The sequence below is a fragment of the Dipodomys merriami genome, unplaced genomic scaffold, assembly GCF_024711535.1.
Source record: "Dipodomys merriami isolate MVZ:Mamm:240054 unplaced genomic scaffold, mDipMer1.0.p SCAF_1, whole genome shotgun sequence".
NCBI lineage: Eukaryota > Metazoa > Chordata > Mammalia > Rodentia > Heteromyidae > Dipodomys > Dipodomys merriami.
Window position 1 is genome coordinate 144,958,843 of NW_027202270.1, and position 288,358 is coordinate 145,247,200.

The 288,358-nt window shown below is 38.4% G+C and overlaps 4 protein-coding genes, 1 non-coding gene and 1 pseudogene across 10 annotated transcripts in view; 4 read left to right on the plus strand and 2 right to left on the minus strand.

The window, feature by feature from the left end:
- Positions 1 to 4,299: 4,299 nt before the first annotated feature.
- On the plus strand, positions 4,300 to 50,191 carry Ero1a (endoplasmic reticulum oxidoreductase 1 alpha). Its single transcript, XM_070033258.1, has 16 exons — positions 4,300 to 4,452; positions 14,399 to 14,518; positions 15,976 to 16,059; positions 17,802 to 17,840; positions 20,353 to 20,426; positions 20,517 to 20,590; positions 25,553 to 25,673; positions 30,473 to 30,519; positions 32,923 to 32,934; positions 38,079 to 38,105; positions 38,199 to 38,291; positions 40,059 to 40,305; positions 41,150 to 41,219; positions 44,998 to 45,084; positions 45,172 to 45,305; positions 46,970 to 50,191. Exons 1-16 carry the CDS (start codon positions 4,339 to 4,341, stop codon positions 47,028 to 47,030), a joined length of 1,404 nt encoding a protein of 467 aa, XP_069889359.1. The 5' UTR covers positions 4,300 to 4,338; the 3' UTR covers positions 47,031 to 50,191.
- Positions 35,167 to 35,270, plus strand: LOC138835023 (U6 spliceosomal RNA). Its single transcript, XR_011374362.1, has one exon. It is a non-coding gene; the product is annotated as a U6 spliceosomal RNA (small nuclear RNA).
- Positions 50,192 to 50,692: 501 nt separating the features above from the next.
- On the minus strand, positions 50,693 to 109,362 carry Gpr137c (G protein-coupled receptor 137C). Its single transcript, XM_070033329.1, has 7 exons — positions 108,934 to 109,362; positions 85,016 to 85,059; positions 82,265 to 82,493; positions 57,331 to 57,480; positions 56,054 to 56,179; positions 55,775 to 55,893; positions 50,693 to 53,737 (listed from the first exon to the last, which is right to left on the minus strand). Exons 1-7 carry the CDS (start codon positions 109,360 to 109,362, stop codon positions 53,560 to 53,562), a joined length of 1,275 nt encoding a protein of 424 aa, XP_069889430.1. The 3' UTR covers positions 50,693 to 53,559.
- Positions 72,787 to 72,881, plus strand: LOC138834996 (U6 spliceosomal RNA; annotated as a pseudogene).
- On the plus strand, positions 109,105 to 186,121 carry Txndc16 (thioredoxin domain containing 16). 6 transcript variants are annotated; one of them, XM_070033289.1, is made up of 22 exons: positions 109,105 to 109,182; positions 117,345 to 117,435; positions 119,386 to 119,686; positions 122,603 to 122,685; positions 128,206 to 128,279; positions 129,150 to 129,224; positions 132,687 to 132,808; positions 137,279 to 137,369; positions 148,005 to 148,155; positions 151,333 to 151,499; positions 152,697 to 152,757; positions 157,866 to 157,989; positions 161,258 to 161,401; positions 161,894 to 161,953; positions 166,482 to 166,650; positions 167,218 to 167,354; positions 171,061 to 171,145; positions 173,034 to 173,172; positions 174,897 to 175,057; positions 175,731 to 175,895; positions 176,643 to 176,833; positions 184,064 to 186,120. In XM_070033289.1, the coding sequence occupies exons 3-22, from the start codon at positions 119,527 to 119,529 to the stop codon at positions 184,327 to 184,329; spliced, it is 2,625 nt and encodes an 874-aa protein (XP_069889390.1). In that variant the 5' UTR covers positions 109,105 to 109,182; positions 117,345 to 117,435; positions 119,386 to 119,526; the 3' UTR covers positions 184,330 to 186,120. The 6 variants fall into 6 exon arrangements, with proteins under 6 accessions (XP_069889390.1, XP_069889380.1, XP_069889371.1 ...); XM_070033279.1 differs by lacking the exon at positions 109,105 to 109,182 and adding an exon at positions 110,045 to 110,115; XM_070033270.1 differs by lacking the exon at positions 109,105 to 109,182 and adding an exon at positions 110,149 to 110,238.
- Positions 186,122 to 279,053: 92,932 nt separating this feature from the next.
- Positions 279,054 to 288,358, minus strand: part of Ptger2 (prostaglandin E receptor 2) — a 13,877-nt gene continuing 4,572 nt past the window's right edge. The window contains exon 2 of the mRNA XM_070033343.1: positions 279,054 to 280,330. Coding sequence (XP_069889444.1) covers positions 280,085 to 280,330 — 246 coding nt within the window. The 3' untranslated portion in view covers positions 279,054 to 280,084. The remainder of the gene's footprint in view (positions 280,331 to 288,358) is intronic.

Consider the following 288,358-nt stretch of genomic DNA (forward strand, 5'->3'; position numbering starts at 1 on the left):
CCTTCCTTTCTTTTTTTTTATTGTGAAAATACTGTACAGAGGGGTTACAATTACATGGACAAGATAATGAGTATATTTCTTATCAAGCATTGTAGCTTCCTCCTTTGTTTCCCCTTCCCATCCTTTCCCAGGCTCCCCTCGCCCCCTCCTTCCTTTCTTTTTCTTTTATAAAGTGCAGTTTCGCTTATTTTATTACCCCTTTCTGTGGTTTCCTTCCTTCCTTTCTTTCCTTTTTTCTTTCTTTCTGTGTGTGTGTGTGTGTGTGTGTGTGTGTGTGTGTGTGTGTGTGTGTGTGTGTGTGTATGTGAGTGTGTGCTAGGTCTGGAATTCAGAGCCTGGAGTTCTGGCTTAGTTTATTTTTATTTATTTATTTATTTATTTATTTATTTTATTTTTATTTATTTTTGCTCAAGGCTAGTCTTCTGTCACTTGAGCTAGACCTCCACTTCTGGCTTTTCTGTGGTTAACTGAAGACTCCTTTAAGTCTCACAGACTTTCTTGCCCAGTCTGGCTTCAAACCAGGATTCTCGGATCTCAGTCTTCTGAGTAGCTAGGATTGCAGGAGTGAGCCACTGGTACCTGGCTTTACAACTTAATTTTTCAGACAGCTGGGAACATTGGAGAATCTAAAAAGTTTAATATGGTCAGGTTTACATTTTTAAGAAAACCAGCCAAGTATTGAGCACATGCTTTGAGAGGTACAAGCCTTTGAGCTAGGTGATCAGGTAAGTGCTCATGGAATGAGGAAATAAATCGGGAGAGAGACAATGCAGGCTGGAAGTTGGTCACTAAAAAGGAGAAGGGGAAATACCTGAAGAGACGTGTAGAGCATAGACTGGCAGGACCTGGCATATCAACAAGCGTGGGAAGTGAAAGAGAAGACTTCCTGTTGCTGGATGTTCCTAGATGGCGTAATCAAATATTTTGGAAAAAAAACAAGGTGGATGTGTCCAATAGACAGTTGCATTTGAAGCTCAATCTGAACTAGAAATACAGATTTGGGAGTCACAAGTGTAGAAGAGGCATTGAAAACCATGACATTGGGTGATTTTCTCCAGGGAGGCTCATCAACACTGAACAAAAGATAGAAAGAATGCTAGGGATAGCCACATCTTACAGGTGGGCTGGCAAGCGTGGGATGCCTAGCCAGACCCTGTCTCAGAAAAAAGAGAAGTAGAGTGGAAGGAAAGAGAAGAGGAGAGAAAGGAAAGACTAAAGGCTAAGCAAGCAAAGACAAAATAATTGTAAAAAAAAAATGTTGTGTTTGGCACATCTGATTTGCAGGTTTGAAGCATCTATATTGTTAAAATGCAGCACAGTTCTCCTGAAAAAATGGCCAGTGGATTTGGCAAATGATCCGGGCACTGGTGGCTCATGCCTGTAATCCTAGCTACTCAGAGGCTGAGATCTGAGAATCATGGTTCAAAGCCAGCTGGGCAGGAAAGTCTGTGAGACTCTTTTTCTCCAATTAACAACCAAAAAGCCAGAAGTGGAGCTGTAGCTCAAGTGGTAGAGTGCTAGGCTTGAACACAAAAGCTCAGGAACAGCACCCTGGCCCTGAATTCAAGCCCCAGGACACAAACATACACACACACACACACACACACACACACACACACACACACACGTTTCATAAAGAGGTGTTTCAGAAGAGTGGGGTTGGAAACCAAACTGAATATTAGGACTAAGGCCTGAATGAGAGATTTAGTGAAGTTATAGACTAAATAGCTCATTCTTCCAGGAAGTAGAAAAGACAAAAACAGCTTAAATGGCTGACCTTCCCACTCCAGATGTTCTAAGCTCCTTGAGAGAAAGAGTTTAGCAGTGTAATATGTATATTCATATTTATATTTAACCAGTATTAATTTGATACATGGCTGTAAGGAAATAACACCAAATCTTTAAAGGGTTTTTCTTTTTTTTGACCAGTTCCTTTTTGTGCAGTCAATTATTTCCTTCTGATTCTTTGAATGCTGGAAATCATTCAGGCAACTGAGAAGCTTCCCACAGACATGTCCAAGTCTCATTTTGAGACTCAAGCCATTTCCTGCTTTGGTCATTAACAAAATAATAATAGCTGTTGTTTGCATAGTAATCAGAATTCCATCAAGAAATGCTGCCTGCATTAAATGTTAGTGGTGTTATTTTTATAATCACTAGTATTAGAATAATAAGGTTAGGACTTTGTTCATCTCTAAAAAATTTCATATTGTTCAGCAAGATTGAAAGAGTCTCTGCTTTTAGAAATCAAAGGTTTGAACTTTGTACCCTGTGGGTGCATTTGAAATAGTCATTGGATGACGAAGCTGTTGTTTCATCATCCCTAACACAGTAGAAATGGGCCCATGGTTCATGCCTGTAACACCAGGCTCTGAGCTCAGGCTTCAGTATGACACAAAATATAATGATTTAAAGGACTGGTAGAGAAACTTCCGTGATACATTGGATTTTTACAGGCTTTAAAATCCTTTACAAAATGAATAGAAAATTATAAGACACTAAAATAAAACAATTATCATATGTGAGTGGTGATTCTGGTAAGTTTGCTAGAAATCTGTAGTGCAAGACTGATGGGAATAATAAAACTTCAGTTACTGTGGGTTTCAGGCTATTACATCAGGATAAAATGAGAAGCTGATTCTTGCTTCCTTCTGAAATCTTAGGCTTTTTTTTTTCATTTCATTTTCCTCTGATTGCATCTCTTATTTTTGATGGCTTGATCTTCCGTTAGTAGAACTGTGGCTATAAGAAAGATATTCAGAACTGGAGGTATGGCTCAAGGGGTAGAGAGCCTGCTGTAATCCAGAAAGTGCACTTCTGTGCACACACACGAAACAGATATCAATTCATTTCAAACGTGCACAGTCTCTTAAGATAGGTTTGAGCTATAATGCTTGATTAAGTAGTTAATTTTAAGAGTTCAAAATGAGCGGTAGAAACAGGAAGAAAATACAATGAAAGATTGCATACTATGGGTTGTGGATGCAGTTTAGTGGAGTTTATTTTAATGTATGTTAAAAACAAACAACAACAAAAGAACCCTACTTTCTCCTTAAAGTGTTCTTCACCTAAGAGAGAGGAAGGAAGAAAGGAAAGAAGGAGAAGGGAGGGTGGAAGACAGGGAGGGAAGCTAGAAAGGACGGGAAGAAAAGAACGGAAAGGAAAGGAAGAAACAAAGTTGATAAACTAGTCTCATGGCTGAACGCTAAAAAACCAGGCCTGGCTGATGGGAATCTCCAGTCCCAAAATGTGAAAGTCCACTCCCCGACTTCTGCAGGTAACAGGTGTCTGAATTTCCCTAAGCAGGCCAGGCCTGGCTGAACTGGACCCGCTCAGTGAGTTTGCCCACCAGGCCTGTGTAAAGTACTTCAGGCTGAAACCACAGACTTACAAAGCCCCCAAACCCTTTGTACCCTTCACCAAGGCCTTTAAGTCCCTTCACCCCGGTCCCCCAGTACTCCTCCGGTCTTCTGACTCTCCTCAAGTCACCTTGGGGTTCCTCTTCAGCTTTCCAATAAAGCCGATCTGGTCTGTTGAGGTCCTTTTCTGCTCTTTCTTTATTCTGATGCCCTCGTGACTCAGTTTCCTAACTCTGGGAACGAGAGGACGTGGTTCTTTTGCCGTGGGGCTCCAGTCCTTGTGGCATCTCCCCTGTCTGGTTTACTTGGGCTTAGGAGAGGAGAGGTGGTTCTGACCCAAGCTGACTAGTTGGGTTGGCGTTGGCCACCTTTGGCTTTGCAAGGCGCCTGGTTTGTTTAGAATACGCAGCGGATTCTGACGCAGCGGATTTCCCCCGTTCCCCTTGGGTGCTCTTTGCTACAGCTCGCCGAAAGCCTACGTTGCACCGGCGGCCTGTGGCAGGCAGCCGATCGGTGTCCCTTTCGGTTTTAAGACCGGCCGGGACTCGGGGGACACGTAATTCCTACGGTTCGGTTCCCTCGTCCCGACAGGCGGAAGGATTGGCCGACGGGGACCGGGGCGGGGGACCGGAAACACCCGGACTCCCGCGCCGGGTCGGGGGCCGGGGGGCGGGGAGGTGGTTTGCGCACGGGGTGCAGACTGCAGGCCGGGGTGTCCCGGGCCCGCACGGCGGCGCGGGGTGACGGGATCGTGCGTCAGCCCCGCGGGGTGAGAAGGAGGCGGGCCGGGGGCCGCGGGCAGCCGGCGCGGGCGCCGCCGCACGTCCGCAGGCTCGGCGGGGCCGGCGGCTCCGGGGCTGGGGGCGGGCCGGGGAGGTGCCCGGAGGCGGGGCGGCGCCGCGGGCCCGGAGGCGCGGGCTTCATCTGCGAGCGCGCGGCCTGCGCCCGGGTGCTGGGGACGCGGAGCGGCGGGGCCACCATGAGCTGGAGCCGGGGCTTCCTGATCGGCCTCCTGAGCGCAGCGTGGCTGCTGCGCTCCGGCCGCGGGGACCAGCAGCCTCCGGAGACGGCGGCGCAGCGGTGCTTCTGCCAGGTGAGCGGCGAGCGCGCCCGGCCAGGTGAGGGGTCGGGGAGGGGGCCGTCATCGCGCCTCTCCCCCGGGGAATGAGCCCCCGACCCCGGCCCCCCCGGCTAGGGTCGCAGACCTCCATCCCTTGTCTGGCAGGGCGACGACCGGTGTGTTTCCATGCAGCCTGGATGCCGCGCGCCCTCCCGCGATCTGCACCCCGCCAGGGGCGTGGGGTTCGCCCTTCCTGGCCTTCCCTGACGGTGGGAAAGGGGGTGTGCGGACGGTGGGCACCCACCCTAGTCGCTCTTTCCGTAGAATCTCGGCCGGTTCTCACTTCGAACTTGACCTGGAATTTGGGGTGCCTGTGCGGGTGTGGCTTCGCCAGCCCCTCCGCGTGTTTCCTTTTTCCTGACTTGTCACGGTGTTCTATCTGACTGGTGATGTTTTCCTGTCTGGCTGTTATGGTGTTCTAACGTGTCACCCTTCACTCCTAAATATAAAGTTTGGTTACGAGTTTAGGATTATTTCCTTTCGTGAGAGTAAGAGGTGTCGTTTCCCTGAGCAACAAATTCAATTTAGTTTTTCTGTCTTTGTATTTTATATTTCAAAACCATCCCTTTTTTTTTTTTTTTTTTTTTTTTGGTGGTGATGTGGGAGGGGAGAGGGACTATAGCTTAAGTTCATTTTGGGTGAGGTCCTTTAGAAGAGGCAAATTGAAATAACTCTGAATTTCATTTTGGCAGTCATCAGGAACGGCCAACATGTAGCTTAGAATCATTCAGTAACATCTGAAGTCAATGTTTGTATTATTCTATTCTTTGGAAAGTGTAGCATTCTTGTTCAGATGTTTTTGTTTTCATGAGACATGGTCTCTAGGCTGACCTTCAACTCCTGATCTTTCTGCCTCAGCCTCTCAAATGTTGGTATTAGGTATGCACCACCATGGTTGGCTGCGATTACTTTTTTTTTTGTTTTGGTACTGGGCTTAAACTCAGAGCCTTTAGCTTGTTAGGCTGGTGTATCACCGGAGCCATATACCTCCAGCTCTGCTTTTGCTGGTTATTTTTGAGATAGGATCTCCAGACTTCTGCTAAGGCTGGTCTTGCCCCTTGACCTTTCTGCTCTCAGCTTCCAAAGTAGCTGTGAGCCATTGGTAAATGGTTTTATTCTTTCAAGCTACATCTTGGTGGGTAGCTTTACATTTTTAAGCTGGATGTGGTTACACACTTCCGTAGTTCCAGCTACTCAGGAAGTGGAGATAAGTGGATCCCTAATTTGAGACTGGTCTGAGCAGTTGCTGAGACCCTATCTCAAAAGCAAAATACAAACAAAAGGGCTGAGGGTGTGGCTCAGGGCCTGACTCTAATGGTGGTGAAGTTGCCTAGCAAGCATGAAGCCCTGGGTTTGATCTTCAGTACTGCAAGAACACACACACATTATATATCTATATCTATATCTATATACACACACATACATGAGATAACCAGCATCTACATTATTCGATTTATGAGGATTTTACCATTCATGAACAGACATAACATGTATGTATGTCCATGGTACTGTCCAGAGAGGAAAGAAGCACTTCCATACATATGAGTGGCAGAGATGTTATTTCTTTCATTGTTTTATTTGTGAGGGGCATTACTGGGGCTTTGGGAATTGAACTGAGGGCCTCTCTCTCTTTCTTTCTCTCTTTTTTTCCCCTCTAGAGCCTATCTAGTGCTCCACTGGCATGCCTCTACTTCTGGCTTTTTAACTGGTTAATTAGAGATAAGTCTCTTGAACTTTCTGCCCTGGCTGGCTTTGAACCATGATCCTCAGATCTCAGTCTCTGAAGTAGCTAGGATTACAGGTGTGAACTACTAGTGTCCTGCTCTTTCTACTGACTTAAATTCTTGGATCTTTTGTTTTGCTGACTAAATTGGGAATTTGTAAAAGAAGTTGGAAGAAAATTGCTGCCATACAAGTAAGACATTGGAAAGGTGCTCTTCTTCAGCGGCTCAAAGGACATACAATCAAATACTTAGTATTTATGGACATCACACACCCAAAGTTCAATCAGCTGAAAATAAGTACAGCAGATCCTTGGTATCTGTGGGTACTGCCATTAAGGAAAAAAACACACCTGCTCAGGAGTTTAGTACTGTGTTATGGATGCTTGATGTATTTTTCTTAGAATACCACTCAGTTTCTACTCAAAACATACTGCCGTTTAAGAAATTGCAAAATTTCATTGTGTTAGATCAACTAAGCACATTCTGTAAACTTTTTTGCCTTGGGAGAATACTTTTTTTGTTTTTTGGTGCCAGTCCTTGAACTCAGGGCCTGGCACTGTCCCTGAGTTTTCATGCTCAAGGCTAGTGTTCTACTACTTGTGCCACAACTCCATTTCTGGCTTTTTGGTTGTTAATTGGAGATAAGAGTCTCACGGGGGCTGGGAAGGTGGCTCAGTGGTAGAGCGCTTGCCTTGCATGCATGAGGCCCTGGGTTCGAGTCCTCAGCACCACATAAGCAAAAAGAAAAAAGCCGGAAGTGGCGCTGTGGCTCAAGTAGTAGAGCACTAGCCTTGAGCTGAAGAGCTGAGGGACAGCGCCCAGGCCCAGAGTTCAGGCCCCAGGACCGGACACCTTCCCCCCTTGCCTCCCCCCCCCCAAAAAAAAAAAAAGAGTCTCATGGACTTTGTGGCCTAGACTAGCTTTGAATCTTGTTCTACCTGGACTAGCCTGGACCGAGATCCTTTTATACCCATAACTGGAATGACAAGTGTGTATGACAACACTCAGCTTTTTCTTTTATTGAGATGGGAGTTTTGCAAACTTTTTTTGCCCTATCAGCTTCCCATGTAGCTGGGATGACAAGGCTAAGCCACTGTACCTAGGTATTGGTTGAGATACTTTGTGCCTGGGCTGTCCTGGCACTGTGGTCTTATTTCTACCTCCCAGATAGCAAGGGTTATGATTGTGAGCCACCAGTGCTCAGCTGATTTTTATAACTATATAATAATAATAATTATTATTATTTTATTGCATTTGGTTAAAACCTCAGATAAATCTGTGAATAAGGATAGGTGCTAAGATTTTCAGCCAGGCTGGGAGTTTAGCAGTAGAGTAAAAAGCAAATGCATTTGCTTTTTCTCCCATCCCCAGCTTTACAAATCTGCCTAACACTGTGAAGTTTATACATTTTTACATTGTTTACTCTGATCAGTGATTAAGGGTCCCTCTTTCTACAATATCCTTAGATTTAAATAAAAAAATCTGTTAGGCACCTTTCTTTTTGTTTTAGAATAGGAGTGGCTGTCTCTTTTTGTCTTCAGCGTCAACTTTAAAGAATTGTGAATTGGCTGGAAATGTTGGTTCTGGTTTATAATCCCAGCACACAGGTAGCTAGGCTGAAGCGGGAAGAGAGCAAATTCAGAGCCAGCTTAGGCAACTTAGTAAGATGGTATTGAGGAAGGGAGGAAAAAAGGAAGAGAGAAAGGAGAGAAGGAGAGGGAGGAAGGAAGGGTCACATAGTAACAGACAATTGTAAGAGAAATAGAAAATAGCCTACTGAATTCCAATACAATAAATGAAGAGTGTATGTTAGTTCTCTCTGGCTAATAGTAGAAGGGATGAGGACGGAGAAGGTAAGGTCAGTGAGACAAGCATGATGATAGACATGTACAGAAAACCAGGATGAGAGAAAGGGAAGAAAAAAATAAGAAGCGACAAGAAGAGACCACTAGTGCAAAAGATTTATTCAACCTAAGTTTCTGTCCACGGTGTCCACTGATCTGAGTACATACTCAGATATAGAGGTTACTATGGCCAGACAGGCCTACAGTTTGGTGGGTGATCCTCGTGGTGGGTTGATGGCAGACATAGGTCCTAAGCATGTAAAAAGCAATTAAGAAACTGTGCGCTGGCTCACATCTGTGATATTGGCTGCTTAGAGGGCTGAGAACTGACTGCTTTGAGCAAAAAGGCCAAGTGAGAGCACAAGGCTGAGTTCAAGTCCCATTATGAGCATGCATGCGTGTGCGGGCACACACGCGCGCGCGCACACACACACACACACTCACACACACACACACACACAGCAGTTTGGAAGCCAAATGGGTGGTACTAGTCTTTATTCCTAGCACTGCTGGGGGAGGGAAGGGCTGAAGTAGGAGGATTGGGAGTTCAAGGCCAGCCTGGGCTATATAAGGAGACTTTGTCTGAAAACTAAAACAAAGTAAAACAAACTAAACAACAGCAACTCTAGTTCCCTTCTTGTTGTCTATTACCCCTTCTGCTTTGGCTTGCCACATCCTCAGCACCCCTCCCCTCATACTGTTGCAGGGGTACCTGGGTTACAGTTGGGGTTCTGCTCACAGGATATCCTCTCTGGTCTGAGCATGAATTGGATATGTAGTTGCTTGACCTAGAAAGACATTGAAGTAAAATGTATAGAGTAATCAGAATAAGTTCTGTCAGCATTTGTTCAAGTCTACTGTCATTAAGTTTTGAGGTGGAGATTTAAAACAAAGAATTAAAAAATTTTCCTTTTGAAATTTCAGAGTCTTGGAGACCTGGTGCATAATCTGTGCTTAGACTATGTTAGGGAAATTATAGTACAAGATGTCCAGAAAATTATTTTGCTTAGCGAGCTATTTCAGATGGGTTGATGGCTTCAGTTAAATCTGAACTTGGTCAGTTACTGCAAATGCCTATTGGCTACAAGTCTTACTAAATTGATTTCACTCACTGTGCGCTCTAAGTTCTTTTGAAAATAATATCACAGTGTTTCTTGTTCAAATAAGTGTTTAGTTATATAGGACAACTTCGTTCTATACAACCCCTTGCTTTTTTTTTTTTTTTTTGGTTGGCCATGGGGCCTAAACTTTGGGCTTGGGCGCTGTTCTTGTTTTTAAAAAAGTAATTGTATTAGCCAGGCACCAGTGGCTCACAGATGTAATCTTAGCTACTCAGGAGGATACTGGGATCGGAGGACCACAGTTTGATGCTAGCCTGGGCAGAAAAAGTTCAAGAGACTCTTATTTCCAATTAGCTACCAAAGAAAAAGCTGGAAGTAGAGCTATGGCTCAAGTTGTAGAGTACTAGCCTTGAGCAAAAAAGCTCAGGGAAAATGCCCAGGCCTTGATTTCAAGACCCAGGACCAGAACACACATGCACAAAAATTCCTATCAATATATAACATAATTGTCCACACACAAATGACTATTATTGTGTATGTCTGTCAATAGTTTGAGTAAATAACTCAATTATACTCAAACCCAGGGCCAACCCTTTCTTCAAACCAAAATAGTATATGTAATAGGCGTGGCTTTTAAGCCGATAAAGGCCTTCCTATTTATTATTGCTTTTTGACAAATATTGCTCCATTCATACTGTTAGAGAGAATGAACATGTAAACCCTGTCTCAATTCATGGATCTCTTGGATATATTTTCCAGGAGTCACTTCAGGAGAAAAACTGAAGCCCAGCTATGGAGGCAGTATGAACCTCTTTTGCATTTCATTTGATTAAAGAGGAATGAAAACTCAGGCCATCTTCATATAATGAATGCTAGTCACTCCTAGAACCATCAGAGTTGGTAGATGTCTACCAGACTCATGAGAGGGAGAGCTCAGATACTCTTAGGAAGTATCCTCTGTGAAAATAGATTATTTTTAGTTTGGAATGCACTGTAGATTTACTCTGTAAATAGGTATTTTAGGTGCCTTAACCTGCCAAGTATCTTAAGTCAATTTTACAACTGGTTTAAAATTTTAGACTGCGAGATTGGGATATGGGAAGACACTTGGCAATCTGTGGGATGGGATTGGATATAAGCCCAAGATTAAAGCCTAGTGAGGTGGGTTGTTCACAAGTTCTTCTGGAGCACTGTCCACTGACTCCTAAGTGACTGTTGTGGTCCAGGCTTTTCCATATGAGGAACACGGAGAAATATTATCATGCTTGTGTCTTTTGAGTCAATTGACAACAATTTGTAATAAAGCTAAGATTTTAAGGTGGTGATAGCTTTTAACGTTCCTGACACTTCCAAATTTCCACTTGGTTAAGGAATGAATAATTTTCTTTTTTCCTTGTTTTTGGCAGAACTGAGATTTGAGCTCAGGACCCTGAACTTGCTAGGCAGATACTCTACCACTTGAGCTATATGCTCAGCCTTTTTTTTTTTTTTTTTGCTTTTGTTATTATTTTAATAAGTTCTTGGTTTTTTGCCCAGGCTGACATGGACCACAACCCTATTTATACTTCGCTCATAGCTAGGATGACTGGAGATTACCACCACACCCAGCTTTCATTGATTGAGACTGAGGTCTTGCAACCTTTTCCTTCCAGGCTGTCCTTCAACTGTGATCCTTCTTTCAACCTCCCTAGTAGCTAGGATTATAGGTCCAAGTCATATTGTTCCTGTGTTCTTCACCACACATGCCTGCTATTTTGTAATCCATTCATCTACATCTCCCCATTTCCTCCTTTTTGTAAAAAATATTTTTTTATTGTGAAAATACTGTGCAGAGGGGTTACAATTACATGAACAAGGTAATGAGTACATTTCTTATCAAGCATTGTCGCCTCCTCCTTTGTTTCCCCTTCCATCCCTTCCCATCTCCACCCCCTCCCCCATTTCCTCCTTTCTTCACCAATTTCAGTCTCTGAAGAGATTGTACTCTCTTCAGATAGTTTGTATATAGATATGTTTGTGCAAAATTTTCTTTCTGTGTCTGCTTTATTTCATATTACATAATGTTTTCCAATCTGTTTACAACATGGATAGGTAAATCTCCTTTTTTTGTTTGGAATTGGAGTATTTCCTTTGTGTGTGTGTTGGTGTCACATTTTGTTTATCTTTGTGAGTATGAGTATTTAGAGGTCCGATGTATCACATGAAGACTACAGTTAGGAATAGTTATTGTAAGTCAGGATTTTGCTCACTGGGTAAGTTATAGGGGAATATGGGTAACTCTAATATGGTATGTTACTATATGAATCCCATAGCATGTAGTATACTTAAATATATACAATATATACAATAAGACTGATTAAAATTTTTAATATTTTTTCAGGATCACAAAACATAGTAAAATTTAATAGACCTAAAGTTTTTTGGCAAATAGACACACTTTGAACACACATATTTTTTTGCCCCTCATTGAAGTATAATTGACACTGTACAGGGAGTGCAAGATGTCCTTAGGAGTTCTGCTTTTGAGGTTAAAAAGAAGATATAGCAGGGTGCTGGTAGCTCACGCCTATAATCCTAGCTACTTAAGAGGTTGAGATCTGAGGATCATGGTTCAAAGTCAGCCAGGACAGGAAAACTCATGAGACTCTTATCTCCAATTAACCGCCAGAAAACCGGAAAACTGGAAGTGGCGCTGTGGCTCAAATGGTAGAGTGTTCATCTTGAGCTGAAGAGCTCAGGGACAGCACCCAGGCCTAGAGTTCAAGCCCCATGACCCACCAAAAACAAAAGAAGATATGAAAAATTGCATCATCCAAGTGTTGTCAGTCTCCAAAATTAGGATTTGGTGGAGCTGGAGGTGTAGTTCAATGGTACAGTCCTGTTTAGCATGCTCCGGGCCCTGGTTTGATCCTCAGCATCAAAGATAGAGAGGAGAGAGGGAGAAGGAACAAGAGAGGGAGAAGAAGAGAGAAAGAGAGTGAGATGGAGCGATGGAGGTAGAATTAGGATTATAAAGTTATTATGTCCTCAGAGGTTTTAGTAAGGAACAAGGTCATATTTGTATATGATATAAAAAGTTATTTTTATGATAAATATGTAGATCAGATATCTAGAAACTGAATTAGTCTAAGTAAGACTAGAAAAATCAATAAAAAGTGTTAATGCTTGAATATTGCTTTTTTTTTTTTTTTGCTCTGATCCTGGATGGGCAGCCTGCGGGCGCGCGCGCGCACGCACACACACACACACGCACACACACACACACACACACACAGACACACACACACACAGACAGACACACACACAGACACAGACACAGACACAGACACAGACACACACACACACTCATGGTCTCCTGCCCCCCTGCCTGCAAGGCAGGTGTTCTACCACTCAAGACACCTTTCTAGCCCTTTAGGCTTTGGTTATTTGGTTATGTTTTTAGACAGGGTCTTGCTTTTTGCCTAACCTAGCCTAGACCATGATGCTCTTATATACACTTTTTACTGTAACTGAGCCAACACACACACTACCATACTTTCCTTTCCTATTGAGATGGAGTCTTATGAACTTTATTTGTGTGTGTATGTGTCAATACTGGGGCTTGAGCTCAGTGTCTGAGTGCTGTCCCTTAGCTTTTTCCACTCAAGACTGGCACCCTACCACTTGAGCCATACCTCTACTTCTGGTCTTTTGGTGGTTAATTGGAGAGAAGAGTGTCACTGACTTTCCTGCCTTGATTAGCTTTGGACCACCATCCTTAGGTCTCAGCCTCCTGAGTAGCTAGGATTACAGTTATGAGCCAGCAACACCTGTCTTGTCTCGTTAACTTTTTGCCCAGGTTAGCCTGGAACCATAATCCTCCCAATCTCAGCCACTGGAGTACCTAGATTTACAAGCATGTGCCACGCTGCCTAGCAAATAGATACATTTAATAGTTTGATCTAGTAAATAGGATTTAAGACATCACTGTTAAGCATTTGAAGGTTAGGATTAGCTTTGTGGTTAGTTTATTAGTTCAGTGTTGCTAATGATAATTTGTTTCTAAGAACCATTCCAACTCTAAAAGTAGTTGTTGCCCAATATTGGGGGGGAGGGGAAGGTACTTACAATGGATTAGTGTCCTTTATATATAAATTTAGTTTCATGTCTCTTGTTTTTTCATCTCTCTCTCTCTCTCTCTCTCTCTCTCTCTCTCTATGTGTATATATATATATATATATATATATATATATATATATATATATATGTACACCAAACTTGTCTGACTTGCACATCCTCTACAGTTAAAATAGGAAAGACTTAGACAGTGAAATACAAGAACACAGAGTGAGCCAGGCGCCTGTGACTTACATTTATAATCCTACCTACTCAGGAGGTTAAGATCTGAGAATCACGGTTCAAAGCCATCCCAGACAGGCAGTAAAGTCTGTGAGAAAAAAAAAGCTACAAGTGGAGCTGTGCACTAGACTTGAGCAAAAGAAGCTCAGGGACAGCACTTAGGCCCTGAGTTCAGGCTCCTGGACCAGCACAATTAAAAGAACACAGAGTCTTAAGAAAAAGAAATTGAATGCAACTGGGCTTCCGGTTAAATGGGTGGAAACTGGAGCAGGAAATCCTCAGGATGGCCAAATAGTAATGCTCCCTACTCTTCTACCTCTGTTGCTTTGTGCCTTTTAGAATTAGCCCTGTCTCTGCCAGTTGGTTCAGGTGCTCTTTAGATGTCATGATGGAGTATGGTCTGAGTTGACTTATTTCCTGGCCCAGCCCCTGGAAAATGCTTCTACTTTGGGCAGGTCAACCTGGAGTCTCGAGGGGAGATTGCAAAAGGGCTGTCAGGGGCCCAACTCTGTGTGTGTGTGTGTGTGCACGCACGCGCTTGTGCGAGCACATGCACATGCCATTATGAGATTAGCATGCCTTCCAAAAGCATTCTTCTAGGGTTATAGTAACAGCAACAGTATGACTAGGTTATTAGGTTTTTTTCCTGTCTCATATTAGAAAACTATGACTGGGAATGAGGATAGGGTTGGTTGAGTAGAAGCCTTTCTTTTATTCCTTTATTTGACAAAGGATCCCATTATGTATCTTTGACAAAGGATCTCATTATATATCCCAAGCTGACCTGGAGCTCATGTTCTTCCTACCTTAGTACTGGGATTACAGGTGCACACTGCCATGCTCAGCTTGAGCAGACTTTTTTTTTTTTTTTTTAAATAATAATCATGTGAGGAAGAAGAACCTTACTGCATCTAGGAGATTTTAATTCAGCATTTCATTTTCTTTGTAACAGGTTAGTGGTTACTTGGATGATTGCACCTGTGATGTTGAAACCATCGATAGATTTAATAACTACAGACTTTTCCCAAGACTGCAAAAACTTCTTGAAAGCGACTACTTTAGATATTACAAGGTATTAATTTTTTTGTGTGTGTAAGAATACTTCTGACATGCAATTACATTTCTTAAGAATTGCTTTGAGATTATGGTAACAAAATAGTTAGAAGTTTGGATATCTATTGGCTTTTTAAATTTCAATAGCAATTTTATACTCTGGTGTTAGAAACTCATTGGTTAAATTGAAGTCAGAACAGAAACTCTTACATTGTTTTCAAAATAGTTCAAACTTCTTTCAAATGTCATATTGACTCTAACTAATGAAAATAAATTTTAAAAAATTGTGATGAGGCATTTCAACCCATTACTTTTTTTGGGTCCGGTCGTGGGGCCTGAACTCTGGGCCTGGGCGCTGTCCCTCAGCTCTTCAGCTCAAGGCTAGCGCTCTACCACTTGAGCCACAGCGCCACTTCTGGCTTTTTTTTTTCTTTTTGCTTATGTGGTGCTGGGGAATCGAACCCAGGTCCTCATGCATGCAAGGCAAGCACTGTACCACTGAGCCACCTTCCCAGCCCCCCATTACTTTTTTTATTTCAACCCATTACTGTAACAAGTCACTTGGAACATGTTCTGTTAAGAGAACCACTGAAAGAATCCAGAAAACTAGGTTACTGGAGTATTTGGTTGCTGTCTTTTTTTTTTTTTTTTTTTTTTTTTTTTTTTTTTTTGTCGGTCGTGGGGCTTGAACTCTGGGCCTGGGCGCTGTCCCTCAGCTCTTCAGCTCAAGGCGAGCGCTCTACCACTTGAGCTACAGCGCCACTTCCGGTTTTCTGGTGGTTTATTGGAGATAGGAGTCTCACGGTCTTTCCTGCCCGGGCTGGCTTTGAACCGCGATCCTCAGATCTCAGCCTCCTGAGTAGCTAGGATTACAGGCGTGAGCCACCAGCGCCCGGCTTTGGTTGCTGTCTTAAAGCACAATTGGCTAACTGTTTTCTACTGTTAAGTGTGGCTTTAAAACTATGAGAGTTGCTGTGCGCTGGTGGCTCACGCCTGTAATCCTAGCTACTCAGGAGGCTGAGATCTGAGGATTGCGGTTCAAAGCCAGCCCGGACAGGAAAGTCCGTGAGACTCTTATCTCCAATAAACCACTAGAAAACCAGAAGTGGCATTGTGGCTCAAGTGGTAGAGCACTCGCCTTGAGCTGAAGAGTGAGGGACAGTGCCCAGGCCCAGAGTTCAAGCCCCATGACTAACCAACCAACCAACCAAACAAACAAACAAAAACTATGAGAATTGGTCAGCAGTGATATAAGCCAATGTTGACTCCTAGCTGCTATCTATTTAGTGGTGCATGTTGTGTTTCTAACTACGTCTGCCACTTACCTATGTTAGGTACACATCTGTACAAATAGGTGAGTGGAATCAATAGCATAATTGTAGACAGCATAGCAGGCTGTAGCATCATAATTCAACAGCTGGCAATGTAATCTCAGGATTCATATTTCTACAACTTTTTTCTGTTATCATTTAACAGGTAAACCTGAAGAGGCCATGTCCTTTCTGGAGTGATATCAACCAGTGTGGAAGAAGGGACTGTGCAGTCAAACCTTGTCAATCTGTAAGAACCATATAAACATTTAAGAACTACTGTATCTTTACTGTCAGGTACAGTCCCTTCCCCCTTCCCCTGTGCTGAGGCTTGAACCCAGGTCCTGGAGCTCTCATTCAGCTCATGGACTTTCCTGCCCAGGTTGGCTTGGAACCTCAATCCTCAGATCCACAGATCTGCAGCCTCCTGGCTAGCTAGGATTACAGGTATGAGCCACTGGTGTAGGGCTTACTTTTTTTTTTTTTTAATTAGCTTATGTTAGTTATTATGGGGAGGGGCAGATTTCATTGTTACATTTCTACATATGTTTACAATGTATCCAATCATTCTCACCTACTCTATTACTCTCCCTACACTCCTTTCCCAAGCAATTTAAAAAGATTTCATTGTTCTGCTTTCAAAATACAAACACTTTACTTGGAAAGTCCTCTTTCTTCCTCCTCCTTATCCCAATCCCCTTCCACTAGTACCCCCAGTCTTTTTCTCTTTCCCTGCCCCTATTCCCCTTTTGGTTTAGTTTTCATTGAGTTTCTTTAGGTTGTTTTGAAGATTTTCACAAATACACACCCCCCCCCCAAAGATAAGGCTGTGTACACACACACACACACACACACACACACACACACCACACACACACACACACACACACACACACACACACACACACACACACACACACACACACACACACACACACACACACACACACACACACACACACACACACACACATCTTCAACCTAGCAATTAATTTAGGAGTTTCACCTAGCAAAGAAATTGGACTGATGTTCAAAGATGGATATAAGGCAGCCACAAATATTATAGAGCTGATTTTGTTGAGATGTAGGCATTGGACACTGTTTATTCTTGGTTGGGATTTTTTATTTTTGGTCGTGGGGCTTGAACTCTGGGCCTCAGCATTGTGCCTTAGGTCTTCAGCTCAAGGTTTAGCACTCTATCACTTGAACCACAGCGCCACTTCCCGGACACTGCTTATTATATGAGAAAACATGTCCAGCTATTGAGAACAATACCCACTGATCTAGTTCCAAGTGTGGAAGGTTCACCATGGGGTAGGCTGTGTGTGGGTCCTGGGGATATAGTTGGCAGTTTCAGAGTTCTGGTTCTATCTCTGCTCTTGGCATCACTGACTCTAAGTTGTTCCTGTAGTCAGAAGTAGCCAACATGACTAAACAGTTCTGCTTTCCTTAGTAAAGTCCAGGGCTCCTTAAGAAATGCTTGATTCTAAGAGTGAAGCAAGCAATATGAACCCAGAATATTTTGCCATCATAAAATAAATGCTTCTAAGGGGCTTCCCAGGCATTATCCAAAGGACACAAGTGCTTAGTCAGTACTTAGTATTTCCTAGTGGAAAACAGGGGACAATTTGAATCCTAAAGGGAATAATGTAAGTTTCTTATATTTCCATGTTGTACTATTCCATCAGTTTTTTGAAATTTTATTTTCTTTTAAGAAATCATATTGGGGGGGGAGATGGGAAGAGATAGTAAGGGGAAACAAAGGAGGAGGCAACAATGCTTGATAAGAAATGTACTCATTACCTTGCGCATGTAATTGTAACCCTTCTGTACAGTATTTTCACAATTAAAAAAAAGAAATCATATAAAACCATGTAATTGAAAATCTGTTAACTGCAAGGTTTCATGAATTTTTCTCATAGATAGTAGAAATTTAAAATATTTTTGCAGAAGACAGAATGTTGTCAAAGAATATGCATTTTTCTTTTTCAGGATGAGGTTCCTGATGGAATTAAATCTGCAAGCTATAAGGTAGGTTCATAGGCTTATTGCTGCTTCTAGTATAGATATATATTTTTTCAGTTCTATGGATTGAATATAATATAATTCATGGTAGGCAAATATTCTGTCACCTGAACAAATCCCTAAACCCTTTTGTTTGTATTTTGTTTTTGAGATAGAGTCTAACTTAGCTTGGACAGGCTTCCAACTTGTAATCCTTGTGTCTCTTGAAATACAGGTGTATACCACCATGCTTAGCCTTGGGTCTAGTTTTTTAATGAAAAACTGAAAGATCCATTTCCTGTGTCATTTATTGCTCCATTTCTCTTCTCTCCTGATGGTTTAATTTTGGTGCCAGTCTTGGGGCTTGAACTGAAGGCCTGGGTACTGTCACTCAAGGGTGGTGCTCTATCACTTGAGCCACAGCTCCATTTCCAGCTTTTGGGTGGTTAATTGGAGATAAGAGTCACAGACTCCTGCCTGGGCTGACTTTGAACCATAGTCCTCAGATATCTGCCTCCTGAGTAGCTAGGATTATAGGCATGAGCCACTAGAACTCAGCTTTTTCCAGTTATTTTAAAACCAATCTTAGATAAACCCATTTGTTTATAATTGTTACATGGTTGTAAGATTTCAGAATTAAAGTCTCAGAAGTAAGGTAGATACAATTGAACTTTTTCACCTAATAGAACCTGTGGAAATATTTGGTTTAAAATATTTGCACATGGGCTGGGATGATGGCTCAGTGGTAGAGCGCTTGCCTTGCATGCCTAAGGCCCTGGGTTCGATTCCTCAGCACCATATAAGCAAAAAGAAAAAAGCTGGAAGTGGCGCTGTGGCTCAAGTGGTAGAGTGCTAGCCTTGAGCTGAAGAGCTGAAGGACAGCACCCAGGCCCAGAGTTCAGGCGCCATGACCAGACCCCCCCCCCCCCCCCCGAAAAAAATATTTGCACATATTTTACTTTGGAGAATGTTTTTTTCTTTTTTTTTTTTTTTTGTCGGTCGTGGGGCTTGAACTCTGGGCCTGGGCGCTGTCTCTCAGCTCTTCAGCTCAAGGTGAGCGCTCTACCACTTGAGCTACAGCGCCGCTTCCGGTTTTCTGGTGGTTTATTGGAGATAGGAGTCTCACGGTCTCTCCTGCCCGGGCTGGCTTTGAACCGCGATCCTCAGATCTCAGCCTCCTGAGTAGCTAGGATTACAGGCGTGAGCCACCAGCGCCTGGCTTGGAGAATGTTTTCTTAAGTAAAAAACTTTGGATCTGTAGAAAAGGGTCCATTTAAGATATTAATAGTTTAAAGTTAATTAGTCATAAAAAATATAACTTTGAAGAGAGTGTGAGTAATTTTATGAAAAATTAAAAATGATGAGAGCATATTTGAAAAATATTTTCTTCAGCAACATGCCAATGATATCACATTAAGAAAAATATAATTTATTCATGAAGCTAGAGAATTATTAAATAAGAGCTAAGAACAATTGTTTGGTTTGGCTTATTTTTAAATATTCAGATAATCACACTAGGGTTTTACATTTTTGTTGTGGTATGCACAGATCTATTTTAAAACAAATTTTCTCTCTTTTTTTTTGTGCTGATTCTGCAACTTAAACCAGGGACTAGGCGCCGTCTCTTAGCTTTCTTTGCTTGAAACTGGGGCTGTACCATTTGAGCCACACTGACACTTCGGGCTTTTTGGTGATTCATTGGAGATAAAAATCCCATGAACTTTTCCTGCCTGGGCTGGCTTTACACCATGGTCTTTAGATCCCAGACTGTGGGGTAGCGAGGGTTATAGGCATGAGCCAGCAGCCCTTGAGCTGGTTGAGCTTTTATGCATATGTAAAATGTTCTAGAAATGGGAAGAAACATGGTTATTTAGGAATATATTTTGAATGCCTAAAGCTATTAGAATAGTTTTTATAAGACTTGGTAAGCTCTGGGCATTCTTAGAATCATGGAACAGGTTGAACTTTAGGTACATGTGATCTGGCTGTACTGACAGTTACTACCTTTATGGAAGGGAAAATGAATGCCCTCAGTATTGGACTGCTTGCCTCATGACTTCCTTCCAGCTCAAAAGTTTTCTTCATGAATACTTTACTAATGGTTTTTCTTAGAACTGTAGTCTCTGTTTTGTGAGCATGATCATAAACTGTTCTCCAACAAAAACAAAAGGCCACACCTTTTAATATGAGAACTTGTTTTTACGTTTGGAGGCCAGAGTGATGGCAGCAGGTATACAGAAGGACTCAGTGGACTTCTACATTGTGTATTAAGGTTTTTTGTTTTTTTTTGGCCTGTCCTGGGGCTTAAACTCAAGGCCTGGGCATAGTCCCTGAGTGTCTCTGTGCTCGAGGCTAGCGCTCTTCTTCTTGAGCCACAGTGCCACTTCTTTTTCTGTGTATGTGGTACTGAGAGATTGAACTCAGGACTTCATGCATGCTAGGCAAGCACTCTACCACTAGGCCACATTCCCAGCCCCTTGTGTAATAAGTTTTTAAATGTAATAAGTTGCATTCTATTTTGCTCCCCTTTTTGTTTTAGTACTCGGAAGAAGCCAACCTCCTTGAAGAATGTGAGCAAGCTGAGCGACTTGGGGCAGTGGATGAATCGCTGAGGTGTGGTTTGTTTTGAGCAGTAGAAGTAGTACTCTGTTTCTTTTGTGCCATGGGTTAAGGAAGGAATGACACTGTTCTCTTTGTTTGAAGTGAGGAAACACAGAAGGCTGTTCTTCAGTGGACCAAGCATGATGACTCTTCAGACAACTTTTGTGAGGCGGATGGTACAGCACTTTTCTTTATATTTAGAATTATACCTAAGAAAACAGTCTTCTAAATGATTGATTGATTGCTGGTACTGGAGCTTAAATTCAGAGCCTGGGTGCTATCCCTGAGCTTTTTTTGTTCAAGGCTGGTGTTCTACCACTTGAGTCTTACATCTGTCTCCTTCTGGCATTTTTGTGGTTAATTGGAGATAAAAATGATATAAACGTTTCTGCCCAGGCTGGCTTTGAACTTCAATCCACAGAGCTCAGCCCCCTGATTAGTTAGGATTATGGGCATGAGCCCTTCATGCTCGGCTTGGGAGTTAACTTTTAAATGATTATAGAGTTTCTGTTTTGGGTCATGGAATAGTTTTAGAAGTGAAAAATGGCAATGGTTACATATCATCATTAATAACACTTTTAGTATACAACATATGGTTTAACTGGAAAATAATGTGATATTTTAAACCACAAAAACAAATTTCCAAGAAAACTGAATTTCTGGGAAAAGAAATTCACCCCATAAGTTTTTACAGTTTTTATATCTAATAGCTTATAATGATTATTTTTATTGTTATTCATTTGCTGGTTCTGGGACTTGAACTCGTGACCTGAGCACTGTCTAGCACTCTATCACTTGAGCCACAGCTCCACTTCTGGCATTTTGGTGGTTAATTAGAGTAAGAGTCTCAAAGATTTTCCTGCCCAGCTTGGCTTTGTACCACTATCTCAGCCTCCTGAGTAGCTAGGATTAAAGGCATGAGCCACCTCCCACAATTTTTGTAATGTAATCCATGCATTTTGTTCATTACAAAACCTATTCTTTATATTGTTATTCAAATATTACATATTTTCTTTAATGGTTATCTGTTGTTGCTTTTGGAGAAATGAATATTTAACCATGAAGTCACCACTGCAATCTCTAACATTAATCCAGGGTTCTGGTGTTCAAATTTAATCAAATAGAACCTCCTAGAACTTTTTTTTTTTTTTTTTTGGGTCCGGTCGAGGGGCCTGAACTCTGGGTCTGGGCACTGTCCCTCAGCTCTTCAGCTCAAGGCTAGCACTCTACCACTTGAGCCACAGCACCACTTCTGGCTTTTTTTCTTTTTGCTTATGTGGTGCTGGGGAATTGAATCCAGGGCCTCATGTATGCAAAGCAAGCGCTCTACCACTGAGCCACCTTCCCAGCCCCCTAGAACTCTCTTTTTCATCAAGTCATAGCTTTTCTCATTCTTCCTGTTCTAAATTAGATTGTTAGTCTCTTAATTGGCCGAACACATTCAAATCAAATTGACTTGTGGTTATCATTCTATGGCTTTTTTGTAGGGGATTAAGATTTTTTTTTAAACTCAGTGAAAACAGTGTTATAGATCATTTCCATTATAAGAAAAAGAGAAAGGAAGAAAAGAAAGCTCTTATTTTGCTTATTTTTAATGTTGTGACTTCTTTTTTGGAAAAAAAAAGCAGCAGAAAAGCTTTCCTTAACAGAAAGCATGGCCATGTGTAGGCATATATGTATCTTTAATGCCTAATTTCAATATCCAAAATCAGGAAAATGTTGAAAATGAACAATTCCTCCTTATGTTTAGCACAGATTCATTTAGTGTAAAGATTCATGTGCTTCACTGAAGAAATGTCTGGTCTCTTTCGTTCTTTTTCTCTTTGTTTTTCCGTAATCTTTCTCCCCTTCCCCTCCCCTCTTTTTCTGGTGATGCTTGGTCTGAATGCCAGGCAAGTGCTCTATCACTGAATTCACCCCTAGCCCCACAGTCTTAGTTTAAATTATTGATATTAACTATTATTGCTGCCTAGAAATTATTCTTTATTTTCAGAGCTCCTAAACAATCTTTTCATCCCTTTCTTGTTGTTTTCTGACATGTTTGATTGAATAGCACTACTCTAGACCTTGCGGGAATAATATTCAATATGTGTGTGTGTGTGTGTGTGTGTGTATACAGTGCATGTGTGTATAGTGCATGTAGTGGATGACTTTAGATGACTGAAATTCTCAGGTCCAAAGTACCTTAAGCGTCAGGGCTCTTGGATGAAGTCTTGTAGACTTAGATCTTGTAGACTTTTCCCCCGTATGTAAGATAAAACTAAGTTTGTAATATACAGCATTTTTTTTTACTTAGGTGTGTAGAGTTAGGAAAAATATAGTTTTTTTTTTTTTTTTTTTTTTTTTTTGCTGGTCATGGGGCCTGAACTCTGGGTCTGGGCGCTGTCCCTCAGCTCTTCATCTCAAGGCTAGTGCTCTACCACTGGAGCCACAGCGCCACTTCCGGCTTTTTCTGTTTATGTGGTGCTGAGGAATCAAACACAGGGCCTCATGCTTGCACGGCATGCACTCTACTGCTGAGCCACCTTCCCAGCCCAAGTTAGGAAAAATATAGTTATACTTAGAGTTTTCTTTTGGGTAGCATGAACTGAGAGTAAATAATTGTTTAGTGAGTCGTATGCTCAGTTAAAAGAGGAGATATAGTTAAAAAAGTATAGCATAAGGAATAAGTAATGTACATAGTGGCAGGTAATATGTAGAAGGTATTTTATAAGTCTTAATTAGAAATTTGAGCTTTTGTCATGTGGTAATAAATGGATCTAGTAACACTTTTTTTAAGTTTAAGAGATAAACTGACATAATTAAAATGATAAGATAGCAAATATTTATGTCTAATTTGGTAGAATGTTAAAAATGTCAATCATTTCTTGGTTAGTTTTGTGTTTTGGAGTACTGGATACTGGACATTATTGATATGCTTTAGAAATGGGAGTTTAAAAGATGAATTATACATTTTCTGCATTGTGACATTTGCTTCCTTTACTATTAGTTGGAATGAATAATTATCCCTAAAGTAGATGATTTCATTAATATTGTTTTTATGTTTGTTTTTTTTTTAAACTCAGGGCTTCGTACATGGTAGGCAGGTTCTACATATGAGTCACTGCACTTAATACTTTTTAAAACTTGTATTTTTATTATCTTTAAGTGGTTGTACAAATGGCTACAACTTAATAGGTCAGTTTATGATCAATGTCACCTCTTCCATATTCTCCCCATCTCTCTCAGCGGACCCATCCCCTTAATTTTTGTACTCATTGTTTTTTTTTTTTTTTTTTGTCGGTCGTGGGGCTTGAACTCTGGGCCTGGGCGCTGTCCCTCAGCTCTTCAGCTCAAGGCGAGCGCTCTACCACTTGAGCTACAGCGCCACTTCCAGTTTTCTGGTGGTTTATTGGAGATAAGAGTCTCACAGACTTTCCTGCCCGGGCTGGCTTTGAACCGCGATCCTCAGATCTCAGCCTCCTGAGTAGCTAGGATTACAGGCGTGAGCCACCAGCGCCCGGCTTATACTCATTGTTTTTGAGATAGGACCTCACTTTCTGCATGAGCTCAGACCTGAAGCCTGTTTCAGGCTTCCTGTGAGATCGTGTGACAGGTGTCTATCACTGTACAGGTGTACACAGGTCTACACTGGTTTATTTTCACTGAGATGAAATTTCTCAGACTTTTCTGCCCAGGCTGGCCTCATACTAAATCCTCCCAATCTCAGCCTCCCTATTAGCTGGGATGACGGGTGAACCACAAAGGCAGCCTAGCTATTGACTTTTGCTAGATATTTTAGTTGCCGCTTCTGCATTAGGCGTAGTTATTTTTTAGATGCTGTCACTGTGCTGTTTGTAGAAGCATCTTTTCTAATTTATGTTTCTAATGCCATGTGGCTTGGAATAAAAATATCTAAGTTCAGTTTTTTTTTTGGTCTTTGTTCCTTCATAATAAAAAGTAAATTCTGTTGAGAGCATGATGGAATTGTTTTTTTAAGTGCTTAGGATCAAACCCAGAGCCTCATATGTGATAGGCAAGTGTTGTACCACTGAGCTGTATAATCCTGGTCTCTCCTAGAGACTGAGTGCCTTTATCCTCAGAGTTGTTTATCTCCTTTGATTCCTTTGAGGCTACTTTTGCCACTTCCTCATCATTTATTTGTTCCTATTATCAAATGTAGATACATAAGATATTATTGTAATGATAAAATAATTCTCCAGAGCCACTGGAGGGCACTAGGGGCTATTTTTTTGTTTTGTTTTAAAGTTTTAACAGAAAAATTATGAATAGGTAGCAGGACCTGCATGCAGCCCAAGGACTCTGCTTCTAGTGCCCATGCTTCTAATTACTCTACTAAGTTGTGCATTTAGGTTGCCTTCTAGTTTCCCCTTTTATACATAATGATAGCACAAAAATTATATGCCAGTAGCTTTTATGTAATTGGTACTGTATCTTTTTGTTGTTGTTGTTGTTTTTAGTCTTAGGGCTTTAATTCAGGGCCTTGGCCCTGTCCTTGAGCTTTTATGCTCAGGGCTAGCACTCTACCACTTTGACCCACAGCTCCACTTCTGGTTTTGGGGAGGTTTATTGGAGACAAGAATTTCATGGACTTTCTTGCCTGGGCTGGCTTTGAACCATGATCCTCAGATCTCAGACTCCTGTGTAGCAAGGATTACAGTTGTGAGATGGTACTGTATCTTCAGGACAGTTTGGTAAAAGATCTTTATACTGTTCATCTAAGATGAAAGTGTTGGGTAACAAGTAGTACATAATATTGGTTTGTTAGTTATCTCAGTTACTGATGAAGGGCTGTATTCATGTGGGGAGGGAAATATATGTTGTATCGTTGTAAGGTCACTTATGAGAATTGAATTACAGGCTTCTTATTTTCCTTTTCCTATTTCTAAAATCAGGATTCTTTTGTGATCAGTCTGTACAGTTTATTTCTCTCTTTTCCTTTTTTTCAGAAAAGTTAAAGTTAGGGATTCAAGTCCCTGAGTTCAAACCCCAGAACCCCCCCCTCCCCAAATTGGTTTAAAATGCTTCATCTGTTGCTTCATTGTGGTGACTTAAAAATCAATGACATATAGCCTTGTTTACTTGTAGTTCTAGGTAAATGAAAGTAAGAAAGATTCATGCCACATTTTATTTTATAGACATACAGTCCCCTGATGCTGAATATGTAGATTTGCTCCTCAATCCTGAGCGCTACACGGGTTACAAGGGACCAGATGCTTGGAAGATATGGAATGTCATCTATGAAGAAAATTGTTTTAAGTATGTATTGCTTTCTTTTAGATATTCTGTAGTAGGTGGTACTTTGTCCTTATAGACAAACAAAATCACAATAGGAAATTTAAAGTTTCCAATTAGGTATACATTGTTGCAAGATGTTTTTGCACATAGAAACTTATCAATTTAGTAATCCAGTTCCCTTCTGGGAAAACATATTGGCATGAGTTTCAATATGCATTTCTTCCTCAAAAAACTTAGAGTAGAGCTAGACCTTTATGGGAATATTGTGGGTGCTAAATAAATGTTCTAGAATAGATAGCAGAATCCCAGTTTATAGATGATGTAACTAGAGGCAGGGAGCTTTACTTCAATGGCAAGAGCTTATAGTTATTGGCAGGATATAGGGCCAGATACTTTTTTTGTTCTGTTTTGTTTTTTTGTCGGTCGTGGGGCTTGAACTCTGGGCCTGGGCGCTATCCCTCAGCTCTTCAGCTCAAGGCTAGCGCTCTACCACTTGAGCTACAGCGCCACTTCCGGTTTTCTGGTGGTTTATTGGAGATAGGAGTCTCACGGTCTCTCCTGCCCGAGCTGGCTTTGAACCATGATCCTCAGATCTCAGCCTCCTGAGTAGCTAGGATTACAGGCGTGAGCCACCGGCACCCGGCAGGGCCAGATACTTTTGATTCTCTTTATGGTGCTTTCTACTCTCTTTACTTACTTTAATTTCATTTCTAAGAACAATTACAAGATTTCATTTGGAGACTTAATACTATGCTAGCCCTGTGTTACATGTATTACATTTTCTTTCCTAATTCATACAATAATCCTGTTACAGTTCTCTCTGTTTTACAGATGGAGAATCTATCTGACATTTAGAGAGGTTAAGCAATTTGTTCAATGTTAAAGATGTAATAAGTAGAAAAAGTCACTCTGTACTTTTTTTGGGGGGGGGTGTTGTGCCAGTATGTGGGCTTGTGGTTATTTGGAGATAAGAGTTTCATGGAGTGTTCTGCCCAGGCTGGCTTTCAACCTCCATCCTCAGATCTGTTTCCTGAGTAGCTAGGATTACACATATGCAGGTTTGAGCCACCAGCGCCTTGCTCACTCTGTACTCTTAACAATTATCATGGAAGAGGTCAGGGTGACTACTGGGAGACTGAGAAATGTTTCAAGTTCTTCATTTGTAATCCTAGAGACTCTAAACAATGTGCTAATTAGTTTATGGGAAAAAAGGGTAGTGTGTGTGTGAGAGAGAGAGAGTGAGCTCTCAGAAAGCAAAGGCAATCTGGAAAAATCTTTGCACTTCTCAAATGTAGAGTTAACACATTATACTTTTTTGTTTTTGGTCGGTCGTGGTACCTGAACTCTGGGCCTGGGCGCTGTCTCTCAGCTCTTCAGCTCAAGGCTAGTGCTCTACCACTTGAGCCATAGCACCACCTTTGGCTTTTTCTGCTTATGTAGTGCTGAGGAATCGAACCCAGGGCCTCATGCATGCAAGGCAAGCACTCTACCACTGAGCCACCTTCCCAGCCCCACATTCTACTTTTTATAAGTCACCTATAGACATGAGATTGCTATTATGTATACACCAATAAAATACCAGACTTGAGCCAGGTGCTGGTAGCTCACACATGTAATCATAGCTACTCTGGAAGTTGAGATCTATCGTGGTTTGAAGCAGCCTGGGAAAGAAAATCTTAGAGACTCTTATCTCCAATAAACGACTCAGAAAAAGCTGGAAGTGGCGCTGTGGTTCAAGTGGTAGAGCATTTGCCTTGAACATAAAGAGGCTTAGTTAGGGACAGCACTCAGGTCCTGAGTTCAAGTCCCAGGACCAGGACTGGCGGGAAGGGGGCGGGGGGAACTTGACCAGGACTGGCGGGAAGGGGGCGGGGGGAGTAGACACAAACAAAAAAAAACCCTGTCATTTGTGCTGAATCTGAATGGCTTGAACACAGGGCCTCAGCCTGTCCTTTAGTTTAGTTTAGTTTTTTTTTTTTTTTTTTTGCTCAAAGCTGGTACTCTACCACTTGAACTACAACTCTACTTCTGGCTTTTTTTTTTTTTTTTTTGGTGGTGTTTAATTGGAGATAAGAATCTCATAGACTTTTCAAACTGAAATCTTGTGATCTCAGCATCCTCAGAATTTAAGGTTCTAGATATGAGCCACCAGCATCTGGCAAGACTTTGTATTGAATGAAAAATTTCTTTAGTTTGGAAAGTGAAAAGTTTTTATTACTAACTTACTTCTGTATGTATCATTTAAATTTTCTTGATGGTTAGGAAAGTTTGGCTTACTGACAAGAGTTGAAAGTTTTTTTTTTTTGCTTGTTTTTAATGTTGCAAACAGTCTAGACAGCATTCATAGTTTTATAGTCATTTCCTTCTTAATATCCTGATTCCCATCATATTTCCAGCAATATAAATGATGTATGAGGTCTTATATTTTGAAAGATGGCTTACATAGCTTTTTCTCAAAATATCTCAAATTGTGCAACTTTTGAAATTTAAGTGATGAACATTAAAATAATACACTTACTAATAAGAAAATGAATGCATATTTATTTTGGGATTAAAAAAGCTCTTTAGCTGCGTATTAAACTTCTGGCTTTTTTTTTTTCCTTTTCTTTTTTTTTTTTTTTTTTTTTACTTTTTGCTTATGTGGTGCTGAGGAATCGAACCCAGGGCCTCATGCATGCAAGGCAAGCGTTCTACCACTGAGCCACTTTCCCAGCCCTTTTTTTTCCTTTTCAAAAAAGCCCTTTCATTTGTTTGGTGCCATGGTTTACACAAGTAATCCTAGCTATGTGAAAGGCTGGGATCAGGAGGATCACTGCTCAAGGCCAGTCTTTTCTCAACTTAGTACCTGGGTGTAGTGGCATGTGCCTGTTGTACCAGCTGCAGGGAAGCTTACATATTGTGGATCACAGTACAGATCAGCCCAGGCAGAAGAATTTGTAAGATTCCAGCACAACAAAAAGAAGCTGGGTGTGGTGGCATGTGCCTCTTTATTACCTTAGCTATGATAAGAATCCTAAAACAGGTAGATCTTAGTTCAGGGTGGGAAGCAAGGCTATCTCAAAAGTAACCATTGCAATGCCAAATGCTGACGGTTTAGGCCTGTAGTTTAGGCCTGTAATCCTAGCTACGCAGGGGGCTGAGATCTGAAGATTGTGTAGAAGCCAGCCCAGGCAGAAAAGTCATTAAGACTCTTTATCTCCAATTCATTACTCAGAAAAAGCCAGAGGTGACTCAAATACCAGTGGCTCACACCTGTAATACTGGCTACTGAAGAGGTTAAGGTCCAGAGGATCATGATTTGAAGCCAGCCCTGGCTGAAAAGTCCTTGTAAACTCTTACCCTCAGTTAATTACCAGAAAACTGGAAAGGGTGCTCAAAGTGGTAGAATGCTAGCCTTGAATGAAAAAAAGCTCAGGGATAGGGCTCAGGTGAGTTCAAGACAGATGACTGACCAAAAAGAGAAAAAGAAAAAGCCAGAAGTGGATGTTTGGCTCAAGTGGTAGGTTACTAGCTTTGAACAAGACTCAGAAATAGCATCTAGGTCATGAGTTCCAGCCCCAGGACCAGCACACACACACAACAGTACCCAGTGCAAAATGGAGCTGAGGCATCATTCACGAGCAGAGCACCTGTCTCCTGTCTAGCTATTGTGAAGCTCTTGAGTTCAAACCCTAGTACTAACCAAAACAAACAAGTAATACCATCTTGTATGTGAATTGTAACAAGCTTGATATCCAGAGGGCAAACTCATGCATTTGTTATCCAAGTGAGAAATATTCTACTCTCAATTTTTCCACTGTTTAATTTTAGTGCTTGTATTGGGTATTTTTATTTGTCCTTCTATTAGGAGAGTACTTTGTACCATACACAAATGTATCTACACATAAATATGATCTATAAAATCATTGGTCACTTGGAGAAGTGCTTGACTAAAACTTTTTCTGCCCTCATCTGAAGAAGTGATGAGGAGATACCCTGATGGCTACTATAATGAGGAAACATCAGGAATTATTACCACTACAACAAGTTACAGCCAGTAATTTCTCTAAAGGAATTTGAGAAACTTAAATATTTCATAATCTCAGTAAAACAATTTGATAATCATTAAGTGACTTTTGGAGATACTTAAATAATTGTAATGTGATTGATAACATACTTAAGCTTTATAAAATATTCTTGGTTTTTTAAATCAAATGAGTGAATTATAGATATATATATTTATAGTTCAGAAAGTTATATGACATAAGTTTTAGAAATGACGTGTCTTACAGTTTACAATTTTGTTTTCCTTGTGTTGATGACTTTTATTTATTTATTTTTGGTGCTAGTTCTGGGTACTCTTGGCCTACTATGTACTGTCCCTGAGCTATTTTGTTCAAGGCTAGCACTCTACCAAATTGAGCCACAGCTCTACTTCTGGCTTCATTGGTGATTGATTGTAGATAGAGTTTCACAGACTTTCTTCCGGGAGTTGGCTTTGAATGGTGATCCTCAGATCTCAGCCTCCTGAGAAGCTAGTTACATGTGTGAGTCACTGGTGCCCAGTTTGTGTTATTACTTTGAATAATATTTCTCCAAATGCCCACAAATTTATGATTCACTTACTTCAGAACAGAAGTATGTATTGTAAACAGAATTGCACATAATGTATTTGAAGGTGATACCATCATCCATCTGCTAGATTTTATAAAGGATGCTGTGATTGTATAATATTGAAGTTTATTCCCATTATTTTACTTGGTCTACAAATTGGTTTATATTGTTAGCTTGAGGACTGCCTTAGGGAAGTTAAAATTATAACCCAGTGTCTTTGTTCTTAGGCCACAGACAATTAAAAGGCCCTTAAATCCTTTGGCTGCCAGTCAAGGTGAGTTGTTTATTTGCACTGCTGAATTGTTTATCAGTGAACTTCAGTTAAAGGGAAGAAAAAGAGGAAAGCAAGACAAATGGCATGCTGAGGCCTAAAATCCATTGTCCTGTGTGACTGCTGAATTCAAACCCTAGCATTGCCAAAAAAGAAAAAAAAAAAGTTCTTTCTTTCCTAATCTAAAAAAGATAAGTTTGCCAGCATTTAGCTGGCATGATGTATTCCCATCATTTTATTGATTGTATGAGATCATCTTTTCAAGTAAATATTAAAGATGAAAACCTTACACATTTGCTAAAAGCACATCAACCATTTTATCAGTACACATTATCCCTTTTATGCTTCACTTATTTTTCAGATAAGATCTTAGTTTTACTTTATTAAATGCTTTATGCCCCGGCTGGCTTGGACCATGATTTTCCTATTTTTCTTTCCTGGGGTTACTAGGATGACAGGTATGCAATTCCATGTCCATAAAAAAAAAAAAAGATTGAGATTGGCTCTTCTGACTATAGCCCCAGACTGGTCTTGGAACATGATCGTGGTATGAGCCACTATACCCAGCAAGAAAGATCATCGTTTTTTTTGTTGTTGTTGTTATTGGTAGTGGGGCCTGAACTCTGGGCCTGGGTACTGTCCCTCAGCTCTTCAGCTCAAGGCAAGTGTTCTACCATTTGAGCCACAGTGCCACTTCTGGCTTTTTCTGCTTATGTGGTGCTGAGGAATCGAACCCAGGGCCTCATGCATGCAGGCACTCTACCACTGAGCCACCTTCCTAGCCCCAGAAAGATCATCTTTAAACAAGACTTTTGGATTTTTATCTCATCACATATCATACATGGTAACTCAGCGGAGGCTATTGATCTAGTATCAGATGAAGTGCAAATTCATAGATAAGTGATTTTTTTACTAGGAACTTACATTATTATTTGATTGACAAACCACTCTCTTCCTTTAAACATAATTGGAAACAATTTGAATGTTTATCATTAGGGAACTGGTTAAATGATGTGTAGAAACATGGTAGAATATAGTCACAATAAATATTGCTGTTACTGGGTGTTGGTGACCTACATTTGTAATCCTAGCTATTCAAGAGGCTGAGAAGATCTTGGTTGGAAGCCTGTTGAGGCAGAAAAAAATCTATCAAAACTACCTCCAATTAACCAACAGAATACCAGATTAGAGATTTAGAGATGGGGTTGAAGTGTAAAGAGTACCAGCAGTGAACAGTGAAGCTTGAGCAAGAGCTGGAGGCCCTAACTTCAAGCTACAACACACATACACAAAATCCTGCTGTGAATTCACTTAAATAAACAGTGATCAACAGTGTACTGAGGAAATGTAGCAGGTATCAATAAAATATACATATTTATATGTATATACATAGACATGTATATACATAGACACACACACACACACACACACACACACACACACACACACACACACATTTTTTGTCGGTTGTAGGGCTTGAACTCTGGGGCCTGGGCACTGTCTCTCAGCTCTTCGGCTCAAGGTGAGTGCTCTACCACTTGAGCCACAGCATCCGTTCTGGTTTTCTGGTGGTTTATTGGAGATAAGAGTCTCATGGACTTTTCTGCCTGGGCTGGCTTTGAACCTTGATCCTCAGATCTCAGCCTCCTGAGTAGCTAGGATTACAGGCATGAGCCACCAGCATCCGGCTAGTATATATATATTTTTTATACAAGGGAAAAGGATTTTACTAAAACCTAAATGGTGTCTATCTAGGAGCAGAGGGAGTTATGGATAACTTTATTCTGTTCATCTTTTTAAAAAAGCATTTGCAATGCATATATATTTTATAATCAAATACTAATGACCTTGGAGAAAAATGGAAAAAGGAACATACTATTCCAATAGCAAATAAGTAGCAGCATACAAACTGCTTCATTTTATTTATATATATATGTATATATATATATACACACACATATATATATAATTCTAATTTTATAGTCTTTGAAATTATTCCTAAGTTTAAATCTTACAGTGTCAGTCTGGAGGTTTCAAAGCAATAACATAAACCTCTAACATGAATTATGATATAGCTTTTAGGTAATAAATGTGGAAAGAGGCTCTGCCAGCCAAGTAAACACAAGTCCCTAAGATATTTAAGAGTATTCTCAGATGATGGGTTCTCTTTTTCCTTCCTGTTAGCCCATATTAAATCTTACATGAATTGAAATAACTGCTTCTGGAGATAACATCATTGAGTCAAATCCCGTGCAGTGCATATCACTGGGAGGTCGAGTTGTCTCTCCCCTTCCCATTTCTATAGATTACCTGATGGACTGAAACTCGTGATTATTAAAGTTTCATTTTTATGAAAGGGGAGCATTACATAAGAAACTATAATAAACATTTTGTTTTGTTTTTCAGGCAAAAGTAAAGGTAAGTACAGCTTCTTAATTAAATGTTTTATATATATATATAGAAATATAATTATATATTTATATATTCAGATGTTTATTATGTCAACTAGATTTTTTTTCTTCCTACCTTTTCTGAGACTCAGAAGAAGTTAATTTTTATTTCTTTATCTAAAATTCTGGAGGTGAAGGCACAGATTAAAGGAAAATGACTGAGTTTAGGCATTAGCGACAGCCGGCCTCAGCCTCTGATAGTTCAGTGGTGCCTTGTACCTATTGATTGTGGTAGCTGAGTACCTTCCCCAACTCCACAGAGAAAGCCTTCTTCTCTTTACTGGCTGTAGTGTAGGATCTGTTAGGTTTTTTATTACATAGCAAGGTCCTAGGCATGTTTGCAGTATTCATTCTGAGCTGGCTTCTAAGGCATATGCTGACTCTTAGGTGTAGTTATTGCCAAGTCTAGTTACATTAAAAAAAAAGTAATTTAGTTTTATTTTAGTCTTTTTTTCTTTTTTTTTGTCACGGAGCTTGAACTCAGATCCTGGGTGCTGTCCCTCTACCTCTTGAGCCACAGCTCCACTCCTGGTTTTTTTGGTGATTAATTGAAGATAAGAGTCTCACAGACTGTTTTGCCTGGGCTGGCTTTGAACTCTGACTTTCAGATCTATCTCAGCCTCCTGAATAAATAGGATTTCAGGCATGAGTCTGGTAGCTTGCTGTTCTTTTTTTTTTTTTTCTTTCTTTCTTTCTTTTTTCTTTTCTTTTTTGTCTTGTGGGGCTTGAACTCAGCCTGGGCGATGTCCCTCAGCTCTTCAGTTTAAGAATAGTGCTTAACCACTTGAGCCACAGCGCCGCTTCGTCTTTTTCTGTTTATGTGGTGCTGAGGAATCAAACCCAGGGCCTCATGCATAGGAGGCAAGCACTCTACCACTGAGCCACCTTCCCAGCCAAGCTTGCTGTTCTTAAAGCTCTGTATTTAACAATGTGAAACAGGGGCTGGGAAGGTGGCTCAGTGGTAGAGCACTTGCCTTGCATGCTTGAGGCCCTGGGTTTGATTCCTCAGCACCACATAAGAAAAAAGCCGGAAGTGGCGCTGTGGCTCAAGTGGTAGAGCACTAGCCTTGAGCTGAAGAGCTGAGGGACAGCGCCCAGGCCCAGAGTTCAGGCCCCACGACCGGACCACCCCCCCCAAAAAAAAAACCAATGTGAAACAAAACACCCAAATCAGTGCTTAGCTTTGTCCCTCTAGATGAAATTTCTAAAATGCGAGGTACCCCTTTCCTCCTCCTCCTCCTCCTCCTCCTCCTCCTCCTCCTCCTCCTCCTCCTCCTCCTCCTCCTCCTCCTCTTCCCTCTTCCTCCTCCTTTTTTCTTCTTCCTTCTTTCTTTTTTTTTTCTTTGTCCTTCTTTTTTTGTGGGTCGTGGGGCTTGAACTCGGGCCTTGGCGCTGTCCCTCAGCTCTTCAGCTCAAGGTGAGCACTCTACCACTTGAGCCCCAGCACCCTTCCGGTTTTTCTAGTGGTTTATTGGAGATAAGAGTCTCACAGACTTTCCTGCCTGAGTTGGTTTTGAACTGCAATCCTCAGATCTCAGCCTCCTGGGTAGCTAGGATTACAGGCATGAACCACCGGTGCCCGGCTAGTCTTATTTTCTTATTAATTACTCTTCCAATTCTATCTAAATAATGGAATACTAAATTCTGATTTTCATTGCTATTTTTTATTATTGTACTATATATCATGGTAACTGTAGCAGTTAAATAGAATGTTGATTAAGAACTGATGTTTTTGGAAGAGAAATTGTAAAACAGGAAGGTTCCTGTTCCAAAGCTGCCTTTGATTTGTTACTGGTAGAGGTTAGCCTGTAATTCTCAGTTTTGTGTTACAGTACTTTATTCTATCCAGCTCTGTGCTATGCCCTAGATCATTAGAGGAAGCTACTTTGACTTTTCCAATACTATTTGAAGGCTGGCTTGTCTCTTGTAGAAGAGATTATTAGCCTATAGAGAATTAATCTTCTCTATAAGTACTATATTACTTTTAGTCAGATATCAAAGGTTATTCTTGACAGCTGTCAAATTAGGTGATTAATTAGAACATAGGTAAAATTTTGAACAGCTTTTATAGGATTATAAAACTTAAGTGAAAAATGTCATTGAGAGGCTAGATCCCAAGAGATATGGTCCCCCATTCCCCAAGTGCTGCTGAGAAATGGAGGGGGAAAATCCTAAAATTTAAATAAGGAAACCAATTACTGTGCTTGCTTTGGAAGCACATATTCTGAAATTGGGCCAATATAGAGGTTAGCATGGTCTCTGTATAAGGATGACTTAAAAATTGGTGAATGGTATATAAAAAATAAAAACAAAAATGAGATGAAAAAATAATTAAAAAGCAACGAGGCTGGTACTTCATTCCTGCAATCCTAGCTATTCAGGAAACTGAGATCTGAGGATCAAGGGTGGAAGCCAGCACAGGTAGACAAACCTAAAAGATTTTTATCTATAATTAACCAGCAAAAGCCAGAGCTGGAGTCATGGATCAAGTGATAGAGCACTAACACTGAGATTGAAAAAGCTGAGCAAGAGAAAGAGGCACTAATTTCAAATCGCAATACAGACAATCACAAGCATCCCCCACCCACAAAAACAAGAGCAAAAACAAAACCACTCACTAGCAACCTGGCTAAAATGATTCAAGATGTAAGTAGGCATTACGATTCAAATCACTATAGGGATCATATTCTGTAGTCCTCATTTACACATATGTGTGTATATAAACATGTTCTTACCTGATTTTTGTCAGCACCAAGTATTATCGTATTTCCGTCTTTACTAATTTAGGTAAAATATGGTTTATCTTCTTGCTTTAATTTGCCATTTTTGTTACTAGGAAGACTGTACAATTTTTGGCTGTTATTACCATTTGCAGTTTCCTCTTCCCTGTTCATTTTGTTTAAACCCTTTAAATGAACACTTTCAGTATTTTATTCAGTTCATGAGCTTTTTATAATGCTTAGGAGATTATTCCTCTGCAGTGTTTGCAATATGCATTTTACCCAGTTTGTTGTTTGTGTTTTGCTTTTAGAGATTTTAAGTGTTTGTATAGTCCAACTTATTACTTATTCTCCTTGTCATTTATTATTTTTATGCTTCATTGGTTTATTTTTATTGTGATAAGCACCTTTAATAAAGAAAAAAAGCCTATATAGTATAATGTTCACCATCTCTACAGCAATTGTGTACATGAATTTTTTTTGTCAGTTGTGGGGCTTGAACTCTGGGCCTGGGTGCGGTCCCTCAGCTCTTCAGCTCAAGGCTAGTCCTTTACCACTTGAGCCACAGTGCCACTTGCAGTTTTCTGATTGTTAATTGGAGGTAAGAGTCTCATGGACTTTCCTGCTTGGGCTGGCTTTGAACTGCGATCCTCAGATCTCTTGCCTCCTGAGTAGCTAGGTTTACAGGCATGAGCTACCAGTGCCCGACATGAATTTTTACATCATAATAACTTTAAAGAATATTTCAAATAAGCATTTTCAATGTATCATGTTCTATTTTCTTGTCATTTATTAGTTTACATTATTTTTACCATAGTAACTGGTTATATATGTATATATATATATACATATATATATATAAATCTAGGCATTATTGTACATTTTTATTGAGGTGGTAAATTGATGCATAACAATCATTCTACAAATCCTTGTCTCATTTAGTTCCTTCTTTAGAATATATGTAGATTTATTTGTGCCAGTCCTGTGGCTTGAACTCAGGGCCTTAGCATTGTCTCTGAGCTGTTTTGCTCAAGGCTTTAGTGCTCTACCACTTGAGCCACAGCACCACTTCTGATTATGTTGGTAGTTAATTGGAGATAAGAGTCTCATGGACTTTCCTGCCCAAACTGGCTTTGAACTGTGATCCTCAGATCTTTAGTACTTTTAAAAGCAGAATTATTAGATCTAAGTATAATATCTGTGATTATAACTATAAATTATATCTGATTTTAACATTTTCCTAAATTATTCCCTTTGAAGTAGTGAATGGCGTGAATACTACGAGCTGTTTACAAATATTATACCTTCAGTACCACTTTATAATTTTAAAAAACTATGATCCAGACTAGATATTTTCCTTTGAGAGAGAGAGAGAGAGAGAGAGAGAGAGAGAGAGAGAGAGAGAGAGAGAGAGAGAGAGAGAGAGAGAGAGTGTGTGTGTGTGTGTGTGTGTGTGTGTGTGTGTGTGTGTGTGTGTGTGTGCTGGGTTTTGAGCTCAGGGCCTTAACCACTTCCTTGGCTTTTTTGATCCAGGCTTACACTCTAGTACTTGAGCCACATTGCCACCTCCAGCTTGTTGGTGGTTAATTGAAGATAAAAGTCTCATAAATTTTCCTGTCCAGGCTAGCTTTGAACTGTGATCCTCAGATCTCAGCCTCCTGAGTATCTATATCCCGCTATTTTCCCATTTTTGACAGATGTACTGTGAAACTTTGAAACTGTTTTTTTTTTTTTTTTGTAGTGAAAGGGATTGAACCCAGGATTATATTATATTAGGCATTGCTCTATCACTGAGCTACATCCTTGGCTGAAATTCTATATTTTGATGTCATGTAAAATACTTTATCCAAAAAATTATGTGGTTAGGGTTACCTCAGCCAATGCTTAAGCCTGAAGTCTGACTAACAGAGTTATACCTAACTGAATCTACAACAAGAGTTTTCTTCCATTGAAGAAATTGGCAAGTATGTTTTGGACCTTTAGGTTAAACAGCATTTAAAACATTGGAGAGTTTTATCATGCTTAAAACATTTGAAAAGCTGGGTATTGGTGGCTCACGCCTGGAATCCTAGCTACTCAGGAGGCTGAGATCTGAGAATCATGGTTCAAAGCCAGATTGGGCAAGAAAGTCTGTGAGACTCTTATCTCCAATAAACCACTCAGAAAACTGGAAGTGGCACTGTGGCTCAAGTGGTGGAGGACTAGTGTTGAGCTGAAGAGCTGAGGGACAGCACCTAGGCCCAGAGTTCAAGCCCCACAACTGACCAAAAAAAAAAAAAGAAAAATGTTATGTTTGCATTTCTTTACTATCTTGTGATTTTTCTTTTTTAAAAATTATTATTATAAAGATGATGTACAGAGGAGTTACAGTTATTCTTTTTTTTAATTTCAGAGAACACTTTTTACAGCTGGTTAGAAGGTAATTTACATATTTTTCACTTTTAAAGTCATGATGTTAATTATAATATTCACCTATGAAATTTTATTTCCAACTCATTGATTTTTTTTTAAGGGCTTTGTGTAGAAAAAAGAGCATTCTACAGACTCATATCTGGCCTACATGCAAGCATCAACGTGCATTTGAGTGCAAGATATCTCTTACAAGGTATCTCATTGATTTTCCTTCCCATGCTTATTTTCAGAATTTGCTTGGTATTACCTGAATGGGAAAGACAGACGTGGGAGAATATTAGGCAGTCAAAAGCCAGGTAGTAATCAGGGATGTGGAAATCTGAGTATAATTCAGTAGGTCTGTGTATTGTCAACTCTCTTTATGATCTTTAAGAAATCTCTAAAAATTACACACTTTGAAAATATTCTTCTGCTTTGTTGTAAGAATTAAAAATAGCTCCATTTTGGTTATTTGTTAGGTATTATTGTATCAGTCTTTTTGTGTGCCAGCTTTAATGGGTGAGCATTTCCTGCGGCTCTCTATGATTTAGGAATTTTGGAACTGTTTTTCTTTTCTTTTTCTCTTTTTATCAATAATATATTACTGGAATTAAAGGATTTTACCTTGTAGAAACAAAAGAGTAACTTTGATTTGACCTAGTGCCCTAACTCATCAATAATTTCAGATGATCACTTTCTTTAAAATGATCTATTTTGGGGCTGGGAAGATGGCTCAGTGGTAGAGCGCTTGCCTTGCATGCCTGAGGCCCTGGGTTCGATTCCTCAGTACCACATAAGCAAAAAGAAAAAAGCCGGAAGTGGTGCTATGGCTCAAGTGGTAGAGTGCTAGCCTGGAGCTGAAGAGCTGAGGGACAGCGCCCAGGCCCAGAGTTCAGGCCCCACGACCGGACCCAAAAAAATAAAAATAAAAAAATAAAATAAAATGATCTATTTTGATCTTGGGTGTATTTACATTCAGAAATTTGCTTTTTGATTAGCAACAGTTTTAAAATCCTAATAGAGATTTCCTTTTACTTTCTTTTTTTTTCTTGCTCCACTTTGTCACTCGTGGCTGGTGCTCCACTTTGTGAGCCATGCCCCCAACATGGTGTTTTGCTGGTTAATTGAAGATGGAGTCTCACAGACCTTTCTGCCATGGTAGGCTTTGATCATCCTCCTGGTTTCTGACTCCTAAGTAGCTAGGACTTTTGGCAAGAGCCATTGGTACTCAGCGTGCACCATTACTGGGGCTTGAACTCAGGGCCTTGACTCTTGCTTGGATTTTTATTCAAGGCTGGCAGCACTCTATGACTTCAACTACATCTCTATATAGTTTTTTTTTTTAATTGTAATTGAGGATGAGACCCTCATGGTCATTTCTGCCCAGGCGGGCCTCAAACTGGAAGCCTCCTGAGTAGCTAACATTACAGTTGTGAGCTTCCAGCACTGGTAAAATAGATTTTTTTTTTTTTAAATTTTGGTCCTGAGGTTTGAACTCTGGGCATGTTGTCCCTGAGCTGCTTTTTGCTCAAGGCGAATGTTTTGCCATTTGGCATGAGCCACCAGCACCTGGCTAAAATAGAATTTTTTTTTTTTTTTTTTTGTCGGTTGTGGGGCTTGAACTCTGGGCCTGGGCACTGTCCCTCAGCTCTTCAGCTCAAGGAGAGCGCTCTACCACTTGAGCTACAGCGCCACTTCCGGTTTTCTGGTGGTTTATTGGAGATAGGAGTCTCACAGTCTTTCTTGCCCGGGCTGGCTTTGAACCGTGATCCGCAGATCTCAGCCTCCTGAGTAGCTAGGATTACAGGCGTGAGCCACCAGCGCCCGGCTTAAAATAGAATTCTTAATGACTAATCATGAAAATTTTTCTTGGTTATTTTAAGGTACAAAATGAAATTTCTATGAGTATAAATAACCTAGTGTAATAAAAATGAAATTACTTAATTTTAAAACTTAGTATTTATTTCTTCTTTCTTCCTAGAAACCTGGTTGGAGAAGAAATGGGGTCACAACATTACAGAATTCCAGCAGCGGTTTGATGGAATTTTGACAGAAGGAGAAGGCCCAAGAAGGCTTAAAAACTTGTATTTTCTCTACTTAATAGAATTAAGGGCCTTATCCAAAGTGTTACCATTCTTTGAACGCCCAGATTTTCAACTCTTCACTGGAAATAAAATTCAGGATGCAGAAAACAAAATGTTACTTTTGGAAATACTTCATGAAATCAAGTAAATTATATATATGAGAATGTATACTTTAATATATGGGTGCCAAATTGGTATCTAAAATTAAGCTCTTGGATATTTAGAGAAAGGAAAACTATTTAAAAATTAATTAGGGGCTAGAGGTGTGGATCAGGTGGTAGAGTTCCTGCTTAGCAATTTCATAGCCTTGTGTTCAAACCACAGTATTGCTAAAAAGAGAAAAAGAAATAAAAAACAAATTTAAAAAATTAAGGAAAAAACAAATTAAATTTACTCATTTTTTTTTAGAATTGATTTTCAGGTGTTTTTTGCTTGTTTGTTTTGACCTGTGTACAATAAAGAACATTTTTAGTTTTAACATCCATTCTTTTACTTTTTAATACTTGCACAGGTGACAATATTCTGCAGTTAGTTAGCATTTAGGTCCAAGTATCAGAATTCATTTGATCATTGTTGGTGTTACTGTTTTCTACTCTTAGTTTAATTACATTATTTTCACTGGCCAGTAAAATACTGTATTAGCAAGACTTTTTTTTTTTTTTTTTGTCAGTTATGGGGCTTGAGCTCTGGGCCTGGGCGCTGTCCTTCAGCAATTTACCTCAAGGTTAATGCTTAACCACTTGAGCCACAGCACCACTTCTGGCCTTTTTTGCTTATGTGATGCTGAGGAATTGAACCCAGAACCTCATGCATGCAAGGCAAGCACTCTACCACTGAGCCACCTTCCCAGTCTATTAACAGGACTTTTAATATTTATAAATACTCTATTTTCTGCTCTACATATACCACTGCCCAGTAAAATATCATGTTGTGAGAGTTTCACTGTTGATAAAACAATAAAATAAATATTCTCTGTTTTGTAATACAGGTCATTCCCTTTGCATTTTGATGAGAATTCATTTTTTGCTGGGGATAAAAAAGAAGCACATAAACTAAAGGTAACTATTCTTTAACCTAATTGTTAGACATAAACTAACACAGAGATATGAATAGAAACTAATGTTACTTGTGGGAAGTGGAGAGTAAAATGAGACTTGCCAGGAGTTGGGAAGGGGTGGATGAGGCAAAGGAATGTATTGCTTAATGAGTGCAAAGTTTTGCTTAGCGGGGGAAAATAAAGATGAATGATCTACTGTATAGAATAGAGACTGTAATAAGTAGCAGTGTAATTTATACTTCAAAATTTGAAAAAATTATAAAGAAGATTGGAGTCATGACTTTTTCTCTATTTGCCTTAAAAATACCAGACATATATTACTAGAGACCTATTAAAGAATCAAAGCTAGGCATGGTAGCACACAAGCCTATAATCTTAGCTACTTGGGAGACAGGAGGAGTGAGAGCTTGAGGCTAATCCAAGGAAAAAGACTCTGTCTCAAAAGCAGTACAAAGAAATACGCTAGGGAGCCCTGGGTTTAATCCTTAGGAGTGGGGGATGCGGGGGGAGGGAGACCAACTACGTGTAGTGCCTCATTGTTCTTATGAAAGGGAGACAGAGACAGTTCTAGGGAATCAAGTAAAACCATATTGCAAAGCTATTGATAAGCCAGATAGCTCTTAATATCTCTGGGTTTGATCAGATATCACCAGAATATTAGTAATAATCTGCTTCTGTGTTGTCTTATTCTTCCTTTCCATGATGAAAGAAAGACTGTAAGGACCCTGTTTAAAATCTTCATAGGACATGAGAGCTGAGTGTTCTAGAGTTTTGACCAGATTAAAACATTGTGAGAAATATTGCCAATTTGCACAGTCTAAAAAAAGAGCAGATGCCAGAATACTCTCTAATAAACTAGCAAGTGAACTAAAAATAAGGAACATATTGAAAATAGTAAGAAAAAAAGAAATCTTATTACAGTATCCTCCCACTCACTTTCCAGTTCCTGGAAGCTGTTTGGGAGATTATGTAACCACTGAGGTGTGTTTCTGTAGCAAAAAATACTTTAAAGGGGGGGTTAGATGGGAGGTCAAGAATAGCTATTATCTAACAGCAAAAACTACTTTCTTTGCAAGCTCCATAAAACCAGGCTTTTTCTTCTGTCTTCTAATCTGAGATAATTTGGGGATATATTCATGTTATTGGACATGATTGTTATTTGTGAAAGTAATAGGGATCTTCTATTGTGATCTAGTAAACTTTGATCCTACAGTACTAATTTCATTCTAGCATATTAAGTTCATCTTTGAAGAAGATATATGGTTTTAATTTAATACTTATTTGGCTACACATCTGTGTATGTTCTCTGTAGAGAGTTACTCAAGAACAGTTACATTCAAATACTTGAATTACCAGATTCAAACACTTTTATTTATACAGTGTCTACAAAAACCATGTCTAATTTTTTTTTTTTGTCGGTCGTGGGGCTTGAACTCTGGGCCTGGGCGCTGTCCCTCAGCTCTTCAGCTCAAGGCGAGCACTCTACCACTTGAGCTACAGCGCCACTTCCGGTTTTCTGGTGGTTTATTGGAGATAGGAGTCTCACGGTTTCTCCTGCCCGGGCTGGCTTTGAACCGCGATCCTCAGATCTCAGCCTCCTGAGTAGCTAGGATTACAGGCGTGAGCCACCAGCGCCCGGCCCATGTCTAATCTTTTAGAACAGGGTTTTCCAACCTTTGTAGTTGTGAGAGTCTCTTTAAACTCAAAAACTTTGAAGGCCTCTCCCCGTAAGAGTATATATTGGTTATGAAAATACAGTTTCCCAAACTCATGATGCGTTTATCATGTTTAATGATAGTAGCATCCTATTGCTCATAACATCTGTTTCCATTTGGAAATTTAAAAAATTTAAGTGTGAGCTATTTATTCTGTCATATATAATCTATTTACATATGGATTTTGTAATCTTAAAACAGCTATTAACTCCTCTAGAGCTCAGTTGCTCATCGAATGTATACACATGCTTTAATTTAATTACTCTATTATTGATAAAAGTGTGAGTCTTCTTTAAGTCAAGGTTCAAAATACCAGCTTAAGAAAAAAACCTTAAATCAGAGCATGACATCTGGCCAGGCTTGGTGGTATTATGCCTTTAATCTCAGCATTTGGGAGGCTAAGGCAGGAGGATTGTGGGTCACAGCTCATCAGCCTCAGGTACATAGTGAGTTCCAGGCTACCAGAATCAGCCAGATCCTGTCTACAAAAAAAGAAAAAAAAAAAACCCTATCTCTAGTAAAATTATTGAGCAGTTTTTTGAATAAGTTTTCTAACTTCGATTAGCTTTCACTGAATAGATAAGGAGACATCTGATTGAAAATATTGTTGCTAAATGGCAACAATAATAGTATTTTGGGCTTTACACTGGAATTAATAAAGATTTAATATCTGAAGTCTTATGAAAAACCATTTGCAGAGCTGAACAAAGCATCTCAGAGACATTTTATCTCCAGAGCAAACTGAGGTCTGTTTTGAATATAGTGGGTGACAATCTTTGCTGATGTATTTCCAGTTTCAAATCTATTTGGAACTGGGTAGCAGTGGCACCTGTTTATAAACCTAGCTGTTCAGGAGACTGAGATCAGGGGATTGCAGTTCAAAGCCAGTCTTGGCAACAAAGTACATGTGATTCTTATTTCAGTTAACCATACACACAAAAAAATCTCATTAAGTTTGGGGTATGGTTCATCACATTATAAAAAGGAAAATACTATATGCTTTCTAAATTATAAGGCAATTGAAATAATGGATGGTCTGCCTATTTTCTGCTTAAAAGACTGGACGCTTCAGTTTTACTCTTAAGACCAGGACAAAGAAAGCTACTTGAAAGACTAATGACTCCCAGTGGAGTAAATGGATATATACATATGCATTAAATATATAAAAACATGAATGGAACAACATACCAAGTTTTGCACAGTGATAGATAATGGTATGTAGAAATTTGGAGAGATCCATGGAGTTTCAATTGTACTTTCAATGGTTTCTTTGGTAGTGTTTACATGGATGTTTATTGTATCTTGTTATTTTTGCATATTGGAAATAATGTTAATTATTCTCCCTAAGTAATACAAAGAAGGGCTATAATTTAACTATTCCCTCCCTCCCTTTTTTTTTTTTTTTTTTTTGTGCTGGTCCTGGGGCCTGGCACTGTCCCTGAGCCTTTTTTTTGCTCAAGGCTAGCACTCTACCACTTGAGCCACAGCTCCACTTTTGGCTTTTGTGGTGCTTAATTGGAGGTAAGTGTCTCACTGACTTTCCTGCTTGAGCTGGCTTTGAACTGTGATTTTCAGATTTTAGCTTCTGAATTGCTAGGATTACAGGCATGAGTCACAAACACTTGGCTTCTTCCCTCTTTTTTGGGGGAGGGGTGGGAAGGAACTGATGCTTTTTAACCCCTCCTCCCTCCCATATTGACATATAATGATTACATACACTCGGACATGTTGACATATTTCTGACAGTTTGGTAGGTAGTTTAGCTTTGTAGTAATGCGTGCCTGAGGTCTAACTTTGCTATTTACAAGAGGTGAGAATTTAGGTAAGGTACTAACTTTTCTGAATTTTTAAAAATTCATTTAGGGTTAGATTGTATCTATCTGTGGGTTTGTAGTAGAGATTAAATGAAATCATATATGTAAAGATTCTGGTTTGTAAGAGATGCTTCTTTTCTGGTTTTGGTACTCCATAGTAACTGTATTGGAACTCTGCACCTAGAAATACCTCATTAAGCTGACTGTGTGTTACATTATAATAAAATTTTGTTAAACTATTTTTTTTTAGGAGGACTTTCGATTACATTTTAGAAACATTTCTAGAATCATGGATTGTGTTGGTTGTCTTAAATGTCGGCTGTGGGGAAAGCTGCAGGTAAGAAAATCAATCTTCTTACCCTTTCCATGAGGAATTTTCTTATTTTCTCTTTCTCTTATTTATTTTTTCTTATTTCTATTGTAGACTCAAGGTTTGGGCACTGCTCTGAAGATCTTGTTTTCTGAGAAACTCATAGCAAATATGCCAGAAAGTGGACCCAGTTATGAATTCCATCTAACCAGACAAGAAATAGTTTCATTATTGAATGCATTTGGAAGGTTAGTTTGAATATATTGTAATTATTTCTATTAGACAAGTAAGCCTAATGCAACCTCTCAGATAAAACTAGGTAAAGAATATTCTTTTGCAGGCACTAGCACATTTATAATCCTAGCTACTGAGGGGGCTGAGATCTAAGGATCGTGGTTCAAAGCCATCCCCAGGCAGGAAAGTGTGGAGACTCTTATCTCCATTAACCACAGAAAAGCCGGAAGTGGAGCTGTGGCTCAAGTGGTAGAGTGTTGGCATTGAGCAAAAAGTTCAGTGACAGCACCCAGGACCTGAGTTCAAACCCCAAGACTAGTATGCACAGGTGTGTGCCTGCTCACATGTACACACACACACACACACACACACACACACACACACACACACACACACACACATATACAATCATTAGGTGATTCTTTAGTTTTATCTATTGACTTACATATTCATGATTAATTTACTGATCAGCTGTCAAAACTCATTGAATTTTATATATTTAAAAAATACTTAAAAAGCAGTTTGTATTCTGTCCAATTTCTTTTTTTAAGGATCTAGAAAAAAATTGTTATTTCATACAGGTAGACATGTAAGTTTTTTGGTGAATTCATCATTATATAAAAAAAGGTTAATTTTTTTCAAAAAAATTACTGTCTAGCAAATGATTTAGGGAAAGCATAAAGTAAGATTCATTAAAAATTCTAACTAGAAGCTGGGCACTGGTGGCTCATGCCTGCAATCCTCACTACTCAGGAGGCTGAGATCTGAGGATCACAGCCAGAAAAGTCTGTGAAACTCTCATCTCAAATTAACCAGCAAAAAGCTGGAAATGGAGGTGTGGTTTACACTGATAGCCTTGAGCTGGAAAAGCTCAGAGACAACACGCAGACCTTGAATTCAAGTCTCCAGGCATGCGCATACCCACAACCCTTTCTCCTCCCCTCCACAGTGTTTTCAATTGATTTTCAGAATTATTTCTCTGATTACTGGAAGCTGGACAGTTATGTTTCATTGTGTATTCTGCTACTTTTAACATGCTGGAGAGTGAGCTAAAGTGCATGTAAAATAAACATCGCATACAAAAATAAGGAACAAATTTTAATTTTCATGAAAATCAGAGAAAATAATTATTCTGTTCTTTATAGACCAGTAGCTTTGAGTCTTTGTACATTTTCTAAACAATGGCGTATTATCTTCAATTATTCATATAATTGCAAATATTTAAAATATATTTATATATTCCTGTACTTTTTAGTATGTACTTTAATATATATTTAAAATATGTATTTTAATACTTATACTTATGTATTTTATATAAATACTCATACTTTAATACTACATTAATATAGTTATGAATTATTAAAACAAATATTACAATATCTATGTACTTTATTTTGTATATTTTAATGCTTTAATATTAAAAGCTAATTTCTAGACAATTTTATCTTAGTTTTACTATGCCAAATTAATAACAAAAGTATAGCAAATATATCAAAGGGTTTATGTACCTTTTTAATTTGTTGAAATTTCTTTACATATTTTATACATTTTAATAATGTAAAGTGAATAATATATTAAATATATTCAAGTGAATAATATATTTCAACAATGTAAAGTGAATAAATTTATCTAAGATAGTTTCTAAACAGAATATTTTGTTTTATGTTTTTGGCTACAGAATTTCTACAAGTGTGAAAGAATTAGAAAACTTCAGGAACTTGTTACAAAATATTCATTAAGAAAAACAAGTTGAAATATACCTATTTCGGACAGTGGAGGCCAAAGAGTGGAATTTCATTCAAAGGCATAAAAGCAATGGCAGTCCTAAGCCAAACATTTTATATAAAGCTCTTTTTGTAAAAATGAGAATTGTTTTGAGTAACAGTTTTTTTTAAAAATTGTGCTGTCTATGTTTAATATTATTGTGAGTGAAAGTACTATCAATCATGAGGCATAAATTTTAAAGTTTAATACTGAACAAAAGCAAGATTATCAGGTTCATTTTTGATAGGACTAGCAAATGATGTCAAGTTTCACAAACTGGAGTTTTGTGTAAGGAAGGGTAAAAAAAATACAACTGTGGTAATGTGAGGAGTTAAACTGGGGAGAATGTTTAATATAGGAAGATGCTAAAGAGTCTTATGAATGACCCATAATTAATAGCCATACATTTAGGGTTGTCAGATTTAGCAAAAAAGAATACAGGATGCTCAAGTTAGATTTGAACTTCTGATAATAACTAATTTTCTTTAAAATATATTTGGAACATACTTATACTAAAATTATTTTTATTATTTAAATGAAATTTAAATTTATCTGAGAGTCATCCTGTGTTTTATTTGAGAAATCTTAACACATTGGCATGAAAGAAATCACTTTTATTGTTATATTGCTATTTTGATTGGATTGTTTTATAGGAAGGTAAATAAAAACTTAAAGGCAAATGAGATTTTTAAACGTGAAAAGTTGAATAGATTATATATTTATTCTCATAATATGTTCCCTATACTGAGTAAAATTTGGGGGAAGACTTTTTATTTTTATTGTAATTTCAAATTTATAGAAAAGTTTTTAAAATAGTACAATGAACTCTTTTACCAAGATTCACCAATTGTTCATTGGCTGTCCCTCCCTTCCTCTCTCCCTCCTTCCCCAGTATTGGAGATTGAACCCAGGGCCTGATACTAGGCAAGCTCTGTACTACTGAGCTACATCCTCATATATATATACATAGATATATATATGTATATATATATATATATATATATTATATATATATATATATATGCCATTTTCCCCCTTAGTCCTTTGAAAGCCATCATATCCTTCCAACCCTAAACCCTAAATACTTTAATGTAGTATTTTCTAGAAATGACATTTTCATAAAACCCCTATATGTCCAGAGCTATAATCCTCTTAGCCTTAAAATACGGATCACTTCAAGTCCCAATCTAAAACTTTTTAGCTTTGTTGCTTTTTTTAATGCTTGAACTATGTAATCATAGGACATATAATTTGTGTATGTGTAATCTGGTACTTGGAATTTGAACTCTGGGCCTCATATTTTCTTTGCTTTTTTTCTCATTCAAGCCTGTGTTCCACCACCTCTAGTTCATTTTTTTTTTTTTTAGTACACAAAATTTATTTCCTTTGTCTCCTTAAAATCTAACTGTAAATTGTGAGAGGTTTTCATTAGTGGATGCTCTTCAATGATTAAAAAATATTAGGAAGTAATATCCCATGGTAATTACAGGGAAAAAAGAATTTATACCTCAAAATTGTATGCCTTTTTTATAGATACCTTACATATCTTACTTAGCAGGTTTAACATGTTGAGATGTCACATTGTTAGAAAAACTGGCTTTATTTATACAATGTTTTAGAAATGTCACTTTACATTGCTGTATATTTTTTCGTTATAATTCCAAGTACTGGTCCAGTGCCAAGTATACAGTTTGTATCCAAGTATTTGTTGAATGAATGTATGAATATGTATTCAGGATATTTTAAATGAATAATCCTAGAAGCAAGTTCAACAATATGTGTTCTATTTTCATTCCTTCAGTCATTCATTTTGGAGACTCAGAGGATTAAGTGATCATGACATATAAAAGTTTAAAGACACCCATAGTACTTTAAAAATATTGTAAATAGGTTTAACTGATAATTTTGTGTATAATGTCTAATACTCATGACCTTCTCCCCTACTCCACCCTACCTTTAGTGGATAATATTTTGTAAAGTGTCTCGGTCATCACTTAAGACTTTTTGTTTGTTCCTTAACTAAGAGCTGGCCTTGGCCTTGGGTTCTTTTCAGTCCTTTCCAGTGGGGTCTAAAATCCTAATTCTAAATCCATAGTTCAGTTCACCAGCCAGTTCTTATTTAACATTTTTTCTTGCACTTATGTCCTGACAACCTTTCTGTACACACTTTCTATTCTCTTTCTTACTTTTTGCTTGCTCCAGAACACTTTCCTTTCCTTTTTGGTTTCCATTTATTCTTTACTCTTTAATCACTGTACCACTTTTCACTCTGGGGGAATTCTAACTCAATGATTCCTAAGTCCTTAGCTGTAGCCCAGAGTTCTCTATCCACCTACTGCACTTCAGTAGATTTTCCTCAATCTCTTGTGTCTTTATTTTCTACAAAAAGTACTTTATCTTTGTGTTCCTTACTTTGGCTAATTTCAAAACTGTCATTTCCTAAGTTTTCTCAGTTCACTCTTGTCCTCTACTTTCCGCCACCTATTAGGGTCTAATTTTCACTGGGCTTATTTGCATTTTACTGATGCAGCAACCTTTTTATTTTTATTGCTATTAAGTGAAGGACTACATAGACCTATCTCCTTATATGCAGGTTATTTTCTCTTTGTGGATCTACATGTGACCAGATTAGCCTTTCAAGAAGCACTTTTCACAATCTGCTCTCTGCTTAATACCCTTCAGTGACTTCATGTGTTTTCTGGAGAAGAGTCAAAGACCTTTGATTGGTATACAAGACCCTCCCATATGTCTTCCCTATCCAATATCCTAGTGAAATAGACTTATAGTGCTTCAAATGCCTAAAATGCCTGGGCCTTTAAAAATGGGTGAATGCTGTATTCTTTTCACCACGTGCACTAGTCATTCATCCCCATCTGGAAGATGGGGATCTCTCCTGTGAAATCTCCCTTCTCCAGTCAAAGAGAGTCATCTAACTTCCTCTTGTGTCACCACTGTAATTACAACCTACCTCTATTACATTACTTATTGTACTGTATTGTTTCATTTCTAAAAAAATGTGTCTTTGCTAGAATGTGAGCTCCTTAAGGGCAGGAAATGGAACTTTATTTTTGGCATTTCCATAGCATAATTTTTGGCATTTAATAAATGTTGGTTGAATAAATTCCTTTTAAAGCTACAGCTTTGTTATATTATGAATTCTACCTTCATTCCAAATACCTTCACTCCCTTCACTTTACAGCAAGGATCATTAGACTCCCAAAGGTTTGTAATTCAAGGGGTCAATAAAGATGAAATTATACTTAAAATCTGGCATGTTTTTGGTGGGTCATGAAAGATGTTTATTCTGAAAAAAGAAAAGATCTTTCAAGAAGAAAGGCAGCATCTTAGGGAAATTTCTTGAATAACAATGGACAAGCAGGGATTAGGAGATAAATTGACTATAAATTAACTCATTTGAGAGTTTTTCTTTGCATGGTATTTGGATAAATATATACTATTTAATAACATGGGCATTTTAAAGTAAAGTGTATGGCACTTCATGTCAAGTCAGTTTGTAATATTAGTAGTATGAATCCAGATGTAGTTATGAGATCACTCAAAGCAAACTTTTGTTTGTAACTCTTGCTTATCCTTATGTGTTAGAAACTCAGTAGATTAAGAAAGCCAGACTTCCAGATAAAAGCACAAACACTTTTATTTTTTAACAGTAGTGTTTTGTTACAATTTAGTGAAACAACAAATAAATACATTCATTGGCCACAGCTATACTTTTACAACCAGTGTGAAACTGATTATATAGCTGAAAAACACTTAAATAATAAAAAGGCAGCTATGCATATAAAAGCCACTTCAGCTATAAATTACATCTTCCATAAACTACAACCAGCCACAACGAGTTAAGAGTTTCAAAATTAATGGCTATCCAAATGAAATAAATGATAAGGATGAATATTGCTGATCACTGTAGAATCACACACTTCAGCAATGAAATTCACTTTTCTAATTAATGAACCCAAGAGGAAGGTCTAAATAATCATCATGTGCTTCAGTGCAGGATAAACAGGGAATTGGTAGCCCTTTGATTTATAAACAGCTACTTCTTTCAAGACCAAATTTAAAGTGCTTCTAGTGCTTTGGACTTTTTTAAGCAAAAATTGGGCCAGAGTTTTCTTTCTTCATCTTTGGTGATGTATAAGATGTGTAAAAGGAGATAAATGCAAAAATTTAGGTGGCCTCGTCAGTGATAAAAGAAATCTCAAATTCAGTATAATCAACTAGTGCAACTAAAAGAACCATAATGTTATATCTGAAAAAAAAACAACACGATAGTAATCTGTTTTTACCTGGTCAAACAGGAACTTATCTAAGGAAGCTTTATTAGGAAAACCTTATTTTATCATCTTGACTCAAGGATTAACAAAATACAGATCTTGTCATATGTAGCTCTAGGTAGTTAACATTATCAGCAAAACAAATAGTTGTCATACTGAAAAGGAATCTAACAACTAAAAAAGACGTATGCCACTGTTGTAGTAGAAATATACTTTTAGTTATATCATAGTACCAAGATTAACTTTTCTACTGTGAAATTTACATAATTTGGTTACAAAGAAAGAACTTACAAATGCCAAAACACTTATAACTAACTATATGCTTCGGACAGAACTGAAAAGTCCCTTGTACCATAAAAAGACAATAGTTTTGCACAAGCCTTCCAAAGAAAGTGTTTTAACAATTTCATTTTTTGTTTATTATACCTATGTGAAGCTACTGCATCAGTTATTAAAAAGCTGAAATAAAACCACTTCCTAATCAAAGTAGAAGAAATGGGCAGTTGTATTAGTTCCAGTTCTGAAGAAATAGACCAGCAGACAATTATATGTATAGTCATCTTTAAGCACTGTGGCAACTTCCCAGTGTTGCCTGTTCCTTGGCATCTTGAGGTATTCAGCATCTACTTTTCCTATAGACACTGGTAGAAAGTGCATTTTAAAAGTCTGCATTGTCCTAGCCTACTGTGTGTGTGTGTGTGTGTGTGTGTGTGTGTGTGTGTGTGTGTGTGTGTGTGTGTGTATGAGAGAGAGATAGTGTGTGTGCGCGCACACATGTACATGTGTGCACACATGTGGATGTTTTAGATTTCAAGTAGGACATTCATGACCATTCTAATATGCTAAAAGTATTTCAATATTGTTAACCTCTGGTTTATACTTTACCTACTTTATACATTTACGTTGTTTGCTTATTTAGTCTAGTGCTAGAATTGAACTTAATTAATTTGGCTTTCTCTATAAGGTATCAAAATGTGAAAAATAAAGGGGAATAGATATGTCTTATAAAGTATTGCACTTTAGTTCATTGCAATAATGTATCATGATTTAATTTACCTGAGGGTAATCTTGATTCAGTTATTAAGATGAACTATATATTGTTTCAGAAAATCATACTTTTGAAATGTACTCATTTTTTCAAAATGGTATATTTTATAAATAATTCTTAAATACATCTGTAAAGTTATTTAGTCCCAAGAAGTTTCTACCAAAATCTCCCTATGCAAAAATCGCTATTGCTCTGTTGAAGAATCGTGCTTCAACTACTACATGTGTCTTAATCATACAAAACCATCACTTGACTAACTCTACTTAAAATAATCACAAACTTTTCACTGGTACATTTTCTTCTTCTTCTTCTTCTTTTTTTTTTTTTTGGTCAGTTGTGGGGCCTGAACTCTGGGCCTAGGCGCTGTCCCTCAGCTCTTCAGCCCGAGGCTAGTGCTCTACTACTTGAGTCACAGCACCACTTCTGGCTTTTTCTGCCTTTGTGGTTTAAAGAAATCGAACCCAGGGCCTCATGGATGCAAAGCAAGAACTCTACCACTGAGCCACCTTCCCAGCCCTGCATTTTCTTCTTGAAAAAATTACTGTGGCTTTCCACAAACCACTCTTGGTCATCACTGGAAAGGATTACTACTGTCATTTATTTAAAATGATTTGAATAATTTCAATTGGTATTTTAAAGGCATGCTGTTTCCAATGATTTCTTATTTTTAGCTATTTGAAAAGAAGGATACACATTTATGCCTTTAGTTGGTGCATTCTTCCCACTCTAAAACTGTAATTGGGTAAGGGCACTGCTGAATATATAGGCTTCAATTTTTGTAGAAAAATTGCCTGCCAATTTGGTATACAATAGTATCCCAGTGGGAGCACTGGAGTATGACTTTGGGGGCTGCAGTGTAATCTTCAGAACAAAGATAAAAGTGCAAATAGGCAAATATGCATTTGATGTTTGAAAGTCAAGATGTTTGCCAACATGTACCTTATGATCTAATTTTTATTCTTTCCTACACCAAACTTTCCATTTTACTTAATTTTACTGTACAGAGGTCCAAAAAATCAGTGGTGTTCTCCACCAAACAGCTACATTTCCAGAATTTTGTTTTTAGCTATAAATGATAATGGAATGTTGATGTAGATGGAATTTAAACACATTATGCATACACATTCATGAAAAGCAATTCAGGAATCACACTTGGAAATGCTATCAGTTTTGTGGAGTTACATATAAGCTGTGGTGACTGTTCATATCTAAATTGCTACAAGTAAAAAGCAAAGGAGCAGTATCTGTCATGGGTCCATTCCGATGTGGTGTGACTGTGTACGTGTTGCTTTCGCACCCAGTCATGGTGCCATACCAGCCCAAACTTTGCGAATTTGATAAACTGCAACAACAAATAAGGCAAAGAAGACATAGAACTGGGATCAGAATATGAGAAAACCACACTTTTTTTTTTTTTTTTTTTGCCAGTCTTGGGTCTTGAACCCTGGGACCTGGATACTGCCCCTAACATTTTTTGCCCAAGGCTCTAGCATCTACCATTTGAGTTACAGCACCACTTCCAGCTTTTTCTGTGATTAATTGGAGATGAAAGTCTCATGAACTTTCCCGCCAGGGCTGGCTTTGAACAATCATCCTCAGATCTCAGCCTCCTGCGTAGGATTTACAGGCATGAGCCTCCAGTGTCCAGCTCATACTGGCATTTTTAACATTGTCAATGCATTTCATAACACATGTCAAATATACTAAAATATGTTATTTGCCAAATAACAATGACTTTCAATAAAATTTAGTGACTTCAATCTCTTGGAATATCACATATTACAAAAGAATGCATGCCTCTCAGAACTGGTAGAATTGATTAGATAATGACAATATAATTCATTAGGCTGTTTTCTAAGACATGCATGTATGAACATAAGTATACGCTCTTTTTTTTTTTTTTTTGTCAGCTGTGGGGCTTGAACTCTGGGCCTGGGCACTGTCCCTCAGCTCTTCAGCTCAAGGCGAGCGCTCTACCACTTGAGCTACAGCGCCACTTCCGGTTTTCTGGTGGTTTATTGGAGATAGGAGTCTCACAGTCTCTCTTGCCCGGGCTGGCTTTGAACCGCAATCCTCAGATCTCAGCCTCCTGAGTAGCTAGGATTACAGGCGTGAGCCACCAGCGCCCGGCTAGTATACACTCTTTTAATGCTTGCCACAACCCTATAAGATAGATTCAATTATCATCCTTACTTTACACATAAAAAACAGGCTCAAATAGGTTAAGCAACTTGTCCAGATGAAATTAGAATTGCCAAAAATGTCATACCAAGTTGAAAGAATGATATAAGTGTGCATTAAGGTTTTCTCTTTGTTCCTATACACAGCTTATAGTATACTGCTTAAGAATGTACAATGGTTTGGGAACAGGGTAACATAGGAGATGTCTATGAAACCTAAGCTTTCTAAGAGTTTCATGTAGGACTTTGAATTTGGAATAGCACTAAGAATACAGAAACAGATACTTAATCTATTTATTAATCCATAAAAATAACATAAGCTTTTGAGTTAGATGGTATTTTTCTTTTCTTTTCTTTTTTTTTTTTTTTGGGTGGGGGGGGAGGGATATTGGTTTAACTCAGAACCTGATCACTGTTCCTGAATTTTTGTGCCCAAGGCTAGTGCTCTACCACCTGAGCTACAGCTCTACTTCTGGCTTTTTTGTGGTTAACTGGAAGAAAAAACAAACAAAACAAAAAACAACTGGAGATCAAGTCTCACAGACTTTCCTGCCCAGGCTGGCTCCTAGCTGGCTCCTAACTCCTCAGCCTTTTGTATAGCTAGGCCTAGATATGTGTGTGTGTGTGTGTGTGTGTGTGTGTGTGTGTGTGTGTGTGTGTGTGTGTGTGTGTGTGTGTGTGTGTGTGTGTGTGTGTGTGTGTGTGTGTGTGTGTGTGTGTGTGTGTGTGTGTGTGTGTGTGTGTGTGTGTGTGTGTGTGTGTGTGTGTGTGTGTGTGTGTGTGTGTGTGTGTGTGTGTGTGTGTGCTTGGCACTGTCTATGAGCTTTTGTGCTCAAGGCTAGTGCTCTACCACTTGAGACACACCTCTATTTCCAGCTTTTTTGCTGGTTAATTGGAGATGAGTCTCACAGACTTTCCTGCCTGGGTTGGATTTGAACTGTGATCCTCAGATCTCAGCTTCCTGAGTAGCTAGGATTATAGGTGTGAGCCACTGGCACCCAGCTAGGTGGTGTTTCTTTATATTACGTGTCTTACCTATCATGTGTGTAACATCTACTATTTTATTCTCCAGTATCCTGTGATCTTCCTTATTTATATGAACTACCAAGTTGTCTTTTTAATAGTTAGGCTAAAGCTTACAGTTATTTTCAGTCTATCTCAATACTAATTCAGGATAAATGATTTTTTATTATATTTACCTTCCTTCTCTTGACCCTCCCAGTCTTGGCAAGTCATCATCACTATCATATCGTCTTGGATTGTCAAAAAAGTAAGCTCTAGAACTGTAACTGTGGCTATTTATCATGCCACCAGGTACCTGTGGACCAAGTATTAGAAAGCATATAAAGGTTAACTTTTCAGTCAAGAGTACAGTCTATGAGCTATGATGATTTTTTTTGCTTTACCTTTTGCCAAAAATAGACAATCAACATCAATAGTTTAGACTTTCCAAAAATAAGGATATTATGACATCATACCAAGTTCTGGTTTAATCTTTGTGCCCGGAAAAATAGTACCACCGACCATGCTGGTACATGTTCCCACAGAAAGAGGACCATTCCAAATACTATATAGTCTTCTCCACTTACGTCTTCTACATGAGCCTGTAAACGGAGCATGGCAAAGCAGTTTTTATAACTGGTTCTCATATAAGGAAGGGATCATCTCCCACAATTGTTTAAAGTTGGGTAAGCTAACATACTAGCACACGAACTCTAAAAATTTCTGTATTTCGTGGTTTCTCGTGAAACAGCACTTATCTCTTCAGGGACATAAAATACTTTAATGTTAAGTAGAGTACAATGATGTTAACTTTTAAAATGTATCAATTTATGAAAATAATTTTAATCTTTGTATAATATGGAGTGATTTCATTTTGGGGTTCCATAGTCTGAAGACACTACAAAGAACTCCATTAGCACAACAACACCCTGAGTTAGACCTGTAGAGAGATGGACCCTGTTAAATCACTAAGCTTAGATACTACTTAAAATAAAGCTTTTGGGCCTAATCTACATATTGCATTTGTGCCTGCTGTACCAGGTATTGGGAGAAGGAAATAGGGAAAGAAGTGAAGAGAATCTACCACATGGAACCAATATGAAAATGTGATTTCATTTACTTTTTCTTTGGAAAGGTAAATGCAACATGGTATTCCAGGATGCCTTGAATTCAGCACAAAGTTAAATTACTAGAAAGATATGACACAAACTGTTTTTGGGGAGGGGATAGAGAATGCTAGGAAATTAAATATACATAGCTATAGTTCTGAGAATTTCTCTACCCAACAGCTGGATACCAAAGGAATTATGAATGATCTTATGTCACCAAGACTCGTAATGCCAGACTTGTCATGATTTGAATGTCTAAAATAAAACCAAATCTTCAAAGGATATTTATCCTAACAATACATTAACTGTATTCAATGGATAATTATAGACAAGTTACCTAGAGCTATTTAAATACTAGTCTTGAAATACTACTTAACTAATTTTGTGACCAACAGGTTTGCAACAAATACATTCCTGACACTATTACTATTTACAAAAAGAAAACACTTGAGAAAAGTTTTCTTTGAAAGTAGGATTTTCAATGTTGCATGTAAATGAAGACAACACATGTCCTTAAACATGATAACTGAGAGCAGAGATGCCATAAAAGTATAAGTCAAACACTTAAAATGTTTTCTTAGATAAGGATAGCTTAATTATAAGTTCTATTAACTACAGATTAGCAATATGTGGTAAATACTCACCTTATCTGAAAGATTATCCCAGCCATAATTAAATGGACTTTCTAATGTATCCTGAGATATGGTGATAACCACTAAATTATAACAAGCTCTGGACGAGTAGAGGAGAATGACCACAGAGCCTACAATGACAGTCTGGCACAAAGACATACCCTAAAAGAGATAAAAATAAATCAATATGATATTTTTCACATTGTTCATGACATGCTATTTCTTCACATACACTGTGGTCACTTCTTGGAAAGCATACATAGAAAGCACCGAGATGGGCCTGTTGAAATAAACTCTTGATTATCTTGCCTTACAATTCCTATTCGTGGAATTCCTATTTATGTTTAATATATGTATGTGAATATGTGCACACATACATTGCCTACTTGCCGAATGGAAGCTGGAGAAATATTTTGTTCTGCCAAGGTTATCTTATTCCCTTAATGTATGTATTGATGAGTTGGCAAAAGATCAAAACTTTAATTGTTGCAAATCAGAGATACAGTTTAGTCAAAAGAAGAATGAAAACTAGAAACAGCCCATTTTATACATTTGACTTCTGATACAAAATGAGAATAGAAATTCAGTTCTTAGGCTATTTATTCTATTCTATTCGAGAGTTGATACTAGTCCCCAATTGATGCCATTGTGTTCGTGACAAAATGATCAAGGTGCTATAATGTACTTGCAAAAGTTTATGGCTTTATTTATTTATTTTTAATCATGAAAATACCGTACAGAGGGGTTACATTATATGGGCAAGGTAATGAGTACGTTTCTTATCAAGCATTGTTGCCTCCTCCTTTGTTTCCCCTTCCCATCCCTTCCCTTCTCTCCCACTATAACCCCTCCCCCCCACCCGTGCCAAAGTTGTAAAGTTCGTTTTTTGATTGTACATCTCATTTTTGCAATGAGTTCACCTGTATTCCTATTTAAACAATTTGTTTTTTCCCTTCCCCTCCACAAATTATACCAACATCAAATACAGTGAAAATAGGGCTTTAAAAATTAAAAATTCCTTGCATTAGTGGTTCTCAACTGGAGAGTGTACAATGGAGAGGGGTGCTATTAATAAAAAGCAAATGTTGGGCTAGGAAGGTGGCTCAGTGGTAGAGTGCTTGCCTTGCATGCCTGAGGCCCTGAGTTCGATTCCTCAGCACCACATAAGCAAAAAGAAAAAAGCTGGAAGTGGCGCTGTGGCTCAAGTGGTAGAGCGCTAGCCTTGAGCTGAAGAGCTGAGGGACAGCACCCAGGCCCAGAGTTCAGGCCCCACGACTGGACCCCCCCAAAAAAAATAAAATAAAAAGCAAATGTAAAGCCAATACAGATATTTAATTTTTTTTGAAATGAGAAGTTTTACTGAATTTCTATGCGTAGTCTTGAACTACTAAGTTCAAGTGGTCCTCTTGTCCCAGCCTTTTGAATGGCTGGCATTATAAGTGTTTATCATTGCATTATTTTTAAAAAGGTACCATATCATTTAAAAAAATAGCAAGAACAAGAGAACAGAATCTTGTAAGCATTAGCTAAAACAATCACAAATGTGTATATTCACTGTGTTGAGAAATAATCACTTAGAAAGAAATATGCTATCATCTGGAAAGACTCTGCTTAAACTTGTAATGATTTTTAAAAACAGGTTATAAGAACAAATAACACCAAAGCAACAAACAAAACAAAACAAAACAAAATAACATACAGCTAAGTTACATATATAGAATAAAGGAAGCCTATTCATCTAGCAAAAGAGTCATTCTGCAAAATGCAGGATCACAAGATGGAAAATAAAGACCCAGCACCTGTGTAGCCTAGACCTCTATCTAAATATAGCATATTATCAATTCAAAACATTCCCACACAGCTCTTCCCCATCAGCCAGTGACCTCAGATGCGAATACTCCTCCACTTTTGTTTTAGCAACTTCTGCCTGCTTTAGAATTTAATTTGTAAGCGAAGTTAAAGAACATACACTCTTCTGTAGGTTTCATTTAGCATGCTTTTAAGATTTGTTCACATTGTTGGGTATATCAGTAGGTTTTTTTTTTGTGTGTGTGTGATTAATTGGAGATAAGAGTCTCATGGATTTTCCTGCCCAGACTGGCTTGAAACGGTGATCCTCAAGTCTCAGCTCTCTTAGTTAGCTAGGCATGAGCCACCAGCATCTGGCTATGAGTTCCTTTTAGAGCTGAGGGTGACCACGTCTTCCTGGTTTGCTCAGGTGCTCCCTGGGTGGAGCTCTACCACTTGAGCCACAGTACCATTTCTGGCTTTTTCTGAGTAATTTATTGGCAATAAGAATCTCATGGATTTTTCTGCCTAGGCCAGCTTGGAACTGTGATCATCTGATCTCAGCCTCCTGACTAGCTAGGATTAGGAGTGAGCCACTGACACCCAGCTAACATATTTTTTAAAAATTGAATTGTTGGAGATTGTTTTATGTGCTGGACACCAGTTCCTTGTTAGATATGTTTACTGAAATATTTTCATGAAGCTTATGGCTTGCTTTTGGATTTTCTTAGTCTCGTCTTTTGGTGGTAAATTTTAAAGTTGTCTTGTCTTTTGGTGGTAAATTTTAAAGTTTAATGAATCTAATTTATCAACTTGGTTTTTTTTTGTGTGATTATTACTTTCTATAACTTAAAATTTTTTTGTCTGTACTCAAGTTGTAAAGGTATTCTTCTGGTAATCCTACCGACTCAGGAGGTTAAGATCTGACTATTGTACTTTGAGACCAGCCCATAAAGGAAAGTCTGTAAGATTCTTATCCCAATTAATCAGCAAAAGTCAGAACTATGGCTCAAGTGGTAGCACATTAACCTTGAGTGAAAAAGCTAAGGGATAGTGCCCAGGTCACCCCTCCCCCCCCCCCCCCCCCAGTATTCTTTTACAAGTTTTTGGCATTTTCCATTGACATTTAAGTCTATGATCCATTTTGAATTACTTTTTCTATACATATAGGATGGATTTGGAGGTTGATTGTATTCCATATGGACATCCCATGCTCTAGTACTAGTTAAAATTATTTTTAATCCCTATTGGATTACTTTTAGCACCTTTATCAAAAATCAAAAGATCATGTAGGAAGTCTATATTAATTTCCAAGCTCTAATTCTCTTGTATTGTCTTTTTTTTTTTAAAGTAGTACTGAGGTTTTTAACTGAAGGCCTTACACTTACAATTACTTTTCCAATTGAGCCACACCTTTGGTTACTATTTTGGTTACTTTTCAGATAGGTCTCATGTTTTTGTGTAGGGCTTGTTTTGAACTGCGTTTTTCCAGACTACACTTCCCGTGGGTCACAGCCATGAGCCACCACTACTTGACTTATTTGTTGAGTGGGGAATCTTGCTAACTTTTTGTCCAAAATGGTCTAGAACCACAATCATTCTGATTCTCATCTCCTTTTTGAGTAGCTGGACTAGCAGGTGTGTGTCATCATGCTTGGCTCTATTAAACTATTCTTATGTCAGTAACCCAGTCTTAAATTATGATAGCTTTTTTCTTTATTAAGCATTAAAGTCATGCAGTATGCCTTTTTTCAAGGTTACTTCAAGTTACTACACTGTTAAATATACTACCTACTAGCTCTAGTAAATATGCTTAAATAAAATTAAAAGTTCTTGTTACATTAGCAATCTTCTAAATGCTCAAGTCTTATATGGTTAGTAACATACTGAACATTATAGGTATGTACTAGTTTCATCATCACAGAAAGCATTATGAAAAAACACTAAATATTTTAGGTTTCTTTGCAGTTCCATACACATTTGGAGTAAAACAATCAACTTTTTTCCCATTAAACAAATCACCTTATTGTCATATATCTGACAGCCAAAAAACTGTACATAGAGTACACAGCTTAAGAATGTCAACTTGTCATTTTCTATTTAAAAAAAATTCATTGTGAAATCATGATTAGGACTACCTTCAATTTCTAGATCAAATTCACAATTTCAATCCAAACAATACTGATTCTTCCTACCCATAAACATGATATAACTATTTCTTCACTAATTAAGGTCCTTAAGAAATATTTTGTTGTTTTCAACATAGAGGTAGGGAAAATTTACTCCTTTTTGTGCCATTCTTGGGACTTGAACTCAGGGCCTGGGCACTGTCCCTGAGCTTTTTTTTTTTTTCATTTTGTAACTGATTCTTCCTGGCATATAAATGCTATAATGTTTTAAAATTTTGACCTTCTATCCTGAGAATTATGTAACAGTGACTGTTACATAGATTTCTTAAATATTCTCCATAAATAATCATGTTATCTGCAATTGGAGATTTTATCTTTTTCTTTTTTCTTGAAAAAGGGTCTCACTTTGTAGCCCAAGTTGGCCCTAAATGCTAGATTCTCTTGCCTTAATCACCCAAGTGTTGGGATTATAGGATTGTGCTACTATCTCCAGCCAGTTTAATGTCTTAATTCCCATTTTTTAAAAAAACATTTTGTTACTTTCCCTTGCTTTATTAGAATAATGTAAAAAATGGTGAGAGTCTTTTCTTTATTTTCAATCTTAGGATACAACATTCAATATTTAGGTATTATTATTATTTATTTATTTATTTTTTGTCAGGCATGGGGCTTGAACTCTGGGCTTGGCGCTGTCCTTGCGCTCTTCCGCTCAAGGCAAGTGCCCTACTGCGTGGGCCACAGCAGCACTTCCAATTTTCTAGTGCTTTATTGGAGATAAGAGTCTCATGGATTTTCCTGCCCAGGCTGGTTTGAACTGCGATCCTCAGATCTCAGCCTCCTGAGTAACTAGGATTACAGGAGTGAGCCACCGGTGCCCGCTTTATTATAGTTTTTTTTGTGTGTGTGCCAATTCTGGGTCTTGAACTCAGGGCCTGGGCCCTGTCCCTGAGCCTCTGTGCTCAAGGCTAGCACTCTACCACTTGAGCCACAGCACCACTTCTGGCTTTTTTCATGTTAACTGGAGAGGAGTCTCTTAGATTTGTCTGCCTGGGTTGGCTTTAAACCTCAATCCTTGGGTGGGGAATGTGGCTTAGTGGTAGAGTGCTTGCCTAGCATGTGTGAAGCTCTGGGTTTGATTTCTCAGTACCACATAAACAGAAAAAGATGGAAGTGACACTATGGCTCAAGTGGTAGAGCACTTGCCCAGGCCCTGAGTTCAAGCCCTTGGACCGGCAAACAAACAAAACCTCAATCCTCATATTTCAGCTTCCTGAGTAGCTAGGATTTCAAGCATGAGACACAGGTATGTAGCCTTGCATTTATCTTTTTCTATGCAGATTAGACTTTGAGCCTGTGATTGTAAGGAATACATAATTTGTTGATATATTCAAAGAAACATACTAGCTTAGCTCTTCTACTTATTGGGCTTAGGTTTTATTTTCTTTTCTTGTTATATTCATGTCAATTATATTATTAAAATTTATTATTTTCTAATATAGTATTTAAAGCTATACTTTCCCTTCACACATTATTTACCTGCATCCACAAATTGTGATGTGTTTCATTAGGCTCCAGTGTGAAAAAATTTAAATTTCACTTCTGATTTTTTCTTTCATCTATGGGTTACTTAAAATTGGATTAAATAATCTATGTATGTATGTATGTATGTATGTATGTATGTATGTATGTATGTTTGTATCTCCTCTATGTAATCATATTACTATCAGTATCTAATTACATATAGCCAAAGAGTATTTTCTGATTCCAGTCCTTTTGAATGTGTTGAGATTTGCTTTAAAGTTAACTGTATGATTTTATTTTGATGACCAATTCTATGCTATACTGAAAGGAATGTGTCTTCTCCAGCTATTCTGCATGAATCAGCTCAAGGGCAGAAGGTTCAGATTTCCTATGGCTATTTTATCTATTGCTGAAAGTGGGATACAAAAATCTCCAATCATATTGAAAATCTCACAATCGTATTTTTTTACTCTACTTACTATCTTGGTTTTATGCCCATATTAATCATTATTTCTTCTTGATGAAGCGTACCTTTGTATATTTGGCAAATAAAATGTGCATTTTTATATGCAGCAATACTCTTTGTCTTCAAGTTCATTTTATTTGATAGCCTTCTGTGCTAAACGAATGCATAATGTATGTTTCCATCTTAGTATTATCATCCATCCAAATAGTGTTTTATGTTTAAGGCATATTCTGGGAGCCAGGATACAGAGGCTTAATTTTTTTTTTTTTTTTTTTTTTTTGGTCAGTCATGGGCCTGAACTCTGGGCCTGGGCGCTGTCCCTCAGCTCTTCTGCTCAAGGCTAGCGCTCTACCACTTGAGCCACAGTGCCACTTCTGGCTTTTTTCTTCTTATGTGGTGCTGAGGAATCGAACCCAGGGCTTCATGCATGCAAGGCAGGCACTCTACCACTGAGCCACCTTCCCAGCCCCTTAAAAATATTTTTGTTGTTTTTATTTAGCAAATTAGTGATATGTTTGGGTTTAGACCTTAAATTTTACTATATGTTTTCTGTTGCCTCTCTTTGTTTTGTTTTTTGGTGGTGTTCAAGAAAAGGGGTTCGGGCTGGGAAGGTGGCTCAGTGGTAGAGCGCTTGCCTTGCATGCATGAGGCCCTGGGTTCGATTCCTCAGCACCACATAAGCAAAAAGAAAAAAGCTGGAAGTGGCACTGTGGCTCAAGTGGTAGAGCGCTAGCCTTGAGCTGAAGAGCTGAGGGCAGCGCCCAGGCCCAGAGTTCAGGCCCCGCGACCGGACCCAAAAAAAAAAAAAAAAAGAAAAGGGATTCTTAAAGTCAAGTCCAAGTACCATAAAGATCAAAATTAGAGCTATTTAGGGATTGGAGGCGTGGCTCAAGTGGTAGAGTGTTTGCCTAATAAGCTCAAGGCCCTGAGTTCAATTCCCAGTAATGTCAAAACAACCCTAAAAACTATTTAAGAAATACTAGGACCTCAGTTTTTATCTTGGCTTCATCCTTTCTTGAGTGTACAGTAGAATCTTCCAGAGGCAACAAGATACATGATAATGTTTTCACTCTGTATGCATGTATATGTTTGTGTGTTCCAGAATTTCTTTTTTGGTGGGGAGGGGTCCAGTCGTGGGGCCTGAACTCTGGGCCTGGGCGCTGTTCCTCAGCTCTTCAGCTAGTGCTCTACCACTTGAGCCACAGCGCTACTTTCAGCTTTTTTCTTTTTGCTTATGTGGTGCTGAAGAATCGAACCCAGGGCCTCATGCATGCAAGGCAAGCACTCTACCACTGAGCCACCTTCCCAGCCCCTGTTCCAGAATCTTTTATGCAGTAGAATTAGGGCATAAGTATGTACATATATGGTTTTTAATGCAGTTTGTTTGCTGTACTTCTTCTCAGTCTGTGCTAGTTTTCTTCAGTTATACCTACCATATTCACTATAACCCTTTATCATTCAAAATTTTTTATTTTGAAATGTTCATTTATCCTACACCTACATGTAAACCAAGAATACATATGTCAATTTTTCTTGTAGTATTTGAGATTTTCTTCAAAAACTTAAAAAACTGATATAAAATGCAATTTAGGATTTAGTATTTTACTCTAAAAGGAAAACTACATATTTTCATATTTAAGAATGAATGTATATTATCTTAGGAACAGAGAATTATTATTTAATGGGCACAATGTTTCAGTAGGATATGAGGAAATGCTCTGGAAATGGACAGTGGTGATAACTGTGCAACATGAAATAATGCTAATGAAATATACATTAAAATAGTTAAGATGGTAAATTTCATGTTATGTATATTTTAGTCCTATTAAAAGACCTTTCTCAACCACAGTTCCTGTTTACTTCTAAGATGCTAAGAATGATGAACAAGTCAAGAGCTCTCTGATTCAATAAGGTGAGGAATCTACCTCAAAGGCACCGTGTAAAGCTTAAGAAGAAACAAAAATATAATGAAAACTACCTTTCAATAGACTTTATAAATGTTAAGAATTTACCTTTATGTCTTCTGCAGCAGAACAATTTTGAATAGTACTAGGGTCCAAGTTAAGCTGCAGCATCATTTTGAGACCAATCATTCAGAGCTTAAAGCAAAAGGAATCAAAAATTTAAATGTAGGTGTGATGAATACTTAAAACATTAAATGATGTTTTCATATTAGAAATTAAGGAGCTATTGAAACATTTCATGGGTTACCAATGTAAGTTACTTTATAGTGATTGTATTTTTCACTACTCTGCTCTTTATTAAAAATAAAAAAAAGTCAAGTTGAGTGTCTGTGGCTCTCACTTGTAATCCTCGCTACTCAGGAGCTCACAATCTAGAGAATCAAGAGTTTAAGCCAGCTTGGGCAGAAAAGTCTGCTAGACTCCATCTCTAATCAGCAAAAAGCAAAGGTGGAGGCATGGCTCAAATGGAAAGCATCAGACTATGAAGCAAGCCAAGAAAGCTTGAGGTCTTGATTTCAAACTATAGTACTGTAATAAAAAAGTCCAATTTCAGAATACTCATGATGAAACTGAGAATATTTAATATCGACTCTAGAATGCTTATTTAAAATTCTGTATGATGAGATGAAATGTACCCCTAAAGCTATTCTTCATACTGAAATACAATGGTTGTTTTGATGAAAACCACTGATGCAACCGTTTGACATGAAAGAAATAGCCCCCTTTTCCAAAAAAATGCTACTTTACTTTTGAAAGAAAGACAACTATGGCAGAAAAACAGTTATTAAGAATTGGTAAGTGAGTACATTTTATTTTTCAATGGTGAACAAAATGTGCCTATCACTTACAAGAAAGCATCTGGCAGTATTTATTGCCAATGATAAAATCTGAATTTTGCCCCTCCTTCTTTCCTCCCTTCTCTCCTTCTCCCCTGTCCCTTTCTTTTGAGTCTGTCTTAGATAGCCCCTGTGTCACCAAAAATCTCAATCCTGTGGAATCAAGAGGGTGGAGTAATAACAAGGATTACCCTGTGCTCACTCTGATCAAAGAGAGGAACATGGCCTCTGGCACGGAACCTCACTTCGAGAGACCACACCAAATAAACTAGAAATAATAGAGTTTGGCACCAACCAAGAAGATTCAAATTTAAGCATCTACAATAGGGGAAACACACAGAAAAAACCAAGCAGGTGCTCAGCATGACTGCACTGTAGCCACAGGCTCCAGCCATCTTGATTTTTTTCTCCCTTTTTCCTTTCCTTTCTTTTTTCTTTCTCCCCCCGCCCCTCCCGCCCCCACCGGCCTGTCTCCTTGCTACCCTTCTGCCACTCATCCTCACTAGTGGACAGCACCAAAATACCTGGGAGAAAGCAGCTCAATCTCGGAACTGGAGAAGGCAGCCATAACAGGGCAGACCAGGAGCAAAGCAACTCAAGAGGTAACTACCAAAGTCCAGAATGGACTCTGCAGGTCTCCTAATGCCAAGATAGACAAGGCAGGGCCTTAACCCCAGAAAAGGTTTCAGCAGGGGCTCAAACCCGAATACTCTGTGTGACTGTGAAGCCCTCACATAATAGGGGGTAGGGAATGTATAGGTGGGGGTGGGGTGGGAGGGGTGTTATAACGCCCAGGAGAGTTTGTGTGTGTGTTGGGGGGAGTCTTAATGCCAGAGGCCAGAACAGATACAGCGGGGCTTCTAACTGCAGGAGCTGCAACCTTGGTGGGTCCTCTAACCCAAGAAAAGGCTTCCCTGGGACCTCTAATGCTAGCGGGCACAGTGCCTCTAAAAGCCCACACATGCATCCCCACGTGGGACCCTGCTGGGGTCTGCACCCAGCCTAGCCTGCCTGTGCATCCACGGTGCCAGCCGCCCACAGTACTGGGAGGCTGCCCACAGTGCGGCCCCAAAGCCCACCATTGCATTTCTGGGCGGTGCCACCGGACAGCGACAGAGCTGGGGTGGGGTGGGAGTTTGCAGCCAGCCAGACCCCAAAGCCCATGCCTGCACTCCCCCATGAGAAGCTCCTGCCCACAGCATGGAGGGTTGAGACAGCGTCCCAAACCTGCCAGGGCATGCCCCTGCCCAGAGTCCTGTGCTCTGCACCTACCTGGCTCCAAAAAGGCCGTCTGTGCTTCATCGCAGGGGACACCCTCACCCACAGTGCCTGGGGTCGACGCACGGCCGGCCCAGAAGCCTGCCTGAACATCCTTGTGTGGCATGCCACCGACAGCTCCCAGCAACATGGTGAGCACAAAACCCTTCTGTGCGTCCCTGCCTATGACACCCTCAGACACAGCACTGGAGACAGCACATGGCTGGACCCCCAAACCTGTTCCAGCCCCTCTGGGGGACACCAACGGCACAGAGACCACAAGAAAACTAGGAAACGACAGTCCATTACCCATGAACCTACTGCCTAATGGCAACCACCTCCACAAACCCTGAGGTCAGACGCGTAGATCACAGCAAAAGATCAAGAAATTCATTAACAATCAAGGCAACATTCCACTCTTAAAAACCAGCAACAACTCAGGGAGGAATCCAGCGAGAGTGAAGAATCAATGAGAGAACCAAAGAACCATTAAACAAGGAGAGAGCTGGTTGATGAAATCTAAGGGGCACATCCACACACAAGTAGAAAATGGGGAAGAAATAATGGAGAAAGTGTAGGACATCCAAGAGGACAGAAACTGAAGATCAATTCACGACTGAAGTTAATGTCACGGGAATTAACGTCAACAAAGAGCTTGGAAACATGAAAAGCTGTCTCCTTAATACGAAGCACAGTTGAAAGTACAGGCAATAAAAGAAAATTTGAATTTTTAAAGAGAAAAATCAGAATTTTTGGAAACTTGCACATACTTTTGTCCATGATTGACAACTTTCTCTTCATGAGGTAGTATAATAATGATGCATATGATTTTTGAACCTTATCTAATGAAATTACATTTTGAAGATTAATCTATTCAGCAAATGATTGAGGCATCATCTTACAAAAATTTGCAAAGTGCAAAATAGACTGTAAGGGTGTACAAAAAGTTCACTAATATGGTTTTAGATTTCAAAGAGCAACTACTCTTTAAAAAAAATCTCCACTTCTGCTGAGTGATGGTGGCTCATGCCTGTAAACCTAGCTACTCAGGAGGCTGAGATCTGAGAATTGTGGTTCAAAGCCAGTCTGGGCAGAAATGTCCCCAAGAAATTCTTATCTCCAATTAGCCACTCAAAAAGCCAGAAGTAGAGTTATAGCATACAGTGATACAGCACTAATCTTAAGCAAAAAGAAGCTCAGGGACAGCACCCAGACCTTGAGTTCAAGCCCCAGGATGGCAAAACAAAACCAAAAACTTAAACATGTTTCTGTGCCTCTAGCCTCCTTTGTGATGAGAGTATTATTTGAATTACTCATCCTGATTTAAATTTGCAATTTATTTTACTCTACTTCCAGAAATTCTCTTTACTAATAAAGAGACCTCATCCCAAATGAGGTCATGGGAAAAGAGGTAGATGAAGGGAGACAGAAGGGTAGATGAATGCATTCATATATTCAATGTACATATGTGAAAACAGAATCAGGAAAACTGAGGGTATGGGTGGGACTGGGAGACATGGGAGAGAATTATAAAAGGGGTGAAAATGATCAAGATGCATTGTACTCATAAATTGAGACGTTCAAATGAAACCCTACTATACAACTACTTAAAAGATAATAAAAACAAATTCTCTTTATTTTCAGTTTGAAGCAATATAAGTATGATGATCAGATGTTAAGTTTTCTTACACTGATCATGATTAGGTTTGCTAAGTTCAAAACTGTAAATTTAAGTCATTTCTTCAAGTATTTTTCATTTTCTTCCCCTTTTCATTGACTATTCTAATTATATATAGTTAGATCTTGAAGTATTGTTCATTTTATTATTTCCCCTCCCATTCTTTAGATTGGATAGTTTCTATTGATTTATCTGTAAGTTCATTGACCTTTCTTTCCTTTTTAATTTGCTGAAGTGACTTATTTATTAGAGTTTTAAATGATAGAATTCCCATTTTTAAATAGTTTCTATTTCTCTTGAGATTTCCCATGTTTATCCAAATGTATTTTCCTTTACATCTGTCAATATAGTATAAAACTTTTGTCTGATAAATACAAAATCTAGGTCATTTTGGGGTATGGTTTTATTTCCATTGTTTTTTTGAGTTTTGCTTTTTGGTTGAGTATAAATTCTATATTTCCTGAGTCTTCATATGTCTAGTAAAGTTGGGTTAGGTTCTTAAGATTTTGAGTGGCCATATTTTTTTCTCATTTTTATTAGCATGTATTTATTATTCTTATTCTTATTATTATTTTGGGTCCAGTCATGGGGCCTGAACTCTGGGCCTGGGTGCTGTCCCTTAGCTCTTCAGCTCAAGGCTAGTGCTCTATCACTTGAGCCACAGTGCCACTTCCGGCTTTTTTGCTTTTTGCTTATGTGGTGCTGAGGAATCGAACCCAGGGCCTCATGCATGCAAGGCAAGGGCTCTACCACTTAGCCACCTTCCCAGCCCCAGCATGTATTTATTATATTGAAGGGTTTAATTGTGATTATTTCCATACATGTATGTATGTATATATACTCACCATCTCTATTACTATGAATGACATAATTCAATGACTCTGTATTCTGTCATATTTCTTTAACAAGTATTGACTTTCTTTCTTTCTTTCTTTTTCTTTTTTCTATTTTTTGTCAGCTGAGGGGCTTGAACTCTGGTCCTGGGCATTGTCCCTGAGCTCTTCAGCTCAAGGTGAGCAGCCACAGTGCTACTTCTGGTTTTCTGGTGGTTAATTGGAGATAAAAGTCTTACTGCCTTTCTTGCCCCGGCTGGCTTTGAACTGAGATATTCAGCCTCCTGAGTAGCTAGGATTACAGGTATGAGCCACCAGCACACGGCTTGACTTTTATTTATTTTAGCAACCAACAAACATGTCCTGACTCATACCTCAAACTACCCACCATGCACAGATAGCAACTGTAATCTCAGTCAAATTCCTTCATTGTTAGTTGTGCTATCTGGTGTCCTGTCCTGCACTTGTTAAATTCAGTACAGGACAAAAATCAGACAGAATTTATAATCAGAATATGGGCTTTCTTCTACCTGGTTACCTTCTTCCCAAGATTTCCCATTTACTTTTTACCTGCAGTAGTTACTGGAATTTTATCTTTTGTCTAGAATTTATCATGTTTGTGGAAGGTTGACTCAGTAAGAGAAATGTCAGTCATTATCAGCAGAGCTCTGTTCATATTTTTTGCAAATCCCATGAATACTATTTCCATTTTGAAATTACAATGTCCAAATAAGCATTAAAATATGAAAGCAAACTATTCTTAATAAATTAAAAACATGTTTTAATGATAAAGACTGGGTAATTTTAAAAAGTCCCTTGCTGCTAAGAGACAATGAAATTAGAGCTCTGGTTCCTATGACCCTACACTATGAAATACAGAGCTTGTCCTGGATGGACCTTTTGGCCACGGAAAAAGAAATCAATACTGAAAATGCTGCCTAGAACAATAGAGTCCAGAAATATAAGGGGAAAAAATGATTTGAGCTTAGGAGTAGATTCAAATGTACACAGAGGTTATTCAAATGGAACAAGAGTGGTGAGTCAGTGCAGCAAAAGGACAAGAAATAAAACTTGGGAGTATAACAACTGGAATAACTAAGGGAGAAAACTAAAGGAAATCCACAGCTTTGATGAGTAAATTCTAATGATCTCAAGCGAGAAATTATTTAAGAATTGGGAAGGTGACAATCATGGCTATTTATAGAAGATGATACAGTTTATACTGTCCCACTGTCTCAAAATTATAGTTAAATTCTATTTCAAAGTGATAGACAGAGACATTAATATTGTTTTGGTCTTTCTTTAGTTTATGTCCCAAGTTACGAAAGAGACTGATTTAGTCTTCTAGTATCTGTTGGTCTCTTTGCATGATTAGAAATAGAGTATGGCTAATGTTGCTGTGGCTCTGAAAGATGCAGATGCTGTCTTCCTTCTCAACACATTAAGATCAGGGTCTGAGTAAACAAGAAACCAGAATGTTCATAATTTTTCAGATTTGTATGTTTCCCTAATATCTATAAATGATTGGTTCCAGGACCTCCATGGTTATCAAATTCATATATGCTCAAGTCCTTACATAAAATGGTGTACTAGTTACATATAACTGATGCAATCCTTCTGTATACTTTAAATCATTTCTAGATTATTTGTAGTAAATAACACAATGTCAATAATCTCACTATATGGCTTAGAGAATGACAAGAAAAAAGTTCAGTAAGATGCAATTTTTCTCTAAATATGATCAATCCATACTTAATTGAATTGGTAAATGTAGACCCTGGAGATATGGAGAGCTGGAATGACTGTAATTGAAACTGTTAGGAATTCAGGAAGGAGTCGAAAATGCATTATGTGCAAATGGCAGAGCATGCTGGGAGACAAGCTGATCTTGAGTACCAGATAGTGATTCCTCCTATACTCTTACCCAGATACGAAATGTTTAGGTTCCATTTGCAGAAAAATACGCTTAAAGGCTTACCTTTTATTCTCACTCAATCTTTAGGTTTTATATAATACAAAAAAACTCCAACTTGCTATCATAGAGAGTAAGTATTTATCACTGGCTTGAAACATTTTGTGCTCATGTGTTATTCTTGTCTTTTAAACATCACATTTTTTCTTTTTGTTTGTAGAACCACCATAGAGAATAAGCATTTATCACTGGCTTGAAACTTTCTGTGCTCCTAAGTTATTTTGTCCTTTAAACATGATATTTTTCTTTTGTGGTACTGTCAGTCCTTAGTTCTTTGGCTTTTAATTTTTCCAAATAGGGTCTTGTGGTAACTTTGCCAAAACTGGCCTCAAACCAAGATTCAACCATCTTTGTCACTTAGTAGCTGGTATTATAGGCATGTACCACCTCAGCCCCTGAATTCTTCTGCATTCTTATATTCCTTTTAATAAAATATTAAAATGCCTAGGCACGAAAGTTCATGAGAGTCTTATCTCCAATTAATCACAGAAAAAGCTGGAAATGGTGCTGTGGCTCAAGTGGTAGAATGCTGGCTTTGAGCAAAAGAAATTCAGGGACAGTGCGCAGGCCCAGAGTTCAAGCCCCAGAACTGGGGGCGGGGAGGGGCGAAACAAAAACAACACACACACACACACACACACACACACACACACACACACACACACACACACACACACACACACACACACACACACACACACACACACACACACACACACACACACACACACACACACACACACACTTTAATGGGAAAAAAAGACTAACACTGAGAAACCATCATGCCAATAAATGCAAACTGAGCTACCCTATAAAAGAGGATGTTGTTCACTAAGAATTAAAAAAATGAACTTGATAATGTTTGTCTAAGGATACATGCTTGAAATGCTAACAATGGAAAAAAAGTTAAAAGACAGGATTGTCTTTATTATCCCAATATAAACATAAGAAAAAAAGAGAGTATAGTAAAAGATACAGCAGTTTTCAAAAGAAAAATACCCATAATTTCAAAGGTTATTTCAGTGCTTGCTTTGGCAGCCCATATTAAAACTGGACTGATACAGAGAAGATCAGCATTTCCTCTATGAAAGGAGAACTTGTGAAACATTCATAGTTTTAGATTTTTACGCAAATAATATTCCTTGCTCTCCTACAGCCTTTGTCTCTGGGAGAGACAAAGATTCAAGGCAAAAAAGGAAGCAATTTCATATCAGCATTTTCCCCAAAATTTCTAAGAAAAACTAGACAAATATTGTGTAAAATATAATACATCAGAGACTTCAACTCTTATCAAATAAAAGGAAATGGCATACAAATTGTCAAGTAAACTCAAACTACTCAAAAGAAAAATACAGTTCTTCACTGATTTTTACTCTTTCTTAAGCATCACTTTTCCTTCACAGAGTTTTAGCTAACATTTATAAACACAGGAGGCATTATATGAGTACTTTATATGCATTTCCCTTTAATCCTTCCAATAAGCTTAGCGGGTATATTACTCTTACTCTCATAGTAACCCAAGAGATCCAAGTTATCCTCAACTTTGTTTCCAGGATCAGGAAAGTAAAGCTCACAGGTGACATTGGTTGCTTAAGATTAGGATTTATATCCTTCTCTCTCCAATCTCAGGTGTCCATCTTTTAATCCTTTATACACTGTCTTTCACTGAAGTCTTTTTGAATTAGTTTCAAAAATTAATACATCTACATGAAGAAATGTGAATATAAACAAAAGTACATACAGCTCCAATTTTTTACTTGTATTAGTCTCATTGCAAAAGATGTTTGAAACAGTTAAAGAGATATATACAAAATAAAAAATAAATGTGTGTGAGTGTGTGTGTGTGTGTGTGTGTAAGAAGTTGAGATGAAATTTGAAGTAGAACAAGAAGAAAAGTGAGTATCCTTTTTTTTTTTGGTCAGTTGTGGGACTTGAACTCAAGGTCTGGGTACTGTCCCTGAGCTTTTTTACTCAAGGCTCGTGCTCTACCACTTTGAGTCACAGTGCTGCTTCTCATTTTCTGGAAGTTAACTGGAGATAAGAGTCTCACAGACTTTCCTGCTTGGGTTGGCTTTGAACTGCAATCCTCAAAGCTCAGCTTCCTGAGTAGCTAGGATTTCAGGTGTGAGCTACCAGTACCCAGATTCATGTTATTTTTGACAACAGAGGTGAACTTCATATTTGCCTCTGAATAACAAAGGAAAGGAGGACTTAATCAATGTTGGTTTTCTTGGTACTGAATCTCAAAGCAAACAAGATATATATATTCTGGAACATTATGTAATCCATAGCTTCATAAAATTTCACAATGATGGTTTAAAAATAAACCTTGTTTATAATAAATTTCTTACAAATATAGGCTAAAGTATGTTATCAAAGTGTAAGATGGAAAATACAACTCTAAGGTGTGATGTCATCTTAGCACAAAACTAAGTCATTTGGATTGAACAAAGCATAAAAGACAAAATAGATGGCCAAACAGACTGCACATCTTTCACATCATATTTATGACAATTAAACTTGTGAATTTATCAGCTTGGAGTTTATTCTCTCTGGCAAGAACCCAGAGTACAGAAATTCTACAGTTTTCAGTGGGCCAGATTCTTGTTCACGGGCAATCAAGCAAAGAATAGGAATGATAACCTAGATGTCTGAGTTTTAGACTTTCTTCCAAAGTGAGCTGATATAAATAATATTTAATTCATAGTTGTATTAACATGTGGTATTGGACACATGACTGAAATGCAGACTTGAATTTTTGTTTTTTGTTAAATAAAGGATGTTGATGTAAAATGATAAGATTATGGAAGGTTGCCATAATATTCTTGAGAAAACATCTTGCTGTAAATACATTCATTTACAAAAAATGAATTAAGTATATAAGTACATAGACATGTAATGAAGTAACAAACTTAATACGTAAGTTGAAAAAATAAGAGCAAAGACACAAACTATTCAAATTTGTGCTGGTCCTGGGGCTTGAACTCAGGGCCTAGCCATTAGCTCTGAGCTTCTTTTGCTCAAACCTAACACTCTACCACTGAGCCATAGCCCACTTCTGGGTTTTTTCTTTTTTTGGCGGTCGTGGGGGTGGGGGAGATAGTTTATTGGAGATAAGAGTTTCCTGCTTGGGCTGGCTTCAAATCTCGATCCCCAGATCTAAGCCTCCTGAGTAGCTAGGAGCCACCAGCACCTGGCTTTAGTAAGTTGTATTTTAAAAGCAAGTAAAAGTCCTCTTTGAAGAAAAAAAAGTCATAGTACTGGTCTAATTGCCTATAGTATAAATTAAAAACTAAGGGGTGGGAATGTAGCTTAGTGGTAGTGCTTGCCTAGCATGCATGAAGCCCTGAATTCAATTCCTCAGGATCACATAAATAGAGAAAACTGGGAGTGGCACTGGGGCTCAAGTTGTAGAGTTCTTGTCTTGAGCAAAAGAAGCTCAGGGACAGTGCCTAGGTCCTGAGTTCAAGCCGTAGGATTAGAAAAAAAAAAAAAAAAAAAAGGAGCAGCAGCAGCCAGCCTGGGCAAAAAGTGTGCTAGATTCCATTTCAATCAATAGCTGAGTATGGTAGCACATTTACCTACCCTAGCTCAAGTAGTAGAGTTCTAGCCTTGAGCAAAAGAAGCACAGGAACAGTGCCCAGGCCCTGAGTTCAAGCCAAGGACTGGAAAACAACACTCCCCCCCCAAAAAAAAAACAACAACAAAGTGATGAAAAAGAGAACATAAAAGATACTTTAAGGGCTGGGACGGTAGCTCAGTGGTAGAGTGCTTGCCTTGCATGCCTGAGGCCCTGGGTTTGATTCCTCAACACCACATAAGCAAAAAGAAAAAAGCCGCAAGTGGCGCTGTGGCTCAAGTGGTAGAGCACTAGCCTTGAGCTGAAGAGCTGAAGGACAGCGCCCAGGCCCAGAGTTCAGGCCCCACAACCGGACCCCCCCCCAAAAAAAAAACCCAAAACAAAACAAAACAAAAGATACTTTAAGTGCTCTGTAACTGAGAATGAAGTAGGTAGTTCTAGATATAATCATTAAAACCTCTACTTCACTCTTATTTTTCCTAAAAAGGCAAAAGAAAACTGACTAAGAAAAGAACAATGAAGAGGTTGGCAAAGGGCCCACCAATAAGAGCTAAATTTTGGCCTGTGATGAAATGTTATTCAGCTTCAAGAATTTTTATTTTTAATTTTTAAATACATTTTTTTATTGTAAAAATACTGTATAAAGGGGTAGCTTTGAGATTTTTTTTTTTTTTGTCATGGGGCTTGAACTCTGGGGTTGGGCACTGTCCTTGAGCTCTTCAGCTCAAGGAGAGGAGCACTCCACTACTTGAGCCACAGTGCCACTTCTGATTTTCTAGTGGTTTATTGGAGATAAGAGTCTCATGGACTTTCCTGTCCCAGCTGGCTTTGAACTGTGATCCTCAGATCTCAGCCTCCCGAGTAGCTAGGATTACAGTCATGAATCACCGGTGCCCAGCTTCATATTGCCAAGTTTTAACAATCAGAATTTTTAAATTTAAGATTAATATGCTTAACTGCCTAAACAAGCAAAATTAGCAATCTGATGGAACTAGTTGATCAAGAAATAACTTGAAAAAAAACAAAAATTACCAAATTAATAACAGAATTTTTTCAAGTTTTCTAATAGTATATTCTATAAACCCCGATGATGAAGAAACCATCTTTAATATTTTTGCTGCCAGCCAGTATACTGCAATTTTCCATTTTATTCTTTCAACACTACTATGGAGAAGGTACTATAATTTAAAATAGGTTAAAGTTATAGACTTACTAAATGGCAGAGCTCTGATTTAAGCATTGACAACATGAACTTACACTTGAATTATTTCCTCTTTCACTGAAAAGTGTATTACCTATTTCAGTTTAGGAGACAAATATGGGCAAAACATGTTTAATTTTACTTCAAATTTAAGTTTAATAAAGTTTCAAATAATATAAAACTGAAATATAAAAATTAAAGGAAATGAGCATTTTTAAACTCTCCAAGTTCAAGAAATATAAGCTGGTCAAATAGACTATGTTATGGAATATAAAAAAAACAAAATGATAGCAATTTGAAGTTTTTGGAAAAGATTAAGTAAGATTAAATATACATGACTTATAAAGTCTCTCATTTTAAACATATTAACATTAAAAAATTCTTTATATAGTTGTACAAAGGGTTTCAATTTAACATGTGTTTATGAGTACAATGTATCTTGATCATTATGACACATTTTGAGCATTACAGTTTGAAACTAGCCCTATTTCCAACTAACCAGCAAAAAACTAGATGTGAACGTATGGCTCAAGCAGTAGAGCACCAGTCTTGAAAAGCCAAGCAAGAGCTCAAAGATCTAAGTTCAAGCTCCAAAAACACACAAAAAAAGGAAGAAACTTAAAACTTTTTTTTTTTGGTGCTGGTCCTGGGCCTTAAACTCAGGGTCTGGGTACTATCCCTAAGCTTTTGTGCTCAAGCCTAGTACTTTACTACTTGAACCATAGCTCCACTGGCTTTTTTTGGGGGTAGATCACTAGAGATGAGTCTCATGAACTTTCCTGTCTAAGCTGGCTTCAGACTGTAATTTTTAGATCTGTTTCCTGAGTAGCTAGGATTATAGGTGTGAGCCACCACCACACAGCCAATGTTTTTGTATAAACAGAAAATATATGCAAAATATATGAAGAAGAAATGTCCAGATTTGCTCTATGTCACTGAAAAATAGTTTACACATACAGAAGCGTGAATCTCTACATGGAGACATATTTGTGTATCAATTAACTAAGTCCAAATTAAAACTTTTTTGTGTGTGGCAGTACTGGGTCTGAACTCAGGGCCTTGAACTTTTGCTTAAGGCCAGTATTGTAACTACTTTGAATCTCAATAATCAGATCTCAGCCTCCTGAGTAGCAAGGATCACAGGAGTGAACCACCAGTGCCCAGCAACTTCTACTTCTTTCACTTTTTTTTGTAGTTTGTAGAGCTTAAACGCAGGGCCTGGGCACTGTACCTGACCTCTTTTTCTTTTCTGTTTTTTTTTTTTTTTGGGGGGGGGGTCTGGTCATGGGGCCTGAACTCTGGGCCTGGGCGCTGTCCCTCAGCTCTTCAGCTCAAGGCTAGCATTCTACCACTTGAGCTACAGTGCCACTTCCGGCTTTTTTCTTTTTGCTTATGTGGTGCTGAGGAATTGAACCCAGGGCCTCATGCATGCAAGGCAAGTGCTCTACCACTGAGCCACCTTCCCAGCCCCTTCTTTCACTTTCTTGAAGAAGCTAATCAAATAGATAGCTCTTCTTTGAGTTTCATATTTTATATGGGTACTGTGTACATTTAACAGACTTGTACATAAATTTTCTCCTGTTAGTCTATTACGAGATTATTACAGCAGAACTAAACTCTCAATCAAGGAGGAAGAAATTTCCTTGGCCTCTCCAGTTTTGAAAGGGCCAGTAGGCTGGGAAGGTGGCTCAGTGGTAGAGTGCTTGCCTTGCATGCATGAGGCCCTGGATTTGATTCCTCAGCACCACATAAGCAGAAAAAGACAGAAGTGGTGCTGTGGCTCTGTGGTAGAGCACTAACTAGCCTTAAGCTGAAGAGCTGAGGGACAGCACCCAGACCCAGAGTTCAGGCCCCATGACTGACAAAAAAAAAAAAAAAAAAAAAAGGAAGAGATGTATAGGGTAGGCTTTAGGGCATGGTGTTCTTGGGCTGCCATGACATTTGTCTGCCACTTTCCAAACAACACCACATACTCAGCAAATGGGAAGTTCCTTGAAACTGATCCCCTCGCCCTGCGCGCCCCAAGTACTTGAGCTTGAATTCAGGGCCTTGTATGTTCTTGCTGGCTCACAGCTGGTACTCTACTATTTGAGCTGTACCTGTAGTCTATTTTTTTTTTGTGTGTGTTTTTTTGGGGGGTGGGTGTGGGGGAGGACTGGCTTATTGGAGATTAAATTTTGAAGAATTTCCTTTTTTTTGGGGGGGGGTCTGGTCGTGGGGCCTGACCTCTGGGCCTGGGCGCTGCCCTCAGCTCTTCAGCTCAAGGCTAGTGCTCTACCACTTGAGCCACAGCGCCACTTCCGGCTTTTTTCTTTTTGCTTATGTGGTGCTGAGGAATTGAACCCAGGGTCTCAGGCATGCAAGGCAAGCGTGCTAGCACTGAGCCACCTTCCCAGCCCTGAAGAATTTTCTGCATGGGCTGATTTTGAACCATGATCTGACATGTCTCAGCCTCTGAGGATTATAGGTACCCACTCCTTTTGGGTTTTTAATCAGGCTTTTTTTTTTTTTTTTTTTTTTTTTTTGCCAGTCATGGGCCTTGAACTCTGGGCCTGGGTGCTGTCCCTCAGCTCTTCAGCTCAAGGCTAGCACTCTACCACTTGAGCCACAGAACCACTTCTGGCTTTTTTCTGCTTATGTGGTGCTGAGGAATCGAACCCAAGGCCTCATGCATGCAAGGCAAGCACTCTACCACTGAGCCACCTTCCCAGCCCCTAATCAGGCTTTTTAATGTAGATATGGCTGATTGCACCATTGGCCACTGGTGGTCAATTCAACCATCAACCTCTAACCCCTCCCCAGAGGGGTGGAGCTGAAAGTCTCAACCCTCTAATTATGCCTAGGTCTTTTTGGTAACCAGCCCCACCAAGAAGTTAGGTAGGGGCTCCAAGATTACTTGTCATCTTACTAGCACACAAAAGACCTGCCAGTCATTCTTGAGAATTCCAAGATTTTAATGGTTGTGTGCTAGGATCCAGAGTTGGTGACCAAATGTATATGTTTTATTATAGCACAATATCACAGATACCTAACAGAATTAAGTATTTTGAGATAACATGTAAAGCAATCAGAATGGGAGATAATGTACAAAACAAATACATAGTAAATAACAGATACAGATAATTATATTCAGAAGATCTTTTTTATCCTATCATGTTGCTCAAGTGGAAAAAATTGTTTTTAATTTTAGGAAACAAAGGAATAAAGAAACAGATTACTCCAAATTTGAGTCTGAATCAATGGGGGAATGATAATCATGACAAAATTAAAAAATATAGAGATATAAGTTGCAGGTAGGAAGAAAGTAAGGAACTTTAGACTGTCAGAAATTTCCAAAAGGCTGAGGTATAGATTTAGATAGACATAGAAATGTGTAATTTGTCATTAACATAAAATTTACTCAACCTCAAATGTGAGGCACCAAGAAAGATATAAGTGATAAGTGGCTCCCTTCTAAAACCTCAGACTTCAGTCAGGCAAATTAGATTATGTGTACACAAATGCTACCTGGTATAAAGTGAGAAGTTCTCCAAAGGAAACAAAATGTTTAAGATGGTTCAGATAGTAAGTTTTTTCTAAATTTCATTTTGGAGACTTAGAGAAGGAACCAAATTAAGTTTTCAAGGGGGAAAACATTAGAGTTAGGTCTTGAAAGTTGGATATGAGATGATCATATATAGCTGGGGAGCCCTGGGATAGGGAAATGTGGTCTTGGATGATCAAGTAACCTCAGGATTTAAAGACAGGAAAAGATACTGGATGTCATTTGGTAAATAAGACTTGGTTGAGACAGATTATAAAAGGTCTCTTCACAAAATATGTAAAAGAAAGAAGAAAAGGAAAAAAATGAAACACCAAAAGTCTGAATTATAAGGAAATGTTCTTGGTGACAGCAATAAAGACAGTCTTTAGGTGGAAGAGGTAGAGGCTCAATCACCATTTGTTGATTGAATGGCTAGCCCTCTGTAGAAGTAGAAAAGAAAAATACCAAAAACCCCACAACACCTAAGAAATGACACTAGTGATTACAAAAGGAGAATCTGGAAGTTATTTGAATATAGTATAGAAATTATAACCTACTGTAATCTATAAAGAAAAGCAAAAACTTCCTAAGTATAAAATGTCACAAATAATCAAATATCTCATCTACTTCAATAGTTATCTGAACATGTCTCTGTAGTATTCCTAATTATTTAGGAATCCAGATAACTTTAAAATATAAGAATTTAAAAATAATATGATAAAAGGCAAATATGCAGGGCTGGGAGTGTTTCAGTAGTAGAGATGCTGCCTAGTATGTGTTAGGCCATGAGGAGGAGGTTGAATCTCGAAAACCAATATCAAAACCAACTCAAAACAAAACAAAATCTTTCATATGATAGGAAGGGGAAAGATGACTGAAATAGTTCTGGAGAATTAATCAGATAATCTTTTCTTCTCACATTAGAAACTATATTAAACATACTGCCTATAGCAAAGCAAATAAATCAAGCATAGAAAGTTACTAGGTGAATACAGAAGAGACACTTTAGATTTAGACACTACATCTACATATGTTTTATCATTACATAAGGAAGAGTATGAGTTCTATGGTGAAGTTATTACACTAAGGTGCTATTTCTACCAATAGAATACTAAGTAAGGGCCACATAGTATCAGTATTATTTTTAACAGTCAGATGAAGCCAGAATCAATGAAATTTTTGATTCTTCAGAAGTTGAATAAAATAATTTACCATGTATGTTTCTTAGGCTTCAAAGTCTGACTTCATTTATACATGTGTGTGTTTGTGTGTATGTGTATCCCCAAGCATTTTACTGCAATATATTTAAATGGCAAAATTAAAATCTGTGCCTAAAGTTAAAGGACAAGTGATTACCATAGATTTAATTATAGTAGCATACTTTACTAGGACCATATTAAGAATAATGACAATAGAGACATCTAAAAATATTTCAGAGAACTGTTCTGTTTCAGCTACTATCTTGCTTATCTTCAGCGAAGGGGCAATAATACCAAATTTTAAAAGCTGTCCTTGGTAACTGTAAAAATTGATATACACTCACACGCTAATATCCACATATCTACATCTCTACTTCAATACCTCATATACTCTGGGATGACAAATTAACTGCTCAGCCACATTGTGAACTGGTAGCAATACAAATTTCAGTGGTTCTTTGTAAACATTTGGCTTTTTTTTTCAACAAGTAAAGGAGGAAGCAAGACATGTCTAGCTGTTTGAAATATCATATGGATAGAGTGAGGTAACATTTTCTAAACTTTCACAGAAATAAATATCATTTCATCTATATGGCATATTCACATTGCTAATCCAAGTATATGTACATGTAATCTAGGAAATTTATGTAATGGCTATACTGCTAACTACCCTTAGGGGAAAACTCTTAATTATCACTGCAGCTTAATATATTAGACTATTTTTGATCAAATCATGTTTCTGGTTAGCTTCATTTAACTAAATCCCAATACAGAGTCATAGAAAATACAATATGCTTATTATATGTTATTTTTCTTAAACCATTGTTTACTAAGGACCAAGTATTGATTACCACTTAACTGTATTTTTCCATGCTCCCAAATGTGACTGCCATTCAGGATACTTTTAAAAAAGTAACAGAAACTTTTCATTAAAATGTGGTTCATAGGATAAGAATTTGAAATTACATTTTCATGTACAAGTTTAAGGAATATACTTACCTTTGATTCGAGGTAGACATTTGCTGATGACATTTTTGTAATTTTGCATGTATAACTAACTAATGAGATGGCACAAAGAATAAACAAACTATCATTAATAAGTGCTCGAACAAACACAGTCCATTTCAATTGATTTTCTGGGACATCTCCATGAACTAGCATTGCACAAGTCAAGTTCACCACTAAATAAAGAAGGCTTGCCAGTATAAAGCCCAAATGCAGTAGAATTCTGAAAAAGAAAAAGAGTATATTAGATGTTTATAAAACTAAGAAGTGTGTTTTTATACAATTCTTTCAGCTTAAAATCTTTATAATTTTATTAAATATAAAAAAAGAATTCTTCAGTTACTTGGGCTATTTGTGCTGTTGTGACATTAGCATCAAAATCAGTTTCCAATGGCATAGATATTAAAGTATTAATTCAGAAATAATCTGATGTGGATTCACATTCAGATGTTTCTACTGGGAGGATAAGTTTGGACTATTTTAATAATATTTTGGGCACTCAGAAAATTTTCTTTTTGCTTTTTTTTGTCAGTCATGGGACTTGAACTCAGGGCATGGGTGTTGTCCCTGAGCTTCATTTTGCTCAAGGCTAGTGCTCTACCACAGCACCACTTCTGACTTTTTCTGAATTTATTGGAGGTAAGCGTCCCAAGGCCTTTCCTGCCTGGGCTAGCTTTGAACCTCAGTCCTCAGATCTCAGCCTCCTGAGTAGCTAGGATTACAGGTGTGAGCCAACAGCACCTGGTTTCATTTTTATACCTATTAAGCATAAACCTATTTTCATCAACCTTCCAAGAGTGTGTGTGTGTGTGTGTGTGTGTGTGTGTGTGTGTGTGTGTGTGTATGTGCGTGTGCGTGTGCATGTGTGTGTGTGTACTGGGGCTTGAAACTAAGGAACTGGTTGCTTTCCCTGAGTTTTTTCGCTCAAAGCTGGTGCACTACCACTGAAGCCACAGCTCTACTATCTATTCTTCCTTCCTTCCTTCCTTCCTTCCTTCCTTCCTTCCTTCCTTCCTTCCTTCCTTCCTTCCTTCCTTCCCTTCTTCCTTCCTTCCCTTCTTTCTTTCTTTCTTTCTTTCTTTCTTTCTTTCTTTCTTTCTTTCTTTCTTTCTTTCTTTCTTTCTTTCTTTCTTTTTCTTTCTTTCTTTTCTTTCTTTCCCTCCCTCCCTCCCTTCCTTCCTCTCTTCCTTCCTTCCTTCCTTCCCTCCCCTCCCTTTCTTTCCTTCCTTCCTTCCTCTCTCTCTCTTCCTTCCTTCCTTCCTTTCTTTCTTTATTTGGAGGTAAGAATCTCATGGACTTTCCTTGGAACCTCAAGGCTCAGACTCCTGATTAGCGAGGCTTACACAGGTGTCCCACCAGAGCCCAGCTGACCTTCCCATTCTGATAGTTACCATTAGGCTTTAAAAGTTGCCTAAAAAACTAATATGCTGCACCTAAATTTAAATTAATCATCTAAAATTAATAATTTTAAGAGTTAAGGAAATATGTTTTAAACAACATTTAATCCTATGAATTTGGCTATCTATAGCAAAAACTGTTTTCAAACTTGAATAAAAGAGGACAACAAGAGCAGATCACATAGTTTCAAGCCCACTACAACAGCTTATCTTCTATAGAAGTGCACATTTAAATGAAATATTTAATGTCTTCTCTTTAAGGGAAATTGGACCTTGTAAAAACTTAAGTAAGGAGTAGCCATCTGTATCAAATTACAATTAACAGTTCAGTGTGAAAGGAACCCCAGTTCAAATACATTTGTATCCCAGTATATATGACCCAGAAACTTATTTTGTATCCTAACATCTATTTTGGTGGGAATCATAAATCTTCTGCCCTAGTAGTTATACACGATAAATTGAAGCTAATACATAGTTGGCAACACACTTTGTTCAATATACATGCAAGTACAAAAGTTTAGTTTAAAAAGGCCCGATTTTTCCCAGTCTAATAAATTGAGATTTTCCTGCTTTCGTATTCTGAGTGCTGGGATTATAGGAGTGCACCATCATGTCTAGGTAAAGTTTAGATTTTAATAATCTCTTAGATTAAATAATAAAGTTATATATAGTTTGAAATACAAAAAGGAGCTTGAAAGTATATATCCAGGGTACTAGAATAATTTAGGGAAACAAAGCATAAAGAGGTTAAATGAACTGAATTATGGAATTAGGTTTGAAACTTGTTTCTTGATTCCACAGCACTGGCATTGTTGGGTCTGATCAATTGAAACATTTCTTAGTTTATGGAACAACACTATACATTCTCACCAAACAACATAACCTAACTTTAACATATGTGGACCCTGTGAAGCTACAATTGACATCTGAAACAAGGCAGCACCAGAGAGAGAGAGAGAGAGAGAGATAGAGAGAGAGAGAGACAGACAGACAGACAGACAGACAGACAGACAGAGACAGAGAGACAGAGAGACAGAAAGAGAGAGACAGAGACAGAGAGAGAGACAGAGAGAGAGACACACACACAGAGACATAGAGAGACACACAGAGAGACAGAGAAACAGAGACAGAGGCAGAGACAGAAGCAGAGAGACAGAGAATATTAGCGTCACGGTAGAAGGAGAACTGTTGGATTTTCTGCTAAAGCACTCTCAACAACCCTTACTTTACCTTGACACTTTGATCAGTCTGCTATCAATACTTAGATCTTTTAGATACAAAGCATCAATATTAATGAATTAGTGCTTTAGATCTTTTGGCTAGAAATTTAGATACTCAGGAAACTTACTTGTGTTTGTCAAGTTCAGTGGCACATCTGACTTTACATATAACCTATAAAGAGAACAGAAAGAAAGTTTTGAAAAACATGCATTCAATTTGGTTTGACTTTATGTTTTAAAGTCTACAAAAATGATAGACCGTAAATATTAGCAAATAAAGTTCAAATGTTTATATATGGATCACTGTGAAACAAGTATAGACAGATTTCCAATGGTTTAAATGATGACTTTATTTTGAGACTTAAGTTTTACCTTTACAATTCAAACAAAATGAATCAGTTTAAACATTTATTGAACTTTTGTTATGAACTAGATATTGTGGTGGATGGCTTACCACCTATCCTAAGCTTCATTAAATTATATCTGTTTTGTCCTAAAATTGAACTTACTTCAATACGCATATAAATATGTTTTCAAAAATTATTTTCCTCTATGCTTAAATGAAATAATGAAAAGGAATGAGGGACTGTTGTGATCCATTACTGGTGGTAACTTTCATCAACTGGTTGAGGGTTTTCTGCACTTTTTGTTTTCTCCATTATAATTAAACAGTATCATGTGGAGAGACATTTAGAAACCATGTAAATATTTTTCATTCCCCAAACTTTCATCCATTACTTTTAACATTTATAAATGATTCTTGTTTGAATAAATTATGGAGAAATTTCTTTTTAAAAAAGTAAATCTGGTTGAAATGCAGTGGCTCATGACTGTAGTTCAAGCTACCCAGGAGGCAGAAATTGGAAGGATTTTGGACTAACAAAACTGAGCAAATCCCCATCACAACCAGTAAGCTGAGGTGGGGTGGTTATTATCTTTGATCCCAGATATTGGGTTGCGTAGGTAAGAGGATCTAGGACAAAAGTTAGGCTATGGGCCAAACCACACAAAAAAAGTTTATCTGTGGCTAAGGATGTGGCTCAGTGGTAGGGTGCTCACCTAACACATGCAAGGCCCTGGATTTGATTTCTGGCACTATACAAATACAAAAATTAATCATAATAATCCAGGAAAAAGTCCTCACCCTTCAATACATGGACGACATCTTAGTAGCTAGGCCCATCTTCCTATGCAGTGTTTCCTTTTATCCTCTTACCTTCAATACTATGATCCAGTCAGTCTAAAATAGTTACAACTTTTTAAATATGTGGTACAATTTCATATCTTCGTGCTTTTGTATATATTTGTATTTGAGCTGGAATATACTTTAATAGTAAAATAACAAATTCCAATTCATCTTTCAAGACTCTATTAGTACATCATACTTTATATTGTTAGGTTAAGTGCCTTAAAGAAAGAGAAGCAAGTTTGTATACTTATATAACTAGCCACATTCTAGCCATTTATATTTCCCTCTTAAGAAAGACTATAACTTACGCAAATTTACAGCCCTAGTTTCTAGAGTAATGCTGGGTTAAGAGCAGGTTTTGAAAACATGAGCAATGAATTTAGGTCAAAGCAAAAACTCATATGTTGGTATATGGTGTAGTGTGATGAGGGTGTTGATGATGGTAGAAGTTGAAGCTGGAGCCAGGCAAGCAGTTCAACGCAGAGTATCTTATAAAAATATCAGAGAAGTAGGCTTTAACACACCCTTAAACTCTCTAACATGATTTAAATTTTTTTTGCCAGTCCTGGGGCTTAAACTCAGGGCCTGAGCACTGTTCCTGGGCATCTTTTTGTTCAAGGCTAGCACTCAACCACTTGAGTCACAGTGCCATTTCTGCCTTTTTCAGTTTATGTGGTGCTGAGGGCTTCATGCATGCTAGGCAAGCACTTTACTATTAAGCCACATTCCCAGCCCTGTAACATGATTTTTGACTGAGTGATTTCTTAGGTTACTATAGAAAATGGTTAATTAAGGGAAGGTAGAGCATAAAATATTTGGAAACTGGGTTCAATAACAAAGCTAAAAGATGACCTCTAGAATGAGAGAAAATTGTTGCTAGCAATATGTCTGGTAAGGGTCTGATAACCAGAACATAAAAGCTAAAAAAAAAAAAACAAAACCCTAACCTCCCAAAGAATTAACAAGCAAATTAATAAATAGGCAAAGGACACACTCCTCAGAAGAAGTACATATGGCTAAAAAATACTTGAAGAAATGCTCAACATTTTTGGCCATAAAGGAAATGCAAATCAAAACATTTAGATTCCGTCTCACTCCAGTCAGAATGGCCATTAGCAACAATACAAACAACAATAAATGCTGGTAAGGATTCTGGAAAGAAAATTTAATATGTTCTTGATGAGAAGGTAAATTGGTGTAACCACTATGAAAATCAGTATGGTGATTCCTTAAAATCTAAAAAGAATTATACCCAGTGATATGACTCCTGGGCATTTAGCTAAAAGATTGCAGGACGGGATGCAATAAAGGCACTTGACTGTCCATGCTTATCACAGTACTGTTCAAATAGCTAAGTTACAGAAACAGCCCTGATGTCCCACAATGGATGAATAACAAATGTGATGTAACTATATAGATATGTCTATATAGATATGTGTACATAGTTTGTTTATAAATTTACACATAAGTATATATGTACACATATGCATATACACATACATATACACACATGTACACATACGCAGATATATACACATATGTATATATACACATACACAATGAAATTTTATTCAACTATCAGGAAGAATGAAATTATGTAATTTGCAAGGAAATGGATAAATCTGGGGAAAAATCATACTGAATGACCCATGTTTTCTTTCATATGTGGATCTTAGACACAAAATACAACCTCCCATGTAAACATACACAGGGACATAAGTATATATATGTGATCAAGTTTTGTGTGGTATAGACAGAAGTAAAACTCCATGTAGTAAACTCTTCGAGCAATTAACAGACATTTTAACAAAATAAACCTAAGGAAGCTGGTTTGAATGGAGGGGACTAATGTGAGGAAGGTGGATGAAAGGAAAAGGGAACAGGGGGCAAAGACATCATACTCAGTGTACACAGGTGAAAAGGATCATACTCAGTGTACACAGGTGAAAAGGAAAGGAAAAGTGAGAAAATTCCTATGACTGGGGGATGGATGGGGAATAGGTTTGAATGATGGAAAGAATGACTCTCATCACGATATACTAGACACATAAATGAATCTGTTAAACTATAACCCCTTGTACAATCATTTGATGATTAAAGAATAACAATAAAAAAGAATTCCAGTTCAAGGTCTGTTGACTATGAGTGAGACAACTAGACTAGGTTTTGAATATAAAGAGCTGTTAGAATAGGAGCAAGATAAATTTTCTTAAAATTCAGATCATGGAGTTGACTCTTATTTTAAAAATTTCTTAAATCTAGGCTGAAATAAGGATAGAAAGTGAATTTTGGAATATAAGGAAATCACAGTTATGTGAAGAAGTGGCAATTGAAATTCAAGTAGAAGACAGAAGAGAACAAATGTGGATGAGAAGTTAATTTTCAATATATTCCTCTTTAACAATCACATTTTAAAAGCCCAAGATTGAAAATGGGAAAGGGAGACAGTCAGACTAGCCATAGAAAACAGTAGAGAAGTTTAAAGGAAAGAAAGTACAGCCTGTGTTAAAATTTTTCAAAAGGTAAGAAATAATTGACAAAAGATCATTGATTGGGTGATTGTATAGCCCTGGTACATGCAAAGAATAGTTTCCAGATTTGATTTGCCCATGTCAGTAGCAGAATAACAAGAGAAATGCAAGGAGTTATAGAAAGACACCAGAGGCAGTGAATATAGACTAGACAAAAAATATCTGAGGCTAAAAGAAACCTTAGATGACCCAAGAATATCTCATATATTTGAGTGGGCTGAGTCTTCTGAACAAAAGGTTTACATAGCAACCATTTTTGGAAGTTAGAGATTGTGTTTAACCTTAAGGTCAGAAAATTTGTTTCCTAGCTAGTGTAAAAGACAGAACATATCTCTTCCTGAGAATATTCCTTTAGAAGGGGAACAAAATGTCCCCTCTCTCTCTGGTATTGATTTGCTTACACTCCACAGTAAATGTCTATCTGTCTTTCTCTTATTTTTGAGTTCTTCCCCTTTAGCATACTTTGCGGTATATGTGAATAACCTTTAATAATGCCCTAATGATTGGATTTGTAAGACCTAATGTCAGGCTTTGTTTTAGATGTTGTTTTGTCACAAGTAATACCTGATTTTTGCCCCCTCTGATCCATGAGCCTTATGTTTCTTGGAACTAAGCCTTGCTGGGGGTGTTACTGCACACTTACAGCCCCAGTACTTAGGAGGCTGAGGCAGGAGAACCTTAAACTCGTCTAGTCTGGGCTACATAATTAAGCTTTTTATCAAAATCAATACAATTAATACACATTAAAAATGACATGTATAAAACTTGCTCGGTTGGGGGAGTACTAGCAAGGGGGGGGAATGAGGATAAATATAGCCAAAAGAGCTTATTTGCACATATAAAAATGGAACAATGAAACTTACTGAAATAGTTTTAAAAAGTAGTAGAGGAAGTGAGTTTGGGATACATTATATATACTTTTGGAACTGTAACAAAATACCCCTTGTACAACTAATGTACGTTAATTTAAAAAAAGAGAAGAATATATTAAGCTGCACAGGGCAAGTTCTAGCTAAAGTCAGGCAGTTGACAGTAGATATAGTCTGCAAGATCTATTTTAAAATTGAAACAATAATAGAAAAAACTGGATGCCATCATACAAAATTCAAGTTTAAGTAGGTTGTAATTTTCACATATTTAGACTGAGAAATGTAAACTTATTTTAGAGAAAGAACTTTGATGAATGAGCTGCTTTGGAAGAGGAAAAATGTCCAGAGACAAGGAATAATAGAATGGAGTAGAGAGGACAGAAGGGATAAAATGACTAAAAGAATGGGGTGGTGAAGCTGGGATGGTGGCTCACTCCTTTAATCCTAGCTACTCAGAAGGCTGAGTAGCCTCCTGAGTTCAAAGCCAGCCCGGGCAGGAAAGTCCATGAGACTCCAATAAACCACTCAGAAAACTGGAAGTAGCACTGCGGCTCAAGTGATAGAGCTCTAGCCTTGAGCTGAAGAGCTGAGGGACAGTGCCCAGGCCCAGAGTTCAAGCCCCAGGACAAAAAAAGAAAAGAAAAGAAAAGAAAAGAGAAGAGAAGAATGGTGGTGAAAAAAATAAATAAAAGAGTAAATTCAAGATGAATAAGGGAAAGGAGATAAAAGACATTGGTCAGAAAGAAACCCCAGCTCATTTTAAAGAGCTGATCCAAGATGGTAGAATGAAAGGTTTTAAAACTGAGAAACCACTGACTGGAGAATTTTGATGAGTTATAAACATGGGCTTTGATAATGGCCATAGAGCACAGGGGACAAAGCAAAAAGAAGAAAGTGTTAGTTCTTCCAAGGTGATGGTGCTTATTATTATAGCTAATGACGACCTAATCACATGGTACAGATTTCAGCAAGGTAGTGATGGTGCAACATGAGTAAAGAGTACTTACTTACTACTTAAGTATAAAATAGGCTGTTTTCCACAGAAGGCAAGAAGTGCCATCCAGGAAAAGCTAGATTTCAGCAGAGACATTTAAAAGGATCACATGAAGAAGAGAATGGGGACAGAACAGGAAATAATCCATAAAATCATAGGTTATAGTTAATAAAACCACAGGTTATCGAGTAGTGGGTGTGGGAGGGAATTGAAAGCATTATCAATTTAGATTTTCAGAATGTATTCCAATGAATTCTATAAATATAACCAGGTACTTAAATTACAGTTAGATTGTAGTAAGATTAAAGCAATGTGATATTAATATATTCTAAGTATTATATGGAATATAGCAAACAGGATATGATCTAGGGTAAAACAAAAACTGGCTATCAAAAATGTCAAGCAATTACATATCATTTAAGACTGTACAGATAACTCACAAACATAATGAATACATACTTTATGCAAATTATCTGGTTTAATATGATAAATAACATATTTATAATGACTTGCTGATGTCAATTTATGTCTAATTGACAGTATCTTTTTAAATATCAGAAAAACTAAATAAATGAATAATTTATATAGGATATTGTTTCTTTATATAATTGAATGAAAATGGTTGATGGACATAAAATGGTTTTCATCATATAACATACGGTTATCCCATATACAATCAGTTCTTAATTTAGAATATATTGAGGATATGTTATTACTAACATACTCAATTTTATATTTAGCCCATAGATACATGATTTTTTCCTATATTAAAATGCAAACTTATGCATTCATTTCTCAAATAAAGTAAGAATAGAAACATTTTTATAATGTGTGCGCGTGCATGTACCCTGAGGCTTGAAATCAGGACCTCATGGTTGCTAGGTGAGTATTCTATCATTTGAGCCATATCTCCAGCCCTTATTTCCTGTAGTTATTTTTCAGGCAGAGTCTTGCCTTTTTTTTGGGGGGGGGGGAAGGGGACCTGAGTTGGCGTCAGACCATGTTTTTCCTACCTATATTCTCCTGTATAGCTGGGATCTCAGAAGTGATCCACTCATTATGCCTAGCTAACATTTTGCCTGGGTGGCCCCCATTCCTGCATTGCCTGCATTCCTCTTGATCTCTGCTTCCTGAGTAGCTGTGATTCTATAGGAGTAAGCTATCATACCTGGCTTAGACTAAATATATCTTATTTGCCAATGTTACCCTGTATAACTGATGAGTATCCTAAAATTTGAGGTTGGTGCTATGGTTTATTTTGGTCACATACTAATCCCCAATGTGAAGGTATTAGGTGGTGGGACCACTGGGAAGTACTGAGGTCATAAGGAGCACTCATGAGTTGAAATTTAGTGCCCTTATAGAAGAGAATCCTTATTTCCTCCATTCTGTGAGGACAGAGTACTAAGGCACTATCAATAAACCACAAAATGGTTCCTCACCAGACACTGAGTCTTCTAGTACCTTAGTTTTTCCAGCATCCAGCATGGTGAGCAATTAATTTTCATTATTTATAAGCTACCCAGCTTGCGTTTTTGTTTGTTTTTTGTTTTTGCCAGTCCTGGGCTTGAACTCAGGGCCTGGGCACTTTCCCTGAGTTTCTTTTATTTAAGGCTACCACTTGAGCCACAGAGCCACTTCTGGCTTTTTTGTTTATATGGTACTGAGGAATTGAACCCAGGGCTTCATGCATGCTAGGCAAGCACTCTACCACTGAGCCACATTCTTACCCAGCTTAAGGTGTTATTTTGTTATGGTAGCCTGAAGGGTTTATGCTGGAGTATCTATCATTTCCTTTCCCATGGCATGTTTTGAAGGTGGCAAGTACTAAATGTTCATAGAGCAATACTATTCTGTGGAATTTATTTATATGAAATTAATTCCCAACTTTTGTTGATTGTTTTTTACTGGAGAACATATCTATATCAAATTTGGAATTCATATTAAATTGAATTGTGGCAAACATAGTTTATTCTCCATGGTGAATACTGAGGCATACATATCCAACTACGTAGATTATTTTCACAAAGCAATTATTTATATCCTCCATCTCAATTGCTTAGGTTCTTGTGTAGAGTTGTGTATCATTCCAAGATTATCATTGCTGCTGCTTGCAAATGAAATATGAGGGATTAGCATCTTTGTCAGATGTTTTCTTTCAATATCTATTTCACTTAAAGGAACTTTTATTTTTTAAATGCTTTTTCTTTCTTTACAAGAGCTTGTTCTTGTTTTTAAGATACAATGTCTTTTTGCATGCCTTTTAGGATCCCAATACTTAATTTTTTTCCCTTAATGTTTCTTCTCTTCTTAGTCTGGTTTTCTTTCAAGTTGATTAAAATAACTAGTTCAGTAAAATTGAAGTTTTTTTTTTTTCTTGGGGTCCGGTCATGGGGCCTGAACTCTGGGCCTGGGCACTGTCCCTCACCTCTTCAGCTCAAGGCTAGTGCTCTACCACTTGAGCCACAGCGCCACTTCCAGCTTTTTTTCTTTTTGCTTACGTGGTTCTGAGGAATCGAACCCAGGGCCTTGAGCATGCAAGGCAAGCGCTCTACCACTGAGCCACCTTCCCAGCCCTGAAGTTTTTTTATAATTAAATATTTCCAGGTACATCCTGAATTTACCTATTTCTTCCTTCTTGAAATTCGAAATTGTCCAAACAATGTGGTGTATACTGAATATCTGATTTCTTTCTTGGAGTCAAAAATTTTATGTATTAGGTAGAGGCTGCCTATGATTAATCCCCAGTAAAACTCTAATATATTAACTGAAGGGGGTGTGTAGGTGTATGGAGAGAGTAAGGATGGGCAAATATAGTCATTATATTCAATGTACTTATGTAAAAATGGAGCCACATAACTTGAGGGTATGGATAGGGTTGGGCAAGTTAGGGGAGAATAATGGAAGAGATGACACTGATCAAGATGTATAAACTGGTTTGAATTGGAACCCCTTTGTACAACTAAAGTTAATAAAAATATAACTGATTATTATGAACTCAATTTATCATGGACAGTTCACTGGAGATAATATATCCTATGTTTAAGGAGTATACAGAAATTGGATCTGAACTATAAACCACAGACAGAAAAGATTCAGATTCTCTAGATAACTGATTTAAGTTAAATTTGTGCTGAAACTGTACCATCCTTTAAACCATTTCCAACACTATTCCTTTCCATAGTCTATTACTTATTTTTCATAAAGTTTTCCATGCTTTTTAAGTCAAGAGGATAGAATTGCTTTTTATAAAGCCATCGAGCCTGATTAATTGCAGAATTACCAATCTGACTGGTATGATAGTGAAAAGGTGACAAAATGAATCCAAAATATTAACAGAATATGCCAGCAGAGAGAAGTCACTGTCTTATCTTTTACTTTGATTTCTTTCTTTCTTTTTTTTTTTTTGGTAGTGGGGCTTGAACTCTGGGCCTGAGCGCTTTCCCTCAGCTCTTCAGTTCAAGGCGAGCACTCTACCACTTGAGCTACAGTACCACTTCCGGTTTTCTGGTGGTTTATTGGAGATAAGAGTTTCACAGACTTTCTTGCCTGGAATGGCTTTGAACTGTGATCCTCAGATCTCAGCCTCCTCAGTAGCTAGGATTACAGGTGTGAGCCACCAGCGCCCGGCCTACTTTGATTTCTTAAGGACAACAACACTTTCAATGTAAGTATTGATGGTTATTACTAATATTAACTTCAAACTTATTAATTCCATAGTATAACACAAAATCACTAGTGTAGCCAAAAGAACTATAAGACTCTTAGTTCATTAACTGAAATGTGGAGATAGTATCTATAAACCTATTTTAAGCATACAGGAAAGAAATAATGGCATCACATATATTATAGACTGCAAAAAATGACTATTCTATGTTCTAAAGTTTATGTGTAAGAAACAAGCTAAACAGAGGAAATATCAATTTGGGAGATGCTTTCATTTTTTCCTCCTAACTACAACTATATCAATGGCTAATATTTTGGTCTTACCATGTTCTTGTATTTAGCCATATATTTTACTTTATTATTTTATATTATTCTGAAGTGCTGGGGATTGAACCTAGAGCCTTGTGCATGATAGGCAAGTACTCTAACACTAAACTATGTCCCCAGATCTACTTTCCATGTTTAAAACATATTACTCAATCTTTACAATACTATTATTCCATTTTATAAATGCAGAAAATATAGTACAGAGAAGTGAGCTGCTTAAAGTCATTATTCCTTAGACTCTTTCAATAGCTATTGACCAAGTTCTTACCTGTATAATAAGGCATTCCTGTGTAATGTTGTAACTGTTTTCCTAGAGTCTGTAGTTTATAAGCCTAGGAAATCCACAACCCATTTAGAAAACAGGTGCTTTTATGACTGATTCTTTGCTTTTATATCTGATTCTATCTAGTCAGTTAACTCATCTCAAGAGATATATGTAATGCTACTAGTAGATAATCATACTATTTTTCCTACTTTTGGTAAAATGATTTCCTTCAACTGCTAAGTATTTGTGTTTTATTTTTTCGTACTCTATCAGTTCTATTGTTCTTTCCAGATCAATTTTTTAAAGTACCAATTAAGATAGTTAGCCTTACTAGACATTCTCTTCCATAGAAGCCTTCAGAAAGTGAGGGTAAAGCCTGGTGCACTGGCTCATTCCTGTGACATTAGCTGTCTAGAGAGAAAAAGAGATTGGGAGGATGATCATGGTTCAAGGCCATAAAAACTACAACTCCCATTGCAGGTATGTGGGAGGTATAACGGGAGAAAAGAAGTCCAGGCTGGTCTGGGCATAGATAAGATCCTATCTTAAAATATAACCAAAGCAAAATGAGGCTGAGGGAGGGAGCTAATGCTTATAATCCTAGATATTCTGGTGGCTGATGTCTCAAGATCTTGATTTAGAACTAGCCCAGCAGACAAATCTGAGGATAAAGCCAGAACTGAGGAAGTGGCTAAAGTGATAAGAGTACCAGCTGTGAATAAAAAAGCCTATTCAGAGTAAGAAGTCAAGAGTTCAAGCTCTAGTACCAGCACAAAAAGGGAGAAGGGTTGAATGCGACTGTCAGGTGGTAGAGTACCTTCTTAGTATTTGTAAGTGCAAGGCACTGAGTTCAAATTGTAGTACTGACAAAAAAAAAAGTAAGAGAAAGGATATGAATGGGCTCCTGAAAGTTAAGCTATAAAAGAAAGAAGTTCATGTCCTCCCTAAATACGTATCACCTCATAGAAACCCAAATGACTGAATCAACTACTGAATAATCCTACTTCATAGCTGAGAAAATAGCATAAAACCTTAAGCTATTACTTAAGTAAGCATTTTTCTACGTGGGGAGACTGAAGACTGGAAAAATTGTAGGGTATGATTAATATGATAATGAAAATGACAGCTATAATTGCAGTAACAAAGTGAGAACATATAGATTAGGAATACTCACCCATATTTTTTTCTAGAATCAGATAATCCCCAGATTTGAAATTAACAAAATTTTGGTTAATTTAATATAGTGTATGTAAATTTATTTAATGGCATCTGTATCTCAGAGACAGAATTCAGATACTACATTATATCTTGGAACTAGGTAATAAAGGTTTATTAAAACTTCTCAAATTCCAGACTGCCTTATTAATGTCAGGCCATGAGAAATAAAGGGGTCTTCAATGAAATTAACCACTTCACAAATATGAGTGGCAGATACAAATACAGAAAGGCAGTGACTGGGCAGCACCAATCATCCAAACATAGAAGAAGCTGAACCAGGTTCCCAGATTTTTAGTTCAGCACCATATGAAATTATAAAAATATATCTCTTAACACAGTTGAAGTAATAAAATTATGACACTTAATTTTACAAGTTTATTTTTGTTTCAAACAACTTAGATGAAAAGTTCCATGTTGATAAGGGATTCTGATTTCTAGAGAGTAGAATGGAAAGAAGGAAGCATTTCTTTTAAATTCCTTTACCTTAGCCTCTAATTTGCCCAACCACCCAAGTCATTAAGCATTGATTAAATCTATAACAATGTTGGGTGCTGAAGACTAAGTAAAATTTCCTAAAGTAATCTATAGTACAGTAGGAGAAGGCAGATGTTGGTAGTATACTCCATGCTATATGGTAGCTTCTTTACATTTTGGTCAGACTTAGAGCTCCATAACTTTCCCAGAAGGGTATGAATTACTCAGACTTCATTGTAATTAACATTGCTCAGTATTGAATATAATTAAGTTTTGTATTATGAAAATTGTAAACAAGTTTTTTTCTTGATTTATTTATTTAAAGACAATACAGAAGTAGAAGAGAAGGAAGAGAATTAAAAATCATTAGTTATAGGTTGGGTTTGACCTATAAAAACGTTCTTTGGCTTATCTAGTATTCATGCATATTCATGTATAGTATTTTTAGATACACTCTTTTTTTTCCCCTGGTGGTGGGGCCTGACCTCTGGGCCTGGGCGCTGTCCCTCTCAGCTTTTCAGCTCTAGAGCCACTTGTGGCTTTTTCTGCTTATGTGGTGCTGAGGAATCGAACCCAGCGCCTCATGCATGCAAGGCAAGCACTCTACCACTGAGCCACCTTCCCAGCCCCAGTATTTTTAAAAAAACAATGCTCGAATCTCCTATCATTTCCTATTTTTGAAAGTAAAAATGTTCTGATTTCTCTTGAAAAAAAAAAAAACCAAAAAACAGATGACTTGGCAACATCATCTGGCACTAAATACATATGGATGTCCCCTTTGCTATGTATTTTGTGATTCCCAGTTGCTACCACTCCATATTGCCTTTTAGACAGTAGAATCAAGGATCCTCTAAGCATTTTTTTTTTGCTTTAAAGCAAATATATTTTCTTTTGCAAAGAGAAAGGTAGTTAGTGGGAAAAGGGAAAGAAAGATGAAAAAAAAAAAAGTCTGCTATAGTTGGGGTTGCAGTTCAAGTGTTGCCTGTCTAGCAAGCAGGAAGCCTTCAGTTCAAACCCCAGTACTGAAAAAAAAAAGGGAAAAAACTTTCTGCTGTAAATTATTTTTCTCCTCTAGAATATTTGGGAAAAATTCATTCAAAAATATGGACTGATTACTTAATATATGGTAGGTATTAAACTGGCTACTAGGGACGCAGTGACAATAAGCATAATCCCTATTCCTGTAGTGATTATGGCCCACTAAATTCACACAAGGAAATATAAAATTTCAACTGAGTAAATGACTTGAAGAAGAAAGACTGCTCTTCTGATGTATAATTTTGAAATATATTCTACTTGGATAGTAAGGTAAAGTCTTCCCTGAAACAGTACTGCCAAGGAATTGAGAGAGTTAACTAACCAAAAGAGGCAAGAACATTCTGTGCTCCATGAAAAAAATATGGAAAGGATCTGTGACAGAAGGAAAATGGCAAGTACAAAGGACGAATAGAACACTCATTGTGGCTGGTATGATGAGGAACAAAGTATAGCATGAGATAAGATTAGAACCATGAAGTGCCTTTATGTACAAACCTTTTTATCTTACAGACTAGAGCCAATAGAGAAATTTGAGAGTAGGGATTTGAAAATTAATTAGATTTGTGTTGAAAGGTAGCTGCCAAGAGTGTAGAGACGTGTGTGTGTGTGTGTGTGTGTGTGTGTGTGTGTGTGTGTGTGTGTGTGTGTGTGTGTGTGTGTGTGTGTGTGTGTGTGTGATGACATATGCCTAGCAGTAAGATGACTGCTCAGGACCCAATTATAGATAGTAGTATAGGTAGTGACTTGAACAAGGTGTTGTGATGGGATAACTTAAGAGATGTTAGGATGTGATGAGGAATGAGCATGAGGGAGAAAGTAGTATCAAAGATGACTGATAGGTTCTGACTTGCATACAGAGCATTGCCAGCCAATGGAATGGGGAACAAAAGTGGAGAAGCAGGGTGGGTACTGGTTGCTCATGCTATAATACTAGTTACTCAGGAAGCTGATACTTGGGAATCATGGTTTAGAGGCAGACAAATCGAAGAGACTCTTAGCTCTAATATGACAGCAAAATAAAAGTCAGAAGTGGAGGTAGGGCTCAAGTGGCAGAATACCAGCTAAGGGAAAAAGCTAAGCAAGAGTGCTAAGCTGTGGGTTCAAGTTCCAATTGTAGCAAAGAGAAGTGGTGGTGGTTGTGTGAGAGAGAAGCATGTTTTAGTAGAGATAGAAAAGAGGAGAAGGGTCATGAGCTCAGTTTGGCACATGTTGAATCTGAGGGCTTCAAGAATCTTGCAGAAGATAAATGTAAAATCCAGAGCTTAGAGTTGCAGTCTGGGTTGGGGTCAGAGATATGTGTTTATCTTTAAGTGGCTTACACCATGAATGTAGATATAATCACTTGGGAAGATCTGGTGCTACTCAGGGGACTGAGATCTGGGGGACCTGATCTAGGGGATCTCAGTTCAAAGCAAGTCAGGGCAGAAAAGTTCTAGAGGCTCCACCTCCAAAATAACCAGCAAAAAGCCAGAATGAAAGCGTGGGTCAAGTAGTAGAGCAGCAGTTGACCAAGCAAGTCAAACAAGCTCATAATTCTGAGTTCAGATTCTGGTACTGGGATTAAAAAAAAAATCAATTTCTGGCATCAAGAAATGGGCAGATGAAGAGAAAAATTTGAAGTGTAAAAAAAAAAACAGGAGTGTGCTATATACTAAAAAATGTTAAGGAGAAAGATAATAGTGATTTGTTCAATAAGAGACTAATAGGTGAGCCAGGTGCCAGTGGCTCATGCCTATAATCCTAGCTACTACTCAGGAGGCTGAGATTGGAGGACTGCGGTTCAAAGCCAGCCTGGGCAGGAAAGTCTGTGAGACTCTTATCTCCAATTAACTACCAGAAAACTGGAAGTGGCACTGTGGCTCAAATGGTAGAGCACTCGCTTTTTGCTGAAGATCTCAGGGACAGTCCTCAGGCCCAGAGCTCAAGCCCCACGGCTGACCAAAAATAAATAAAAATAAAAGACTAACAGGTGAGGACTGAAAAATGTTTAATGAACTTGTTGACATGAAGTCACTATGGGGCATAGGTAAGATTTGTTTTGTAGGATGATGGGGAAAAGGCAGTTTAAAATGGCTAAGGAAGTGAGAAAACTATGGTGCTCACAGTCACCTCTGAAGAAGTTGGATTATAAAGAACAGTCTAAGCGGGGCACTGGTGGCTCATGCTAGTAATCTTAGCTACTCAGAAGGCTGAGATCTGAGGATCTTGGTTCAAAGCCAACCCCTGGCAGGAAAGTCCTTGAAACTCTTATCTCCAATAAACCACCAGAAAACCAGAAGTGGCGCTGTAGCTCAAGTGGTAGAGCAAGAGCCTTGAGCTGAAGAGCTGAGGGACAGCACTCAGGCCCAGAGTTCAAGCCCCACGACAAAAAAAACAAAAACAAAAACAAAAACAAAAACAAAAAAAAAACAGTTTAAAGAAAGGTATAGCGGATCAGAATGGTATATAACTGTCTGTGATCCCAGAACTTGGGAGGCTGATTGATTATAGGAGGATTAAGTGTGAGGCTAACTTGAGCTCTAAGGAAGAGGAAAGAAGGAAGGAAGAAAAAGGAAGAAGGAAGGAAGGAGGGAGGGAAGGAAAGAAGAAAAAAATATGGTGTGCACATGTAGTATTTTCTAGGCTGGGGATCTAATCACTGAGCCACATTCTCAAGGCAAGAGTATATTTTAAAAATTATCTTTAAATACTTGTACAAAGGAGTTGCTATTCCATAAAGTAGCTTATGAACATACCTTTATCAATGTCACCCCTTTTGTCATTCTCCCCTTCCCTCCCAATCCCACTGCTTCCCTCAATTTCTTAATTTTGTAGGATATGCATTGCATTTTATGACTGTGTTCCCCCCCTTCCTCTCTTTACTTGTCTACTCCCCTCCCCTTGGTTCCACCCCTTTTCCGAGTTTCCTGCTTCTTTTGTTCTCTTAAACTTCTATACTACATTACTTTGATCTTCTTTAAAGTGTTTTTTCTTTGCTTTTTAGAATTAATACATATTTATAGTAAGAGATTTCACTGTGAACACTGCACCAAATTCATCTCCTCCACCAGATTCATATTCCTTCCCTCCCATCCTCCTGTTTTCAAACAGCCTTTGGTAGGCTTCATTATGTTGTCTTCACCACTCTTTCTTTCCTTTTCCCTTTCCCACTTATCCTCTCCTAGTCAGTCCTCCTTTTACATTCATGTCCCCTTCATTATCATTCATGGTGATAATACACCATTATCATCATCATTATAATAATTTAGGTCTACGTACACAAATGTGTGAGAATATTCAATAATTGGTTTTTAGAACTTGCTTTGTTTTTACTAAACATGATTTCCAGTTCCAACCATTTTTCCTGCAAATATATGTGTATGTTTATATACACACATATATATTTTGATAGGATGTTGATATGAAGCCTATGCTGGACACAAACTTGAGATCCTCCTGCCCTCAGTCCCTTTAGTGCTGGGATTCACAGATATTTTCCACCGCACCTGCAGACAAATTTATCCTCATCCTACCACCCATTATTTCTATTCCCACCATAGCTGGAAAGCTGTATACCTTTTTCTCCCCATTGGAAGGGCATGTACAACCTAAAGTTTAATCAATGTGTTTATATTTTTTTGAAACAAAACTAGGACTAACTTATAACTAACTACTCCTTTTCTCCAGTATCCTGACTTAAATGCTCTTCTTTAAGATTCTGGTCCTCTTAATTCTATTCCTACAAATTTGAAATGTTCAGGCATTTATTTACATTTACTTCTATATGTATTGTTTTTTCCCCTCACAATTCCTTCCTATATTTTAGACTTTTCTGACACATATCCTTTAGGGTTTGTTTTTGTGAGGAACAGTTTTTATCAGCTTTTATTTCACCCATATAGTTGATTGTTTCAGTGTGGGGAGAATCTTAGATACCAATGCTCTACTTTTCATTATTTGGTTAGTATCACCTATTTGGTGGTTTAAAAAATTCTTTGCCAGCTGAGTGCTGGTGGTTCATGTTTGTAATAATCTTAGCTACTCAAGAGGCTGAGGTCTGAGGATCACAGTTTCAAACCAGCCCACATAGCAAACTATGCAAGGCTCCTTCATCTCTGTGCCTTAAATGGTTAAGTGGGTGAAAAAGCTCAGGGATAGTACCCCCACTCTGAGTTTGGCCCCAGGATTAGTACCAAATTAAAAAAAAAATCTGTCATTTGTGGTTTAAAACTTGATTAAAAATAAGTTAAAGTTTATTAGTAAAATTATTATTACATTTAATGAAGTTATTAAATAACCTTATTTTAAATAATAATACATACTGCCTTTGATTTACTGAGTACACTTGAAATTTGGGTAAATTCTCATTCTCTCTCTTTTTCTGAAATTTTAAGTAGATATATGTTAAACCTGTTCATTATATTCTCACTCTATCTTAAGCACTTGTTCATCTTTTCTGTCTATTATTTTTCTGGGCTATACTCAGAGATTTTATTCTAATTTACTAATTTCTTTTTTCTACTTTATGTCCTTTACTAATATCTTTTTAATTGTTTAGTCTATTGTTTTATTTCACTTCATAATTTTAATTGTTCATTTGAAAATGATTTTCAATAGCTTTGTATTTCAATGATATCTATTCACACATAATCATTTTTACTCTATAAAATTGCTAGATTTTATAGAGTAAAATTACAGGTCATGCCTATAATCCTAACTACTCAGGAAGCTGACATCTGAGGACTGTTTTTCAAAGCCAGCCTTTGCAGGAAAGTCTGTGAGAGTCTTATCTCCAATTAATGACCAAAAATAAGCTGGAAGTAGAGCTGTGGTTCAGAATGGTATAGTACTAATCTTAATCAAAAAAGCTCAGGAACAGCATCCAGGCCCTGAGTTCAAGCCCCAGAACCATCACACACAATTAAAAAAAAATCTCTACATGAGCTATCCCTTAATTGAAATGCTTGGGTCAAGATGTATTTCTTTTCTTTTCTTTCTTTTTTTTTTTTGGTCCTGTCGTGGGGCCTGAACTCTGGGCCTGGGCGCTGTCCCTCAGCTCTTCAGCTCAAGGATAGCACTCTACCACTTGAACCAAAGCGCCACTTTCGGCTTTTTTTTTTTTTTTTGCTTATGTGGTGCTGAGGAATCGAACCCAGGGCCTCATGCATGCAAGGCAAGCACTCTACCACTGAGCCACCTTCCCAGCCCCGAGATGTATTTCTTTTCTTTCTGGTTTTTGAAATATTGGCATATACATAATATCTTTGTGATGAGATTCAACTGTAAACATGATATTAATTTAAATGTCATATACATCTTATACACATAGCATGAAGGTAATTTCATCCAAACTCTGGTGTGTACCTGCAGTTTACTGCAGCCCATTACATGAGGTCACATGTGGAATTTTCGATTTGTGTAAAACTGGTGCTCAAAAAATTTCTTATTTCAAATATTTTAACTAGGGAGGCTTAAACTGTACTCAGTTGATAATTTTGCTCTCTGTAATTTTTGTAGGCAAGATTCCAAGTGACTTTTTAAATTTAGAATTTTACCTATTGATGATTCTAGGCTTAAAGTTCATTTCTCACCACATGATTTGCATTTGTCCTTCCGAATGCTTGAAGTTACTACCGGGGAGGGATGACTTTCCCTATAGGCTCCTAAAATCATAGAAAGAATGGGAACTTTTGACCCAAACTTGTGTGCAAATAAGCTTGTTAGGCATTCTCCTTTTGTACTCTATTTTGAACCCCTTTCACACAGAGCCAAAACACACAGGTACAAATCCTAGCTTTGAGAACCTGCTTATTTTTTCAGTTGAGCCATTGAAGGTATATCTTGTAAGGGTTCAGACATTAGGCTGTGTACATGAGTTTTTTAAATGAGACTTTACCCAAGGTATAGTCCTCATTGTAACATCCCCACAGCCAAGACATAAAATTAAAATCTGGGTTATGAGCTAGTAGAAGAGCTAGCAACCAACCTGGTTGCCAGGATGTACATCTACCTGGCATTTTATCATTTTGCACACACTTTATTTTCTGGTCTTTCTGGTCTTGAGGACTTTCCCTACTTACCAAGATCAATCATGCAGTGAAAAGGATTAAACAGTCTTTGCAGCATCGTTATGCAATTCTTTGAATCCAGGGTCAGCCAGATGTTTCTGGCTTCTACTTCTTTAAATTAAGATGTAAGGGTAGTATAAGAATGAAGGGCCAGGTGCTGGTGGCTCACGCCTGTAATTGTAGCTACTCAGGAGGCTGAGATCTAAGGATTACAGTTCAAAGCCAGCCTGGGTAGGAAAGTCCATGAGACTCTTATCTCCAATAAACCACTAGAAAACTGGAAGTGGTGCTGTGGCTCAAGCAGTAGAGCGCTCACCTTGGGCTGAAGAGCTCAGGGACAGCACCCTGGCCCAGAGTCCAAGCCCCACAACCGGGGTGGGGAGAATGAAAGGGGAAGAAGTCTACTGAGAAAATGGAAAAAGTGTGAAATTGTTAAGAGAGAAGCATTGAATAAGCAAGTAATGATATACAGGAACATATAGGACATAGGAGGATTTACTTGACAAGACTTCATAAAGTTAATCAGCTATATGTATCTTTAGAACTATGTCTGAGCTATAATAGTCTCACAGCCATATAATGGGTAGGAAAATCACACCCCTTTTCATTTTCTGTGGGGGTTATGAAGATAAATGTTGAAGAATTTTCTTTGGAAATACTAAATACACAAATGTGAGGGATTACAATCAAGTCTTCTGTGATAGGTATGTATGTATCTGAAACTCTGGCTTCACAATCTTAGGGAAAATTGGATCAAGTTAGTGGTTAAAATGCTGTTTAGTAGAGTCAGACAAGAACCGTTTATAATCACAGTTATGGCTAAAAGCCACTCACAAACTAAACCATTTCCAGAAAATAGTAATGGACTCATGATACAAGACTTGCCCCATAGATTTTTCTGTTTGGAATTTGTTGAGACTAAATCACTAAAACCCTAATGATTATGGGTCATTTGCCAGGATATGAAAAACTCTTATTTTAAGGTAGTTCTATTAGTGAGATTTTACCAGTGGTAAAAAATTAACTCTTTACTTAAACCAATATAAGCTAAGAAAATTTTAGCATTTATAACACATGGAATGTTACAAGCACAAATTATAGATTCTAGACAGTACTTAAATAATTTGTCTCAATGCTTTCTGGATTTTGATTTTTTTTTACCATTGGTCTCGTATCTATGGAATAAAAATATGATAAATAAGCTGAGCAAACAAACTGAGAAAATGGACAGCCTTGACTTTCAACCTCAATACCACCAATACATATGTAACTGTTGTTTTTAGTGTGCTAACTAGTTGAATTTATGACTGATTTTAAAATGATTTGTTTTCTACTTGTGATATGACACAGTGATATATGTGTATGTTTTATTGTATACATATGTGTATGATATACATGACATATGTATACATAAGATACATGATATATACATCATGTATATATTCATATTTATATCTTCTTATTCTTATTCTCAAGGAATTTTGAATTTATGGAGTGAAATACTTTTGTAGGAAAATAACAAAATAATAAATAATAAAATAATATATAATAAAATCACCATACCTGTAAGTTGAGAGTTAAAGTGCCATCAACATTTGGAAGTATGTAACTATTGACAGGCACAAAAACAGTTCTCAAGAGTTAAGACTTTAAATTTAATTTTCCTAGTTGTTTTAGAATTGTGATCAAATAACTATTTTATTCTGTTCAAGAAATTGGCATTCATGCTACAAACTGAAAGAAAAATTCAATATGGCCTCAAAGATGAATTGATTATGGCATGCATCACAATGCTCCAAAGATAGTATACTTTCACTTTAAGTTCTTAAAAGGTAAATAGTATAAATTTCTTCAGATATGTTCCCTACTCCTTTTAGGTTTGAATTCAGGGTCTCCAAATCTTACTTGGCTTTCCTGCTCATGGCTGGTACTCTACCACTTGAGCCACACCTCCAGCCTAGCTCTTTCTTTTTGGTGGTAATAGCAGATGAAGTTTGAAGGATTTCCTCTGCAAAGGTTGGATGCAAAGCTTAAACCTTCAGGTCTCAGCCTCCTATGTAGGTAGGATTACGGGAATAAGCCATTAGTACCCTGCTCAGATAATCTGTTTTAAAGACTCACGTTTTCTCATTATAGTATAGAAAGTGTGAAGAGTTGTCTGGTGAAGTTCATTGACTCTGCCAGAAAATCTTCAATGCATGTTTTTTAGATTAGTACACTTTTTTCCCCTTTCAACAATCTGCTATAAATATAAGTTGAAAAACTTGTTTCAGAAAGGGCTACTTCTCATTATCTCTGTTCTACTCAAATGTATGGTCATCAAAACAAAAAGTAGTTTTAGTTTGGGCAGTCTTAAATTTTGGGAGACCCACCAAAATGTATTTAAAGTAATGGCTGCTTTCCCATACTTGTATTCTGATTCATATTTCTTTACAGCTAAGTTCTCAAAGTTAGATGCTTTTAATTAATGAGAAGTAGGTACAATAAATGCTTTAAGCCAAAAGCAAAATATAATTGGTATTTATTATGACATGTGTAAAGACAAAACTTTTGGTTAAAACATTAAATATCAGTCTTATATTTGTCAACAGACTTCTCTACAATATACTTCAGGAACTCACTGGGACCAATTTAAATTCATAATGATGAGTGGAAAGTATATATGTCACCTGGAATCAATATAAGAAACTGAATTTAAATATTCAAATACTCCTAAATACAAGCTTTTGTACATTTTCTCTAATAAGTTTGGAAACTGTTTCGGATTAAGATGTCTCTAAGCAGGGTTTCAAAAAGTTAAAAATTTAGTTTCCTTAAGTATTGATGTCCTTAAATTGTTGGCTTGATTATTAAAAAACAGACAACCCACACACTTTTTAGGAGATACTACAAAAGAGAAAAAAAAAACTTTAGTCCACCTTCTTATGTTTTCTAGGGTATTAAGAGTTTTAGTGCTTTTCTATAAAAACATACCACAAAATCAAGAGATCCATTTCACTAGGAAAACTTCTAGACTTTAAATTTTTTCTTACTAGTTTGGAATATTAGCAATCAAAGGTATGAAAAATGCCAGGCACTAGTGGCTCACACCTATAATCCTATCTACTCAGGAGGTTAAAATCTGAGAGTCCAGGGTTGAAGCCATCCCAAATGGACAAAACCATGAGACTCTGATCTCAATCAGCAAAAACTCAGAAGTGGAGGCGTGGTGGTTGAGAGCTAGTCTGTCAGACATGAACAAAAATGCAAAGTGAGAGAGATCTACAGTCCAAGCTCCAGTTCTGGTATACATCCACAAAAAAACATGAAAACTCAAATTGGACACTTTGTGTGTTTTGTGTTGTAAAAGTACATATTTAGAATTTTAAGACTATAGGTGTTTTTTCCTAGTGTGATAATATTTAACCACTTTATTTTTGAGTGTAGTACTGGGTGGTAGAGGGTAAACATGGGACCCTCTGGGATACCAGGAACTCATTCCTTATTTGGGTTAATGATAATGCATTTTTGTATGAAGATGATCTTTTATCTAGCTTTATGTTTAAGATTATATATTTTATGATTATATATTTAAGTGCTTTCTGAAATGCAAACCATTTTCCAGTAAATTTTTAGTATGATTTTATAAAGTTAAAAGGGAAAGGCAAAACAGCTGATGCACATAGCAAATAAATTGCTAGACAACTTCAGGCAAATTAACTGTATGTGAAGCTAGAGTAAGGTTTCAGTGATGAGAAGTTACTAATCAGAAATGGTGGTAGAGTCTCAATTTATCAGTGTAACTATAAGGAAGTGTTATATGCTCTGGTTCGGTGGTGTATACCTGTAATTCCAACACTTGAGAGGCTGAAGCAGGAGGATTGTGAATTTTGAGGCTAGACTAGTCTATAAGGCAATATCCTGTCTCAAAAGAAAAAAAGTGATGAATACATCCTCAAGTAGGTGACATAACTATGGCATGATTACTTGGTACTCATTATTTATTTATATATTTATTTCTGATTCTCACTTAATGGATTTTTGTCACCATAATGCTTGGATTTCGGAAGGATACAGGCCAAAAAAGAATGAAAGCTCAGTTTGTTTTTAGTGTGCTAACTAGCTGAAGTTACGACTCATTTTAAATGATGCATTTGTTTTCCTATTTTTAAGGGGAAAAGGGGCTTGTTTATACAAAAAATATAAACACTTATCTGTCGCAAGTGATTTTTTTTGCTTTTACTTGGAACTATGTTAATTTTCATCACCTCCAAAAGGCTTTGAGAGGATTAGCTGCAGAGACCAATATTGTTCTATATTAGTCAGTATTAAGCATATGATGTCACTTTGTTTCCTTCTCTCCTCAAGCTTTTCTTTTGAGGAAAAGGGAGACTTTTGGGGTAAGGTGGGGGGCATTTCTCAAAATACTGTGGCTTACATACCACTAGCTGACACACGATTGACAACGTTACACTTCAAAACCTGTTTGAAATGGGTCAAATACCTAAGCGCTGCAGAACAATGCAACCCAATGGGCAATTCCCCATAAAAGAGAAAGGCGGTGTGATTGGATTGCAGCTAGTAAGCGAGTTATTGCAAAAATAGTTTGATGGTTTTGTTTATGCAATAGACACGGGGCAGGCTACTGTATTCTCTTAGTTTTTTTTTTAAGGACTTTGATATATATATATATATATATATATATATATATATATATATATATATATATATATATATATATATATATATATATATAAGAGGGTAGGACAAATCACCCAAAGCGGGAAGCAATTGGGACAAACATTTAAGGGCTTGACGGAGGTCCTCCTGGTGACCTGTACTATTGGTTATCGATCATTAACTCTGCTGGGGAACGATGGAAGGGAATTTGTGTGAGGCTTCTCGAGCTACAGGAAAGGAGATGCAAGAGGGAATAGAAGCTTCTAATAAAAGAAACGCAGCAACAATAGCGGAGGAACAGCTCTGCCTGGTGACGTAATGGCTGGCAGCGGTCCAGCTTCCAGCAGAGCTGCTGCTACCTCAGCATCCAACCTCCCTCCACACAGTCCGGCTGTGGCCAAGCTACCGGGGAAGGCTACTTCTAGCGATGCCACTTGATCGTGACCACCGAAGCCTCACCTCAGAGGATCAAAACACACGGGACAAAGGCTTGTCCCGGCGCTGCTAAGTGGACGGGGCACACCGACTCTCTCACTCCCACCTTTCCATCATCGGGTCCCTCAGCTGCTTAAGTTTAGAGCGAACCCACGGGTGCGTCTCGGGAGTGACTCAGTTTCCCCAGGCTGGTGGCGAGTCTGTCCGACTCTGCCCGCCCGCCTCTCCCTGGGCCCGGGCGTCTCGGGCGGGAGTGGATCGGGCTCTCCCTGCCTCCCTCCCTCCCTCCCTCCCTCTCCCCAGGTCCCCCCGCACGCCGGTCCTCCCGCCTTACCTCCGCCAGGTAGAGATTGAGGAGACAGAGCGTGGAGAACTGGAGGCAGGAGGGGAAGCAGTAGAGCAGCCAGTGCGGGAAGAAGTGCAGGTGAGCAGGCGGCCGGAGCAGGGGCAGCGAGCCGCTGAGCGAGAAGGCGGCGGAGAAGAGGGTGGTCCTGAGCGCTGCCCACAGGAGGCAGAGGAAGAGGCAGAGGCTCTGGTAACTCAGCCGTCGCTCGCGGTACAGGAGCAGCCGCCACAGCTGCAGGTAGGCAAAGGCGAAGAGCGCGGCGTAGAGCAGGGCGTGCAGGACGCTCAGCGCCAGCTGCACCGAACCCGGCACCGCGGCGCCCGAGGCGGCAGCGACGGCGCCCCCGCCTCCGCCACCCCCGCCGCCGGGCGTCGAGGCTGCGCGGGCGGCCGCCGGACCCGGCACGGACACCCTCATGTGGGAGCTGGGGCACTGGGGAGGGAGCCCGGGAAGGAAGGGGCCGGACTGCGGGCCGCCGTCGAGGGGGCGGATTGTCGTCCCCTGACCCCCCACCCACCCCAGCCTCCAACCCCGGAGCGCGCCGTGACAGGACCCGGAGCCCCGAGCAGAGCAGCCCGCGGTTCCACACCCCCCCCGCCTCCAGCCCCCTACTCGCGACCCCGCCTCCTCTCCTCAGTCCCCCCCCCCCCACCCCCTCAGGGGGCTCGGCTCTCCTGCTGAGGCTCCGCTCGCGAGCGGCGAAAAACAACTCTCGGCTGGAGACAATCAGCTGAGAAACCCGAGCATTTGAGGCGCTCGCTCCGCACCGTGGGCTGGCACTGATTGGCTCAGGTGGACACGCCCCCCGAGCGCCGTACTCGGAAGGCCACGGGCCGAAGGGCCCGTCACTCAGAGACCTTGAGCCCTAATTGGGCATCCCCTTTACCCCGCTTTCTCCCCCCGCTGCACACCCCACCTACGCCGCTGATTGGCCCAGCAACTGCGCTGTCCGCGCCCGCCGGCGGGAGGACTCGGTGGTCGTCTGTCACTTGGGGCTGCTCTCGCTCCGCCTCCGGCGCTTCCCATTGGTTGGAGCATCCCTTACGTAAGGAGCACGAGGAGAGGGAGGAGTCCCCGGGGTTGTTTTTTGCCCCGGAGACCGAGTCGTCTGTGGGGGTGGTTGCCAGGAGGAGGGCCCGCGAGGAGGGCGGGGATGCTGCGCTCTCACAGGTAGGCGTAGCGGTTGCCAGCTGCTGGGAGAGCCGGCCGCGGCCCCGCCTTCCGCCTCCTCCAGGGTCTGGGGTGGCGGGAACTGTGGGCCGCGGGCACGGCCTGGGTCTCGCACGCAAGCAGGTAGGTGGCGGCGTGGGTCCTTCTGTCTGCAGGAATGCGGACCCGGGCTTCTCCCCGGGCACTGGTTGTGCCCTCGAGCGCTAGACTCGTTTTTTGGGGGTACCTGCACCCTTCTAAGGGTCAGGGTTCTTCTTCTTTTCTTCTTCTTCTTTCCCTGTGTGAAGAGGAAGGTGATTCTTTGCAACTAACAGTTTGGAAAGATGCTCTGAGCATAAGCCCAGGGAAAGAATTGTCTTTGATGGCTTGGGGGATCGACGACGAGGGGGAGAGAGTCTGTACTTAATTCCACAATGTGTTGAGAGTATACATGTAATGTGTGTGTGTGTGTGTGTGTGTGTGTGTGTGTGTGTGTGTGTGTGTGTGTGTGTGTGTGTATCGAGTCCGGCATAGGAGATGATGTCACTATTCCAACCTGGGACTAAGAGAGATACGAAATAGAAATGCTATGTTACTACTGTAAGTGAGGAAGAAACAGATCTCTCAATATAGATGAAGGCTGCAACATAATTGTGGACTTTTATATTTAATAAAAAAAACACACTGGTGCAAATTCATGAGTAAATCACGTGCTGTGGAGGATGAACAGCACATCACAAAGTAAGGATCCTTGTGAAAGACAGCTGCTACATTTACAGGAACAACCAAAAAAGCAGACTTTAGTAATTCATTATCCCTTATTTTATGCTTTGTCCAAGAAGAATGCTGGGGTTTTTGTTTGTTTTTTCCTAGCTGCATATTCTATTTATTGGTTCAAATTCTGGACCAAGAGTTCACCAGATACTTTATGTGGGTGTGGCTTGGGTTCTTTCTAGGCTCCTGTCAACTTCATATATGTATATCCTGGCACTGTTTCATACATATTTGCAGAAGAAGCATTCTGTTGAATAGCTTGAAGAACAGTGGCCAGTAGTATAACTTACTGTGAGAGGTGAACAGTCTATTCCAACCTAACACTTGAAGATCATACTTACTGGAATTTAAAGTAATCACTTCATGGACTCTTAAGAGAGTGTGGTTAGGGCAGTATACTGTTCCTTTCGAATAGAGGACAGAATGCTCATGACAGCAATGAGGTAATTAATTATAGTCATGGCTTTAAGCACGTAAGCATAAGATCAGTTATGTGATTTTAGTCATTTGTCAAAATTAAGGGCACAACTTGTTTTCTGGCATGGCCTATTTGTGCATCTTTCATAATCAACGGGAAGCAAATTTCAGGTCATAAGTGCTGTCTTGAGTTTTAGGGAAAAAGCTCTGGCTTCAGAAAAATCTCAGCTAGACTTGGGTACCCAGTCCAATACAACAATTGAAATGATAAAGAGAAAGGAGAGATAATCAAACTTGACTGCATTGGAGAGAACAGATATAGGATCTCAGTGATCCCAAGTCCATATTCAGGGGGTTTATGGAAACTTTGAGATCTTAGGAAAGCAAGAGAAAGAAAGAGGATGAAATTCACATAGCTGATAATGCTGGGAATCAGGCAGTGGTCTGACAAACCATTATCTCAGGTTGGGTTTTACAGTGGGTTCTAGAAGATTTCTTACTGCTGTTGCTTAGGTGTATTTTCTCTTGTTACATACATGGTTTATCCATCAGCCCTGTCAATTCCAGCATCCAAGGTGACTACAACAGAGAGAGAGATTCAGAAAGAATAAAGAGGAAAGTCATAGAGGGACAAATTGGAATTAATTAGGCCTATGACTATAATCATGAGTAGTCAATTAACAAAACAACAGGATCTTTCTTTTTCTCCTGTATTTTCTGCTCAAAATTATGGTAAACAAAATATGCACAAAATATGTCTTTGTTTATGAGGCTGTTTCCCCTTGTCCCCATTTGATACTGCATATCTGGATAGTCTCTTCCTTTCTCCCTCCTTTTGTTGGGATGAGTGTAGGGGCTGCAGATAGAATATTTTCTTCCCACTTGGCTTTGAAGGACACTGGAGAGATGAGATGTTTACTCCTTTTCTGGTCTCCTTTGGATCTTAAATAGTAAACTGCTGAGATCTAATCAGTATTTCATTTGAGGCTGGTTCAGTGAACAGGTTATTTTCTCCAGCAACAGCATGAACTGTAAATAAGCTAATTTTGGACAGAATGTTCTTACAGGAACTTTGTAAGCATGAAATGCCCAGTTGTTGCAAAATAAAATGTTTTTTTTTTTTTTACCAAGTGAATGATATAATTTATTTAATAGTCATAGTTGCTAACTTCCTCTTTTCTCGACATGCAGAGGCATTAATTTTATTGTTAATCATAAGGAAATTTCAGGTCTGTAAAGGAGAAAACACTAATGTTCTTTAGAGAAAGCTTACTACCAGATATTCTACAATTTAATATATCCACGTGCATAAAGGTTGGACATTATTGTACTGAAAAGACCAATTACTCTAGTACAGTTGTCTTTTATACATTTTAAAGCATGAGAATTATATGTATATAGGACTCAATTCCAAAATGGGATTTGTCTAGCTAAGGATGACTACCAACTATTCATCCCTGCATTCCCCCCTCTTCCTTCCCTCAAGGAGCAGGTAACAACAAATCTTTACCTCCTGTCCTCAATAACAGGAAAATGGCGGTTTTCTCTTATAATTTCCTCATTTATTCCACGTAGAGGCTTTCTTAATATTCTGCATGCTGAGTGGAGGATACTTTTGTTGTCATATACATTTTATCTGCATGTATCCCTTTTTGTACTATGTTCTCACTGACCCATTCTTTTAGTATTTTGTTACTCTCTTAGTTACAAGCCATTCTTTCCATCTTTTAAATAACTTTTGGATGTATACTTGTTTAGAGATTAGGGCTGAGGTAAAAGTAACATCTTGTATCCATACTCTGATTGGTGCTTCAGAAGCATTATACTGAAGAATAAAGGTCCCTTGTCTAAACTGAAAGTTGGAAGGCCTATATGGTGGTATTAGAAAGAATGCTTTGCCTAACAGCTTGCCTCTCACTTTCCCTCCTTTTGGTACAGGAGCCTATTGTAGTAATGGTAACTTAGCATTTGTGTGTGTGTGTGTGTGTGTGTGTGTGTGTGTGTGTGTGTGTGTGTGTGTGTGTGTGTGTGTGTGTGTGTGTGTGTGTGTGTGTGTGTGTGTGTGTGTGTGTGTGTGTGTGTGTGTGTGTGTGTGTGTGTGTGTGTGTGTGTGTGTGTGTGTGTCTCTAGGCCTGAGCTAGTGTTCTGCCACTTGAGCTATAGCTCAACTGCTTTGTGTATGTGTGTGTGTGTGTGATTAATTAGAGATGAGTTTGAGGGACTTTCTTGTCCAGGATGACTTTGAACCATGATCCTCAGATCTCAGCCTCCTTAGTAGTTAGGATTTGTACAGGTGTGAACCATTGGTGCCTGGCTTCAGTTATTTGTATTTTAAATAGTCATTTTTCTTTTTAAAATTTTCTTCCAATGTAATTGAGTAAAATTTTGACGAATTCTTTGAATTCTCTTGTTTTAAAATCTGGGACATATTTTTTTTCTTGTCAGTCGTGGGGTTTGAACTTGGGGCCTGGGTGTTGTCCCTCAACTGTCAGCTCAAGGTTAGCGCTCTACCACTTGAGCCACAGCACCACTTCTGGTTTTCTGGTGGTTAATTGGAGATAAGAGTCTCACCTACTTTCCTGCCCAAGCTGACTCTGGGACATATATTTTATGTTCAACTCACTCTCCTCTTATGCATTATGAGGACAAGTATAGCAGTAGTGCTAGACTAAGCTATTTTGTGTTAACTCCCAAAACAAGACATCTTATGTTCACATACGTTAGCTGGGAGCTTTGTTCTGTCATTCTGTTTCTGAGACTTAGACTGCATACAGGCCTCATTTTGAGTGTTATCTCACAGCAAAAGGAATGCTTGTCATAAATCTTAACTCATGTATTCTGATCTTAGAAGCTTTCAGAACTTAAAAAAAATTATGTGGTACACAGGAATCGAACCCAGGGCCTCATGCCAGCTAGGCAAGCACTCTACCACTAGGTCACATTCCCAGCCCTCAGAACTTTTTTATGTCACTCTTCACATTTTATTGGACAAATTAGCTCAATGAAATCAGGAAGTATAATTTTATCATGTATAGAGAATTAGAAAAATGACAGCCCAGCCTTCATGTTAACAAATATCCATATCCCACATGTTGTTCAACATGGACTTTTTTTTTTCTTTTGATGATGGTACTGGGTTTGAATTTGGGGCTTCATACTTGTGAGGCAGTCCCACCCTGACTTTATACTAGAGATAATCCCCAAATCCCATCCAGTCACTGGATCAAGCTCAAAATTCAGCTTCTTTGAGGAATTCACAGAAGTGGTCATTTATTTTTCATTTAGATATAAACTGTTTCTCACATTCTGTTGAATACCTTGGGTAATATAGCAACAGGTTAAGTATTCCTATTTAGAGAAGAGTAGAATGAAAGACACATACCACACTGTAGACAGTAGAAATCTATAGTTGACATCTTTTTACACACCTCTGTTTTTAAGGAAGGTTTAAAAATATCTGCTCTGTTTGAATTTTTAGTAAACACAACAAAAACGAATTATTGAAAAAACAAAGTAAAACTCATATTACAAGAACAACTTAAAATTGTTATTGGATTTAATAGTCACAGAATTACCATTAAATTGCTGTGGAAGCTTCTAAACTTATACCCAGTTTCTATATATTAATGTAGAAATACTAACTCTGCTTTAAGGAAATTAAAAAAAAAAGTTTATTCTGAGCCAAATCTGAGTGACCATGGCCTGGGAACAGAGATTCAAGTTACCCTAAATGACATATTTTACCATGGAAAATATTACATGAACTTTTACGGACACAGAAAAGATAGGCACAAATCACTGTGTTTACAAAATGTAGAAGGAGTCATCAGGTAGATAAGCTACCACAAGGCAAGGGAATCTAGTATTTAGATGTTGTCTTTAACACATTCTTTAGCTTTAGGGTTGATGGAAGCTAGGTGTGTTCAGCTTTGTGGTACATTCAAAAAGTTAAGAGTGAGGTAGATTGAATGCAGAGGTAACTGTGAGTGGATATAAAAGGGGCTAAAGGTAGCTCAATAATTTTGACTGTTGACTTAAAATTTTTCTATCTCACAATAATCATGTTCTACTCAGCCAAGACCAACTAGTCTGCAGGATTTTTAGTGAGATACGGCTTCTTCAAAAACTTTGGTTCACAACAATCGTTTCATTCTAGCTCAGTAATAAATAGTTCTTACTCTACACATGCCCGGGGACATATTTCTCCATGCTCTTTGGTTTTGCCTTTTGAGAGGGCCTGCCATAGAGGGCCTGCCATTTTTGTTATGCTTGGACAAAGCTTAAATTGGCTTTGGAAAATACGGTGTCTTTACTTTCTTTTTGTTCTGTGACAGAGCAGTTTGATCAGTGTGCTTCTTTGACCATACAGGAATCTGGGTTTGGGGATTATTGTAGGTTTTGTACAACAAAATTGTTTTTTGTATAACAATTTTTTTTGGTAGGTCATGGGGCTTGAACTCTGGGGCTTGGGTGCTGTCCCTCAGCTCTTCAGCTCAAGGCGAGTGCTCTACCCTGTGAGCCATAGTGCCGCTTCTGGTTTTTTAGTGGTTTATTGGAGATGAGACTCAGAGACTTTTCTGCCTAGGCTGGCTTTGAACTGTGATCCTCAGATCTCAGCCTCCTGAGTAGCTAGGATTACAGGTGTGAGCCTGTTATGTAAAACAAAACAAAAATATTGCCTGAAAGTGACATACCTCTTACTTTCACACATATAATCTTATTTTTTAATGAGATAGAAGCTGTGGGAAAGTACTCAGACACTGACTGTATGGTTAGATCTTTTATGTTATAAAATGCATTTTAGACATTTTAGGGAAAAAGGATAATGTTAACCTAATGTACACTTTATTGTTAGACTAACTGAATTGTAAACCTCAAGGCAAGGGAAAATGATTTTTATGCTTGAATCTTTCAGTTGTCTTTTTACCTAATGTTTTATGCTTTAATTAGATTATAATTCTTTTATTTAATAATGAATATTATATAGTTAGTCTCTTAGTCTCAGGAATGTGTTCATTTTCCTCTAGAATATAAAGAAAATAGTGGAATGACTGTTTTAAACATCTCCATTAATTTAAAGTGGCTTTAAAGTAGGCTGGTTTAAAATGACCATAGTGTATAATCAATTTTAATGTCAAGGATATTTCTTAATATATCATTAAAATTACATTTTTACATGCCTCTCACAGTTCTCATTTTCCATTTCACTTTGTGTTTTTGAACACTTGACTTGAAATAAGAAATTGATGGCTGGGGCTGGGAAGGTGGCTCAGTGGTAGAGTGCTTGCCTTGCATGTGTGAGGCCATGGGTTTGATTCCTCAGCACCACATAAGCAAAAAGAAAAAAAAGCCAGAAGTGGTGCTGTGGCTCAAGTGGTAGAGTGCTAGCCTTGAGCTGAACAGTTGAGGGACAGTTCCCAGGCCCAGAGTTCAGGCCCCACGACTGGACCAAAAAAAAAAAAAAAAAAAAGAAAAGAAAAAAAGAAATTGATGGCAGATTTGTTCACTGGTATAAATTAACTCATGAATGGATTTGTTAGGAAATAATGAATGAAAAGTTAGCTTATTTTTGTAGGAAAACCTGCTCACTAGAGATGTATATTATTGGAGAGGGGAAGGGATGGTATGGGGAAACAAAGGAAGAGGCAACAATGCTTGATAAGAAATGTACTCACTATCTTGCCCATGTAATTGTAACCCCTCTGTATGCTATTTTCACAATAAAAAAAAAAGAAGTATATTATGTGCTTAATGATCTTACCAAATGACCAGAATAGGTATCCAATGTCTTGTGATTTCTCTATAAATTTTTATTCTTTTATCATTTCATTTTTTTACAGGAAAAAGTCTACTTTTATTTTTGAGTAAATGAAATAATATTCACAGGATTTGTTTTTGCCTGTTTTGAAACAGTAATCTTGTGTTTGAAACATATGAGTCCTATGTGAAAAGTTAGAACACTTAAAATTTACACTGATACCTGTGAGTACATTGTAATATTCTACAAGTATGTTTTTTTACTATGCTAATTTTCCTAAAATATCTTCTTTTATACTTAGACAATATAGGTCATCCGTAGAAAACATCTGAAGTTGTTCAGGACAAACACTGAAAATAGCAAAAGAGAAGACAATTTCAGAGGAAATGGAAGTAAGTACACTAGGGAAGAAGGGATATGTCTAGACCAAACCTGAATTAAATAAACCTAGATTAAAATATAAATTGAGAAAGATTTAAATGTTGAAGTAGTATAAAGAAATATGTCTTTTTTCAGTGCGAGGGTTATATTCAGAGCTTTGCACTTCATAGGTAGGCACTCTACCATTTGTGTCACACTGCCAATCTTTTTTGCTTTGTTTTATTATTTCTTTCTTTCTTACTAAGGTTTGGCCATGCCTCCAGCCCTTTTTGCTTTGGTTGTCTTTGTGATGTGAGTCTCACTTGTTATTGGACCATTATCCTCCTATTTATTCTTCCTGGAGTAGTTATTTTGGGAATAGGCTCTCATTTTTGTGCCTGGACAAGCCTGGGCCTCCATCCTCCTATTAATGCTTTTATACTTAGCTTGAATGACAGGTATATAATACAAGGATTAGCTATTGGTTGAGATCTGGGAGTCTTGTTTTCTCCTTAGGCCGGCTTTGAACCTGTTCCTCCCAATTGCTGTCTCTAGAGTAGATGACATTACAGGCATGAATCACTAACCCCTTACCTGAAATGTAAATTAAGAACGAAAAATAAAATGAACTATACAACTTTTGGGGAGAAGCAGGGGCAGGACTCTAACCCCTCTGTACATCACCTTTATAATAACAATAAAAAATAAAAAAGAATAAGAAATATATTTAGAAAGAAATTTTGCATAGTCCTAATAGATATCATGTAGGAATTTTTTTTTTTTTTTTTTTTTTTTTTTTTGTCGGTCGTGGGGCTTGAACTCTGGGCCTGGGCGTTGTCCCTCAGCTCTTCAGCTCAAGGTGAGCGCCCTACCACTTGAGCTACAGCGCCACTTCCGGTTTTCTGGTGGTTTATTGGAGATAGGAGTCTCACGGTCTTTCTTGCCCGGGCTGGCTTTGAACCGTGATCCTCAGATCTCAGCCTCCTGAGTAGCTAGGATTACAGGCGTGAGCCACCAGCGCCCGGCTCATGTAGGAAATTTAAAGTAAAAAGAAAGTGAATATGGGAGACATCTCGATGATTTTAAGTACCTATTTTAGTATTTATGGCAAACAACTGGAAGATAAAATTCTCAGTTAAAAGATCAGTTGGCATTTGAGAATTAATACTGAAATTAAGAAAATAACAGCTTTGCTGGGTGCTAGTGGCTTATGCCTATAATTCTTAAGAGGCTGAGATCTGAGGATCATGGTTCAAAGCCAGCTTAGGCAGGAAAGTCTGTGAGACTCCTATCTCCAATTATCCATCAGAAAACTTTGAGCTGTGGCTCAAAGTGGTAGAGTGCTAATCTTCAGCCAAAAAACTCAGGGACAGTGCCCAAGCCCTGAGTTCAAGCCCCTCTACTGACCAAAACAAAACAAAACAAAATAAAAGAAAGAGAAAATAAAATAGCAGCTTAATATACTTCTATAAATACCTTTGAAATTTAAGATACCTAGTTATATATTTTCCAGAAGTTTATTTCTTTCACAATTATAAAAAACAAATAAGATGGTTCTGGAAGGTAGTTTAGTGATAGAACATTTGTCTATCATACATGGAATCCTGTTTTCAATCCCCAGCACTGCAGAAAATGAAATCAATAGCATTAGCTGGACATGATGGCACACAAGTCGGAAATCTCAACTACTTCAAAGGCAGAGCCAGAAGCATCAGAGTCTTTGGCCAACCTCTATGAAAAACAAACTGAAGAAAGCAAAATGGGCTGAGGACAAGGTTCAAGTGAAAGTGCTTGACTAAGTACAGGCTTTAAATTCAGTCCTAGGACAACAAAAATAACCCCTGAAACACCAGTAGTATTATCCAATAATAAACCAATGTCATTACATATCATTTTTTTTTTACTCTCAGATTTTTACTATGAGGAAATAGGAAACTTCTAGCAAAGTTAAACAGTATGAATAATAACTTTTTTTTTTGTAGATTTAACTTCGTTCATTTAACAAATTCCATTTAACAAAACTGCTGAAAACCTACCCTGTGCCAGGTGTTGTCAGAGGCAATAGAAGACAGCAGTGAACAGAAGAGGCAACAGCTCCTGCTCATATACTGCTGCAGCACGTGATGTCTTCTGGCTTCAGTGTTTTTAGACTTGACATCTCTTTTGTCATAATGTGCATTTTTTATAAGTCAACTGAAGATTCTCTGCCAGAAGTGAGTTCTCAGAATTATTTCAGTACATTGCAACCAGGAAAAGCCTCTTTAGCTTATTTTTGTCAAACTGGTAAGTTTTAAGATTCTAAAATTACTCTTGTGGTATTTATGTTACTGTTTAGTGTGCTCAGTGGGGCGTTGCTGTCAGGAGTAATGGTATGTATGATAAAATTTTTGTTACACTATGCCTGCCTGCATAGTGGGACCTATGTGGGACCTTAGTTTCACATTACTTAGCTTCTCCCTGTGTTTCTTCCATCATCTATTATAAGGAAAAAGTATTTGCTAAATTTATTGTGAGGGCTAAATAAGATACTCATATGCTTAGTTCATAGTAAATACTAGTTAAGAATTGGTTATTGCTAATAACATGTCAATTTCATCTGATCATTTCTTTTTTTTTTTTGTGAGTCATGGGACTTGAACTCTGGGTTTGGACGCTATCTCTGAGCTCTTTAGCTCAAGGCTAGCTCTCTACCACTTGAGTAACAGTGCTACTTCTTGCTTTTTCTGTTTATGTGGTGCTGAAGAATTGAACCCAGGGCCTCATGCTTGCAAAGCAAGCACTCTACCATTGAGCCACCTTCCTAGCCCCTTACCTGATATTTCTGAAAGTATACTTTTCATGCTTTAAGCATGTCAATATTTTAGAAAGTTTAAAAATACAAAATAAATCAGTAATACTCTGTTTTAGCTGTATCATTCATTATACTGGATTAGCTAACATAGCTATTGAACATAACAAATAATTGTAATGAACTCCTTTAAGGCTTCATGGTTTAAAAGTACTATTCTCTTATTAGAAGTAGTAAATTAAGTAAGTCCATGTTTATATTGCTTTCCTCTTAAATGTGAAAAAAATAAAGATTTGGACATTTTTATCATATAGTTGTTAAATAGGAGTGTGTGTGTGTGTGTGTGTGTGTGTGTGTGTGTGTGTGTGTGTGTGTGTGTGTGTGTGTGTGTTAATCCTGGGGCTTGAACTTAGGTCTTGAGGACTGCCCCTGAACTTTGTCACTCAAGGCTAGCACTCTACTACTTGAGCCATAGCTCCACTAGTGGTTTTTTGGTAGTTAATTGGAAATAAGAGTATCATGGACTTTTTAAAAAATCAGTTGTGGGGCTTGAACTCTGGGCTTGGGCACTATACCTGAGCTCTTTAGCTCAAGGTGAGCACTCTACCACTTGAGCCACAGCACCACTTCGGGTTTTCTGGTGGTTAATTGGAGGTAAGTGTCTCACCAACTTTCCTGCCTGGACTGGCTTTGAACCACAATCCTTAGATCTCAGCCTCTTGAGTAGCTAGGATTACAGGCATGAGCCACCAGCAACTGGCTTAGCACTCTACTACTTGAGCCATAGCTCCATTTCTGGTTTTTTGGTGGTTATTTGGAAATAAGAGTATCATGGACTTTCTTGCCCAGACTGGCTTCAACTGCGATCCTCAGATCTTTACCTCCTGAGTAGTTAGAATTACGTCATCTGCAAAAATTTTAAGGTCATTTATAAAGTTATATAAATGATAAAAATACTAGAAATAATAATAAGGCAATATGGAAATAAGGGTATCAAAATATGTAACTGGGACATAGCTAGCAAGAAAAATAGAAAGCCCACAGAAGATCTTCACTAGCTATACAACAGACAAAAGTCTCATATTAAAAATAAACCTAGAGCTCAAAAATTACCCCCCCCCCCATAACAAATCTCCAAAGAAACAACCACTCCATTAATAAGTGGGCTGAAAAATTCAAAAGAGACTTCTCTGGAGAGGAAATAAGAATGGCCAATAGACACATGAAGAAATGCTCAACATTGCTGGCCATAAAAGAAATGCAAATCAAAACCACATTGAGATTTCACCTCACCCTAGTTAGAATAGCCATTATCAAGAAAACAAATAATAACAGATGCTGACGGGGATGTGGCCAAAAGGGAATGCTACTACACTGTCGGTGGGAATGTAAGATGGTTCAAGCACTATGGAAGGCTGTATGGAGGTTCCTCAAAAGATTAAACATAAAACTCCCCAATGATCTAGCAGTCCCACTCCTGGGCATTTATCCAAATGATCACAAGCTAGGCCACACTAAAGCTACCAGCACAACTATGTTCATTGCAGCATTATCATTGCAGCATTATTTACTACAGCTAAGATATGGAACCAACCCAGATGCCCCTCAGTAGATGAATGGATCAAGAAAATGTGGTATATACATACTTCTATTAGAAAGAATGACATCACCCCTTTTGTAAGGAAATGGAAAGACGTGGAAAAAATCATATTAAATGAAATAATCCAGATCCAAAGAAACATATGCTCTATGGTTTCCCTCATTTGTAATAGTGTATTTCTAGGATAGTCCTGGCAGAGAATCATAATAGCTCATAGCTATGTACATATGACCATACAAAATGATGCTAATTGAAATGAACTCCAAGTCATGGAAACAGCAGGTCTGTTCTTTTTTGGTTGTTGACCTTGTTGTTGCCAATATACTATATCTAATTCTTGCTTATTTTATTTCATTTTTCTTTTTCCATTTGTTTGTCTCTGTCTTTGATTCTGGTACCCTCCAACTTGTTTATACACTTATCTGATTTGGGGAAGGGAAAGGAAATAAGAAAATGCTGACAGAAGGACAAAGGATGACCCATTGCAACAAAAAATACTCACAAGACACTATGTTGGAAATGAACTTTATCACATCTGGTGGGGATGGGGGGCAGGGAGGCTAACAATGGGTAACAATGTTTGACAAGAAATGTACTCATTACCTTACTCATGTAACAGTAACCCCTCTGTACAGCATTTTTACAAAAAATAAAAAATTTTAAAAATAAATGTAATTGTATATGTATATATGTATATTCACTGTTGAAGGCTAGACAAATTTATTTTTTGTAGGTTTTGACTTTAATATTTAAAATTCATCTTTTTTAAAGGAGCAATTCATAAGTGTTCATGAAACATTTTTTGTTTTAGATTCTCCGAGTACCTCAATATTTCTTGAACAACTGAATGAGGCTGTTAGCCCTCTCCAGGACTATGGGATTTCAGTTGCAAAGGTAAAAAGAAATTTATGTTGCTAAAATATTAACAAACTTAACAAACATAACTACAAGAATAAGTAGCTAAAAATACTTTCATATCTTTTTCCTGACAGGAAGAATATTTCTTCCTCTTTTTTGGGGGGAGGGTAAATGGTAGGGAGTACTTGAGTGTGAACTAGGGTCTCTGTGCTTGCTAAACAGACATTTTACTACTGAAGTCATATCAGCAGCCTTTTGGGCTTTAGTTATTCACAGATAGTTTCTCATACTTTTGCCCATGGCCATCCTTGGCTCATAATACTCCTACTTCTGCTTCCTGTTTACCTGGGACAAAAGTGCATGATACCATACCTGATTTCCATGTTTAGGTATGGTCTGATTAACTTTTTGCCTGGGTTGGCATTAGTTCTATACCACCCTCCTTTTTGTCTTTTTTTTTTTTTAAACATAAGAATAAAAAAAAGCATAGAAAGTTAGTTTCAGAATTTTTTAAAATAATTTTTTATAATACAGTGCTTACAGAGTAAAGGAAACTAATTTTTTTATAATTGACCTTCATTTCATAAACTAGTCTATTAGGTATATCATTTTTCAAAACTGTACTTAGTTTTTAATTCTGTTTTGTTTTGTCTGACAAATATTTCATAGTAGCAACAATTAAACTACTTGTTAAATTTTCATTAGTACCAACTGAGGCAACAAAATAATATAATTGAGGGGGTGGGAAGGTGGCTCAGTGGTAGAGCGCTTGCCTTGTATGCATGAGGCCCTGGGTTTGATTCCTCAGCACCACATAAGCAAAAAGAAAAAAAGCCGGAAGTGGCGTTGTAGCTCAAGTGGTAGAGTGCTAGCCTTGAGCTGAAGAGCTGAGAGACAGCGCCCAGGCCCAGAGTTCAGGCCCCACGACCGGACACTCCCTCCCCCCCACCCCCCAAAAAAAATAATATAATTGAAGAATTTTTGTTTTTTCATTTTTCTAAGTCTTTATAAATTTTTCATTGTGGTTGTTATGTTGTTGTAAGTTATAAGTTGTTATAATTGATTTGTGGGCCCCTTAGCTTTTTTGCTCAATGCTAGCATTTTACCACTTGAGCCACACCTCTATTCTGGCTTTTTGGTGGTTTATTGCAGATAAAAGTCTCATGGACTATCCTGCCTACGCTAGCTTTGAACTGTGATCCTTAGATCTCAGCTTCCCAAGTCGCTAGGATTGCAAGAATGAACTGCTGGTGCCAAGCTTTATAATTGTTGTAATGACTAACATTTGTTTTTTTAGAACAAAATAAAAACAACTTAATTTCATAGTCTATCTTTTTTTTCTTAAAATGTTCAAGTTTGCCATGGAGTAGTTTTCCTTTAAATTTATAATCTGAAACTCAGAAAAATGAGTGAAATAATCCAATAACATTAATTTCTTTTTAATTAATATCTACCTGACTTCTGCATTACCTATTCTTTCTAGTTCATTTGTCTTCTTTATCTCAGTTATACCTGTTATTTTTTTTAGTCTGTACAAGTAGACTTCCTAAAGCAGGAAGCACAGAAATGTTAGCTAACCTTGGCTATATACTTTTAGAAACAAAATAAAATAAACTCTATATACTTTTAGAAACAAAAAGTAAATGGTTTCGTGTGTTAATTCTGTGTGTATAGAAGTTTCAGTTAACTTTGAGCAACTGAGTCCATTCCAAAATGATAACAGCACTCATCTTCTTCTAGGAGCTTTGAATAAAAAATGTAAAGTGAAATTTCTAAATGTAATAGGAACTTGATATGAAACCTAAAAAGGGTAATCACTGTTTATCTAGTAACTAGGAGATGAGTTCCTAGTATTATATATTTAGTAACTGGATAGTAATATTAAAGTTTGTGTCCAGGCTGTTGCTTTTATTAACCAACGTAACTTAAACTCTTGGTTTTATGTTGAATACACTGAGACAGTGGAAAAGAGACAGTGGTGACTAAGAACTTAGGAAAGAGTAAATATTTGTGAGATTGAAATGAGCTTGCTGTATTTAGTCTTCTTCTGGGTAGAGATATGACTAGTCCTTTTCTTTTTCTTTTTCCTTTTTTTTTTATCTGTCGTGGGCCTGAACTCTGGGCCTGGGCACTGTCCCTCAGCTCTTCAGCTCAAGGCTAGCACTCTACCACTTGAGCCACAGCGCCGCTCCAGGCTTTTTCTGCTTATGTGATGCTGAGAAATAGAACCCAGGGCCTCATGCATGCAAGGCACGCACTCTACCACTGAGCCACCTTCCCGGCCCTGACTAGTCCTTTTCTTTGGAAAAGATATATCTTAAATAGGGAAGATGAAATACAGCTACAAATCATTTTAATGGATAGAAAAACGAGCATTCCAATAAGATAGATACACATAAAGTACCATGGACTTTCAAAACAAAGCCTGTTGAAGTGGAAATCACAGATGGTATTTGGTAACACCTCAAGAAGAGAAGTGTTTGAGAAATGCAGAGGTGGATGAAGAAAACACTATAAAAATATAGAATCTATTTTATATGTATCTAGAAAAATATAAATAGACTAAATGTCCAGTTAAGACAAGGTTGTCAAGCTGGAGACAATAACCATATCCTGTAGTATGCTATTTAGAAATGTGTCTAAAATACAAGCTGCAGAAATCTTCAAAGGAAGGGAAAAATGTATTATACAAATGGTAACTAAAAGAAATGTAGTGTAGCTATGTGACTGTATCAAAGTAAATTTTGAAACAAGGTACTATTCAGTCATACTCACATTTTTTCTTAAAACCAGACCATCTATTAACTAGATTCTACCATTAAGACTTTCCAGTCTGACAACTTCCTGTATCCTCCTTATCATCACTTCTTGTCTGGGAAACCATAGTAGTCTTCTAATAGTTGGGACTTAGACCTTTCACTATTGTCCCAATATAAATTCTTCCTCATATGTAATCAGATGTGTCAGGACACGTTACTACTGCTAAAAAAGGCTTATCATAATTATGGTAAAATTAAAACTCCTGAGTATTATAAAGGCTGGGACTGACTCAAATCTCATTTTTCAACCTTTTACTTTGCCTGGCTTGTTTTTTGATATATACTGGCCATCTTTCTGTTACTTGAGCCTGCTAGAGGTGCTGTCACCATTGAGGGTTTGTACGTATTTCTCCCTCTGCTTAGAACTCATCTACCTATCTCTATCTTATCTATCTATCTTATCTATCTATCTATCTATCTATCTATCTATCTATCTATCTATCTATCTATCTATCTATCATCTATCTATTCTGTTCTTTGTACCAATGTCACCTTTTCAAAGGAGCCTTCTTTGATTATCTAAACTGCCCTCTCCTATATGTTCTTCTTATTGTTTTTTATGTATAGTACTTAACATTATACATTAAGCAATTTTTTAATTGCCTCTACATTTAGCACATACATTCAAAGGATAAAGATTTTTATGTGTGCTTAACTATCTCCAGTGACTAAAACAGTGATAACATGGTAGGTGTTTAGATATATGTGTAATGGATGAATGAATGTACACATCTGTTGTTAAAATGTCCATGCACAGGGCTGGGAAGGTGGTTCAGTGGTAGAGTGCTTGCCTTGTATGCATGAGGCCCTGGGTTCGATACCTCAGCATCACATAAACAGAAAAAATCAGAAGTGACACTGTGGCTGAAGTGGTAGAGTGCTAGCCCTGAGCTGAAGAGCTGAGGGACAGCGCCCAGGCCCAGAATTCAGGCCCCATGACTGTGAAAAAAAAAATGTCCATGTACATACCCATGTGCACAAATATTCACTTTTTGGTCATGGCTATATTCAGACTTTTAATTCAAATTCTCTATTCCTGATATCTTTTCTGAGTGTCATTTCCCCTTTTTATAGCTTTTAAAACAAATGTTACTTCCCCAGCTGTCATTGTTTCCTCAAATTCTACTAAGTTGAACAATGAAAATCCTGTCTTAAAGAAAATGAAAACCTAACCAAATTTATAGCTATTTTCCTAGCTTTATTTTGGTTATGTTGGTAGCAATTCATTTGCTCTACCTAGAAATCTGCATTGTTTATCTCTTTCTTCTCTCCCTCTGTCTCATGATGCATATGCATAATTTTCTCCCTACATGTATTTATTTTATTAGTGAAGAATCTCTTGAGGGTTTTTAAAATTGTTATTGTCCTTTTTGTCTTTTCTTCAGGTTCCAATCATTACTGACCTGTAGTATACTCATCTCTTTGTATTCTCTCACATTTCCATTTTGTCTGCATGAACTTTTTGTATAAAGCCCAGATTATGAACTCTAGGGCTGGTGTGGCTGCTCTAACACCATCATAGACTCAGCTTCATTTTCTCTGTTGCACCATTTTTAACAAGTAGGTTTTCCTTGTTTATTTATTATGCTCTTGTGGTCCATAATTGCCACTACTGGTCATGTTGGCTTTTTATCAAGAAGTGGTGAAGCTTCTCTAGCTTGGGGAGGGGAAAGAAAAAAACAAAATGCTTGAATAGGTTGACCCATTGTAACAATGAGGTGTATAAAATGAGAGGTTAAAAAATGAACTTTACAAGTTAGCGGGGGAGGGAGGAGAGGGGAAGTGTAGTTGTAGAGGTGGGGAGGGAAGGGATGATAGAGGAAAAACAAAGGAGGAGGTAACAATGCTTGATAGGAAATGTATGCATTACCTTGTTCATGTAACTGTAACCCCTCTGTACAGTATTTTTACAAAAAAAAAGGATAAAAAAAAAGAAGTGGTGAAGAACAAGAGTATCAGCCATCCTTGTTTTTAGAATTGTCTTAAGAATCCCACCCCAGTGACTTCTAACTCTGGCTATCTTGAGCTGTTTATGAGGCTGGAAAAACCTTTTAATGAGGCATTTGCTTTTAGCAAATGTATGTAGAGTAGGAAGCCGGAAGTATGTGCCACACCTGTGTACAGCTCTTGAGATACTTTGATGTTAGGAAACTTCCCACTCAGTTTTTTGTGCTTTCTGGCTGATTTCTCCCTCCCTCCCTCCCTCCCTCCCTCCCTCTCTCTCTCTCTGTCTCTCTCTCTCTCTCTCTCTCTCTCTTTCTTTCTTTCTTTCTTTCTTTCTTTCTTTCTTTCTTTCTTTCTTTCTTTCTCCCCCCGTCCCCCACCCCTCTGCTGGGGATTGAAGCATGGTCACATTTTGTGCTGAGCATTCACGGAGCTCTACCCTAAGTAATCTGCTCCCTCTCCTTCAGCCTGATTTCTGGAATTTCTGCCTACTTTTATGTCCTGCTTTCAATACATCCTTCCTTTTCAACCTCTTATTTTATTTGCAAGACTGAATTAAATGTAAACTGTTAGGTTTAATTAAATTATCAGTTCATGGTATTGAAGCAGTTCCTTTCTGTGGGTTTTCTCACGCACTTGAATTAGTGAACAGTGAGAGTATATACATCAGACAAAAAGTAAAATTCAAACTTTGGCCTGAGGTTAGAGTGTAATGTTGAATTATCCTTATTTTCCTTACCAAGTAACTTGACCTTTTGTGTATACCTAGAATATTCAATGTAATCTTTTATAGGTTAATTGTGTCAAAGAAGAAACATCAAAATATTGTGGAAATGAAAAGTATTTGATGAAAGCGTATTTATTCAGGTAAATTTTTCTTAGTGTTACATAAAGCTAGTAGCTAGAATATTCTATATGTAAAATTTCATTAAGCAAGGAAAAAAGTCATACTTAATGACGATCATAGGAAGCTTGGCAAAATGTTCAAGTGTTAGATTCGTTGCCTAACCTCTGAACTTTAACTTCTTTATTTTCAAAAAAATGTAAAAAGTAATACCTACCACACAGGGTTGTTTTGTATATTACACAAGATTCTTACATAAATTCCTAATGCAACTGTTTTGCCAATAGGCTCTTAGCAAATTTATTGTTCTTTGTTGCTTTATCAGTTGCATATTTAGGAGTACTTTTTTTTTTGAGGGACCCACCAGGGTTTTGATTGCAAATTCCACTTGGGTCTGTTAATCTTCCTGAGGTGTCTCATATTCTTTATTCAACCCCTTAATGTTTGGCCTAGGAATTGGGGAGATATCCTGTTTGCTCAGGAAATTCCTCCTAAGGACACTCTCTTCTTGGTCATCTTCTCACCCTAACTTAGGAATCCATATGTTTATGATGGGGAACTTGTTAGGAAAACTTTATTACAGCTCCTGTGTTTTTTATTCAAATCTTTTTTCAGGTCCAGGACCTATGCTTTTATAAAAAGTACCGCATCTATTGTGTATATATTCACACACACACACACACACACACACACACACACACACACACACACACACACACATATATATTTTAATGAATATTTGAATAATGTATGATGTGCTAGCACTCTGGTAGATATATGGGCACATGGATAAGACACTGACTCTAACATCAAAGAACTTACAACCTACTATAGTAGACAAATAAATTAATTCCAAGGCAACATTTTACAATGTGTTTGTCAACTTTTTATAGGGGCAACGTACTGCTCAGAGAATTCCCTACTGACAGCTTGTTTGATGTGAATGCTATTGTCGCCCATGTTCTCTTGTAAGTACAGAGGCTATTCATTCACTTATTTGGTGTTGATTTATTTTAGACAACCAGAACTCATTGACATATCTTGGGATTTTGATTTTATATTTATAGATGTCAATTTTACACAAATTGCTAGCTTATCGTCCCATATCAAGGATTTAAAATTTCTTTAATGACAGAAGATACAAGACTATGTAGATTCTCCCATATAAGAGTAGGAGAGGGCCACAGTATAACCCCTGCTTTCACTGTATTTGATGTCAGTATAATTTGTGGAGGGGAAGGGGAAAAACAAATCGTTTAAATAGGGATACAGGTGGACCCATTGCAACGATGAGATGTACAAGTTGTTATGTTGAAAACGAACTTTACAGCTTTGGTGTGGGGGGGGGGAGGATTGGGTGGGGGGCAGGGAGAGGATGGGAAGGGATGGGAAGGGGAAACAAAGGAGGAGGCTACAATGCTTGATAAGAAATGTACTCATTATCTTGCCCATGTAATTGTAATCCCTCTGTATAGTATTTTCACAATAAAAAAATAAATAAAAGAAAAAAAGAAAAAAAAGAGTAGGAGATGGCTCAAAAAGACTTCATGGGCTGGGTGCCAGTGGCTCATACTTGTAATCCTACCTCCTCAGGAGGCTGAGATCTGAGGATCGTGGTTCAAAGCCAGCCTGCAGGAAAGTCTGTGAGATTCTTACCTCCAATAAACCACTAGAAAACTGGAAGTGGCGCTGTGGCTCAAGTGGTAAAATGCTAGCCTTGAGCTGAAGATCTGAGGGACAGCACCCAGGCCCAGATTTCAAGCCCCATGCCCAAAACAAAACAAACCAAAAACAAAAATAGAAAACTACAATAGTCATACAGTTGCTTTTGATTCTGTCAGTAGAGTGAGGATTTGCCAGATGTCTTAGTTTGTTGAAGTTGACATTACAAAATACCATAGATTGGGTGAATAATAAACAATACAGATTTATTTTTCAGAGTTTTGGAAACTGGCAAGTCCAAGGTCAAAGTGTTGACAGATTTGGTATCAGATGAGGGTGCCATCTTCTTCCTGAGTCCCCCAAGACAAAAAAAAGTCAGAATCTCTGAATTCTCTTTCATGAGAGTACTAGTCTCATCCATAAAGATTTTTCCCATATGACTTAATCACTTTCAAAAGTTCTATCTTCTAATGCTGTACCAATGCTGATTTACAAAACTCAGATTCCACAAATAGACTGTTTACTTTGTTCTTGATATGTGCCAGATACTTGTCAGACATTGAGGATATATCACAGACCAAGAAGTAGGTTGAGAGATTTAATGTTTTAGAGAGATCTAATATTTTGCTGCAGAGATAAAGCACAGAAACAAAAGATACTATGCATTAAAGAAATAATAGAAGTGGGGCTAGGAAGGTGGCTCAGTGGTAGAGTGCTTGCTTTGCAAGCATGAGGCCCTCAGTTTGATTCCTCAGCACCACATAAGCAGAAAAAGCCGCAAGTGGGGCTGAGGCTCAAGTGGTAGAGCACTAATCTACAGCTGATTAGCTGAGGGACAGCACCCAGGCCCAGAATTCAGGCCCCAGGACCGGACCCCCCCCCAAAAAATAGTAGAAGCATGTATTCAGAAGGGCAAATGGATCCATAGAGAACTTTCTAGTTACCCATGTCTAGAAAGGAAGTGTTTATTAAGAGTGCTTCCTGGAGAAGGTATTAGTTTGCATAAATCTTACAGGATAACTGCTGGGTGAAGAAGGGGAACTGGAGTCCAGGCTCCTGTGGAAACCATGGCAGGGCCATTGTATAATCTAGGGGAGCTAGGGACAGCCAAGAGGGGATTTCAATGCTTAGGTAAAACGAACTGGGTTTGGCAATGGGTAATTTGATAATAGCAAAGCTACCACTGTGAGTTAATATTTTGTTTCTTCCTCCCTCCCCACCTCACACTACACAATGCCACAGTGTGCATTCTCTGCCCTGGCCTAATTGACACTGTTATTGTGGCTACCTATGGAGCTGGGTCTCACTGCCACTGCTCCTCGCGATTACTTTGTTCTGTTTCTGGTTCTTCACATTACTTGCTCTGGTTCTTCACATCACTTGCTCAAGGCAAGTGATTCCTGATTATTTAACTAGAAAAAATACTAGCCTGAAGATATGGTTCAAGTAGTAGAGTGCCTAGCAAGAATGAGGCCCTGAGTTTAAACTCTAGTCCCACCAAAACAACAACAACAAAATACACATATAGTATGCACATAAGGATTAAGTGGAATGAATTGTTAATGTCAGAAGATTTATGGAGAAGCAGACGAAAGGGATAATTTTAGATGAAGAAATATGATCAGTTAGTTTGCCTTGTACATTGAAGAGATGATTTAGAAGAACTGCGATCAAGTGGAAATATTACTGGAATAGGATAATAATGCTTGTTTTGTGCTATTTCTAGTGCTTGAGTCAATGAACATGACCAAGCTCTTCAGTATTTTAAACTTCCATTATTTTACAATAATTCTGCCTACCTTATCTTTTGTTCATTCAATACATTTGATTTTCTACTATGTTTAAAACTCTGTTTTAAATTATTACAGATTTCGTGGTAAACCACGAGGTCCTTGTCTTAAAGAGATGGCCGTTTAGTGATCAAGTCAGAGGAAAACAAGAAAGAGCATTTACAAATAGTTACAGTTTATAGTAAGTGAATTAGTGAAATGAGAGAAAATACCATGGGCTTACTTACATAGGAACGCTTCTCTGAAGTGATGATGGTTAAGATAAAGACCAGCTGTGTGTATGTGTGTGTGTGTGAGAGAGAGAGAGAGAGAGAGAGAGAGAGAGAGAGAGAGAGAGAGAGAGAGAGAGAGAGAGAGAGAGAGAATGGAAAGACCCTGAGATATATCTTGAGTGTGGTATACATAAAAAACAGAAGGGAAAAATGAGGCTGGAAAGACAGATGATATTTAGGTCATGTGGTGCTTTAGGTACTGTGAAAAGTACAAGTTGTTATGTTGAAAACGAACTTTACGGTGGGGGGGTGGGGGGTTGGGAGGATGGGGGGCGGGGTGAGGATGGGAAAGGATGGGAAGGGGAAACAAAGGAGGAGGCTACAATGCTTGATAAGAAATGTACTCATTACCTTGCCCATGTAATTGTAACAGTACAGTATTTTCACAATAAAAAAAAAGAAAAGTGCTCTACAATATTGAGATATCAAGGGCTCCTACATGTTTCAGGCTGAAAGAACTATCTGTAAAGAATTATTTGTCCAGACCAGAGTGGATTACAACGTAAGATAGAGAATGAACACAAATGCCCTGGCTAATGTTCTCAGGGCAGACTGATGGCCTGAAGACTGATTTTTAATACAGTGTTACTAAAATGCTTAACTTCCTATTACTGGTAATTTGATTAGGCTTCTTTAACCAAAATATGTAACTATTAACTAAGTACAAGTCATATTTTTCTAATAATTTTATCTGTATTTCTCTTAGTGCTCTTCTTTTTAATGAAGTGAAATATATTACCACCCCAGAAGACCTTCAGAATATAGAAAATACTCTGAAAGGAAAAGCAAACATGATTTTCTCATATGTAAGAGCCATTGGAACACCAGGTAGTACAAACATTTTTTTTGTAGCCTCTGCTGTGCCTGAGTGCCTGTGTATGTTAAATGCTTCAAATAGTATAGTCATAACTTAAATATTTTACACAATGAATTGAAATCATCCTTACTGTTATGCTATCTTTCTTTAAACTGGCAGACAGATGTAGTAGAACTATGGAGCCATGCTACCTATATTAAACTCCTGCCCCACCAAGATAAGTCACTCAGAAGTGACCTGAGATTTGTTATGTATTTGCATTCCTACAATAAAATTACTCCTAGATACATATTGGCAGCTATTGTAAACATGGTATTAATAAGCCATGTGCTTGCTAGAAGATGTTTGCTCTGAAGGCTTTTAAAAAGATGGAAAAGCCTGTATCTACATTAACACTTCATTCTTCCCTCATATTTTGATCATTAAAATCTCATCAGATTTTCTAATCACATTGGCATTTTTATTGCCTGTAAGTAGGAACGACTTTGATTAACTTTGCTGACAGAGGTGTTTGGATATAAGCTCACCTTCTGTGCTGCTTTATTATGAGGTTAGTCCCCTTTTATACTTGATACACTTCTGGGATATATACTTCTGAGGAGTATATATGGTTTGTTCTGGGGGTAAGGAGGCAGGGAAGAGCAGGTGTGTCTGGAAATAGCCTCTATCTGCCCTGGTTTCACTGTTACTTGCCAACCAGTCAAAACTGAGCTTTAGGAAGGGCCAGTTTTGGGATGTGGAGTATTTTGGTCTTCTCAACCTCACTTCTGAAACATCCTGAGGGAGAACCTCTTCATCTATTTCACTTTCTTCCAAGCAGTGTGTATTTCCTTTGGGTAAAGAACTCTGGCAGATGAGTAGGCATTGCATTCTGTCTGACACCAGAGTGATGGCTACAGGAGCCATCTGGATAATAGATGATTTTGGAAGGGCACACATGCTTGCTATTAGACATGTTCTTCCTGGTGCATAACTGATGAACCTCATGCTGACAGAGAAGCAGAGAGTTTTCCTTTGCTTCCAAAGGGAACCTTTGTTAGTGCAATGAAGAACTCTGAGCTCTGGAGATCCATTTTAGGTTTCTGTAAGGAGGCTGGAGAGTCTGAAGCAGCAAATGTGGAGTGGAGCCCAGAAGTCCTTATTTTTTAAGTTAGCACCAGGTGATTTCTATATTGAGCTAAGTTTGGGAAACATTAAATGCAACTGTTTCTTAAGATCTTGTTCAGGACACTTACAAACCTGTACATTCTACTTTTGGAAAAGGAGCTATTCAGAGCTTGATGCAGAGCAAAGCATGCTTCATGCTCTTCTGAGCAATCAGTCAGCAGGGAATTTTCTATTCTTTCTGTATCCTGTCCAGATTTACCCAGCAGCCTTTCTAACTCTAGCAGGCCACACAACAGGGGTGGGGATAGGGTAGTTACTAATGTGGTGATGTCTGAAGTAAAGGAACCAGGCCTTGCAAAAGGTAAAATGTTCATCATCCTTCATTTCAAACAAATGCTGCCTTAGTGACATAGGCACACAGTAACCTTTAGTGTCAAGAAGATTCCACAGTACAGGAACATTTCCAGATTTTGCAGTGGGGCTTTTTAGGTTTCAAGGAAATCCATATATTCAAGTTTCATCAGCTTCTTTTTCTCCAAGAGAGTATAGCTACTTTTTCCATGAAGATGGAGTTTGGGGTTAGGGACATGGTCATTAGTGGAACACATGTCTAGCATGTGGGAGGCCTTGGATTCAGTTCCCACCATAGTGGGGAGGGATTATATTGCTGAAGATGGGACTTTGAGGACAGAGTAGGAGAGTGTGTTAAGTAATGCTAAGGTAACAACTGCTAAGATAAGTACTTAGCAATCTGAAGGCTTCTAGTGACTTTGACAAATGTAGGTTCTATAGAGTGACAGAAATACCTGCGGATAGGTATAGGACAGAATAATAGAGAGCAATTGGAGGCAGGAATATAGAGAACTGTGTGAGAGAAGTTTTGCTATTAAGGAAGGGAGAAAAAAATGGACCAGTGGCTAGAAGAGTGATCAAGAGAAGACTTTTCCTTCTTTTGGTGGTGCTGGTGTCTGATGCTTTCTAGGCAGGTGCTGTACCACTTGAGCCATGCCTTCTACTTTTTTTGATTTGGTTATTTTTCAGATTAACATTTGCATTTTTTCCAGGCTAGCCTAGACTTTGTCTCTTTTTTGTGTATATGTGCCAGTACTGGGTCTTGAACTCATGGCCTTGAGATCTCACTCACAGCTGGCACTCTACCACTTGAACTACACCTCCAGTTCTGGCTTTTTGCTGGTTAATTGGAGATAAGAGTGTCTCATTTGTCTGCCTGAGCTAGACCTTAGACTCCTGAGTAGCTAGAATTATAGGATTATATACATATGTATATAATCCTATAATTCTATATGTATACATATGTATATACATATATATGTATACATATGTATATACGTATATATGTATATATACATATATATATGTCACTAGTGCTTGGTTGGGTCCTCTTAAGTCTTCCACATATTTGGGATGACAGATATATACCACAATGCCCTGGCTATTGGTTGAGATGAGGTCCTGCTAACTTTTTGCCTGAGCTGATCTCTAACTCAGGCTCCCAAGTAGCTAGGACTATAGGTATGAGCCACCATACCTAGTAGAAGGATTTTTTTTTTGGGGGTCCGGTCGTGGGGCCTGAACTCTGGGCCTGGGCACTGTCCCTCAGCTCTTCAGCTCAAGTCTAACGCTTTACCACTTGAGCCACAGCGCCACTTCTGGCTTTTTTCTTTTTGCTTATGTGGTGCTGAGGAATTCGAACCCAGAGCCTCAGGCATGCAAGCGCTCTACCACTGAGCCAACTTCCCAGCCCAGGGAGAAGGATGTTTTAAGAACCTCCCTTGTATACTGAAGAATGATCTAATAGAATAGAGGCAATGCATGTATAGGAAAGGGTGGGAGAACTACTGGACTAAGGTCCTTGAGTACACAAAAGAGGCTTCATGTTTCTGTGATGGGAACAAAGAACATTTATCCATGCTAACAGGGTGGATGTCAATTCAGGTATGCATATAGGTCCATATGATTTGGGAAGGTTATGGAAGAGTTTTTGTATTTTCAGTAAAATAAAGTCATATTGAAATAGAAATGAGGTCTCAGTTTGAGAAATTAAGAGATAATATAGGCTTGGAAATAAAAAATGGTTTCTAGGCAGCAATAGTAGTTGATATTAATAATTTAAAGTGAGACCATTGGCTAACAGGTTTTGTCTTTTCCTTTTTTTCTCCTGAAGTCAAGTTGGTTTTTGAGGGTATAGGTACAGAATAGGTAGAGTATTGGACTTAACCCTGATTACATTTTAGTCAAATAGGCAGGGGAATGGTTATGAAATGGTTATGAGATTGAAGGTTGATTAGAAGGGAAGAGAAACCAGAGTGTCTTGGAAAAAGATATGGAAAGAAACCGTAAGACTTGGAGTTAGCATAGCAGTGAGTGAAGGCAGGCTTGAAGAGAATAAAGAAGGCCAAGCACTGAGAGGCTAGTATTTTGAAAGGATCATCTGTGCAGATAGTAAAACCACGAAGGATGATGACAGTATGGTATTAGAGATGGTATGACAGAAGTGAAATTCCTCATGGTTTGAGGAGGTGTGACTCCAGCTGTGGTAGTAGATGGTGCTAACAGGTGGGATCCTGAGTGGAATCCTCTGATGATCTGAGCTTGAAATTCTAGGAGAAATGAAATGAAAATTGCCTGGAAAGGGTAATTAGAAGGAGGGGGGGGGAAGGAAAATAAAATGAAGAGGAAGGAATTAAATAAATACTTCAGGAAGATTTCTTTATTGAAAGGGTGTGCTGAATCTCAGCATAGTGACTGCAGCCACAGCTCCCTCCCTTCTTTATCTCCTCCCTCTTTCTCTTTCTCTGCTTCCCTTCTTCTTCCCCTCTCGTTTCCTCTCTTCCCTCTCTCTGTCTCTCTATTCTCTCTCATCATTTCCAGCAAATCACCTTATTTGAAATTTTAGAATATACCAGAGGGAGAGATGATATAAAGATAAATAAAGAGAATATAATGACAATTCTAAAATCTTCTAGAGGTAGGGCAGAAAGAGTTGGCAATTAAAGAACCAAAAATTAGAGTGTCCCTGAACTTCTCATTTGCAGCTCTAGAAATGGAAGAGAATAGAATGATGATTTCAGAATTCTAGAGGGAAATGATTTGTATCTAGTCTATATCAAGCCTATAACTATAACTATAACTAATTGTGAAAGGAGAATTAAGATTCTTTCATAAGTTCAGGGTGACAAAAATTACGTATCTCATAGATCTATTGGAAGGGGTTGGAGTATGTTAAGAAGGGAATAGAAATAAAAAAATATTTTTCCTTCAATCTGATATCAATAAAAGAGTAATATTCAAAACTATGGTTTACAGGTGTCAGACTAACTCCTCTTCTCTTCTACTTCCTATCCATCCTTCAGAGCATAGAGCAGTCATGGAAGCTGCTTTTGTGTACGGGACCACATACCAATTTGTCTTAACCACAGAAATTGCACTTTTGGAAAGTATTGGGTATGTATAAGAGGTTTGAGCCAACAGTTCTGTTTTGTGTTGTTCACATGTTTCATGGGCTTATCTGAAGGAATCATAACAGATAAAACTATAAATAAAGCTAAAATGCCCTTTACCACTTACCAACTATGCCACAACCTGAAGGCATGCATGAATAATGGGAGATAATGAGAGTAAGGTGAGCTAAGACAGTGCAGATAAGGCACAGATGGAATCCCACATAGCTGCTGTGAGTCTCCTGGGAGTAGGTCTTTCCAGAGATCATAGAGATAAAATAATAGCTTTCAGAAGCGAAGCTCCAGAAATTCTTTGTGAGAGTTCTGTGTCACTTTGTCATAACAATTTAAAGTGGATCTGAGTACAGAATATTTTAATGTTTATTTGTCTTCTTTAGTTTCTAGATAGAAGCACTTTCAGTATTTTTGGCTGAGCAGCCTAGGGTTACAGTTTCAATGTACTTTCAAGATACAGGTTAGTGTCAAATGTTTCTCAGGAAATGAACCCAAGGCAAAGCAAAATGGGTATATTGTTGTTTTTTTATGTATTCACTTGTTTATGGCCAGGCTTGGGGCTCAAGCCCCAAGGTACGGGCCAAGGTACGGTCCCTGAACTTTTGTGTTCAAGGCTAGCACTCTACCACTTGAATCACAGCTCTACTTCTGGCTTTTTGGTGATTAATTGCAGATAAATGTCTCATAGACTTTCCTCCCCTAGGCTGGCTTCAAACCACTAGCCCCAAATCTCTACATCCTGAGTAGCTAGGATTACAGGTGTGAACCACCAGCACTATCTATCTATCTATCTATTTTTTTTAAATTTAATTTTATTTTATTTGTGAACATACTGTAAAGAGGGGTTACAATTACAGGGGCAGGATAATGCGTACATTTCTTACCAAGCATTGCAGCCTCCTCCTTTGGTTTACCCTTGACATCCCTTCCCAGCCTCCCCCCTCCCCCCCAATCCCAATCCTTCTCCTTCCCCCCCCTCTCCCCCCTCCCCCCACACCGACGTTGTAAAGCTCGTTTTGGACATGACAACTTGTACTTCTCATTGTTGCAACAGGTCCACCTGTATCCTTAAACAACTGGTTTTTCCCCATCTCCTCCACAAGTTATACTGACATCAAATATAGTGAAAGCAGGGGTTATACTGTGGGGGAGGGACATACAAAGCAACAAAGAGATAATCTTATAAATGCATTAGAAACACATGCATGAAAGAAAAAAACATTAAAATACATATCTAAGGGTTGATTTTCCTGACATCACATTATCTGACCTTTTCCGCTTGACTCATACATATACTAGATATTGCAAATAAGGGAAACCATGGGACCTATGTTTCTTTGGGCTTGGCTTATTTCACTTAATATAATTTTTTCCAAGTTTTTCCATTTCCTAACAAATGGGGCAATGTCATTCTTTCTGATGGAGGCATAGAATTCCATTGTGTATATATACCACATTTTCTTGATCCATTCATCTACTGAGGGGCATCTGGGTTGGTTCCATATCTTAGCTATGGTAAATAATGCTGCAATAAACATAGTTGTGCTGGTAGCTTTAGTGTGGTCTTGTTTGTAAACATTTGGGTAAATGCCCAAAAGTGGGATTGCTGGGTCATAGAGGAGTTCTATGTGAAGTCTTTTGAGGAACCTCCATACTGCTTTCCAAAGTGGTTGAACAAGTTTACATTCCCACCATCAATGAAGTAAGGTTCCTTTCTGTCCACATCCCCTCCAGCATCTGTTGTTGTTAGAGTTCTTGATTTTTGCCGTTCTAACTGGGGTGAGGTGATATCTCAATGTTGTTTTGATTTGCATTTCTTTTATGGCTAAGGATGTTGAACATTTCTTCATGTGTCTATTGGCCATCCTTCTTTCTTCTTCAGAGAAGTTTCTCTTTAAGTCTTTCACCCACTTATTTATTGGGCAGTTGTTTCTTTGAGGATTTGTTGTTGGGGGGTTGAATTTTTTGAGTTCGAAGTATATTTTAGATATGAGACCCTTGTCCGTTGTATGGCTAGTAAAGATCTTCTCCCAATCCGTGGGCTTTCTATTGATCTTGCTAGCTATGTCATTTGCCCTGCAGAAGCTCTGCAACTTTATGCAATCCCATTTGTCCAACCTTTCTTTGATTTGTTGTGTTTCCGGGTCTCTATTCAAAAAATTTCGGCCTGAGCCAAGGAGACCTAGGGTTTCTCCTATTCCATCCTGTAATGTTTTCAGAGTGTCTGCTTTGAGTTCAAGGTCTTTGATCCATTTGGAGTTGATTCTGGTGCAGGGTGATATATAAGGATCTAGCTTTAGTTTTCTACATGTAGTTAACCAATTTTGCCAGCACCATTTACTGAAGAGGCTGTCTTTCTTCCATTCTATTGTTTTAGCTCCCTTATCGAAGATTAGATGGCTATAGGTCTGTAGGTTCATTTCTGGATTTTCAATTCTATTCCATTGGTCCTAAGGTCTGTTCTTATGCCAATACCAAGCTGTTTTGATTACTATGGCTTTATAGTAGAGTTTGAAATTTGGTATTGATATTCCTCCAGCAGTGTTCTTTCCGTTGAGGAGCGTTTTTGCTATTCGGGGTCTTTTATTGTTCCATATGATTTTTTGGATTGCCTCTTCTATTTCCTTGAAGAATGAGGTTGGAATTTTGATAGGTATTGCGTTGAATTTGTAGATAGCCTTGGGAAGTATTGCCATTTTCACAATGTTAATCTTTCCAATCGGGGAGCATGGGAGGCTTTGCCATTTTTTTAGTTCTGTGTTGATTTCCTTTTTCAAGATTTTAAAGTTTTCATCATAGAGGTCCTTCACTTCTTTGGTTAAGTTAATTCCTAGGTATTGTATTTTTTTGTGAGGCTATTACAAATGGAGTTGCTTTCCTAATTTCAGCCACACTTTTCTCATTGTTGGCATACAGAAAAGCCATTGATTTTTGGGGGTTAATTTTATAACCTGCTACTTTGCCAAAGTTTTGAATCAGCTTGAGTAATTTGGGAGTGGAGTCTATGGGATTCTTTAAATACAAGATCATGTCATCTGCAAAGAGGGAGAGTTTTATTTCTTCTTTCCCTATTTGGATCCCCTTTATGTCTGCATCTTGTCTTATTGCTGTAGCTAGGCATTCTAAAACTAGATTGAAGAGAAGTGGAGAGAGTGGGCATCCTTGTCTTGTTCCTGAGTTAAGAGGAAATGGCTTTAGTTTTTCACCATTGAGTATAATGCTGGCTGTAGGTTTGTCATATACAGCCTTTATTGTATTGAGGAACGTTCCATGGATTCCTAATTTTTCCAAAACCTTCATCATGAAGGGGTGTTGTCGAATGCTTTTTCTGAATCTCTTGAGATAACCATGTGGTTCTTATTCTTGCTCCTGTTGATGTGATGAATAATATTAATTGATTTGCGTATATTGAACCAGCTTTGCATCCCTGAAATGAATCCTGTTTGATCGTGGTGTATGATTTTTTGGATGAATTGTAGAAGTCGATTGGCCAAAATTTTGTTGAGAAGTTTTGCATCAATATTCATCAAAGAAATGGGTGTATAGTTCTCTTTCTTTGATGAGTCCCTGCCTGGTTTTGGGATGAGGGTTATGATGGCTTCATAGAATGTGTTCGGTAGTGAGCTTTCTCTTTCAATTTCATTGAAGAGTTGGAGGAGTATTGGTGTGAGCTCTGCTTTGAAGGCCTTGTAAAATTCCGCTGTAAAACCATCTGGTCCTGGACTTTTCTTAGCTGGGAGGTCTCTTATTGCTGTTTCTATTTCAGTGCTTGATATGGGCCTGTTAAGATAGTTTAACTCATCTTGGTTTAGTTTTGGCATGTCAATATTTGCTAGGAAAAGGTCCATTTCTGTCAAGTTCTCAAACTTATTAGCATAAAGTTTTGAGAAGTATTCCCTTATAATGTTCTGAATCTTGGTTGTTTCCGTGGTGATGTTTCCATTCTTATCTCTGAGTTTATTAATTTGGGTGTGTTCTCTTCTTTTTCTGATAAGATTTGCTAAGGGTCTGTCAATTTTGTTAAGTTTTTTGAAGAACCAACTCTTTGTTTTGTTGATTCTTTCTATAGTTTTTTTGGATTCTAATTCATTTAATTCTGATTTAATTTTGATTATTTCTTTCCGTCTACTGGATTGGGGTTTATCTTGCTGCTCTTTTTCAAGGAGGTTTAGATGTGTCATTAAATTGTTAGTTTCAGATCTCTCCAATTTGTTGATGTAGGAGCTCAGAGCTATAAACTTGCCTCTCAGTACTGCCTTTGCTGTGTCCCAGAGGAGCTGGTAATTTGTGTGTTCATTTTTGTTGAATAGCATGAACATTTTAATTTCCTTTCTAATCTCTTCCATGACCCACTCATGATTCAGCAGTGTGTTGTTCAGCCTCCATGTGATGCCGAACTTTCTTTGGTGGCTTTTGGTATTGAGTTCTAATTTTATTCCCTTGTGGTCAGAGAGGATGCAAGGTATAACTTCAATGTTTCTGAATTTAGACAAGTTTGCTTTGTGGCCTAAAATGTGGTCTATTTTAGAAAACATTCCATGTGCTGCTGAGAAAAACGTGTATTCTGATGCTGCTGGGTGAAATGTTCGGTAGATGTCTGTTAAGTCTAGTTGATCTATGCAGCTGTTTAGATCTGCGGTTTCTCTGTTGAGTTTTTGCCGAGTTGATCTATCTAGTGGGGAGAGTGGTGTGTTAAAATCCCCAACAATTAATGTCTTTGGATCTATATGGGATTTGAGGGAAAGTAGTGTTTCTTTGATAAATTTGGGTGCTCCATTGTTTGGCGAATAGATATTTAGAATTGTAATATCCTCCTGAAGGAGAGATCCTTTAATTAGTATGTAGCGACCTTCTTTATCTCTTCTCACGAATTTTAATTTGAAGTCTATTTTATCTGATATTAGGATTGCAACTCCCGCCTGTTTATGGGGGCCGTTTGCTTGGTAGATTTTGTTCCAGCCTTTAACATTGAAAATGTGTTTGTTTTTACGGGCAAGATGTGACTCCTGCAGGCAGCAGATAGAAGGGTCTTGTTTTTTAATCCAACTAGACAGTCTATGTCGCTTAATTGGAGAGTTCAGTCCGTTAACGTTAAGAGATAGGATTGAGAGGTATTTGGGAGTTCCTGCCATGTTATCCACCTTCTTGGGGGCTGCAAAAGCTGGGTTCTTCCTATGGTTCTTGGATTCTCAGTTTGGGTGCAGTTTCTTGGCCTTTATTGCGGTCTTGTTAGTTTTCTATGTGTAGGACATCTTTAAGAATCTTTTGTAGGGCTGGTTTGGTGGAGATGTATTGTTTCAATTTTTCTTTGCTATGGAAGGTTTTTATTTGGCCTTCAGTTATGAAGGAGAGTTTAGCTGGGTACAGTATTCTTGGTTGATAGTTGTTTGTTTTTAGGGCATGGCATACATCATTCCAGGCTCTTCTTGCTTTGATTGTCTCTGCTGAGAAATCTGAGGTGATTCTAATTGGTTTCCCTTTATAGGTGATTACCCTTTTCTCCTTGACAGCTTTAAGGATCTTTTCCTTGGTCTGAATTGATCCTGTGTGGATGATAATGTGATGGTGGGATGTCCTATTCTGGTCTGGTCTATTTGGGGTTCTAAAAGCTTCTTGTATCTGAATAGGCCTATCTTTTTGTATGTTTCGGAAGTTCTCTGCTAGGATCCTGTTAAACAAATTTCCTAGACCATTAACTTCTGTTTCTAGGTGCTCCTCTACACCCATTATCCTTAGATTAGGCCTTCTGATGGTGTCTTCCAGGTGTTGGATAGACCTATCATATTTCTTGGACTTGTCTTGGATGGTTGTATGTTCTTTCTCTATAATATCTAGGCTGTCTTCAATCCCTGAGATTCGATCTTCTGCATGGTCTAACCTGCTGTCAAGACTCTCTACTTTGTTTTTTATCTCTTTTCCTTCTAATTGGTCAGCTTTGATGGCTTCAAGTTCTTTGTTGAAGCTCTGTTTTAGGTCTTGTATGAATTTCTTTACTTCCTTAATTTGGTGTTCAGTGTTTGTTCTCAAATCACTTAGTTGATTGGTTATGGTTTCTTTGGACTCCCATTCCTTCTGTTGGGTTCCATTCAGCATTCCCTTTGTGGTCTCCTTGACTTCCTTCAGCTTTTTGTTAATGGATTCCATGAATGCCTTTAGTGATCTTTGTGTATTCTCTACCTGGTCTCTCAATTCCTGTATTACTCTTTGATTAGCTTCCTCCCGTTCGTGGGATTCCTGTATTTCTCTTTCCTCCCGTTCGTGGGATTCCTGCAGTTCTCTTTGAGTGTTCTCAGCCTGCTCAGGCCATTCCTCCCTTTCTCTTTGAGTATTCTCAAGTTGTTCACGCAAATCCTGTATCAGTTTTTGAGTAGCTTCCTCACGCTTATGATATTCCTGTATAAGCTTTTGGGATGCCTCCTCTCTCTCCCTTTCACGCTCATACAGAGTCCTTTGTAAGTTGTCAAACTTCTCATTTATCATGTTTGCCAGCAGTGTTTGTAGAGCTATTTGGGAACTCTCCTCTGGATTATTCATTATCTGTTCTGACCCCTGATTATCAAGATTGGGAATTGAGATATCAGGATTTGCCATTTTTCTTGTGTTTTTCCGGCTTACTCTGCCCATTTGAGATGAAAATAGCATCATTTTTGTGCTAGAACACTATCTTAAGGCAACCATCAATCAAAGTTTGCATTTGTACAGTCAATAGTCTACAGATACAATCTAGTTCAACAGATCCATCTATTCAACATCAAACAACTATATGTTAATGGGCTTCAAACCGCAGAGAAGAATTTGGAAAACCAGAAATTATTAGGGTTAGGGAGAGATGTGGGTAAAAAATACGAATAGATTGGTGTGGGGAGGCACAGGGAGAGTTAAATATGTCCTAATCCCAATGCAGGAAATAGGTTGGGTAGGATGCAAGTAGAGAGAGAGAGAGAGAAAAAGAAGAAAGGGAAAGGGAAATGAAAAGAGACCAGAAAAAAATAGAAACGTAAAAATTAATATTATTATGGAGATTAAAAGACCATCTATTTAGAGAGGAATGTGAGTATATTAAGAGAAGGGAAGGGACACAGAAGAGAAGTGAAAAACTTTAAAAAATGCTTAAAATATTATATAGGTATAAAGAGGTAGTACTGCTATTAAGGAATTTAAGTCTCAGAGGTTTTGAATTGAGTAATAAATTTGTGGATTAAGTGTGTACACAATGGGGGATAGGGTCTACTAGTTAACTACGGGTTTATCTGAGGATGTGCAGGACAAGAGTTAAGTCACATAAAGAAGATCAAAAGAGAGGAAAAGGTGAGAAGGATAAGAAAGGGAGAAAAAAAAGATCAGAAGTTCAGTAGAGCTAGACAAAAAACAAAAAGATAGTTAAGAAAGAAAAAAAAAGAGAAAGAAGACAAGAAAAGAAAGGAAAACGCACATTCACATATTCCTAAAATAAAAATTATAAGAGGAAAAAAAAGTTACTGGAAAACAATTATTTTTTCAAAAAAGGCAAAAATTAAAGATTAATAAAATTTTTAGAAAAGGAAAAAAATTTTTTTATATATATAAGGTACCACAAAAAAAGAGAGAAAAAAAAAAGAGAAGAAGAAGAAGAAGAAGAAAAAAAAAAAGTTCTTTGATTTTTTTTTTTTTTTGGGAGGGGTGGGAAGAATCCTGTATCTCCCTTTTGTCTGTAACCAGCCTCTTGTTGGAGTTTCTGGTCAGCTTGAGGTCCTGTGGCTTGATTGGTTTCTTAAGTCAGTTTGTTCGAACAGGCAGAAAAATGCTCTGCTTTACCCAAGATTTTGAGATCCCCCTCCCAGATTAGTTTAATGGGAGGGTGATCTGCTTTGAGAATCACAAAATAGGGGAATGCAGTGGTGAGGCTAGGTTCTGGGTAGAGTTGAGGCCTTTCAACAATCAGTAGCTTTTCCCTGGGGCTATTTTGTGAAAAAACTCACAGAGCCCAGCCTGGAGCCATTCTCATGGTTTCTGTTTTTCAATTGATTGTGGAGGCTGCTAGAGGAAGGGGCAGCCTCTGGCTCTGCTTACCAAGTGAGGAAAGCCACTCCAATGGCTGGCGTCTGAGCTGGGTGACTTTTCCCTGGATGGAGCTGAGTCTGGCAGGTCACTTCGCCATTAAGTTCTTGTGACCTGCTAAATGACTCGTTTTATTCCAAGGCCTGAGTTGGAGCTGGCAGCTCCTCTGAGCTTTGTCGGTATCCAAGATAGAGATCACTGGTGCTGGGGGGGGGGGTGGCCTTCCCTCCTCTGCTCCCTGAGAAGGAGTGAGGACGTTGGGCCTATTCACGCTGAGTCTTGGATCCTGGGTCGTCTCTGGTCTGCAAACTGCAGGATGAAGATGTCCGCTCCTTGTCGGTTCTTGCTGGTGTTGAGTAGAATCCGCTCGCCCGCTGCGTCTGGCTCCTTCGTCCCGGACTCTCTGTGTGAGCGCTCAGGTATGGCCCCGGCTGCGGTCGGTGCCGCGACCCTGCCGCCGCCGCGGCAGCTGCTGGCAAGTGCTCAGATGTGTCTTCTTGCCTTGGCTTTCCCTCTCTTGTCTAACTCTCTGACCTGTGATGGCACACTTGGTGTGATTCTCTGGCTTAGGACTGTTCACTGGAACTCTAAAACTGCTTTCTATGCGAGAGCTTGTTCAGATTCCAGCTTCTCCTCCGCCATCTTCCTGGAACCTATCTATCTATTTTTGATTTGAGGCAGGGTCTCAAGTATCTCAGGCTGGCAAGGCACTTGCTTTGTAGCCAAAATGGTCCCAAACTGAAGAACCTCCTGCCTTATTCTCACAAGTGCTGGAGTTAGGTGTGTATCAACATGCCCAGCTAATGTGATCAATTTGAGTTTTTACTAACTCTTTTCTGGCCTTTAAGAACAGACTAGCTGTGTGACAAAGCACATATAATTGCTTAAAGTCCAGAGGTTTTATAGTTCTGGAATATCTTGAGGCTAATGCATAGAAAGCTGACATAGTGAAATAATTTGGGGGAGAAGAGGTAGGAAGGGAAGAAAGTTCTTCAATTTTTCTTGTGTTCTGTGAGATACTCTTCCTTCTAAACAAGTAGTAAACCTCTCATCTTTTGGGTTTCTGTTATGTGCAAACAAATGATCCTTGATTAAATGAATTTGCCACATGACTGTTATCTCAGAGGTTATAATACATAGTCCAACTTGAACTGAGACCCTATAAATTTACATCTTCCTTGTAGTAGTATGTGACTACTCAGGTTCCCCTTAAGTGGTTATGTCCTTTCATTGAACCTGAGTAGTGAGGCCTGTCTTCTTGGAGAAGCCATTATTCAAGGAAGGTTTTTATGCTCTCCTTTCTCCTTCCCTACTTGCTTATCCTTCTTCTACCCAACTTGGCCAGAATGAAATTTCTTTCTTCTTTGCAGCCTTTTATATTAGGGACATTATAATTTGTTTACTAAATGGATGTCCTTTAGTCTAAGCTCTTCAAGGATTTGAGCTTTCTCATGAATTTTTATCTTTTGTGTTTAGTACAGGACCCCATACTAGGCATTACACAAATCTTTAAGTGACATTCTCTAATCCTTGACTTTATGGGAATTCTTTGTAACAAAATCAGAAATCACTGTACCTTGAGTGCTTAGTTTATACATGTTAAGAATTAAACATTTTAAAAACAAAAATTTGTACTATTTTGCCAGAATCTACTAATGCCATATGGAGATTGAAAAAAAACACCTCAATTTTAATTTTGGCAAAATTCATCCTCACTATAAGTTTATCTTTGAATTTTCATGTTGCAAGGAGTGGCAAAACTTAGTTATAAGCCATTTTTGCCAAGTTTTGTGGTATTTCAAATACAAATACACAAACTCCCACAAATAGTCACATGGTTTTTACCTTAAGGTATGTTTGGGCTGAAGTTTATTCAAAGTAGCTTTGAGTTTAAATTAAATGTAGAAGCAATTATATTTGAAGATAATCTCATTGTCTATGACAGTCTTTTATTAAAACAAAATCACATAGGACTCCCTATGAACCTAATTTAGAAGCTACCATCTGAAAGAGGTCAGGAAGAGAAGTGCTGTACAGCTCATGAGGCTTGTTCAAATAGTTAGGCTGATTTTCTTTTTCTTTTCTTCCTTCCTTTTGTTTTCAGTATGTGGTTTGAACCATGGCCTCATGCTTGCTAGGCAGGTGCTCTACCAGTGAAGCCATTATCTTCAGCTCATTTTTGTTTTAGTTAGGTTTTGGAGAGTTCTTTATTTTCACCCAAACCATTCCCCCATTATAATCCTCCTATCCAGGCTTCCCACACAGCTAAAGGAATGAACTATGGCAAACTTGTTGGTTGCCAGGATTCTTGCTAACATTTTTCCCAAGTTGGCCTGACACTGAGATCTTGCTAAATTCTGGCTTCTGAGTAGCTGGGATTACAGGTATGTGCTACCATGCCAAACCCAAGGAATCATGCATTCTTTTTTTAATTTTTCCACATTTATTTTAATATTACACTCTTTGAGTCCTCTTACCAGGACTATAATTCAAAAGCATGTGATAGAGATTGTTGTTACAACTTTTCAGATGGTAAAATGATCACACATAAACTTTAAGTAGAAAGTCTTTAATTTTTAATTTGCAGCTCTGAGAATATCGAACACGCACATCTCTACTTTTCTCATTGTGAACCTGTCCTGGACCTGGCTCAGCAGTGTAAAAGAACACGAATGGAGCGGCCACTGACTACACTGAACATTCACATGTTTGTTAAGACTATGAAAGCACCTCTGTTGGTAAGAGGCCTATTTTAATTTGATTCACACAGGTATATTCTACTTCTATGAGTTATATCTCTTCCCTTTTTGGGGGCATATTCCTCCCATTTTATGGGTTTTTAAAATTGATGATAGAGTAAAAAGACTTATTTTTAATGTTTTAATGCCTTGATTAGTCATTGGGTTGATATCTAAATATAACATTGTAGAAGTGAACATATTCTTTGGGAGTTCAAATGAACTCTGGGGCTTGGAGAGCGCTCACAAGTCAGAAAGACCAGGTCATCATAAGAAAAGACCTCTTTTGTGGACACCTCAATCATTGTTTGTACTGTGCCCACTCTCTTAGCATTAGCTTCGGAGAGTCTAGTAGAGTCTTACTGGGTGATGGGGGCTTACTCTCTGAAGTGTAAAGAGTTGTCCTGGGTGTTTGTAAAACCTTCAGTATATCTTCTCACCCAGTTCATGTATATGCATAATGTATATGTGTATATGTGTAATGGTGCATGTGAATTATACAGAAATAATCTAAGCAGTGTAGTTTAGTATAAAGAAAAGTCACCCAGTGACACATATCAGTTATCTCTGTACACAGAGATAGTTCAGATTAAGAGTTGTTTTATAATAAGATGTGGTATCTTGGAAGTGGTGCTATGCCTCAAGTGGTAGAACACTTGCCTTGAGCTGAAGAGCTGAGGGACAGCACCCAGGCCCAGAGTTCAAGCCCCATGACCAAAAAAAGAAAAAAGAAACGAATAAAAGATGTGGTATCTTTAACCCTGTTTGCATTTAACAAAGAAAAAGAAACTGAGATCTAGAGGGATTGTGGTGCTTTTCATGAATGCTTCATCATATGAAGGGCCCTTTAAGAAATATTGTCTGAAGTGTTGAAAATGCATAGGAAAAACATTTAAAAGCTGAATTTTTTTGTAAACTCCATTTTAGGTAAAACAGTCATGTTTCAAAGATGAGAGAATTAACTTCATACATTTATTTTCATCTTTGCGCCTTTCTGATAGTTTTAGTATATGTAATTTTTATAGCATTAAAGTCAGTAGTACTTACATTCTGTACCCATAATTTTTCCCTTTTAAAAAGTCTGCCTTTTTTATTTAAGTAGATTCATTGTTTGACAGCCACAGGTTCTTGGCTTCATTTCCTTGTTCTTTATTTTAAGTAACATTTTTGATTTGATCTTGACTGCTAGGAATTTTTTTTTTTTTAGAGAAAGCAGTATATAAGCCTTTTTCCTTTTCTTCTACAGTGTAGGGGATGCATCTTGCTTCTCAGGGAAGGACACCTCCTGAGCTTGGTTTGCAGCTCACTTGTACAGTTCACTGTACAGTTTTTCACCATTTTCTCTGCCTCATTCCCTACTCTCAGAATACTCAGGATTATTGAGAATTCTGAGGATTTTCTCTGCACACTAATAACAGGCAGGATTGTGTTTCATTCCAAGCTTACTAAAAGCCTTGTGAGTTTTGTTTGTTTGTTTTATTTTGTTTTTCTTTTCTTGCAACAACATTCTTCCTGGAAATTGTACTCATTTCCTAAAGTCTTTCCTCATGAATTTTCTTTCTCTGAGTTTTAAAACTACTTTTTAAGATTGATGTTGAGGAAGGTGATTCTGTGATCATCTCTATTTTATTTTATGATACTTACCAGGAATTAGTAATTTGTAATGTTAGTTTTGAAACTGAGAGATTAAAACTTGGGAGATGTTGTCATAATTTGGTATTCAATTAAGCATAGTATGGGAAAATGCCAACAATACAGCTGGTATGGTAGTTCATTCCTGTCATCCAGCACTGAAGAGGCTAAGGTAGAGAATCAAAAATTGAAACGAGGCTGATCACTGGTAGCTCATACATATAATCCTAAGCAACTCAGGAGGTTGAGATCTGAGGATCACGGTTCGAGGCCAGCCCAAGGAGGAAAGTCTGTGAGACTCTTATCTCCAATTAACTACCAGAAAACCGGAAGTGGCACTGTGGCTGAAGTGGTAAAGCACTCACCTTGAGCTGAAGAACTCAGGGACAGCACCCAGGCCCAGAGTTCAAGTCTCACAACCAATAACAAAAAAAAAAAAACAAACCGAGATTTGGATGGGGTCTACATAGAAAGACCTCCATCCCCCAACCATGAAAATCAAAGATCTTATTAATTTTGTTTTTCTTCCTTCTCCTTAGTCTGGTTTTGAACTTGTCATTTTCTGGCCTCAGCCCCAGTGGTATTTGGGATTCTTTCCCTCCCTGCCTACCTTTTTCCCTGTCCTCCTCCCTTTCCTGCCTCTTCCCTTCCTCCCCTTCCTGCCTCCCTCTTTGCCTTCTTTTGTCTCCTGCTTTCTCTTCTCTCCTTCCCAATTGTGCATTTATCTTTGTAAAAAAACCTATCCTCTCTTGTATCTTTTCTGCAATTTCTGGAGGGACTGAAATAGCAATGTGCATTTAATATGCTACTCCTAGTTTTCATTGTTCTGAGATTGTGTCATTTGTTATATATTATGCTTTTATATGAAAAATTTATTCGTTAGCTATCCTGTTTCCTTTAACATATTTACCTCTGTTAATGCCACATTCATTTATTATTGTTTCCTTATGCCTGTCTATTATGTTTGTAATGTTTTTATGATATTTAGGTTTGAGCTCAGGGTCTTATACTTGCTAGGCAGATGCTCTACCATCTCTTTTCTCTCTCTTTTTTTTTCCTTTTTCCTTCCTATTTTTCCCTTTCATTCTTTCCCTTCTTTCCTTTTACTTATTTTTCAGGGCACAGTTTTACTATGGGCCTTATATGACCCTATGCCGCCCACATAGCTGAGGTTACAGTTAGAAACCACCATACTCAACTGTGGGTTGAAATGGAAGTCTTGCTAATTTTTTTTTTTTTTTTTTTTTTTTTTTTACTTGTGCTGGCCTTGAATTTTGATCCTCCTAATCTCCACCTCCTGGGATTATAAGAGTGTGCCATCACTCATGACATTTTATGGTTGTAATTTTATGTTTAATTCTTTATAAGATGTTAGTTTTGGGATACTTAAACTATATGACTACATTGGAATAATTAAGGTTAGTAAATTAAAACATTTTTAGTAATGCTGGATTTATCTCACATTGCCTTTGGAAGTCTTAGGTCCAAATGTTGGAACATTGTTATCACACAATGACCACATTATATTCTCTTTTCTAAATGAAGACTGAAGTTGCTGAAGATCCTCAACAAGTTTCAACTCTTCATCTCCAGCTGGGATTACCACTGGTGTTTATTGTCAGTCAACAGGCTACATATGAAGCTGACAGGAGAACCGCTGAGTGGGTTGCGTGGCGTCTCCTGGGGAAAGCGGGAGTGCTGCTCTTGCTAAGGTACATTGTACATTGAATATTCAGTACAACTAGCAAAGCATGAATTGTGTGTGTGTGTGTGTGTGTGTGTGTGTGTGTGTGTGTGAGTGCTGCTCTTGCTAAGGTACATTGTACATTGAATATTCAGTACAACTAGCAAAGCATGAATTGTGTGTGTGTGTGTGTGTGTGTGTGTGTACATTGAATATTCAGTACAACTAGCAAAGCATGAATTTTGTGTGTGTGTGTGTGTGTGTGTGTGTGTGTGTGTACATTGAATATTCAGTACAACTAGCAAAGCATGAATTGTGTGTGTGTGTGTGTGTGTGTGTGTGTGTGTGTGTGTGTGTGTGTGTGTGTGTGTGTGTGTGTGTGTGTGTGTGTGTGTGTGTGTTTATCCCAGTCTTGGGACTTGAACTCAAGGCCTGAGTCCTGTATCTGAGCTTTCTTGCTTAACAGTAGTGCTCTATCACTTAAGCCACAGCTCCATTTCTGGTTTTTTGGTGGTTAACTGAACATAAGAGTTTCATGAACTTTCCTGATCAGGCTGGCTTTCAACTGCGATCCTCAGATTTTAGCCTCCTGAGTAGCTACTGGCACCCGAGTATAATTTTCTATTTCTAATGTGGCCATTTAGTCATATAAACTCAACTCTTTAATTGATCCAAGTGTTGTTAGAAGTAATTGGTGAGCTCAATTAATTATAAGCTCAATTGAAGTTAAAATAGGCATGTTGACTCATGCCTGCAATTCTAGCTATTTCTGAGGTAGATACTAGGACTGTGGTTTGAGGGTAGTCCCAGCAAAAATGAACGAAACCCTGTTGTAAGCAACAGGCTAGACATGGTTGTTTGTATCTGTAATCTTGGCTATTAGAAAGCATAGGTAATTACAGTTTGAGGCTAACCCCAGGAAAAAACTGGAGAGTTGTCTGAAATATAATGAAAGCAAAAAGGGCGGGGGGCATGGTGGTAGAGTACCCACTTAGCAAGTTCAGGGTCCTTGAATTCAAATCCCAATATTACCACCACCAAAAACAAAAAACAAAAAAAAGGAAATGAGAAAATTTGTTTTGTATTTACATGTGAATTTTCTAAAACACATCATTGTAATGCTCTGTATTTATGTAAACATTGTGTTTTAGTAAGAACTTAGTTTTGTTTAGATTGACATTAGTTTTCACATTAGCATAACATGTTTATTTCCATTTTTAAAAAGGGATTCTTTGGAGGTGAGCATTCCTCAGCATGCTAACGTGGTCTTCAGAAAGGCAGCAAAGGTCAGTCCTCAACTGTCATGTGGCCCCTTCTTTAAGGGAAACCAGCATGTGTGGGCTCAAGTGATGTGTGTCATAGAAAATCTGTGAATTGCAAATATAGTTGCTAATAATATTTTAATTTGTTGTCTGTCTCTTGCGCTGTGTGCATAATGTTTACTTAGGTAATAGTTTCTTAAAGAAAATCAAGATTTTGCTATATATCCTCCAATTAACCCTACCCTTAGATTATACTTCATGACTTTCTCTTGAGAGACAATACCTGTCTTTGTGGGAAGTTTGAGCATCACTGATCCTTTGCTTTGACAAAATTTCTGGAAGTGAAATTTGTCAAAAGAAACAGGAATTTGTGTGTGTGTGTGTTTCCCCTCATTTTATTTTATTTATGTTTTTATTGTTATTATAAAGGTGATTTACAGAGGGGTTACAATGACGTAAGTCAAGTAAAGAGTACATTTCTTTTTTGGAGGATGTCACCCCTTCCTTTGCTCTCTCCTAATTTTTCTCTCCTGTCCCCACCCACAAGTTGTACAGTTCATTTTCTTTCTTTCTTTCTCTCTCTTTTTCTTTCTTCTTTCTTTCTTTCTTTCTTTCTTTCTTTCTTTCTTTCTTTCTTTCTTTCTTTCTTTCTTTCTTTCTTTCTCTCTCTCTCTCTCTCTTTCTTTCTCTCTCACTCTCTCTCTCTCTTTTTTAATTTTTGGTGGTTGTGGGGCTTGGACTCTGGGCCTGGGTGCTGTCCCTCAGCTCTTCAGTACAAGGCTAGTGTGCTACCACTAGAGCAAGCCACAGTGCCACTTCTGACCTTTTCTGCTTGTGTAGTACTGAGGAATTGAACCCAGGGCCTCATGGGAGGCAAGCACTCTACCATTGTGCCACCTTCCCTGCCCTGTACAGTTCTTTTGCAACATAGCAACTAGTAAGTACTACTGAGGCATTTGTTGGAAATGGGAAGTTTTAAGTCTTTGTAACTATTTTGTTAAATTGCTTTACTAAAAAGTTCAGCTAGGTCTCTCTGTTGACAGGTTTTCTGTCAAAGATAAGCTTATCTGCAAGTTTCTTTGGTAAATTCATTGTCAGTCCTGGGATTGTGTACTCATCCTTTCTGCTCCCTTTGTTGTACCCCACCAGGCAAAGGGTTTGTTTAAAGATCTTTAAATGGTAGTATTGGTTATACAGCTACAGTATATGCTTAATCACTGTATTACAGACCTTATAACGTAATATTAAAGTTAAAAAACATTTCTGGAAGCATCATGTTAATTCTTCAAATACGTGTTTCTCTGTGGCAGTGAACAGCATTAAACAATGTTAGAAGTATCTTCCATACAATCATCCTGTCTAGTTTAAACCCTACTTTGTAAAGTGAGAATAGTAATGCCTACTTTGAAGAATTATTACACTATGTTAAATGATGAGATTTAAAGAGCTGACTAAGCACAGAGTCCAGCATTGTTAATACTAATAAGTATCAATGCATATTCATGCCTGCATTGTATCAGGCACAGTTCTAGGTTCTGAGATAGGCCATGAAAGCAGTGCTTTTCCTTGTGGGGCTACTATACTTGTAGTAAGAGACATTAAAATCAAATGTTAAGGGCTGGGAAGGTGGTTCAGTGGTAGAGCTTGCCTTGCATGCATGAGGCCCTGGGTTCAATTCCTCAGCACCAAAAGAAAAAGCAGGAAGTGGCGCTGTGGCTCAAGTGGTAGAGCACTAGCCTTGAGTTGAAGAGCTGAGGGATAGCGCCCAGGCCCAGAGTTCAGGCCCCACGACTGGACCCTCCCCCCTCCCCCCCAAAAAAACAACAAATGTTAAAGTTGGGTGCCAGTGACTCATGCTTGTAATCCTAGCTACTGAAGAAGCTGAGATCTGAAGATTGTGGTTTCCTGCCCAGGCAAGAAAGTCTGTGAGACTCTTATCTCCAATTAACCACAAACGCACGCACACAACCAGAAGTTGAGCTGTGGCTCAAGTGGTAGAACACTAGCCTTGAGCACAAAAGCTTTGGAACAGCACCCAGGCCCTGAATTCAAGACTCAGGACCAGCAACAAAACAAAACAAAAATCAAAACTATAAGTTTGTGAAAGCCATTTTATTCTGTTTTTAAACATTTTGTCATGAAAAAAGCCCTCAGTGATGCCAAAAAATAGAAATACAAGTAACTATATATATCCACCACCAGATTCAGCAATAGACATTTTATCCTATAACTTCATCTGGTTTTTCTGATATGATAACATTTTATGTATAAATACATCTCTGAATACTACATTTGTACTCTATATATCTATGTATCACCATCTTACTATCACAATTAAAGTTATATTTAATAATGTAATAATATATCCATAATTTAATAACTTAATTTCAAAGTTAGTCCATACTGAAATTTTCTCATCTTAAAATTATTTTTATAGGGCTGGGAAAGTGGCTCAGTGGTAGAGCGCTTGCCTTGCATGCCAGAGGCCCTGGGTTCGATTCCTCAGCACCACATAAGCAAAAAGAAAAAAGCCGGAAGTGGCGCTGTGGCTCAAGTAGTAGAGCGCTAGCCTTGAGCTGAAGAGCTGAGGGACAGCGCCCAGGCCCAGAGGTCAGGCCCCATGACCGGACCCAAAAAAAAAAATTATTTTTATAACCTTTGCAAACCAAATTCCAGTGAAGAATTAGAAATTGTATCTGGTATGGTTTCAAAGTCTCTTAGTATCTTAAATTTCCCCATCCTTTTCTTGTGTGACATGACTTTTTGGATAAAAGTGGCTTGTTTTTCCAAATTATGAATTTTTCAGTTTCCTTTTGCTTTTGTCTACCTTATTTCTTGGTTGTCTTATACTTTCTTCCCATTAGATTTTAAGGTTGATTAGCTCCTTTGGACACTTTGGGTAAGAATATGTCACAGTGAGGCTAACCTTCATTATATTCCATCCTCTCCTAATGTGATGGTACTTGTTTTACAGTGACTCATATGAGATGGTACCATTCTTTCTCTTCACTGTCAGAGACACATTTCCCCTTTTCCAGTTAGCAAATTGGCTATAGGTGGAAATATATATATATATATATATATATATAATATGTATATGCATATATCTCACAAGAAACCCCAGTAGTGATCCACCAGAATGGTTAAAGTAACAATCCCAAGTATTGACAAGGATGTGAAAATCCAAGATTTTCATATACTGCTATTAGGAGTGCAGATTGGCATGATGAAAACTGACGAAACACTTTATAGTGCTATCCAAGCTGAAATTCTCTGTATTGTGCAGACCCATATTTGCCTTCTTAGGTATGTGCCCAACAGAAGTGTGTGTGCATGTCCACCAGACATGTGATCTCCACAGCAGTATTATTTATGGTAGTCCCAGACTGTCCACAGACATAGAATGTCCATGAACATAGAACATGAATAGATTAGAGTAATGCGCTGTGACAACTACTCTGCTGAAAAAACCTGCTTTTATATGTTAGCAGCATGGATCAAGCACTGTTTGGTAAAAAGAACCACAAAAAGGATATAGTTTATGCTTGCATAGTTTCATTATATAAATTCACTAATCAGCAGAATTTATAGAGAGTGATTATTCTTCAGCTGATTGGGCTTCTACAAGAAATTATGATATATTAGATGGCTTATAGAAAACAGAATTTTATTATTTCTCACAGTGTATAGTGAGAATGCATTTGTGGTTCCCAGATGGTACCCTCTCTCTGTGCCCTCATAGGACAGGGAGAGGAGTTCTCTGAAGATTCTGATGGACTTAATTCCATCCCTCTGCCTTCATAACCTAAGCACCTTTCACAGGACTCAACTCCTACTCCATTGCTGGTGCTTAACTTTGAGCCTAGGCATTTTGAGGGGACAAAAAATATTCAAACCATAGTGGTCATGAATGGCAGAGTAGTGATTATCTTTAGGGGAGAAATGTAACAAAGAGGGACAAATTGAGGCCATTGGCTTTGCTGAAATTGCTCACCTCTTACCAGATATGTAAAATTTTTGTCTTGTTTTCTGCAGGATTCTTACACTTAGTAAAAATTTACATACAAAATTTTTATATTATACTTGGAACAAATTCAGCTCCATTTATTTTGACTCCTTCATCTCTCAAATCCATTACATTTCTGCAGGAATAAAAAAAAAACCTACGTAGGAAAGATGCTTCTATGCAAAGTCAAGGTCACTAATTCATTCCATAAAAGATCTCTCCCACATTTAACTTCCCTATTGAAAAGATGTCTTATATCTGCAAGGAAAAGAATTCGAAGGATGTGAGCACTTTTCAAAGCTCTGCTGATGTCACCTGAAGCAGTGATTACCCAAATTTATCCTTATAACTTGTTGCCTAGATTGTAAGCTCTCTGAGGGCAGGTGTGTCTCCTGCACAAATTTATAATCCTCTACAGCAGCTTGCTGTGTTTTGTACTTGTACACACCTAATAAATTTATTATTTGTTAAAAAAACCTGCTTGCTTTGAATAAAACATTTAAAAGATATATATGCAATATTGAAGAAAAAGCATTTGAAGCTTTATTTACTAACATAACCAAATGGTTTAAATTTCATGTTTTTAAAAAGTCATAGTAGAGCATTAGTGAAAGAAACCTTAATAGAATAATTTTGATCTAAGTGGAATAAAATGTGGTGTTCTTAAAATGCCTAGAAATGGAGAGTAATTTTATGTTTATAGATAACAGGAAATTCAACTTCGGAGAATCATTGTTTTAGATGAAGATTTTTTTTTTATTCTGTGGAATATCAAATGTGATCAGTCTATTGACGGTAGTATAGCCATAGATCTGGGATTATCAAAGTAACATTTTGATTAGCTCAATTTGCAGCAAATCTATCTGTTCAATTTTATCTTGAGGTAGGGCTTGCTCTGATATGTCAAATGTTTCACAGGTTTCAGTTGTGACCAGAAGCAAGTGACATTTTCCATTCCTTTTTTTGTGTTTATATAAACATTCTGGATGCTTTTTTGATAGTAATTTGGTGTTTGCTTCCTTTTTTTAAAAAGTGAAGTTCAAAGGTGTAGTTTCAGTGTCAAAAAATGAAAACATCATTTTTTGCTAAAATTTTAGTAAGTTGTAACAAATTAATATATTTCTAGGATGTTCCAGTGGAATATTTAGTTTTACATGATGTTGATTCAATAGTTTCCCATGTGGAAAATAAAATATATGTTGAACAAGTACAAGAAGATGAAGATGATGATGTGGAAGACCTAGATCTGGGTAAGTTACAGTGCTCACTACCCTACTTCCTGCCTAACACCTGTAAAGTCAGTGAAATTTCCAGTGGATTACCTTTCTCATTCATTGTATTAACATCAAAGCCTGTGAAGAAAACTGGAGAAATTAATTTTTTTTAAAACTGAGATCATTTAGCTCTACATTTATTTTTGTTTAATTTACATAGCAAATGTAGTTCTTAAGAGATTACACATTGTCTGAGTTAATTTTAATCATATTCATCAAATTAATTAGTTTTAAAAAATTATTGTAAAGGTGATATAGAGGAGTTACAGTTACATAAGTCAGATAATGAGTATATTTCCTTTGGACAGTGTCACCCCTCCCTCATTCTCTCCCAGTTTTTCCCCTCCTGACTTCTCTCCCCATCAAGTGGTAGAGTTCATTACCAGCATAGTGTCTAGTGGGTTTCACTGCTGAATTGGTTCACCCCTTGTCCTATGGTTTCTATGTTTTCCCTTCCCCTCCCCAAATCAGATAAGCTTATATACAAGACAAAGGATAAAGAAATTAAAAAAAAAACAGCGAATAAACAGGGAATAAACCAAAGAAAAAAGGAAAGAAGAAAAGAAAAAAAGGAACCACAAACAGTACAATAAAAAACTTACTACTTCCATTTCATGGAGTTCATTCTGATAAGCATATGATCATATGCACATAGCTATTGAGACCTTGTGATCCTCTCCTAAGAAAATCCTCATCACCATGTGAATGTTTAGACTGTTGTTTGAAAGGTGTAAGGAGGCTATATTGTATTTAGTATGTATGTATTTTTTTGTTTTTGATGCTGGGTGTGAACTCGGGGCCTTAGCTTGCTAGGCAGGTGCTCTACCACTTGAGTCTCACCTCTATCCCAAAGATATACGTTCATTGTTACATATCACCCTTCTAGCATCTGATACCTCTATCTTTAAAAACAATTTTTATATTATCTTTAAGTAATTATACAAAGAAGTTGCCATTCAACAAAGAAGTTTATGAATACAATATATCTTCATCACTGCTATCCCATTCAATATCTTTTAACCAGTCTAATCCATGTTTAAAAATTCCATTTAGAAGCCATAGGATATTTTTTATTACTCCTTTATATTTATTACTAGGAGATAAAATTGTAATAAATGTTACGGTGTCTGTAGTTGGGAGTCTGATCATTAACAGTATAGAGTCAATTTTGGTAACATTTTAGTATTTCTTTTTTAACAGTTCTGTTTTTATAAGTCTTCTGTTGGTGCTTATAGAAGTATTTATTCTCTAATTCTCAAGGCTTTTCCACACTCATGACTTTGATTATTATCCTGTGAGTTAACTGATGTTCCCTTCATTTTATAGATGTTACATTTGTTTTTTCAGTTATGTGATCTGTCCAAGGTCACACTAATGGTGTGTGGTGGAGGTTGGATTAGACCTGAACTCATCTGGACTAGAATTGTAACATGAGCTTCTTTATTATCATTATCATCCCAAATGTGTCTTTCATAACATAACATTTACAAACTGTAAATGCTCATTTCCATTTCTTTCTGCTTCCATAGTCTGTTACTATCTCCATCAAAGATCATGTCTTGTTCATTTTTATGTCCCATTTAATGAGTTCTTTAATCTTTTATATAGTGTCATTATCGTGAGCCCCAAGAAGGAAGCAATTTACACATTCTTTTCATGAGGTCCATCTATTATTATGATCAAGATTATAAATTTAATAAGAACCTTAACCATTATCAGTAGTCAGTTTTCTGTTTGAGCTGAGCCCTAGCTCTTTTGTGGCCTGCAAAGGTTAGAATTTTTGTGATCCTGGCAGGATTTCTTCTCCAATACTTTAGTATTACATTGGCAGATCTGAGTTCTGGCTTCTTGTTCCTTGCTGTGTTCTTGTTATGGTTTATATGCTCCAACCCTCTCGGGGACTTGTCTTGGTTTGTTTAATAAGATTTCTGTCCTCAGCAGGAGCTGCCTGTTGAAGATTCCTGTGTTCATGCTTTCTGACTAAGTGGCTTTAGTTTGTTCTCTCTTTTGACCATCTTTTGCCTTCTCTTTTAACTGTCTACCTGACTTCTTCCCTCAACCTGATTCTAGTATATCCTTTACAGATTTGCTTTTTTTTTTTCCATTTTAGCTTCCCATTGTCTGTAATAGATATTGGCCCTTAGTAATGCATGATTTTATGTCTGTATATGTAATCTTCTCTCTCCCTTTTGTGTCATTTCTATTACACAGGAAAGCTAGAATCTTTTCTTGATTACCTGCTGATAATGCTTTAGATTGTCTAATCTAAATTTTTCTGTTACAGTCTCTCACCCGTACTGTTTATCTTCCTTCATAGACTGATGAGTTTATCAGTATATATTAATTCATTTATTCATCAGTTTATTGTCTGGCTTTTCCATTGATCAAAGCTCCATGTGATCAAGGACAATGTCTTACCCTAGTGTTTACCAAAGTGCTTGATAAATAGTAAAAGTTAACACTGTACTATGAGTATTTTTGGGTGCTTTCAGGATTTGAAATAGTGATTAGAAACAAATAGCAATATTTATATTATTTGTAGAACAAAATCAGTAACTACTTCTGGAATTGACTAAAATTTATAATCTCTGGATCAGAAAGCATCAGAGTCATTTAGAGAGGAAGCCAGGCAACAGCAGAGTTTTCCAAATATCATACATTTTATTTAGATAGTGTCAATTGAAAAGTTTTTTTTTTTTTTTTGGGTCCGGTCATTGGGCCTGAACTCTGGGCCTGGGCGCTGTCCCTCAGCTCTTCAGCTCAAGGCTAGCGCTCTACCACTTGAGCCACAGTGCCACTTCCGGCTTTTTTCTTTTTGCTTATGTGGTGCTGAGGAATCAAACCCAGGGCCTTGAGCATGCAAGGCAAGAGCTCTACCACTCAGCCACCTTCCCAGCCCCAGTTGAAAAGTTTTTAAAAAAATAAAATGCCAAATTTTCATATGCTTGCTTATGAGAAGAGTTGTAGTTGTATCTTGTTTTTTTTTTTTTGTCCACTGTGGGGCTTGAACTCTGGGCCTGGGTGCTGTCCCTGAGCTTTTCAGCTCAAGGCAAGTGCTCTACTACTTGAGCTTGAGGGCCACTTCCATTTTCTGGTGGTTTATTGGAGATAAGAGTCTCATGAACTTTACTGCCTGGGCTGGCTTTGAACCACGATCCTCAGATCTCAGCCTCCTGAGTAGCTAGGATTACAGGCATGAACTACTGGCACCTGGGTAAAGTAACATATTTTTTTAAACATTTAGATGTTCAAGATGATGAAGTGGAAGAAACTGTCTTCAGAGATAGGAAGAGACAATTACCTTTGGAACTAACAGTGGAACTAACAGAAGAGACCTTTAATGAGACAGTAATGGCCTCTGACAGCTTAGTGCTCTTCTATGCTGGTTGTGAGTATAAGCCTTTAGAGACACCATATTATGTGTTATGACAGAGTAGACATCATTTATTTTAGCATTCTATGTATTTACATTTTAAAATGACAGCCTTTACATGTTCTAAGTAGATTGCACGCATTGAAGCACTAACTTTCAGACTGTATACATTTCTATATATGTAATTTACAAATTAAAGGTTAATGTTTAATCTAGGTATCCTGACTCAAGCTAATCATTTTCAGTGTATTATCAGTTCTTATAGATTCCTAAGGGAATACAATATTTATATTAAAAATAGCCATTCAATTATATTACTTTTAGCTTAAGTATAAAAATTAACTGTATTTTGAACCCTTTATAGTGATTGGATAATAGTGAGCCTCTGTTAGGATATTTCTTATTTGGAAATAAAAATTTGGAAAATCTCAAAAAGCTGTGTGTTTGTTCATGGATGCTTTGGAGATATGTGTTCTACTGTCTGCTGAATCTTTTATTTTAATGCAGGGCATGCAGTATCCATGGCATTTCTCCAATCCTATGTTGATGTGGCAGCTAAATTGAAAGGTATTATTCTGTGGGACGCATTATTATTTTCCTGATTCTGAGATCTATTTTTTTCAAAACTACCATTATAAACATATAGAAAATTACATAAAATTTCAGGTCATTTGTGTCTTTGTGATTAAATTAATAAACCAAGACTATTAAGAATTCTCTGAGACAGTTAGATCTCATGGGACAACACTTTGTGGAAACAAGAGCCCATTTATTAAAGATTTGTGACTACACAGTTAATCCACTAACTTTTTGGATTAAATTCAGTCATGTAACAAGCATTTGTCTAGTGTTTACTCTGCCTGTTACTACTAAACACTGTAAGCAAAAATTTGACACAAGGCCGGGCGCTGGTGGCGCACGCCAGTAATCCTAGCTACTCAGGAGGCTGAGATCTGAGGATCGCAGTTCAAAGCCAGCCCGGGCAGGAGAGACTGTGAGACTCTTATCTCCAATAAACCACCAGAAAACCGGAAGTGGCGCTGTAGCTCAAGTGGTAGAGCACTCGCCTTGAGCTGAAGAGCTGAGGGATAGCGCCCAGGCCCAGAGTTCAAGCCCCATGACCGACCAAAAAAAAAAAAAAAAAAAAAAAATTGACACAAAAACTCAGTTTCATGGTTTCTTTAGTGAAAGATCAAAAATTTTAGTATCTTGAGGTTACATAGCTCCTCATGGACTAGGATTTAGGTATTTTGTGAAAACAGATCCATTGATAAGCAAATAAGAGTCCAGGGATTGGTCTTTAACTCAAAATGTCCATATCATCTTTCCAGCAAAAACACTGTCACAGGTTTAATCTTGGCTGCCCTGGGAATATTATCTACCATGTTTTTGTTTGTTTGGGGTTTTTTGTTGTTGTTATTTTGGATTAGGTTTTAAACTCAGGACTTATCTTTTCTAGGCAAGTGGCCTACCCTTGAAGCACATCTCCAGTACTTTTTGATTTAGGTTACTTTTTAGATAGAGGTGTTGATATTTGTCCTGGGTCAGCCTTCGGCTGTGATCCTAAGATCTTACTTAACCTGGATGAGAGAGGGGTGCGTGTGCATGTGTGTGTGCATGTGTATCTATGTGTGCACATACATGTGTACATGCAACCATATCTGGCTTTTTTAAAAGATGGAAATCTCACTATTTTGCCTGAGTTGGTGTTTGACTTCTTCCTTCTGGGTAGCTGGGATTACAGGCATGAGCTTAACTCCCACACTTAGTTGTCAAGTTGTATATGTTTGTAGAATAGAAAAGCAAATAACTAATTCGGGACACACATTAATCCTACCTACAGCCTTCAGGTAACTTTATGCAGTTTTTTTTAATGTGACTTAGTTGTGATTGGTCACAGGAATTCAGTTGTAGAATTTTCACTTGTGATATTATAACAGTACTCAGAAAGTTTCAGATTTTGGATCATTTCAGATTTTAATTTAATTTTTTATATTTTTATGCTTGAACTCAGGGCCTTGGCCTGAGTCTCTTGGCTTTTTCTCTCAAGGCTGGTGCCGTTCCACTTGAGACACAGCTCCACTTCTAGCTTTTTGATGGTTATTTAGAGATCAGAGTCTCATGGACTTTTCTGCCCTAGCTGGCTTTGAACTGTGATCTCGCCCTTTCAAGTAGCCAGGATTATAGGTGAGATTTCAGATTTTTAGACTAGTATTCTTAACCTGTACTATAATTTAAATTAAGAAAACATGATAGCATTTTGGATATTATTTCTACAATCTGTCTTGTATCGTGAACTCTTGGGAAAATCTATTTTTCATCTCAGCTTAAGACAATGAAGAACATCTTTTCCCCCTTAGTCACAAGGTGGCAGCAAATGTCCAAATTTTGTTCTTTCATAGTATCTGTATCAAAGACACTCTATCACATTCTTCAGGTAAGGAATTTTGTTTGTAGTCAGTGCATTGAAAAAGTATATGGGGTATAATGCTATAGGTATGTCAGACTATTAGATGACTAGATTGAAATATGAGTAAATCTTGAAACCATGTCACAGAAAAATAATAAAAATTTTAGCTGTATAACTTTTTTTCCCCCCATCTTGAGGCTTGAACTCAGGGCCTGGGCTCTGTCCCTGAGCCTCTCTGTGCTCATGGCTAGTGCTCTATCACAGCGCTACAGCGCCACTCCAATAGTTTATTGGAGATAAAGTTTCATGAACTTTCCTGCCTGGGCTGGCTTTGAACTGTGATCCTCAGACCTCAGCCTCCTGAGTAGCTAGCATTAGCTAGCATGAGCCACTGATGCCCAGCATAGCTGTATAACTTTTAATAACATGTATCAGTGTTCTTTTTCCAGTTTTAAAGATAATATTAAGGTTTTCAGCTTCATTAGGGACAAAGTAATACTGACTTTTTAGCAGTGACAAGCATGTTGCAGATGCCTTTTGAAGGGAAGCATCTGTGTCTGCAATGTCACTACATTCCCTACGTGGGTGGGACTATAACATGCCACTTTGTGTGAACAAGAATCACCAGGCACTTACAGATGACATTGTTAAAACATAGAAGAATTTTGCCAAGATGTAACTTGAGTCTGCTTTTGGAAGAAATAAGGGCTTACCTTTATATATGCTCATGTACTGGTCAAGTGTTAATGTACATTAGCATAAGAAATTCACTGTGTTTTTAAAGTATTAGAGTAAATTCCATACAGTTTTGGTATATAGCATGTATCAGGTACTATATAAAGCACAGGGGAAAAAATACACCTCAGTTATAGCTCACTAAATCTGAAGTGAAAAGTTATGCCTCTGTATGCTATCATTTTTGAAAATATGAAGGAAAAAATTCATTATTAAAAACTTGAGGTGATACCTCTTTTTCATGTGAGGTTTGAAAAGTATCTCTAGCATTATTGTAGAGAATGAATTTTGGGAAGTAGATTGTAGCCTTTGTAGTTACCCCAGAACAAATGACACTTTATTAAGAGAAATGGAACTGTAGTTGGAGAAATTTAAAACTGAAGTGGTAAAAGTGAAAAGATAATTGGAGATGAGCTGTAATTGGAGACATTTAAAACTGAAGTGGTAAAAGTACAAAGATAGTGGTTGAGTAGACCTGGAGAGATTAGGAACAGGGACACATGAAAGACAATACTTGATTTTCTGAGTTGCACTCAAGTGGCAATCTTTACCATTATCTACAGGAAGGAAGTCCTATTTCCTTTTAATTTAGTATACATTATTACAAGAGGGATCTCATTGTGACATAAGTAATTGTATTTGGTTTTAGAGACAAGAGTTTGAAGATGTTTGTATTTACAGGGATGTGAACTGGTAAGTCTATCTGAGTCTGGGCTAAAAAGTGTAAGTTTAAGACAAAATTGTTGGTGGGTTGAGAGTGTTTAAAAAGGAAGAAAGCAAGCACTTTAAACTGAGCATTGAGCAACTCTGAACTCTTAGTAGAAGAGCCTACAAAAAGGGACTGAAAAGAATAAACTAAAAAGGGTAGGTTAAAAACCAACAGAAAGAAAGGAAGATCTAGTATTGAGTTTTTCTTATTCTTTACTTTATTGATTTGTTTATCTGTGCTGTCTTTCATCTCTTACACTTGAGTATCTGTTTTTTCAGTGGACTCATTTGCCATCTTTTGGAATTTGTTAAGCTTTTTATTTGTGTTCTCGTTCTCCATGAATTCTTCCATTATTCTTTGGTTAGTTTTGTCATCTTCATGAACTATCTTGTGTATTATGTGAAGTAAGTTAGGCCCAGAGAGAAAAGGGATGCATTTTTTTTTCTAACATGTGGAAGCTAGATTGAGCTTATAAACATAAATACATTTGTAGTATGCAAATGTATACAAATGTACTAACTGAAATACAGTAGACTCAGAGGAGAAGTCAAATAGTGTAATTCCTTAGAAAGTCAAAATCAAAGCTCAGCAAAATAAAACACTAGGAAGTGAGGTCGCAAAAGGGGTAGGTAGGGTAGGGTCAAGAAGAAAGGGATCGACAATTGAAGAGAAGTGGGGCAGAATGCAGTAAAAAAAAAACAAAACAAAACAATGTATACATCCTACAAAATTAAGAAGAGTGAGGGAAGGAATGGGTAGGAGAGAGATGGGTGAGAATGTTGAAAGGGATGGCATTGATCAAGCTATCTTCTATTCATAAACTGCTTTGTTAAAAAAAGAAAAAATAAAGAAAGAGCCAGACATCCATGAATCATGCCTGTAATACTAGCTACTCAGGAGTCTGAAGTCTGAAGACCATGATTTGAAGCCAGCCCAGGCGGGAAAGTCTGTGAGACTCTTATATCCAGTTAACCACCAAAATTCTAGATGTGGAGCTGTGTCCCAAGAGGTACAGCACTAGTCTTGAGCAAAAAAGCTCAGGGACAGCGCCCAGGCCCTGAGTTTAAGCACAGGACTGGCACACACACAAAAAAGAAAAATGAATTTTAAAAAAGTTAGAGTGTTATAACACAAAAGATTAAAATCAGATAATGGACTGAGAAGAAAATGACATTCTAAGCAGAATTAATTATAACTGAAATATTAAAATGTTAATTATCATTTATAATTGTTCACTACAGGCACATCTACTATGCTTCTTACTATAATAAATTGTGCAGATTGGTCTGATACATGCACTAAGCAAAATGTTACTGAATTTCCTGTGGTAAAGATGTACAAGGAAGGAGAGAACCCAGTGTCATATGATGGTATGTTAGACACTGAAGCACTTTTAAAGTTTATCCAACTGTAAGTATTCAGCTTCACTATTATTTCTAAAGTTTGGAGCCTGGAATTTCAATTCTCTTACCTTGTTAACTGTTAACAAATTAAGAAGGATACTAGAACTGAAATCACAGAGTAAATATTGTTAAATAGGGTCTTTGCACATTTCAACACTTTTTTAATTGTATTGATTTGTGTGTGTGTGTATGGGTGATAGCCCTGGGGCTTGAACTCTGGGCAAGGGCGCTGTTCCTGAGCTTTTGTGATGAAGGCTAGCACTCTACCACTTGAGCCACAGCTCCACTTTCAGGTTTTTTTTGTAATTTAGTAGAGATAAGAGTCTTTCAGATTTTCCTTCCCGTTCTGGTTTTGAACCTCAATACTCAGATTACAGCCTCCCGAGTAGCTAGAATTATAGGCATGAGCTACTGGTGCCTGGCTTAATTAAATCGATTTTTGAAAGAATACTTTTGTCTTTATATTGGTAGATATTTATCTTGTGTATATATTTCTTGCTAAGTTTAATGTTTTTTAAGAAGCTGAAAATTACTTTTAAAAATTGATTTTGAATATAGTTGTATATTCATCCAGCAACAGGATTTCATGTCCAGTAAACATAGCCTCAATCCAAGAAGCAGAAGAATATTTAAGTGGAGAATTATATAAAGACCTGATTGCCTATTCTAATGTGTCAGTACTGGGACTGTTTAATCCAGCCATGATAACAGGTAAGTAGAGATGACCTTTAAAATTGCTTTCTTGTTGTTGTGTGTGTGTGTGTGTGTGTGTGTGTTTGTTGGACCTGGGGCTTGAACTCAGGGCCTGGTGTGTGTGTGTGTGTGTGTGTGTGTGTGTGTGTGTGTGTGTGTGTGTGTGTGTGTGTGTGTGTGTGTGTGTGTGTGTGTGTGTGTGTGTGTGTGTGTGTGTGTGTGTGTTGGACCTGGGCCTGGTGTGTGTGTGTGTGTGTGTGTGTGTGTGTGTGTTGGACCTGGGCCTGGTGTGTGTGTGTGTGTGTGTGTGTGTGTGTGTGTGTGTGTTGGACCTGGGACATTTTCTTTGAGCTATTTTGCTCAAGGCTAAGTGCTCTACCACTTTGACCCATTTTTGTGGGGTAGTTAATTGGAGATAAGAGCCTCACAGACTTTCCTGCCCAGGATGGCTTTGAACTGTGATCCTCAGATCTCAGCCTCCTGAGTAGCTAGGTACAGATGTGAGCCACCAACACCTGGCTTGAGGTTAATTTTTAAAGAGTGTCTAAGTTAATATTTTGTTTTATCTTTATAATTTTTTATCTTTATAATTTTATCTTAGTCAACGTACTTGTATACTCTTATCATTGTAGCTTTAAAAATGTTATGCCTATGTAAAGTTCAATTAAGTTAAATATATACATATACGTATATTCCAGAATATATAAATATATACATATACATATATTCCAGAATATATATAAATATATACATATTCATTTATTCCAGAATTTGTCTGCAATGTTTATGCTGTTTTCTTTATCTCTCTGCATATGGAGAATATGTTTAGTCTTTGTGTGGATTTTTAGAATATTTATGGTTTAGATTCTTAGTGAAATAATTTTGTCCTCTGTAAATTGTGCTCATTGTAAAATTGTAAATTATATATGCAACTCTTTTTCTTGTGTATGCCATTACTGGGGCTGGACTCAGGGCCTCATGTTGTTGCTTGGCTTTTTTGCTCAAAGCTGAAGTTCTACCAGCAGAGCCACACCTCCACTTCCAGCTTTTGGTGAAGTGGAGATAAGAGTCTCCTAGAGTCTTTTGACTAGGCTGGCTTTGAATGGTGATCCTCAGATAACTAGAATTACAGGCCAGAGCCACCAGTGCTCAGTTTTTCTTGCTTTTTTACTAGAATGCTGACTAATTTCCATAAAATAGTTCTTTCATTTTCTTGTCTTTATTGCCTTTCCTGTCTTCTAGGTGAATATTAGCTTCATATATATATTACCTTAATACATAAAATGTCTGCTGCTTGCTTTGTGCTTTACGGGCATTTCATATGCTTTTTTGTATATGTACAGACTATGTGTATCTTGCTTGTATCTTTGATAGGGCCAGAAACTGCCTGGTCTTAAAACTCCCTGGCTCAAGCTCTCTTCCCACTTCAGCCTCCCATGCTCCCATGTAGCTAAGGCTGCCAGTGCACTAATTCATCATTTATATACATACCCCAAATAAGGTTTATAGTAGAAAAAAATTTATATATCTTTTGGTTTAGGTAGTTATTTCCTTGTATTTGAGATCACTGTATATTTTCTGCCATATATGTAATTTTCATTTAGGAACTGAAGAATATTCCTAGTTTTGAATGTTCAAGAAAAAAAAATATGTAGCCTGAATTAGTAGGTCATCTGAAGTCTACAGCCTTACATCTTCCCATTCAATAGTTACTTAGTATTTATTTTTTTAAAAATGAAGAGACTTTCAGCAAGTATATTCAGGAATAGAGAGGCTTCTGTATGAGGAATTTATGTGAGAATACTATTTCCACTGTTACTTTTCAAAGAAGAATCAGAAAGTTTCCATTATGGTAGATAAAAGTTTATCCATTGATAAGAATTGAGCTGTTTTTCTTAGAAACAAAAGTAAACCATCAAGTCCTTTTGTAGTTGTTTGTTTTCTTATGAATCTTTCCTACTTTAGTAGGAAAAATATTTTAAGGAGTTACCAGTTTCTCATTAAAATCTATGACTTAAAATAAATAAATAAATACATACATATATAAATTTAAATCTCTGAGCTCTAAATGCTCCCAGAAGATTGACTGAGCCACCTTGGTTGGTTAGTTTGCTTTTCTTATAACCGTATTTTTTAATCTTGTGGAGAATATATATTCTTTTAAAAGAGAACCTCATGGCTACCCAGTGATGACATTGCTGACTGCTAGGGTGTAGATCTGCAGGCTCAGCATGCTTAGCCCTGTAGGTGCTTTATGGCTTACTTCTTTCATCAACATTTTCTATTTGTGCTGCTATAAATCTTTGGTGCACAGGGCTGAGCCAGCAATTGTCTTTCACTTAACAAGAATGCTTCATTTAGTATTAAGTCAGCATCTGCACTTTTCTCATTAGTCCACAGTTATTTAATTCAAACTCACTTCTTGGTTAAAAGAGTATGATTAAATCCAGGATATGCTATTATTTATGAAAACATTCTGAAATCTATAGAAATAGTAGCGTTTATTTTGGAATATATTAATACATGAGAAAAGACTGATGCACAAATAGCCAAAATTGAAAAAATAACAACTACATTACAGAAAATGAAGAAAATAAGACAAAAATTCTCATAGTTACACAGTCCTAATGTGAACAGTGTTAGAGGACTAAACTTCCCAGTCTTTTGTGCACATAGGAACTTTTCCATTTTATAATTGTGTCTGTGTGTCTGTGTGTGCGTGTGCTGGTCTAGAAGCTTAAACTCAGCGGCCTTGGTACTGTTCCTGAGCTTTTTTGCTCAATACTAGAACTCAACCACTTGAGTTACACTTCTACTTCTGGCTTTTTGGTAGTTAATTAAAGAGTTTGTTGGACTTTCTTGCGCAAGCTGGCTTCCAACCATGATCCTCATTCTCAGCCTCCTGAGTAGCTCAGAGTATAGGCATGAGCACCAGCACCAAGCTGTGCTTATTATTTTTTTTATTGAATATATGTTACATATTTTATTCCTAAGAGAATAGAAATAAAAAATGAATGTTAGACAATATGTTGGCAAGATGACTTCTTTCTTATTTTGTGATTTTTTTAATTTTTAATTTTATTTATTTTTTTGTGAACACACTGTACAGAGGGGTTACAATTACATGGGCAGGATAATGCGTACATTTCTTATCAAGCATTGCAGGCTCCTCCTTTGTTTACCCTTCACATCCCTTCCCAGCCTCCCCCCCCCCCACTTGTTATTTTTGAGATAGATTCTTGCTTCCTTGCTAGGTGTGGGCCTGAACAGTTATCCACCTATATTTAACTTCCTATCATAGGTAAAATGATAGGCACATGCCACCATGCCCTGTTTCTGCTGATAAAGAGTCTCATGAACTTTTCTGCCTAGGCCTGGTTTGTGGCAGAGATTCTACCACGAAGATAAAATCACAAGCATGTGCCACTGTGCCCAGCTGTGGGTTCAACAGTGTCTTACAGACTTTTCTCCTTGGGATTGCCTTAAAGCATGATCTATTAGTAGCCTCCCAGGTTGCTAGGATTACAGGTGTGAGCCTGACACCCAATTCAAGTTTGTGATTTTTACATAGTTGTTTCTCTTTTTAGCATACATATAGGATGCCTGTCTCCATTTACCATGCCTTACGAGTAAAATACTATCATCTATAAATCTGGTCATCAGTTGAACAGTGCACATAATAGTAAAGGTCTCAGAAATTTTTTTCTTGTCTTTGTCTCTACAGCAAAAGAATATTTCATTGAAGCAGGAAACTACCTGAAAGGACATGCCATTACTGGAATTTACTCTGAAGATGATGTTTGGATATTGTAAGTTACTGCTTTTCTAATTTTAGGAAGAAGCTAAACAGTATAATGTGTAGTTTAGGTAGCTGATTTGGGAAGAAAGAGCAGTACCATAAATAAAATTTAAATTTCCTTCTAGGAAGATCTGGGAAGTGCCATACTGTTTAGATTCTTTATTCTTTTACTTTACATTGAAGTGCCCACCGGATAATCTTGGATTTATACTTCATCTTCCTGTAAAAATTTTCCTCTTGGGGTACTATATTTCCTGAAGCTTTGGTTCTTTAGAATTGTCATGATTTTTAGAGAGTTTTACTTATTGAATATCTGCTTTTGTTTGCTGCCAAAAATATACTTTAAAAGATCAGCATCTTACAGCCACTTACGTTGCTTTGTATGTGGAAGATGGGGCTCCTATGGATTGTCCAAGATTTTCATTCCTGTAGGATGAAGAACTAGACTTCAAATTTGGAGACTGTTACTAATACACATTATATTAGGTGCAAATTGATTTATTCAGTAAGCCCAAGTAGTTTGTCTTTCTTACCTCCTGACTACAATATTCCTACTTTTGATTTCTGTGATCAAATCTCTCATCTTTGACACTGCTCTTGATGGTAAAGCTGCGCTTTATTTTGTACATTAAGTGATTTTTAAAAGCCATATACCAAACCAGAAAACATATCCATATGATAATATATGATCACTTACTATTTTCATCTCTCAATATGTATTTAATTATGGTCCACAGAATGATGCTAATACTTTTCAACGTATTTTGTTTATAATGAACTGGTTGACCAAGAGGCTTCTAGATGATCTGGCATGAGTTAAATCTTTATACATATGGCTAACCTCACTGGTAATTTCACACAAAGCATTTCCCTATTTAATTCAGAGAAATTTCTTTTAAGATTCAGTTAGCAAAAATCTTAGGAAGGCAGACTTGGGCATACATTTTGTGTTGAGGTTGCCTCATTTGAATTTGTTGTCTGCTATTTATCATTCTCTGAATCCTGTTTGTGTATAAAATGAGACATAGGAACTACTTTATAGGCATAGTCTAATATATAGCTAAGTTTCTGCCATCACTGTACTAAAAACATGTTGTGATCAATCTAAAAAGGTCAAGAGCCACTCAGTGTTCCAAAACTTGTCTAGACCTTTTCTTGATGAATTAGTTGTGCTGGGATTGGGGGTTAGAGGGATTGATATGGATTATTGTCTATTGCTATTTTTATATTGAGTTTGTCAAGGTTCCTGAATTTCCTTAGGTGGCCTCACATGGAAGACAAGTTTGTGTGGAAATTGAGTTAATTCTTTTCTTAACAGTGAGCTTTTCATTTGTTACCTCTTGCTGTGACTTGCTGGCTTATTTTTTCATGCTTTTGATGACTTCATATATTTTGTTTGTGAATTTCCCCCTGCATTTTCTATTAGCATCAGGAGATTATATTTTGACATGTTCGTATAGGCATATGTTTATCAGACTCACCCCCTATATCACTTTCCCTCCTCCCCACTTCTCAGATTAATCTCAGCAAGTTCCATTGTTCCATTTCACACATGTACATAAAGTGCTTTGGCCATGTTCACCCTCTTCCACCTACTCTGTTTACCCTATCCTCTACTGCTGGTGCTCATACTCTGGACAGGACCTGCTTTATATTCCTGTCATTCATTGTTTTTTTGTTGGCATAAGATAATTTCTCAAAGTGAACTCACCATGGAATTTCATACATGCCTACACACTACCTTAACCAGACTGATGCCTTCACTCTCACTCCTTTATTCTTATTAGTCTCTATTAGTCAACAGCTTTCAGTGAATGTAGTTTTGTTATCTTCATATATTTCAATGTTGTTTACCTAGCATTCTCTTTTCATCTTATTTTAATGCTACTTCTCCATAGGTCAAATAAATATGCTGTAACTCTCCCAGCCCTGCTGCTTGCCAGACACAAAGAAGACAAAATAGAAAGTATTCCACTAGTTGGCTCTCATGCACAAGACATAGTTCAAATAATAACAAGCGCATTACTGGAAACATTTGTGAGTATTTTTTATTTTATTTTTATTTTTTATTTTTGGGTCTGGTTGTGGGTCCTGAACTCGGGGCCTGGGCGCTGTCCCTCAGCTCTTCAGTTCAAGGCTAGCGCTCTACCACTTGAGCACAGCGCCACTTCTGGCTTTTTTCTTTTTGCTTATGTGGTGCTGAGGAATCGAACCTAGGGCCTCAGGCATGCAAGGCAAGCGCTCTACCACTGAGCCACCTTCCCAGCCCCTTGTGAGTATTTTTTGTAATGAAGCTATTTGAAATAAAAATCTAGGTCAGTTAAGAAAGAGTTGAATGAAAAATGAAAGGTGGCAGAGGGAAGCCACTTTAAGAACTAAATAGGGACAGATATATGCCAGAGATTATTGTTTGAGGATGGTCTGGTACTGTATTCAAAGGTAGTTGGTACCACTTAAGAAAAAAAAATCATTCATGTGGAAGCTAGTGTGATTCAGTGAAAAGGGAAGTTGGTAAGCAGGATGCCTACGGTCTAGTTTCAACTCTTCCCCTTCCTTAACTCCATGACTTCAGCAAGTCTCTATTAGCTGGGAATGGCTTATGTGATAGGGGTGATTTATCACCTCACAGATTAATCCAGATACTGAAGTAACAAATATGGAGGTAAAAATGGAAAATAGTAAAGACTGTGCTCTTCTATCACTGCCATTCTTCATTATAAGGACATTAGGATTGTTTGTTGATCTTTTGTTATTAACAACCTAGACAAACTCTCTTCTACAAGTACATTTTTGGAAGTGAATACTAGTAATAATATTATTATTCTAAATAGTCTAAATAATAATAATTATTATTCTAAACAAATGCAGTTGCCTTTTGGGTTTGTTTTAGCATGTGATTAACTTAATTATGCCAAAAATCTACAATCTTGAAAAAAGTTTTATTAATTTTTATTTTAAGTAATCATAGACATTAAAAGAAAAATGTTTTAAACTCAGCATATATATAGAGAGAGATCTCTGTCTATATATCTATCTATATCTATCTCTATAGATAGATATCTCCATAGATATCTATAGATAGAGATATCTCTATCTGACTCTGTAGATATCTATCTCTATAGTTATCTATCCCTTTCTGTACATATTTCGGTTCTGGTCCTGGGGTATGAACTCAGGGTTTGGGCACTGTTCCTGAACTTCTTTTTGCTCAAGGCTAGTGCTCTACCACTTGAGCCTAGCACCTCTTCTTTTTCTAAGTAGTTTCTTGGGGATATAAGTCTCATGGACTTTTTTGCCTGGGCTGGCTTTGAACCCAAAGCCTCAGATCTCAACTTCCTTCATAGTTAGGATTATAGGCATAAGCCACCAGCAACTGGCTTCAGGATATTTATATTTTACTTACAAAATTTTGATAGAGGAAAACTGTAGGAGTTTTGCTTTTCACATGCATGTTGGCTTATCTGGCTCAGATTTTAGCATCAGAAGTTATTAGAAGTTAATTTTTTCATCAGAAGCATTTAGTAATTTATTTTGGAGATAATTCATTTATGGAGTGAGGTGAGATTGAGTAAGAAACTTCGGACTCATTGTTATTAGTGTTACATAATCCATTTAAATTGGAATGTGTTTGAATTATATTTCATTAACTAAATTTGCATACGTGACTTAAATGTTGTTTTCTGTTTTAGGCTGTATCATACCTATATTTTTTGTGTCTCATAGTTGTTTTTTGTTTTCATTTTGGTTTTTCTGTTTAACAGCCAGAAATCACTGTGCAAAATCTTCCCTCATATTTAAGACTTCAGAAGCCACTACTTATTTTGTTTAGTGATGGCATCATAAATCCTCAGTATAGAAAAGCAATATTGACACTAATGGAACAAAAATACTTGGATTCACTTACTCCTTGCTGGTTAAATTTGTAAGTTTATTTTAGTATTTTTATATGTAAGGTAATAAAAAAGGACATGATGGCACACTCCTATAGTCCCAACAATTGGGGCACTTGAGGCAAGAGGATCTCCAATTCAAGGCCAGACTAGTACATAGTGAGACCCTGCCTCAAAAAAGAAAACACCAAAAATGTAAAGTCAGTATTGTTACGTTAATATATTTTTGGTAAGAAATGGAATTCTGTAATCTTGCCTTTGGAGTTAATATTATGGGACAAAATATGCAATCATATTTTATTAATTCAGTTCCTTCAAGAAAGTTCCAAGAAGTCCTTGCTTTAGAATGTGATTCAACATTGATTTGTTTATTTATTTATTTTTCCTACTAATTGGATTTTTTTTTCCTCTAGTACTTGAATTTGAACTCAGGGCCTCAAGCTTTCTGAGCTTGCTTGTTTAGCTGGCATTCTTATCACTTGATCCTCACTTCCATTCTAGTCATTTTAAGTAATGATTTTTCTGATTTTTAAAGTAATTTATATGTATTAAATTTTTGGCAGATAGAGAAAAATAAGATTGTAAGATTTTGGCTTTTTTTCTCAGTTCATCTTTCTGTGTTTCTATATTGTTGAAGTCCAGCCAGTAAAGTTAGGAAGTGCTTCAGTGCACTTTCCAACAATCTTTTCTGCTATGTTTTTCTAGATGTATGACTGGTGTTACACCCTATAATGTTCTGTCACTTGTTCACATCATCAGATCAAAGACATTTCATTTTTTAACTTATTTGGAAAATTGCAATAATAGTGAATATTTTGCTGTGGGTTTTATGAACAATACTACTTACTGCTTGAGGCAAAAATTTCCCAGGTAATTATTATTACAGCTATCTAAGAATTCTGTTTTATATAATGGAGAATTTACTGCCTTGGGCAAACTAGTTTTTTGTTGTTGTTGTTTGTTCTGGTACTGGGTGCTTGAACTGGATCCAGGCCTTTCTCACTTGGCTTTTACTCATAGCTGGCACTCTACCACTTGAGCCATATCTCCACTTCTAGCTTTTTACTGGGTATTTGGAGATGGGAATTTCATGGAGTCTTATGCCTGAGCTGGCTTTGAAATGAAATCCTCAGATTTTAGCCTCCTGAGTAGTTAAAATTACAGGCATGAGACTGAATTTTTTTTTCTTGTGGGAACATAACTATTTTAATCCCTTCTTTTTCATGAAGAAAGACACCATATTAGAAAAGAGATATTTATGTAAACAAACATTTTGTTATCTATGTTATGATTATATAACCAGTTAATTTTGTACTGACATTTTATCTAGAGAGGAATCTATTGATTATGTCAAGCCTAAGCTGACTAACCTTTGGGCTATGTATGTGATTGATGAAAACTGTTATTAGTTGCCTTTTTTTCTCCTAAGAAAGACTATCTCATGTTAAACTTTTTAAGAATTTCATTGCTAACACAGTGATAGACTTCATGGTTTTTAGGATGCCTTTTTATAAAGCAAATTTACTGGCATGGTAATTCAAGTTTAATGTTTTATAAACTATTATTTATTTTGTTATGGAAAGAATCATGAATATGATCTATTGTTTCTTTTTGTAGAAAGAATACTCCTGTGGGGAAAGGAGTCCTGAAGGCATATTTTGGTCCTTTGCCTACCCTCCCTGTTCTTGTTTTGGTGAATCTTCATTCAGATGGCCATGTATTTGCATTTCCTTCAGACCAGTCAATAACTGAACACAGCCTTATATTGTGGCTTAAGAAATTAGAATCAGGGCTAGAACATCATATCAGTAAGTTTTCTGTTTTATTTAATACACACAATTCTGTATTTTGTCACATAGATTTTAAACTTTAATTGTAGCTAACAGATACTAGAATAATTTTAATGTTTAGAAATATCCTAAATATTAATATGTTGATAATACTGTCCATGGGATAATCTCTAATTTTAAAGACTAACATACAAGGTCTAACAGGGATAAGAACAATTAGCTGGTCTACAGGCCTCTTTGTTTGGAATGTTAATTTAGAGCCCATATTGCTTCTGTAGATTGCCAGTATTTTTAATTTAGTTGAAAAAATTGAAGCCGGGTATCAGTTGCTCGTGCTCAGCTACCTGAGAAACAGAATGAAAGGATTATGCTTTGAGGCCTGCCCAAGAGAAATGTTCACAAGACCCCCTTCTTAACTTACAGCAGGGTACAGTCATGATGCCTGTTATTCTAACCTAATTGTGTGGGAAGCTGACATCAGGAAGATTGTTGTTTGAGAGCTACCTGAGCAGAAAGGTCCACAAGATACCATTTTAGCAGAAGAATCTGTATGATAGCACATATCTGTCATTTGTATATGATGGGAAACCCTAAAATGCATAGATTGTGGTCCAGGTGTGTGCCTGGGAAGTGTAAGGTTCACTGAAAGGCAACCACCACATGGTTCGGGTAGAAAGGAGTTTATTGGGGGTAGAGCTTATGTTGGCTGCACCAGATGGAGGGTGCAGGGGGTGCAAGGGTTGTAGGGGAAGGGAAAGAAGAAGGGAGGGGGAGAGGGGACAAGGTGCAGAACTGTTGATGGAGATTGACTCTGTAGGGAAAAGTGGGGGGAGGAGGTGTGGCCACAGTGGTGACCTCAGAGTCTGGGGGACCTCCCACTGCCCCCAGGTGCACACTACCTGGGTTACACAGATGTTTGGTGGGGACTTATAGGGAAGGGGCCACGGAGGGAGAGCAATGTAAGGGGGCATTTTCTCCCTTTCCCGGGGAAGACCTAACAGGAAGGAATCAGGTCCTATCAGAAAAATAGAAAGAAAAAAAAAAAATCAGGGCTGGAAAAACAGCACCAGCAGGTCATGCCTTATAATTCTAGCTACTCAGAAAGCTGAGATCCAGAAGATCACCATTGGAAGTCAGTCCAGGCAGAAAAAGTCCATTACACTCCCATCTCCAAAATATCCAGCAAAAACCAGGGCTAACAGCCTGGCTCAAGTGGTGGAGTGCTAGCTGAGCACGCATGAGGCACTGAGTTTAAACTCCAGTACTTCCAAAAAAAGAAAGAAAAGAAAAGAAAATCACGGTATGGATGTGGCTCAGCAAGTGCAAAGTCCTAAATTCAAATATAAAAAATGTACAATGGAACATTAACATATTAAAGCATAACTAAATCCTTTGCACTCTACTTTTTTTTTCTAAATAAAACAGAATTGTGGCTTTCTTAAGACAGTTATCGGGGAAAAACCAGTTGATTAAGGATACAGGTGGACCTGTTGCAACAATGAGAAGTACAAGTTGTCATGTCCAAAACGAGCTTTACAACGTCGGTGGGGGGGGGAAAGGGGGGGGTAGGAGAAGGATTGGGATTGGGGGGGAGGGGGGAGGCTGGGAAGGGATGTGAAGGGTAAACAAAGGAGGAGGCTGCAATGCTTGGTAAGAAATGTACGCATTATCCTGCCCATGTAATTGTAACTCCTCTGTACAGTATGTTCACAAATAAAATTAAATTAAATTAAAAAAAAAAGACAGTTATCATGTGGTCATATATATATACACACATATATATATGCCAGTTTGTCTTCTTTCTGTAAGTAAAAGCAGATATATGGTTTGATAGAAGGCGAAAACATCTAAGGAATGGTACATTACTATTAAATGAAAGTCTGGTTCTAAATATTCTAAAAATATGGCTCTTAAACTGAAGCTAACTTTTCAGTTTCTCTCTTGCCATTTATTGTTTTTACCAGTCAGATAGGCCTACCTTTTGGTTATGGTATGCATGGCTTTTACATTATAGACAAGTTATTTCAAAGGAAGTTACTGTGACATTAAAAATAACAGCCAGTATTTATTGAGTATGCACTCTTTTCCAGGCATAGTACTAATTAAATTTCAGTGATTATCTGATTTAGTTTTATAACTCCCTGAGTTCACAATGTTATCATTATACTATTTTTTTCAGATGAGAAAATGGAGACAGAGTAGCCTGTCAAAGGTTATTCACTTAATAAATACCAGAGTAGGAATTCAAATGCTACAGTGTAACCCCAGAGCTTCTATTCTTAACCAAGTACCTGAAGTGTCAGTGTATAATTTCACTTGTTTTTTTGGATCTCCAAGTAACCATGTAATTAACAGTCTATAAAGTTTCTAGTATTGTTAGGTAATAATCAAGTTTGCAGTGATTTTTATCTCAACTTTGTGGTTTTCTGTCTAATTCTATATATGTAAACTAATGCAGTAGTATTTTAAAAGCCATGATTGTGTCTTTCTCTTTTTTGGCTGTTCCTGGGCCTTGAATTCAGGGCCTCGGTACTGTCCTTCAGCTTCATTTTGGTCAAGGCTAGTGCTCTACCACTTGAGCCGCAGCTTTACTTCCAGTTTTTTCTATTTTATTTGGAGATAAGAGTCACGGACTTTTCCTGCCTGGGCTGGCTTTGAACCACATTCCTCAAATCTCAGCCTCTTGAGTAGCTAGGATTACAGGCATGAGCCACTGGTGCCTGGCTGGCATGATTGCCTTTTAACTTTAATAATTATAGTAATAACTAGTAAAATGTGCTTTATTAACTGTTTTAACTAATTCTTACAAGAAGCCTATGTGACAGGTATTGCCCACAGAAAATAATTATATTACATTTTATTAAATTTAATGATAGTAATACTTATCAAATGTTTTGTGTCTACCACAATGCTAAATGATTTATCATTATCTTTTAATCCTCACAAGAATGGTATGAAATATCTGTAGAAGAGTTAGGTAGCTAAAGTCACAATTAACCAGTAAAGGAGACACATTGTACAGTAATTCAGTCAAGCTAAATAGCAAATCTGTACCTCATATATTTACCATTATTTGTGATGAGAACATTAAAATCTATATTAGTATTTTCAACTTACAATACATTATGGTTTAGTGTGGTCATCATGCTGTTCAGCAGATCTCCAGAACTTACTCCTCCCATGTAGCAAACTTTGTTCTCTTTGACCAACATCTCTCCTTTTCCTATCCCTCACCCCAAACCCCTGGTAACCACCATTCTGCACTCTTCATCTGTGTGTTTTATTATTTTATTTATTTGTTTTATAGCTAGTTTAAAACTCACAAACTCCTGCTTCTACCTCTCAAGTGCTGGGATTGCAAGTATGCACCACTTCACCTGATCGATCGTATTAGATTTTTCATATAAATGAGATCATATGGTATTTGTCTTTCTATACTTGGCTTATTTCACTGAACATAATATTCTTCAGCTTTATCCCTATTTTTCACAAATGAAGGTATTTCCTTTTTTTCTAAGGCTGAATAGCATTCCGTTGTGTATACTTACCACAATCCTTTGATAGACACAGACTGATTTCAACTCATGGCTATTGTGAATAATGTTACCATGATTTTGGGAGTGCCTATATCTCCTTGACATACTGATTTCAGTTTTTTTGGATGTATATTCAGTAGTGGGATTGCTGGATCATATACTAGTACTACTTTTAATTGAAAGAACTGCCATACTGTTTCCCATAATAGCTGAACTATTTTACATTGCCATCAAACATACAAAGATTTTCTTTTCTCCACAACCTCACTTTATCTTTTTTAAAAAAATAAAATATATTTTTATAGTATTAGATGATATCTCAGTTTTAATTTTCATTTCTCTGATGATTAGTGGAGTTGAGAACCTTTTGATATACCTATTAGCTTTACTATCTTCCTTAGAAAAACATCTACTCAGGTCCTTTGCCCATATTTTAATTAGGTTGTTTTGCTATTGAGTAGTTTGAGTTTCCGCCATAGTCTATATATTCACCCCTTATGAGATGTATGATTTGCAAATATGTATCTATTTCTGTACAGTTTCTTAATTCTTTTGATTCATTCATTTCCTTTTCTGTGCAGAAGCTTTTTAATTTGAGTATTTTTTAAAATTCTATTTGTCTTGTTTTTGTTGTCTGTGCTTCTGGGTCATATTTAAAAATAATCTCTGCCAAGACCAGTGTATAGCAGGGAAGGAGAAATCTGCCTTGCCCTTCTGCGTGTTGAGTGCTCCCTTCTGTGCGAGGGGATCTGCTTTCACCACCCTTTGGACAGATCTTCACTGACAGCAGTGCATGGAGTTAGGGGAAAAGAGATGCAGCAGGTTATAGCCACATTCTGGGAACGACTCACTGTTCCACAGTGTCATGGATGTTTTCCTCAACTTACTTGTTGCAAGTGAGGTGTGCCCACAGCCTACTCCTAGTTGAGATTTACACTTTGGCCCAGTTCCCTGACTTTTTTATGTCTTCGTCTTCTCATCTACAAAATTGGGGAAATAATTGTGCTTCTGTTATTGTAAAGATAAAGTGAGTAAGGCCTGACATATAGGAAAGGCTCAATAAATGTTAGCTGTTATTCTTTATTAGTAGTAACTTGATGAATAAGGTATTTAACACCATGGTTAGAGTACAGTTTTATTTGCAGTTGATGGTATGACCTTTGTAGAGTTCCCTTAACAAGTAATTAGCATCATTAGATTGCTAACTTACATACATTTGTCAGCATCTCAAGACTGCTAGTCTCTGAATGCAGTGTTCACTTTAAAGATAGATATTGCTAAATATCTGCTACCCCTTTAACTAGACTCTTCTTAAAGATATTTTCATATACATATAGCTATAGTTCAGACTATAGCTGTTCTCACCCTGTCCTTATTCAGTATATTTAGAAATTTTTCATTTGTTACTTTTTAAATTTACTTAAAAATACAAAGGGGTTTCAATTCAACAAATCAAAGTTTATAACTATAATGCACCTTGATCAATGCCACCCCTTTCATTATTCTTTTCTATTGTCTTTCTTTTGGGGCCCAATGCTGGGGCTTGAACTCAGGACCTTATACTCTCTCTTGACTTTTTCACTCACCTACTACTTGAATCACACTTCCACTTCTGGCTTTTTGCTGGTTATTTGGAGATAAGACTCTCACGGACTTTTTTTTTTTTTTTGCCCATACTGGATTTGAATCCTAATCTTCAGATCTCAGCCTCCTGAGTAACTGGGATAATAGGCATGAGCCACTGGTGCTCTGCTCATTGTCACTTCTGAATCTGCTAACCCAGAAACCCTAATTTGAAACATCAGTACTATGGATAATCTAAAATTAATATTGTGTTGATATAACAGTGCTGAGATTTCATATGAATCAGTCTGAATGAAGAAATTATGTCAGTAAGTGTAGGGATACTTTAAATGTACATAAGCAGATTTTCTGTTCTAGATAATTGAAGTTTATTCATATTTTCTATGGCTTTAAAATATGTATTTGCTTTATAAAATCTCAAGTTTGTATTTTATGAGCACTTTCTTGGCTTGTAAAACTTTTATTTTTTAAAGTTTTAATTTGAATATTTCCTTATATTGCGTATGTTTCCAAATAGTATTTTAAATGAGCCAACTTAAACTATTTTGTAGAGAATGGTTATTTATCTCATATATGTTTGTCAGCTCTAATCAGTTTTTCTTTTTTTTCCCCTTTGTTTCGACATACTAAAGTTTGAACTCAAAGTTTTGCACTTACCAGGCAGGCATTCTGCCACTGAGCCATTCCACCAAACCTTTTTGTTTTTGTTACGGTTTGAATATTTTTGAATATTTGTTTTTGTTTTTAATGCCCAGGTCATCACAGAACAAGATCCTCCTGTTTATGCTTCCTGTATAGCTGGGAAGACAGGCACATAATGGTGCCCAGCTTTTTCTCCAGGCTGGCCTCAAACCATGATTTTTCCATTCTCAGCTTTCCAATTAACAAGGATTATAGGCATGAACTACAATGCCAATGTAGTTTTTCTTCTTTCTAATGACAAATACTTCAAAATAATATTAAGATTTATTGCCATAAAGCTCATGATCCAATTACTGTCTGTAGTATAGTTGGCTACACAACAATTTAAAATTATTTGTTGTTTGTAATTATTTATAGTCTGTAGGAAGGTTATTAGTCAAATGAAACCTTCAAAATCAGAAAATGCTAGCGGGGCTCCAGTGGGTCATGCTTGTAATCCTAGCTACTCAGAAGGCTGAGACAGGTGGATGGCAGTTTGAAGCTAATTGGGCAGAAAACTCATGAAACTCTAATCTCCAATTAGTCAGGAAAAAGCCAGAAGTGGAGCTGTGGCTCATATGTAAAACAGCAGCTTTGAACAGAAAAGCCAAGAGAGTGCAAGGCCCTGCCTTCAAGGCTTAGTACCAGCACGCATACACAGCACCAAAAAAATCAAAAATGCTTTAAAGAAATATTTGTATAAAAGCGAAATAATAACTATGTTATGAAAGTTTTTTTCTTGAATGATTATAAGAGTGAGTTACAAGACACTATGTTGAAAATGAATTTTATAACTTGGGGGTTGGGGAGTTGGGGAGACAGGGAGGGAAGGGATGGTAGGGGAAAACAAAGGAGGGGATAACAGTGCTGGATAGCAAATGTACTCATTACCTTACTCATGTAACTGTAACCCCCCTGTACAGTATCTTTACAATAAAATATGTATAAAAAAGAGTGAGTTACATTTGGGGGAGCAGTTGAGACTGGAGTAGAAAAGCAGACTTTCTAAAAAAAATATTTTATTGTAAAGATGTTGTATAGAGGAGTTACAGTCATGAGTAAGGTAATGAGTACATGTCTTGTCAAACATTGTTACCCCCTCCTTTGTTTTATTCATACTAACCCTTCCCTCCCCCTCCTCCCCCAAGACTTTTTATTTTAATTTATGTAAAGGTTTGTAAGTAGTAAGATCTTTCCTTTCTCTTCAATAGTATTTATTTCTGTGTATGAATATAATATAACAAATGAAAATAACTAATAATGACATCATTTCCTTAAAATACTTAGCTTTGCTTAAGACGAACAAGGTCCTCTTGCCCACAGGTAAACTTTATGGATAATTTTCACGGTATAGTTATGTGATTACATTTTATAGAACATTTTCTAGTATATTTATGTGACTATTTATAACTGCTAATCATTAACTCTTGGTTGTATCTTCCTCCAGCAACTTTATCTGCTCAGAAGTGGAAGCCTCCTCTTCCAGCCTATGATTTTCTAAGTATGATGGATGCTGAAACCTCACAGCAGCATCCCACCAAGAAAGTTCCTGAGTGTCTGAAAGAAGGAGATGTGCGTGACAGTGGTAAGGGACATGAAGACAAATCAGCAGTCAAAAAAGAGCCCACTGAAACAGTGAGAATAAAACATTGGAATAGAAATAACTGGTTTAAAGAAACAGAAAAATCACTTAGGCATGATAAAGAGTTATGAACTATTTACAAAGGGCTATCCTTTTTCTATTTGGCTTAATTGAGAGACTCAATAATTTATTTATTAAGAACTAATACTAAATCACATCAAGTTTCTAGACAAGTGCCCTTTAACAGCATTACAATGGAAGTTACATACATGAATTTTTCAGGTAGCTAAAAAAAAAGTATAAAAGAGCAGGTGAAATAAATTTGACCTAGTTAGTATACCCCAAATAAATAAAGCTTTCAGGGATTTACTTTTTCTTTTCTTATTTTTTTCTTTTTACTACAGTGTATATTTGACATATACTTGCTGTTTCTCACTACAGAATAGCTGTATTTCAAGTGCTCATTAACCACACATATGGGTACGTGGTTGTTGTATTAGATACCTCATTTGAAGACAGAAGTTGATGCAATTAATTTAACTTAGTTCTAGTCACAATATATATTTGTATTAAAATTGAAATGTAATGCTAGTTTAAATCACAGTTGACTCTACAGTGGAGTCATATAGCTGGCAGTTATATTTGTTGTGATTTTCAGTCCTTCCCTGCCCCGGGGGATATTTGATTGGATGACTGAGGATGCTATTGCATCAAGTGGGTAGAGGCCAGTGCTGCCAAACAATCTATACCAAGACATCCCCTTACAGCAACGAATTATCTTGCCCCAAATACCAGTACTGCTAAAGCTGAGTAACCCAGTGTTACTAACTTGTAGCAGAGGGGGCTCACCAAATAATCTGGATCTGCTCCATTCACATATTTGAAAAAAATACTGAATGTTAAAAATAAATATTATATGGTTTAATAGCATATAAACTATCCTCTGGATATAACTTTACCTTATTAATTTTAATATTTTCAAAAGTTATAACATATGCCCCCCAAAGGACTCAAGGTAATATTTTTAAAGAGAGTCTTAAACTGTTTCTGTAGGTTATATTGCTAAATTTCAGGTGAACAGAAATGAAATTTTCTGATGTTTGCTTACAAAAAGAGAGATTCCCTTATCTGAACAATGTCTAAAATCTGTCTATCCGTGTGATCTTTAAACAAATGAGTTTGGGGGCTGGGAAGATGGCTCAGTGGTAGAGTGCTTGCTTTGCATGCATGAGGCCCTGGGTTCGATTCCTCAGCACCACATAAGCAAAAAGAAAAAAGCCAGAAGTGGTGCTGCGGCTCAAGTGGTAAAGCGCTAGCCTTGAGCTGAAGAGCTGAGGGACAGTGCCCAGGCCCAGAGTTCAGGCCCCATGACCGGACCCAAAAAAAAGAAACAAACAAACAAAAAAAAAATGAGTTTGTCTCCTTGGGCCATAAGACCTTATCTTTATAAGAAGGAACAATTAGCCAAAAATTAATTTCTAAACAGATTACTTACTGTCAGGTTGATTTGTTTGCATCAGTCATATGTGCAGTTGCTCTGAATTTTAAGAAATTTATTAAGAACATCCGACATGGTGCTCTAATATAACCCTCCTTGTGAGATCTACTTAGGGTATCATATTCTTTAAATTTTTTCTACATCTGGCTTATCTAGTACAACTGTTTCACAACTGGAATTTTGTGGCTTAATGTCAATAAACTATACAATCTACTTTAGTGTAATGTAAATCATTTGCTGAGAGCAGCACCCTTCCTCGGTTATTTTGTTTTATTTTTCCTGTAGCCTGTAGTGCCTTACTTGTTTCATTCATTCTCATTTAGGTTATTTCTAACATGGAAGATACGTGAATGAACTCTAATGTTTATAGTCATAAAAACATTATCAGCTTGGGGCTGGGAAAGTGGCTCAGTGGTAGAGTGCTTGCCTTGCATGCATGAGGCCCTGGGTTTGATTCCTCAGCACCACATAAGCAAAAAGAAAAAAGCTGGAAGTGGCGCTGTGGCTCAAGTGGTAGAACGCTAGCCTTGAGCTGAAGAGCTGAGGGACAGTGCCCAGGCCCAGAGTTCAGGCCTCACGACCAGATCCAAAAAAAGAAAAAAAAGAAAAGAAAAAACGTTATCAGCTTGATCAGTACAATTCTAATAACTGCCAGAATATAGAAACATTAAGTTGATTCATCGTTGTACTGTAGCCAGCAATTTTGACACCCTTTAATATATGTTCACTTAAAGTGTCCAAATTTTAGGCAACCTTCAACAAAAACTTTCTTTGGCCTTTCTTGGGTCACTTACTTTTTTCTTTTGGGGGGGGGGTGGTCCGGTCATGGGGCCTGAACTCTGGGCCTGGGTGCTGTCCCTCAGCTCTTCAGCTCAAGGATAGCGTTCTACCACTTGAGCCACAGCGCCACTTCTGGCTTTTTTCTTTTTGCTTATGTGGTGCTGAGGAATTGAACCCAGGGCCTCAGGCATGCAAGGCAAGCGCTCTACCACTGAGCTACCTTCCCAGCCCCCGGACCACTTACTTTTTATCAGTTGGATATCTTTGGTTCCAAACAACAGAAATGTTTCTTCAGCTAATTTAAGCAAAAAGGGAATTCTGGTCTACTTATAGAGCTAGAAGACAAACTAATATTTGAAAAGATAGTATTAATGTTATTCTGGAATCTGTGTAGCAGAAACAACAGCTCGGTGAAGAATCATCTCGAATAGGCTTCTGTCTTGTGACTCACAGTAGCCCTTAGGGAAGACTAAGCAGCAGCAGTGCAGAAGGTATAGCCCCTACAGAAGAAACTAAATTTTGTTCACTGGATAAAACTAGAATGAACGTGGAAAAGGAAAAACAGTAAGGAAATAGAAAAAACATGAACAGCAACATAGATGGTTGTTCTTCAGACCTTTGTGCCCTTTTGATATCGTTTTGCTCCATTTTGTCCACTTTTTGGTTGGGGGGGGATGCTAGTTCTGGGGCTTGAACTCAGGGCCTAGACACTGCCCCTTAGCTTTTTGCTCAAGGCTGGTGTTCTACCACATGAGTCACAGTTCTACTTCCAGCTTTTTGAGTCTCAAGAACTTTCCTTCCATAATGGAATGGAATAAAAGGCTCAGAAATCAACCCAAACAACTACAGCCATCTATTCTTTGACAAATGCATCAAAAACATGTTGGAGAAAAGACAGTCTCTTTAACAAATGTCTAATTAATATGTGAAGAAATTTTCAACAACCTTGGGTGTAAAAGAAATACAACAAAACATCATCAAGACTCTGTCTCACCCCAGTCAGAATGGCCATCATTAAGAAAACAAACAACAGGGCTGGGAAGGTGGCTCAGTGGTAGAGCGCTTGCCTTGCATGCATGAGGCCCTAGGTTCAAGTCCTCAGCTCCACATAAGCAAAAAGAAAAAAGCTGGAAGTGGTGCTGTGGCTCAGGTGGTAGAGTGCTAGCCTTGAGTTGTGCCCAAGCCCAGAATTCAGGCCCCACGACTGGACCCTCCTCCCCCCCAAAAGAAAACAAACAACAAATGCTGGCAAGGATGTGGGAGAAAGTGGAACCCAATGCTAGTGGGAATGTAAATTAGTGCAGCCACTATGAAAATCAATATGAAGTTTACTTAGGAAAACCAATGATTGAACTACCACATGATCCTCCTATACCATTCCTGGACATACCCTAAGGAATGTAACTCGCATCCAGGTGAGATAACTGCATGTCTATATCCAGTCCATCACTATTCACAAAAATAACAGAAATCAGTCTGGGTGTTCATCAACCAATGAGTGGATAAAATGTGGTACAATGGAGTATTAGTTAGCCATAATGAATGAAATCATGCCATTTTCAGGAAAATAGGTGAAATTAGATCATCATGCTAAGTAACATAAACCAAACTAAGAAAGTAAATATGGAATATTCTCTTTTATATACAGAATCTAGTCCTTAAAAGTAAATGATGGGAAGCTGGGTGCCAGTGGCTCTCCCGTAATCCTAGCTACACAAGAGGCTAAGATCTAAGGATTCTTGTTTGAAGCCAGCCCAGGAAGGGAAGTCTGTGAGAATATCATCTCCAGTTAACCACTAAAAAAGCCAGAAGTGGAGCTGTGCTCAAGTGGTGGAGTACTAAACTTGAGTAAAAACAGCTCAAGGACAGTATCCAGGCCCTTAGAAGAAAGGGGGGGGGGGAAAGGAATGTACGACAGGTAATGGATATGTTACCAGTGGGATGGGAGGGTAAAGGAGAAGGGAGTAAGTATATGGTACAAGGTTTTTGGTTTGGTTTGGTTTGGTTTTGGTCAGTTGTGGGGCTTGAACCCAAGGCTTGGGCACTGTTCCTGAGCTCTGTTTTTGCTTAAGGATAGAGCTCTACTAATTTGAGCCACAGCTCTACTTCTGAGTTTTTGGTAGTTAATTGAAGGTAAGAGTCTCATTGACTTCCCTGCCCAGGCTGGCTTTGAACTGTGATCCTCAGATCTCAGCCTCCTGAGTTGTTAGGATTACAGAACCAGCACCTGGCCAATTGAAGTATTTTATACACATGTAGAACAATGAAATTTGTTGAAATTGTTTTAAAGAGTGGTGAGGGAATGAAGAGGAGTAATTGGGTGAATTTGATCAGCATACATTGTATACATATATGGAAAATGCACATTGTATACATATATGGAAATATGCCACCATGAAGCTATTTTGTGCAACAAATGTACAGTAATAAAAATGTAAAACAACATATGGGCACATTAATCACTCAAGGATAATCTGTTTAAGAACTGATATCTAACTTTTCTTATTCCCTAAATAGGCACAGGAAACAGCTTTTTTATTCTTTCAAGATTTTCCTCTTTAAGAACCTTTTTTAAGAAAATAGTTTTAAAATTTTTATTGTAAAGATGATATGCAGAGGGGTTACAATTGTATAAGTCAGGTAATAAGTACATTTCTTTTTGAACAGTGTCATCCCTTCCCTCATTTTCTCCTATTTTTTCTCTCTCAGCTCCCCTCCCCCACAAGTTGTATAGTTCATTTTCAACATGGTGTCTAGTGAGTATCATGGCTGCATTTGTTCACCCTTTGTCCCACCATTTCTCTGCTCCCCCAAACAGATGAACTTACATACAAGACAAAAGTACAGAAATCAGGAACAGTGATAAAAGGGAAAAAACAGAGAAACACACACAAAAAGTAAAATAAAAAGCCTCTTGTTTACATTTCTTGCAGTTCATGTTGATAAACATTATTTTATATGATCTTAGGCATATAGCTATTGAATCTTTGTGATCCTCGCCTAAGAATATCCTCCTTAGGTCTCACTGTATGAATGTTTGAAGTCCTGTTTAAGTTGTCATATCCTTTAAGATTCTTAGAGTTCCCCCTATCAGCAGCAAACAGTGAGGAAAATTATCTTGGCCTTTAACCCTTTAATCTGCAAATGGTGGAGGACTTGATAGTGAGGATTTGAAGGAGGGCACCAGTAACAAAACCAAACTCAATTTTGTCCTCTTGAGTATTTCCTGTAGTCACACTGGATTCCAGAAACTAATAGATAATTATCTTGTGATTTGAATGAATCTGTAAGACTATGACTTTTTTTTATCCTGACACCAACTAACCACCAACTATCCTCCACCCCAACTAACCCTCAGATAATGATAATCCAAGATCTGGGAACTATGCGTGCATTTTATCCCTTCTCCGTGTTCTCTCTATATAAGAGCATGTCAACACATCATGAAAACAGACAGGATCACTGAGCTCCTGTTCTTCCACATGCAGCCATGTTTTCATTAAACTTCCTTTCTCTGCCTCCTCAGTAGCTAGGATTATAGATATGAGACATTCGACCATTCAATAAAAACTTGAGGCACTTGCAAGAGACCAGTAACTTAGAAGTGAAAATCTAAGTGAATGCTTAGAGGCATACAGTGGACACATTAGGTACTTTTCCTTAGATTTGGACAAACTTAGCTCACTTTTATATCCAAGTAAGTGATTTTACTCTCATTCTTTTAACAAAAATTAAAACAACTACAAACAAGCCAAAGCTCAACAACATAAAAATCCTTGTATGCATTAATAGAGCAGATAATTTTGATGTTTTCTTTTCCATTTATCCTTTTTAAACCATGAAAAAGTTATGTCTTCTTTGTTAAGTAGCTGTTGCACGGAGGAAGTAGGGATGGATGACAAAAAAAATATTGTTCCGACTATTTAATTGAATATATTTGCTATGGAATAAAATTAAATCAGTTAAAATTAATATCATTAATAAAATCCTTGATAGCCTTTTCCTTCACGTCAAGCATCTGGTTGTTTAAACCTCTGGTTAAAATGAAAACCAAAGTAGGGGCTGGGAAGGTAGCTCAGTGGTAGAGTGCTTGCCTTGCATGCATGAGGCCTTGGGTTCGATTCCTCAGCACCACATAAGCAGAAAAAGCCAGAAATGGCACTGTGGCTCAAATGGTAGAGCACTAGCCTTGAGCTGAAGAGCTGAAGGACAGTGCCCAGACCCAGAGTTCAGGCCACATGACCAACAAAAAACAAAGAAAGAAAAGGAAAGTAAAATAATATATAAAAATAAAACGTGTAGGTTGCCTAGCTGCCAAGTTAGTGAGTCCATTGAACTGAAGACAACAAAGAAGTAATTTCAGTCTGGGGAAAGTTTTTAATCCTTTTGGGAGTAGTGAGCCACTGTATCTTCATGGGACCCTGCACTGGTGTTTCCAAGTCGAGTTAGCTGAAAGTGGCCCAGCCTGTACCACTTGGTGGTGGAGGACAAGTGTGTATGTGTCCATTATCCCAATTATAGAGACAAGTCAAAGTTCAGGGTCCACCCAAGTAGAAAGTTAGGACCCCATAAGACTTTATCTGTGAGATAAAAATGAACTAAAGGGAGGAGGAGAAGGAAGAGGGAGAAGAGGAGGAGGGAAAGGGGAAGGAGAAGAAAAAAAGGAGGAAAAGGAAGCAAGAAGAAGAAAGGAAAAAGAGCAGCTCTATCTGTGCATACAGAGTAACTATACTAGGTTTTGTTCTGATGTTGAGTAATGAAAACAAAAACAAAAGGGTGGGAGTCAGGAAAGCCATCTCTGAGAACTTAGAATTACATTCATCCCTTGAGATCTGCAAACCACATTGACCTAACCTATTTGGACAAAAAAAAAAACCCTCAAATAATAAATTTAGCTTAAATAGTCCCCAAAGGTCCAAGAAAAAGGAGCCTGGCAGATATAAATGCTCATTCTTTCTAAGGAAAGCTACCTTCATAAGCAGATAGCAGGCCTCAAAGAATTTCCTAGAATTACCTTCTCAAGGACAGTGTTGCACAGGAAGTGAAAACTAAGCAAACATATTATGAATGAGAAGTAGCAAAAACTCACACCAAAAACAAATCAGTAGCTTAAAGATCTTTATATTATCAAGCACATTTACATTATATGTTCCAGGAATAAAAATCCGGTTTTGATATAGCTTCTACAAACAGCTGTTGAATTAAAGAAATAGAACTTCTAGGAATGAAAAATAATTAAAATTCAAATCTGACACAGTTAGGTTACTTTTTCCCCACATCCCTACAAATATTTGTTGTTTGACAATGTTGGCCAATCTAACTGGGGTGAGATCGTATCTCAGAGTTGTTTTGATTTGTATTTCCTTTTTGGCCAAGGATGCTGATCATTTCCTCATGTGTTACATTGCCATTCTTACCTCTTCTTCTGAGAAGTCTCCTCTTAGCTCCTTTGCCCACTTAGTGATTGTTTTATTGTTTCTTGAGCTCCTTGTATTATTTTGGGCATTAGGCCTTTGTCCCAGGTATTGCTTGTAGAGATCTTCTAGTCTGCTGGTTGTCTTTCTAGTTTAGTAACTATGTCCTTTGTTGTGCAGTTCAACTAGAGTTTTGTACCCAAAGAAATATTTCTCCAGAAGAAAATAGTTTAGAATAGCAAACACATTGTTGTTGTTAGCAATATAAGATCTTTCAGAATATAAACCTAATATGCAGAGAGATTCCAGATGGAAGAGCAAAAAGCAAAAGGAAAAGGAGCTGGTTTGGTTTGAATGGTCCCACTATAGCATCCATTGAAACAGAATCCTCTTGTGAGGTTGTGAGGTGATCAGAGGTGGGACTACTGGGGGTGGGAGGGTGATTGGGTCTTGGGTGCTCTGCCCTAATGAATTGATATGTTATGGGTGGGTGGATTATGAATAATGGCTTAGTTATAAAAATAAGCTCTCTGGCTGGCTTGCTCCATCTTACCATGGATGCTATCCTCCACAGCCCTCACCAGAAGTCAAGCAGGTGCTAGCCTCATACTCTTTATCTTCTAAAACAGCATTCAGTCACAGCTAAAGAAAATAACACAGAAAGGCACAAAGTGGCAAATAACATGTTGATACATATGAATAAATTTAGAAGGCATAAGACGTGGATTTTTTTTTTCAGAAAGAGTAAACAATGAGCAGGACACCAGTGGCTCACAACTGAATCCTATTCAGGAGGCTAAGATCTTAGGATCTTAGATAAAAGCCAACCCCAGCAGAAAAGTCTGTGAGACTGATCTCCAGTTAGCTACCAAAAAATGCTGGATGTGGAACTGTGGCTTAAGTGTTAGAGTAACAACTTTGAGTCAAAAAGCTGAAAGCCTGAACATTTGAGTTTAATCCCCAGTACCAGTATATGCACACACACACACACACACACACACAAACACACAGAGAGAGAGAGAGAGAGAGAGAGAGAGAGAGAGAGAGAGAGAAACCAACAATGTTAAAATATCAAAGGAAAAAAGGTCATTAGAGTTATTGTGCTTTAAATTCCCTGGAAAAAAAAAGAATAAAGTTAGTAATTAGGTTTCAGTACAAACACATTTTGTACTTTCCAGGGTATCCTCTAAAAGAATTGAAAACTTTGAACCATGAGAGGAAGAAAATTGTGGCTACAAAGAAGATCAGCCACAAAAAGGAAACAAAAGAAACAAAAGATACAATAGGAAGGATAAATGGTACAAACTAAGAGTAATTTAGTCTGAAATGTCAGTGAATATACACAGTGGATCAAATGTTCCAATTAAAATATTGTCAGACATGATAAAAATTCATTATGTGATATTTTTGAGAGATCATGTTAAACATGTTAAATATGCAAAGAGTAAAAGGAAAGAAAAAAGACATACTGTGTTATTTTTAGGTAAGAAAGAACTAGTCAGAAGAGCCCTAAGCTCAGTAAAGATAGACATCATATCTAAAGCAGTATGGGTGCTGGGAAGGTGGCTCAGTGTTTGTCTTGCTGCATGAGGCCCTGGGTTTGATTCCTCAGCACCACATGAACAGAAAAAGCTGGAAGTGGCACTGTGGCTCAAGTGTAGAGTGCTAGCCTTGGGCTGAAGCGCTCAGGGACAGTGCTCAGGCCCAGAGTTCAAGCCCCACGACTGAACAAAAAAAGGCATTATGGAAGACTGTACTTCAAAATGATAATGTCCATTTCACCAGTAACTTAAATAGTTGCAATTGTGTAAGTATTTAATAACATTATCAAACTATACCAAGCAAAAATTAGAAATAAATTCAGCATCATATTAGATTTTTAATACAGCAGCAGAAAAAAATAAGGAAAGCTGAAGATGTAAACAATTGTCAGTAAACTTGGTGGAGAATCTCAGGACACATACTCTATTCAAGCACACATGAACATTTATAAAAGCTGACCTATATTGGGCTATAATGCAAGTCTCAATAATTGTTAATGGATTTAAATCATACCCTACGTGCTAATGATACCTAGAGATGAGTATGTAAGCCTGCACCACATTGACTCTTATGGCAAAACTTTGAATTAAATCTGAGTCTTCTGCATATCAATTTAGTGAGGTGATAATACAGAAAAGTCTTTCCTTTCATCATTGAAAACCTTAAAGCATATTCATTTATAATTGTATTTCATACATTCTAACATTCTTATATTTCATTTTTGTATAGGTAGGGATATAATTGAAATATTAATAAACTGACCCTGGACTTGGGTACTCAAGGTGAGCACCCTACCACTTGGGCCACAACTCTGCTTTTGGATTTTTGTTGGTTAATTTGGGATAAGAGTCTTATATACTTTCCTGTCTGACTTCTAATTGTGATCCTCTTATCAGCCTCTTGAGTAGCTAGGATTATAGGAGTAACCCACTTATGCCTGCTAACATTCTCTTAAAACTAGTATTTTTTTCTTCTTTTACTATAATATGTAATGGAAACCTACCAAAGATTCAGTTTGGATAACCCAGGGTCAAGACTTTACATAGGCCTTAAAAGCTGTACAGACAGATTGTAGAATCTGGAGTCTAGTGAAATATTCCAGACAGTCCTAATGCCTGGGAATGGGCAAAGTTTCACGTCAGTCTTTTAATCAAATAAAGGCCCATTTCCTCTTTTGTTAAATGTAGTTTGGATTCTGTGTTTCTTATATGGATATCCTACAAAGTTATAAAAGCTACCTCTGAAGAATTAATTTTCCTCACATTTAAACTTATGTTAGCAAGACTAAATAACCAGCTATCCTGTTCTTGGTGACATGAAATCCTGAATGATTGGTTCATTGTCCTGAGAGCAACTAATGTATTTAAACTACTTCCCCAGAGTTACCAGGATATACCAGCCATAGATGGTATCTATAAATGTGAACAGTAAGCAGACACCTATTCAATCATTGCAAGAAGCTAGAATCAGTCTTATTCTTAAAGACACTTACATTCTAGGGAGGGGAGGCTATTGGAAGTTATTTTCTCTAAATATAATCTAATAAAGTGTCATTTGAAGTAACTCTTGTGCTTCGTAAGAGTATTGAGAACATCTGCATGTCCAGAAACATCCAAGAGACAGCAGCCTGCAAAGCATACTGGCTAGACTTTGATGCTGGCTAGACTGAACAGACTTCAGATTCAAATAGAAGAATCTTGGATTCCTGACTCTTAAGTCACTTTATGTAACATTGCAGTTATGTAAAATCTTACATTTCATTTTCTTCATTTGTGAAAATTCCTCTCACCAGAGTGCTCAGGCTTAAGTGGGAATGCTCACAGTAAGAGTTTGCCTAATGTCATCTTAAACCTTGGCTCACTCATAAATACTTTTCTGTTAGCAAAGTGAGAAATTACTATAAAGTTTAAAGCAAATATATACGTACACAAATAGAAATATATATTAAGAATGCAATATGTAGCTCCACTTCCAATTCCAATTTCCAAGTCAAGTGATAATCCATAGTAACAATTTGGATTCTATTTTGACCTTTGAATGTTTCATTTCTTTTTACTTTTTTTTTTTTTTTTTTTTTTTTTTTTTTTTTTGGTCAGTGGGGCTTGAACTCTGGGCTTGGGCGCTGTCCCCATGCTCTTCAGCTCAAGGCGAGTGCTCTACCACTTGAGCCACAGCACCATTTCCAGTTTTCTAGTGGTTTATTGGAGATAAGAGTCTCACGGACTTTCCTGCCATGGCTGGCTTTGAACTGCGATTCTCGGATCTCAGATTCCTGAGTAGCTAGGATTATAGGCGTGAGCCACCATTCAAGCCACCAGCTTGAATGTTTCATTTCTTATTCCTAGAGGTCATAGTACCTTTGATTGAACACATTTTTAGAATTAACTTTACTTCTTCTATCTGTACCTAAAATTAAATTATTTTTCTTTCACATTTTGGTGTTAAATATTTCATCAGTACTTACCACTCACACTATAGTGAGAAAGGAGAGGTTAGAGAAAGATCTGTCCTATGTAACCATTGACAGGGTCCATAGCTGCTTTTGTTTTATTTTCATTTTTGCTTTTTTACAATGGCATTTGCTCTCCAAAATGGGATTTTGAAATTTAAATATCTACCCAGGTGCTGGTCCTTCATGCCTGTAAATCCTAGTTATTCCACAAGTTGACATCTTAAGCCAGCCGGAGCAGAAATGTCCTTGAGACTCCCATCTCCAATTAATCAGCAACAAGCCAAAAGTGGAGCTTTAGCACAAGTGGCAGAGTGCCAGCCTTGAGAAAAAAAGCCAAGTGAGAGTATGAGGCACTGAATTCAAGGTCCAGTATGTCAAAAGAAAGGAAAAGAGAAAGAAGGAAAAAGAAAGGAAGAAAGGAAGCAAGGAAAGAAGGAAGGAAGGAAGGAAGGAAAGAGGGAAGGAAGGTAGGGAAAGAAAGAAAGGAAAGAAAGAAAGAAAAAGAAAGAAAGAAAGAAAGAAAGAAAGAAAGAAAGAAAGAAAGAAAAAAGAAAGAAAGAAAGAAAGGAAGGAAGGAAGGAAGGAAGAAAGAAAGAGAAAAAGGAAGGAAGGAAGGAAGAAAGGAAGGAAGGAAGGAAGGAAGGAAAGAAGGAAGGAAAGAAAAGAGATAGAAGTTACATCTGGAATGCTCTTGGCTTAAAACAACACCTCCCATCCCTAAGCATTCCAGAATACAGTTCTTCAAGTACTATTCTGTATTGATTAGCAATCCGCTATCAATACCTCCTTCATGGGTCTAGGTGTCACTTGTGGTTACAGATATCTGATCTGTATAACTTCCCTATGAATACTGAACACTTTGTAATCTAGGAATGTTTTAACTGCAGGGAGTAAATGATCTACGAGTAGCTTAAGTGACAAGTAGCCTGCAGAATAGCACCTGTGTTAGGATATGGTATCTCAGGTTCTAACTTTGGTCTACCATGCAGAATGAAACAGCATATTTCCACTCAACTGTAATATGCTGGCTGAACCTCCAGTATTTATCACATATGCAAAGGAGGAAGGAGGAAGGATAGTGGAGATACATTTCTCCATTGTATGAGAAAAACAAGGACTAAACCCAACACTTTCCAGTAGATTGCTTGTGGTACACACTTAGGCCAGAGCTGTGCTTTATAGTCAATGCTACTTCCCAAAGAGATGGGACCTGTACACTAGGAATTTGATGGAAAATGCTTATAGCCAATGCACAGCCTTTTTTCACAGGAAAGTAATGAAATGTTATCAGGGTCTGACTATTCTGCTATGTTCTCATCATAATGAGTACATAAACCCATCATCACTGTGGCTCACAGGCTCCACTGAGAACCTCCATGGCAAGAGAAAATTTAGGCCCCTGGGTGTTAGGGTGTTACATCTGTTAGTGGCCAGAAACTTTGCTTCATTGACAGCCACTGGCCTGGAAAGTGAATGTGTGATGAAGGTGGGTGGAGGCAGGCCTAGCATTTGGCATCTATTCTCTTAAGACCACCATACACGTCACTTTTGGGTCCAATCAACAAAGCTAATATCTTTCAAACCTCAAGGTTTAAAGTCCTCCCCTGCTCTAAAGTCCAGGTATTCTAATGCCCATTCTTTGTTAGAATTTTGTATATCAAAGAGGATTTATCAGGTACCATACACTTGTAATTTCAGCTACTTGGGAGGTAGAGGTCTAGAGGATGGCAGTTTGAGGGCAGTGGGGAAGGGGGAGTTAGCAAGACCCCATCTCAATCATCAAGCGGTCCCTGACTAAAACACAAGAGCTTATATAAAAAACACTAAAGCAAAAGAGGAGTGTGGGGGGATATAGTTCAGATGATCTATCTATCTACCTACCTGCCTTTCTATATTTCTGTCTATCTATCTGACATGACTCTTTAGAGAAGAAGAAAATTCACAATGACTCCCTTATATTGCCTACTTTCTTACTAGAGAAACAGATTTCAGTTTTCTCACTTTAAAGAAAGAAAATTTAGCCCCACACAAAATGCTATACATAATACAATATACTATATATACACAATACAAAATACTATCCCTAATATAATACATAATTGCCACCATATTTGCAAGTGGCAGAAGTGAGGCTTCATGCAACACATCTTGCAACCACATCACTCATTCCCTCACATTCATTCCCTCAACCTGTGGTGCCCCTGAATGCCAGTCCATGCACTAGGCTCTGTGGTTATAAAGTCAAATCAGGCCCAGTCTATCCCCCAGGGGGCCTACACATCTAGTGTGTGAGGTAGATGTGGAAATTATTCTTCCTTACTGTGTTGTAAGTGTAGGGTAAAGTGTTTGCCTAGGATGGAAAAGATTCCCAGAGGAGGGACTGCTAAGTCCCTGGGGAGGGACAGCAAAGTTTCCAGGGTGGGGATGCCTGAGCTGAGTTTTGAAGCATGAATAGAAGTCACTCATAGAATTCCCAGGGAGAAGAGCGAGCCTGGGAAGTGCCTGCAAAAACAATCAGAGAGCAGTTGTTCCATATGGAGTAAAGGGTATTTAGAGGAAAGAAAGAAATCTAGGAAGTCAGATAGGAAGAGGCAGCAAACACAGCAACATGTTGAACTGATGAGTTTGGACAGGGAATCATGGATTATGAAGTAGGGTTACAAGCTTATTAGGTGATTCCTCACCCTCTGGTGAAAGAGGGAATTTAAACTTCTGTGTTAAATTGAAGAGAAAGCCCATGGTTTCCACAAATGGTTATTTCTATCACTTTAGACTAATAATCCCTCTATACCAGACCCTTTTATTTGCTTTAGCTAAAGTGGATTAAACTCTTTGGAGACTTAAAGTTGTAGTGAATGTTTTTTTTCCTGGAAATGATAATGAATCAGATACTCTTTAGGGCAGAAGTCATTTCCTGCAATAATTTTTCCAGGCTATTAGAGCACCATTTTCCCCTTGCAATATAACATTCTCTAAATGAGAAGTCAGTTAGTACACTTTCCTTTAGTATCTCAATCACTGCCATCCTGGGAGAACATTTAAGTATGAAAGAGCCAGGAACTAATATTTGCAAATCAATTTCCTTTTTTCCGACTCCTTCTCTGGTTTTCTAGAAGAATGGGACTTTGAGAAGCAGTTTCCCACAGTGAAGTCTTACTATAATTTAAGAAGTCAGAAAGGGTGAACTTTATTTTTAGATATTTTTTATTTTTTAAGTACAGCAAGCACATTTTGTCTGTTGGCTTTAAGACCCCTTTATGTGTATTCAAGTTGTATTCTGGCAGACCATGACTTTTTTTTTTTTTTTTTTGCCAGTCCTCGGCTTGAACTCAGGTGGCCTGGGCACTGTCCCAGAGCTTCTTTTGCTTAATGGTTAGCACTCTACCACTTCAGCCACAGTGCCGCTTCCAGCTTTTTCTATGTATGTGGTACTGGGGAATTGAACTCAGGGCTTCATGCATGGTAGGCAAGCTCTCTACCACTAAGCCACATTCCCAGCCCCAGCCCATCAAATTTTATACTGTGAACATTTCATTGGGTCATCACTGATGCTATTTTGTGAGTACATGCACTCAGTCCTGGAGTTGAAACTCAGGGTCTGGGAGCTGTCCCTGATCACTTTTGCTTAAAGTTAGCACTCTACCACTTGAGCTACAGCTCCACTTCCAGCTTTTCAATAGTTAACTGGAAATAAGAGTCTCACATACTTTCTTGCCTGGGTTGACTTTGAACCATGATCCTCAGCTGTCAGCCTCCTGAGTAGCTAGGATTACATGCATGAAACTTTTGTCTCTGTGTGGTGGTTGCCACAGAAACTATTAACAATAGGCTTATTTTCCTCTGAACACCACATCACTATGATTCATGTTACCTTTTATTTAGTTTTCCAATTTAGAATGCCCTGTCCCGTATATTGGTTTATTATTGTCACAGTATCACTTAATAACCTTTAGCATTTTTGGGGGGGAGGAGGGGTGGGTCGGTCCTGGGGCTTGAACTCTGGGCTTGGCTGTTGTCCCTGCGCTCTTCAGCTCAAGGCAAGTGCTCTACCGCTTGAGCCACAGCGCCACTTCTGGTTTTCTGGTGGTTTATTGGAGATAAGAGTCTCACGGACTTTCCTGCCTGGGCTGGCTTTGAACTGTGATCCTCATATCTCAGCCTCCTGAGTAGCTAGGATTACAGGTGTGAGCCACTGGCGCCCAGCTATAATCTTTAGCATTTTAAGGGCTATTTAATTTTTTATTTATTTTTTATTTTTTGTCAGTCATGGGGCTTAAAGTCTGGGCCTGAGCCCTGTTCCCTAAGCTCTTCACCTCAAGGTAAGTGGTCTGCCACTTGAGCCACAGTGCCACTTCCAGCTTTTAAAACAAAAACAAAAACACTCCATTTTGGGCTGGGAAGTTGGCTCAGTGGTAGAGCGCTTGCCTTGCATGCCTGAGGCACTGGGTTCGATTCCTCAGCACCACATAAGCAAAAAAAAAAAAACACTCCATTTTGTTACTTTTCATTATTGATTATGTATGTAGTGGATTTCTGTCTCCCTTTTAAACCACCCAATCTATGCTCTTTTTTTTTTTTTTTTTTTTAATGATTGTTACAAGTACATCCCAGTCACCAGAGGTTTTCTCAATGTGAGAATTTCTTTTCTTTCTTTCCCAAATGACATTCTAAGCTCTAGGATTTTAGAAGGCTTCTTGTCCCTGTATGTCATCTACAAGCTGATTCAGCTTCAGGAAAACATTAATGACATGAACAGTATTTGAAAGTTCTTTAGTTCTGATTTATCCTCTGTCATTTCCTCTAGTCTCTGAAAGGAATTTCTCATTGAGCCCTGCCTCTCTGACTCAAAAGTTTTCTCAGTACAATTTATTTAGGAACCTAAACTCAACAATTCACAATGGTGCCTCAGAGGAACACACAAAATGCTTTGTCTTTCTGAAAGTACATGTAAAACCTCTAAAGGGTTGATGATACTTTTCCTAGATTCCTAGAATCACCTCAAATACAATTATTAAACAAAATAGAGAAATCAAAACATAAATTAAAACCATATATTTGTTAATAGAGTAGTGGAACTTGTGAACAAAACAATATCCACATATACTCACTTTTTTTTTCTTTTTTAACTTACTCTTCTTTCACCTAATTACCAAGAACTATGGATTATAAAAAGAATTAAAGTTCGGTATTGGTGGGAAAAAGTTTTTGGAGTTATTTCTAGTAATTCCCTTGCTCCCTTCATGGAGAAGTATGAGAAGCCTTAAAAAAAATGTGCAGAAGACTTTATTTTGTTAACACTTGCTCTGATCCTAGCTTCATAAAATGGAAGCTTTCTATCCCCACTGGAAATACGAGAGTTCAAGCTCCACCCACTGCTGTTGGTCTGTTTCCCGGGACATAGTCTGTAGCCTTTTGTAAACCAGAGAAAATAATAATTTTTATGATTCTCATCTCCCTCCTTCCCTCCCTCTATCTTCCTTCCTTGCTCTCTTTGTCTCTCTTTGTCTGTCTCTTTGTCTGTCTCTTTGTCTGTCTCTGTCTCTGTCTCTGTCTCTGTCTCTGTCTCTGTCTCTTCTCTTCTCTTCTCTTCTCTTCTCTTCTCTTCTCTTCTCTTCTCTTCTCTCTCCTTCCTTCCTTCTTTTCTTTCTTTCTGTCTGTTCTGGGAAGGAGCCTAGCCCTTGCCTAAGTCGCATCCTTACGTCCGGCCCTGATGTCTTTTTCTTTAGTGATGTGCCTCAACTCACACTGTGCTTGAAGGACTAGTCCTTCAAGTTGAAGAGATAAAACTTAAAAAAAATTGATTTCTAGAAGAAAACTCACCCACAGATTCATTCTTCGCATTTTTGGACCTTTAAGTCTTGATATCTTGAATAGAAAATAGAGCCATGCTTTCTTGAGGTTGTCAAAGTTTCAGAACTACAAAAAAAGGCCCAAACAAAACTTACAAGATGGCTGAGTTTGAAGAGCAATGCATTTCATTGTGTTTGTAAGCATCACTTAATAACCCAAGACATACATTTAGCAAGACTTTTTCCTTTGCCTTTTAGCACCCAGATGCCAATCGACAAATTAAGTAAACATGCATTGACTCAAGTGGTACAGGCAGATTAGTAAAGCAGAGAAAGCGTAGCATCATACAGTCTCACTGCATGAGAGTGATGTGTTTTTAAAGACTTGGCAAAGGAAAAGCTTGCATATTTCATGTCTAATCGCTCCCATAGGACTGATATGGATATTCACTAGTCAAAATAGCTAGATAACAGAAACACAGTTGGCAATTCATTCTTCCCTCCTCCAGATTAAAATCATAATTCCTCAGGATTGAAAAGTAGATTTCCTCTAGTTTTAATTTTGTGCCAACAGTGAAATTCCATTGATATTTTAAGTTTGGCCTTTTAAAATTAACACAATTCTAATGTACATCCATGAGTGTCATGAATGTTATATAGGTTATTTTAAGTGAAAATGAATTATTTCTATTTATTAGGATAGTCCACTGTGTGTGTGTGTGTGTGTGTGTGTGTGAGAGAGAGAGAGAGAGAGAGAGAGAGAGAGAGAGAGAGAGAGAGAGAGAGAGAGAGAGAGAGAGAGAGTGTACCCATTCTTGGGCTTGAACTCAGTGCCTAGGTGCTGTCTCTAAGCTTCTGTGTTCAAGGCTAGTACTCTACCATTTGAGCTTTTTGGTAGTTAATTGGAGATAGGAGTCTCATGAACTTTCTTGCTCAGGTGGGCTTTGAACCACAATTCTCAGATGTTAGCCTCCTGAGTAGCTAGGATTGCAGATGTAAGCCTTGCTATCAACATTTCCAATTACTTTTAATTCTGGTAAGAGACCATTCTCAGATAGTTTTGCATAGTTGTTAATGCCATTAGGTTAAGCACCATTGTTGATGTCTCTAATCTTTTCTTCATTTTTTGGTAGTTATCTATATTGTGTTACATTGATATTCGATAGCACTCTGACAACTAAGGGGACCCAATTGGAAGGAGAGATTGAATCAAGTGCCAGTGAAGAGTAGTTTTTGTAAAGACAGTTCTATTTCTAGATATAGTTCTAGTTTTCATAAAGGGGTATATATGTGTGTGTATATATACTATTAATTTTCATGTTGAGTCAGTGTTCTGAGGAAAACTTTAGCTAATAATGAAGGTAGTTTGAGGTAAAGTACGGACAACTTTTTATTTTAGTTTTTGACTCATGGTTTCCAGCCCCTCACTGAAAGAGAAGAGAGTATAAGTTCCCTACCAGCCATCATGTGTGTGAGTGAAACTTTACAGAAGTTATGATAAAAATTAGAACAAGTCTTTTTTGTCTTATACATTTGACAAACTTGAATATTAAGGATATGGTGATTTATCCTAAACTAATATTTGTCTTTTAGGTGTCTTTCACCTTGACAAGTGTAAAGCTTCTTAATATAAGAAGTGGTATTGACTCTCCTGATTGTCTCATTAATGAAGTACTAGTAAACACACAGGCACAAACAAGGAAAAAGAAGTATGTGCTTTGTGGGGACAAAGCAATAGCAACAGAACTGAAATCAAATGAAGACAGCCAATTGTTTGTGCTGCTTCACTTTTGCAATGAAGAGTACTATTCCTCAAGACCCAATTTTAGTTTTGGGCAGTCACCATGTTACCTCTCAATGGTGTAAAGTTTAGTGTGAAGTTCAGCCTTGTTGTCTTGCTAAGTTATCCTTCCTCAATAGTAGGTATGAGCTTTTCCAAAGAGCCAGCTACTCAGGAGGCTGAGAGCTCATGATCATTCATGATAGTTCAAAGGCAGCCCAGGCAAGGAGTGTGAGAGACTCTTCTTTACAACTAACCAACAAAAAGCCAGAAATGGAACTGAGGCTCAAGTGGTAAAGTGCTAGTTTTGAGTGAAAAACCTAAGTGGCAGTGTCCAGGCTTTAAATTCAAGTCCCGGTACTGGTACAAAAACAAACAAAACAAACAAAAACTTATTATTACAGGAATGAGGAAACTAGTTTCTGTGTTCAGAAACAAATAATTTTATATCTCATCTGGTTCAACTATGGTGTTACTTGGTCAAATCTCACCCTAGATGTTGTTGCTGTGAAAGTATTTTTAAAGATGTGATGAATGTTTAAACTGTTAAAACATTGATTAAAGCACACTACCCACCATAATGTAAAGATAACTCATATAATCAAGTGAAGACCCTAAGAGAAAAGATGGAGGTTCGCTAGGAAAGTTCTGCCTCCAAACTGATTTTGGACTCCAGACTGCAGAATTTCTACCAGAATTCAGATTTCTAGCAAGTCAATTATTTAAGAGATCTTAATCTGATATTTAAGTATTCATTGTATGTAAATGTATTAAAACAAAACTATAATTAAGGGATATTATATATAAGTTTATTTGCTAATCAGATATTCATTAAGAAGAATATACTATGGTTTCCCTTATTTGCAATAACTAGTATATGTCTGAGACAAGCAGAAAAGGTCAGATAAGTTGATATTAGGTGAAATGAACCCCAAGATAAGTAATCAAATGTTTTTTCTTTCATGCAATTGTTTCTAACATATTTATAGGATGATTTCTTTGTTGCTTTGTATGTCCCTCCCCCACGATATAACCCCTGTTTTCACTGTATTTGATGTTGGTATAATTTGTGGAGGGGAAGGGAAAAAACAAATCATTTAAATAGGGATACAGGTGGACCCATTGCAACAATGAGATGTGCAAGTCATTATGTCGAAAAATGAACTTTACAACTTTGGTGGTGGGGGGCGATAGGCGGTGGGGGGGGAGGAGATGGGAAGGGATAGGAAGGGGAAACAAAGGAGGAGGCAACAATGCTCATGTAATTGTAACTCCTCTGTACGGTATTTTCATAATAAAATTTAAAAAAAGAATATACTAAAATAAGATTTTTTTTCATATGGCTCAAAAAGTGTATATAGGAAAATGAATGCTCCTGGGGTTCTTCAATACATCCTATGAGTCATCTCCAATTTCACCTGTAAAATGTCATCACTTCTCCTGAAAGCCAGCAGTATCACCATGTGAATACTAGCCATGGCTCTCAACTTTTCTTGCTCAAGCTCTTTGCCAAAGCCCCAGGAGTATGCTCTATATGAAAGGAAGACCTGACTGCTCAGGGGAGTTAATGCCTAGGGAAAATCCGCAAGTAATGAGGGACCAATGTCTCAGCCTCATGTCGTTAATAGTATGGACAATTCTGATATGCAATGCACCTAATTCCACAGAAAGTGGAGCCTCAATTTCCCATAGTTCTACATGCATAGATGCTACTGGTGGGTTGTTTCTCTAGAGACCCTGGCAGATACAGATATCATGTACCTTATTAGTGGAGCAGCATTGCTTATAATTATATGGATGTAAATTATATGGATGGTTTTTAAATAATGGGCTTTTAAAGGGTAGCAGGGGCTGTGAGAGAGGACAAGGAATGTGAAAGATGTTCCCCACCCACTAAGCTCCACCTGGAAGACTTATTTTATACATTGAAAGTTTATATAAATCATGCTTTAAAAGCAATTCACTGTTAAAAACAAAACTTGAAAAAACAAGCTTACAGTTAGATTGATTTTTTTAAAGTTTAATTATATATGGTGGCTACATGAGATTTTTTTGAACCAAAATAATTTTTCATTGATGAAGAGATAATGTCCTGAAATGGACTGGATATATTTTTGTAGCCTATAAATATGTCTCTATGGAGAGAATGTAAAGTTCTTTCCCTTTTGATAGAGGTAGTTCTTCTCAGTGGCTTGAATGGTACTCAGGCTCTCTCATTTTATAAATATGTAGACCAGGACAATTTACTTGGCCATCCAAATGTAAGTCCATCTTCTCAAGAGGACTGTCGCTAGAACAATAGTTGCTAAAGTCATAAAAGGCAGGAAAATGTGTATTTAATATCATGTTCCTGATTTGTTTTTTTTTATAAGATTAATGGAAAGACTAAACCAAGATGTGGACATAGGATGAGGAATTTTGGTCTTTATTTAGTCATCAATCCCAGGAATTAGGATTAAGGAAAACAGACTGTAGTTCCTAAGGTTCAGAAACATGGATGGCAGTGTGAGGGAGAGTAAAAACCTAGTATGCTGAAGGTTGATGTCTTCACAGCACTGTATTGGAGTGCCCAAAGGAATTGGATCTTTCAGCTAGAATTATCAGGAACTGTGCCACAATCTTCTTCATTATTTAGCTGCCCAAATTGGAAATGGTCTTCCATAAATTGCTGATAAACTAGGCTCCAGCATATATTATCCAGGAGATTATAAAGTTTTAAATATATATCTGAGCTAGGATATTCTGTTGCTTTTGCTACAGATGGGCAGATAGGGACCTATACAGACTTAAAATGCACATTTCTTCTCACTGTAGGATAAAGTCTTGCCCAGTGTTTTCAAGATGTAGTATACACTAGAATCACCCATGGAAACATCTGTTGCTGCACTTCATCTTCTGAGTCTCTGACCCAGTGATTGTAAGGCCTGAGAATATATGTGTCTGATTTCCCTGTTGCTATTGATCCTGCTCAATTATGGACCACATTTTGAGTATTACCAGGCTGGGCTACTTTGAACAACATGAATGGATTCTTTTAGTTCATTTCTAGTCTCTTATCTGTTTCCTAACTCCTTCCCTGAACATTGTGATTACACAACTTGGAGCTGTTTATAGTAGAGTTGGTAGTTCATACCCTCTGCTTGGGATACCCCTTCCTTTTCTGTTCCATTTGTTTGACTGCATAATCCTTGTCTGAATTTAAGACTTATTTCTCCTTTCCCCCAGTACTCTTCTATCTTTCTCTCCCTTATCTAGCTTAGCTAAGCCCTTCTCTAGCATTCTGTATACCTGTCTATATCACACTTACCATGTTGCCTTGAAGTGATCTATTTAGGTATTTATTTCTTTTAGGATGCTGTGAGTTTTGTGACACCAGGGTCTGCCCTTTATTTTGTGCATGTTAAGTGCGCAAGTGGAGGTACTTGATAGCTGGGCCAGGGTGAGTGTGTGTGTGTGTGTGTGTGTGTGTGTGTGTGTGTGTGTGTGTGTGTGTAATAGAGAAGAGAAGATAGAGGGATAGAGTAATCCTTGTGTCCTCTGGTCATTAGATCTATCTATCTGATAGACAGAAAGGAAGCGTGCATCTTTGGCTTAAAGTAAACATCAAGTGGCCATCTGGCAGCGAAAGAATTCTTTTAATTGTATCTGTTCAAGGTCTTGTAATCAATCTATAGAATGCCAGTGCAAATCAAATAAAAAACACACTGAGGTTATGCAGCAGTCAACTTTCTGTTTGATTTGGCTGTGATCACTTCCACAGTGTGATTGCTTATAAGGTGGGATTACATAGAAGTACTGTGACAATCCCTGTCATGTATCATCTTTAGCCTACCCTTCTTCATTAAAATCTAATGAAAACTTTAGTAATTTATCATTGGAAGACATGATTATTACAGCCTTTTCTGTATAGCTCATGAGAACCACTAGTTGCACAGTGAAGCTTACGAGAAAGATGTTTTAATTCAGAGTACTTGTGTGTGTGTGTGTGTGTGTGTGTGTGTGTATGTGTGTGTGTGTGTGTGTGTGTGCACGTGCCTTCACAAAGGGCTTTCATAGCATTGTGTTGGCAGAACTCAGTGGTATGCCCAAAATAATTGGGCAAGGCCTAGGTACTGTTCCTGATCTTTTTTGCACAAGGATAGCACTTTACCACTTGAACCAGCTCTGCTTTTAGCTTTGTGGTGATTACTTGGAGATAAGAGTTTTGACGGGTGCCAGTGGCTCACACCCACAACCCTAGTTACTCAGGAGGCTAACACCTGAGAACTTGAGTTCAAAGCCAGCCCAGACAGGAAAGTTTGTGAGACTCTTATCTCCAATGACCCACCAAAAAGCCAGAAGTAGAGCTAATGCTCAAGTGATACAGTGTTAGCCTTGAGCAAAGAAACTCAGGGATGGCACCTAGGCCCTAAGTTCAAGCCCCAGGTTTGACACACATACACATATAAAAAGTCTCATGGACTTTCTTGCCCTGGCTAGCTTTGAACCACAATCCTGAGATCTCATCATCCTAATTACTTAGAATTACAGATGTGAGTCACTAGCAGTTGACAAGCATATTCTTTTGGGGTACTGAGATTTGAACTCATACTTAGCTTGGCTTTTTTGCTTGGCTAGCTAGCATTCTACTACTTGAGTCATGCCTCCAGCCTTTCTCTTTGCTTATTATTTTGGAGATAGTGTCTTGTGGTTTTTCTTCATCAGCTGGATTGAACCATAATCCATCCAGATCTGAGCATCTAAGGACAGTACAGGCTCTAGGCTTTGTTTACTTTCCCCTTCCTTTGTCCATGATTGTTTATTTACTACCACTGGCTCCTTTTGGGATAAAACATTTTATTCAGGAATAAGAACAAAGATCATTCAATCTATTTTATACTAATTTTTCTAGTTAGAGAGCGTGTCCAATAATTCAGGCCCCTATCTTTAACCATAGCAGCAAGCTATATTTCTCTTCCATTTAAGAAATCCCTGGCACAAGAGAAGGGGTAACAGTGCTCAAAAAGAAATGTACTCATTGCCTTACTCATGTAATTGTAACCGCTCTGTACAGCATCTTTACAATAAACTAAAATAAAAATCCCTGGCCAGGTGCTGGTGGCGAAGGCTTGTAATCCTAGTTACTTAGGAGGCTGCGATCTGAGCATATTGGTTTAAAGCCAGCCTAGGCACAGAAGTCTGTGAGACTCTTTTTTTTTTTTTGTGAAAATACTGTGCAGAGGTGTTATAATTACATGGGCAAGGTAATGAGTACATTTCTTATCAAGCATTGTAGCCTCCTCCTTTGTTTCCCCTTCCCATCCCTTCCCATCCTCCCCCCCCCAATCCTCCCCACCACCAAAGTTATAAAGTTCATTTTTGACATAACGAATGAGATTGCCCCATTTGTTAGGAAATGGAAAGGCTTAGAAAAAATTAAATTAAGTGAAGTAAGTCTGTGAGACTCTTATCTCCAATTAATAATACACAAAAACTGGAAGTGGAGCTATGGCTCAAGTGGTAGAGCACAAGCCTTGAGCACAAAAGTTTAGGGACACTGCCCAGGTCCTGAGTTAAAGCTCTCTGGCTCAGGACATAGTTTAAGTGATAGAACACCTATCTAGCTAGGACAAGGCTTTGAGTTCAAATTCCAGTACCTAGTACCACACACAAAGCCAAAATGAAACCAACCCCCAAAACACTTGAAGCTCCAATTTGTGATTTTAATTCTACTACTCCTGAAGCAGAACATTTAATAAATACAAACTCACTTACTCAGATCCTAAAGTAAGATAGAGTAAATCTTGGTGCATAGAAATCTAGGAGTTCATTACAAGGGAGAGAGGATCTGTATCATTGCTACTAATGATGGCATCATGATAGCATTGACTGATAGTTTCCTACCAGCCTACAGATGGCACTCAGTTCTTTACGAGTGCAGCCTCATTGCATTTTCACAAGTTGTCTGAACAGTGTCTGCTATCCCCATGGGTGAGATTAGAAACAGAGGCTTGAAGGTTAAATAAGGTGCCCTCAGTCAACACTGGCAGAACCAAACTAAAGCCTGGGCAGAGTCTGTCTCTTAGATTCTGTCTCTTAACTGCTGTACTAATGGAGTAAAACCAGACAGAAATTCCAGTCTGGTTGCAGTAGTGACTGAAGCAAAAACAATTGCTACAAAAGGTAAATAGTAAGACAAGATACCCCTGGGCACTGCCTGCTTTACTTCACATTTGAAAAAATAAGTACATTGGCTAGGAATGCTGTCTATATGATTTAACTTCTTGTCTTGATAATTTGTAAATAAATTTCATAGAAGTAAGTTTCAAAGGAGCTACATTGTTCATCTAATGCAGCCTTACTAGATAATGTATTCTCCTTTAGTCCCTGATAAAGGGTGATATGGTTTCAGTCTGAAGATTAGCCTGAGAGGATGGAGGGTATACATTTTTTTTTCCCCAGTGGTTGCTGGTCCTTTCTTATCTGGAGCCAGAACTTATTTTACTTGCCCCTTTCCTTTCAGTGCTCAGCCCTGTCTCTGCAGTAGAGGGGGCAAGTCTCATAGGGGATGCCTTTTCTGGGGTGTTATAAAAAGACAAGAAAACTCAGGCTATCCTCATCAGGTCACACATCCCAGAACCTCTCCTGACCTCCACATTAGGTACTTCTTCCAGGATCAAATCGTCCCCAGAAACATAACATGAGATATTTTCCTGTCCTTTCTTTCCTTTCCTTTTCTTCTTTCTTCTTTTCTTTTCTTTTCCCTCTTTTCTTTTCTTTCCTCCTTCCCTCCTTCCTTCCTTCCCTCCTTCTTTCCTTGCTTCTTTCCTTTCTTCCTCCCTGCCTCCCTGTCTGTCTGTCTTCCTTCCTTCCTTCCTTTCTTCCTCTTTCTTTCTTTTCTTTCTTTTCTTTCTTTCTTTCTTTCTTTCTTTCTTTCTTTCTTTCTTTCTTTCTTTCTTTCTTTCTTTCTTTCTTTTCTTTCTTTCTTTCTTTTTTCTCTTTTTTCTCTGTCTTTGTCTCTCTCTGTCTCTGGCTCTGTCTGTCTGTCTGTCTGTCTGTCTGTCTGTCTGTCTGTCTGTCTGTCTGTCTGTCTGTCTGTCTCTCTCTCTCTCTCTCTCTCTCTCTCTCTCTCTCTCTCTCTCTCTCTCTCTCTCTCTCCTCTCTCTCTCTTTCTCTGGCTTTAAACCAAAATTTGATCTTGATATCTGATGCTTTTGCTCATTGGCTGTGTCATCAGAAATTTACTCTGCAGTTACACTGGTAATTAATTCAGATACATCTCTACCCTTATGGAATGAACATTCTAGAAAGACAAAAGCAAAACAAAAGCCAAGTGCTCAAAATAACAGGTAGCTGCAAGTTGCTAGTAAGGAAACAATGGGTCCAAGATAGAGAGTAAAGCTGGGAGAGACCAGCTGGCAGAGTGACACACTTATGGTTACATGGCATGGCATTGCCTTCCTGAGGAGTAGACAAGCAAGCTAAAAATTGAAAATTGACTAGTAGATACATGAAAAGCATGAGTACATACTCTGGGGAAAAAAGGGAGCAGTGGCTAGAAAGACCTTTTGACATAACATAACTTTGGGGGTTGAAGCAGTGTACGAAACATTTGTGATTGGGAAAAGGTGAGCGAATGAGGAATAATAATAGCAGTTGAGGTTGGCAGGTGGGTAGAGTCTGGAATGTTCAGGGCCACATGAGTCATTGAAAATGCATTTGAGCTTATTTTAAATACAATAGAAAGCCAGCAGGGGTATTAAGCAGGGAAATAGCATGACCTGACTTGCTGCCTAAAGGCTTTCTCATCACAGTGAGGAAAATAGCTCCATAAAGGAGCACAGACAGAAACCCGGAGGCCTTTGGAAACCACCATGAATGATGCTGGTTATAGTGAAGACAGGCAAAAATGAATGGTTTGGATACTTGATGGGGGATGGGGGGAGGGGATGGACGTGGGGCCAAGAGAAAGAGGAATGAAGTTTGATTCTGCTTTTTTACTTGAACCAGAGGTAACTGAATGTGGGAATGAGGACCAGTTGTGTACTAGAAGTTGATTCTGTTAGGTATGAAATATTGTAAAAGGTGCTTAAGTGGAATTTTCTGAGAAACATTAACTCGTTTCTTGGATCCTCAAATTAACCAAAAGTGGGATAATAGCTGGGCACCCAGCCCTCACTTTGCGTTGGTGTCCTTTGATCTGAGCCATCATCTCCTGAAGTCACTTTTCAGTCACCTTGGGTGCTAGGAAAGACAGGCTGTATGGATAAGCATCTTGTGAAAAGGTGGAATTACCTCCAAAGGAAGAGTGGCCCAAAGCTCTGGACAGAGCACCTGCCTGCCAAGAAGACCTGTTTGCTCCCCTCAAATGATGAAATGATATCAGCTTCTCTAGAATCCCTCTGGAAACAAAGACTGATAAAGTGATCAGCCAAGCCACACTGGTGACTGGGACTGTCCAATCATTATGCATACTGTCAGCCCAATAGCCTCCTCTCTCATAGCTTAGCAATACTAGGCATTTAATAAAGGCAGTGAATGATTAGCCTCTACCCCTAACCAGAGAGGGCTCTCCTTTGGGATAGCTATAACCACACAAGGCAGCAAGATCCATGAAACCTCACAGGTCATATGGGTCACCTGAGAGGGCACTCCTTTGGGGCAGCTATCAACATGTAAGGCAGCGAGATTCCCCAAATCTCAGAGATAATAAAGGTCACCTGAAACAATAGCCAGCACTTCTCACCTTTCTCTTGTGAGAAGGGGTCTTGCTGGTCCCTTTTGAAAGAGGATCGGACACATCCATCCCAGGGGACCACGCAGAGGCAGGCAGGCACAGGAGAAAGGTTATTATAAGCTTTATTAGAGGAACCATATTTCCCCCAAGAGGGAGCACATGGCCTCCCTCACCATCCAGGTAGCAGGAGGGTCTGAAGGGAAAGGAAGTGGGATAGATGGGGAGTTCAGGTGGGTCTGGATGGAGAGAGGGCGGGGCCAGCTGTTTGCTGGGAACTCTAAGTGGGAGGGGGCCCAGGTGCGGGTGGAGCTGAGGACCAAAGGTGAGCATAATTGGCAATAAACCTCTCTTTGTTCTTTGTACCTGGATGTCTATGCAGTTTTCTGGCAAAGTCTAATTTACTCTAACATATACGTCTCTCATTTGCCCCACCCCCTGTGTCCACTCTTGTCTGTAAGATCTAAAGCTCATGTCTGTACCCTTTAGATAGCTAAAGATGAACTAACCTGCTGCTTGTCCTCCTATGTAATTCCTGTACCATGTAATAAATTTCCTTTCTCTGCCCTTCACTATGTCTCTGTATTTGGCTTATAGAGGCAAGTGACCAGACCTGACATGTGGAACTTCTGGACCTGGAACAGAGTTGTCCAATTGGCAGATCCCATACTTATTGTAAGGAGTCAAAAGAAAAGGGTCCTAATTATCAGTATATTAATTATTATAAGCTGTATTTGAAACTCTGGGAATAGATACGATCATATAGGAAATGAATTCACAAAGAAAGATCAGACTACCTCTGGGAGAACCATTGAGAAATCATAACATTTAGAGACTGGGTAGGACTAATGGATCTTGAACAAAGCTGGAGAAAATGTGACCGGACACATGAGGAGAAAATGAGGAAGCTTCCCAGAAAGAATAATGGTAAGTAATCAGAATTTGGACAAGTAACTTAATCTTTCTACGCCTTTGTTTCTTATGTCTGAAAGTGGAACAGTATATTATATTGTTATATCAAATTTGGCCTAAAGCCAAAAACATAATTGTGTTACATTTCTGGAGGCTGGAAGTCTTACGTTAAATCAATGGAACCAATGCATCAACAGGCACATCTGCCAATCTAACACAGGTCAATGCATGACTTTCCTGCTGTCACATCTTCCTTCCAGGTTGCAACTCCCTCAGATTTTTCTTCCTCTCCCCTCTTCCTACTATGTTATTACACTAGGCTCCCCTAGATAACCCAAAGCATTCTCCCTTTCTCAATGTTTTTTTTTTTAAATTAAAAACCTTAGTTCCATCAGCAGCTTTAATTCTCCTTGGCTGTGTACAGTACCATAGTCACAGGTGTGGGAGAATAGGATACAAGCATCTTTTCTTTGGTGGGGGTGGGGAGAGGGAGGTCTATTATTCATCCTACCACAGATAGAAGTAATACATACCTCCTAGGATGGCTGTGATTGTGTGTCAGTATACAAAGTCTTCCTGCCTGGCATTCAGTAAATATTCAATAAGTAACCTTCTACCTCACTGTTGGATAAGGTGGTTCCTCAGACAAATCTCTATTTGTCTTTTTTAGCACAGATCACAGATGTTCACAAATTCTTTAGGGAATGAATACACGGCAGAGAGAAGGCTCAAATGAACCCAAACATGAGATCTCAACTAGAATTCCAGAAGCATTATACTAACCTCGTTTGGTGTTATCTCTTCCAGAACCTGGTGAGGTAGCTTGGGAGTCCTCCAAGCCAGTTTCTCCATCTTAGCTCATGGCTCCATCATTCAATCACATATAAAACTTCAGGGTTTTATTTTTTTTGTATTATTTATGTCTACTCTACGTCCTCACCCATCATTGGGTTTTGTTAACACTTTTTCTCTTTTATTCAGTCAATAAACACAACCTTAGAGTCTCGTGGGTGCTAGATTTGGGCTACAAACCCCAATTATAAAGTCAAATTAGACAGAGTTTTAAGCAGGAGCCCAATTTTCAGAGGTAATTCTCAGCAATGCCTCTCAGATTTATTTCTCATCTTCTTTTCCTGCTTCTGCAAAATCTCTTTCCAGCCACTTATCCACACTTGTTTACTGAAACACCATAGCCACATGTCCCATATCATAGTTTTCTTTTGTCAATATTATTTTTCTATGGAGAAAATGCTCTCTCTACTTTGTGACATTTTCATTTTTTTCCAGCTCTGTTTCCAATAACACTTTCCCCAGAAGGCTCTGGATCCTGGTAACACATTCCTCCACCTCCCTCCTTGCCCTCCCTGAATATTATAATTGCCTTTTGCTTTTCTGCAGATGTACCTTGTCCTGTAATAAACACTTTTCCCCACTAGGCTCTGAGCTCACTCACAGCAGAGATTGCATCCGGGTTCTAGATTCTGTGTTTGAATCTTGCCTCTGCCACTGTGGCTTTGGACAAGGATGGAATTTCACAGGATCCTTATCTGAAAATGAGGTTAATGATTCTACTTAACCAACAGGATTATGAGGTTATGGTGAAGATTTACTGAGTAAAACATGAGGGCTACCATACACTAAGCACTCAGCAGTGGCTGAATGTGTGTCTATCTGGATGACTGACAATTTATTATTACAAAATTTTGGGAGAAAAGAGATTTAGATATGAAATGGCTCTCCTTCAATCAAGGAAGAATTAGGTTTATAAACATCATTTCAACTCTACTTCTCAAATACCTCCCATTTTTCAGTTTGAAACAATGTATTTTTTTGAGTCTTGCTTTGTTTTTGTAACGCAGGAGCTACCACCTAATGTTACAAGTTCTGGCTTCAACATGTAGGCGATTCTCTGAGTAAAATCCAAAGCCTGTACACATTTTTACATTCTGCATCATATCTGGCCAAGCTTCAACTCTCAGTGATAAATTCCTTGACCTTAACCTCAGAAGCATCCTGGGAGAAGGCCAGCAATTTATCTCAATTACAAGAAATTCCCATAGTACCTGGATGGCTCTGCTGTTCCAGGATGACTCAAGTCATTATTCCCAGTTACCTTGCTTTCTTGCTTTGATTTTGGTCTTGCTAGGGAACTGGAATATAACTATCCAAAGTGATTTAGATTATACAGTTTATCAGTTAAAAGTTTTTAAGTGAGAAATAAAATGATCCCAGGGCGCTAGGACTGGTCCCAATGTACATCAAGACTTCAAAACGTGGTTCAACTGTCATCTTGCAGAGTAGAAACAGAAATATCAGTGGTCTGACAGTCCTTTTTGCTTCAGGAAAACCACAAATTGCAAATGCAAATCCTGTGGTGGTAGTGCTCGTAGAAACAGGGCAGAGAAATTCTGTCAGCTCAGGAAGAGGTGAGCAACTTGTAAACTCTGTTTGAACTCTGTACAGCATGCTTTAAAACAATAATTATCATGTTTTCTGTCTTCAAATTTCAAATGGCTCTGCATTGTCAATAAGATCAATCTAGATTGGGGTTTGTATTCAGAGCTTCATGTTGGTTCTGCTTTCTTGCTTGTGGCTGATGATCTCTACCACTTGAGTCATGTCTCCAGACTGGTTTTTGGCTGATTATTTTTGAGATGGAATCTCAATTTGAGATGGAATCTCATGAATTTTTCTGCAGGGTGTTTTTTAACTTCTAGTCTCTGAAATTTTGCTTAATGAGTATTTAGGATTACAAGCCTGAGCCTTCAGTGCCTGGCTCTCAATCTAGACTTAGTAGCCTAACCTGTAAGATGTGCTATAAATTAGCCTTAATTCATTATTTATTGCTCTGGCTTTCTAGTCACCCCAACCCTGCCAGAAGCCACACTATACTTTTCAGTGTTGTCTAAGCATCCATCTCCTGCAATTTTGCTGAAGCAATGCTAAGATGAATCTTAGTAGTTGTCATCTTAGGTGTAGATGATAATTCTAGTTACCATCTACCAAACTTGTATAAACTGTGCTTTATATATACTGACCAGAACCTAATCATCATCACTGTTGATTTTTACAAGAAAGAAACTAGAGCACTAAGAAGTTACCCAAGGTCAGAGTGAGAAAATATAGCCAGGATTCTAACCCTAACAGTCTTTCTGCTTATCTACAGTGACACTGAAAAGACTGTTTTCTGCAGATGGATTGTTCTGCTGACATTTGAAGCTCTAGGAGCTTTGACTGACTCTGTGGCTTCTGCCAGCCTTACAGAACCTTGCTGGTTCAAGCTGAGCTCTTTGAGAAAGAAAATGGATAAAAGTCTCCTTTCAAGCAAGTGTCTTCCCCGTAGCCATTGTGTACATTGAAATTTGTTAATTTGCTCTATTTTTCTAAAATGGACCAAGAAAAGCAAAGGTTTCTCTATATTACTGCCCCTGCTGAGAAGCCTTATTGAGTTACAAGGTATGAGGGAGAGATGTTTATGTGAGTTGTATGTTTTAACTAAGCTTTCCAGGAGGGTGCTGCAAGTTAATGGGTAACAGCTGTGGGCAGTATTTATAACAATGCCCCATACCTGGAGTGCCTTCCCTGGTCTGTGGTTCTTCTCTTTGGTTGCCAGTTAGAATCACAAGCAAAATTTCTGAGAAATATTTCCTCCATAGACAAGTTAATTTTTGTTCTAAGAGGAGGACAAGTGGGTAGGCATTGGGAGATTTTTAAAAAGCATTCTTGGTGATACCAGTGGGCGGCTAGTCTTAGACACTGGGCTAGAGGGGAAAAAATGTGTCTTTATATACTCATGTATTTGTTTATAGTAACCTACAATTGTTAATGATTGCAGTCTTCTCAAATGAACACTTGAACAGTATGCATATATTAGCTTTTCTATTGCTGTGACAAAATACCTACGTGAAATCAAAGAACAAAAAGGTTTGATTCATAGTTTCTGAGGACTCCATCCCTGGTGCTTTTAGGCCTGTGTTGAGGTAGAACATGGTTACTCACTTCATGGTATCAGGGAGCAGAGAAAGAGAAGGGGTGGAGTCCCAGTCTCTCCCCTTCTCTTCTCCTCCCTCCCTCCCTCCCTCCCTCCCTCCCTCCCTCCTTTCCTCCTTTCCTTCCTTCCTTCCTTCCTTCCTCCCTTCCTTCCTTCCTTCCTTCCTTCCTTCCTTCCTTCCTTCCTTCCTTCCTTCCTTCCTTCCTTCCTTCCTTCCTTCCCTCCTTCCTTCCTTCCTTCCCTTTCCCTTTCCCTTCCTTCCTTCCTTCCCTTTCCCTTCCTTTATTTGCTTTTTTTTTGGGGGGGGGGTCAGTCATGGGGTTTGAACTCTGGGCCTGAACACTGTCCCACAGCTCTTCACTCAAGTCTAGCACTCTACCACTTGAGCCACTCTACCACTTCCAGTTTTCTGAGTGGATTATTGGAGATAAGAGTCTCATGGACTTTCCTGCCTGGGCTGGCTTTGAACTGCAATCCTCAGGTCTCAGCCTCCTGTGTAGCTTGGATTACAGGGGTGAGCCACCAGTGCTCGACCCTTTACTTGCTTTTTATCAAGCAACTAAAGTTTTGAACTTAGGACCTTACACTTGCTAGGCAAGTACACTACCATATGAGCCATGACTCTAGTCTTTTTTTTTTTTCTTTAATTACTTTGCAGATATGGTCTCTTGGACAGCAATTACTTCCTTACCTACTCTTCCTGAGTTTCGAGGATTACAGGAATGTAATACCATACCCAGGTTGTTTTGTTTGTTTATTTATTTATTTTTTGTGTGATAATGTCTCAGCAACTTTTTCTTCTTGCACTCAAACTGCAATCCTCTCTCAGTCTCTCATTTGCAGGTGTGAGACCCTTGGAGTCTTGTTTCTCAAAGTGTCTGTGGATCATCATCATTGGCCTTACCTGGGAGTTGGTTTTAATGTGTCAGGCCCACATTATACAGAATTATACATATATTTAAAAATTATTGAGAGTGATTACATAAACTTCAAAAATTTCACAGTATTGTGAGATAGTGATAGTTAAAGTCACAAACACATTTTAACCTTTAAAAAGCAAAATGTCATTATCATGGTCTATAATGTTTGTGAATTCTATGACAATACAACAATTTCTTCCACATCGGGTGACATATACTTTTCTTTCCTTTTGCTTAGTATAAGCTGTTCCCTCTATCCCTTTCATTCCCTTCCTCCCATGGCTGCCCTTGAGCTGCTTAGTTCGTTTTCATCAATGTCCAGCTCAGCTGATGGGCCCCTATGTTGTATATTTATATATGTTGTATATATATATATATATATATATATATGTATGTATTATATATACAGAGTAGAGACACAGACCATATATATGGTTAAGAACATGGTGTCATTTAGAAATGATATGATGAATTGAGTGGAGGTCCTTTGTTTCTTGAGTCCTGTTTACTTTGTCATATCTCCTTGCATTTTGGATATAACATCCACATCTCAGGGAGACCATGTGCCATTTGTCTCTCTGCTCTTGACTCACCTCGCTCAAATGAATCATTCTAGTTCTCTCCATTTCCCTGTGAATGCCATTAGTTTGTCCTTTCTAATGGCTTCATAATATTCCATTGTATATAGATACCATGATTTTTGGATCCATTTATCTGTAGTGGGGCATCTGGGTTGTTTCCATATGTTGGCTATTGTGAACAGTGCTGCAATGAACATGGAGGTGCATGTGTCCTTGTATACTGGTTCCTGTTGCTCAGGGTAGATGCCTAGGAGTGGTATAGCTGGGTCAGAGGGGAAGTCTGTATTTAGCTTTCTGAGGAACCTCCAGACTGCTTTCCAATGCGGTTGTATTAGTGTATAGTCTCACCAGCAATGCAGTAGGGTTCCTCTTTCTCTGCATCCCTGCCAGCATTTGCCATTAGCTGAATTTAGGATGTGGACTATTCTGACTGGGGTAAGGTGGTATCACAGAGTTGTTTTTATTTACGTTTTCTTTACAGCCAGGGATGGTGAACATTTCCTCATGTGTTTCTTTGCCATTTTTATTTCTTCTTTTGAGAAGTCTCTCTCTTTAGCTCCTCACGCATTTAATGATTAGTTTTTTAGTTTGGGGAGGGATTAGTTTCTTGAGTTCCCTGTATATAATGGATATTGTCCCTTGTCTGATATATTGTTGGTAAATATTTTTCCCCAATTAGTTGTCGGTCTTTCTAGGTTGATAGCTATGTCTTTAGCTGTGCAGAAACTTTTTATTTTAAGGTAGTCCCATTTGTTGAGTCTCTCTCCAATTTGTTGTGACCCTGGGACTCTGTTCAGGAAGTTCCTGGCTGTGCCCGAAAGTTCAAGTGTCTCTCCTACTCTGTCCTGAATTAGTTTCAAAGTTTCAGGTTTGATGTTAAGGTCTTTAATCCATTTTGAGTTGATGTTAGTGCATGTCCAGGCTGGGGTCCACTTTTAGTTTTTTGCATGTGGCCACCCAGTTTTCCCAGCACCAATAGTTGAAGAGGCTATGTTTCTTCTACTGTATGTCTTTGGCTCCTTTGTCAAATATTAGCTGATTATAGGTATGTGATTTTATTTCTGGATCTTCTAATCTGTTCCATTGGTCTGTTTTGTGCCAATAGTAAGCTGTCCTTGTTATTATGGCTCTATAGTGGAGCTTGAAATCTGGTGTCGTGATCCCTCCCACATTGTTTCTTTCTTTTCTTGAGGGTGGGGTCCGGTCGTGGGTCCTGAACTCTGGGCCTGGGCGCTGTCCCTCAGCTCTTCAGCTCAAGGCTAGCGCTCTACCACTTGAGCCACGCTGCCACTTCCAGCTTTTTTTCTTTTGCTTATGTGGTGCTGAGGAATCGAACCCAGGGCCTCATGCATGCAAGGCAAGCGCTCTACCACTGAGCCACCTTCCCAGCCTCCCACGTTGTTTCTTTTTCTAGGTCTTTTGTTGTTCCATATGAATTTTTGGGTTGTTTTCTCTATTTCAGTAAAGAATGTCATTGATGGGAATTGCATTGAATTTATATATCATTTTTTGGCAGTATGGCCATTTTCACTATATTAATTCTGCTTATCCAAGAACATGGAAGGTCTTTCCATTTCCTGGTGTCCTCTATGATTTCTTTCTTTAGGCTTTTATAGTTTTCACTAAATAGTTCCTTTAAATCTTTGGTTAAGTTAATTCCTAGATTTTTTTGAGGTTATTGTGAATGGGGTTGTTTCCTTGATTTCCCTTTTTGCTTGTACATTGTTATACAGAAAGGCAACTGATTTTTGTGGATTAATTTTGTATCCTGCTACTTTGCCTAAGTGGTTTATAAGTTCTAAGAGTTTGGGGGTGGTGTTTTGGGGATCATTGAGGTATAGTATCATGTCATCTGCAAAAAAAGGGATAGTTTAACTTCTTCCTTCCCTATGTGGATCCCATTTCTTGCCTTATTGCTCTGGCTAAGGATTCTAGAACTATATTGACGAGGAGTGGAGAGAGTGAGCATCTTTGCCTTGTTCCTGATTTTAGGAGAATTAGTTGTAGTTTTTTCCCATTTAGTATAATATTGGCTTTTAGTCTGTCATATATAGTTTTTGTTGTTTTAAGGAATGTTCCTTCTTCTCTAGGAATGCTCCTGGAGGAATGTTCTAGGAATGTTCCTATTTTCTCCAGAGCTTTGAACATGAATGGATGTTGTATTTTATCAAAAGCCTTTTCCACATCAATGGAGATAATCATGTGGGTTCTTGTCCTTGGATCTCTTGATGTGATGGATTACATTTATTGATTTACATATGTTAAACCATCCCTGTATCTCTGGGATGAAGCCTATTTAATCATAATGTATGGGCTTTTTTGATATGTTTCTGGATTCTGTTGGCTAAAATTTTATTGAGGAGCTTTGCCTCTGTGTTCATCAAGGAGATTGGTCTGTAGTTCTCTTTTCTTGGATTTTTGCCTGGTTTGGGGATGAGTGTGATATTGGCTTCATAGAATGAGTTTGGGATTGCCCCTTCTGTTTCTATTTCTTGGAAGAGCTTGAGGAGTAGGGTATTAGTTCCTCTTTAAAGGTCTTATAGAATTCTGTAGTGAAACCATCTGGTCCTGGGCTTTTCCTTGTTGGAAGACTTTTGATTTCTTCCTCTATCTCATTGCAAGTTCTTGGCTTATTTAATTGATTTATATCTTCTTAGTTCAGTTTGGGCAATTTGTATTTCTCTAAAAATTCATCCATTTATGCTAGATTTTCCTTCTGTGGTGAGTATAGATTCTGTAAATAGTTCTTTATAATTGTTTGGATATCTTGGATGTTTGTTGTAATTTTTCCTTTGACATCCCTGATCTTATTGATTTGGGTGTCCTCTCTCTCTCCTTTTTTTAAGTTAATCTTGCCAGAGATCCATCAATTTTATTGATTTTTTTCAAAAAAACAGATTTTTGTTTTATTAATTTAATTTATAGGTTTCTTAGTCTTTATCTCATTATTTTCGGCTCTTATTTTGGTTATTTTGATCCATCTAGTAGCTTTGGGTTCAATTTTTTCTTGCTTTTCTAGTAATTTTAGCTGTATCATGAGACTATTTACTTGATGTGTCTCTATTTTCTTGATGTGTGCACTGAGAACAATAAATTTGCCCATAGGGACTGCCTTTGCCATGTCCCACAGGTTTCCTTGTGATTCATATTCATTTTCATTGAATTGTAGGAAATTATTATTTTCTTCTTTAATTCCTTCTGTGACCCAGGTGTTGCTCAGAAGTGTGCTGTTCAATTTCTATGTATTTGAGTTATTTCTATAGTATGCTTTGTTATTGAGAACTAGCTTGATTCCACTATGGTCGGATAGAATACAAGGGATTTTGTTGATCCTTTTGTATTTGCTTAAATTCTTTGCATGAACTATAATACGATCTATTTTGGAGAAGGTTCCATGGGCTGCTGAGAAAAATGTGTACCGGGTTGTTGTTGGGTGGAAAACTCTGTAGCTGTCATTTAAGTCCACTTGTGATATGGCCTCATTCAATTTGGAGGCTTCTTTGCCAATCCTCTGGTTGGTAGACCTGTCCTGTGGTGAGAGTGGAGTATTAAACTCTCCTAGTATTATTGTATTTGGATCTGTTTTTTCCTGTAAGTCTGAAAGTATTTGCTTAACGTATTTGGGTGCACCAATGTTTGGAGAGACTAAGTTGAGAATAAGTTGATAATGGTGTTCCCTTTGTCTTTTTGTATTGATTTTAATGAAAAGTTTATTTTGTCAGATATCAGGATAGTAACTCCTGCCTTCTTGCTGGGAACATTTGCATGGTAGATCTTCCACCATCCCTTCACTCAGAGTTTGTTTTCATCTTTGGCTGTGAGATGGGTCTCTTAAAGGCACCAAATGGATGGATCTACAGTTCTTTTTTTCTTTTGATTGGTGAATTGAGTCCATTAATATTTATGGTTACTATAGAAAGGTGCATGTATTTCCTGTCATTTTCCTGTTTTCCTAAGATTTTCTTCTTTCCTCCTGTGCTTACTAATTTGGTCTTCTAGTGATGTCTACCTGAGGTGGATCCCTGATCTTGATTGTTTTCTTCAGATTGTGTTCCCCCTCTTAATATTTTTGTAGTGTTGGCTTATTGTTTATGAATTCATTTACTTCTTCTTTACTATTAAAAATTTTAGTTTCTTCATCAAATGTGAATGCCAGCTTCACTGGATATACCAGTGTGGGCTGGCAGTTATTGGTTCTCAGGGCCCGGATGATACTTTCCCAGGCTTTCCTTGCATTCAGTGTGGGTGTGAGAGATCTGCAGTGATTCTGCTTTTATTCCCCATTGTAGTGTAGTTCCTTCTTTGTTTTTGCCACATGCAAATCTAGCATTTTCACTGTGATATGCCTAGAAGTGTTCCTCCTGGGATCCTGTTTGCTTGGTGTTCTGTATGCTTCTGTTATGTGGGTAAGATTTTCTCTGTTAAGAGTGGGGACATTTTCAGAGATAATCTTATTGAATAAGTGTCGCATCCCTCTGTTCTGAGGGATTCCTCACCTTCGTCAACCCCAATTATACGAGGGTTAAATTTCTTGGCACTTGTTCTTGGACTTCCCTTTGTCATATTTTGAGTGTTTTTTTTTCCATATCTGTGACTATTTTTTCCAGTTGCTGAATTTTGTCTTTAGTACCTCATATTCTATTTTCCATTTCATTCACTCTATTAACTATGGTTTCCATTGTGAAAATTGAATGATTTATGATTTCTATGTTGGTTCTCAAAGTATTAATTTCATCTTTTAAAGAGTTGTGTACTGCCTCTATTTTTGAGTGCTTTTCTTGTTTGAAATCCTGGATCTCTTTTGATAACTTGTTTCTTTGTTCCTTAAATTTCTGATCCATTTCTCCCTTTAATTCTTGGGTCATTGCCTCTATCAACTCTTGGATGTAGTGTTTGTCTTCTATTTATTTTTTGCTTTCACTGGAGTTCTTCCCTGGGTGGCTGCTGGCCTTTGGGGATGGTTTGCTGTCTTGGTTATTGATGAATCTTGTAAATTTTTTATGTGATTTTTGCATGAGGATTCAGGGATTGTTGGAGATGAATCCTGAACTCTGACTGTTTTGGTCAATAGGTAGCTGCCTACACTTGGTTCTGAGTTGGTTCCTGCGTCAATTGTTGAAACTTTCTCTCAGCCCTGGGCTTGCTGAGAGAGACTTTGCCCAGTCTTGGTTCTGTTGGGGGAGGGGCCAACCTCCAGCTGCTAGTCTGACCCACATAGGGCTCACTCTTGTTAGATTCTAGTGGGCAGACATGCTCCACCCTCTGGGGATGCATGCACTCAGTTCCTGACTTCAGTCAGGGATAGGTGTTTTAGACAGCTCGGGCTCCCACCTGGGCTCATTCAGCCACCTGCTGGAGCCCACAGGCAGTTCCCGACTTCAGCCAAGAACTGGCAGCCTTGACTCTTTGTGCTCCATCCCTGGGGTGCTCTTGGCAAAATCAGGTGGGCTGGATGTATTCCACCAGTTGCTGGAGCCTGCTCACAGTTCCAGACTTTAGCTAGGCACTGATGACCTGAGCTGCCCTATCCCCAGCCAGTGGTGCACAGGTTGGGCTCCTCCTGCCTCCAGCTACTGAGGCCCCCCTGAGTGTGGTTCCTGACTTCCGCCAGGGTCTCGTGGACTCGGCTGCTGGGTCTCTTACCCTGGACACACACATCAGACCTTTTCTGCCCCTGGCTGCTGGGGCCCACGGACCTGGTTTCCAACTTCAGCCAGGGGCCAGCTGTGTTCAAGCTCCCTCCCAGGGGTGCTCTTGGTCAAGCCTGGTGGGCTGGGTGTGCACCACCAGTTGCTGGGGCAGCTTCAGTGGGAACAGTAGCCCGGATGGTAGGGGAAGGGTCCAGGTCAAGGTCTGGGGGTCAAGCTCTGGCTGGTCTCCTGTGGCAGGGATGGGGGGGTACATTCCCCTTGGGGTACTCACTTATCCTGAAACTGGTTGGAAGCTGTCCAACCATGCTGTGGCAGATCACCATTTCTGTGCACTGTAGGTTGCTGGTTGCCACCACATTCCATGTTCTGTTGAGATGATTGTAGGCTGGGCTGGGTGGTGGTAGGAACTCTTGGTCTGGGTTTCATGGTCTCTGTCTCTGTTTATGTGGTCCAGGTCTGGTGCCATGGACATTTTCTACACTGGCATTCTATGGACCACTGTGGCTGTGGGGTCCCTGGCAGCCACAAGCCAGGCCACTTTGAGCCACACTGCTGGCAAGGGGTCGGGGGAGGGTCTTCATGCTTTTCCGTCTTTGTGTAGGTTCTGAAGTTTTTTCCTTTTCTTTTTTTCACTTCCTGTACTTCTCTGGATGTTTGCCTTTTTGCTGTTGTTGGTCTCTTGGAGAAACTGAGCTGTCCCAGTGTATTTTTGATCTAGCTTCTGCATAGCCACAATTATATATTAATAGAATCTACATATTCAAGTATGAGAAACATTGGCATGGACAATCTGTTTAGGATTTTTTTTCACTTTCTGAATTGAGCTAAGAAGAAACAGGGTGCCAAAAGATTGTGCAACTCCAACCTGCAGACCAGACATGGGCAGCTTAGAGATTGAGTCTGCTGCTTCTGATCTCCCACCTTGTTGCACTTATATGACATAAAATTGATTGTGGTTTCTTTTCCTGAGTAAATTAAGATAATTTCTCTTCTATATAAAATTTTTCCAAAATATATAATGGAGTATAAAACTCTAAAAAAGACCTTCATGTTTGGGAATAGGGAAAATAACTCCTACTATAAAATATATATATTAAAAGAGTTGAGCTTTAAGATTTAATTTTGTTTGCCTAAAAGAGAAAACTGTAGCTATACTATCATTAAATTTTTTTTTCTTTAAAGAATTAAAAATGTGTTAAACAGAAAGCCTGTACAATGGATTATTTTCTTTGACCCATAGGGGACAGAAACAGACTTTATTTAACAAGATTAAACCATGTTTCATTTATTTTAGATCCAATACACAAATTACTTTTTATTTCTACTTACTAGAAGCAGATATTTCAATTTTATAAACATATTTTGAGTTTTCTGTGTAGGACACTTCTGACAGCTCCTGATCTCAAATCTTATATTACCTTCTTATTATTATTGGAAAATCTACCACAAGCTTTGTGGCATAAAACACCACAAATATGTTCGCAGTTTGGGGGACCAGAAGTCCAAACAAGGTCTCTTCGGGCTCAACTCAAGGTGTTGGTAGGCCTGTGCTCCTTTTGAAGACCGCAGGGGAGAACCCATTTCCTTCCTTTCTCTAGATTGACAAAGCTGGCTGCATTCCATGACTTGTGGCAATTATATGGGTCCACCAGGTAATCCAGGTTAATCTCGTCATATCAAGATCCTTAACTCAATCTGTAAAACTCCTGTTATCCAAGGTTCATTGACAGATTTCAGAGATGAGAACAGGGTCACTTTTTGTGGGACAGGGTGGAGACAATATTCACTAAAAGAATGTTAAAGGAAGGAGACAAGGATGAGATATAAATGGCTATGAAATTTTCTGAAATAGAAATTTATGTTTTTCTTCCTTTATTGTATTTATTCATCTTCCCTCATTTAAGCAAGGAGCTAGGCCTTGCCTTACAGGGAACAGAAAGCAGAAGTTGCTGACAATTCCCTTCTGACTTTTGCAAGCCCAAGTGTATGAGGAAATTGTGTTGAGCATCCTAAAGAGAGAGTGAAGAGGGAAAGTGGTGGGATAGGGGCCTCCCCTAGCTTTGGGGTAAGTGAATGGGATTTGGAACAGTTTATATAGGGAGTTCTGCTCTGAAAGTACCCAGGGAGGTGTTGGAACTTCAGAATTATACCACTCTTAGCCTTATAAAGATCTGAGAGAAGCCAGGTGCCGGTGGCTCACGCCTGTAATCCTAGCTACTCAGGAGGCTGAGATCTGAGGATCTCGGTTCAAAGCCAGCCCGGGCAGGAAAGTTCGTGAGACTCTTTTCTCCAATAATCCCCTAGAAAACCGGAAGTGGTGCTGTGGCTCAAGCGGTAGAGTGCTCGCCTTGAGCTGAAGAGCACAAGGACAGCGCCCAAGCCCAAAGTTCAAGCCCCATGACAAAAAAAAAACAAAAAAAGATCTGAGAGACCCTGGGTGCAGTAGAGTTCCTATAACCCCCAAACCATGGGGGTATCTTGACATGAAATCCCAGAGAAACATCCCTTGGGGCATGATCTGTAGTGAGGGCTGAAAATAACCAAATCAAAATACAACTAGCATGGTGGGATGAGAGTTTCATGTAAAAATAGAACAAAAGAAAATAAAGACATGAAGTATTTTTTTACCCAAATGTATGGCATTTCTTATCATAAATATAAAATGAAATCAGGTAATTGCCATATAAGGCATCTTAATAAGGCAGTTAAGTTTCTTCATTCCTTCCAGCTCCATGTCTAGTGTGAGATGCAGTCAAATGACATGGATTACACTATGTCCTGACTACAAGAGGGAGGAAAGTCCAGGAACATCTATGTTCAAACTCAGAGAGTCAGTACCTTCTGGAAGAACTGAGCTTGAAGCTGACTGGGATGTCAACCCTTAATAGTAACGGAAGCCAAGTGCCAGTGACACATACCTGTAATCCTAGCTACTCAGAAGGCTGAGATCTGAGGACCGCCATTCAAAGCCAGCCTGGGCAGGAAAGTCCATGACACTTTTATCTCCAATTAACCACCAGAAAACCAGAAGGGGCACTGTGGATCAAGTGGTACAGTGCTTGCCTTGAGCTGAAGAGCTCAGGGACAGTGCCCAGGCCCAGAGTTCAAGCCCCATGACCAACAACAAAAAAAAGAAAAGAAAAGAAAAAACAAGAATTAGTAGCAGAAAGAGGGAAGATGGGAAGAAGAAATCGCATTCAGGAATGACAGCCCTGAGTGGAAACTCAGCCCATGCTCTCATAGCTGAGCTGAGTCCCCTGATCTGGGAAGCCATGCATCTAGTCCCATGAAGGAAAGGCGGGCACTTTCCATGGCTACTATGGGATGCTGAATGTCCCCCAAAGGCTAGTATAAAAGATTGGTCCTCAGGAAGTCACTACTGGGAGGTGGTAGAGTCTTTAAAAGGTGAGAGTTCACTGAGATGTCTTCAGGTCATCCAAGGGGATTGTGGGTCCTCTTCTTGCTCTCTTGCTCCCTAGCTGTGAGGTGAATGATGTTTCTCTGCTCCATGCTCTACCACTGCCTTGCCACAGGCACAAAGAAAATAGGGGAAACTGATCATCAACTATAATCTCCAAAAATGTGAGCCAATTTACACATTTTCTCTTTAAAAGATGTTTGTTTTGGGTATTTCCTTAGAGTGAAAGAAAGCTAATATGCCATATCCTTCCCTTCTCTCCTCATGGAAATGATTTTCCAAAATCTCTCATTGGTCTCTATGTGCTGACCCTACACAGATATGAAGAGAGAAGATGCTGATCTCTGTGCTGTGTGTGTGTTTTATAGAGTTGATCTGGATTGCACAGGCTGAGATATGCCCCAGGCTATTGAAAGCATGTTTCTGGTGCTCAGAGAAGTTTCACTTGAGGTTTAGGTTTTGATTCATCTGGATGAAGGTAGATATGAGGCGAAGTAATAAGAATTGATGGATTCAGTAAGAGGGAGGAAGTAGAGATTAAAGGAAGAATGTGGTGGAGAGAAGCTTGGGTCAGCGTGTAGGTAGGAGTTTTAATACATTCCCCCTTTCTTCGCATATACAAAAGTTTTACCAAAATCAAAATACAGCACAGTGTATATTGATCAAAAATTCTGTTCAATCAAGAGTTGGTTGAGTGTGCCAGACCATTCTTCATAACACCACTTAATGTATCCAAACTGTAATAATGTACTCACAGCAGGAGAGAAACAAATTGGCCCTTATTAATTTGTTTCTGAGTTCATTTCCAACTGGAGATTCCAGGAACTCAGTTTCTCATAATTCCAGAAATAAGAATCATTTCTCCCTGCCTCTCACTCCCAACCTCTTACTTATGCTAGCCTGACTTTCACATGTACCCTAGTGACAGTGGTAGACAATGGCCATGGTGGCTTCCTGGCACAGACTGGGCAGGAAGAAGAGGACACAGGGGCTTCAGGAAGCATCTGTAGTGTTGTAGGAAGGAAGGGGCAACTGGAGTCTTGTGTCCTCTGGTCAATTCAGGAGATGACTTCAACACAAGAACCTCCCCTGAGTGTCACAAGACTGCTCTTCTTAAAAAACAAGCTGGTCAAAAGAGAGAAGAAAGAAGAAGAGGGAGGTGAGTGGGGGGTGGGGGGTAAGGACCAAGCCAGCTGGCTACCAATACACTGCATGGCTGAACCTTACTGGCCCAGCATTCCCTAGAGAGATAGGATTGCCTGAGATATATTAAAGACCTGAACAATAGGAATCACTAGGTGTCCTAGCTTCCTTATATGGGTTGTCTTAGAAACCATAACTTGTGTTATCCAGCATTAGGGGCTTAGGTACCAGACATGGGGTAATAAAGTACTTCTCTATTTGTAAGCCTACAAGGTATAGCTAAGGATGCTCTTTATGAAGTATCCAGCAGAACATTTCATACAAGAAAAATTGCTCAAGATGACACCAAACCTAGGTAAAAGCTAGAGTTAAGAATTTTCAAACTATATTTGAAAAATCAAGTATTCAGTAAAATATTAACAACTTTAACGTATCTATTAACTATCCCTTTCTCATTTGGGCAACCCCATGACCAAATATAGGATCTATAAGATATATCCAGGAACCAGTGGCTCACACCTGAAATCCTAGCTACTCCAGAGGTTCACACTTCAAAGTCAGCCCAGACAGAAAAGTCTGTGACTCCATCTTCAAAACGACCAGCAAATCTGGACTGCAATTGTAGCTCAATGCTAACTGAGCAAGCAGTTCGAGGTGTGAGACCTCGAACTTAAACTCTGGCAGAAAAAAAATGGAAAACTTAACAAAGAATGATAAAATTCTCTGAATGCAAAATACAAAAATTCCGAATTCTTTGGTAGAAAAAGTCCTTTAAACTTCCCTTGGCTTGATCATGAGTCAATTAAAATTATTGAGTTACTACTTTAAAGCATTAGGACTGAGGAATATAGGAGAACAAAGGAATGTAAAAATGGATCCAGTTGGAAGATCAGAATTTAAATTCATGTGAGAAAGTTGAGTGACCTTACAAGATTATGATATAAGGATTTATCATCATTAAGGAAAACGTCTCCATAATGGATGCTTCAAAGACTATGGGAAGATGTGGCAGTCATTAGCATGAATAGAATTCTGGGTGTTGTGTGCCATGAATTCTGGAATAGTTCTGGCATTAAAAATTTGCATGCTGGGTCTGGAGGCATGGCTCAATTGGTAGAATACCTGCATTCAAGTGTGAAGCCCTAAGTTCAAAACCCTAGTAGCACCAAAAGTAAAATCTCTATAATTGCCTTGTGAGACCTGATATTTCTTTGATACTGTTGATATCACAAATAATAAGACAAAAGGTAAGCCCTATTCTTTTTCAATTATAATTGAAAAGTATTTTGCTTGTTGGGCTATGGCAAACATTTGGGAATTTCAGCCTTGAAACTTACAGAACATTTAGGTAGTAAGATGAACAAAGACTTCGGTATTTTGTCTAGATCATTCTAAGGCAAGGCCATTTGGGACTTTTGCATGAGAGTAAATTAACTGCAGAAAGTTAACTTGAAGGATGTGAATCTGTTCAAAGTTCATTCAAAAGAAAGAAGTAGTTCCCTGTCAGCATGAGTTGCCAATGATAAGGTTGTAAAATCTCTTTTCCGGAAACTGATGCTTGTTTTTTTTTTCTTCTTTTTCTTCCTTTGAAATAACTCAAAGCATATTAGTAAACAGAATTCCTGGAAGCAAATCAAACAATGGATCTCCCTAGCATGCCACATACAAATAGAAAGTTAAAGATTAAGAACTTGTGCAAAGGGCTCTTAGAAGTTTCTCCACAATGATGGCATTTGAGTCAACAAAATGCCCAGCGAATGCCCATCATGTCAGCTTTCTGACGGATGGGAGTGGATGGGAAGTGGGCTAATGAAGCATCATACCTAAGACACAGTCCAGGACATTTGGAGCCTTCACTGTTTTAGAGGAACAAGTAGAGAACATAGGAAACACCTGAAACTTCAAAATAACAAGTGAAAGCAATATGAGGGTGTGCCTTTCCCTGAGTAGTGAAATCCTGCGAGTGAAGTGGGTGGTCAGGGAAAGTGAATGCAATGAAGGCCAGAGGCTAGACAGGATGTGCAGAGGGAAATTGGAAAGAAAAGGCATTCTGGGATGAAACTAACCAGAAGCAAGAGAGATGTATGTTAGAGGAGGAGGGGACAAATCACTTTCTGGCGGATGGAAGCCATCTTTGTTCCCTTGCCTTTTACCTAATTTATTGTATATTATCCCTTCTATATGCTTTACAACTCAACTCTTCTGAGCTTTGACTCTTTTGACTAGAATATTCCTTTTTGCACTACCCAAGCTTTTCTGAGGGGGAAGAGGGACTAGGAAGGTGTTAGTGTTTTAACTCAGAGACTTGGCACATGTTAGACACATATTCTACCCCTGAGCTACATCTCCAGCTCATCTACTCAGGCTTTTATGACCCACAAAAGGAGTTAGACAGCTTGAGTGGAATCTTGGCTCTTCTACTTTTCAGCAGAAAACTGCTCAGTTATTTAACTCTGTGCCTAAAGCAAAGTAAACTAGACCCAGAGAAACATAGGTTGCATGGTTTCCCTCATTTGTGGGCAGCTAGAATGTTCCTATAAATGTACAAGTGAACACAGTGGGTGGTAATAAGGGGTTACAAATAAATTAACTGAAGTACCATCGACTCTATGGAGAGCACAGATAGTGTAATTCTATTAGAAGACTAAGTCACAGCCCAACAAATACGTACCAGAAATGGGAACTTGAAAGAGGGTAGGGTGGGGTCCAAGGGACAAGTTATCAAAGAATGAAAGAGAGAAGTGGGGAGAATGTGGACAAGAATTCAGTATACAAGAATTGAGAAATCTACGGGTAGAGGTGGTGAAGGGGGGGTGAAGATGTTGAAGCACTGACACAGATCAAGATGCATTGTACACATTAACTGCTTTTTTCAAAAGTCAAAACATTTTAATACATAACCAAAGATTAAGTGAGGGAAGGAGTGGGTTGGGAGGGGTGGATGAGAATGTTGAGAGGGATGACATTGATCAAGATGCACTGTATTCATAAACTATTTTGGTGAACAACGACTCCTACAAATACTTAAAGATAATAAGAATAATGAAAGAGAGAAATTGACTTATGAGCTATTACATACAGAGTTCTTTGCCCATGATATGCAATCAATATATGTTAACTAGAATACTTTCTCTCTCTTGATTAGGATTGAGAATCTCCTTCAAAAATTGAATCATTGTCATGTGATGACCCATACTAAAGGCTCGAATAATAATCTAGAGTCTGGACATGATGAAGAAAGACCCTGGATATGACAGTTGAACTGAGGTGTCACCCCTACCTAGCCTCTGTCAGTGCCACTGACCTCCTCAGACTCTGCCCTGTTCTGTTCTCCCATGTAATAGCAGGGAGTAGAGGCCCATGAGGTTGGCTTTGTTTACAGGAAAAAAAGAAAGTTGAAATAGAGATAGGATAAGATGAAATCATTTAAGCAACTGATTTTATAGACAATAAAGAGGAGACTGGGAATTAGGGAACCATGTCCATGAACATGGAGATTAATCAAAGAGAAAGGAAATGGGCCAGATAAAATGTTCTCCTGGAAGTATGAGAAGAAATGTTTTAAGCAGAAGGAATTCTCATTTGTGATCCAACCGAATCTTCAATGCCCACATTGGAGCTTGGACTCCTTAACCTACAGTCTAACAAACATTTTTCACGAGCTCTCTTAAGATTCTGTGACTCTACTAGGAGGTTTTATGGTTTTTATTAATTATTTATGAATGCTCTCTCTTACCCTTCACCAATCTTCAAGACTAGAGTTGTCTTTGAGTCACAGTTCATGATACACAGATAGTCCCAGTTTATGAAATGACCATTGCTCAATGTCCAGTATAGACATTCATTTAAAACTGCATCTTAAAATAAGATAGTTTTTATATTTAATTTGTCCATTTTCCTTTCTCATCTTGGCTTTTCTAGTTACATTTCATGTACGGTAGACTGATGTGTAGCTGCTGATTCACAATAGTCCCCCGAGCAAGTCACTTGACCCAATGTTCCAAGCTTTTCATCCAGGAAATTGTCAATTAATTTTTAATAACGTATCTTAGAATGATCCTACAAAAACAAACTCATCTCAAGGACATCGAAACCTCTTTAAGACTCTCCTCTTTCCTCTCTGATGCCATCACCATTTTCTTTCCCTTACGCTTCTTCCACTGGGCTAAATATGGTCACAGTGGCTGTCTGTCCATTTCTCTGGCTATGGACTGGATGCTTGTATCTCCCCTCCCCACCTTTGCCCTCCCAAAGTTGATGTATGGGGTGTGGAGGTGTATGGAAGCTAAGATGAGGTCATAAGGGTGGAGTCCTCAAGATGGGAATACAGCTTTCACTAGAAGAGGCTCCAGACCCCTCTCTTCCCTCAGAACACACTGCGAAGAGATCATAATGAGCACTCAATGACATAGTGACTGACTACAAGCCAGGAAGAGGCAGGGCCCTCACCACGAACTCCATCTGCCAAGACTTTGATCCTAGACTTCCCAGCCTTCAGCACTGTGAGAAATAAATGCTTTGTGTTCGAACCTATGTATTTTGTTTGCGCAGTCTGGACGAAGATATCTCTGATAGTATTAATCTCCTCGAAGACCTTCTTAAATTTGTTTTTTGATACTGGGGTTTGAAATCTAGCCTCAGGTTTCTACCTATGTTGCTTGAGCCAAATCTAGTTCTTTTGATTTGTGATTATTATTAAGTCCTTTATTAGTCATTATAGAATACAGTCTATTCAAACTTATTTAATTGTAGGACCCTCTTTTATAGACTCAATTTGCATCTCCCTAGATAACTACCTTAGAACAAAGCTTGAGAAATGCATGTTAAGAGAATAATTATTTGCACATGAAAATATAGGAATACAAACCAAAAAGATTAAACTGCTACATGCTATATACATATGTGTGTATACAGACATATACATATATGGCTATTAAAAAGTTGTAAGAAGACTTAGGTGGTTATTTTTAATATAGTAGGGAAGATTTTCTAAACATATGCCATGCTTGGTAGAAATCATATATAATCATGACATAGTCTATGCACTTAAAATCTTTTAATGGCTTTGGGGGGTATTACAAAAATTATAAAATTATGCAACACACTAGCAATTAGAAAATCATGAATAAATCATTTTCAGTGTGTATGATAAAGAATACCTTAATCCCATACATAATTCTTTTATTTCAGAATTCTTTAAAAAATAAGAAAATCGAGTATTCAAAATGAAATATTTCAAATTTACAAAAGAAGAAATATAATGGCCAATAACATTTAGGGAAAACTTCAGCCCAGCTATTTAGTGAAATACAAATTAATATTAAAAGATATGGTGAGAACGTTGAGGAAATGTGCACTGTATTGTGCAACTGGTGGAGTATAATTATTTATAATCTGTATAATTATTTGAAAACAATTTGGTAGTATTTATAAAAAATTTTTTCCTTTATTTCTATTTTTGAGATGAGATCTCCCTATGATTGGTCTAGAACTCACCAGATAGTCCAGGCTGGTTTCAAACCTAAGACTTTCCTGCCTCCTGAGAGCTGAGAATACAGATACATGCTACTAGAAATCAGCAGACATCAGTTCTTTCACAGTTGGTGATTTACATATACTGTAATATGTAAGCTTTTGAATAAGAAAATGGAATTTACTAACTTGAATATTTGACATCATTTTCATATTGTAGGTTTTCTTTTCATTTGTATTTCAGATTCTTCTGAGTAAGAGAAACTTCCAAATGTTGTTTTCTAATTCCTCTACTACAAGACCAACCTTTTTCTTGAATAATGAGCCCCTATCTGTAACTCCTTTTTAAACTTAATATATTTATATAGTTACCTATTATTTACTTTATTATTTAAGAGGGAGTCTTACTGTGTAGCCCAGGCTAATCTTGAACTTTTGATCCTCCAGTTTCTACCTCCCAAGGACTCAGATTACAGTCATGTACCACTAGGCCTGGTCCCTGAACCTTTTTTTCCCCAATATGAATTTCATGATTTCCCACATGAGGAGAGTTCATTGTGGTAATTCTATACATTGCATACAGTGTGCTTTGAACACGGTCACTTCCTCCATTATTCTTTCATGTCCTGCACTATTCTCCCTCCTTTTTCAATCTGTGCTTGGTGAGTTTCACATATAAATGTAACATAACAAGCCTCCAACATCTTCCAAAACAAACCTCAATCATCTTCCTCTGGAACGTCCTTTTTCAATGGCTCCTGTACTTCCAAGTCTAACTTTACTGAGCAGAGGGGTGGCTCCTGAGGAGCATGGGAAGGGAAGCCCCCAAACAGGAAGTGCTTCCCTAGCTGGCCCAGGGTCAAGGCTGCCCCTCTGTGATTCAGGGGTGGATGTGACTCATTTGGTGAAAGTGCTTCCAAACAAAAGCAGCAGGTTTCCATGCAGCCCAGGCTCTGCCCCTGTGGGTGATGTAGGGATAAAAGTCAGATGCTCAATTTGTTCTTAGTTAACTGTTTCCCTGAAACCAGCTTTATACATACAGAGATTGCGTCAGTTTTGAGCTTTTGTCGTAGCCACACTTTTTCACCCTGACTTCTACTCCTCCATAGGCTTTGAACTTCAGCCCTTTTCTCATACCTTTGCCCCCAGATCCTGCCACAACTCCAGAGCTTACCTGCCAGGTAAGGTGACCCCAGGGCACATGGCTGTCCTGATTCTGGTTCCACATGCCCCATCACTGCTGAAATGTGTTCCAGAATGTCTTCTGGTGCCTCAGACTCACAGAGCTGCATCCTGAATCAAGCTAGTACCCCGTCTTCCCCAATCTTCTTGAACTTCCCGTTTCTTCAGTGTAAACATTATGCCCACCTTTGCTCCTCAGCTCCACCCATACCTGAGCTCCTCCCTGCCCTGGAGTTCCTGCCATACAGCTGGCCCCTCCCTCTCTCTGCCCAGACCCACCTGAATTCCCATCTACCTCATTTCCTAACCCCCAGACCCTGCTGCTACCTAGATAGTGGAGGCTGCCAAGTGCTCCCTCTCTGGGGCAAACATGGCTCCTCTAAGAAACCTTGTACTAATCATTCTCCTGTGCCTGCCTGCCTCTGGGTGGTCCCCTGGGATGGATGTGATGGATCCTTCCATTCAGCACAACTGCCTTTCTCCTTTTCACCATGTTCAAATCTTCAGTCACCGAGAACCACTTTCTCTTTTCCTTCCTTTATGAAACTCCTCCTTGCCTACCACCTTCAAGTCCAGGCAAATCATTTCTTCATACTGCTTTTCCATTCATTCTTTCTTCTCCAGCTATCTTTTTTCTTGCTTAGCCTCTGCTCAGATATGGAAGCTGGAATGAACTTTTGAAGGTGGAATGACCTTTTGGCTCCTCCTGTCACCCTTCCCCCATCCCCTACATACTTATCCCGTAGCTCCCAACCAACCCAGTTTTCTTCAGGGCTGCTCAAACGTCCACGATAGGCCCTGTCAAATATGTATCTTCAAGCCTGCCATCTACGGTCTTCCCTCATCTAGTTCCAACAAATTTTCAACCCTTACATTCTACTACCTTGCACTTCTGGTTTGGCTAGTCTACAATCTCACCTACCTTGAACTTCCCATCTGCCTGTCTACTTTTGCAAAACCTCTTCTCTCCTCTTTCAGTTATCACAGTGATAAACTCCTTTAGGTTCCTAGCATTAACTTTGTTTCAAATGACACTTAATCTATTCTATTTTGTATGATTGTGGCCATGTCTAATCTCTCCACAGGATTAAAGGTTTTGTCTAGTATGTCTGAAGGTACTCCCACATTCTCCTAGTAACTTATTAGAGACCTAAGTTATCCTTGTTTAAGGAAGAAATGGAACAAATGCTAACTCACTCCATCAGCCACACCATAAAATAGCCAATTGATTACTCAGCTTTCCCAACTCTGAGCAAGAGTTGCTTAGGAGTGGCCAACTGGCTGTAATATCAAAGTAATCCTGTTTTGGCAAAACATCCCTACATACTGTAACTATTTTTTTTTATGTAGCTTTTGTCCTTATGAACAAAAACATGGATTTTTCTAATGCTTTTAGCAGTTAGCAGAGAGAATTCTAGAAAGGGAATTGTCATGGGACAGGAACAGGCCAACTTCCCTACTTGTGTTGACTAGTTTCATTGTCTTTCTGGTACATGCTCTGCTTATTCAGGGTCCCGCATAACTTCCAGGATCCCTTTGCACCCTCTCCTGGCCCCTTGTCACTAGAATGGGAAGGGCCTAGTCATGAGACTCCATATACTGAGTGAGTACTCCAGAACTGGATGTTGGGCCCAAAGCTGCAAGCAGTTGGGTCCGTTACATTCAGTTGGGGTTGGCAGGAAAATGGCTGTAAGGATATGACCCACAGGATTGTGCCACAGCTTCTGTGGCACAATCTCTGCCTGGAAAGTAACAGCCACCTTATAACAACAACAACAAAAACATTATTTAGTAATCCAAGTGATAGTCAGCTAGGCATCTTAAACTTCCTGTGTCCAAAATGGAACTCTTCACCACTCCAGTCTATTTATTATTTTGGGGGGGGGGGTCTTGTCCTAACCTCTGGGCCTAGGCGTTGTCCCTCAGCTCTTCACCTCAAGGCTAGCGCTCTACCACTTGAGCCACAGCGCCACTTCTGGCTTTTTTTTTCTGCTTATGTGGTGCTGAGGAATCGAACCCAGGGCCTCACACATGCAAGGTAAGCGCTCTACTACTGAGCTACCTTCCCAGCCCTCCAGTCTATTCTTTGATTGCAAAAGAGATGCCACCACTTTTCTCCACTTGGTTGCAGAGAACCTTAAAGATACCTTTGATTATCTTTTTCTTCATATCTAGTCTATCCACAAATTCAACCAACTAGCAATCTTTTCTTTCTCACCTGTCACTGACCAAGGCCATGACATAGCCCCCCTCTGATACTGGAAATTGCTTTTCCACCCTCTGATCCCAGTAGTATACCCTCTGTTGATGAGGCTCTGGCCACACTGGGCTGTTCTAGTGATCCTTTGCCTTAGTCCATCTTCTGTTGCTCTAACAAAACACTACAGACTTGAGAATTCATAAAGGTAAAACATTAATTTAGCTCACAATTCTGAGGGAGTGTAAAATGGCTGCACAGGGTAAGGGTCATTGTTGCTTTTTACAAGGGAGAAAAGCAGAAGAGAACAGAAAACACAGGCAACGACATTGGGGCAAACTTGCTTTGTAACAACCCTCGCTTATGGTAGATAATCCAGTTTTGTGACAGTGAGAACTTCCTCATTACCCAGAGATCTCATGAATCCTCTGCCCATATAATCTAAACACCTCTCAACATGGATGTATTGAGGAATTAGGCTTCAATATGAGTTTTCAGAAGTACAACCCATATTCTAACTGCAGAATCCTTTATGTTCTGCTTGGATCATTGGCCCCACTGGACATGGTGGAAATGGTTTTCTAGCTTCAGGTCTCTAAGTTCAATGTCACTTAGAGACACTTCCTACAGGTCTCATTTGGATGCCTTCTGTAAGGCGTGTGACAATATACCTGAGAAAAACAACTCCAGAGCAAAGGCCTGTTTGGGCTCATAGTTTCAGAGTTTTCACTCCACAGTCATAGAGCTTCATTGTTTCTGGGCTATGGTGAGGCAGAGCATCAGGGCAGGGAGCTCATTGTAGAGCAAAGCTGCTCACTTTTGGGCAGTGGGAAGCAGAAAGACACATACAGGAAGGTACCAGGGAACAGACATAACCTTGAAAGATAAACCCCCGGGATCTATTTCATGTTCCACCACTTCTCAGAAATGCTACCCATTTTTGAATTCATAAGTGAAATAATCCATTGACAAGTCAGAGCCCTCATGATCCATCATGTCCCCAAAGCCTTACCTTCACTGATGAATATTCCAAGCCTTCAATGCATGAGCCTTTGAGAGTTTTCCATAGTCAAACCACCACATCTTCATTGCTTCATTCTGAGTGTTTACTTGTGCTACTTGTGACAATGGATAATTATCTTATTTAACTTGTTGACCTTTGTTTTCTTTACTGGAATGAAAGCTCTTTCAGGAGAACACTCTTCATCTGTTCCTCTACTGCATTTACTGGTAGTAGGTTCAAAGCACAAATGTGTATGGAATACTAATAACAAACTAATTCAGGCTGCAATAGTTTGCATCTTGTTTCAATAAAGACATAAAGAATAAATAAAATAAACATCTTGTTTCAGTAAAGACATCCAAAGGCATCTCAGACATCATATTCGCCTGCTACTTGTCTTGTTCTTCCTCCCTTTCATTTCTAAAAGTTAGTGTTCCCTAAAATTCTGCCTTTGTCCTTCTCCTCGTGGCTCCACAGTCTAGAAGGTAACTTCTGTGAAGGGCAATGCTGTCGCCATTGTATCCATAATACTAGTGAAGGAAGGCACAATACATAACAGATGAATATATGACTCCATTTCTTTGTACCCTCTTGGCTTCAATTCTTTTTGCCTGTTCTTCATCTGGCCCTGTTTCTCACACTTCCATGCTTGCTCCTGGACTTCTTGTGGATATTTCCAAAGATGTTGAACTTCCCACACTGCCTTCAACTCTTCTTCCCCATCTGTTCCTTTCTGAGTTTAATTGTCATTTGTGGAACTGATAACCATCATCCAACTTAAATATCTGGAGTCCTTTTTATTTTTTACCTACACATCCCCCATATTTATTTTTAATTTTTTACTGTTATCTTTAAGTAGTTGTACAAAGAAGTTCCCACTCTATAAAACAGTATACGAATACAAGGCGTCTGACAACATTGTCACCCTCATTCCCCATATTTATTTGCCAAACTAGTTTCTCTCCCCTCTCCACATCCCCCTTTCTCTGGTCCTAGTACTTCTGTCTAGCCAAATGTCTACCTCAGCTGGAGATCTCTGCTTCCTTAGCTTCTAGCCTCCTAATGTCCTTTTCTCTCCATGCAGACCCACTTCCCAGCCTCACTGCAACCATCCCAGACTGTTTTCTTCAAAATGCACCTCTTTTTGAAGCATCAACTGTGTTTTTAGAATGGATGAAATTAAAACTAGTCTGGGTGTTCAGAATCCTTTATTATGTGACCCTAAACTGCCTCCACTTTCAAGCTGCCCCTTTCTAGCTGCCCCATATGGATTCATCAGTGTTCCCAGTGCCTTTCTTGTGTTTTTCTTCTTTGGACCTACTTAGTCTCCAGTGGCTGTAGATGTTTTCATTTACTATGGTATTTAACTCTGCTTTGTACTAAAGCTATTTGGCTGGATCCAATATTTTTCCTATTAACTTGTAAATTTGCCCAAATTCATGTTTTTAACATATACTTACACATACATACACACATACACACAAACACACATATGTCTAAATGGTGCTTTTCCCAGAGCTAGATTCTCAGTAGTTACCTGTGGAACACTGAGATGTTCTGGAAGAAGGAGGACTTAGATCCAAACACTAGCTAGTTCAAACAAGTAACAAATGTCTCCAAGCCTTGTTTTTCTGCAAAATTGGAGGAATGATGCTCATGTCATATAGTAGTTGTGAGAGCACCTGCTGTCTTAACAACTCCTAAGAAGTATTACTGTAAGGTGAATCATGAGACCACTTCATCGTTTTCCTTGATTACACTGAAGAATAAAATTTGCAGTAGCTAATAAGCATGAGAAGTTGGCATCCTCTCTCCTACATCTCATCCTATTCCATCCCATGAGGTCAAGAAGAATGAGATCCAATTGGAGACCATTAGGTTTAGACCTTGGGAAGCTAGTGGTGATAAGTTGTAGTGAAATTGGAAGGCAGAAAAAAAAATGCATCCTTCGATGTCAGCTGGTCAACCTGTTAAACTAGCTGAGCTCCAACCATGGACCAGCCATACATGAGGCCTGGAGGTATAGTAAGAAAAAGCAGATTTAGTATTAGGCACTCAACAAAGAGGTATAGGAAATGGTAGTTACACCCCTGCTTCAGAAAGCACACCATTTCTGTGAGGCATTAGGGCAAATCACAAAAAAATACAATATGGATTATATAACTGCACATAATGGCTCATTTCCAACTTTAGGCTAAAGTATATTCACAAAATTTCAGAGCTTAAAAGTAGTATAACGGCTGGGCACTGGTAGCTACTCAGGAGGCTGAGATCCGAGGATCATTGTTTGAAGCCAGCCCAGGCAGACTCTTAACTCCAAAAAACTGCTTAGAAAAAAACTGTGACACTGTGGCTCAAGAGTAGAGCACGATCCTCGAAGTTCAGGGATAGTGCAGGCCCTGAGTTCACGCCCCAAGACAGGCACACACACACAAAAAGGAGTGTAATGATTTTCTTTTTTAATCTTGCTTTTTATATGCAGAAACGAAAGCCATGGAAATAAAGAAATCTAGCCACGTTTACAAGCAGTCACTTGGTATAGTACCAGCTTTCAACCACTATTGTCACAATCTAGTGAGAAGTCTATGCATTTATCTTAAATACACAATGCAATTAACTATTCCTTTGAGCAATATAACAAGTATAACATAGTCCTAATCTTCACTTTCTCTCAGAATCAGAAAAGGAGAGGATGTCATCAAACCACTGCCACAGCCTATTATATTAGTTACTCTTGAGTCACTATGACGAAAATACCTGAAGAAAACAAGTTCAGAGGAAAGATTTATTTTGCTCATGAGTCATAGATTTCATTCCATAGTCCTTGGCACCATTGATTCTAGGCCCCGGGTAAGACTGAATATCATGGCCACAGATGCATAGGGAGGAGGATGCCTTTCACTCATGGTCAACAAGGAAAAAAGAGCCAGGAGGAGGAAGAGGCAAGGTATATAATAACCTTCAAGGACACTCTCCCAAGGACTTACTTCCTCCAATCATCTATCTCCACTCCCTAAAGTTCCCATCAGCTCCCAAAGTGGTGCCACCATCTGGGGACCAAGTGTTCAACAAATGAGCAGGGTGCTTCATAATCAAACCATAATCAAACTCTGAACTATCCTGTTACCGTAAGATAGACATCCTAACCAGCTTTCTCAGATCCAGCCTGGATCTGAGTAACCCTGGTGAGTAATCCTAGCTACTCAGGAAGCAGCTGAGATCTGAGGATTGTGGTTCAAAGCCAGCCTGGGCAGGAAAATCCATGAGACTCTTACTTCCAATCAACCACCTGAAAGCCATTAGTGGAGCTGTGGCTCAAAGTGGTAGAGTACTAGCCTTGAAGAAAAAAGAAACCCCATGATTGACCAAAAAAAAATTTTTTTAAAAAAAGTTAAGACATTGTTGGTTGGATAGATAACTGGTATAAAATAGACTACTGTAAGATGGTCACTGCTTGGCTTAATGTTCTCATCTAGATGGGAACTGGATGCTATGTTTGGCCACAGAGGAATTTAACTTTCAATTAGTGGTGTGACTTGGCTGAACAACAATTCATTTGTGGTTTGCCTTGCAATATCTAGGTTTCTCATACTGTTAGAAACACTGAGTGGCATACTGTGGGAACAAACTTAATTCAATTAGCTCTCGTTTGGATTAAAAAGCCATAAGGACAGCATGTGTTTGTTCTATTACTGTGCAGTTGCTCCTGTCCATAATGGATGTTTGTGATTCATTCCTTATTGAGGAACCACGTCTATGAGAAGTTTCCAAAGGTCTTTTGAAACTCCTAACAAAGTGTCTTGCTTCCTGGTTCAGGGATTAGAACTGAAGGGCTCACTTTCAAGTTGAATAGAGTCACACACTAAGCTGTTGGGTAGAAAAGACAAATAGGACTTAGGAAGCTAACCTTAGCCTGGGAATGTAGAGCAGCAACCTCAGAATGCTGGTCCTGTGAAAGGGTATAGCCTTCTTCAGGCCAGGTAAGAGGAGCACTGGTCAAGCAGATCGCTGTCACTGCAGAAAAATGTCAAGACATCACAGACCAAAGAGTGTCCACATCTTCTCACACCTGACCTAAAACCCCTCTGGTTAGCTGCATTCTGGAGCACCCATCCCAAATGGTATTCAACAGAAACATTAAGAGGTGAGAAGTTAGGGAAATGCTAGCCTAAATAAACTTAAACCTGTCTTGTTGCTGTATGACCTGTTTGAGCCTTCAATGTATTCATATTCATCGTGAATCTTCAGTCGAATGTAATTTTTGTTTTCAAATTATTTGACCAGGAGATTTCTGCACAATGATACACACACACACACACACACACACACACACACACACACACACACACACACACACACACACACACACATACACACACACACACACACACACACACACACACACACACACACACACACACACCTCTTTCAGATATGACCATTAATATTCAGAGTTTTTTTTTTCCAGTTCTGGGGCTTGAACTCAGGGCCTAGGCACTGTCCCTGAGCCTCTCTGTGCTCAGGGCTAGAACTCTACCACTTGAGCCACAGCACCACTTTTGGTTTTTTCTGTGTATATGGTATTAAGAAATCAAACCCAGGGCTTCATGCATGCTAGGTAAGCACTCTACCAGTAAGCCACATTCCCAGCCACTCAGAGATTTTTTTTTATGAAGTTATAACCTTGGGAAAAAAAACCAGGAAGCCATATCTGGCTCTAAACTGGTTTTGATTTTGAGTTTTCACAGACTAGGCCTTTTTAATGGCCAACTCAGAGAGAATGGTAAGTCCTACTTCCTGGTTTTAAAAAAATCTTTTTCTCTGGATTTTGAATCTGATGGTGGGGTCCCAAAGCCAAGAATACCCCCAGAAGAGATACAGTCTTCCTGACACTAGCCCAACTGGAGTAATGAGAAATACATGTGCACAAAGTCTTATGCTCGAGAGCTCTGGAGCTTTGCAACATGGGCCATTGACTTAATCTCTGTCTCCATTTCCTCCTGTGCAAAGTGAAGATAATAATAGCATCTACCTTATGTGGTTATGGATGATGAGCTGAATTAACACAAGTGAAAACCCAGAACAGTGCCTGGCACCCAGTAAGAGGTAAATGCTATCAACTATGACTGGGCCTGGATTTACATCTCTGAGGCTCTTCTGTAAATGCAGATGGTGGCTAACTGCTTCAGCATTTGTCCAGGTCAATTGCTTGCAATTGGTGGGGTTAAGTTAAAATGCAAGTTAGCAATAAAATATTCCCTTACATACAATTTTTTTCATGAAATCAGTCCTGTACACTGTGGGAAGGTAATCTGCTACTTAAGCCACATTTCTAGCTCTTTTTGCTTTGGTTATTATTATTGTTACCACTATCATCATCATCATCATCATCATCATTATCATCATCATCATCATCATCATCATCATCATCATCATCATCATCATCATCATCATCATCATCATCATTGTTATTATTGTACTGGTCCTGGGGATTGAATTCAAGGCTTGGACACTGTCCCTCAGCTTTATTGGTCAAGGCTAATGCTCTACCACTTGAGCCATAGCTCTACTTCTGGCTTTTTGGTGGTTAATTGGAGATGACTTTCCTGTCCTGGCTGGCTTTACACTGTGGTCCTCAGATCTCAACACCCTGAGTAGCTAGGATTATAGGCATGAGCTACTGGTGCCCTGTTGCATTAGTTATTTTAGAATAGGGTCTTGAATTATGTTAAGGCTGGCCTAAATGGTAATCCTTTTTATTTCTGCTCCTCTATGTAGCTAGAATAACAGGTACATACCACCAGGCCCAGTCAGTGGTTGAAATGGAGTCTGGAAAATTTTTATTTTATACTGATTGGCTTCAAATTACTGTTGGCTAGAGCTTCTCCTCCAAAGTAGCCAGGATTATAGGCTTGGGCCACTGTATCTAGCCTCCTACCTATAATTTTGGCCTTCAAAACCATACCTACTAAATATAAGTATAATATTTAGAGAATTTCTGAAAAGATACATTGCTGGATCTTCTCAGAAAAAAATAATTTATTTTTATTCATTGAAATGAACAATATAAATGCCTGATTTAATTGATCATTTGTGGAACAATACCTTTGTGTCTTTGAAATTTTCAAATTTCTCAGATAAATTGATGTTAGGGAAATGAACCCTAAGATATGTATTCAAATGTTTATTTTCTTTCATGTGATTGTTTCTAACACATTTATAAGATTCTTTCTTTGTTGCTTTGTATGTCCCTCCCCCACAGTGTAACCCCTGCTTTCACTGTATTTGATGTTGGTATAATTTGTGGAGGGGAAGGGAAAAAAACAAATCGTTCAAATAGGGATACAGGTGGACCCATTGCAACAAAGAGATGTACAAGTCGTTATGTTGAAAATGAACTTTATAACTTTGGGAGGGGGGAGAGGATGGGAAGGGATGGGAAGGGGAAACAAAGGAGAAGGAGGAGGCTACAATGCTTGATAAGAAATGTACTCATTATCTTGCCCATGTAATTGTAACCCCTTCTGTACAGTATTTTCACAATAAAAAAAAGAAGAAAGAAAGAAATGTTCAAATTTCTACAGATTTTATCAAATCTCTACAGTAAACAGTTTCCCTCATCTGACTCCTTAGATCTTGGTAGTTACTGATGCTGACATGCAAATTGTGGATCATTTCCTTCTAATCAAGTTTAAGCAGTCCAACTCAGATTGGAGGTAAATGGAGGATTTCTGGCCACCTATGGAATAATGCCGGGTCATTTAAAGGATACCTATCAGGTCAGAGATGGAAAACAGACTCTATTTGCTCCTGCCATGTTTGACTGAAGGTTGGCCCATATTTTTGCCAGAGTATACAATCTAATGGCAGTCTCAGTCAAGATAACCTGATTTGTTTCAACTAATTGAGTTAAATCAATTTAATAAAACTGACATTTTAATGAGTTGACTAAGGCAACATACCAGCTTTCACCTCTCCCTCAAGAAAATATGAATGAATGAATCATTACATTATCTCCTTTGTGGATGGAAAAAAAGACAGTGACAAAAAGGACTCTAGCCATGAGAAGTCATTATAGAACTTCATCAATTCTGAATTTGCATTTTTTTTTTTTTGCTGCTCCTCACCTTTGGCTTTTCTTTCCTAGCATGCCTTCTAGGTGATATATAATATGGATATATGCATAGTTGAAGTAAAATATTTCAGTGTGCTAACAGTTTAAAAAATCATGGTTAGTAATTCGAAAGTTTTGACCAGGTTCTAGACCAATGATGTCATTTAAGTAAATATTTATGAAGAAATCTTAGGATAGCTAAAATACCAAGGTGTTTGTAGTTCTAAGATTAAACACTTCTTTTATTTTTCTTGTACTGGTCCTGGGCCTTGAACTCAGGGTCTAGGTGTTTTTCCTTAAGCTATTTTGCTCAAGGCTAGCACTCTACCACTTGAGCCATAGCTCCACTTCTAGCTTTTTGTGGTTAATTGGAGATAAGAGTCTCACTGACTTTCCTGCCCAGGCTAGCTTCAAACCATGATACTCAGATGTCAGCCTCCTGAGTAGCTAGGATTATAGGTGTGAGCAATTCTTATTATAAAATCAGAGTTACAACTAATAAATGTACAGTTTGATCGAAATATAGTTCTTAGGTTTTGGAAGATGGGAGGAAAATGTGATTCTGGGATTTCTCAAAAGATATAAGCTTTGTTTTCTAGATATGATAAGATGGTGGGAGATTGTCCACACTGTGAAAACTTACAAGGACATCATTAGTGCTAGGAAAATTATAACACAAAAACTTAATGAAGAGTCATTAGCTGATTAACAAAACTATAATCAATAAAACAAAGCAACGTGTAAAGGCTTCGCAAATAAATATGAATTATTTAATTCTCTAAGGATTGTTTTGCATTAACAATCCTGCTTGATTTCTCTGTCACTCCCAAGGACAATGCAGTTTAAAAATAGATTTGTGCAGGGTACTGGTGGATCGCACTTGTAATCCTAGCTACTCAGGAGGCTGAGATATATAAGGATCACAGTTCAAAGCCAGCCCAGGCAGGAAAGTCAGTGAGACTCTTACCTCCAATTAATCACCAAAAAAATCAAAAAAGTCAGAAGTGGAGCTGTGGTTCAAAAGGTAAACAACTAACTAGCCTTGAGCAAAAAAGCTCAGGGTCCAGCCTCAGGACTGGCATATACAAAAAAAAAATTGAATTGTTTCCTCAATATGCTAGAGTCATATTTAAATGAGAAAGTAGAAACACATTAATTTTCCCTTTTGGTATATATCTTAGAGGGACTCTTGCATATATTACCCCAAAGCAGTGCCAAGTGTTTTTTCTTGTAATGTGATATAACCAATAGTTAAAATAAATAACAACTATATACTTGACAATCTTGAAAAATACTTACTAAATGATTAAAACAACTTACTGAAGAATACTTGATAAGATTTAGGTAGTTGTGGAAATTGCTTAGACAGGGAGCAAAACCTGCCAGAATATGGTGACACATTCTTGTAATCCCAGCTAGTCTGAAGCTAGCTCAAGCAAAGGGACCCTATATCAAAACTAAGATACAAACAAAAGAGCTGAGGCATAACTCAGCAGGTAGATTGCTTGCTTATCTAGAATGAATACCCTACATTCAATCTCCAATATCACACATATACACACACAACACAATACAACATAGATGTGCAAATCCATAATACATGTAATACATAAAATATGAAAAGAAAGAAAACTGAATGAGAAAATGAAAACATACATTCAGGAAGATAGCCGCCTTTGTGCATGAAGGTGATTGGCTTAGGGGAAGGCTACAAAGGCCCTAAAAATGCATGTAAGAGATGAGTGCCAGGGGCTTGTAATCCTAGTTTTTCAGGAGACTAAGATCTGAGGATCGTGGTTTGAAGCCAGCCCAGGCAGCAAAGTCTATAAGACTCTGATCTCCAATTAATCACAGAAAAAGCTGAAGTGGCATTGTGGTAGAGTGCAAGATTTGAGTAAAAGCAACTCTGGGACAATGTTTAGGCCGAGTTCAAGCACTAGGACTGACCAAAAAACAAGTGCACGTGTGGTGTCTTACAATTAAACAACAAATATAGTAGTCATATGTTAAAAGTTTTAAATTCTGAATGGGAGATAAAGTATGTTTGTCTATTACTGTCTACACTTTTCAAGTCCTTAACCAGTTTTATCTTTTTTAAAAAATTGTATATATTTTTATTGTAAAGATACTGTACAAAGGGGTTACAGTTACATGAGTAAGTTGCATGAGTTAATGAGTACATTTCCTAACAAGCATTGTTACCAAGAGTTAAGCAATAGGTTTAGTCTCTTTGGGAATCATTACATTTGTTCTAGCTATAAAGGATGACAAATTAATAAGCCATGTTCCACTGTGGCCATTCCAAGAAGGGTAAGAGACAATCCAGTATCTTCTTCTGGGCAGAAAAGATAAGATGTATTAGTATTGCTTGGAGAGTAGTATTGCTGGAAGTACTTCTATTTAATAGTTAATTCTCCTCCAGAAGTATTACTTTGGGAATTCAAGTAATGCACTGTTGTTTGTAAATAAACTTGAGTCTGACCTTTCATCCAAATTTATGTGTGCTTGGGTGAGCCCTTTCTAATATCCCTCAGCCTCCTCTTCCCCAGCTTTTCCCAGCTGGATGTTCAACACTTTCCATCTGCACATGGAATACAACTGAATCTAGGCAAGAAGTCCTTAAACAGCTTCCCTTCTTGACCTACATCTTCTTTTGGCCAGGCCTGATAGGGAGCAGTTTCCTTGACAGATGAAGTCATAGTAAGGCCTCTTTGTGGGTCTGTGGAAATTGTCTTTAGACATTGTCTTTACCTAACTGAAGCCTGGGCCTATCTGGAAGATGCTTCCACTTCCTTAATTTGAAGTTTCTCTTGCTAATACAGCAATTCAGCCATATCTCCTTATGAGATCCTAGGTCTGTTCCACTTGGGCAGCATGCTATTTGTCTTGCTTTTGGCTTGGCCACCACTTTACTAGACCAAAGTCATATCTCCTGGTCTTAGATGCTCTCTTCACTGCCTCATTACAGATGCAATTAAACAATGAAATTTCATAGCTAGTTTTGTGCTTCCTTCTACTGCAATGGAGCCCAGAGTAGCCCCTGTCCTAGTGATTGATTAACAAATGAATGAGTAAAAGCATAACTGTCTATACACAACAAACCCAACACTAATATAAATTACAAACTAATGCATTAAAATTTTAGCTTGGAGGGAAGAGATAGTAGGAAAAAAAACAAAGGATGGGGTAACAATGTTTGACAAGAAATGTAGTCATTACCTTACTCATGTAACTGTAACCCCTCTGTACAGCATCTTTACAATAAAATAAAATTTAAAAAAATTAGCTAGTTGTTCCTGTCTTCTTTTTTGAAAAAATAAAATTAAAATATTCAGAAGGTAGACTAATGTTATGAATTCTGTGAAATGACCTATCTAAACTTAATAGACTAATATTTTCCATATTTCATCTACTTTGTTCTTAAAACCTTTAAAGCAAATCCTAGGCACCATAGCATTTTACCCCTAAATCCTCAGTAGACAGCTCCAGAATTAAAATTTAATTTTCTTAATTGTGTCTAACAATACCTAATAACAATAATTTCCCTTCCAATAGCCAATTAATTTTTAGTTTCCCTTATGGTATTTTAAAAACTGTATGAACTATCTTTTTATAGTTTATTAAATTTTACAGTTTTTTAGATTAGGGTAAATATAATTCATCGGTGATACTGCCACCCCAGGAGGCACACAATGCCTTAGGACTGCCACAATTTATCAGTAAGTTTAGAGGTAACAGTCTAATCTCTCCATTATCAAGTTTTTCTGGAGCCTTTGCAACCAGCAAGAAACTAGTGCTCAATGGCCTGTAAATCTCTTCCTCTCCCTTCTTCTCCCCGCCCTCTCTCTCACTGACATTTGTTGTAGGGTTTTAGCATCTGTTGGTGACCATAGCCTGAACCAACAATTCACTAGAGAATATAAAATTGCTGTTTTTGAATTTTATCATTCCTCCTATACTTAGCTGAACTCTTTCTATAATGAAGCTCCTTCCAACATCAATTAGGGCCCACGGATACCTGGAAATGCAATTTGTATAGAAAAAACACAGCAAATGTCTAATTCTTCCTCTTCAGTTACCATCATAGAAATAATTCATGCACACACTATTCCCAACAGAAATAGCATTTTTATAATATTCTCTTTTGGGGGGGTACCATCATAATCTCCTAAAATTTTTTTATCTTTAATATGATTTCAATCAATTACAGTCTTGATTCCTTTGATGGGGAACTCATTTAAGCCAAATCTTATGTCCCTATATATCTTCCAAACATTTCACTACTTTTTACAAGAATATTTGAGTCACATTGTACATTTTTCCTCCTCTGTAAACTGGGAATTGATAATTCTCTAAGGAGTCTGCCTTTATGCATTTTTTTTCTCCTTGGGGTGGAGATGTTTCTCCCTGATTTTTAGACATCAAACTCTGCATATTACATGTGTCCATTATGTTGCAAATTCACATAACATAGCAACAAAATAACATTATGTACATATCAGTAGATGTACATGATAAAAATAATAAGTAGTTTTTCTTTCGAGATAGATTTCTAAAAGTGCTATGATTGGATGAAAGGCAAATACATGTAATTTTTTGTAAATGTTGTTAAAAGTTCCTTCCCAACATCTTCTGTAAAGATTCTGTTTCTCCATACTTGGTGACTGGTAAATTGTAGATCTTGGATTATTTTCAGCGTTGGTAGAAAAATAATCCACTACATTTTTGTTTTTATTTTTCTTAGTATAGTGTTGATTGTTTTCATAAGTTGAAGACCATAGCTTTTATTTTTCTCTAAATTATTCAGTGCTTTTCTAAGTTTTCTTCAAGTTGTCAGCCATTTTCTTCTCAATCATTTGGAAATCTCTATATACTGTAGGAATTAGCACCATGATGAACACTACAAATATTAGCACAATTTGTCTTTTGTCTTTACTTATAAAGCTTTTTTGCCATCTGAAAACTTTTTAATAAAATATTAAAATATTTTATTGTGCATGAATATAGAACCCTTGATAAGAAGGTATCCTCAGTTTTAGGCTGCAAATAAATTCATCCATATGTACTTTTAAAATTGATGTAAATTTATTTGCACATTTGGACTTCTGAGTCCTTTGGAATGTATCAGGTCTCTGGTGTAAAATGTGAATTCCATTTTGTTTTTGTCTAAGTGGCTATTTAAAAACGGCAACTCATACTTTTTAATTGGAAAGAATGGGCTAGTTGTCAGATGTCAGTGGCTCACACCTGTAAACCTAGCTATAAGAATGGGAGGATCATGGTTCAAGCCTAGCCTAGGCAGAAAAGCATATGATACCCCCTTGTCAACCACAGTTGGGTACAGTAACACCCACTTGTCATCCTATGAGCTTACTGTGTGGAAGGCTCAGATTGGACCACACCCTCAACCATTTTCTTTATATTTTGTTTTTGAGATGGAGTCTTCTTAATTTGTAACCCTCCTTCCCTTGTTTATGGATTAGCTGGGATTATAAGAATACACTACTGTGCCTGGCTTTATTGTCTCCTTTGATTTTTGCTATTTTTAATGTCCTTTGGTGCAAATTCCTAAATATATATGTGTAATTATTTCTTTTTTATTGTAAAGGCGATGTACAGAGAGATTTCAGTTACATGTCAGGTAATGAGTACATTTCTTTTTGAACAGTGTCACCTCTTCCCTCATTTTCTCCCAGTTTTTCCCCCCTCTTCCCTATGTTGATTTTTAACATAGTGTCTAGTATCACTGCTGCATTTGTTCACCTTTTGTCCCACCATTTCTGTGCTTCCCCTTCCCCTCCCCAAATCAGATAAACTTACATATAAGACAAAAGGTATAGAAATAAAAAACAGTGACAAAAGGGGAAAAACAAACAACACACACACACACACACACACACACACACACACACACACACATGTAAAATTAAAAAACCTCTTGTTTCCATGTCTTGAAGTTTATTTTGATAAACATCATTTTAAACAAACACATGCACATAACTATTGAATCATTGTGATCCTCTCCTAAGAATATCTTCCTTTGGTCTCACTGTGTGAATGTTTAGAGTACGTTTAATTTATCATGCCCAAGTATAATTTTTTGTCTTTTACTCTCCATTGTTTATTTGTAGATTTATAGGCACATTCTAATTACTACCTATAGGGAAACCATGCAATGTATGTTTCTTTGGGTCTGGCTTACTTGGCTTAATATAATTTTTTTCTGAATCTTTACATTTCCTTACAAATGGGACAATATTATTCTTTCTTATGGGAGCATAGAATTACATTGTGTGTATATACCACATTTCCTTGATCCATTTTTCTACTGAGGGGCATCTGGATTGATTCCATATTTTGGCTATGGTAAACAATGCTTCAGTGAACCTGGCCATGCTGATAGGTTTAGTGTGGTCTGGTTTGTGGTCATTTGGATAAATGCCCAGGAGTGGAATTGCTAGGTCAGAGGGAAGCTCTATGTTTAGTCTTTTGAGGAACTTCGATACAGGTTTCTACAGTGGTTGAACAAGTTTACATTCCCACCAACAGTGTAGTAATATTCCCTTTTGGCTGCATCCCCACTGGCATCTGTTATTGTTAGTTTTCTGATAATGGCCATTCTAAAAGATGAGGTGGAATCTCAATGTTGTTTTGATTTGTATTTCTTTTATGACCAGAGATGTTTGTGTATCTATCTATTGGCCATTCTTATTTCTTCTTCTAAGAAGTCTCTCTTTAAGTCTTTAGCCCATTTATTAATTGGGTTGTTGTTTCTTTGAGGATTTGTTTCTGGGAGTGTTTAACTTTTTGAGCTCTAAGTATATAATTGATATGAGGCCCTTGTCTGATGCATAGCTAGTAAAGACCTCCTGGCAGTTGATAGGCTTTCTATTTATATTGCTAACTATGTCCTTTGCCATGAAGAAACTCTTCACTTTGATGCAGTTCCATTTATCCAGCCTTTCTTTGATTTGTTGTTTTACTTTTCTTTCCCCCTTTATACTCCTTTATAAAGGAGCCCCTTTATACTCTGGCTAGGAATTCCAATACTATATTTAGAGGAGTGAAGAGAGTAGACATCCTTGTCTAGTTCCTGATTTTAGAGGAAGCATTTTTTTTGACTTTTCAGCATTAAGTATAACGCTGGCTGTAGCTTTATCATATGCACCTTTATTATATTGAGGGATGTTCCATGGATTCTCAGCTTCTACAGAGTTTTTATCATAAAGGGGTATTGAATCTTATCAAATGTGTAATTCTTTCTGCAGAATAAATTCCTTGAGGAGGAATTTTAAGGCCTAAGTGTAAACAGTTGTGCTTTTTTAGCTGTAAGGAATACTAAGATTTCCAAAAGACACCTGATATGTGGGATGGTACCAAACCTTATGTATCTGGTAATCAAGATGGCTACTGAATGACTAAGAGGCAGGTAGGGTAAGCAATGTGGGTACACTGGACAAAACTGTGTTCTGTTCTCTCAGGGAGATGATGTAGAATATGCCTCAGAGTTAGACCAACAGCTGTTAGAGGGGTGGTCACAGTCACAGTCACTAGCTCTGATGCTTCTGGCTTGGCCTCTGAACTTGTTCAGTGGTCAGGGGATGGCCTGTGGCTTTCAACTCATGAGTGCTAGCAGTTTTCACTGAATGCTAAATGTTATGGATGGGATAGAACTAGAAAAAAATAAAGGACTCGTCTGGAAAAAAAAAAGGAAACTCACTAAACTTTGGTTTCTCTTATCTTCTTGTGCATAGTAAGAGAGAATTCTTTTCTGGGAAAATTTCATTCACAAACCAACATTTTTTTCTACAAAAAGCAAAAATAGAGAAACTCTTCAAATTACTGAGAATCTATTTTTTCTTGTTAGAGTGTGTCCCCCAACTTATGTTTCAGATCTGAATAAAAGTCCATGATGGAATTTGATAGCATTCCACAGTCACAAACAATCTGTCATGAAATCCAGGGTGTTCTGGGCTATTTGTCTGAGGTTTCACTTCCTGGCAACTCCCTTCCTTTACCTCTTGGCTGATGGCTTTCTTCTTTTCAAGTGTTTATATTGCTTATTCCTGCAATCTTGAGAAGCTGAGTCTTCCACATGTTCCATTGTTTAATTGATAAGACCTGACACTCAGCCTTGGAATCCCAGGCTTTCAAGGCCAGTGCTACAAGCAAGACATAATACTGTGTGTGTACGTGGCTGTTGTCCAGGCCAGGACTATCACCCAGGTGGTAGTAAGCTTTCATGGAACCACAGCTTCCTCCCAAGATGGAAAGAACCTGTAACTTGAACCAGGAAGAGGAGGATAATTCATTACTCTAATCTCCATATTTCTATATATCATTGTGTTTCTCTGATGGGAAACTAGGCTTAAGTAGAGAATCTGAGAACAAAAGAAAAAGTACAAAGTTGAAATTGGATGTCTACTGACCATTAGGCGTTTAGAATGGGTTCTGATGGGCACAGGATCTAAGAATTCTTGACTAACTTGAGAAATACAGGAGGAGGTGACAGATTACAAAGCTCTGCTGGCTCTTTAAGGCTAGAGATTGTGGGTTTTGTTTTGTTTTTGGTCAGTCATGGGGCTTGAACTCTGGGCCAGGGCACTGTACCTGAGCTCTTTATCAAGGCAAGCATTCTACCACTTGATCCACAGCACCACTTCTGGTTTTCTGGTGATTAATTGGAGATAAGAGTCTCACAGAATGGTGTATATGTGTACACCATTATATGTTATAGACCGTGATAGACAATTTGCTCCAGGAAAGTTAGAATGAGCTTGTGACTTTAAATGAGCATCATTATTCCACAATACTGTGAATTTTGGGAAATTACATAATCACTTAATCACAATTTAAAAAAAAGTACCAGAAAACTAGAAGTGGCGCGATGGCTCAAGTGGTAGAGCATGAGCCTTGAGCTGAATTGTTCAGGGACAGCTAGCAGGCCTAGAGCTCAAGCCCCACGACTGACAAGAGAGAGAGAGAGAGAGAGAGAGAGAGAGAGAGAGAGAGAGAGAGAGAGAGAGAGAGAGAGAGAGAGAGAGAGAGAGAGAGAGAGAGAGAGAGAGAGAGAGAGAGAGAGAGAGATCTTTCATGTGATTGTTTTTAACATATTTATAAGATATGTCTTTGTTGCCTTGTATGTCCCTCCGCCATGGTACAACCCCTGCTTTCACTATATATGATGTTGGTATATGTGGAGGGGAAGGGAAAAAACAAATTGTTAAAACAGGGATACAGGAGGACCCATTGCAACAATGAGATGTACAAGTTGTTATGTCGAAAAATGAACTTTACAACTTTGGTGGGGGGGAATGGGGGGGAGGACACAAAGGGACAGGAAGGGGAAACAAAGCAGGAGGCTACAATGCTTGATAAGAAATGTGCTCATTATCTTACCCACGTAATTGTAACTCCTCTGTACAGTATTTTCACAATAAAAATATATTTTAAAAAAAGTGTCTTACAGACTTTCCTGCCTGGGCTGGCTTTGAACTTCAATCCTCACATCTCAGCCTCCTGAGAGCTAGGATTATAGGCATGAGCCACTGGCGCCTGGCTGAGAGATTGTTTTAAGATCAGAAATGTATGCTTGGGAAATGTGCTTTTTTAGAGTTTGGATTTTCCATAATTATTTCTTTGTCCTCACCTTATTTAGTTAAGTTAAAAAAAAGAAAGTCAATAATAAGCCACAACAACAACAACAACAAAAAGTCTGTACAAATATGTTCATTTCCAAGTACAAAGGAAAATAGTCAATCAGTTTTCGGGCTAGGGGCATGGCTCAAGAGGTAAAGTGCTTGCCTAATAAGCAGGAGGCTGAGTTTGAACCCCTGTACCACTTTAAAAATATAAATTCCTCTTGTGTCAAGGGTCTGAACTAGGGCAAGGAGGGTCTGTCCTGAGCTTCAGTTAATCCAACATGACCTATGGGGTCCCCATTCTACAGTGACTGGGGATTTTGTTTTCTGGAAGATTTGTGCTTTATTCATAAGGGAGTCTGTTTCCTGTTATGTTGTGCTTTGTTTTTACTTACCCCATCTAATTCTAGAATTTATGTTTATAATCAACTTAGCAGAAGAGTTGAACACTTGAAGGAAGTTTTGCTTCCTAGTATTAAATTTCATAGGCTGTTGTGAGTATAAATCTGAGTTGATTTATTAAGTTTGCTAAAGAAGATTGAAGGCAGTTGCTATTAAGTGGATTACTGTATCAGAATCTTAATGGTAGACTTCACCTTATTTCCATTTTACTTTTTCCTTTTCCTGGAATGAATTTGACTTTGCTTACTGGATTTAAAATTTTCTGATTTGTGCCACTCCATGTTAGGTAATGAATTGGGTAGGACCATGGCATCTCATACTGTTTGATTTGTGGTTTTGTGGAAAAAACTCTTAGTAATAATATACTAAAAACATTCCCTCAGGGATGTTTGATTTTCTTAAAATAATTTATAATATAAATAAAATCTGCAGTGTGCAGCTCTTACTTAACATGTGAACTACAATGTTAAAATATTGTCAAATAGTTGTCTTATCTTTTTTTTTTCTTTTGGTAGTACAGGGATTTGAATGTAGGGCCTTTGCTTGCTAGGCAAGTATTCTATCATTAAGCCCTTACACCCCTACTATGCTTTTTGTCTTTACTTATTTTTCAGGCTGGCCTCGGCTGAATAGCTGGGATTAGAGGGGTGGCTAGCAAGTCCAATTTATTTGTTAGGATGGAGGATCTCACTGCTGGTCTCAAACTATGATCCTCCTGGTCTCTGCCTTCTGCTTGATTAGGAATATCATTGAGAGGCAGCATAACCCATCCTACTCATTCTCTGAAGAAAGACCTTCTTTTCCTCTCCATCTCCCAACCACCCCATATCTCAAGTAGTAGTCTTATAGTGTGTATTGCTTGCTATGAGTTATAGGAATGATGCATCATGTAGATAATGTTTTTCTCAAAAACAGTCTGGAGTGATCTTTTCTCTATGGAAGCTTGACAAGAACCAAAGGATCAATAGTAAAGAATGTTCGGGGATTTGCTTTTGATTTTGCAAGTGTAGCAGTGAGACAAAAAGGAATGGAAGGGGCCATTAGAACGGGCACAGGATCTGTCAGCTCCTGAATGGGAAGGACTGTCTGACTCATGTTAATTTAACTCATGCAATTCTCCAATGTGTCTCCTCTCCAGGAACACACCATTCAAAACAAAAGTACAATTGGAACACAAACAAGTGTAGTTCTAAACAGATGTCCACTTGATAAGTTAAAGTCTTATAGGCTATTTTTTTAGAAGGAATGATACCCATACGATTATCTAGTATACAGAGTACATTGAATTAACGACTGAAAAGCATTAGAAAATTTTATTTGCTGATGATGACGCAAGTTTCTGCTTAAAATATTAGATTTCTTTGACCTTCAAGTCATAGTAAAAACTGTAACTAGTTTACAAAAGAACTGATCTCAAATTTGGTGTAGGCAGAAATTTAATTTTCTGATAATTGGTTAGGAAAAGGAGGGACAGAGAGGTTTTTGCTCAGAATCACACCATTGCAGCTGCTTTTTTTCTGGAAGGATTGATACATCTTGGGGGACATAAGGCAAAGGGACAATTTTAAAAGGATCATGCTGCTCACAATACTTCCTGAGTTGCTTCACTGAACAGAAGACAGAGGTCTGCTAATTCATCATCAATCTAAGTGTTGACGGACCATTCTACTTACTGACATTTATATGAAGTCCAGGAAGCTGGAGAAATCAAATCAGATTTTAAAGCAATGAAAAGAATAACATAGTTCCAATGTAAGTTTCTGTAAAAATGGCCATTACTGGAAGGAAAATCTTGGATTGCTGAGAATCTAACTGAACCTCTGTAGGTCTTTGTATCTCAGGCTGTAGAATTGGCTCTAAGCAATTCAAAGGGGCCAGACTGCATGGGGGGGGGGGAATGCACTCCAGGGGAAGACAGATGTTTTATAATAAGTGTGAGCAATTGGCTGAATGGAATGGTTACTTTTATCCTTGCTACCAAGCCTCTGGATTCTGCCAAGTATATTTATGCTCCTTGGCAAAGACTTAGATTTTAATTTCTTGGCAAACCACCCACACAGACATCCCTTCTACAATATCGAATAACAGATCTTATCTTGTAAACACTCATCCTACAGGGTTTAAGAGCTACAGTGGGAGGATTAAAGTGCCCATTCTTCCGCAAGGCAAGAATTTTTCCCCCAAAGAGTCCTCTTTTGCGAAGACTTTGTGTCTGGATCCTCTCTGGGGGTTCTCACTGAATCTGAAAAATAGATTGAGTTCTTGATATTGCCTAAGAAATGCAGTGTAACCCTCCAGCCCCCTCCTGGGTTTTCTCATAAATCCCAGGGCATGATGGGCTGCTGTTGGCTTTGTTTCTGTCTGAGGTGACTGCGGCGATGTGATTCAGGACGGTGGAGTCACAGACAACATTGGTGAGTAACTAGTGGAATTGTTAAGTGTAACTGGGGGTAGAAATTCCCTACGAAAGTGAGGCCCGGGATCCAGGCATAAGTGAGCTCCTGGCATGCAGCACTAAACAAAGCTGACAGAAAAAAAGCTTCGAGTTCCTGAAACTGCTGACCTCTTGTGAGAAAGCACTCTGACGACATGGCCAAATGTGTCACTGCCATCTGCATGCCAGGCAGATTTGTGATCAGGGGCCTCAACACAACTGTTTTGTTTGTTTGAAGGGAGAGGAGGAGGGTAGAAACATCACCAAGTTGACTTTTTTTTTTCCTTTAATGCTAAGTATCAGGTAATGGTAACATGTAAGCTATTCGTTGTCTCCCTGAAATTAAACAGGACAGGAAATTAAGGGATATATATATCGCTTAATAAAGGTGCTATTACTATTAACAAAAAGATTAGAAATGTTCATAGGTTAAGCTCCATTTTGATCAAGAAAGGCTCATTCTTTACACCAGCCTAGCTAATTCTGCCATTTTTAATCTAGAGCAAGGACTATGAATGCATGATACATACAATATAGCATTCCTGTTCAGTGCCCATGGCAAATACCATTCATTGATCTTGTCATTTCAATAAGTCTTCAGCATGCTTCTCCAGGAAGCGATTCCCCAAGAGTCTTCTCATAGGGACATAGAGTGTGAAATAGCATTAAAAAAATGCTCCAGCAAGATAAAAATACAAAGGACTGTGGGAACTGTTTCTGAGCATCACTTCTCTGTCCCTCCAACAGTATTATGGGAAGCAGAATAAAGGCTCTTCCACACCAGCAATCCCATCCTGTGAAATGCTCTTTTACATGGCAAATCAGACTACAGATGTCATAAAGGTCTATAGACCTCCCTCTTATAAGCAGGAGGGCAGGGCTGGGAAGGTGGCTCAGTGGTAGAGCACTTGCCTTGCATCCATGAGGCCCTGGGTTCAATTCCTTAGCACCACATATACAGAAAAAAAAGCCAGAAGTGGCGCTGTGGCTCAAGTGGTAGAGCACTATCCTTATGCTGAAGAGCTGAGGGACAGCGCCCAGGCCCAGAGTAGAGGCCCCATGACCGGACCCCCCCCCCCAAAAAAAAACAGGAGGGCAGACCACAGGCCAAATTTAGAAGCTCTGACAATGCAGCAGAGGTTGGAGCAACCATAAATCAAGGACTTGAGTCAGGTTCTAGAAAACAGAGACTGTAAGAAAATGGAATTTCCCTTACAATTTCCCTTACAGCCTTCAGATGGGCAAGGGCTAACCCTGCTAGCCCATTTTAGACTTCTCATTCTGGCCCTGTATACTTGCATGTTTTCAGCTGCTAAGTTTGTGGTAAGCTGTCACGCAGCAACAAGGGATTAAAATAGCATTCATTTGGTTAGTCTTTCTCTACTGACTAGTGTTCAGTTCTGCAGTTCTCATGGCAAGCCATGACCTCCCCAGCGGCCCAGGTGTCATCACAGGTGTTCTATATACATCCTGACTCAAGCCTGTTGGTTCCACTTTTAAATTATAGAAGAAGAAAGTGAACCAGAAAGCTCTGCTCTGGCTCTTTTTCTTTCCTTTTTCTTTTCCTTAATCAGAAACAATCAGGATATCAGGCCCTATAACATGTGTTTTCTATTTTGTAAGTATGTGTGCATACACGTAGGTATTAGTGCCTTGGATAGACCTTATTCTTCAATGTAAAGAATGACTCTAGAGATTAATAAATATGGTAATGTGTTATTTATCATTATGGTTTTTAGGGTGAGATTTTCTCCTCCCCTCAGTCATAATACTATAGTTTGAAAATATCCCTCAAAGGCCTATGTGTTAAAGGCTTGATTGCCAGACTGTGGCACTATTAAGAGGGGTGGAAGGTTTAAGAGGTAGAACCTAATGGGAGAAGTTAGGTAATTGGAGTTATGCTCTTCAAGCAGATAGTAATATTGTAGTCTCTTTTTGTCTCTTTGCTGAAGGAGAAATTATTCTCTTAATCTGAAAATAACAGCCACCAATCTTACCGTGCAGAACCCTTACCTTAATGCCATTATTTGATGGCATGCAATATTTATAAAGTCATGATGATTCTTAGGAACAGAATCGCCTGCTTTATCTCTTGGGAAAGGTTCACTAAGTCAGAGCTTTTTCCAGTTAGGCCTGTGTTAGGAGGGAGTGTTTATTAGTTAGAGAAAGCAGCATGTAAATGAAGCATTCCTGCGTGCTGAGCAGGCAGATGGTCTGCACACATCACACTTAGAAATGGATCTGAGCTATGGGGACAACTGAACCTCTTAGCTAACTTTGTTAAAGAGTGGTCATTGTATATGGCTGTTTGAATTTTAACTCAGAAGATGTCTCCCAGGAAAGCAATAGCAGTTTATTAGTTAAATAAATCACTGGTCAGACATTTTCCATTTGTTATCTTCCAGAAAATAAGAGCGGCTATCTGACAAAAGCCTCAATCATAAAAAGTTGGAGATGACTTTTTCCCCAGTAGTGACTGGAAGAGCAAAATAATCTAAAAGCCAACCAACTAACCTATGTTTGATGTAACCTGCAATAGTATGGTTCATATCAGATTTAAGACAATATGCAAATAAATGAGTTCATGGTCGAAGAAAAATATGAAGCAGAAATGGGGAACCATGTTTGTTCTGGGTTTTGTTTTTTTGGCTAGCTTCTTCAGAACAGGAAGTGCCCTTAGTCAGCTGTAGCACACACTGTCCTGGGCAAGCATACAATTTTCAGGCACTGTCCAAGGATGTCAGATTAGGGAGTGTCACAAAGTTATCATTATAAGGTCCTGTCTTCAAAGAACCCAACGGAATAGATTCTGTGCAATGGAAGCTCTTTCTTGTCTCTGTCTGTTTCTGTTTTTTTCCTTTCTCTCTCTAAAGTTTCTCACTGTAGTGACATGTATGTGGTCTTCACAGGATTGTAATTTTCTTTCTGGTTTCACATTAATATACTATTGGTTATTTCATTCTGAAAAAAAAAAGAATGTCCAAAAACGCATGGAAAAATATCTAACAAAGACATAAGTACCAATGGTTCAGAATTAACAACTATGAATAATATGTTTTATTTGCTTTGCATTTTTTTAAATGAAAATGATTGAGTATGTCTTTTTGTGTCCTCCTTGGCCTGTCCCTCTTCTCTTAGCAACAGGGACATAGCCTTGTCTTGTGTGTCTTTCCTATAGGCATCTGCCTTGGAATCCTTTGTGTTTTAAAGTTGTATACGTTGTCCCTCCCCCACAGTATAACCCCTGCTTTCACTATATTTGATGTCAGTATAACTTGTGGAGGAGATGGGGAAAAACCAGTTGTTTAAGGATACAGGTGGACCTGTTGCAACAATGAGAAGTACAAGTTGTCATGTCCAAAACGAGCTTTACAACGTCTGTGCGGGGGGGGGGGGGGAGGGGGGAATGGGGGGGAGGAGAAGGATTGGGATTGGGGGGGAGGGGGGAGGCTGGGAAGGGATGTGAAGGGTAAACAAAGGAGGAGGCTGCAATGCTTGGTAAGAAATGTACGCATTATCCTGCCCACGTAATTGTAACTCCTCTGTACAGTATGTTCACAAATAAAATAAAATTAAAGTTGTATACGTGTCAGTATATTCTACAAGTCCATATGAAACTTGTCATTGATGTGTTTCCATAGGAAAGCTTTAGATATAATTTATCCATTCATTTTCACTCATGTCTGATCACTTGTCAGACTGTGTACGAAGTATGTTTTCATCTGCATTTCCTGATGGTTGATGAGGTTGGACCTAATTTCATGGCTATTTTTTTCTTGATCATTTGGGTTCTCTCTCTTGTAAGTTGTCTGAGTGGTTCTCAGCCCATTTTTCCTTAAAGATTTGTAAAATTTCTTCTAATAATTTTGAAGCCATTTTTTACTACATAGATGGCAAAGTTCTTTTTTATAGCTATTGTTTATCTTTTAACATCATTACTCATGGTGTAGTCATTTGGTAGGAGTATTACATTTTTATGTATATAATTTATTGCTCAGGCTTTTAAACCCTTTAGGTTTTTCACTCAAGCCTGGGGTTCTACTACTTAAGCCACAGCATCACTTCCTGGCATTTTTGGTGGTTAATTGGAGATAAGAGTCTCATGGACTTTCCTGCCTGAGCTGGCTTTAGATCTTGAGCCTCCTGAGCTGTTAGGATTATACCATGATCCACCATCACACAGGTAGGATCTCATACTTTATCACAGGGCTGGCCTTAGTCCTTGATCCACATTCTGAACAGCTGGGATCACAGGTGGGAGCCATCATTCCAGCTTATTGATAAAGTGGGAGGTGTCTCACTAACTTTTAGGCCTGGTGGGTCTCTAACTGTGATCTTCCCAAAATCTGCCTCCTAAGTACCTGAGATTATAGGCATTAACCACTGTGCCTAGCTAGAACATTATAGGTTTTTCTCAGTTGATCTTCTTTCTAGAAAACTTGCCAAATTAAAAAAAATTCAAGTTGTTTGCTTATTGGATTTTCCATGGAGACAATCACTATTTACAAATAATGTGTCTTCTTTTCTAATCCGCATCCTTGTTTCTGTTTCTGGTCTAATGGCATTGGTGAAGTTTGCAGGCCAATAGCATATAATGGTAACAATATTTCCTTCCTGTTCTGGTAGATTGGGTACATACTTATATATCTTGGGGTAGGTTTTTTTTTCTGTTTTAAATAAAGGAACAGTCTGTTTTGTTTTGAATACAGCTCAGTTAAAACATGGAGACCAGCTACTTCTTTACTCTGTTGGGTCTATAAAGATCTTTCTAGACTGAACTACATCTTTGTATTCTTTATTTTCCTTAGCTTAAAAGACAGTGTTCTTGAGAAAGTCAGTAGGTTCACCCTTAAAGTCCTAATATTGGCGTGAAGCTAAAAATATCTCCCAAGGGAGCAATAAGCCAAATAAATCTTAGTAATAGTGTTATCTTCTGCTAGGATCTCTTTCATCATTCTAGGATATCTAGACTACATTTCTTTTTTTCAGGATCTCATACAGTCCTAGGCACTTGGCCTGGATCAACCTATGAATCTGCACAGGATGCCAACAAGCTAAAGGAGGAAATTTACTATATGCACAATGGTCCAACTGCTGTCCCAGGAAGACCTGGGAAGAACTGGGCAACTCAAGACTCAGCCACTGTCTGTCAGTGCAACAAGCAGAGCCAGAAGACAACAGACAGGAGCCACAGTGAGGCCTAACAGTGACACTCTGGGCTTCAGTAGGAGTCTTTACATCTACCTTCCAAAACTTTCCAGAATTTTCTCTCATGGTCCACTAGAACCTAGAACCTTGAAGAGGAGGGAGCACTGGGAAACAGAGTTGGAGCTCAACTACATCTACATATTAAATGTCACCACAATTGTCTTGCTATACAGAAAGTGTCTTATGAATACCCTATCATCTTGATTTATACAGAATATCTTCATTGGTCTAGTTAAAGCATTCTGGTGAAAGTCTATTTTATTTGAACAATATTTCTTTTGTTGCAGCATTGGATATTGTGCATTATATTTTCAGCATCCTTCATAATTGGAAGTTGAGCTTTTTTCCTTTTCTTACTAATGTAAGATAACAACTGTTTACCTTATAATCAAAACCAAAGACAGGCAATATGCTCTTAATGAAAGAAAAGGATCTTCTCATTTTCATTCATAGATATATATATATTTAATTACATATGATTATTTTGTGTTGCACATGTGATTTACAATTGCAATTTTCTTCAAATCCATTTTGGAAGTACAGGCATCTAAAAATCAAAATCAAAAGATTACTTTCCAAAGAAAATCTAAATAAGAATCCTTTCAATCCATACTTAACATTTCTAGAGAAAAATTCTTTTGAATAATACTTCTACTTACTGATATTTGGAAATAAAATCTACACTCTTCACTACATTTCTCTTGTGTGTACATTTGCTGCTTTTATTACTGGTGTTTCATTTCTAGTCAAAGCTAGATGCCCACGTTGGTCCTGATTCCAAGAATTCCTCACAGCAGCCCTGAGTAGTTGAGCATTTGCCTTGAGTGTGCAAGACCTTGGGTTCCATCCCCAGCTCAATAAGAACAAAACAAAAGCAAGACAAACACCCAGAATTCCTCACTGGGAAGAGTCAGAATAGAAAATAAAAAGCTTTTGGATGAAGATGTAAACTTGAGGCTTATTCAAAAGCTTTTTATATATAGTATCTGGCATGGCTTTTTATTTATGGCACTATTTTTGAGATCTTATCTTGACTTCCTAAGAAAACTCAAGCTGCAGCTTCTAGTTCTAAAGCCCCAGGGTTTTGTTATTTGGCATAAGGAAAGCAAATGCTTATCACATGTCACTTTTCTCTTTTGCCTGGAGAAAAGTTCATGTAAAATGATGGATTTAAGTATAACACCATTATTTCTAAGATATAATTTGTACTCTGAAAATCTTCCTGGAATATATAATTTGGGGACTGACTAAATTAGGTTCTTGCTGAGGTAAGATAATACAATAAGTCCACAGTCGTGTTTTGTTTCTGCTTTTTCTTAAAAATTGGTTGATAATTACATGATTATCTATAGTGGGGGAAATGACTAGTGTGAGGCTTATGATACAATTGTACAAGTTTTGCTGAGATGTATATTATATTCTTATAATTGGAAAAAAGAGAATCTACAGCTAATGTGGAATGAAGCAAATTCTTTTTAAAAAATTAAAAGAAAGTGTTGGGAACTGGTGGTTCATGTCTATAATTCTAGCTACTCAAGAGGCTGAGGTCTAAAGATTGAGGTTTGAAGCCAGCCCAGATAGAAAGGTCTGTGAGACTCTTATCTTCTATTAACCACCAAAGAGCCAGAAGTAGAGATGTGGCTCAAGTGGTAGAGCACATGCCTAGAGAAAATGCCTTTCTCAGCCTTGAGTTCAAGTCCTAATACACACACACACACACACACACACACACACACACACACACACACACACACACACACACACACAGTGTTTCAAAAATATGCCTTCAACTGGGCACCAATGTCTCACACCTGTAATCCTAACTACACAGGAGGCAGAGATCTAAGGATCCCAGTTTGAAGTCACTGGGGGCCGAAAAGTCTGTGAGACTCTTATCTCCAGTTAACTACCAAAAAGCCAGAAGTGGAGCTGTGGCTCAAGTGGTACAGTGATAGCCTTGAGCAAAGAAGTTAAGGGCAATGCTCAGGCCCTGAGTTAGAGCCTCAGGACTGGCACAGAAAAAACAAGAAAGCAAGAAAGGGAAGAAGGAAAGAAAAAGAGAAGGAAGGAAGAAGAGAAGAGAAGAGAAAGAAGGAAGGAAGGAAGGAAGGTCTTTAGAGGAATATGTAAGGGACTGGATTAGTTTTAGTTGTTCCAAGTAGTTTTACAAAAGATTTCAAACATATTATTTAATGATAATGTTGAACTCATTTGATTTTCAATTTGGCTATGGTAGCTAAGGGAAGTTGCTTAAAAATGAACAATGCACACTAATAAGAGGAAATAGGTACTGCTTGAGGGGCAGCAGAAGCTCACACCTTATCTTAGTGCTGAGACTAGAAGGCTGGGGTTGTAAGAGATAAGAAAATGGAATAAGCAACCCAGGCTGCACTTGCAGGCAGGACCTCTAGCATTTGAGCCAAGCCCACACTCCATGAGATTCTTTTAGAAATTTTATGAAGTAATTGCTATTCTCATGAGTAGAAGCAAAAAAAGGAAAAGATTCAGAAGTTAAGTAACCTGCTCAAATCTAAATAATCTGTTTAGTGTTGCACAGAAATGACAAAGCAAGGTTTGGGGTTAAGTCTGCCCATATGCAATGCTTAAGCTTTCTATGACCCAATCCCATCTACCAGCATGATTCTCCTAGAGGCAGTGGGAGGATGACGGGGCGGGGCGGGGGAGTCACCGTGAACTGAATGAGGCAGCTTTTCTAACTAATTTCCTGACAAACTGCTTCGTCCTCTGGGTGTGCTGGCACAGAATCTCCAGAGTAAACACGATCCTTCTACGCATTCAAACACATATTTATGATTGAAAAGGAAAGTAAGCAAGGAGATTTATTTATTGGTTATATGGAAAAGCATAATATCAATGGAAATTTCATTACAGAACAAATCATATGGCAATTCATCTTCAAGTAGAACCAATTTTGCCACCCAGTGTGTGAGTGCACATCTGTAATTCCAGTATGAGGAATCAGACGGAGCAAAATCTTGAGTTCAAGGCCAGCCTGGACTATATAGCAAGTTTATGTTTCAAAAAAGAAAAAGAAAAAAATGTATCTCTTGTTAAGATTTAACTTTTTATGTCTGTGTAGGATGAACTGAATGGTATATTCAAAGACAGCTATCCTACAGTTAATTAAAAAAAAAAAAAAAAAAAAAAACCAAAATCTCCTCATGGTCCTGAGGAAGAAGAAACTGTGGAAATCCACCACATCAATTAATCACACACAGGCTGAGCCTCTGCTTGGTACACCAGTTTTCTCTGAGACAGACTCATTTTCTCACATGATAACTAAAAATTTCATTTAGTCAATACTGAAAAAGGCTTCCCCCCCACCCCCAGTCAAAAAAAATCACATCAGTTTAAAAAGCAGTTCATACTTACAAATTGTTTTATTTTATTCCCCTTTTCTGGGAACAAGATGAGCAATATGTAGATTCTTTAAAGTAACTTTTAGCATCATAGTAGTGTTCAACCTACTTACTGATGAACTGGTGAATTTACTGGTGATTAAGTAGATTAAGAACAGCATTTACAGCCTGGCACCAGTGGCTCACTCCTGTAATCCTAGCTACTCAGGAGGCTGAGATCTGAGGATTGGGATTCAAAGCCAGCCCGGGCAGGAAAGGCTATGAGATTCTTTTTTTTTTTTTTTTTTTTTTTTTGGTCCCATCGTGGGGCCTGAACTCTGGGCCTGGGCACTGTCCCTCAGCTCTTCAGCTCAAGGCTAGCGCTTTACCACTTGAGCCACAGTGCCACTTCCGGCTTTTTTCTTTTTGCTTATGTGGTGCTGAGGAATCGAACCCAGGGCCTCAGGCATGCAAGGCAAGCGCTCTACCACTGAGCCACCTTCCCAGCCCTAAGGCCGTGAAATTCTTATCTTGAATAAACCACACAGAAAACCAGAAGTGGCACTTTGGTTCAAGTGGTAAAGTACTCGCCTTGAGCTGAAGAGCTGAGGGACAATGCCCAGGCCCAGAGTTTAAGCCTCACGACTGACGAAAGAAAGAAAGAAAAAAAGAGAGAAAGAGAGAAAGAGAGAGAGAGAGAGGGAGGGAGGGAGGAAGGGAGGGAGGGAGGAAGGAAGGAAGGAAGGAAGGAAGGAAGGGAGGAAGGAAGGAAAGAAGGAAAAAAAAAAGAACAGCACTTGCAAAGAGTGGCTTTATGGTCCACCTCCTTTTTCAGCCCTCACTAGTTTGGAGTTTGATTTTTCCCTTCATATATGCTCACTCACACTCAAAAAATAATTTTATTTGATGAAAAGCTAATTAGAGCTGGAACTTATCATTCTATAGTATAGATACTTTCTCCCTGTATACAGAAAAGCATGAACTTTTTGGCTTTGTTTTCATTCTGGTCTCCTGTTTTCTTAGTTGTTTGAATGTTGAAATTAACAGAATCATTAAAAGCACAGGACATAACTTTTCCTCCATGAATTCTCTAAAATACTATCCGACAAAAACAAAACCAGAGTGTAAGCATGGGTATTTAACTGCCATCTATTCCTCACATTTTGCTAGTTGTCGCAATAATGTTTACTAGAGCAACAGGATCTAAGTCAGAACCCCTTGTTGGATCTATTCATCCTGTCCCTTCCTTTAATGCATAATAGTTCCTCACTTTTTTTTTTTTTACTTTCATGGACTTGATATTTGGAAGACCACAGGCCAGTCATTTTGCATAAAATCTTTCAAAATGGGTTTGCCAATATGGATTTTCTCACGATAAAGTCCAGGCTATTCATCTTTGATGGAAAGAAATCTCACAGACCCAGACATGGTGGATTACAAACTCAAGGCTAGCCAGGGAAACATAGTGAGACTGTCTCAAAAACAAAATATGGGTTGGGGGCATGGCTCGAGTGGTTAAAAAACATGTATGAGGCCCTGGGGGGGGGGGAGGGAGGTGGGAGTTGTGTGAGTATAGAGGGAGAGAGAGAAAAAAGAGAGAGAAAGGAAGAGAGGGAGAGAGAGGAGCAACACATATTGCATAGTCTTTTAGCTCATCACTTAAATTGGCTCCATCGTTTGTGCTGTTTGTGATGGTCCCCTGATTGAGTTAGTCTGTCAGCGGTTTGTGCTGTGCTGTTGCTCTTTTTTCTTATCATTTGTGATTATGTTGTAGGCAAGTACTTTGAAACCATAAATACCCTGTTTCTCACTGAGCTCTCCTTTTTTAAATTCATTTTTATTGGTGTGAATTCACTATTTCCTATTATATTTGAGGGACACATGCTGTTATCATTATACATCTTGATGTTCAAGTTGTCTTGTTTGGTTAGTGGGAATCTCTTTCAAGCTGCTTTCTAATGTTCATGTGATATGACTCTTTTCTTCTTCAAGCACCTCCTTAACTTTCTTGCACAGTAAGGTATTTTTATTCTTTCACTACCCCAGGCCTGGGACCAGTTATTTCTACAAGGATTCCTGGCTCCTTTAAGGGGAAAATTGTACATAGAAAGGAAGATCAATGTGCAAGGAAAGCTCATTGCTATTGGATGGGAGGGGGGTTGCTAAACACTTTCTCACAGTGGACACACACACACACACACACACACATCCCCACACATCCCCACATGCACATTTATTTCCATATATTGAAAAGTATGAGCTAATTCCAATTGAATCCAACACTAGTGTTGACACTAGTTTTCTCTTGTCTCTAAGGATGACAAATTTGGCTTACATTATCTCTCTTTTTTTTTTTTTTTGTCATGGGGCTTGAACTCAGGGTCTGGGCACTATCCCTGAGATCTTTTGCTGAAGGTTAACACTCTACTACTTTGAGCTACAGTGCCACTTCCAGTTTTTTGGTGGTTAATTGATGATAAGATTCTCATGGACTTTCCTGTCTGAGCTGGCTTTGAACTGCCATCCTTGGATCTCAGATCTCTGAGTAGCTAGGATTATAGATGAGAGCCACCAGCTGGCTCCATTATCCTTAATGCATTGACTTGTTTGATAAATCTGTTTGGCCAGTCCTTTCATGCCTGTCATCACCCGTCTCCCCGAACTCTCAGGCCTCAGTAGGAGCCTTCATTTATCCACTGTGGATGCCATCCCCATTCTCTCTTTGGGTCTTGGTAGCCTGTCTTACTGTTCCACCCAAAAGGCTTGGAGTTGAGTTGTTCAGGGAGGAAAGGAAGAAAGAAAGAAAGAGGTAGATGAACTACTTCCAGAGATAGAGATTATAGTCTTATATTTTCTCCCCCATTGATTTATCAAATGTTTATGAATAGTTACTGCATGCTATATCCTATTATATATATTAAAGATATGGGACTAAAGATAGGTAAGGTCCATCTCTGGTGGGGTTGGTCTCCATTCCAGAGAAAGAGTCAGAAACTGAGGGCTGTAGTGTGAGGGAAATAGAATGACCCCTAAGATTCATTCATTCATTCGTTCATTCATTTATTTATTTTAAAATTTCCCTTAAAAGCTTAAATTAGTTCTTATATTTACATATCTATTTTGCCATCTGTAAAATGGGAATCGTACTTACCTTACTGTGTTGTTTGGACAGTTAAATGAGATTTATATATACAACACTCAAAATACGGTATGGGATCACTTTTAAAATAGAGAATTCACTAAATGGAATATCCTACAGACAAAACTAGAAGGCTACCATGAAATGTGTAAGATACAATTCTAAGTTTCTAAGTGTCCAGGTCATCCGGCAACTGTAATATTTTATCACAAACACAAAATCAACCAGATCCACACCTCTCCCTTCCTGGAATATTAGCTAGAAGGGAGGCAGACCACGATCATTTTGTGAAGGTTCATCTTCAAGAACGCTTAAGGTTGTCGTCACTGGGGAAGCATGGAGAAGGAAAGGAGATGGAGAATGGAAGGTGTGGTTTTAGAAAAGGTGGTCAGCAAAGGCCTCATTGAGAAGAAATCACTGGAGCAAATATGTTGAAGGAGTGAGCCACAGTATCCAGAGTAAGAACAGGAATTGTAAGTAAAGGCAGCAGCCAGGCAATGATCTTGATATTAGAACTTGCTGGCTATGCTCCAAAGAGGGCAATGTGGCCAATGGCCCCTGCTAGAGTCACTGACCAGAAAGGAGATTCTAGATAAGGGGTCATCAATTCCAGAAGATCTCATCAATGCATGGTTTTATTCCAGTCCCATTCAATGTGTGTGCATGTGTATTTGTGTGTGTGCATGGGCGTCAGTACTAGGACTTGAGCTCTGAGACTCTTGCTAAACTTTTTCCTCCATAGCTGGGCTCTGGTGTTTGAGCCATGCCTCCACATCTGTATTTTTGCTGGTTGATTGTAGGTAAGAGTTTCTCAGATTTATCTGAGAAACTGGCTGTCTTCTCCAGCTCTAACTTCCTGAGTAGCTTGGCCAGTCCTAGTTTTACATGTCTCCTTAACCTTTCAGTGTGTTAGTTCAAAGACAATCAGTTTTCTCTTGCTCTCCAGGAAATTTGTTCTTAAGCCCCAATTCCTGTTACAACAAATTATACTTAGTCGTAAGAAGACCTTCCTATTTGAGAAAGCTCTTAATAGTGACAGTACAGAATAATTGGGTTTCCTACGAAGTTCTTTGTAACCATTGTGATTCACTCTAATCCATGGAGAACACAGAAGAGATCTGTAGAAGGAATCTGCCTCACCACCTTCCGTAGTTTTCCAGACTGGCTTGTCATAGAAAGCTGTTAACATCTGAGTTGGTGTTTCCTCTTAGAGTGGGCATCCAACTCCCCCATCACCATAATAGGTAAGACAGAGAGAGTAAAGGTCTTTAGTTTATACTTAGACTTGCTCATCCTTAGTGAGAATGTCTAATTCCACAGGGAAATTTATTTTTACAGGTCATAGAGTAGCACACCGCAGAATGCAGCCCACGGTGTTCTGGTTACTGTTTTTATGCTCAAGTAACATGAGCACATTTACTTTTAAAAACAGTTTTTTGTTTTTTTAAAAAAGTTAACATTAATTTTTCCAAGTCTGGCTCTATCTGGCTCATTCCTCTGAACTCTTCACTTTGAGGAGCTCTTGAAGAACTGAAAGATAGTCTCAACTATATCTTCAAAGGTCTGGTGGTGCAGCTGCTGTACTTTTAAATCACTTAATTTATCATGCTCTATCCTTCACACTCATAGGCTTGAGATGAACATTGGTCAGTTCACTAGTAAAAATACCACTGATAGCCAGGCACTGGTGGCTCAGGGAGGCTGAGATATGAGGATCACAGTTCAAAGCCAGCCCAGGCAGAAAAGACCATGAGACTCTTTATCTCTAATTAATCATCAAAAAGGCAGAAGTGGAGCTGTGGCTTAAGTGGTAGAGTGCTAGTTTTGAACTAAAGTAACTCAGAGGTAGCATCCAGGCTGAGTTCAGGCCCCAGGACAAGCACACACACACCAAAAGACCATTGATGACAAAGATCATATGGCACTGGCTTCAAGTTCCTCCTCATTAGCTCAGGAGGCAAGTTCTTGTCACAAAAGACCAGGTTCAACTGACATGCCCAAAGCGCGCAAAGCTCTAAGAATTTACAGGCAATCCATCAGAAAGAATGACACCGCCTCATTTGCTAAGAAATGGAAGAAAAGACTTAGAAAAAATTATATTAAGAAAGCCAGACCCAAAGAAACATAGGTCCCATGGTTTCCCTTATTGGCAATAACTAGTATATGTCTAAGATAATCTTACCAGACAAGTAGAAAAGGTTAAACACTATGTACATATGACCATGTAAGATGATGCTAAGCAAAATGAACCCCAAGATAGGGACACAAGAGGTTTTATCTTTGTTGCTGTTGTTTTAAGTGTACTTATAATGTACTATGTGTGATTTTTTTGTTTCTTTTGTATGTTCTTCCCCCATGGTATAACCCCTGTTTTCACTGTATTTGATTCTGGTGCCCTGCATCTTGTATATTCATTTTTCTAATTTGGGGAGGGGAAGGGAAATAACAAAATGCTGAAACAAGGATACAGGATGACCCATTGTAACAATGAGATGTACAAAATGTTGAAAATGAACTTTACAACATCTGGGCGGGTTGGGAGGGAGGTGTTGAGGAGGTGGAGAGGGAAGGGATGGTAGGGGAAAAACAAAGGAGGAGGTAACAATGCTTGATAGGAAATGTACTCATTACCTTACTCATGTAACTCTAACCCCTCTGTACAGTATCTTTACAACAAAAAATATATATTAAAAAAAGAATTTACAGGCAAGAGAGAACCAAATGGCTATATGGTTTCAGGTTTGCAAAGGTCAGCACCATCATCAGAGGTAACTTTGAGGATGGTCTGGTTGATACCTCATGTGTCCGGTTTCCCTGGCTATACAAGGGAATTCTGTTACTGCTTTCATCTGTTGAAGGTTGTAAAGGTCTGATCTTATCTCTAAGAAAGTTTCTTAATCTCAAGTGGTATGAATAGAAATCTAATGTCCAGTTTGTGTCAGGAACTAATGTATCAGAACCAGTACTGGTAAGACTGGTTTAGATTCTTGGCATTAAGTTGTGGTCTAGCTTATGTAAAAGTTGTTGTTCTGTCTCTATTGGCCCTCTCTCTTTTAGGATTACATGTTTTCTTTACATTCCACATGTGGGCCTCGCTTCATGGCATTGTGATTGTCATTCTTGTTCTTGACAGTTGTCATTCTAGTTCCTACCAAGACTGCCGAGGATCAGAATCAGACCCAGGCCAGAGGGACCTCCAACCAATTAGCATCTGTGCTAATTAATACTAACCCCTAACCTTGGCATTTCCCAGACACTGTGCTAAATGTATTGAGTTCTCAAAAACATCACGGAGGTGAATAATGTTATTGTCCTCATTTTAGAAATGATGAAACTGAGAGTCAAGGAGGTGAATTAACTTGTTGGAGAAAATCTCAGCAGTACAACAAATATGTAAACCACCTCCTCCCTAAGAGAGATCAAGTTTTCTGATTGAGTGTATGCGTCAAAGAAGAGAGGGGAAGGGGCTGGGAAGGTGGCTCAGTGGTAGAGCGCTTGCCTTGCATGCCTGAGGCCCTGGGTTCGATTCCTCAGCACCACATAAGCAAAAAGAAAAAAAGCTGGAAGTGGCGCTGTGGCTCAAGTGGTAGAGCACTAGCCTTGAGCTGAAGAGCTAAGGGATAGCACCCAGGCCCAGAGTTCAGGCCCCACAACCAGACCCCCCCCCAAAAAGAAAGAAAGAAACAGAGAGGGGACAGTGGTGGAGGTGGAGAGGAAATAGCCCATGAGCAGAGAACTGTGTTCAAGAAGGGGATAAAGGAGGCTGGGCATGGTGGTACATGCCTGTAGTCCCATAATCTCAGCATTTCGGAGGACAATTGTGAGGTTGAGGCCAGCCTGGGCTATATCTCTTATCCGAGAGGGAAATGGGGAGAAGAAGATACTGGTGATAGTAAAGGGAGGTGAGGAAATTAGTAAAGACTGCTTCTGGGATAGCAGAAAGAGCCACGTTGACCAAAGGCTTTGACAGCTGTACCTTCTCTAGTTTCTTTCGTTCTGTTAAAATTGGTTTTCCCTTGATATTTTTCATGTTTATTTTAAGCAGAATTGATGAAGTGCTTCATAGACTCTTTCTGTATGATAGCCAGATGTGGCCCTTAGCATGGTGAGATGTTTGCTAGATTTTTTTTTTTGTCACTCCAGTGGTTGTAGGGCTTGAACTCTGGACCTGGGTGCTGTCCCTCAGCTCTTCAGCTCAAGGCAAGCACTCTACCACTTGAGCCACAGCACCACTTCCATTTTCTGGTGGTTTATTGGAGATAGGAGTCTCACGGTCTTTCCTGCCCGGGCTGGCTTTGAACCACGATCCTCAGATCTCAGCCTCCTGAGTAGCTAGGATTACAGGTGTGAGCCACTGGTGCCCGGCCTATTTCAAAAATAATTAACTAAATAAAAAGTTTTAATTTCTAAATTAACACCTTTTTTTACTTGTGGTGCTGGGGGTTGAACTCAGGGCCTTGCACATGCTAGACAAGTGCTCCTTTCTGAGCCACACTCCAGCTTCGCTATCTCTCCTTGTTCAGGTTAAGAAGCTCTCATGCAGCCAGGCATCAGTGGCTCATGCTTGTAATCCTAGCTACTCAGGAAGCTGAGCTCTGACATTCGCAGTTCAAAGCCAGCCTGGGCAGGAAACTCCATGACTTTTCATGGAGTCCATGAGACTCTATCTTCAATAAACAACCAGAAAACTGGAAGTGGTACTGTGGCTCAAGTGGTAGAGCACTAGTCTTGAGCTGAATTGTTCAGGGACAGTGCCCAGGCCTAGAGTTCAAGCCCCATGACTGACAAAAAGGAGGAGGAGGAGGTGGAGGAGGAGGAAGCGGCAGCAGCAGCTGTTTGACTGTGGAAGGAAACCAGAAAAACACTCTGGTGTGATCTTTGCTCTCTTCCCTGATCATAAATTCACCTCCAGAGTCAGCACTATGCTTAGAGAGCAGGGACTAGGACAAGCATTTGGGGGAAGGGATTTATTATATTTTATTCATTTTCATAGTGATGGAGCTGATATTCCTACTTCCCACATATGCTATTTAGAGCAGAAGGAAAAAAAAAAGAGGTTGCCCAATTTACTGTCTCAATGTTGTAATGGTGTGTTAAAAAGAAGACATATGGGCTGGGAAGGTGGCTCAGTGGTAGAGTGCTTGCCTTGCATGCATGAGACCCTGGGTTCGATTCCTCAGCACCACATAAGCAAAATGAAAAAAAAAAAAGCCGGAAGTGGCGCTGTGGCTCAAGTGGTAGAGCGCTAGCCTTGAGCTGAAGAGCTGAGGGACAGCGCCCAGGCCCAGAGTTCAGGCCCCACGACCGGACCCCAAAAAAAAAAAAAAGAAGACATACATTTTCATGTGCTATACAGTCTTCTTTTTTTCTCTCTCTCTCTAGATCTGCTTCTACCTGGGATATGTAGTTTGTGGAGTTCATTCCCCAAGTCCTTCTTAGCAGTAGGGCTTGGCTGATGTAAGGGAAGGGCAGAGAAGCAAAGAAAGATAAGTGGTCCTCTGGGAAATCTCATTGCCTGCCTATGGTTTTGGCAGTGGTTGTTCTCCTGGTGGGGGGGCAGCCACAGTTCCTGTTGGGTGACATTGCCTTACCATTTTCTAGCAGTAGGTTTTCTTTTTTTAAATAATTTTTTGTTGAGATTAAGTGATTACATAAATTTCACAGTATTGTGGGATAGTGATACTTAAAGTCACAAATACATTTTAACCTTCATAAGGTAAATTGTCATTATCATGAGCTAGCAGTAGTTTTTTATAATAACCTTGATTATTATCTTTAAGTAGTTGTACAGAGGGGACTGGATTCATAAATTTTTCTACTTAGAGTCCTTGACTTCTTATAGATTCCTAGAAACAAAATACAAGGATCACAGCATGAAACCACTAAAATCAACCTTTAATAGTACATATATTTTATAGTACATAAAAATAAATAAATCATGGACATTTAGTTACAATATTGTTTTATTTTTTATTTTTTTTGCCAGTCATGGGGCCTGAGCTCTGGGCCTGGGAGCTGTCCCTCAGCTCTTCAGCTCAAGGCTAGCACTCTACCACTTGAACGCCACTTCTGGCTTTTTCTGCTTATGTGGTGCTGAGGAATTGAACCCAGGGCCTCATGCATGCAAGGCAAGCACTCTACCACTGAGCCACCTTCCCAGCCCTAGTTACAATTTTTTTAAAGAGTCACAAAAACTATCTGGAAAAAAAAGTAACTTTCTGTACACACAATGCCCAATACATGATCTAGGACCAGGTATTAATTAAACTGTGACTTTTATGAATTGCTAAAAAGAAAATACTTCCTTCCACAGTGTGTATTTCAGGTAAGTAAAATGTAATGTAAAATAAATCCGGAGCATTGGAGGCATGGCTCAGTTGGTAGGTAGGGTGCTAGCCAATTAGTGAAAGTTGCTGGTTCCAAGTTCCAGTCCAGTCTTGGACAAAAAAAAGAAAGAAAGCAAGAAAGAAAGAAAGAAAGCAAGCAAGCAAGAAAGAAAGAAAGAAAGAAAGAAAGAAAGAAAGAAAGAAAGAAAGAAAGAAAGAAAGGAAGGAAGGAAGGAAGGAAGGAAGGAAGAAAGAAAGGAAGAAAGAAGGGAGGGAGGGAGGGAGGGGGGAGGGAGGGAGGAAAGAAGGAAGGAAGGAAGGAAGGAAGGAAGGAAGGAAGGAAGGAAGGAAGGAAGGAAGGAAGGAAGGAAGATGACTAGAAATATGTCACCAGAGTACCATAGAAGTAAATTCAATGGAGATGGGAGTAGGAAGAGTCATTAAACTCCAAATTGCAGCATGGCCTATAGGAGCAGATTGTAAGCCTACATGGAGAAAATAACCCTTCCCAAGTTCACAAAAATCATTAGCCTTGGCTTAAACTAAGTGAAATAAACAAGCCTTGGCCTTAGTGAGTGATAATTGTTCTCCTCTGCCTTTCAAACACATCCAATTCTAAACAAGTATGTGTTGTTTTGTTCTTAGTTCAAATGAGAACTCACTTGACATTAGCTTAAGTACAAGCCCTCCTGACACAGAGGCCCAATGCCACCAAAAGTTGAAGTGAATTATGCTGAGAATGTGATGTGGGAGGGATTTGGCCCCCCTGCTCTGGGTTTGAAGCTCCTGCCAGCCTTGTGGTTGTTTCTAGAGCTTTGGTCTGGATGTAGGCTGTCAGGAGTCCAAGGCACACTGACATTTAGGTCTTCTGAAGGCGTTTTACAGCTTCCAAGCAGACATACTTTCCTAACAGATCGCTAATTAGCACCAACATTTCCTAGTTCTTTCATGGAAAAGATGACCAAGGCCATATTGAGCCATCCAGGAGCAGCTCAGCTCAGAGCAGATTGCTTGGGTCTGGGTCCAGCCCATTCCAGGAATCCTTGAATTAGGCTGACATTCTCAGGTAAGTATCCACCTGAGTTTTGTCCCTCCTTTTCATACCATGGACTGTTAGAGGCAAACAATAAAATGTTGGGTTTTTTTACATCGCAACCCATTTTCTGATATGTCAAGTGTTATTTCCCTAATTTAAATGGACAATGAATCAATGAATCAACTGAAACAAGTATGTCTAAGGGTGTGGGGACCTTTAAAAAGGAAACTTTTACATATGTCACTGAATTTTTTTTCCTCAGTTAATTTCTGCACCAGTTCTAGGGTTTGAACTCAAGGTCTGGGAACTGTCTTTTAGCTTTTTTGCTCAAGGCTGGCATTCTACTATTTGAAACACAACTTCACTTTGAGCTTTTTGATGGTTAATTGGTGATAAGAATCTTTCTTGCCTGGGCTGGCTTTAAACCAGGATCCTCAGATCTTCTCCTCCTTAGCAGCTAGGATTACAGGCATGTGCTATTGGTGCCTGGCTCTGTTATTTTTAAAGTGCCATTAATAAGAGGCAATTAATTATTACACAAGATTTTAATTTTCAGTGCCTTTCATGTATAAATTGGTTCAAATGAAACAGTAGGATTTAGCCATCTACCACAGGTACGGAACAAAGTTCTAGAAACTTACTAGTACTTAAATATGATGGAAATTCTTGTATTGGGGGGGCAGGAACGGGTCTCCTAGACTGAATAATTTGCTTCTACTAATGATGTTACATCTGTTCAAAAATATCTCAGACATTATTCTGGAATTTGGGGGCACAGTGTGGTGGAGTGATAGATAATAGGTTTCAAAAGGTCATCTGATAAAAGGTATCAATCTTCCAGATTCAAAGGAACTTCAGAATTTTGTGTTTAAAGAATTAGCCATGGACCTCATTTATCTGTCCATTGAGAAAAATTTCATAAGTCTAGACTCTTTGGTGATCAAGGAAGATTTATTTACCCAACTATATTTTAATTATGTTCTTTCGTGGTTTGTGTCAATTTGTACAAACCACAAACCATTTATTTATTCTAAAATAAGAACTGATTTGACAGATTGTGTCAAAATGATGCTTAGATTGGTGTTTGGTCTAATTGATCACCTAGTTATATAACCAGTTATAGGAAATAGTTTTGAATAAACAACTCAATGAAACTGGAAAAAATGAACATCCTCTTTTAAAGTATTTTATAATAGCCATACTCTGTTAAACAGAAGATGATTCTACAATTTTATTGGTAGACTGTATTGGTAGACTGAAAAGGGAAAAAAAAGTATCTTTAAATACCAAGTACTCTGCTATGTATTTTAAACTCAAATTTACAATGTCATCATACTTTTCTTAGAAGAGAGAGAGAGAAAGAGAGAGAGAGAGAGAGAGAGAGAGAGAGAGAGAGAGAGAGAGAGAGAGAGAGAGAGAGTGTGTGTGTGTGTGTGTGTGTGTGTGCGTGCATGTGTGCTATTCCTTGTGCTTGAATTCAGAGCCCGGGCGCTGTCCTTGAACTTTTGTGCTCAAGGCTAGTATTCTACTACTTGAGCCACAGCTCCACTTCTGTTTGTCACCATACCTGAAAAAACTTCCAAGTTAAATTTAATTTTCTTCCTTTTGTCTCATTTTAAAGATGCAATGTCTACATTCATTGCATAATGTGGAGGAGGATTCCTTAAATACTATTTCATTTTCAAGTTTTTGATTTATAGTTTATTTTTTAACATTTCAGCTGGGTTTACACAATACTTATGAGCAAATGTGCAAATTCACTGAAATATTTTGATGCTGAGTTTACATCATGCCAAACATTTAGAAATATACTAAGGAATGACTCATGATTGCATGATTTCTGATAGATATGAGTCAAAACATATTCTTTCAATAAAAATAACAACAGATGGATTTTGCTATCCAACACATTTATCTAATAAAGCATACATTAATCACGGCACTAACATCAACATCAAAGGAATTTGGATATGGATGAAGAATGGACTCTAGTTTTCAATGCTTAACCCTACTACTGGACTTCGTACATAGCAATATACATCCTCCTCTCTAAACAGAACAAAGAGTAGTAAATATAATTAATTTAACAACCTTTTATTATCTCTTTTCGAGAGGAAAAATCTTCAACATTAGCACAATAGATATCATAAAATAAATAACATTTGACACAGAACTACTGAAGGATGAATGAAGCACTGACACAAACAGCCAAATGCAATCTAGGCGGTGCCATTCTGTAGTGGCTAGAGTGCACCCATCACAAACATCATAGCCAAATGACCTCCAATTTCATGGTCCACATAGAGGATCCCTCCAAGCAACCACTGGACAGCTGCTTGTCTGTCTTGGTTGTTTCATTGTTTCTGTAAATCACCTTTCTAGAAAAATCCATAGGAAGTTTTCCTTTGGCGGGATGTTAGACTGCATGTATAGAACTACAGCAGCATGGAAGATGCAAACAGAAAAGAGTTTTAAACAAATTACGAAACCACATGCTTGGTCAGTCGACAATGAAAGCTTAAACCAACAGGTGACTAGGTCTTAGATGTCGCTGCTTGCTTCTCCTCAGGCTCTGTAACAGGTTTGCCAGGGCTAGGTTTTATAGATCCTTCTGACACCTTCCATAAAGTACACTGTCAGGCTGTCTGTTGCCCAAACGGCTGCATAAATGTTTGTTTACTCTGTTTTATTAGGGTAGTTTTGTTTTGTTTACACACTGGACTTTTTAACATTTCTCCAAGGGACCATTTCAGAAGGATCTCCCAGATGCAAGCTAATAAGGCTCGTCCTCACAACTGCCCGCAAAGGTCAACCTGTTTACTGACATTTGACTGAGTGGAACAGGAAGTTTGTGGTGCATCTTGGGTTCTTAATGAAGTTCGGCAACAGAGGACTGAACGCATGAGTCTCAGGACAGGAGGCCTGAGAATGGCAAAGACCCAAGGGTCAATTATGGAATTAATGGATAAAAATCTAAGAGCTTGGAGGTCCCATTTTTCCTTTCGGGAAGAGGTTTCATTCATATATGCAAAAATCTGTAAGAGGTAGAGAGGAGACATGTTGTTAGTTCTGCGCTGGTACCATCAGGCAGGCTGTTTTCTTGAGAAGTACCTGTTTTGTGAAGGGAGCCTAGATCCATCATGTAAATTATAACATGCAAGCATGTTTTCTGTGCATCACAATTAACCTTGACCTTGTGGTCTTGTCATTGAGAATAGAGGGAAATGAATAAGCATTTCTTGGCACCTCAAACAGAATCTTTATATAGTATCAACAGAACAATGACAATATTGCTAGTTCTCATTTATCGACAGCCTAATAATACATGCATTGTGAATTGTACTGGGTTCTAAACCCACTTTAGTCTCAGTGTTTGCAAAACTGAAACTTAAGTGTTGTCTTTTAATAGGTGGGAAGGTGAACTTTGGGCATATGATTAATAACATGCTATACTTCTAGATAGCTGGTCTGATTTGATAGCCACAGCTCAGTGACAGACAAGAAGCAAGAGAGCACCATCTCAGGGGCTGAGTTCTAGTCGCTGCACTTGTTGGATTTGAATTGTAGCCCTGTATATAGCTGTGGTACCATAAGCAAGACAGTGAACCTTCATTGCACTGAAACAGTGTCACATAAGAAGTGTTCCACGGTGTTCATTGCTTTCTCTACTCTTGTTGGGGAGGACATGGAGGAGTAGAAAAGTTAGGCATCTTGCTCAAGTATCTAAGGATGTTTAGTGGCCTAGTCAAGACACAAATTCTAATTCATGTGATGCCAATACAGTGCTCACAACATGCCATATCCAGGTCAGGATTAGAACAAGGATCTTCAGAGCAATGTCCTAAACTCGAAGTAGATTTTTTTCTTTTGTCCAAGACTGGGACTTGAACTCAGTATGTGATGCTATTGCTTATGGACTGGCACTCTACCATTTGAGCCATGTCTCCAACCCCAATAGATAAACTTTTACACAAGGAATAATGTGTCAAACCCATACCCATGCTCTCATTGGATTCCTTAGCTCTTTAGAGAGTAGTGTGTTTTTTTGCTTTAGCTGAAAGGAATGGAACAATTGGAACAAATGGATCAATTTGAACATTTCCATAGAGCTTACAGAAAGTGTGGGTTGCACCTCATCATGTAACACCAGTTCTTTATAATGCTCTGGGGACCCTCAAACCAGCAACAGTCTGTGACTTAGGGAACCCTGCCCTCTCTTTTCCCCCACACTCTCTCCAATGGAAAGAATAGCTCATTCCATTTCCCCTGGTACTTACTCTGGGGACTCGATGTACCAGGAAAATGAGAGAGAGAGAGAGAGAGAGAGAGAGAGAGAGAGAGAGAGAGAGAGAGAGAGAGAGAGAGAGAGAGAGAGAGAGAGAGAGAGAGAGAGAGAGAGAGAGAGAGAACATAAAGAGAGAAGAATAGTCATCTTCAGGTTGCGTATGTTAGGACAATTGCAGGGAAGTCTGGCAGCCAGAGGTGTTTATGCCAAAGAATCTTGGCATAGTGAATGGAGAGAAGATTTGGCAGTTGGGCAAGGAAAAAGAAGAATTGATGGTGAGTTTCCCAGATCATGAGAAGGAGAAGAAAAAGAAAGATAGAAATAAACAATGGGGCAATAATTTCCTAGTAGGTAAAACTACTTGCAGTGCAAAATATTCAATGGTGTATCACAGAGATGATTGTAGAGGTTCAAAATTAAAAGTAGTGGCATGCATAAATCTGATGGATTAAAATGTTAGTCAACCTATGCTCATACACACGTGTACATATTAATAACTGAGCACTCTGTTGTAGAAAAAGTTTATAGCTGAGTTAAAGTTCAGCCAGAGAAGAGGATAGCCCTGAGTTATCCAGCCAAGACAAGCAGGAAGACAGGGTTCAGCAGTCCTAGCTCCACCCATGAAGATGAGTCAGGTTTTCAACAGAGAAAAACCTACACCACAGTTCCTGATGGCTTTAGAGAATGATAGAGTAATGAGAAGTGAAAGAGGGGTTTGGGAATGTGAAGCAATTCTGTACTGTTTCCTTTCATCCTCTGTGCTGGGGTACTTAAAACTGCTAAAAATACACATTTCAGGAGGTGGCCAAAGCCTTCTAGAAAACAAGTCCTTTCTTTGCACCTGGGAAAGAGATCTACTTTGATCACCCTTTCCTTCCTTCCTTCCTTCCTTCCTTCCTTCCTTCCTTCCTTCCTTCCTTCCTTCCTTCCTTCCTTCCTTCCTTCCTTCCTTCCTTCCTTCCTTCCGTCCTTCCTTCCTGTGTGTATACCAGTAAGGGCTTGAACTTAAGGCCTGGGAAGGTCCTTTCCCTTAACATTTTTGCTCAAGACTGGTGTTCTACCACTAGAGCTACACGTAACTTGGATATAAAAGTCTCATGTTCTTTACTGCCTAGGATGGCTTTGAACCATGATCCTCAGATCTCAGGCTCCTGAGAAGCTAGAATTACAGATGTGAGCCACTGGCTTCCCCTTGGCTTTTTATTTTTTGTGTACAGGCTACCACTTTCAATCTTACACATCCTGGGTTTGTGAAAGTGTAGTTAAAAATTATATATATATATATATATATATATATATATATATATATATTACATTTACCATTCTAGCAACTTTTAAATGTATAATTCAATGGCATTAAGTATATTCATATTATTAGGCAATTTTATTATTTATATTTTAAATTTTCTGTACATTATGATGTTTTGATACCAAAACTTTCTAGCTGGGCCTGACAGGAAAACCTGTGAGACTCTTATATCCAATTAACTACCAAAAAGATGGAAGTGGGGCTGTGGACTCAGTTGGTAGAGTGCTAGCTAGCCTTGAGCAAAAAGGCCTAGACACAACACCCAGTCTCTGAGTTCAAGCCCCAGGACCAGCACAAACAACAAAACATAGCTTTCTAGCTTGGAGAAACTGACCCTCGTTGAGCTGGTTAATTCATAGAGACTGAAAAGGGATTAGCTAGAGCATGTCTTTAGTACACACAGGTCTAATCAGTCCTAAGACCTATCTCCATCAACCTCTTTGGGCAGAAGGCAATATTCCTCTACTTTAATCATCCTGGGGCCAGGTACCAGGCAACTAGAAATGACAGTCCTCTAGCTTACAGCCTGTTGAGATCACCCAAACTAATCAATCTAAAACCAGCATTGCCTTTCCTGTGGAAACTCCAATAAAAGCTGTGGCTATAGTTCTCCTCTTCTTCCTGCCTCTTCTGCCACCTGATAAACCCCCTGGTGCTACTCCACGTGTCCTTACTGTGATATACCTGTGCCCCACCATGTCTCCTCTTGTAATGCATTGACTTTACCATAACATGAAAGAACATCAAGCAACAACCATCACTACCCTTTGCCTCCAAACTAAAACCCCAAACGCATTAGTTTACACATACACATCCCCATCTCCTTCCAGCTGATCTTAGATTTTTAATGAAAGGCTGGCACAGGGGTTGTAAAGCAGGATGAATGATGGGTCAGTGAGATTCTGGAATTTCCATTCAGAGCTTGGAGGGAGTTTTTTTCACCTTTTTGCATATAATGCTATTAATATAGTTTGTGTGTGAAGAAAAAAATAGTAATCTGAATGAGTTAAGGGAGTTTTAATCCCTTCATCGGGCTCTCTCTGCAGGGCTTCTCAAAGAATCCAGACCTGCGATGCTTAGCCAGTGGCAGAGATGAAAGTCAGTGCTATTTTAGCATTGTCTCCGGGAGCTGCCAGTGGAACACTTCATCTTGGTAGTGACCAGGGGCAGCTGCTTGTTTAAACAATTTCCATATCTTTAGTGAAATTACAAAGTAGGTTCAGAATCTTATAGCAAATGAGGATTTTGTCTGATCATTGAAATTATCTGGAAAGCTTTGATGTATTCTGATGCTTTATTCCTTTCCTTAGAGCTTGGACTTACTTATTCTGGGCAATGGAAGTAAAGGTTGAGAAGCACAGCTTTAGAACATTGCCTAAAACCTTACAGTTTCGAGTGATTATTTATTACACTTAAAAGACTTACTTAGGCCTGATCAATTAAATGAGTGACTAAGTTTCCAGAACTCAGTTCCTAATCATTTACATACAATCTGATTTTGTTTTGGAAATTGAATCTTAAAGAGATCACAGCTGACATGTGACTGTGAACTTGGCATGATGTTAAGAAATTCATAGGTCTGTGTTGAATCCTACAAACCTACACAGTTATTACCCCCATTTTAGAGGGGAGAAGGCCTAGGTTTAGAAGACTGGGTACTTTACCTAAAGTCACATTATGGGTAAGGAGTCAGACTGTACTGGTATGACACGAGACTTCATTGTTAGCCCACATCTCTATGCTATGAGAAGTCCTTGATGTAAAGTTGCATGTGAGACTTATCAGTAACTAGTTAAGATACAGGTTTGTAGAGACTTCTCTTCAAAGGTGTCTTGAAGGCTTATGGTTAACAGTATTCTTGTTTATAGAATGGAAAACTGTGGCTCTTTCTAAGTTGCTGTTTGACTTTCTCTAGGGCTTCATTTTCCTCCCATACTTACTCCCTGGTAAACTACAGGCATTGGTTTTATATGCTTCTCTACTTTCTGAAAGACATTAGGATATTCTGGCTATAGGATTTGCACAATTAAATCTTTTAAAAAAAAAACCTTTCAGGGGGGATTATTTTCAAGGTGTACAATGCTTTCAAGAAAGCCTTCAGGGGCTGGGAAGGTGGCTCAGTGGTAGAGCGCTTGCCTTGCATGCATGAGGCCCTGGGTTCGATTCCTCAGCACCACATAAGCAGAAAAAGCCAGAAGTGGTGCTGTGGCTCAAGTGGTAGAGCACTAGCCTTGAGCTGAAGAGCTGAGGGACAGTGTCCAGGCCCAAAGTTCAGGCTCCACGACCAACAAAATAAAAGAAAGCCTGCAAATCACAAGTGCTTTGTGGTAGAAAGAAACAGAAATCTATTTTCCTATTTGACATAAGGTCAAACTGGGGTATGGATATGGCTCTAGGAAGACCATGGCCTAGGCCTTTTGCGTCTCAGGATTAAGAAGAGGCAGGAATGCTAAGGTTTGGAGCTCTGGGCCTCCATATTCTAGGATGGTGGCTCTTAACTGAAAATAATGGGCACAATAAACCATCTATTTGGTTCTCCTGAAAAGAAACATGTACAAATGGTGTCACAGAGATCCATATGCTGTCCAGGCAAGAGGAGGCAAGTACCTCAGCCCAGAGGACATTTCAACCCTTTTGTACTTTCCCTCTCTCTGGCCCTTCCTAGCTCATGTGACTCAGTTACAGGGTACTTAAGTCTATTACTGTCAGGGGAAATTTTAGGCAGCAAAATATTGCAAGATATCAGAAGTTTGGTACATCTCAATAACTTGAGCTCAAGGTCAGAACTGGGGGGACTGGTGGTCAGAAACTTCAAAATCAGGCAGCAGAGACCAAGTTGTAGATTAACTAGCTTTTAAGCCTCTAGCAGGAAAGAGAGCTACATCTATTCCATTTTCCCCTGAACTTCATACTATGATGAGCTCTTGACATGCCAGAGAAGAAATAGACCATCTCAAAAATCTGTTTTTCTTATAAGCAGATGGCCTGTCCTAAACCATCTAAAAACAACAGTGAGGACATACCTCACCAAAGAGGTAGACATAATGCACAAATTCTCTTTCGGGAAAAGGACGATGCTTCTTGCAGTCTAAATTTTTGAAACAGGTATAATTCTGTCTTTATCTAACATTGTAGCATGCTAGATATAGCAAATGGCAAAAGAAAAGATGGTAAATTAAACCATGCAGATGAACCTTCTCTTCAAAAGGGAATGTGCAGTATAACTGTCTCAACATCATTAACAACATCTGAATGATAAAGGGTCTTCAAATTGTTCACTTAAAATATCACAAGGCAAAGTTCATTGGTGGCTATGCACAAAGATTTTCAGATTTTTTGATTTCTCTTTTGTCCCTACCTATGTTGTTCTATTTTATATATATATATATATATATATATATATATATATATATATATATATATATATATATATACATACATATATATATGTATATACATATATATACATATATATATATGTAATTGGTCAATTTTTTCATATGAGATTTTCAACCCCCATGTATGCTATGCTTTACTTTAAGAATACCAGGAATGTAAGAAAAAAGTCAGAAGTGGCGCTGTGGCTCAAGTGGTAGAACATTAGCCTTGAGCTGAAGAGCTAATGGACAGCGCCCAGGCCCAGAGTTCAGGCCCCATGACCGGACCCCCCCCCCCCAGAAAAAAAAAGAATACCAGGAATGAACAGGTATTTATTCATTATTGTTTACTTGAATTTGGTCAGTATTGTGAAGATCAGATGTCTACTAATCAGATTTACCTAGAAATTATAAGACTAAAGAATCTGTCAAGATGAAGACATTTTTAGAATGAGTCAATGATTTGCTCTTGAAATTTTAGAACTGAATAAAATGCATAAGCACTTTATCCTAATGGCATGTGGAAAACAGTTTAAAATAACCACAATTCTCAAAGTGGGTGGGAATGTAGCTTGATACAGCCTGAAAATGGAGACACAAACTGTATTTGAAACAAGCAATAGGCATTCTTGTGTTTCCCGTGCTCAGTTCCATTTTAGGGGGAGGAAAAAAGAAGTTTCTATTTATCACTGTAAAATGATGACAACAGCTGATTAACATAAGGAGGAATTTATTAATTTATACAACACTCCTTTAGTGAATAAACAGTTTGGAATATGTTGTTGTCTCATGCATGATTTCATATTAGACAGCCAAAGTAATGTCACTTCCCAAACACCACATGTTTTTTTTTCATCACTAAAGAAATGTTTTATGTTCTCTAATGGAAGATTTTATGAGAAGGGTAATCTGATTATTTCTTAATTTAGATCAGCATTTATATTAGCCGGTTTTCTAAAAATCTCTGTCTCTGACTTTTACTTCTGTGGAGAAGAAAAAGGAAATGATAACTTTGAATCCCACAGATCCTCCTTGATCTGACACGAACAAGTCTTTGTCATTTTATTTTTAAAGCTAACAAGTTGGAGCGAAGAAGAAAAGCAGTCCAAATATTTGCAATGTGTTCACAATTCTTTTAGGAAAACTTGGTTTAATCTTCTCATATGTTGCCCCTGAAATGAGTTCTTTCTCTTGGTCAGTATTGCTGGTTAATAAGTAGTCTTGGTGCCTTAACTGTCTGCCTTTCAGTCCCAACTCCACCACTTTCTAGCTGAGGGGCCAACAGAATGGTATTTGCTTTCTCTGTTCAATGGGAATCATGTTATCTGTTTCATAGCCCACTGTGAAAAAAATGCCATAAAAAGTAATGCTCAGAATCCTTAAGCCTTTTGGTGTTGACAATAATGACATGAGGTTGAACTGGACTTTGTTTCAGGGTGCTGGACATTGTTTTTTGCCTATTTTGAATTTTACTTTCCAAACTTTGGAGACCCTACACTGGCCTTGTTAAAGGAAGGAGTAATTTCACTCTTCTCATATCCCATGAGAATGGCTAATATGAGTAGTTCTGGGTTTCTTTTTTTTTTTTTTTTTTTTGTCGGCCGTGGGGCTTGAACCCTGGGCCTGGGCGCTGTCGCTCAGCTCTTCAGCTCAAGGCGAGCGCTCTACCACTTGAGCTACAGCGCCACTTCCGGTTTTCTGGTGGTTTATTGGAGATAGGAGTCTCACGGTCTCCCCTGCCCGGGCTGGCTTTGAACCACGATCCTCAGATCTCAGCCTCCTGAGTAGCTAGGATTACAGGCGTGAGCCACCAGCGCCCAGCTAGTTCTGGGTTTCTTAAATCCCCATTCTCTACCAATGCAGAGTTACTATGGTACAAACTGGTGTTCTACTCATCTCCATGATGGCTAGTTGTTTGGTCCACTGGTTTGGGGGTTTTTTGTTTCTTGCTTTTTGCTTGTTGTTTTGGAGGGTCTTTTTAGCAGTGATGAAGTTTGCACTTGTTGGTTGACTTCCATGCCCAGCTTGTTTAATGAGATTGAGGTTTTACAACTGTTTGAGCTGGCTTTGAACTGAAATCCTCTTAATCTAT

What these genes read in the sequence shown, in the direction of transcription:
- Ero1a (XM_070033258.1), top strand. Translation starts at nt 4,339, where the DNA reads ATGAGCTGGAGCCGGGGCTTCCTGATCGGCCTCCTGAGCGCAGCGTGG. An exon ending in ACTACTTTAGATATTACAAG is followed by an intron (nt 14,519 to 15,975) that starts GTATTAATTTTT and finishes ATCATTTAACAG; the next exon opens with GTAAACCTGAAGAGGCCATG. An exon ending in TTTTTACAGCTGGTTAGAAG is followed by an intron (nt 38,106 to 38,198) that starts GTAATTTACATA and finishes TTTTTTTTTAAG; the next exon opens with GGCTTTGTGTAGAAAAAAGA.
- Gpr137c (XM_070033329.1), bottom strand. Translation starts at nt 109,362, where the DNA reads ATGAGGGTGTCCGTGCCGGGTCCGGCGGCCGCCCGCGCAGCCTCGACG. An exon ending in TCAATCTCTACCTGGCGGAG is followed by an intron (nt 85,060 to 108,933) that starts GTAAGGCGGGAG and finishes TTCTCTTTATAG; the next exon opens with GTTATATGTAAAGTCAGATG. An exon ending in AAAGATTAAACCAGAACTTG is followed by an intron (nt 55,894 to 56,053) that starts GTATGATGTCAT and finishes CTTGGTCCACAG; the next exon opens with GTACCTGGTGGCATGATAAA.
- Txndc16 (XM_070033289.1), top strand. Translation starts at nt 119,527, where the DNA reads ATGTCTTCTGGCTTCAGTGTTTTTAGACTTGACATCTCTTTTGTCATA. An exon ending in AGCTTATTTTTGTCAAACTG is followed by an intron (nt 119,687 to 122,602) that starts GTAAGTTTTAAG and finishes TTTTTGTTTTAG; the next exon opens with ATTCTCCGAGTACCTCAATA. An exon ending in ATGAAAGCGTATTTATTCAG is followed by an intron (nt 128,280 to 129,149) that starts GTAAATTTTTCT and finishes AACTTTTTATAG; the next exon opens with GGGCAACGTACTGCTCAGAG.